Genomic DNA, 223,374 nt, shown 5'->3' on the forward strand with positions numbered 1-223,374 from the left:
ACACATTTTGACCTTATAACACAGACCAAGTGAGTGTGAAACAGAACAACAGAATATATCCCTCAAATTACTCTTCTGCCAAGTGTATGGAGCAAACTTGTGCAAATCTAAACATTCAAATGAATGAATAAAAATTCACTGCCTATTTTCCCATTTTTTTAAATTTAAAACTATTAAAGTGACAACAATAAAAACAAGCAACAACAAAAAACACCACCAACAACTCAAACCTAACTTTTTGGAAGGAAAAAAGCTGAAATTTTGTTTTTTCACATTTTTTGTGAACTATTGCTCATGTTTTGCCATAACATTCATCATCCATTAGGTCAATAAACATTTTTACCATACTGGTTTTAATTTTTTAACTCCTAGATGCTCTATAAGCTAGAAGGGGGGAAGGAAGGCCACTATACAAAACCAGCTTAAGGACACCTTTAGCAAAAGATTAAGAGAGGCATTTTCTTACAACAACTGCAAAAGGGATGGTAGTTACCCCTACATCCTTTTGTTGCTCTTTCAGCTTTTGCTGACCAACTGAGAAGTGCTGAGCTCTTCCTGCTACTGACTCCTGTAGCCTCGAGATTTTTTCCTCCCAACTCGTCCATTTGCTGCATGCTTCCCAAAGCTATCCTAGTACTAATGCCTCGATATCACTCATCTGTTTATTGCCCAACAGCACAACACTAAAAAAATCTTTAAGCATCAAGAGGTCTCAGCTAGCAGGGCCACTTTAGAGCCACCACTCTCTATTCTAAATTCTTGACGAATTTAGAGAGATTGTGAGAGCTTCTAGGCCCCCAAAGCCAAAGGACAGCCTTCAACCAACTAGAAATCCAGAGAAGGAAGCAGCAGCACCCTTTCAGTATGTCCATCCCTCAGAAACACACATCTCTGTCTCCTTACCCCACCATGCCCTGCAAATCCACTGCCTTCATAGAATGATGTTGGTTGGAAAGGCCTTTAAGATCATCAGATCCAATGATTAACCTAACACTGCCAAGTCCACCTTTAAACCATGTCCCTAAGCACCACATCTATTAGACTCCTCCAGGGATGGTGACTTCACCACTTCCATAGGCAGCCTGTTCCAGTGCCTGAAAACCTTTTCTGTGAAGAAATTTTTCCTAATATCCCATCTAAACCTTGCCAGTACAATTTGAGGCCATTTCCCCTTGTCCTATCACTTGCTATTTGGCAGAAGAGACCAACACCCTCCATGCTACAACCTCCTTTCAGGTAGTTGTAGACAGCGATCAGATCTCCCCTCAGCCTCCTTTTCTTCAGGCCAAACAGCCCCAGTTCCCTCAGCCGCTCCTCACGGGACTTGTCCTCCAGACCCCTCACCAGCTTCATCACCCTCCTCTGAACTCTCTCCAGCACCTCAGCGTGTTTCTTGTACTGAGGAGCCCAAGCCTCTCCTCTCACAGAGCTCAACCCTCCCCGCCTCTTCCCCACCACGGCCCAGCCTCCTCGTCCGCGCTGCTCGGCAATCCCGTCCCCGGCGCCCCGCACAATGATCAGCAGCAGCGGGGCCTGCCCGTTCACCCCCTCACCCAGAGCCTCCTCTCCGCACAAGCGGGACCGAGGCTGCCCCTCACACAGAAGCGCGCCCGAAGCGCTGACCAGCAGCACCCTCAGAAGCTCCCCACGCACTCTCGCCCCGCGGCCGCCTGGAGGCCGCCACTTCTCTGCCCTCTCCACCGCGATGAACGCCTCCTTTCTGCCAAAAACTCCATCCCGACACGCCTGCGCTGCCGCCCGCCCACGCACCCCGCCCTGCGGCCACCACTGCGCCCGGCCCAACCCGCTCCGCGAGGCGCACGCGCCAGCTTAGCCCCCTGCTATTTGGTTAGTGAGCCGTCCGTCAAGCGGCCGGAGTGGGACAGGGCCAATCAGACGCGCCTATCGAGGCGCGGGCGGAGCTTGGGCGGCAGGGTGGAAGCGGCGAGACCCGGCACAGGGAACGGCCTCTCTGAGGGACGGGTGGCTCTGAGGAGCTGAGCGAGGGGGGAAACGTCTGGTGGGTTCGCATCTCTGCCCCAGCGGCTTTTGGCTTCAGGGCGGTGGGGCGGGCTGCGGAGCTGGTCCCGGCCCCGCAGTGAAGTCGGCAGGAGTGAGGAAGCGCCTGTAGTGCGGGCGTTCCGCGGGCCCGGTCGCTTACGAAGCCGTGGCCGGGAGTGTCGGCCCGCGGGTCCGGCCCGGCTGCCGTGTGGAGCGGCGGCCTCTCCGGCAGGCTGCCGCCGGTCGGCCGCCAGTCCCGCCGTGGCCCCGCGGGAGCGGCGCGGTGCCTGGGGCCGGGACGGGGAGCGGGCAGGCCGCCCTTGGTCGCTTCGATTTGTGCCTGTGTTGCGAGAGCCCGCGGCTGGAAGGGCGCGGGTCGCGCTGGGACAGCGGTGGCTGCCCGCACCCGGTTGCTCTCGGCGGCAGCGCTGGCTCGGCCTGCGCTCCGTGTCGGTGCGGCGTGCAGGAGCAGCAGCACCGTGCCCCGCTTCAGACAGCCGGTGGTGCTGCTCTGCCTGTCTTTAAATCCGATATCGTTTGAACCTGGAAGTGTTTCTCTTTAGAAGTAAATTGTTGGTTGTGTTTTTCAGTGGGCCTCCTTGGTTTTGTTCTCTAGGCCACTGCAAAACTATTTGAAACTGTTAGAAGAGAGGCTGTGTTAAGGCACTACCGTGTGTTGGACTGTTCCATGCAAGTAGCATTGAAGCAAATGTATGTGTTTGCTTTATAGGTAGAAATGAAAAGAAATTACTGGAGAGGCAAAGAAAAGCGTGGATGGAGCAATTGCAAGCACGGCTGCCGTCCCTATCGCTGCAGGAGGCCCAGTGACAGTAACTGTACCGAAAGGCAAGTCAATGCAGCTCTATACATAGCATGGGTTAAGCGTTGGATGTTATGCCTAATCGAATTTGTAGAATGGTGACCATCTAGAACTGCACACAGTACTTTTGGTATATCTGTCATCCCTAGTGGGACTGAAATTGCATTGATATCTGGAAATTTATCACATGTTAACAGCTGTATATTGATGTTAAAGTGAGATGTGGTTCCATGACCTAGTCCTTTCAAGTGTGCCAGGTTATCCATAAACATTTCATCAATAAGTAAAGATACTTTAGGGAAGAAAAATGTTTTTAAGTCCTCCATTCCATCTGCCCATTTACTTTATGCCACAGTGTTTACTAGTGTAAAACTTGTCATTAAAGGATCTTCCCGAAAGTTTGAAAGCATGTTAAGTAATGTGGTAATAATACCACATCTAGCAGATTAGGAAAATGAAATAAGGTCTCGGGAATAGTCCACTGCCTTGAAAACATATTATTTCAGAAAAGTACATTTAAAACTTTAGAACTTCTCTGTGTTTGAGCTATTTTTTATGGCTCTCTTTCTTTCCCATGTTCTTTTTTTAGTGCTTCTTGCAGGAATAAAAGAGGCAAATCCTTTGTTTTAGTGCTCTAAGTATTTATTTTAAATATTTTTGGAGAAAGAGACACATGCACATATATATGAATTGTCCCGTTAGTTGTATTTTTGTAAGAAAAGTTAGAAATTCAAATGGGCCCTAATGCAGTGAGTATAGAATTTAAAGGATTTTATTTAAAAGCTTTAAATTGAAGTGCTTTGTCTTGATGTGGGGTGGTTTTCCCCTTGTATATCAGTTTTGTTCATTAACTGTTTTCAAAATTGTATAATCAAATAGCAACAGAGCTGGTATTCACCTAGAATTTGTCATTTTGTTTTCAATAAATTATGACTTTTGCAAAACATCTTGGCCTAATGCTTTTAAGATGGCATGTAATAATACCTGTCTTAAAGTGAGAGTTGTATGAGTGATTCAGAAAGCATACCTGTGGAATTTGCTCCTCAAAAAGACTTTTCTTTTAATCGAGGGATATGGTAAAATGCCCAGAATTAATATTTTGCTGAAAAGCCTTAACAGGATTTGCAGAATCAGCAGCTACCCCTAATGTTATAGCAAGTAATTATGATGTTCAAGATGTTGGTATCTCTAATGTTCTTGAGAGGTTTTAAAGCTGAATATTTTTACTCTTTCATTTTCATAGTTTAGTGTATGGTGATATGCACTGTGTGCTTATCACAGCCCTGCAAAATTGTACAATACTCCATTAATGTCAGTAACAAGCTGCTTTTTAGATTCTTTGTGGGAAAGATGTGTAGGACAATTGTGAACCTGTCTTGAAGGTAATGCTATTTTTCTAGGCTGGAACAGGAGGAACCACAGACCAGAGTGACTGCGGGCCCCAGCAGCGGAGATCCTTCTTCATCCAGTTCAACACAGGACTCTGTAGTACCAGGTAAGAGACCATGTTTATGGGTCAAAAATCAGTCTCTATATGCTGGCTGTATTAAAAAGTAGTAGCAGCTGTGTTAATAGTATGATGTTACAGGAAGGATAAAAGCAGTAAAGTTTGTAGAGAAAAGTAACATCAGGTGATATAAAAAGATGTAGTAAGGATGCACTTTCAGGCACACAACTGCTTCTTTTGTGTGAAAACTTGTGTGCTTAGCCAAGCTGATAAAAAATGAAAAAACAGGATTCTGTCTCTCCCTTCAGAAGCATTGATTTGGGAAGAAGATGAACTTTGTTTCTTTTCTCATATGTTCTGAAGATGTTATGAAATACATCTTTCAATGTAAACATAAAATAAGCAAAGAAAATAAGAGAGCTTATAAAAATGGATAACTTGCATTCAGTTATTCAGCCTTTTAAAAGAAACAACAATCCACCACTTCATGGGGCTGGGGGGAGAAAAATAATATCTTTTTATGCCATCAGTGTATTTTATAGTCTATAAGAAATAATATCCTCTGGCTAAATGTTTGTTCATTATCAGGGAGTTGACTGGTGAAATCAGACTTCATGCAGTCCCAGAGCTATTGAGAAACATGTTTCGTTCACATTCTGGTTTCCTGAATCATTAAACAACCCTAGCAGAAGTGAAGCTTGTGGGAACATACATGTCTCCACAACAGGAGCATCTTGAAACACCACTGACTTTATAGCCTCCTAACAGCAGACGAAGCCGAAGTTTAGAGAGACCTTTTTTTATAGCACCCTTTTGTGCTTAAGAGGTTGTGAGCATGTTAGGAGATGCCAAACAGTTATCGCTGTGTGATTAGATTCCGTATACTAAATGCAGTGTGCTTACTGATTCATTCACTGACTATATTTTTGTTGACCTGAATAAATCTTGGTCACTTGTTGCTAAGCTGAAACACAAAAGATGATGACAAGGAGCTGAATTGTAAGCAGCAGCAAAAAGGGGTTACTTCAAATGCAGTTTATAGTAGTAGATAAAGGTTTAAATACAAACTCTTGAAATGAAGAAGTTGACACTCACCTCTTCTGAATAAAATCCTTTGTCTTGAGACAATGTACCATTATGAATCTGTCAAAGTATTTTACTTGTCTGCCTCTGTGAATTTACCCAAGGCAGCGAAGCACTCAAATTCAATGTTTCTTTCATCCCAATTTATCTTTGGAAGAAGCCTCTGTGTATTGTCCAAATGTGCTCTTGATTGTATCTAAATCTCTCCTATGTGTTGAAGAAAAAGTGGCTTGTTCTGGGAAGTGAATCACTTTATTTTGGTTTGGGTGATACTCTGTTCTTTTATTTTTTTCCCAGTTTGGGACTGCCCTACTTAGTCTTTTAATGAAGAGTGTCCCCTCTTGATTGACTTACGAAGAAAGGTCATTTTTGTCCTGCAGCAAAACCTTTCTTTGCTTCTGTGATCTGTCTGAATTTGATCTTGGTCAGTAGTGGCACCCCTTCTGTACCTGTGCAACAATACTGCATTTGAAAACTAAATACCTTTTTGTTTTTTTTTTTTTCCCTGAAGTGGCTGTCATCTGTTCCAACTTTATGTATCTCATCTGTTCCTACTTTATGTATCATGCTTGGGACCTGCTGGGAGCAAGAGCTTTGAGTCTCATGACTGACATTCCCATGAAGATGTGGGATGTCAAAAAGCAATAAACAAACTTAGTTATCCATCTGATTTTGCCACTTTTTTTTTTTTTCCCTAAGAACTGCCAGGATTTTACTATGACTCAGAAAAGAACCGCTATTTTCGCCTGCTGCCTGGACATAATAACTACAACCCACTCACCAAGGAGAGCATTCAGTACAAGGCAATGGAATGCAAAAGACTGAAACTCTTAGAAGAGGAAGAAAAACAAAAGAAGGTACATTTTGAAAAAGATTGCAATTAAGCTTTATTGTGCTCAGGCCCAGGACAGATAATAAGCCTTTAAATTCTGACTGTGGTAGAGTTCCCTAAGCTGTCTGAAGAAGTGAAAATTTCTTTTTGCTGAGAATTTAGAGTACTCGATGCCTTTTGTTTGGCTGTTCCACACGGGAATGAAAGTGAGTCATTACAAACAAATTTGTAAAGAGACAGGAACTGTGCTCAGAATTGCAGATTGTCCAACAGTTGCCCTTGAGTGAGGACATTGGACACCAGGTTTCAAATGCCTGCCTTGAATCAGCAAAGTGAGGTCTTGACTTTAAGTTTTCCACATGCTTAATGAATGTATTGATCATTTTCGTGGACGCTGAAGAAACAATACTAATGATATTTTGTAGAAACAGCTTTGTCATGGAGAATTTTTTTGTACAGGTAAAATCAAGGCATGTTGTATGTTTTGCCTGGAAAGCCTGAATGGTTCTCATCATAAAGTGTTGCAGCTGAGTTAGTGCAGATGCTGCACATCTGTATTCTGGGTAAAATACCGAACAAGGATGTTTTTTAATTACAAAACCATGACTTATAAATTTACAAATCACAGCTTAGGTTAAACATGCTGTCATTTGGAAGAAGCAAGCAGTATTTTTTCTCCTTGGGTAATGAAGTTCTCACTTCAACCGTATCTTGAGCTCTTCAGTCTTTACTGTGACAGTCCTGCTGCTGGGTTGTTGTTGTTGTTGGTTTTGTGGTCGTGGTGGTTTTTTATGTCTGTTTGTTTGGTTTGTTTTAGTTATTTTAGCTGTTTCCATGAACAGTTTTGGTATCCAAAAAGCTGCTGGCCATGCTGTTGTTAATGGAAACTGTGGATATACATCTCTTCTCAAAATCTGGCTATTGAATCAGACATCTGAATTAGGCTCCCAGATAAGAACATTTTGACTCTTAAATACTGGCTTTTTCTGAGCATTTTATCAAAATGATTTCTTATTCCATAACTCTGCAAAGTACTCTATCCTTTGGTCTTCCCAGAAAGTGTTTGTGTGAAATTTTAAAAAAAATTATGAATGGAAAAGTAGTTTAATGCAGCAGTAAGATTGCATAGTTAATAGAAGTCTCTTTGCGATAGAGAATTTTGCTGTGAAATAAAAATTTAAGTTTATAGAGTGAAACCAGAAGGTGACTTCACACCTCTGGGTGGTACTGTTGACTATGACAAGTAAAAACAATTGATGTTGTTTTTTGTTTTGTTTGGGGTTTTTTTCCTCTAGTTTTTGTATTTATAGAAGCTCCCCATATCTCACACTAATATATTATTGTCTACTTACTGTAGTAGACCAGGGAGATAGTGCTGAAATGTGTTTTATAGATGTTCTGAAAGTTTTAAGGTACGTAGGCTATAGGAAAAAGTTAGCTAAATATCCTGAACATCTAAGACCCACAGCCGCGTTTGAATTGTAAACAAGCAAATAATTGAGTACTCCTTCATGTTATTATCTTCCAGAAAACAACAAGGGCTGGACTGAACTCATCTGTACTGTTCCAGAAACGGCAGCTGGGTTTGCTCAGCTCCACAAGTTATTGCAGGTACAGTACAGTGATTTGTCTTCTGTTTGCAATATCAAGTTCTGCTGTTACTGCGACTGTTCCTGTCAAGTTTTGCATTTCTTCACATTCCACTTAGGACGGAACATATTACTTAAAATAAAAAAACCAGTTATTTTATAGTCAGATTACTAAAGTGATGAGAATTCAAATGAAGGTGTTCCAATTTAAGATAAATTGAGTTTATAACTTTTTTTTTTAATATATATATGCTGCTTTGCCACATTGTGCTTTATGAATACAGTGCAGCTTTTCTTTGGATGAATGCTCTTCAACTGACATCAGTGTTCCCCTTGCCCCCTGTTAGAATAGCTAAGATAGCTCAGATTCAGTAACAATGCAGAATGCAAGCCAGTGACTTGCTGTGTTGTTTTTTCTGCTACAGAAGATATGCTGGGCATGAAATAAAGGATGAACTTCCATGAATGTGGAAGATGCACATATTTATGGGTTATATAAGTTAAACTGCAGCATGCTAGTTGTTCAGGCATTTTTGTCTTCTGTGACTGAGAAGCAGTTCTGGATATTCTATCCAGAAATCTTTTAATTTTTCATTCTTTTAAGTGTAGGCTTACCTGAATTCTTCTCTCTCACCCCACCGTGCTTTTCCAGGTTGGTGCATGAACTAAAAGTGAACTGCATGCAGAGGAGGAAGATAGAAATTCACAGTCCAGATTCCTCAGTTGCTGGAACCAACAACTTTAAAATAATTGTGGTATGTTATGAGAACTGTTAAGTCTTTAGGATAAAGAGAACCCACCTTCAGTGAAAAATAGGGATCTTCTAATCAAATCCCGTAGGTCAAATTTTGCTTTCAAAGATGTGTTATTTGTGTTCTGTCCGTTCTCAAAATCTGCGCTCAGTAATTTTAAACAGGAAGACACCGTTCCTTTCCTAGAAAGGAAAATTATGACAACGTTGGATATGAAAGTGGTGATTTTTTTTTTAAAGCAGATCAACATGTTCTTCGGGAAATAAACAGGAGTTGAGTGGATAATGCGGGGCTGGGATGATTAAGAGAAAGAAGTAAATGGAAGAGAAGAATTTTGGGAGTGGCAGAGTCTGTGGTCCAGGGAATCTATGTAAACACCAGTAATCATTTTGTATCTCATCATCTGAAGGCAGTTTCTATTGCTTTTGGTGGTACTGCATGTGCAGGAGAGTTCTCTGGAGCAAATATCTTTCATAATGTATGTAGGAAGCTCCAGGACCAGCTCCTGGCCTTGTGAACAGAGCAGTGCATAGGTAGCCGAAGCCAGAAGGGAATCAGAAACTTAGCGTCATTTAAAAAAAAGTTGAAATGTAGCACCAGCCTTTTTGCTCCAATAGCAGGAGAATTCCATGTCCTTTTGATAAGGTTTACATTTTTGGTTTGAGTCTTCTGCCAATACCAGTCTGTGCTTACTAATCAGCCAGAGTCAGTGTGTACAACTGATATAACTGGAAAGAGTATTTGTTGCTACTCAAGAACTAAATCCTTTTCTTACTTGTGTTTTTTCTGTGCTTGCTTATAAAAAGGAATCAGCCACTGTTTTCAGAGATTAATAGAAAACGAATGACGTTAAAGGGGTCAGAATGAATGTGTTTTTTCATTTTAGACCTAATGCAGCTCCCTCAAGCTGTTTTTTCCTGTAAGTTTCCAGTAAGTGTGACCAGAAAGCTTTTATTTTACAGGCAGATGTTGCTTGTGAACGGATATTCACTGTGAATGATGTAGAGCATGGAGGATGTAAATACGGTATCATCAACCTCAGTGGTTTGGGGAAGGAGTCTCTCACTGTGGAGATGTATGACAACCTCTACTTCACAAACCGCAAAGTACCGTGTTCTGTTCCTGCTTCCTTTGGTTGTTGCATTCTCAGAACGCTGTTTCTTGGGAGGCAAAGGTGGAAATGCATTACGGTTGGGGGAGGGATTAGGAGGAAAGAATGGAAGAATCTAGCAATGTGAAGCTTGGATCAAGGCAGAATCACAGTAAACTTGTTTCTGAAAGTCCTCAGTACCTGTGTTAGTTCTCAGGAATGTCATGGTGCAATTAGAGCAGACGACTATGTAGCAGTACCAGCTTCCAAGGATAGTGCTTACTTCAGAGTAGCACTTGGCCATAGATGACAAAACTCATGCTGAGGGCCAGAAACTACTAAGATTTGCATGCTTCTTTCTTAAAAATAATTTTGTGAAAATGTTTTTATCCTTAGACATGAAGCATATTTAAAAGAAGCTTTCATAGCTTCTTCATGCTCAGATTCTTTTAATGATGATCTTTAAATAATAGGATGTGCTTGGTGCTTCAGTCCATGTTTGGACAGACTTCTCAATGCCGCTCTGTCTCCCCATCTAAGAGGGGTATGAGGCTAAAATGATCATGTCCCGTTACTGGGCTATTTAGTGGGTTGAGGAAGTTTGCCCAGTGCGTAGTTTTATGTCATCTTTGCATGGAATTACCGTTTAATGAATTGAATAAGAGATCACAAAAATAATGTCTTTTTGTGTCTGAAGGTGAATTCTGTGTGCTGGGCATCATTGACTCATCCAGATTCTCATGTTTTATATCCTTTAAAAAAAAAAAGCGAAATTTCACTTCAGCTTTCACAAGTCTGCATCCTGCTGCACAGAACGACTAATTTCCAGGAAGATCCTTCATGTAGCTGCCCCAGAAATTAAGTTTTCTTATAACAGAAAGTTATAAAAATTGAAGGATGTTTGAGCTAGTGTGACAGATGTATAGTTCTGTTAGAGATACATGTAAAATTGTTCCAGTGTAATAGTAGGTGAAGGACCATGTTTCCTGCCCTAGAGGGTTCCCACTTCATTAATAACTTAGATGCCGTATCCACAATGATTTGATGTTTAGAAATTGCCTGGTTCAAAAGAACAACAGAGAACAACAAACTTTGTCTTTGAAGTGGACCTCTTTGAAAGGAGGTTGGTTGGTTTCTGTTGTAAACCATCCCATATTGGTTGGGGCAAGGTGAGAAGAGAGGAAGAAAGGGGATTTTAATGTGGGAGATGGCAGGCCACAGATGTGCTGTTAAATTGCCAAAAGAGAGGAAATTAGGTGGAAATGTATGTAATGGATCATTGAAAAAGCCAAGCAATTCAGGACTGATCCAGAAGGTGGCAGGAGTTCATCAGGCTTCCTCACAGATGGTCAGGAGTTTGGGATCGTTTGGTTATTTTGTGCTTTCCTCTCAAGATGTCACAGATTTACCCCGCTGAACTTGAAATGCAGCTTTCAAATCCTATTTATACCTAGTATAATCTTTAGAAAGTATTTTAATGTAATCTAAAGTGATTCTTCCCCACTTCCCCCATGTGTGCACACCTTTCTCCAGCTTATCTCCATGAAAAACAGATGTATATTAATGCAGTGTAAAGATGAAAAGAATGATCCAGGTAGGCCAGGCATTTTTTTTTTCTCTATTGCCAGAAAGATGCCATAGTATTCCCCTTATCTTGTCTTTCTGGTAGTGAAAATACACAATGAAGAATTAGAGTTCTTTCTAGCTCTTTACTATGAAACAAATGAAAAGTCAAGACTTTATTGTAAACTGTAAGGCACATCAAAGGTCTCAAAGGGAAAATATTGTGAGTTGTGACTGTGTCAGAGTATATTGCTTTTAGCTATAACTGTTCTGCAGAATGTTACATTCTAGGGAGAAATCTTTGTTTTCCTTAACTCACTTCAGCAAGCTGTGTCTCATGGGAATTGCAGAAACACCAGGCTGTGCTAGTCTGCTTCCAGCATCATTGTTCAGCAGCACTAACCCAGGTAGGGTGTGTTTGTTGTTTGTTTTCTTCAATTTTTGATACCAATTAGGGTATGAAAAGAGCACAAAGGAAAGGTTATTTCCACACTTTTCTTCACTCGCCAGTGAGACTGTTGTGTTCTTGTAAAACTTACTCTGAAACAGTTTAAGAAGTGAACAGATGAAAGAACTTGCCTTAAGAATTAATTAGCAAGCAGTATTCAAAGCACTAGTTTATTTTTAGCTGCTGCTGATGTAGTACTTGATTTTTGGCAGGACACCACCTCGCTTGTAAAGTGAACATTTGAGATTTCTCAGGAGTAGCTTGGCCTGTAAGTAATGCTCAGGAGCTGCACACAAGAAGTATTCAAATTTCCTTATAGTCTATCTAGAATCATTGCAGAATCCTTTCTCATAGTAGCTAGTCAAGTATGTTCAGTGGATTAATCCAAAGTGGAAAGCTAGTAAATGTCTAAGCACAAAGCTCCCTGTGCAAGCTCATGCTCAGTTGTGTGTAAGTACGATTGATTTGGAGAACCCTGTGTCTTAAGTCTGGCTGTAGCTGTACCTTTAAATATTTGCTTGCTCAATGTTCTTGGAGGCAGGACTTTATTAATTGGATTTTCTTGATAGATGTCAGAACCATGCTTCTTCAAGTCACACATTAGTCTTCTACCCCAGTTTCCATTCAGATATGAAGAGTTAAGTTCACACAGAGGAAATCTGTGATAGATAGGTGTTAGACTTATTTTAAATTTTTGGTGTCATGCAGCCATTAAAAAAAATATGCATAGTGTTATCATGAACTGAAGGGTCACTGAAGATGGATGGCTACTAGGCCAGCCTGCCCAATTGCTCTGTAGAACAGTTTAAGCCCTTCACTATAATCAGATGACCCAAGTTCCACCAATGTCCTCCTGTCTAGTATTTCCTATGGACTGTTTTCGGTATTTCCAAGTTCCTTGACTGACTTCACTCCTAAATTGTTGGTTTGAGGGACCCTTGCTAAGTAGATGCGGAGAGCAAAGTAGAACTTAACCAGTCTAAAACCGTGTTGTGCTGTTTGACATATGTATGATCATGGTGAATGTGCCATGAAGGAAGTGAAAACTGAGGGCTTAAAATGTATGTCAGTTACTAGACTTTGTACAGGAGCTACATGAGAAAGAATCAAATCTAGGGTATTGTTACTCTCTCTCTCTCTCTCTCTCTCTATATATATATATATATATACACTCTCTCTCTCTCTATATATATATAATTTTTTTTTTTAATTTTTTTTTTTTTTTTTTTTTCCCCCTGAATAGGCAGGTGAAGAACTTATGGCTTAGGCTTTGGCTAACCTATAGTTTATAAAGTCAATGTTTTGTGTTTCTAGCTCACTCATGTTTAAAAAATGGCTTACTTAGTGCTGTAAGGCAAGTGTTATTTTTCTCTTTCCTGCCACAGTCAGTCCTCTGACTACTGAAAAAATTTCACAATCTCTCACAATCACCTATCTATATAAACTCTTAAGTTTTCAGCTTACAGTCTTGAAGTCCCACTTTTGTTTCCTGTCTCTTGGGTAGCACAGGGGCACTAACTGGGCAACATTTTCTCTTCAGATTGAAATGTTAAAAGAAATATGGAAATCCAAAGAAGCTTTCTGAGTTATCATCCTGTCCTGACATTTTATGGACTCATCATGTGTTGCTCCTCTCTCATAGGAGATCGACCTGGAATGCTGTGCAGCTTCAAGATATCCACTGCCTGGTCCTGTGCTTGGTGCCTGAATCCCCAAGCAGACAACTGCTTCAGCACAGGTGATCTGCCAGGCTAGCAAACCCTTCTCTCTCAGTGGGAAAGACTTCTTGCATTAATCTTCCTGCTGCTACCCAAACTACAGCTAAACAAACATAATCTGTCTTCCTTAGGCCTGACACGACGAGTTCTTGTGACCAATGTAGTGACAGGGCATCGACAGACATTTGGAACCAGTAGCGATGTATTGGCACAACAGTTTGCCACACAGGTGAGAAGAACCGAGCAGAGCGCTGCCTCATCAGTGGGCGTTTTGTTCTGTTTGTGGTGGGACTCATCACGCTGTGTGCAAGGCTGTGATTGCAGTTACTGTTGGCAGCTGTTCCACAACAGAGCTCATGTGGTCTGGTGCTTGCACACAATTGAATAGCAACAAAAAAAGATTAACTGATTTCCAACTCTGTGGCAACAGGGGTGATTTTTGTTAATTGTACAGGGGTAAAAAGGAAATGAAGGAAGTATAAAAAGCACAGGAATAATGCGTTGTACAATTGGTTTGGTTTTGGCAAATGACCTCATTTTGTTAACGCTCAATGTATTGTCTCTATCAAGAAGGAAAAGATCCCTATGAAGTACTAATGGACTTGTTCACAGATTTAGTGAGAAGGGTGAAATCAGAATACGAGCATTCCCGTTCCTGTTTTGGTGTTATGTTACACTACATTCCTACTTACCTAGCAGAACTTCTACAGCTAAAGTAAATAGTTCAGGTTTGAATGGAACTAATGAGTTGGCCAAAAAATGTTGCAGTGTGTATTAAAAACTCTTAATTCCTTCTTTCTTAATTCCTATGTTAATAAAATAATTTGATGACTGCACCAGGGAGTCTGAAAGCTTGACATAGCTTCTGTCTGTATAACTTGTAAGATCCTTTCAGATGTTCTGTCTCTTGGATTCTTCCAGACCCCAATGCTGTACAACGGCTGCCGTTCAGGTGAGATTTTCAGCATTGATGTGCGTCAACGCAGCCGAAAGGGCCAGAGCTGGAAAGCAACTCGTCTCTTCCATGACTCAGCAGTTACATCCATTCACCTTCTTGAGGCTGAACATTATCTTATGGCAGCAGATATGGCTGGAAAGGTATGGGTTTGGCGCACAGTATTCTGCTCCTTTTAGTACCTGAGCATTGATAGGTGCTTATCCCAGTTCCTAGGGTGGGTGCCTGTTCTTTGGGGGTTAGTATGGAACTGGGTGGTAGTCCCATATGAGTCCTCTTACAGATCGACTTATCAACTATCAAGTGCCCTCTGCTTTGTTAATATATCCTCTTTCAAACAATAACTTCAACATGCAGATAAAACTGTGGGACCTGAGAACAGCAAAGTGTGTGAAGCAGTACAAAGGTCATCACAATGAATACGCTGTTCTCCCTTTGCATGTAAATGAGGAGGAAGGACTTCTTACAGCAGGTGGGTTGACTTTTTTCCCTTCTACTTGTAGAGTGTGTGGCAGTGATTTTCTTACACCTGAGGAACATTTATTACCTTACAGCTGTTGAAAGCTATAAAGCTGTTAATTCTTTAAAATTCAGAAGAAACTTAGCCTTAGACATACTGTAGTATACTATGAAAATTAAGAAATAATGTCATGGATGCAAACCTACTGTCATCGCTCCTGCATGGCGCTTAATGGCTTTATCTGCTGTTTCCTGCAAAAGTTTCATTATTCTTCCCACAGTGTGTCTCTACAGTAGAGTAGAAAACACTTGATTTTGAAACTCTGCAAAACAATGTATAAATGGGAGACTTGGCGATAGAGACTAAAGACCATGTGTATGTTATTCGGTGCTTAAGTGGGTAGTGTGGTGATGAACTGAAGCATTGGTGTGTAAACATAACTCCTTGTAAACTGTACTGCTCAGGTTCATTTTGAATACACTTGGCTACAGTCTGAAATTATTTGATTTTACTTGGGGTTGGGGGAGGAAAGGTACCAATAAATGAAGCAAAGTATAGCCAAGTTTCACAGCGTCACTGTAAACACAGTGATCTCTCCTTGGATTTGTCAATACATAACAGAGTAACGAGAAGCATTCAAGTTAATTTGACAGTGAGTTTTTCTCCCCTTTTTTTGGCTTGGTAATGAGGAAAGCGCTCTAAACACTGATTTTGTCTTACCTTTTATTGCCTAATAGAAAATGCACATTTTTCCCACTTTTGCAGTGTTCAGTGTACAATTTCTGTTTTGTGAAGTATTGATAAGTGCTTTGCCTCTAATGTGTGTAGAAATGGTCAGGGTTTTTTCCCCATAGACCTTCTGCTTTTGTGATAATCTTGTAGAGCTGTGTACAGTGTTTTTTGTGTGATGTTGAATTCTGATGTCCTTTCCTTTCCAGTTGGTCAGGATTGCTACACCAGAATTTGGAGTCTCCAAGATGCACATCTGCTTAGAACCATCCCTTCCCCTCACCCAGCCTCCAAAGATGCCATTCCCAGTGTGGTGTTTTCTTCAAGACTTGGGGGTAGACGAGGAGTTCCTGGCTTACTCATGGCTGTCAAACAGGATCTCTACCATTTCTCCTATAACTGACACAATATTTTCCTCAGACATAGTCTACAAAACTGCACCAGTCATTAGGTGCTGTTGTTGCATCTGTTTTACCTATGAAATTCTGAACATCCTCCAGGAGGTTCAGCAAATCTTGCTGTATACATCTTGAGACATCTTGTAAATAAAAGCTGAATGCTGAGTAACTTCTTTGGTAGTGTTCATCCTCTTTGCAATCTAGCTATAAGCTTTGAAAAGCTGGTAACTTGCAGTAAGGGCCTGACTCATGCTAGCTGAATTTGCTGTCAAAAGGCTGCCCCAACTTAATCCCACTTAACTGTGGTTACATCCACTTTAGCAAGTGGGCTGGTGCAAGAGTGATTTAACAGTAAAGTAGCTGGTGTTGAGAAGGTGACACTCTGGGTGTTCTGGGGCTTCACCTGGAGTAGCTTTGGTCTGAATCCCTATGTCAACTGCTACCTCTCAGTCCTTTGAGCTGGGCCAAGCTAAACTTGGTCCTTTTCAGAAGATCGAATTGTGCCACTGCCCTGCCACCATTCCCTTTAAAAGGCAGCATGTGTAGAACGAAGCTCCTTTCCTGGTCCAGTGGCCAGGCTGAATGTCCCTCTTAATTTATCATGGTGTTTCCTAACTGAGTCCCCACCTAACTTGCAGTTTGGCAGGCTCACTTGTGCAGCTGTAGCAGGAGACAAGCCCAGCCTGGACAGACCACATCCTCTTTGGGATATGAGATCACCTGGGCAGAGCCAGGGATTTCACATTCAGAGGTACAGCTGGGCCCTCAACTGCAAACTTGTAGCACCAGCTCACAGTAATTAGATGACATTGTATCTGTATTTGAGAACAAGTGTTGTCCCATAGAGCCTTATTATCTCCAGCTCCTTCCCAGTAACCACTCTGTGTTAGGCAAGACCATCCTGCAGCTGGTATATGTAGGAAGCACTGATGAGTGGGTGAAGGCCTTCATGAACTAGGTGGGGTTTCTGCTGGGCTTTGGAGGACTCAAGTTTTCCAAAATTCTTAGAAAAGCAACTCAGGAATCACCTTTTCATCCCGGGATCCACTTAGATGTACAACTGTGTCATCAGAGATGTTACTTTGCATGAGGTCCTACCAGGTCAGCAGGTGAGCACACAAACAGGTTATAATCACCTCCTTGCTGTCCAGCTGGCTCAGTGAGGTATAGGCTGCACATACACACAAAGGTAAGGGTTGCTGGTGACTACAGGTGTGGCCTAGAGTCAGGAGTAACCAGCACCAGCACTGACACCTGGGATACCATCTCTCTCTATTGCAGAGGGGTGCAACAGTGCTGAGCATCCTGGAAAGGAAGGGACTTGCAAGTCCATATCAAAGCTTTTCTACTTCACTAAATTGCATTCTTGGATTAAGTAGTAACAGGATCAACACCTATCTTTTGGCTGCTTACCCCATTCTATCCACAGTATCTTTTGAGGAGGCATGATTAATTTGTGTTCCAAGGCCCTTCCTGACTTTGCTGTGTGTTGTCCCGTGCCTGTAGTGCTATCTCCAAAACCCTTCTTGTAACTGAGCAGGAGTACTCACAGTTAAACAAGTGAGTTGGCAAAACTGTTCAGTCACAATTTTTTTTTCCCAGAGGAGAATGTGAGCTGCAGCATGAACACAGCCCTGTTAACAGGGGTGAGGCACTCAAGGCTGTAGTGTCAGCCTGCTAAAAGCTCATCAAGGACTTGGTCTTGCAGCCAGTTCATCCCTTTGTATCCCTACTGGTGGCCTGAGTTCATGGAACACACTTCACGAGTGTGTCTCTGGCTTGGCTTCATCCACAAGAAAGCATTACATACGCCCTGCATTGCCAGTCCAACACAGGGAGATCACCTTCACAAGCCCAGTGCAAACCCAAGTGTATCCTGTGGTTGGTTGGTTCCTCTCCCCTTCCCTTCCATTTTTCAAGTGACTTTGGATACAAGGGAATTATTAAAATACAGGTGCTGGGAAGGTGCTACTAGAAATCCTCTCTGTCCTGCAGGGCTGCACACCCATTTCTCCTGTCCTCTCACAACCTTCAGGCCTAAGCAATGCTGTTCTAGAAAACTGCCTCTTCTCATCAACTCTTACTGCTCACCATACTCAAGTGCTATGTGTGGTGATCTCCTTCCCTCTCTTTGTATTTCTTTTACCCGTTAATCTATATAGAAGAAAACAGGAAAACCCTCCTCCTGGGAGCAGTGCAGTAACTTTACAGTGTGAATATATTCTGTATGAAATAGCTGCCGCAAGGGTAGTAAAGATGAAAGATGAATCCCAGCAAATATTCAAAATGGTATCTTCCCTGCCTGAGTATACAGTCAAAATCCTCAAGTCTTTCTTGTATCCCATTAACATCTAACTCTCATTTCCCTGTAGGCAGATTGAGCTGTGAATTCTTTACAACTATGGCTCCCCTGATACATCTGGCTTTAGTGTTCCTCTGCAGAGCCTTCTTGCTTACCCAGAGTGGATGCTGCTCACAGTATACTCTGTGCTGCCCCTTCCTTCTACAGACCTTGTTTATAAGACCAGGAGGCTCCTGTTCTCCTCCGATGGTAAGTCAGTCTTGCAGGCCCCTCTCATTCCCTCTACTACACTTGGATAACCAAGACACCTGATTCCTGACTTGCTTTTCTCTTCAATTTGAGAAAATATTCTGCAATTTATCTTGATCAGTTATGTTAATTTAGGACACTTTCTGTTGCATGCACATTGGTTAATGCATATAGCACAACTTTCAAAAGCATTTGCATTGACTCAGTTAATCATGCATACTGCAACTAAGCATCTGTCAGGAAACAAAAATATAGCTAACCCATCCCACTTCAAACTCCTGACATCTGATAATCAACTCACAGTTGAGCTGGAACCTACTTTATATCGATATTCTTTCTAGAAAATATGTATGGTTCAAACACTTGCAGGTAAGCAAGCCACAACATTCATTAACTCCCTTAAATCAGAATTCCAACATTTAAATTAGCATTTAAACTCTTTTCAGTGCCTTTAACTCCAGTAACGCCTCCTCTGCAAGGACAAAACCATGCAACAATTGTGCTCAGCTGCCGTGGGAAATACAAACTAGGAATTGTAGCAGAAAGGCATCTTACATAACTGAAGATAGATAGCTTCTTTCTTTCTTCCCTTTTAGGCAAAGTTCATAAAACAAAAGAAAACTGATTTGCTTTCTGTTGTTTCTAGGAGCCAAATGCATACACATCCCTGCAAACGCATTCACCCAACCAGTGCTTTTGCAGCCAACACTTCTAATTACGCCTGCAAGAACAGTCTGAAAGGAGAGGGAAGCAGGGCAAGAAGAGGGAATTCAGCTTCAGTGACAAATAGCAAGCAGCCTGCAGGCAGTAGCTACAGTATATTAAATCAACTATTTTGTTATGCAGCAATAGCTAGGATCCTAAGGCAGTTAAAAAGTAAGGAACTGCAGCACTCTTCCCTTCTGCTACAGTATCATAACACCATATTTCTTTGCTTTAGCTTCTCAGCAAGTACTAAATCTAGCTGGAAACTTCAGAAAAGCCAAACCTGCCCTCCAAGATAGGTTGCAGCATCCCTTATCCAGCAGGCAGAATTTGTTAAGTCCCTTTTAGGCCCTGGAGCAAGGCTGAGAGCAGATCACCAGCTTCTCCTCACTGACCAAGCTGCCAGTCCCTGCCATCAACACCATCATTTCAAAAGCTGCAGAGTCTTGCCCTTGGCCTGGTCCATATAGCCTGTTTCTGTTAGTCATCTCTCAACCCTGATTAATAAGGTCACATAAAATCCTTTAGGTCACATAAGGTTCTTAGACACAGCAGGCAGAAACTTAAACTTCCATCATTTTAACTTCAAGTTTCTAAAGCTGGGGAGGAGAGGGGTGGATTTGCTTTTGAGTCTTCTGTGGTGGTCATGTCTTTCTGTTGACCTTGATTTATTGCAGTGCATGGTTTCATGGTCATTCCTCCTCTATTATCCTGATGAATACTAAAACTAAGAGGTTAAAAAAAAAAAAAATCAGTTTACTAGTCACAATCTCACTCTGGCGTTTTTACATTTTTGAGCTTAATAGGGACATATTCTAACAGTACTAAAAAAAACGGGCATTCATTGCAAGGAAGTGCGAATTCAAGCCAGAATGTGTACATAGTGTTGAGATGTCCCCTTACAATAGCTGCTTTGACAAAATTTATAATCTAGCAGCAGACAATTCAGCTTTGGTCCCCAAACCTTCAGTTGCCGGTGGCTCCTGGCATTTACTATATATACTACATATACTGGGAGATAAATCAAGCATTGATACTGACCCAAAGTACTTTCTAGACAGAGGTTCTGGGGAGAGGGGCTGGGAGGTTGAACAATGTTTGATCCAAGTGTTTAAAGCACTTAACAAGTTTCAAAAGTGGGAGCCAAGGCACAAAGTTGATAAACCATTTTAGGTAATGTCTGAAAATATAATCAAGATCACCTGCTTTTTTTGTTTAAACAATATCTATCCTATCTGCAGTTCTATTAATATCATAATAGCTGCGAAGCACTCTGGTGCCTTCCTGACAAGCCATCCTCTATAAATTATCATACATACACTACTGCTCCTCTCCAGTGCTGTAAAAGCACCTCTTAAGCAGAACCAGAAAGATGTAGAGAGCTTGTCAAAATGTCAGAAATCAGAGCATTTCAAAAATCTCCAGGCATTTTTTTTATATTAGAGTTTCTGTAATGCTGCCATTAAGATATTTCCTACATGAGGACTTTATATAAATTGTATGTCTTGCTTTATTTTTTGCTTGAGTTATATCCAATAAAAATGAAGTTAAAAAGGTGAATGCACTTCCATTTTGGCTTAAGATAACTGGCTAGCTGCCAATCTAGTTTAGCTTTGTCTTTGTCACATTATACTGTCGATTTTGAAAGCCCTTATAGTAACTTTTAATTTATTTTGGCATTGCCATGATTTAATTGTTGATGTGCCTGTGCTAAGAACATAAACGTTTTGTGATATACTGTGTGCTGTGACTGACAGAATATACATGTCAACAGGGCTTTACCAAGAAAGAGTGCTCAGCTAAAGCAGGAGGGGGGGATGGGATATGAACAACAAACAACAGACAGTTCTATTGCTTGTCCAAATCACACTCTGTTCTCAAATTATTGGCAGGCAAAGACATATCTGTTGGTGCCAAATTATATTACAGCCATCAAAAATATATCAAATGCAAGGACAATGCTACAATATGTGGATCTACAGTGACTAACAACATGAGTTGACAATGAAACATGAAAATGAGAGACTGCAAAATAGAGTGTGATAACAGTACTTAAACCTCCTTGGGCTGCTTATGCTGGAACCAAAATTTGAAGAGTAAAGTCTGTATGACCAGGTGGGAAGCTGGAGTCCCACGATGTTAAAGCCTAGGGTCCCAAAAGCAACAGGGGCATTTGTGTCTCACCAGACAATCACCTAGCAAAAATGCAAGGTAGATCTAAGATAATGATGATGTTTATTTCAACAAATGAAACTCTTGTGGACATCAAAAGCTAGCGAGGCTTGCCATGTTTTCCAGAACATGACCGAAGGTCCAATTTACAAGTGACAAAAACAGGAACAACTTGACCTGTAAGGAACTGGGCAGGAGGATGAATGAGCAGGAAAAAACAACAGAGAAGCAGCAGGGACTAAAAGACAAAACAGTCTTTTCTTGTGCAAGTAGCTACACATAACAGCCTGCTGCTACCCTGACAGTAGCTACGTGTTAGAGACACAATGGCTGTCCTGCCATCTGCTTCCCTACCTGCACATCTCGGGTGTGGTGTGCACTTGGTATACATTTAAGCCAAGTCTGGCCTGAAGGTTTTGGGTAGGGAGTCTAACTAAAGAAGTCTGACTAAAAACTTGCACGTCTATATGACATTCACATGTATCTGCTTCACATAGAAAAGGAAAACCCACATCACCTATTTAAAGATGAATCTTTATGCTGAATCGGCACACATACCAACAATGGAAAAAAAACCCAAAAAACGTCAGATAGAGCAACAATATCAGCTATTTTTTTTTTTTCCTCTACAGGCTTGTTTTGTGGTGATTTGGGCAAGGAATTAGTTTTTCACTGGGGCACATCTTTGCACATCAATTAATTCACATGATTCTTATTTTACTCTGTGTTTTTCACAGCATTTCCTAATCAGAAGGGGTGCAGGGGCTGCTTGATGTGCCAATCATCAATCTGCTGTCATTTTTCTGCCAAGAGATTTACGTCAGTCAACTTCATTCTGTAGCTCAGAACTTGCTTTTATCATGCCGCATCTCAGACCAATTGTCTCACCAAGACAGTGTGCTGATTTCAACTACTGAAATATTAACATTACAGTGAACTTCAGTTGATCCAAAGGACACACTATCATCTTGTCTAACTGCAATGTAGTGGTAAGTAATTAATTTGTCTTTGGTAAAACACACAAAGTGATCTTCCAGAAATTTCCTGGAAAATAGTCCCCTCCTATCCCTGTCCTTGTAAATAAACAAGACTTGTTTGCATAGGAGTTGGATTAGAGCATCAGAACCTGTCTCACACTGCTGTTATGAAACACATTTGGGGCTTTTGCAGAGCCCCAGCAAGGTTCCTGTTAACTGCTGACAGGTTTTGCAAAGACTCACTCTGGTTAGATGCTACCAGTACCTCTTTACATACAAAGCATCTCTCCTAATAGTTTAGGAATAAAAATATCACAGGTTTCTACTACTAGGATTACCCCTTGTCATCAGACTGACAGCCCCACCTGAAGCACAAGATGCTCCCATGTTACTTACTTTATTGATTTTGTTCAGGATTTCTATTTCCTTCATTTAAGTTTCCTATTGTAATTCTTTCTGTCCACAGACATCGTTTAGAGCCCTTTTGTTTACCAAATCCTAATGTGTTAAAACCAAAACACGTTGGGCTCTGCTAGAATATGCATCTATTCCCTTTAAATAGCTAATCCATTTAATCGCCATATTCTATACTCTGCATACTCACAGCACTCAATACTGTCATAAAAAAGAAAAACTCTGTGCACAGAAAACAGTAGCGAACTTAAACCTTACAGATTCTTTTTTTTTTTCCATTTTGCAAAACAAAGAACCCAAATAATCCTCTCAAAATAGTCCATAAAGAATAACATCAAGCCTGCTGCAGTTTAAGCACCACATTTTAAGGACCAGATTTTGCTTTGTTGAGCAAAAGATTCAGTTCCAGGATAATCAGTCAAGAATGGACTCTGCATATTGACAGGTTGCTAAGTTACTAAGATCACATATGTATTCAAAATGTTTAGACAATATATTCTCTTTTACCAAGTAGTAATTCTGGCTGTGACAAAGGAAAAAAAAAAATAAATCAGACAAGTTGTTGAAACAGATGCCAAAGATTTTATACAAGGAATGTCATGGCTGCTTTCTCTTTGTGCATTAACATGGTAGTGAAGCCACATGCATAAAGGGCACACAGGGCACAGCCTACAAACCAAGAACACATTGCTCATCCATTAAAAAAATAAAAATACTTTGAAGCACAGAATTATGCTGGATGTGCAGAATGTCTTTGAAGAGAGGACTTCTACCTACTCATGCCCTCCCTTGGGCAACTGTCGGTTTATGGCAGACTTTGCTTACAAAAACATTTAGGCAGTCCCCAGTAAATTCAGCCAGTACCAAAGGCGTCTTGGAACGTCTTCCAAGTCTACTCCCATGTGTAGGTTGGATGTAGTTGTGAAGGGGCAGTCGCTTTGTGAGTCTGTTCTTTCAGAGACAAAGTAGGGACCACTTGTTACAAGGAAAAAGTCAGTACGCTTGTTCAGAAGATAAAGTCTTTTATATCAGTTAATTTAATAATACAGTCCTAAACCAGGGTGTTGGGCACTCATCTACACAAGAGCACATTTAATAAGCTGGAGAAAAAAAAAAAAAAAAATCACAGTTCTGGGACATTGCATCAAACTCCAGCCACTCCAAGAGGAGACAGCTCTCATGTGGTAGAAGAATTCTTGTCTATGTAAGTCAAGAAGGGAGAATTTTAGGCAGTTCAATCCACAATGGTCTCTTACTTCTCATAACTGGAACCACGAATCCACAGTACAACACAGTATTAGTTAGGTTAAGTCGTGGGTTTGATAATAAAATCAGTGAATTCATTGCAGTCCTTTAATAAAAGGATGAAGTCCAGTGAGTGCCAGTTGCTAGGAGCAAAGAAGAAAGGTTCCCATTTTCCAGGTGGATTTTTAAGTTCATATTATTAGGAAAAGGTAAATCCAATCTGTGCAGTTTCTATGCAACCACGTCTGAGAACATACAGGCTCCATAGACTCCGGGATCACTTAAAATTTGGGGGAAAAGTCATCACAACCCAAACAACTCAAACTTCATATTTCAGAACTGTCTACACATAACTTGTTCTCCTGTTCTGCTCTGGGCAAAACTTTTAACTGCGACAAGCTGGCAGAGAAACTTGAAGAAAACCTGAGTACATGAGAACATTGTCAGGGAGAGCAAGACCCTGCTACCTTTTGATCTGGTACTGAAGTTGAAACGGCAAAATCAGAATGCTTTGCCTTGTGCCATGTGATTTGCTTCACCTTTCAGAGCTCCGCTGGTCTCTACCAGGGCATCTATTTCAACTTGATACCTCTTGCACTGCAAGACCACACTGCTCATACCACAGTTCAAAGAAACTTGCCAATGAATCTGGGTTTAATCTTCCATCACCAGAAGTACAGCACCTCCAGATGTACGGTTGGTTGAATTACCAGGCGAAACTCATACATCAACATTGGAGATTTCCTGGCAGCACAGAGTCCAAACCTTCCTCACAGGACATCATGATCAGCAAGACGTTCCACAAGAAGAATCAGAAGGCCAAAAGTCTGATCCAGTATAGTTAGGAACAACACCATCCATCATTTGAACTAGGAATACTCAAAGCTTCATTAGCCAACTGCATTCTTAATATACTAAATTATACATAGATATATATAGATATATATATTTTAAATTTGAATAAAATACACTGGATTTTGGTTTGCTGATTTACAAGGGAGCTCCCTCCCTTCCTCACTTAATTTGAAATTAAAACCTAGAGGCTGAATATAAGCTCATTCCCAGTGTTCCAAGATGGATATAACATGAGAGGAGGCCAGAAACTGGAAACATGCACTCTGGCTGCAACAGGTTAAGAGGTGAAAGGGAGACCAGATATTTTCATTTGTAACCCTGAGAACATAAGGAATTGCAAAGATCTGGAGAAGAGCCTGGGGTTAAAGGTCACCAGGCTTTTTATTGCAGTTAAAGCAAACTCGGACTGGGTGATCCCATCCACGAGAGGGAACCGCTCTGCGGCCGTGTGAGCATTCATCACAGAATCCCTGGCCACAGGCCCGACAGTGGTGTTTGGAAAGTTTGATACTGAATTCCTTCCGGCAGTTGTGGCAGTGCAGGATTTCGTGGTCTGGTACCCAGTATGCAGGTCGGGCAGCATCTTTGACCAGACCTATGGAGGAAGTGAGGTGGGGGGATGAGAAAGAGGGAGAAGAAAATCTGTGAATGTGAACATGTCAAGAATGTACCCTAGTGGAAGTACTCACACGCTGCAAGTCATACCACCACCATTAAGGGGAATAAGAGGTCTGTCAGAATACTTCAGTGCAATGGCCAGCCCTTCAGGCTATTCTCCCACATTCTGCCTCTCTTCAAAGGGGCACATTGTTTATCCTTAAATGGAGGCATCTCCCCTTACTCAGACTCTACCAGAGGCTGAGACATTTGCTTTTCCCTACCTTCAGTTTCAGCTGTGGCCAAAAAAAACCCAGTCACCAAACCAAACATTCAGAAATGCATGTACTGTCTGAACTGAGAAAGGAATTTATTCTGCATTTTATTGAGTTGGGCAACAAACACCCACAGGGGCGATGACAGGACATGCTGTAGGCAAAGCAGTGGAATGATGATCTGTGCAGTGAGTAGGAGGTCAAGTCCAACAACAGAAGATCCAAATGCAAAGTGTTTGCTGCCATACGCTGCCACACAGCACATGAAAGAGCATCAGACTTTCATTGTACTAAGCTCACTGTTAAAGACTACGTTACTGATTACTCTCCCATTGTTACCAACCTGGACAGCTTGAGATTCTCAGCCCTCCCCTGCATAAGTACCAAGTGCCAGCAGTATCCATGAACACTTAAAAGGCACTCAGCATCTCTGGAAGAAAATCAAACCTGATAAAGTGCTTCCTAATTGGCCAGTCTTTAGGGAACTCCAGCTGGCAGGTCACTGCAGTGATGTATCAGGGGAGCATGAATTACTCACAGCTTGGTGCACACAGATTTGCGTGACAGGGAGAAAAGAGAAGGTATGAATGGCAAAACAACATGCTGAAAACCAAGAGGAAACATCAAGCAAGAGAGGTGCAGGGAGCTCTAGAACTCTCAACCAACAGGTGTCATAGCAGAGGTGCCAGCCTGTCACACAAACTAAGTTTAATCAGGAGTTTTGCTCTGTGAAACCAAAAATGCATCTAGACAAAAAAAAAAATCCAAAAGAAGATAAAAGAGCTCACCTAAGGGAATGTCCATGGCTGTCACCACTGCTCCAAGAGTGTTCTGCACAGCTTCCCCCACCTTTCTGGCAATAAGTGTCCCCCCTTCCTCATCTGAAGGCAGCTCAGCCACATCTGCACAACACAAGAATAAAAGGCTCAACACCTTAGTCCAGCACAACATGCGCCAAGCTTCAGTTAATTTACATTAGCAAAAAACAGCAGCAAACCCAAAAGGCAACTTGGGGCTTCTCCTCAGCCTTTATATCTCACATCCCAAATCTTGGATTGCAGAGTTTTCACTTTCATTTCAGCAATAACGGACAAAATACACAGTCTGAGGAAACAGCAGCACCCCTGCTCTGATGCTCACTCTACACCATCAGCAGGTGCTGAGAAAACAAAGTAAAGACTCAATTAGAAAATAATTTTGTCAGGGGCCCAGATATCTGGTAGCTCATCACAAGGGTCACCTTCCTGCCAAAAGACATTGAGCTCTTGAGCTTCCCTACTGAGGACATTATGCCAAAGCCCAGTTAGAACAACATGGTCTACACCCAATGGGAATGGTTGTGATCCAGAAGCCAGGGACAAGGACGTCAGACTAACTATTGCCCAGGGATAATTCTGTCACAATCAACTCAAAATTACCTAACTGGATGCCCCTGTTTTCATAGCAGTTGTCACACACACGCACTGGTGCTGGTCCCCAGCCTCGCTCAGGCACTGGACGGGTCTTGGAAGAACAGCCATCACAAAAGCCCTCTCCACAGGCCCGGCAGTGGTGTTTAGTGTCGTTATCTTTAAAAGGTGTGTTGCATTTATTACAACTCTAATCGGAACAACATAGAAAGAAAAACTGTTAGCTTGATCTTCCTTAACAGAAAAACAGAGAGCAGAACTGAAATTGTGAAAAATATAGTTACACCTCAGACTTCTGTGCTACCAGCCCCGTAACTTTACCCCGGGGAAGCAATTCAGACACATAGATGTACAGTGGTTAAGCTAATAGTTTGCTACAATTCACAATGACAAGTAATTACAGCCACAGCATGCAGGGCTGAATGGTGGGTATTTGATCTTTATGGGGTTAAGAAATCAGAAGGCAGTTTTCATTGAATATCTGTTTCCTGTAAGACACAGGGAATCCTTTTCTGGTTGAATTCTTGGGGCCACGTTTTTGCATCTGGTATAATACCAGAGTTTAACCTCTGCACCTATATGAACAGTACTATCAACTGCAGTAGCCAGATTTAAGACCTTAATTCTTTGCTTTGAAGAGCAAGCTCATGCAAGCCAGGATTTTCTGTGATACTGCTGGCAGAGGAGGTCACAAAAAGTAGGGAGGAAACAGCCTCTTTAGTAGGGATGGGCAGAGTATCTTCATACTTTCTCTGGCTAAATCAAGAATAGGAAGAGCTAAAACCATTTCAGGGTTCCCAAAATTGTAGGAGAAGAGCTTGCTACAATAAAACAAGAAAGCATTTGGAATCTGCAAAATGCTACTTAAAGGGCGCAGAAAACGGCTTTAAGCTATGGAAAGTTTTTGTGTACAGCAGCTGCCATTTACCAGGATCTGAGAGTTGGGTCTCCAGTAAGCTGGGGCAATCTGGTCCGTCAGCCAGGAGGTCACAGCTTTTGTGGGTCCCAGGCTAAGTTCAGATACTGATTGTGCCATGAAATTCATCCCATCCAATAAACGCTGGGCTGCATTGTTGTTATCTTTCAGAAATCCATCAGTCTGGAATGAAATGGATATTCATTTAAGAATAAACAGGGAATTTTATTTATTTTTTTTTTTAGAAGCAGATGGCCCTGCAACTCCTGTTAAACTGGAGGGTGAACATGAGAAAAAATTCACCAGTCCTGCTTTGAAACACAGGGGTAGGTTTTAATAGTATATCATTCAAAGTGTTCACAAACTGGCAAGTCAGCCATTTCAAGACAGCCAAAAGATGACTGAAGGCCCTTGTAAAGGTTCTTTTAAACAGCAGAGACAGGGACCAGCTTTAACGAAAGCAAATCCCTCTTCTCCATCAATGTCCAGAAGAACCAACATAAACGTGTGTGGCTGCACACATACACAAAGACTATCCAGCAACCAGACTTACCCCTGGCCAGACATGCTCAATTTCTGTCCTCACTACAGTGTTGACAGGATCTTGGTTGCCAAACCAGTACTGTCGGCTGCGGTACACTACCCCACAGTTGGGGCACTCAATCACGTATCTGCAGAAGGGCAGGATGGGTTACATCAATGAGATACTGGCATCCTGCACCAGGCAGTACAGAGGCACCAGCGATCAGAGATATCTTAGCTGCAGTACTCACCCTGACCAGGCGTACTTGGCAAGGCCCAGCCAAGGGGAGTCAGTGGAAGCAGAGGTTTTTGGCACCACACTGACCTCCATCCCTCGTTCGTAACAGGCCTATAACACAAAGGCTCAATTAATATTGCACTCTTGGGAATCCCAGACTCAAGGTCTTGCAGCTGTTTGGCGACACGAAGCATATAATTGGCATACAGTCTCCACAGCAAAGGAGAACACTGATCAAAACTGATTTAAAAACAAACCAAAACCAAACCCACTGTCAATAATGACATCAGGGAAATATGTCTACAATAAGAAAAGTAATGATCGTAGCTGAAAGTTTTCCTATCTCTGGAATACATTCTTCAGAAAAACTGGCTAATACCAAGCGATGAGCATAAGCAAATAAGCATAACCACATCAAGCGTGGGGAAGGTAAATATCACACAGAGTGAGAGCATCTGGATTCACAATTTAGCTAGCAAATGACACACAGCACACAGAGGTGATGACCTTTCCAAGTGAAAATACAAGTTCAATGGGGATCCATTTTTTTTTTTTTTTTTCATCAAGGCCATGAGCATCTCTCCCATTTGAAAAAAAAATCCAAGAAAACAGACACATGCCTGTGATATTCCTCATTTACTGGGCCATCCTTTTCCATTCTTCAGACCTGGTCCTTGTGTTGCTACTCACCTTGCAAGTATAGACCCTGTTATCATACTGGTGAGAATATCTGCATCGACTTTTGGATTCATGGGGGATGCCTTCCTTTGCATGGTTCATGCTCTTCTTACAGCCACACCTGAATATGCAAAAGCAAACCATGAGCTGATGCTGTTAGATATGGGACAGATGTCACCAAAAGTTTATTTATGCTATTATCTTGCATTTGTATAGGTGTTGTAATCCCAAACCATTTTCACAATTGTACATAAAGCAATGACATCATTCATGATTGAAAGGCAGGCTCTTTGGAAGGAGATGTACCAACTGTTTCACAGCACAGAGCAGGACCACACAACAGTTCAGTGCAGGAAATGATTGCTGTAGCAATTTCAGAGAATTTCAGGAAGGACTACTCAAATCTGGAAATCAACCAGGACAGTGTTAACACTGCAGCCTTTGCAAGGAGCTGCTAGGGGCTCTCTAATGAGCATAAAAGAGCAAGAATGCAGCACTATATCACATTTAAGAGAAAATGTTTCCAGAAGCATAATCAGCCATAACATCAGGCTGCTATAGACTGCTCACAGACTCAGAGCACTGACTGCCATCTACTGCCCTTCCAGCCTCAATCTTCAGATTCTTCCCAGAGAGCTACAAGCAAAGATCTAGCTAAATCAGATTAGACCTTGTCACTGAACACAGCACAGGCCCATGATTATTTGTGCTTTAGGATTCTTTATGCTGTTTAGGTAATAAAAATGGCAGGAAAAGTCACCATAGGAATTTTCAGGGGATTTCTTTAGACATTCATTTATTCCTGCCCTGTGTGCACCGGGGAAAAGATGTGGGCAGAACAGGTTTGTAGCCATACACACAAACAGAATAGGCAAAGACCATACATCCAGCTGGGACATGGCAACAGCAGCTGTCCAATTCACATAAGAGTTGAATTTCAAGCAAATTCTGCCTGGAAGTACTAGCTGGTAATAGGTGGTATCAGGTGTCAGGATGTCACAGAAACTTCACATTCTGTGGCTGTAGACCAGGGCAGCACTATCTTCGATCAGGATGAGGGTGCATTTCTCATCTACGTACCCACAGCTGAGGCACACAGAGGAGCATGTGAAATATTCATCTGGAAAGAAAGAGCTGTGAGCCATCTGGTCATCGGGGATCTCCCCACTGAAGCGGTCACTCAGAGCCTGCCAAACAGGAAAGAATGAGTTGGTGAGGGACTGAGACCAATGCAGACATTTCATGAAAGCTTTTGCAATCAAAAGCATGAGCTCCTCTACTGGAAGGAGAGAGTACACAGCTAACAAATCATGTCTTACTAACCTGGAAACCAAGACAAGGATTAGAAACCAAACAAGAAGACAATCTTGCACTTGTATGGAAGCGACCTAAATGCTCCTAAGCCATTTAGTCTTCTCCTCCTGCCCCTACTTTTAATTTTACAGCAGAAATGGGTGGTGGAAGATTGCACACACCTTTGTGCATACACCCTGTACCCAAAATAGCAGGGTGCTTGCTAAAAGGGCTTTGCATTCTGGAAACCTCCAGAAGGAAATTCAGAGTCATTTCTCACAGCACATTCTTTGTCCCTCAGCTCATAGAGTGCTGACCCGAGCTTACCTCTGGTCCCTTGAACCATTATGCTTCTCTGGTGAAACTGAGACAAAGGGATTTGTTCCCTTTCCTGGGACCACCTGTTCTGACATTAAGTCAGTCCTTAGCCTTAGCACACTTTTTCAGTTCTTTTGGGTGTTACATTAAAAACAAACAAAACAAAACAAGACAACGCAAAACAAAACCAAAACAAACAAAAGACACCCCACCACCAAGATGCCCCACCCCCCAAAACCAAAGCAAAACAAAACAAAACAAAACACACACAAAACCAACCAAACAAAAAACCACCAAACAACCAGATGGTTGTTTTTTTCTTGACGGAGATCCGTGAAGGCATAAGTTCTAACAAACACTTCCTACAACTGAGGTAACTACAGTGGCTGCCCACCCTTCTCTTCTTCCTTCTGCCCTCCTGGGGAGGAGCATCTCTGCTGTCTAACGAGGGCTGACTGCACACACACAGACATACATATCTCACTCAGCACAGCTTCTCTCAGGTAAGATCTCTACAAAGACATCTGACTTCACAGAATTTCAAGGAAACTACCCTCAAGATCACTTTCAAGATTGACTGGTACTGGTCAATGGACCCAAAAGTTGGAGGAGATGGACACAGATCTCTAGCAAGCCTTGTGTCCTCTGGGAGTGAAGCAAAAAAATGTTCATTGGTAGTTAGTAGTGATCTGAACACAGAAACCACTTTACTGGACATGAACATACTAGTACACTAGAAGCTATATCTGAAACTGAATCACTTGATTGTTGCAATAAAGTCCTAGAAACGATACTGGAATTAACCACTTCAGCTGTTTTCCTCTTGCTGCCTTTCTGCTCCTTAATGCAAAGATCCATGTACATGTTGCCCTGATACTTCCCTCTGTGCTTCAGCTACCCCAAACACAGAGCAGCTGGAATTATCTGCTCCAACAGCTGTGACTGACACCACATAAGCCTGCTAACACTGCCACCTTCTGCAGATATGCCCCAGCTCTGCCCACCCCTCCCTGATGACAGCTGTGCTCTTCAGGCCAATGAAAATATGATGTTAATCAGGCAGTGGTAGGAATGGGTGGAAACTTGTAGGACAGACTGCAAATTTGAAGACCCAAAAATCTCTCTGACATCCTAGGAAGCTGAACCTTCTAAGAAAAAAAAAAAAATCACCAGTTGCTCTGTCCAACTCCTTTTCATCATGCTTCTCATCTGATGCAGTACCTCTGAAATGATCCATCATTTGCCTTGATCGCACCTTGTTTCCTAGCTACCAACACATCTCCTTCTCCCTTTTTGCCTCCTAGCCCTTGGGTTACACCATGCTCAGTGCCAGGTTTTGCCAATCGTTAACTCCCTCCAAGTCTCTTGCATTCCCTCCCCTTATGCTGAGGCCATTCTTAGGAGTTTCACCAGCAACTCCTTCTGGTTCTCCTCTTTGTAAATCACTGTCATTAAGTGCTTGTCATTCACATCATCAACTATTTTTTTCTTCCCCAGTCAGTTTCTTCCTGGCTCAGCTTTTTGATTTTGCTCTGTTTTGCTTTTCAACTTTTCTTGACCTTTTAGGGTCTTTGCTAAGGTGCTTGTTTGTTTTCAAGTAAAAAAAAAAAAAAAAATGCCCCAGCCTACCTGGCTGTTAGGCAAAAAATCATCATTTTTATGGGAGAGTCGCTTTACCTCCAGACGTGCTCTACCTTTATTAGCTGCAACTGACAGTTACTAGCAACAGTGAAACAAATGAAGATTGTGACAAACTCTTCTCCACTTACTTTTAGTGCTTTGTAGATAACCCCAGGCTGCCTAGGTGACCGAGTGGTATTGTTCTCCAGTTGCTGCTCCACAGCTCGCCTAAGTCCAGAGAAATCTGTTGGAGGATTGTACGTCCTTGTTCCCTTGTAGTGGATTGAGCTGAAAGCCTCAGGAAAACAGCTTAGCTTCCGAAACCGATCCTGAATGAGCTTCTCAGGAACCTCAGAAGGATGATCTATATATAAGAGTACCAGCAAGTATATAAACAACTGATTGTTTAAAATAATATTTAAATTGCACAGTACTTTCATATGCAACACAGTGCTGGTTTTCTTAATTAAGCCTTCTAACACATCAGGAACACAGTTATTATATTTTGCAAGGAAGAAAAGAAACAAACTGTTTCCAAAAGCAGATTCTGTTTTTTGATGCACAGCTTTAGATTCTAAGACCATCTAAAACCAGGAACATCTAGGTTTGGAAACACAGATATCCAGAATAAGAATTTACGACACAGTGTAAGGAAACTCCATGTCAGCACACTTGTTAGCTCTTCTCACCAGATCATAAGTTGGTATAGCTAGTCGTAGCTCCTGATGAGTGGAGAACATGAACCTTACATGGACTGCTTTTTCTCCTTGCCAACCCAGTCACAAGGATGAGCAAGCCTCTACCAACCCTTTGTACACAGTGAAGCACTTCAGAACTGAACACATCAGGTCAGACTCCATAGAGCCGACCACATTCTTCTGCTCCCAAGCATCTGCCATACATCTCAGGATAAGGCAGGCCCCTTCTTCCCTGCCCTGAAACTACATAAAACACACTTATCTCAATTATCCATCATGACAGGTCAGCTTGCTGCAAATCCACATGCTAAGAGGTTTCTTTCCTAGGCCTACCATGATCAGAAGTGATCACAAAAATGTATTTTTTTTTACTACCCTGACTTTGCACACAGGTGCAACTATCACGATGGATCTTTAAGTCCAACCTGCTGAAACAGCAAATTTCAACAACTATGTGAAAGTCTGCATTGCTAATCAGCAAATTTGTATGTAAGAAAAGGAACTGCCTTGCTAGGTAAGTTAAAAGTAATTAAGAAGTCACTCTAAATAATAATCAGAAAGAATGCCAAGTTCTTCCACTAGGCTCAAGACCTCGCTGGTTCAAAAAGCCAAAATGAGACCACAGGGGAGCAGCGAGCTGCTGTGGTATTACATGGCAGGAGCCTCCCAGATGTTCACAGACAGCAGGACTGAGCCTCAGCCACTGCAGGCCAATTCATTAGGGCTCTCACTTATCAGACCACCAGAAGTGGACAGAATGAAGAAAGGTTTCATCATGCCTTTTGAAACACAGGAAAAACGGTGCCAAGATAATAATTTCATATCTCTGTATAGTCAAAACCAAAATGTATCATGACTTCCACAGGACAGTGCATTTAACTCAGATGTACAAATAAAATACATAAATTAAATATGCATAATCCTGTGTGACACAAGCCAAGTTAAAAGTACTGGTGAAAAATACTGGAAGTGATGGGAATAACAGTGCTTTGGCCATCAGATACTTGCACAGAGAAAAGTGGTGCTAAACCATCAGGTCTGAGCCACCGCAGCCTCAGTCACAATCTCACACCAGCCTCCGAATGACACTGGTCTGCAGAATTTAAAAAAGTAGAGTGATGGTACTTGTATGTACCGAAGTTCATCAATTTAATTATTCTTGCTCATCCTAGTTTCTACATGGAATTTTATTTTAGGTTGGGGTTTTTTTTGCAACAGGATCCTCTGTATCTGTGCCAAAATGTCAGGGTGTCTCAGTTTTCACCTTCGTCTGCCATATCACCCATACTCATGATCTTCTACAGTGACCCCTCCTACAGCTGGCAGAACTCCCATCACGACCAGTCAGTGCTCATGTCCAGATGGCTAAGAAGATTATTCTAGCTGATCTTGGGTAGTCAGATCACCATCAGGGAATGTTCTGCTATTTCCATAGCCTGGCTCCCAGGCCAAGACAAGGGAGAGCAAAACTCAAACCTCATCTTCTATGTGGTAGTAAAGAACTCTGAATATTCAATGCAACCTGATAATTTATAGATAGCGTTTAGCACATTATAATTCAGTTTCTTACTGCCTACTCACCAGAGCCCAGTAGCTTGGTGTACACAGTCTCGTGAAAGATGATGACACCTGGACCCAAAGTTGACAGAGGAACATCTAGGCCACAGCGGGCTGTGGTAGCTTTTAGCTCCTTGGTGAAATGTTTTAAATAAGCCTCCGAGGCATCACCAAGGAATTTGAAGAGATCATTGTGGAGCCTGTCAGCACGAGTACGGTAGATGACAAGGTCAGAGATGGCCAGGACCTTCAGCAGCAGCCGTGTTCTCTGGCTCAGGTTCACAGTGGCCCCCAGGAGCCCCTCTGTATCAATTACCACAACTTTGCGGACAGGGTCATAGGCTGCCCAGACTCCAACTGTGCAAGACTCTTGGGCTGGAGATGTCTTGAAGACTTCCCGGCCGTAGAAGAAAGTGTGGTTAAGGGTGTGAGACTTGCCATCCCCTGTGTTCCCAAAGATGGACACTACCTTTAGATGCTGGTCAGGACTGCAGTCCAGTTTCTTAATAAAGTCTTCTTCATTCCTTACCTGCCAAAAAAAAAAAAAAGAAAAAGAAAGAGAGAGAGAAGTATTAGCTCTATGCAAATGGAGTAGACAACACTGAAAATACAGCTGGTTTGGGGATTCATAAGATTAACAAGAGTGATTACTTCCTGTTCAGATTTCATCATAAGTTTCTGAAGCAGCAAGAAGTCCAAAGCAAAATATTAGAAAGCAATTTTGTAACACATAAACATCAATGGGATTTAGGTTGTTCCACCACGTGGCTGTTTTGGAAGTGATGCCTCATGGTGACTAGCCCTCTAGTGAAACCTCTGGTACCTCACCTGTTACCTGAAGCAGTCCTTTCAGAAAAGGGAGCACAACTCTACTAATACTTTCAAGTCCGCCAGAACAGCTACTTGGAGCACAGCAGGCACTCTCAGTAGCACTCTTGGCAAACATCCAAATTCAGGTGCAAAACAGTGTAGAGTTTTTGTCACCTTAACATGCCTCATGCAGAAGCTGAGAACCAGTTTAGGGAGAAAAAGCTCTTCTGTGCAGCTGTGCTGCATCTGCTCTCCAGCTGGGAGACCCTTCAGCTGGAAGGAGGGGCAGAGAAGAAAGCAAAGTTGTGCACTAGAGTCAGGTGGCCTATAAGCAGATCAAACTGTCTTTTACAGAAGTGCCACAACTACCACAATGATCCATTTCACAACTTACTGCATTGTGCTTTCTTTTTAAAACAACCAAAACACAAACAAACACAAAACCAGAAAAGAGTAGACAGCATTCAGCAGGTAACTTGACTCTGGCTTTACATAGGTTAAATGACAAGTGTCATGCTATTTAGGTTAGAGAATAAGGCATTTTCAATACTAGAACAACAGGAAACAGAAAAACAAGCAATGAAACACGTTAGGGCTCTGTATAAGAGCCTGCCTTGTTTTTGTTGCAGAATATAGCCTTGACTTTCAAAGGTTTCTGGCTATGCTTGTTTATCGCTTGCTTTTTCTTCTTCTAAGAGGTTTTATCCATGTGTTCTGTTATGTGTCAGGGAAAAATATGACAAGGCACTTTTTGAGAAGGATTAAATTCACCTCCTCCATCACAATTCCCTCCTCAAGGAATCCCCGTCAGCTGATGGGAGCAGGGCTTCCATCCCCTCCCGTCTATCTCTCAACTTCTGGAAGCTCCTTGGCTATTTCCCTCCCACACGTACAGCTGTAAGGTCTCATGATACATGATCCACAGAGGCCATAAGGTAATAAATGGTTTCTTTGAACAAGTTTATTCTTAGATCAGCAAATTAGTTTAAGGCTCAGCCAGCCCCATTTGCTCTGGTCAAATCTATCAGCAGCATTCAGATTTTGAAGGAAAATAAAAAACAGCCAAAGTGACAAAAAATAGCCAGTGTGCCAGATTGTGGTTACAAACAGCATTCAGAAAGAAAAACTGTGAACTGTGGGGCTGTTGTAGCTTTTTTTGCAGACCCAAAGCATTCAAGGCAGCCTTACAGTGTGGAAAAAAACAGAGAAATCAAAATGCTCTCAACAGAATATTTTGTGGTGTCTGTGGGAGATCACCAAGATACACTCAAGTTACATCTACATGAGACAATTGCTTTTTTTTGCTGTGATTATTAGCTTGTCACCAGGAAGCTAGTTTAGATGACAGATGCAGTTTCTCTTAGTGTCTCTGAAGATGATTATGTGGATGAAAGCAAGTTCTTTGTTCATGGGATAGCTCCCAAAAACGTTCACAGATGTGATTATATAATAAGGTTATGTGTATGTAAGCAAAAAGGAATATGATAATTTCTTCTCTAGATTGTTTTGGTTTTAACTCTCACCTCCTAAACTTCTTACCATAAGGGTGTCAGTCCCTCTTTTTGCCAGAGTCAGTGCCTGACTAGACCCAGTGATTCCAGCTATGGACTCCCTGGACAGTACAAAGAAATACCAGTCTTCAAACAGCTACTTAAGTATTGGCAGGACTAATAACCAAAGTCTTCAGGCAGCACCGGTTATTATTCTGGTATCCGTTTGGGAGAGTATGTGGAAGGGGCTGTGTCAGTAATGTCAGAAGACAAAGGACAACAGGAACCACGGGGATAAAGGTTGTTCTGCAATGCATTCCCACCAGTAAGAAACAGGAGTCAACTCACACAAACTCCACTGCAGATGAAATTGTCCTAAGTGGAGCTAATGCAAATGTCCACACCACCAGCTTTCTTCCACATCCAAAGTACTTTAACAACTGCTGATGTCAGGGCAACTTATTGTGGGAAGAAGAACTAGATTGCTGAGCCAGGCAGAAGAAATCAATAATCCTGATCACTCCAGCAGAAAAGTTACTCTGAATATCAAATCAGGCACACAAAGCACTGAGAGCTTACCCCCTTCTAAAGCTCAAGGCTCTTTTAGACTTCCTTGCATGCTTTACCAGCTTTCAGTAGTCAGATGCCAAATGACTTTGAGCAGTGGCTGCCTCTAGACAGTTGTGTTTGGTATAGAACCACTAGGACTACCCTCTAAGGCAGGGGTGTCAAACTCATTTTTCCTGGGGGCCACATCAACCTCATGGTTGCCTTCAAAGGGCCAAATGTAGTTTTAGGACTGCATAAATGTAACTACTCCTACATTTTTACAGTCTTGAAATTCCATTCAACCCTTTGAAGGCAAGCATGAGGCTGATGTGGCCCCCAGCAAAAATGAGTGTGACACTCCTGCTCTAACAGATTGTCTAACCCCTTCATGGACCCAGTCAGTTTTGGATCCTGCAACATCCTGTTACAACAAATTCCATGCATGCAGCAGGGGGAAGAAATAAAGCAAAAAACCAAGCCAACACAACCAAAAAAAGCCCCTTCTTTTTGTTGAATATGCTTGTCTGTCATGGATGCTCCTCGCTCTTGTGTACCTGTGTTCTTTAACCACTGCTGAGCACAGGGAGCATACTCTCAAAGAACCATCCACAACAATCCTCATATCAATTGTCAAATTTACTTCTCTTGAGCAAGTTCCTTTAAGACATTTAAAGTCAGAGTGGGTGTAGTAAGTGTGTCGAAGTACTAATCCCCCATGGGGCTCAAGTCCCACTTCTCTGTTTTGCTTCTTAACTCTAGAGAAGCTAGCATGGTACCACCCTCTGCTGCATATACAAAGGACTTGTGTTTCCACAGCTGCGTCCACTCCCATGTGGACTCCACATCTCTGATATAAACAGCAGAGGGTAAATATGAAACCTTCCTTAAATTGCACAGCAATGTCAATTCAGAATAAAAACTTTGTATGTCTAACCTAAGAGGCATCTCTCCAGCCCCTTCTCTACTTTGCCATTTCTAGTATCAGAAACTCATTTACACTTTTGTTATTGATCTTAGACAAATATTACAATCTAGAAAGAATAGGTTTTATTCCTTCATAGGTTAGAATCATGGTTAGCCTTCTCTTATATTTTTAACTGCATTTCTGTGAGCAGTTGTCATCCAGCCCTTCATGCAGTCACTCCACCCAAGCTGAGCTGAGCTGAAGGTCTTCACGAGGGAAAAACACAGACCTTTACAGCTGGAGTCCTCTGTAAAGAGGACACAAAGACTCATACCACACTGTCATGGAATGCATTTCGATCTGAAGCCTCTTTGTCACCCATACTTGGAAATCTATTATACCCAACAGAACAAGTTTCCTAGATGTGAGTCATAATAAAAGTAGAACTGTTTAGGAAGAGACAAGAAACAAGAACTACTAAAATGACATTCCAGCCTACTAATTTCCTGGAAACAATGTTATTAAAATAATAACATGTTAAAAGCTTAGGAACAAAATCCATAAAACAGAGTGTAGTTTCCAATGACCTGTACTCATATAACTTTAACTCTGCCTCCAGGAAAAACAAACACATTAAGTGAATCGGATATTTTTACCGGAGTTTTCTCCTTTTAAAACTCTTTATGAACCCTCTAAGGCTTGCTAATATTCATGGAACCAGAACACAAAGGCAGAGCTGTGCCACGACGACACAATAGCTCAAAACAAAAATCAAGAGCACCTCCATTTGCTAGTCTTACACTGTCATTTTGACTTATATTGGTACTTCTGTTGTTGCATTTTGAAATCTTACTCTTCGCTTGACCTAATTTTAATAGAGTATTTTTAATAGCTAAGCATTTTCTGCAATCAAGAAAGGTACCATCATATAAATAATTACATTTATGAGGCATTAGACTTGTCTGACAACCAACACACAATATATTCTGATACACAACCACTAAATCAATAAAGAGAATATAAATTAACACACTTTTTGATTAATGGAAAAACAAGCTACAAGACTTGTAACAGCACATCCAAATACATACCAGCATAAAATTGCAACCATCTGAAACAAATCAGTCTTCAAGTACAAGTGGTCAAAACAATCAAGTGGGGGGAAAAAAAGTACTGTTTGCCTTAAAGCATTACTTAACGCTGGCAAGACAAGCAATTCTGCTCACAGTTCAGAAAATATTTTAAAAAGACAATGCTTACAAGAACTCAAACTCACACCTGAAATCAGGGGAAGAAAAGCAAAGCAAGCTAAAACAAGATCTGCAACATTTTAAGCAGCCCTCAACTTCTAAAACACAAAACTGAGACAATTTTAGATAATTGATCTTAAGATTATCTATCAATCATTAAACCTGAAAACAGAATGGATCTGTCAGATCTGCCCACCTCAACACAGACCAGTTCTTTATGACACAGTTTCTAAATTCTGGCAGTTGTGTTTTAACTCCAAAAACGTGAGTTTCTATCCAGAGGTAGATTTACACAAAAGTCTTATGGTTGCGTGCCTAAAGCCCCAGGTCCTTCCGTTGGTCATTACATCAGAATTTCAGTGCACATTGAAAACAAACAAGAGAAATGTATAAAGCAGATTTCTTCCTTTCACTAAAGCCTATAAGACAAATCTAAGAAGAATGACCTGCACCACAGCCCAGTGCTGCCACCAAAACCCACACCCCTGCAGAGCTCCCCACAATCGCTGCCAGAAAGGCAATGCATGAATTCAGAGAAGCACAGCTGGCTTACGCCAGCAACTCAAATGCAATAGGCTATTAAAAAGGCAACTAGAAACTCCCTGCATTTGCTCCAGGAGAAACTTTTGTTGATGTTCTGAACTGTTTCTTGCTACTAAGTGAGAAAAAGGATGGGGTAGCTCCTTGTGAGGAAGAGAAACTCTCTGCTAAGAAACCCATGACATCAGCAGAGCCGTGAGAGGGGCCCTGGACTATCATAATTCAAACTCTGTTTCTGCTAAGATCATAGACTAATTCAGGCTGAAATGGACCTCAGGAGGTCATTGCTCCCTCACAGCTTTGAGAGGCCTCCAAATAAGTGAGAAGACTTTGGTCATAAGCAGGTAGTCCAGAAGAATCAAGACTGACTTATAAGTCCAAGCAGCTCTAGTTTTCTACCTTAGTTTGTCTCCTATAACTTTTCTTCTGCATGACTTCCCATGGAAAATGTCTTATGTCATTACTCAAGTCTTCCACATATAAGTTAAATTCATAATCTAATTACACAAACATATTTGATATAGAAATAAGTGTCTCTAAAACATAAATTTCCTAAAAGTTCGACAAAAATAAACAGCAGAGTAGAAAAGAGAGACTCTAACAAGCTTTCTGAGGAAAAAGCTTGTCTCTTGCCCACTCCACACAGCCACCAAGAGAGAGGAGTAAGTAAACTGAGCAGTCATGCCCACAGTTACCGGCTGGCGCATGATTGCACATTGGCCGCTTTTGACCCAAAAGAGAGAAGATGTGGATCAGCATTGGATAATGAGAGACAGACATCTCAAATTAGACTTCATTAACTGTACTGCTCAGAGTTGTTACTACGTAAACATTTCACCCTAGCTTGGGAGAGTTTTCCCAAAAGCGAATGGATTAGTCTAAAGGTCAATGGAGTAGTTTATAAAATTGTGTATGTCGTACCAGTAGTTACAATCCAGTATTCAGGAGTAAGTTATTACATTAATCACTGGCCCAGCAAACACTTAAATGTATTTGTCATTACTGTCCTCAGTAGTCTCCTTCAACCAAGCTGTCAGTGGACACCAGCATCTTTAAGTTCAGAGTACTACAGAGCCTCAAGCCCAAAACAAATGCCCTGACACCAGAAGATGGGAGTGCAAATTAAAGGAAGGGACAAACACAAAAAAGGATTTCAGGTTCAATTCCAACACTCCTCCTCAGCTGCAGCTAGTTTTGATATTATTCTCCATGCATGGGTGCAGGTCTGGCTCAACCAAAGAAAAGCATTTGTATTAGGAGTGGTTTTGAAGCTGCAGTTTTCTGCACCTGCTTGTTTGCCTTCACTGCAATACCACCTGTGGGTTCTGATCAGATTCATTCTATTAGGTTTTATATGCACCCACAAAAACAGTGTCCCTGAGCTGACCACCTTTTTCAGACCAAAGTTATCCTGTTCCTTCCCACAGCTCTGAAAAATGAATTCAGTGACAGTATTTTCATGTGTTTGTACAAAGCTTAACAGAATGAGTCTCAACAGGACCTACAGGTCCCTGCAACGAAGGGTGGAGGCTGCCAGACTGCCCATGTCTGAAGCCCATGTCTATCTATTACAGGACTCTTTCCTAAGAGAGACAGAGATAAGAGTTAAATCCTGCTTAACAACCCTACCCAAAGAAAGAGACCCTATTCCAAAGGTTTTAAGACAGTGGTGGAAAATACATAGGGGGATTGGAGGCAATCCAATTTGATTGGACTCCTCCCTGACCCAAGCGGCAATACTGACTGAAATGTTGCTATTACCAGGCAAGTTACCCTCCTAGATGACAACTGAGTTACATGTAACTGCTGAAAGCAGAAGTAAGACTAGACATCCCACTAACCTGTTTGCTACCTGAAAAACTGCTTTTGCAAGAACCCAAAACTAATAAAGATTTTAAGGTAAATGCAACTGCTGCAGAAATAACACTAATTTAAGAGTGTCATCTAACTCTTAAAGAAAACAGGAAACAATGTAGCAGAAATAATTATTCTGTATCCTAACTACCTTTCCAATTCTCCGTGGATGTTAATTTGGCCACACAACTACCAATTACCACCCCAATGTCACAGCTGTAGCAGCAGAGAAGTCATCCAAGTGAGGAGATTTTGCTCAGAAGACTACAAGTCAGTGAGTGAGCTCATGCTGTAACTGTCTTCCTCAATACAAAGGGTAACTAGATTACCTGTGCAGACACTACTTTATACCACTATCCTTGTTAAGAGGGGCTTTTACAAACTTACTTGTATCACAGTTTCACTCTTTCTAGAAAATACTTACTCAGGTTATTTTCTCAATTGCAGGGTGTTTTGACAGACAGCCCTGTGAAACTCCTACCTATGTGATCCTAAAGCACAGCATTAACAACCCAGGTGAAAAAGTAGAAGGTACACTGCAGCAACATCTGCCTCCCAGTGATCCTTGCAGAAGTGAGGAAGCAGCTGAGACGAAAAGGACAGAAGGACTGGAAGAGAGCAGGCTGCCAGTTCCCTTTCTTGAACGCATCCCAAAGCACTCAAATCCTGCTCCTGCCAGCAGTACCCAGGAGCCCAAAAGGATTCATGGGATAAATGCAAAGAGGAGTACAGCAAAGAAAGCACTAGAATATCCCCTTTCCCCCACCAACCCTGTTTAGTTCAGGAGCTGAACTAAGTTCAGGAACTCCTCAAATGAAACTTTGTGTAATTCCAGAGCGGCTTGCCACCAGCTTCTCTCACCTGTGACATGCTCTCCTTTGCTTCTAAACCAGCACTCATTTCAGCATAAGGACAAAAGAGACAAGAAGCAAGCAAGAGATTTTACTTTAATTACGGCCCAGGAGAACTGCATCATGAATAACGTGTAGGAGCAGTTCCAAGAAAAGGCAATATTTGTAAGTGGTTATGTTCAAATTAGCTAGGAGTCAGTCTGAGACTGTTTGTTGAACGGATAGTTCCTCTCCCACCTTCTAAAAATACTCTTCAAAATACTGGTATGTGTCCAGTGGAAGAAAGAACACTCCTAACCAGCAACTGCTAGGCAGTTTTTCTACTACTTTGTTCCAAGGACAGAAAAACAATGCTAGTGTAGGAAAGGGAATTGCAAAACTGATAACAGACTGGTATGGAGGAATACTGAAAAATAACAAGGTAATAAGAGAAAAATTCCTAGACTATAGGACATCAAATTCACAAAAATACTTTGGCAACAAAACCTCTCGGAAGCACAAAGAGGAGAAAAACTCATCAACAGTGCAGCAACAGTGAGGAGGGACAGAAATTACATATCCTGATCCACCAGATCACACTGACCTAAACAAATTTGGATCCTTCAGTGTTCCTTCTTCCTCCTTTGCATCCATGGCAAATATACCAGCTGTGACTTTTCAGTTCACAGGATATGGACTAAAATTCCCAGAAACTTACAGCTGACTGTGCTACCCTAAAAAACACACACACACCCCGCCAAAACAACATTCTCCCAACAGTAAATCAAGTAAGAGTGTCATAGAAACTAGCACTACTGCTAGACAAGTGCTTTCCTACCAGAGGCAAGCAATAAGACTTAGGAGATTGTGATCTTCTCTTAGAAGACATACATTAGCTTGCATTGACTGATAAAGCACACTTGACTAGAAAAGGCATTCCTAGCAACACCATTCACTCATCCTCAGACTTTGGCCAGGCTCAAATCAGTAAGTAATAAGGAAAAATCACAGTACTTTAATCAGGTTTACAGTAAGAGTAAGAAAAGCAATGCAGCTAGCACCCCTTAGTTATCGCTCTGTATGTGTAACTTTTTAATAAGAGGGAACAGAGGAGGATACATGGACTGTTAAATGGTTGAAGGCTGGTTATTTTATTAATGTATAAAATGGTCTGCATTTAAATAAGGGCTACGGGTCATTTTGCATCATCTAAATGGACTGCAAAGCATTATATAGATTCTGCTCAGTATTTGCTGAGGGAAAGAGCTTAATCCTTGAGGCGTCTAACCCTGCTAGCAGGAACAAAAAAAGAATTCAAGGCATAGGTCTGGATTTAGGAAATGGAGATGTCTATTGGCAAAACAATAAGACCTTGCTAACTGAAAAAAGGGAGCCCATAGTTGGTATCTCAGGGGAGACCCAGTAATAAATGCATGTTCCTTTCTCTCACATAAAATCATATTGCTGGGGATATTTTGGGGACTAGCTAGAAGAAATAAAAAAACAACTTTCTTTTCCTCCTGTCTCTTTAGTAAGACAGGCTACAAAGTCAATACCTTTTATTTTTAATTGCAACCCACAGATTGGATAATTTCTTATAACAGTTAGTGTTTGGTCAAAGATCAGTGAACGCTAAGGCAGACTAACAACAATCAAGCGTGTCCCCTATTTTCTATAAAGTACATGAGCTGAGTCCTTAGTGCTTTGGACAAAGTGTTATCATAGAAGCCACTAGTGACACTACAACCAAGTTCTGATCCGGTGGTAAGAAGTCTCAATGTCTGTTCCCCACGATAAAAATACCAAATTGTTGTTATGCGTTGTTAAGCACTTCTTCTCCCCTACCTCAGAAGTGGTAGTAAATAGAGATCACTCTACAACTGATACACGGCTCTCTCCTTTATGCTATAGAGCTCTATTGCAAAGGTATTGTATAAAGACAAAGCTAAAATTGAGACTATTTGAGAAACTGCATAAACATAAGTACAAGAGACAAAGACAGATTCAGACCAGTGGAAAAGTTCAAGAGACAGTGAGATGGCATCAGGACTCAAAACAACTATCTTACCCCAAGTCATGTTTTTATTGTTGTATTTTGCTGCACTTTTCTTAATAGATCCACAGATATATGGGAATTTTAAACAAGATCAATCAGTTGATTCTGTAAGTCCTTAAGCAAAGTGCCTCCTGTGTGCAAGGAGCAGCAGTAATGACAGCAGAATGATGCTTGCTTGAAAATTCAGCAAGTTAGAGATGAGAAAGGAAAGCTGACAGCTTGACAGAGCAGATCAGGAGATTCAGTTGGGGGATTTACACACACACACAAAAAAGAAGGCACCCAGTTTGAGCCTAACACGGCGCAGAGGAGATGCGGAAGATGTAACGTGAGCAGTGACAAGTCCAAAGCAACTGACTGACAAAGTAATCCCCATACTATCATTCTGAGTAGAGATGAGCAAGGAGGATAGACTATGTAGGAGAAAAATTACCAAGTAGATCCTGCAGTTATAAAGAACAATTTGATTCAAGTCCCAGCTTTAGATATGCAAGAGATTAAGGCCAAAAGTTTAATATTGCGTAAAGAGAAACTGCATAAGACAGCCTGAGGAAAAAGGACCTAGAACAACATCTAAACTGCAGGTGATGTAAGTTTGTAAAACATGGACAAGATTTGTTTTCTGATAGAAGTTGTTAATCAGGTCTATAAGGGGCAATAAATCCTAAAGAGGAAAGGAAAATTTGCCATGTAGGTCAAGATGGCTTGGGGACTAACTTACAAGAGTAGCAAAGCATCACACTGTGTGGTGTGTGAGACAGCTGGTGTGGGACTGCATGGGAACAACCTCTCTCTCTGGTTCTTCACAGACTTGCAGTACAAACTTGCATTTAACTTTTAACATAGTTTTCTTAACATGAGATAACCCACCTCTTCTTAAAGTGCTCCGATATAGTGTTGTTATGACGAACATCACAAAGAAGCTTGCATTTCACAGGTATGAACTTGAGCTACCATTAGTTATCTACAAACAGCTGCTTCACAAGTGATAGTTTCAAATGGGACCTTTCCTGATTGAGAGGATTTGAAACTAGCACAAGAAGTCCTCAGCTTTCTGAGCTTATGGTTATGTCTGCAAGTGCAAAAAGCTCTAAACTAGATTTAGACAGGCCAGCACATCTGTGCAACGTGGCACAATTATGCAGATCTCAAAATTATCATAGCTTCATTAGTGCAGTGCTGAGCCCAAGCTCAGAACTTTCACCTCTCAGCTAAACTAATTTGCTCAGGCACAGATCCTTATTGATTAATCTGCGTTGCTTCTGAATCTGGAACTAGCTCAGTCATTGCTTACACACTATAAATGTCCTTCAGTTTTAGAGCTACCACCTCCAAGAAGCCAACAGGAACAACAAGATTAAATATAACCACTTGAGCTTAACAACTCCATGTTCCAAAGCAAACCAAAAAGGAATCTCTCTTGTTTCCATCTCATTGAGCCACTTTCAAGTTAGAGGTTTGTTAAAATGTATACATCAAGTATTTCAATCCATTGTGTTTGCTCAGCAGCATAACTAGTTCTGCCCATTTCTGTAGGCCTAGCATTTAACATTGCTATGGCAGAATCTACCACTGACAGCAGATCAGCAGTTGCCCCTCCTGTTTCCTAACTACTGCAATAATTTTCAAGTTCCAAAGGTCAGAAAACAGATTGTTAAAGATAGCTGGACTCCATAATTCTGATAAATACTTCTCCTGCCTGCTCAAGCTTGAAAAGCCACACATCCTCAAACCCTGAATCTCCACATTTCAAGTTATTACTATTTGGGCATTTTTGGACAAAGTGTTGGTTTAAATAAAGAACATTTTAAGGATTTCTCCCAAGCAATCATCAATAATGTTGCTACTGAGAAGCGCAAAAGACTGAGGATCACTTTTCTGTAGCTAAATTGCCTGTTTGGAATTATCAAGAGCAAAAGATGCTACAGAAGATGTCTTCAGAGCAAGCTAATTATCTGACAGCCCTCTCCAAATAAAGGTCCTTATGCTCACTAGCAGCAATATCACTACAATAGCAAGAACTCTAAGTTACAGCTGCCACAAAGTATTTTAATTGAAAACTCAAACTGCTTTGACACTGGCTGTGAGATGTCACGTAAGTATTCCATTATGAGGAAAAGATCACTCTAGATGGAAGAGCTCTGATTCAACATCTTGATAGTGAAGCAAGATCATTTTTGAGAGCATTTTCAACCCTGTTCTGACCAAACTACTACGATCTGATAGAGGGCCACTGCTGTCCCAAAAAGGAAGCTGACTTTATTGCCCATGACGTTTAAATACCAATGCACCAGCTTACAAGAGGCAGCCAGAAGTCTGCCTCAACAAGGCTTAGAGATTCACGAGTATAAAGATAACTTAAACTGGTACAACCACACACAGCCACAGCTTGTCAGCAGCTTGCCAGGACAGACCTGTTCTAAAGCATCTCAGAGCTTGCTATAGTGGCTAGATGAACATTATTATAAAGGCTGTTTCTTAAAGTCATAGTTGGATCTACAAGGAAGCATCTGCATGCTTAGGTGAGGCATAAAAACTTAGGACTGCTACTACACCTGAAACGGAATCACTCAGTTTACAGTCACAGGTGTTCTGCATAGTATGTTTTCTATGACAGTGCGTTGTAAGGACTGCCATCCTTTCTTCCCTTTCCCCTCCAAAAGCCACAAGAATTTGACAGTCAGTACACCTGAGCTGACAAAAACGTGACACAAGTATCTTGCATCTGTTCTATACTACAGTATAATCACAGTGTACATTTCTATACTATAGAAGAGTGTGTGTATATATGAGATAAAAGATACTTAAGTCACATTTCCTTGCAACATATGGCAGAAACATTGATTATTTGTAGATTAGTTATTTGTGTCCACTATAGTAACAGTCAGAGTATCATCACAATTCTTTTTACCACTGGTAGCATTAATATATTAAATTAGAGCAACCAGATATTGAGTCTTCAGGTGACTACACATTTTCTTTCAGTGTCTCCTGAATGAGGTTTAGCATGAAGGATGCAAACTGGAAGCCAAAAGAAAAAGCTGAATTTTCAGTTGTGTAATTAACCTGCTTTGTGACTATCACACATTGCTGGTTTTACATTTGTAAAGTATTTTAACACTATAAAGTGCTTCTGTTCATCAAATGTGAGGACAAATAGAAGAGTCATTTAACTGCCTATATTGAATGCTAGACTCTCTAAAACAATGCCTCCTGAGAGGCTGTTCCTAGTCAACTAGTATTTCTGTCATTATTATCAGCAGGCCTGCCTCAAATTGATGGCAAACTTCCCCCTCTTTCACCAAAGGCTAACATGAAATAATATTTGTCACAAGCAATGTAGTGTAACCATGGTGTCTGTAGGACTTGGATGACACACTTTGGACCCTTATTTCTATTTTGTCCTATTTCTAAAAATCAGGTGGATTTACTGATGCTAAAGGAGGGTAGCAGGGGGCTGTAGTCTTGCATTAGCACTGCTTGGTACAGTGCCCACTCCTAGTCATACGGTAGGAGATTGGCTGCCAGCACTCCCATTTGCAGGGTATCTACTGCAACACTCTCAGTTCAATTTTGTTCAGGAATGATCAGCATTTTCCACAGAGAGCTCTTATCTTAGCTATGTATGTCTCAATACAGAGTCAGTTCTTTCACCAGCTTCACTTAGCAAGCCTCTCAAGAGGAGGCTCTTGCCACACATAAGGTTTTAATGAACTTGACCTTTTGAGGAACTTGTGAGCAAGCCCATTCCAAGGCACTGCATCTTTTTGGCCCAAGATGCTCAGTCAGTGCCACTTAACTGGCTATCCTCATTTTAGTATCATTGCTGCCAGTTACACTTCAAGTATTAATCATGCATCAGAGCAGTGTGTCAGACTAAGAAACTAAAGGATCTCACCCATTCAAACAAACCACACCAGTTCTTACCTGAATTTCCTCAGTTTCATCCACCAAAAGGAAACTCACAACTTTCTCTGTCATCTTCCTTCTCTTGGTCTCCTCATCCATCCCCTCCTCCTCTTCATGCTCCTGGGCTTTGCCAGGATGGTACACAGTGACAGGGTGCTTCCTTTTGTTCCCCCCAGCATGTGTTCTCTTCTGACACTCCACGCAGAGGTTGATTTTGCACACCTGGCACCTCACTGCTGCTATCTGCCTCGACGCCGTCATACTGGCGTGCATTATGTTCCCATTGGCACCTCTGCAGGAGTCACAGTACGGGACATGGCCAGGTCTTATACGGGTCCGTTCATGGTTCCGTAACCTCTCTGGCTGATGCAGCTCTTCTTCACAACGCTGGCACTGTAGGCTCCTGCACTCGTCGCACTCATAGATTGCTTCATCTGTCCCACTGCAAACATAGCTTTCCTGGCACAGGAGTGTTGTGTTCTGTCCTTTCTCTGCAGTTTGTGTGTGGGCACTCATCTTCAGATTTCTTTAAAGCAATGTTTTTCTCTCCTGTTTCTGTTTTGAACAAGCATACATGCCACAGTCAGTTGCAAATTGAGTATTTTCACAGGGGAAAGAAACACTACAGGAATGCTGTCTGTATTTAGTTTTAAATAATTAATAGATGTTTCTATAAGATTCATACACTGACCTGCCTCCCAAGAAGAGTCTTGTTAAGCCCAGATGAAGTTTTCTTTGTCCAAAATAAACAATGTGGCTGGTTTCATGTATTGTTCTGCCCAAGTGCCAGTATACGTTCTTTATATGCTTAAGTGTATAATGTATTTTCAGTGATGAGAAAAAAAAAACCAGTCCAGTGTACTTCAGCAGATAGGACAAGTATTTCCCTGAAGCAGAGAACGGAGGGAGACAGCTGGGGACACAGAGGCAAAAAAAGACATTAGAAATGCACAAGTGCACATACATGTGTACACACACACACACACAGAGGACTGTGTCAATACTAGAAAATTCTCTGCTTTCACTTCCCAGCTAAGCTCCTCCTTCAGGGTTCACAGCATTTATTTGCTGGGAATTTCCTGATGTGCTTTACCAGATAAACAAAAAGCCGCTCTCTTTGTGCGCTCCTTCTGGCACCGCTGGATACCGATCGCTGCCGCGGCCGGGCTGACAGACGGATTTTCTCCCCCTCCGCCCCCAGCTGCCACAGCGGCCCCCGACACCAGCGCCCGCTAAGGGCAGCCCGCGCACCGACCCGCCTTTGTCTCGCCCTGCTGCCTCCCGGCTGCGCGGCGCCCCGGCCCTGCCTCCCCGCACCGGCCCTCGGCCGCCTCCCCTCCCCAGCCCGCACAGAGCTGCTCCCGCTCCGGGCTGACCCCCGGCACCCCCCGCTCCCCGCTGGTTCTGCAGCCCGGGCGGGGGCCGGCCCGGGTCCGGCAGCACTGCCCCGCGGCGGGCGGCACTTGTGGCTCGGCGGCGGCTGCGGGGCCGGGCGGGGGCGGCGGGCGCCCCCCCAGCCGGCGGTATTACGTAACGCCGGTGCCAGCCGGCGCCGCGCTCCCGCACCTACCTGGGGCTGCGATCTGCGCGGAGCCGGCTTGTTCTAAACAGCGGCCGGGGAGGAAGGGGGAAGCCCGGGCTTCCTCTCGCCGAGCGGCGGCAGCGGGCCGAGCGGGGAACAAAGACGGCACGGGACGGGGCGCCGCGAGCCAGGCTATTGTTTACAAGCCGGCGGCCACCCTTCTTCCCCTTCCTCCCGCCGGCACCCGGTGACTAAGGAGTTGGGTCCCGGCGGCGGTTTCCTCCTCCCCCCACCCCTCCGCGCCCGGGGGGTGTCCCGGTTCTCCTCCCCGAGGGGCTGAGGCGGCGACCCGACCATGCAGGCGAGGCGGCCAGGGCAAGACCCGCGCCCCCGCCACCCTCCGCCCGCTCCCCTGGTCGCCAGCCGGGATCAGCTGATCGCGGGCAACTTCAGGGTTATTTTCTCACCGCGGAGATGGGAGGACGGGAGGCGGGGCGGCGCTGGCACGCCGGGAGCTGTAGTCCGGAGTCCCGGCGCTGCCTCCCGGGAAGCCGGCGGAGGCCTGCATGTCGCCGCGGGGCCTGCTGGGAGCCGTAGTTCCCGGGCGCCGGCAGGGGCGGCGGGGCCCGACATGTTTTCTGCCGGGGCGGAGCAGGGAGGTCAGCAGGGCAGAGGTGGCGGCGGGTGAACGCGGGGGCCGCTGCTGCCGCCCCTGAGGGCGTGCGTGAGCGGGCGCGGTGCTCCCGGCTCTTTCACCGCCCCCTGGACTTTTCTTTCTCCTTTGCTTTATTTTTGCCCCACGCCGCATGGCGGGCCTGTCCGGCCCTCCCTGAGGGCGGGTGGAGCTGCAGGCCCCCCCGCCCCGGAGGAGCGGAAACAGCCCCCAGCAGGAGGGGCAAGCCTTTTCCTTCCACCCCCTGGAGAGCCAGCAAGCAGCTGCTCCCAGGCCCCCGGCCCCGGCACAGAAGCAGCTCACGGTGTCCACTGGAGAGAGCCGGGTGCCTGGCTCACTGGTAACATTCGTGTCTTTAAACAATGTCTTGACAAGGAGTACTACCAGGCACTATAATTATTGCCCTTTTTTCTTCTTTGTGATGTTAGCTACAGACATAAGCTGCTGCTTATTTAGCAGAGACTCCAGATCCGAAATAGAGGCACAGGCCTATGAAAAAACGGCAGATTCACAGTCAAAAACTGGAGCTGTGGGAATGGGTAGTGGGTGCAAACAGAGATGGTCAGAGAAGCCCCAGGGTGAGGCGGTAACATGGGCCAGCAATGGCTGCAGGGAGATTTGGGGTTGTGGCACTGGCTGGAAAGGGCACAGTGCTACAAGAAAAGGACAAGTTATTTTTCATTGTATATGAAAGTATGTGATTTAGATAATAACCAAAAACATTTTTCTTGTAGAGTAGCCAAAGCACGAGCAATTTCTTTTCTAAAGTAGCCAGAATTTTTGGCTGGATGCTTGGATGAAAAGCCAATGAAGTTACTTCACTGGAGGAAGGAGATATGCTGTTTACCTTCAGTGGACTTTATGTGTTGGTAACCATAGAAGGGGCAGCTATTAAGTGCCCTGTCGTTGGGTTCCCCTGGTTTGGTTGTATACAAATATCTTTGAGAGGGAGCCAAACTACATAACTGGATACCCACACAGTCAGCAGTGACTGTGAGTTTACTTTTTGTAAGGTATCATCATTTCACAAAACTGAGTTGGCAGGTCCAACTGCCACAAAAATGAAGCACCAGAGATGTTCCTAATGCTGGGAGTGACCAAGGCCCTGTCAGAATTCAAGTGGATCACTGAAGCAGTTTTGTTCTACTAGATTCTACTACATATATTCGTGTAACTAGGCATATACGTGGTTTATCTATTTATCTTTATGCAGTCTAATTATGATGAATGACTGAAGATTGGCACAGTAACTGTGTTCCCTGTTCTCTTTCATACAATTACGATAGTGTATTTTCACTCAGTATTTTGCAGAAAAGGTTAACCAAAAAGATTAACTAAATAGACTGATATCTATAGGAATAAACTTGCTGAACCAAATGGCTCCAGAGTGAAAAAAAAAATCCTTGATAGTGTATATATTTAATACATCTGAGGCAGAAACTTTAAAATCTCACAGTGCTATTCACAGGGAGCCAAGGAATCAAATCAATGAGTTCTAAGGGATTTTCCTCTGGGTGGCTGTATTAAGCTGGTAATGTAAGGGGGAGCGATTTAAAAGTATGAGGAAGAGAAGACAAAATGTAATTATTAATTTTGTGGTGTTAAAAAAAGTACATTTGAAGTATACTTTTATTGAAAATATTACAAAATGTACAAAGTTGCACTAGTTATTATTTTCTCCATAAAGCCTAAACTTTCATCCCCCACCATTTCCTGCTCCTCTAAGAAAAAGTGCACAACTGCTCCTCCCGGAATAGGCACTATAGATTTATCTTTTAAATGCCATGCTTATAACCATAAGTTTGGGTTTGTTATATGTCAAAAATCAGGTCCAGCTGCTCTTTGAAATCTAGTTTTACTGATTTCCGTGGGAGTAACGTAGCATATCATGAAGAAAGAGAAACCTGCATTGGATAGAGCAGATAGGCAGTAAGCATCCAGGATCCCAGTTTTCAGTCAGAGTTTTATAAAGACCGTACTTCTTCACTGCTGTAGTAGATCCTTTTTACCCAGGGATTCTGGAGCTGTGGACTAGAACTGTTCTACCCTTAAAACATTTAAGATGTTGCATAGTCTCAAAACAATCTGACCGCTGTACCCCGAAATGCTGCCTAGCATGTTTTGAATGATTTCTCATACTTGCCATGCAAAACAATCTGCAGACATAAACCCCACCTCTTTTAATTTTGGCCTTAATATTAAAAGCCAGGTGCTACAGTCTTCTTGATTGCCTTGAGCATGAAACACTGGAGTCCAAAGCAAGGAACTGAATAAAGTGAACTGTGATCCACATCTGAAAAGTTTCACAACTGAAGGGTAAAAAGATAACATGGATAGGTTTAGGGGTAGGTAATTCTAAAATTCAGTAGCAGAAAGAGTAAACATGTAGAAGTAGCTATTTTTACTGGATGCTTCTGATGCTATTCTTCCTTGACTAGGAAGGATACTGGAGGCTAAAGTTCATTATTTGTACAAGAGTAAATGCAAAATGGTCTATTTCTTTGGCTATACAAAGAGATGAACATCTAAATTGGGAAAGCCTTTGTAATTTTTCCTGTAAATAAAAGCTTGTTATAGCAGTACAAGTGAGTTTGGATTTCATTTCTTTTTCAAGCAGGGAACAATTTCAATCTGAGACAACAGCAGAGAAACAGGAAACTCAGAAGATTCCTTTTATGCTCTTTCTCTTTTCCTTGGTTTGTCTCAAGCTGCAAAACTAGTACCATTTTTTGTTTATAAATTATTTGAAATTTTAACAGTAGTCAGTATCACAGTTACTAAATTTGTATTAATTGAAGGGAGATATGCAGGCTGCATGGAAAGAGTTGTAATTTATAGAAAGTAAAAAGTGCTGTTTCTGATAGAGAAAGGAATTGAATTCAGTCTTGAAGTATATCTTAAATCTGCTACTGCAAAAATATTTACCCTCGCATATCATCTTGTGAAGCAAGGTGATGAACAGGACCTGAGTTCCAGCTCAGTTGTTGACTGTTCAGTCGCACATGTGACATCAGCCACATAGATTTAATGTGCTTTGTACTGAACAAGTCGATGGTGTCTGCATCAGATGTTTTTCTTGCTATTACAGGAGTAGGGGATTGACTGTCATTAGACTCTGTCTTTTGAGCACTTTTCCTTAAACAATGTGTATAAACAGTGGAAAATATAGAAATAATAAGGTTGTGGGGGTTTGTTTGTTTTTCCCAGCTGATCCAAAATGTTTAATGTAGTCTAAATGCTGGAAGTGGGCCAGAGAGACTACTGGTTGTAGACCATGGCTAGGCCCAACTGCTTTATAGCACAATGACATTGTTTTGCTGAGTTTATGGCTGTCTAAGATACTGGTGTTTACTCTTTTTGCTATGTAAATTATTATTTTTTTTTCAGCAGAGATACAGCCTTCCACGAAAGCCCACCATATCCTGGGCTGCATGAAAAGGAGCACGGCCAGCAGGTCAAGGGAGGGATTCTGCCCCTCTGCTCTGCTCTGGTGAGACCCCACCTGGAGTCCTGTGTCCAGCTCTGGAGCCTTCAGCACAGGAAAGACATGGACCTGTTGGAGAGGGGCCAGAGGAGGCCACAGAAACGATCAGAGGGCTGGAACAGCTCTGCTGTGAGGACAGGCTGAGAGAGTTGGGTTTGTTCACCCTGGAGAAGAGAAGGTTCTGGGGAGACCTTATTGTGGCCTTTCAGTACTTAAAAGGGGTCTATAAGAAAGATAGGGACAGACTTTTCAGCAGGGCCTGTAGCAACAGGACAAGGGGGAATGGTTTTAAATTAAAAGAGCGGAAATCCAGGCTAGATGTGACGAAGCAATTTTTTACAAGGAGGGTGGTAAAACACTGGCCCAGGTTATCCAGAGAGGTGGTGGATGCCCCACTCCTGCAAACATTCCAGGCCAGGCTGGATGGGGCTCTCAGCAACCTGATCTAGTTGAAGATGTCCCTGCTCATTGCAGGGGGTTGGACTAGATGACCTTTGAAGGTCCTTCCAACCCAAACCATTCTATGATTCTGTATCTATACACCTCCTGACTTTAAGATTGCTTTTTCTTGTAGCTTTCCAGGTCCTTAGAATTTGAGAAACACAGCTGAAGCACACGTTCCCTCCTTACAAACACCCTCCTAAGAGCAAGAGGCGTATTTCCCAGGCGGCTGTGCCCGCGGGCATACCCCGCACCTACCGCTGTCACGGCCGGGTCGCAGCTCGGCGGTGGGAAATGGCGCCCGGACCAACCGCGGGGGCGCGGACAGGCAAGGGGCACACACGAGCAGCCGGGCGAGGAGCAGCTGCTGGCCCACGGCGGGAGGCTTTCCAAGGCCTTCAGCCACCCGCGCCGCGGCCGCCGGGAGCCCCGAGCGGCGGTATCTGACCTCAACATGGCGAAGTCCCAAGGTGGTTCAAGGCACGGCACCGCACCGCCAGCCCCCAACAAAAATGGCAGCCGCCCGGACGCCGGGTTTTCCTCTCTGCCCTTCTAGCCGCTGTTGCTCTATGGTTACACGCGTTGTTTCCTGCGTAAGGAGTGGGGGGCGCTCTGGCACGGCCGCTTCTATGCTCGCGCGGCGCGGTGCAGGTCGGGCCGCTGACGGAAGGGGCGGGTCACATGGCCCCGCGCAGCGCGGCGGAGGCTCGGCGCGGTGTGTTCGCGGCCTAGTGGTGCTCCGGGGCCTCCCAGCCGCGCCTCAGGCGGCCCAGCGGCGTCCCCCTGCGCCATCCCCGACCCGCGCGGCTTGGAGGGGTCGCGGCGGCGCTCCGGACGTGGCTTCTGCTCCGCAGCGAAGGGGTAAGAAACGACGGGTTGCCGGAGGACGGGACGGGAAGGGAAGGCGGCAGTGGGGCTTCAGCCGCCTGTTGAGAGGAGGCGCGGCTGGGCCGAGGCCGCTTCGCCTCTTCCCTGGGCCGGAGCAGGCGCCGGCAGCCTCTCGCCGGCCGCGGCCCGCGCGGAGGCGGCGTGGGCCTGGTGGCGGGGTGGAACGAGAGAGCGGCCTTAGGGAGGCGCTCGCGGGCGGCGGGGGCCCGTCGCTTCCTCTCCCGCCCAGAGGCGTGGGAGCCCCTTCCGCCTCCGGGAGGCGCGGCGGGAGCCGGCCCCGGCGGGCGGGGCGGCCGGCGGCTCCGCGGGCGGCGAGAGGAGCCCGTCTCAGGCCCGGGACGAGGCCCAGCGCCGCTCGGGCGGCAGCGGGCGAGCCCGTGGCCGAGCGTTTGCCGGCGCCCGAAGCTTTTGTCTGGCTGTTCCGTCCGCCGCTGGCTGTGGCTGGGAGTTTGTTTTCCATGTTGGGGAAACGGGTCGTGCGAGGAAACGTTTTTCGGGGAAGTTAATGTGCCTGCTGTGGACTGGTGTAGTCGTCTGAAAACACGTGTTAGCAGCTTCTGCGTAGAAGAACGAGTGATTCATCCATGTCAGTAAGCAGCTGTGACATGTATATCGGCGTGTTTTTCTCGTGGTGTCTTTTTTTCATTGTAGAAAAACCCATTGTTCGCTTGAAGGAAAATAAAGGGGTTTTTTTTGTTATAGTGAATATCCCAAACGCAACTTTTTCATTTTCTCTAGTCTTTTTTTTTTTTTTTTTTTTTTTTTTCTTCCTGGCATTAGGCCCTGTGTGAGCTTACAGGAAGTGAAATCTTAAAAGTAGTGTAGCTCTCAGTTTATTCAGATTAAAATGCATGCACGAGGATTTTTAGGTTGTTTTTGATTGTTGTGGTGGTTTCTTTGGTTTGGTTTTGTGTGTGTGGTGGTTTGGTTTATTTGGGGTTTGTTTTTGGTTTGGTTTGGTTTTTTTTTTTGTGGGACAGGAAAGCTTTACTTCAGGTATTGCATCAGCATTTGTGGAAGATGGTTCAGAACAAACTCAAGGAAGGAAGAAGGTGGCAGTTTCTCACTCTCCCTGTAAAGAAGTGGTGATACATATAAGGCTTTGTGTTTCTCTGCTTCTGAGTGACCAGTTGCATAAATATTGTAATGCCACAGCCATGTTTGTGTTTTAGGAAGAGTTAGTAGCAAAGTTAGAGGGAAGAGTCCTCTAATTTGACTGACTAGTGCTTTATATGGGTGCAGAGGCACAGAATTAAGAACTAAATCAAAGATCTTAGAGCTCCGTTGACATGGTTAATGGAGCCCTAGTTTAAAGGGCTTTTGGACTGAGGCTTTAGTTTGGATAAGCATGTTGCTTTTTGGATTGCTTCGTAATAGTAGTTCAGGATACAACTTATTTTATGGCAGTTAGTGAACACTTTCTAGATTACCTCTGAAAAACAGGGTTGGGTAAATACTACTTTTGTTTGTTCAGGAATAAATATACCTAGAAAATCTATAATCTGTTTTATCTCTCCCCATGTCTGCTGTGTTTGACATAGATGCCTTGCTTAGCTTGTAGGCAATTTTGGAGAAAACTGTAGGGCTCTGTGAGAAAGTGGACATTTTCACTGAAAGAATCAGTTTTCTTGAAATGAGGGATTTTTCTTTTAGGGGGTTTGTTTTTTGTGTGAAGCAATAATATAAACAGCATCTCCAGTGGGTGACAAACTATGGGGTTATTTATTTTTATAACTGAATGGCTTAAAAATCCATACATCATGTTGAGACTGTTGTAAAAGCCTATGTGATAGCACTGACTTTAACAGGTTGGTTTACCTCAAGTGTTTTCTCCAGTTGCTTCTGAAAATGATTTTGTTACTCAGCTGTACCCATGATATGAGACAAAACGTACAAAATACTTTGTCATAAATTAGAGGAAATTATTATTCACACTCTGTGGCTCTTTATGTAGTGACATTAGAATCAAATGCCAAACATTGCATGATTCTTAATAGGAATTATTCTAATTCTTAAAAAGCATTGAAAACATTATTGTGTGTGAAAGCTTTTCTATAGGGACATTTCAGTGAAACATAATAATATGGATATACAAATTGGATGTCTTGGTATCACATCTCTTTAGCCAGGGTGTTAGTAAATAGTATAGTGTTACACACTTATCATAGGTGTGGATATTATCAGATGCTCTTGTAATAATCTAGATGGTAAGATTATAATCAAAGCTGGATTGTGGTTCATTTAAAAATAATTCCAGACAACGAATTTTGTGCTTACACCTCCCTTATTTGAGGGACTAGCTAGCACGGCAATTTCATGCAGCTTATTCTAGAGTAAGTGTACAGATTTTTTTGTGGTGCAGAATAATTGTCTTGGGAAAATGTCAAAGATAAGTTAAAATCAGATAAAGTAAATCAAGCTAGATCAAGTTAAAATCAGACAAAGTAAATCGAGCTAGATCAGCTCTGCTGTCACTGCTGTTATGACACCAGATATTTGTATTCTTAAAACACACAAAGTTTGGTTAGGCGTTGAGACTTCAGGTTTTTTACAGTTAATTTAAAGGTTTTTTAGTATAACATCAGTTCTACAGTAAGTATTGTAACTTTGTTTCCTGAGGAACTTATCTATTTTTAAAATCATTGAAATGTTTTGCAGGTTTTTAAGTAAAAGTTGTGATGTGTAAACACAGATACTAAGGACATTAATCATGTGACACTGGTAGAATTATGATGCTGCCCTGAGTAGGTGGTATAATTGTCAGTTTAAAACACATTAGTTACCAGTGGTTTTTTTTAGACTTAACATTCTGTTTTTGACATGCCTCTTATCCCCTTTATTAAAAAAATGAAGTACATTAAAAAAATAGTTTAAAGAATGCTATGATTAAGAAAAAATACATTAACAGTGCATCCAGACTAGTACACATAGTCAGTCCCTTCTTACTGGGACTCTTGGGAGCCAGAGGTAATAAAGAAGCATGGGGCAGCAATGTCAGAATGATGGTGATCGTTGTTCCGTAGTAATTCTGAGTTCTGTGTGATCTGAGCCCTATGCATTTGTTCAGTGGTGTCTCAGAGCCTCCTTCTGGCCTAGTGGGGGTGACACTGACTCAAAGTTAACGGGTCTCCATGGATTTTACCAACCCTTTGAGCTGTACAGGTATTCCTGTGCTGTTTCCCAGTTTCAGAAGACTGATGCAGCTGATGCCACATGGCATTTGATTCCACCAGGACTTATTAGCCAGTGTATGAAAGCAACTGAATTCCTTCTAGGCTGAAGTTGAACTTGGAATATTATAGCTGTGTTTGTGCAGTGCTTGCTTTAGTTAATAACTTAGGCTGGATTTGAGCTAGATCTGCTTAGAGTAAGCTTAGCTGTTTTGCCATCCATGCAATCATTAATCTACACCTTACAAAAATTGCACAAAGCTAATAAAGTGTGCACCTACGTTACTTTGTTAGCTTGAATCAGAAATGTGCTTTTGAAGGAAATCTCACAGCTGTCCCTACTTGAGAAACAGTTGTTCATATCATTTGCACTGTTCCAGTGGATGAACTGGATTCCTTTTGGGTGAAAATGTACTGAAAAATACACTCTTACCTGCAAATGGGCATTCATTCCAGGGGGGTGGACCTCCTCAAAATGTGTAATGTGGACTTTAGGGTCTCAGCTCCATCTGTATTATTTAACAGACCTGCTCCTGTTGTATAGCCCTGCTTGCTGGCACAGATACAACTTAAATTACTACACTTAGACTCAGAGATGTGATACTAATCCATCATTTCGAGGGGCTGTGGATGTCATGATTGCGGTCTTTTGAATGGTGTCATGCCAGATGCTCACTGCTTTTCTTACCCCCGTGTTTTTGTGACCACTGTAACATTCACAGAAATTAAGCTGTCACTTAAAGAGCTGCTGGTTAAAATGCAGCTATCTAGAATGCTGCTTACATCCAGTTTCACTTGCAGCAACACTTTCATAAGTCAACTGAGGCTTTAAAATACCTCAGGACTGTGTAGTACCTCCCTTACACATCTGAATATATTGGCGAAATTTGGAGATCACCATCTACAATACTGAGACCACAGTAAATATATGAGACACTGATCACTGAGCTGAACTGGGCATTCTATCTAGATCCAGCTTAGCATTTCTTAACTTGCCATACCTAACCCTTGGTTTGTAGTTGCTTATACATTTGATGTCAGAGGCCCCTCTGACAGCTGGAAGAAGAGCGCGTATGTTTCTTGTGTGCGCTCTAGCTGCTGACAGAAAAATGTGCTACTCAGTTCCCTTCATTGTAGCATCTTGGCTGCTGCAAGGAACTGGGTGAATGTTCCTCTCTTGTTCAGTTTTCTCACTTCTCCAGTGACCAGTTTCAGTCTTGATATCTGTTAATCCTCACAGTTTTTGTAACCAAAACAGAATTAAACTGTTCTCTTTGCCATTTTCACATTAGTAGTTACATAGTAGCGAGAAATTCTTCAGTGTCATTGACAGCAGAGGTGCTAGAATTGGTCTGTGCAAGAATAAAGTCAGTAACAGAACTAGCTGCTCTGCAAATAACTGTACAAATATGAAAAATAATACCAACAGAGCGCTTCAAGTAAAATGGGTTGTTGAAGCCCTACGGATAACAGCGTGTTTCACATCTGACTACAAGACTGAACGACTAAATTTGATCCATTCTTACTGACTTCCTTACTCCATTTATGCAGTAATGATTACTTCATTAACTGCTAAATCTTTGCTTAAGAAAAAAACACAACAAACAAAAAACATAACAACTTTGCCTTTGTGCATATGTAACATCCATTGAGCATGGTATATTTTAGCATCTTTCAAACCAAATAACTCTTTTGCCTCTTAGTCCTTAGGCTTTTTTTAGCTTCTCTGAAACGGTGTCTCAGATAAAGTGCTACTCTGTTTCCCTGAAAATAAGACAGGGTCTTATATTAATTTTTGCTTCAAAAGATGCTTACTTTTTTACATGTATAGCTGCCTGGACACTATTTAAATTTACTTTTTTTTTAATGAACTGTACCTAGGGATTATCTTTGGAGTAGGGCTTATATTTTGAGAATCCTCAAAAATCCTGAAAAATCATGATAGGGCTAATTATTGGGGTAGGTCTTATTTTGGGGAAAACAGAGCAAGAGAAAGGACTGCAACTACAGGCAGCCTGGAAGGTTACTTGCCCTGTTGGTTTTTTTTGTTTAACAGACCACTTCTTAATCTCTCATGGACCTCAGATGGTGTAACGCTATTGCAACCTGTTTAGAACTGTCTCAGACCCAATAGCTTATTGCTCTACCATCCTGACCCAAAACAGTTTTGGATTTTGTCCAGTTGTCTGTCAGCTTTCAGTACGGATAAGGATTGAGAGCTTTAAAGACCCTAATTTTCTGCCCTTCCTGGGACCATTGGCTGGGGTTTTTTTGGTGAAAAAGCTCTGAATAGTGATACCAAGGCAGATAAAGGAGTTTTGTTGCCTTCCATGTCATCCAAGTTTCAGATTCCAGAGGAAGGTTGGTTGATTTGCACATAGTCTAAAGAGACAATGAACAGTGTTCTTCCAAATAAAATGTTTTGGCAGTGCACCTTTACTGCTTGTCTTTGCCCATTAAGTTTTAGAAGTTCAAGAATGACAGAAAGGAAGTGTGTTATAAGGCACATAGATTCTAAGGGGAATAAAAAGGGTTTATGTTTATTATATTATATTATATAAAAGAATCTTTATTGAACTGTTGGAGAAATGCTTGCATTTGTTCTTTTGTTTCTTCCACTATCTTAGACTTTGTGTCACAGGAGCGTTCATATTTTCTTCTGGTGAGATGTTGATGAAATGCCCTTTGGGGCCAATTAATGACTGCTGTCTTCATGAACCTCCTGTAATAGATGTAGTTGTAAAAGTGTCTTTGGCTCATTTATGCTATAGGGTCATATATGTGTTCTTATACCAGACTAAATAGGTTCTAATGTTCAAAGGTATTACCCGATACATTTGGTTTTCCTTTTCATCCTGTCCAGTCCACTATATACATTTAACTCTCATAGTTGTTTCCAGATGCTGTGGGAATAAATTTTTGGTACATTATTCCCTTGGATTTTTTAGCTCTTTTAAATGTATCTACTGTTATGGTAGAGTATTGATATTAACTCTTCTAGTACTTAAGACTGTCTTTAACTACTTGCTCCTGTACATGTATGGATGCACATCTGTCTCCTGCAAAGCTCGTTGCCTGTTTCTTGTGTGTTCAGTACCAGGAAGCTGGTGAAAATGTCTTATAATCTACAGAACTGTGTGTGTATCAGAATTTTGCTTATCGTAATGCTTTTTCTGTAGGCCACCCACCACAGTTTTGACTTGTGGTTGCCTGTTTGGAAAACAGTTGCAGTGAAGGTCTGGCACTGTAGGTTGTAGAGCAGTCTGTATGGCCATTGAGGGACACAAACATTTGTGCAGGCAGCTAACTGAACTCTTCTCGCTTGTGACACCGTGTCTTTGTGATTTGTATCCACACAGGTCAATGTGTGTGAAGTTCCTCTGCTGCTTCCTCACTGCAGCGTGAATGTACCTACCCACTCAGCAGTAATACTGGTGACCAGCTTTGGTTTTCTTTAGAACTGACATGCAGCCTTTGTTGAAGACTTGACCATGTGAGGTTGTTAAGATGATACTGGAAGCAAGAACATATGCCTTGTTACTTTGTTAAGAGTGATCTTGAGGGTTGTTGGTTTTTTTGTTGTTGTTGTTACTGGGTGGTGTAGGTTACAGGGTCAGTAATATGCACATAATAATAACCGTCTGAATAGCAATGATATTAAAACAATCTTTCCTCTCTGTGGTAGCATATTGACTCTCAGCTTAGGGGCTATGGTCCAAGTTGAGCACTAGAATATGTACCAACTGGGAAGAGGGTTTGATGATCTAGTTTTAACCTCCAAGCTTTTAACTGTCTATGTGCTGGAATTTGGGGATTTCCGCCATGTCATCTTAAATACAATTCCTGTCAGTGCTGAGTATCAGGATGTCCCAGTTCTTTCTCTCATCTTATTCCACACTTGTTTTCAGATACTGCAAAAGATAGCTTTATTTTAAAGAAACTGTACAAACTACTAAATGCTGCTGTTTATTTCACACTTCTCCTAAACCACTGGTATGAGGGGTCATATAGTGAAATCACTGTAGCTTTGAAATTGGATCCATCTTTTTGAAACACCCTGTAGTTTTTGTTTTCACTTCATTCTGAAACACTTTCCTGGAAGTGCTGTTTCTCATTGTGATAGAAGACTTGTACTACATTTGTAACTTAATGAATAGCTGGCGGAAAAGAGTTAAATGTCCATATAGAGATTTGAAATCATTATGGAAACTTGTAATTTGCACTGCCTTTGTAATTCATGTTTGGGAATTGACTAGTACAAGTTTTCTTTTCTGTCTTTTTGACAGATTGTGACTGGAAGAATGTCTTTTCCACCTCATTTGAATCGCCCTCCTATGGGAATCCCAGCACTTCCCCCTGGGATCCCACCTCCACAGTTTCCTGGCTTTCCTCCACCTGTACCTCCTGGTAAGTTATGTTAGTATGTGAAAGTGTAGTAGCAATAAATTACCTTTTGTTATTCTGAATTGTATAAGTTACAAAAGTTACTGGCTCTTAAGGTATTTCAATAACTCTAATTCATGTACATTGCAATTGATTTTCTAGTTTACCCACAGATCATGTCATGTGAGCGAACTTCTTTTGGTCTACCAAAAACTGCTTATTGCTGACCAGAAATCAAACCATTAGGGACAATACCGGACTTTGTTTTAGACTGTTTTTTCAAGACTGAAGCTAAGTGGTGATTTTTGCCAACCTTAGATATTCTAAGAGCCACTATTTTGACAATAGACTATGAAAGGAACAGAGGGCCCAATATGCAGAGTTGACCCTCATCTTAGGGAAGTTTGTAGTCTACCTGGAGCCCGGATCAAGGATATCGCTAGAGAGCTCCCCAAACTGGTGCATACGACAGACTACTACCCGCTGCTGGTCTTCCAGACAGATGAGGAGGAAGCTGCTTCCCATAGTCTGAGGGGAATGAAGAACGATTTCAAGGTCTTGGGAAGGATGGTGAAAGACTCAGGGGCAACGTTTGGTTTTATAAGACACCAGTCCAGACAGTGTCACGTGGGAAAGGTTTATCTCGCAGGGGCAAAAGGATGCTGGGGCAGGAATTAGCAGGGCTCATTTGGAGAGCTTTAAACTAGGCTTGAAGGGAGATGGGGTTGTAGCTGGGCTTGTCCCAGTGGGGCAGCATTCTAAAACTGATGAGGACCGGGTGGCCTCCTATGCCCCTAGGGAGAAATGGGTGTGCTCTGCTCGCTCCCTGAAATACCTGTACACCAATGTGCGCAGCATGGGGAATAAGCAGGAGGAGTTAGAATCCTATGTTCGATCGGGAGATTATGATCTTGTAGCAATTACAGAAACATGGTGGGACAGTTCACATGACTGGAATGTGGTCATGGATGGCTATGCCCTTTTCAGGAAAGACAGGCCAGCCAAGCGTGGTGGTGGAGTTGCTCTCTATGTGAGAGAGCAACTACAATGTACTAAATTCTGCCCAGGAGTGGATGATGAGCGAGTTGAGAGTGTATGGGTCAGGATCACGGGGCAGGCTGGCAGGGGTGACGCTATTGTGGGCGTCTATTACAGGCCACCAGATCAGGCCGAGGAAGTTGATGAGGCCTTCTATGGGCAGCTGGGAGTGGCCTCACAGTCACAGACCCTGGTTGTTGTGGGTGATTTTAACTTCCCTGATGTTTGCTGGAAGGACCATTCAGCCAGCCAGCCACAGTTCAGGAGGTTCCTCCAGTGCATTGATGAGAACTTCCTCATGCAGATGGTGGAGGAGCCGACTAGGAGAGGTGCACTGCTGGATCTCATCCTCACTAGCAAGAAGGGTCTGGTCGAAGCAGTAAAGGTTGAGGGCTGCCTGGGTTGCAGTGACCACGAGATGGTGGAGTTCAGCATCTTGTGTGGCAGGAGCAGAATAGCAAGTAGAATTGCAACCCTGGACTTTAGCAGGGCTAACTTTGGCCTTTTCAAGCAATTGCTGGGGGAAATCCCATGGACAAGACTGCTTGAAGGTAAAGGGGCCCAAGATAGCTGGATTGCATTCAGAGATTGCTTCTTCCACGCTCAGGATCAGAGCATCCCCACACGTAGGAAGTCAAGGAAGGGAGCCAGGAGGCCTGTGTGGTTGAATAGGGATCTGTTGGGTATGCTCAAGCAGAAGAGGAGTTTACAGGTCATGGAAGCAGGGTCTGGCCACTTGGGAAGAATATAAGGCTGCTGTTTGAGGATGTAGGAAGGCAGCTAGGATAGCCAAGGCCTCCTTAGAATTACAGCTGGCGAGAGGGGTCAAGGACAGCAAAAAGAACTTTTTCAAATACATAGCAGATAAAACTAATACCAGAGGCAGTGTAGGCCCACTGAGGAATGGGGTGGGTGCCCTGGTGGCAGAAGATACAGAGAAGGCAGAATTACTGAATGCCTTCTTTGTCTCTTTCTACTCTGCCGGAGGCTGTCCTGGGAAGCCCTGTACCCCTGAGACCCCAGATGAAACCAGGTCAATGGAGGAGTTTGCTTTAGTCGATGAGGACTGGGTTAGGAAGCAATGAAATAGTCTGGACATCCATAAACCCATGGGTCCAGATGGGATGCATCCGCGGGTGCTGAGAGAACTGGCTGAAGTCATTGCTGGACCACTGTCCAACATCTTTGCCAAGTCTTGGGAAACAGGAGAGGTGCCCGAGGATTGGAGAAAAGCAAATGTCACTCCAGTCGTCAAAAAGGGCAAGAAGGAGGACCCGGGTAATTACAGACTGGTCAGCCTCACCTCTGTCCCTGGGAAAGTAATGGAACAGCTTATCCTTGGTGCCATCTCAAGGCATATGAAGGATAAGAGGGTTATTAGGGGCAGTCAGCATGGCTTTACCAAGGGTAAGTCATGCTTGACCAACCTCATAGCCTTTTATGAGAATGTAACAAGGTGGATGGACGATGGCAGAGCGGGGGATGTGGTCTACCTTGACTTCAGTAAAGCCTTTGACACAGTCTCCCACAGCATCCTCACAGCTAAGTTGAGGAGGTGTGGTCTAGACAATAGAGTAGTGAGGTGGGTTACAAACTGGCTTAAGGAGAGAAGCCAGAGAGTGGTAGTCAATGGTGCGGAGTCTAGTTGGAGGCCACTATCTAGTGGAGTACCTCAGGGGTCTGTACAGGGGCCAGTATTATTCAATATATTCATTAACGATTTAGACGAGGGAATAGAGTGTACTATCAGCAAGTTTGCTGATGACACCAAGCTGGGAGGAGTGGCTGACACGCCAGAAGGCTGTGCTGCCATCCAGCGAGACCTGGACAGGCTGGAGAGTTGGGCAGGGAATAACCTAATGAAATTTAACAAGGGAAAGTGTAGAGTCCTCCATCTGGGCAGGAACAGCTCCAGCTTCCAGTATAGGTTGGGAAATTACATATTAGAGAGCAGTGTAGGGGAAAGGGACCTGGGGGTCCTGGTGGACAACAGGATGACCGTGAGCCAGCACTGGGCCCTTGTGGCCAGGAAGGCCAATGGCATCCTGGGGTGTATTACAAGGGGGGTGATTAGTAGGTCGAGAGAGGTTCTTCTTCCCCTCTACTCCGCCCTGGTGAGACCACACCTGGAATATTGTGTCCAGTTCTGGGCCCGTCAGTTCAAGAAGGACAGGGAACTGCTGGAGAGAGTCCAGCACAGGGCAACAAAGATGATTAAGGGAGTGGAGCACCTCCCTTATGAAGAAAGGCTGAGGGAGCTGGGTCTCTTTAGTTTGGAGAAGAGGAGACTAAGGGGGGACCTTATTAATGTTTATAAATATATAAAGGGTGAGTGTCATGAGGATGGAGCCAGGCTCTTCTCGGTGGCAAACAATGATAGGACAAGGGGTAGTGGGATCAAGCTGGAACACAAGAGGTTCCACTTAAATTTGAGAAGAAACTTCTTCTCAGTAAGGGTGACAGAACACTGGAACAGGCTGCCCAGGGAGGTTGTAGAGTCTCCTTCTCTGGAGACATTCAAAACACGCCTGGACATGTTCCTGTGCGACCTCACCTAGGCGTTCCTGCTCCAACAGGGGGATTGGACTAGATGATCTTTTGAGGTCCCTTCCAATCCCAAACATACTGTGATACTGTGATTTTCAGTTCCTTTCAAATAAACAATTTTAACAACCTTTGGAAATGCTTGGGTACACTGAGTACATGTGGTCTGAAAATATGAGTAAACTTTCAGAGGAGATCCAACTTCTGGCATTGTTTTTCTCCATTTTTTTTAAAAGTTCCACTTTCTTGTATTCTACTTCTTACACACTCTTCCCCACACATCTTGCAAACTTACTGTTACATTCCTCACTCGTTCTCATCTTCAGAAAATGAATCTCACCTGTTTTTTTCTTTGCTCATCTGTAAGATCAGCCTCTATTTTTTGTGTTGAGACTTTTAATTCGTTACTTTGGAACCACCTTATTTCTATACATTGCCCGTATCAATAACTGTGACTGAAGACAGGAGACCAGAGACCAAGTGAGAGAGAGTATTCAGAAAACTGCCCATTTAAAATTTGTCACGAGGGCCGCAGAAAATAACCCTTGTCCTTATGGTCATAAGCTGTGTTGTGCACAAGTGTTTTGTAGACAATGAAGGCATTCAAAAACCAGATGGCTGAACTCAGGAATGGTTTGTACACATCCATTCATCAAGTTAAACCTCACTTGCATTAGTTATTCAAAACTTTTTTTTCCTGAAATCCATGAGATATTATCTATTTTCTGCTAATGGCAGAGTTCTGATTAGGTAGTATTCTGCCACCAAAAATTTCAGGTTAATTTAAAAACCATACCTCTTTTCTAGCTCCAGTTTATATATACTAGTGTGAAAAGCACCAGATACTTTAAAAAATAAGTTTCTGAAGAATATTTTAAAATGCCTGATGTAAGTTTCTGTTCTGAACACTTGCTTCTTAACATGTGTGACAATCTTTCTGTTCTCTTGTGGTTTTTGACTTCTTATATAAAAAGTCTTGTTTCAGTATTAGTAATCCAAACAGTATGTAGAGGTGGAGGAGCCTGGTGTTAGGCAAGTATTTAATTTTTCTCTGCACAATAGAAACATGATTTGCCTACCTGTACAGATAACATATTTTGTCATGTAGAAGATGTGGATCTCTAGTTTCTTAGCGTGATGTATTCAACTCATTATTGGCAAACTGGAAATGCCACGGTGACAAATAAGAAATTCTAGGATTTCCCTCTCTTAAGTGGGGAAGACTTGATAAGGAGGTGATTCTGATAACTGTTGTCATCTCTGAAGATAATAGGACACCATTAATTTGTAAAAAAATTACTGTTCATATGTTGGAAATGTGGTATTGGGTCAGACCAGCAGTGCGTACAGCCTGATGCGTTGTCGGGGCAACGGGAATACAATATGGTATTTAGGGTGGGCATGCACACCTGTCTGCTTTCTGAGTCTGTACCATCGTGCAGCTGTGGTGTTAGGGGTGTTAAGGAGTATGATCTTTCATTTTTCCTTTCTCTTTTTCTGGACCTGTCATTCATGAACATTTTGGTGGTTTTGAACCTGTTGATACTGTCCATCTCCACTATTGCCTCTTGCATCAGATTTGAGAAGTTCATTAACTACTGCGTAAAGCACTACTTAAGATCTTATGTTTGTCTTTAAACTCACTGCCTACTTAGTGTCTCCCTTCTGCCTCAGTTCTGATGTGGGAGTTTGGTTTGTTGTTTTTTGTGGGTTTGCACACTTCAGTCATGTTCCATGCCTTGTAAACCTGCACACTCGAAGAGTCTCAGAGTGTGGAGTCTTTCTTAGTAAAGCAGCTGCTTCAACACTTAAGTCATGTTGTTGCTCTTCTCTAAGGCTGTGTGGTGTTCTTGGGTTGTAGAGACCAGACCTGACAGCAGTAGTCAAGGTACTGGTGCACCAGGTTTTTATATAGCACCTATGTGATTCCCGTGGTCCTGATCATCAATGTTTGCTCATGATGCCTAACATTTTACTGGATTTTTTTAGCTTCTGCTGAGCATTGGGCTGATAGTTTCAGAAAACTGTCAGTGATAACACAAGTATCTTTACTGAGTTGTAACTTTAAAATCCAAGTTCAGCATCATGATAATAGTAATAGTTATAGGGCTGCACAACCATACTCTTGTCTTGGAGTAGTTGCTCTGGTCTGTGAGATGCCGTGGTGCATTAAAACTGAGAGCATGGGAGAGCAAGACACTTTTTGATTCTCTGAACAGTTTGGAGAGATAGGCGGTAGTGTAACTTTAATATGAAGGGACCAAGGAAGAGGATTGAGTAACGTAGAAAATAAGTGATGGAATTGAAGCAAAACCAGAGTGGATGAGGAGAATGCTGGAGAAGGGTGTCTGAGAAGTGGTGGTGTTTCAGGACTAAGCACTGTAGAAACTCAGGGAATGAGTTGGGACAATAGGTTGCAGATATTTGGTTAGGATTTCACAAGTACGGCAGTAAGAGAGCTGGAGAAGGGAAGGATCAAAAGGGAAGCTCTGAGAGCGAAAGGTGAAGGATTTTTTTTGTAGAAAGAAAAAAAAATATCTAGGCTCACTGTAGCGTATTTCTATGAAGAACATGAGATTGACTTCGTTGTTCTTGAGTCTTAAGGTCTTTACTGGCTAGCAAGTAGTTTTGAAATCCCTTCACTTATTATCTTTAACCTCCTGTAGCAGCTGGCATGGAAAGTTAAACAGTCTTTATTGTCATCAGATATTGGCTCACATGCTGCTTTAAGCTGCTGGCGAATTTAGTAGTGGGAAAGAGGGTATTGCATGGTTTCACCTGATTAAATATTGTTTTAAATTAAGTTTTAGAGACTTAGTCAAGTATTCTCTAGGTAGGGAGCTTCTGGATTGAGGTTTTCTATGCTGCCTTTATTAAGCTATTCCATAAGTGGTAACATGAAACCTGGTGACCTCTACAGGGCCTCATCCCTGTGTAGCCAGAGTAGATTGTGCTGTGAGAATTGAGCAAGTCATGAATGAGATTATCATCTGTAGGACTTCAGCTGCTTTTGTTCTCTATTTATGGAATTCACTGCCTCATTCATCACATGATTATCTTCTAGAGCAATACTGTGGTTTGAACGTGCTTTGAAAATAGATTTGTTTGCAACAGACCAAGTTGGAATGGTCATATAGTAGAAGTGACTGGGATGCACAAGGCATGTCAGGGTACTCAGACTATGCTTGAATGCTTAAGGAATTACTAGTAATCAATACTGTGAAACTCTTTATTTGACCAAAATTGCTGTCTGGTTTGGAATCCATGTCTGCAATCAGTTCATTTGTATTCATCAGTAATCTCAACATGGCAGATTAATATAAATGTCTCGTCTTTTTCAGGGACCCCTATGATTCCTGTACCAATGGGCATTATGGCTCCTGCTCCAACTGTAAGTATTGCAGTGGATATGAGATTGGAGTAAAATAAAATGGAGAGTGAAACTTAGATGTCAACAGTATGTTTGTTTTGCTCTGTTCCATCAGAGTTCGTATTATGAAAAGAAATGCTTCACTTTACATGCAGCCATAATGCAAATATTATCCTCAATTCTCAGCTAGACAAAGTTTGAAGTAATCTCTGGGGTACGAGCTGCAAAGGTGAAGCAATTACTGTTCTTGTGAAAGGATGTGCTTCTCTCAATACAATGATGTAGGCTTTGCCTTCAGGTCATGTGTGGTTTTTCTATGCAGTACGGTTAGATCAGTTAGATTCCAAGACTCTTGCTTTTGAGTTTGTTGGCCTAACAGTGCTCTGGAGGCATCACCCCATCTATGTTTATAAGGCCATCATACAGCACTGCTGTGTTGGCCAAAAGATGTGTTAACAAGCTTGTAAACAATTTATCTTTTCGCATTTTGTAGGGGAAGGAATAGTTAGTTACGTGTAATAGCATCTATGGAAGAGCGTATGACAGAAATGTGTCTTCTTCATTTGTCTAACTAATTTCTAGTTGGAATGAAGGTTTATGATAAAGGGGGAGATGCTCTTTGAAATACAAAGGTTACTTCATGGCTTAAAGGCGAACTACTATTTCTATGATTTTGCGTAAGTGAAATCTCCCCAGAAGCCTGAATCTTTTGTTTGCTTCTGTTATCTGTTACAGGAGGATATGCTCATGGTAACCAATGTGTTTATAAGACAAAGACACTAGAACAAATGCGTTATTCTATTTTCTGATGAAAATAATTTTCATTAAGTGATAACTCTAGAAGGGTGTTTTGAGAAGAGAGACTCGGTGCATATGTACCATTAAATCTTATTGGAAGGAGGGAAGTGCAGCAAAATGGAACAGCTGATTGTGCCTGTCTCTGTATGGTTTATTTTACAAATGTTTGCTCCTTAACCCTCAGAGACTTTGGGTTGTGTATTGATTAAATAAAACAGTAGTGTTTATTCACTCTGTGAAAGCTTTAAGACCTGTCGTCATGTGTCCATTGAAGCCTTTTGAGTCAGAGTTACTTTTCTATTTGCATCTTGTTTTTTACATTGTTAGGTAAGGTACTTCAACTTCCAGTGATTTAAATATTGCAAGTTACTTATAATTTCTTCTACAAATAACTAATATTACTGTATGCTTACCTTGAGACCTTCTGGTAGCCATGTTCAGGTACACCTTTTTTTTTTTTTTTTTTCCTGTCTGTATTTGCCAGAAAATGGCAGTCTTTTTTGTGTTGTATAAAGTGTTAAAGCCTGAACCATCTCACTCCATAAACCTAAGGCTAATATGATTTTTTTTTTTAAAATATGGGTACATCCCCAGCTCTATTGTCATATGGATATAAGTACAAGGAAGGGAAAAGAAACAACATACAACAAACAAACAGTAAACCCCAAACAAACAAAAAACCCAAACGAAAACACCACGACACTTTATTTTACAGTCTTTGTTCCTCTTTCTAGGTATTAGTTCCTACCACAGTGTCTATGGTTGGAAAACATTTGGGAGCCAGAAAAGAACACCCAGGCTTAAAGAACAAAGAAAATGATGAAAACAGTGGTCCCACTACCACCGTTTTTGTAGGCAACATTTCTGAGAAGGCCTCGGACATGCTCATACGGCAGCTTCTAGCAGTAAGTACAGTGGACTGCTTGTTAAATTTCATCTGTGGCTGCTGAATGAAGTAATGACCCACAAGCAGTGGATTGAAACTAAAAGCAAAGTTAGTCCCACTCACTGGAACAGTACTCCATTACACTTGAGTTTAAACTCAGTGAAGAGAACAGCTTTTTTAAGCTGTAGATGTCAGTGAACTTAGACATATTTTGGTTTAACAATCTACCCATTTTAAATGTCTTCTTTTGCAAAAAGTGGTGAAGTTTTTGCAATGTTTTGAACATAATAATATTTATCTTTACTGCAGAAATGTGGCTTGGTTTTGAGTTGGAAGAGAGTACAAGGGGCATCTGGAAAACTTCAAGGTAATTGTTTAAAAATCTCTAATCAGATTCTTGTTTTTATTAACTGACAGGTTTTCAAATGTCTGATACATCTACGTTCTTAATAATTGTACTACTTCCTAGCTACTTCCTAGCTAGTATTTTCTGTCCTTGGAATCGGGACAGAAAAAGAAAAGTAAAATCGAGATAAGTTAAACAGAAAAATGTCTCGGGGGCCTAATTTTGCTCACCTTTCTGTTCTGAGACTGAATCAGGTGCTTATAGATCATCCTGGACAGAGGTTTGCGAATTTGGATTTAGCCTTCAAAGGAGCAGATTTGCAGGACTGTTAATAGTTCCTTCCATTACTGTGTATTATCATTCTCTCTTAAAGAGCTTTTGCAGATGTAAAATTTATCTTCCTTTCCTGTCCTCAAATCAAACTGATTTTTTTTTTCTTGTGACGTTTCCCCAGTAGATACAGGAAACAATTTTGGTTACAATTTTTTGCTGTTAGTGTTTTCATATCTTCCCTAGGTTGTTTTCATTTTTTAAGATGTAGTTCAGTTTCTTCAGGTTCCTTATACATATATATATATCATACGTTGTTTATTTTGCTCTCATAAGGTGTTTTTCTCATTTCCAACTTTCTGTAACTGCTGTGAAGAAACTAGTTTGAAATTCCCCTCCCTCTAGGTTAACAGTGAGCTGTTGATTGATGTCCTTGGTTTTCAGACAATTACACCTGAGACATGTCTTCATATAGACTGCATTCCTTAGTTCAGACATGTCAAAAGCTTTACAAGCACAATGTATGTATTGCTTTCACCTTATTCACTGGGCTGTTTGTTGATATTCAAGGACTAATGCACTGAATGATCTTTCTCTGACTTTTTATGTTCTGTACTTCTGGTTTTAAAAAGTGCTTAAGTTCCAAGTATATTGATTCAAAACACTTTTGTTACACAAAGTGAAATACCTGAGGAGCTTTAACACTTTTTTACTTTTCCTTTCAATCATCTATTTCAGCCTTTGGATTTTGTGAGTACAAAGAACCAGAATCCACTCTACGAGCACTGAGACTACTCCATGACCTCCAGATTGGAGAGAAGAAGCTGCTAGTCAAAGTTGATGCAAAGACAAAGGCTCAGCTAGATGAGTGGAAGGCAAAGAAAAAAGCTTCTAATGGGGTAGGTATATAATGTGTGACTTCTTTTTTTTTTTTTTTTTGGCAGGAGGGCATTGTAATATACTTGCCAGATCAGACTGTGAGTGTGTCTCTTGGTTTCTGTTCTTGTCTCTGCCCTTATTTCGCTTTAGGATTTTGCCAGAATCATGTTAATGAGTCTGAAGGTATGTCAAAAGGCAGTGAAGTGTAACCTCTTAATTCACCAGCGTTCAAACTTGTCTGTAAGCTACAACTGAATCTCTAGAATTAGTTCTGTAATTAATTCTAAAGTGTAGTAATGTGTGCTATAACTTATGATTTTGTCACTTCATTTTTGTTTAGAAACTTTTTGAAGTATATGAACTCCAGAAGCAGTTGTTACTTTGCCAGAGTCTGTAAATCAGCTCTCCGAGGAGAGCTGGATTGAATTTTGCCTCCACTGGTGATCTACTACAACAAATTAATGAAAGGAAAGAAGTAGATCATTCAGTAGGTGACACAGTTATGAAGCAGTGAGCAGCTTACTGACGTTCAGGAGACAGGGAAATTGCTGTTGTACCATTCCTTTTTAGAGCTAAAGGTCTGTTCTGGAATAATTGCAGATATTTGATATGTTGAATTCTTGTAAGATACAAAGATACTTAACTGAAAATTTCCATTGAAATGAATTTTGTCTATTTCTTTGCTAAAATAAGATATTTCACATCACAATCAAGTTGTTGGTCTTGGTCTCTTACTATTTTGAAGTTCTGCGTATACCTTAAGATAGTACTTAAAACAACTAGTTTCTGTAAAATGAAAGTGAGAAGAGGCTCGTGTTCAGAAAACTTAAAATACTAATCACACTGAAGCAGACACATTTTAAAAATTCCAATTTGTAGTTGTTCTTAAAGGTATGTAAGATACAATGGGAACACAAGTACTTTTATTTCATTTTATTTAACCAAAACTAGAGGCATAATGATGGCTTAAGTACCTGACTTTTTTTTTTAGTGTGTACTCAGTGTATGGAATTAAATGCAATGGCTCAGTAAAGCAGAGAACTAACTTTTTGGGTTTTAAATTGAATAAATCAGGGGTGTCAAACTCATGTAGGAGTAGTTAAATTTACACCATCCTAAAATTACATTCGGCCCTTTGAAGGCAACCACAAGGCTGATGTGATCCCTGGTGAAAATGAGTCTGATGCCTCTGGAATAAATTATTAGCTGTTAAGGGAGGTAAGGGTTTGATTTCACTGCCCCTTCTGTTCCATACTTCCTTGTTTCCTGTTGGCATCACAGCTGACAGTACAAACAAGCTTAAAGTATCAGTGGAGTTCTTGTGCATCTTTCTCATGTATTTTGTTTTCTGTGAGCTCCTGTGGGTTACAGTCAACCCTGGGCTGGATTGATTGTAATGAAGCAGAGGGTACTGTCTGTGGCTTCAGTGAAGACAACAGTGTATGTTGAGTCCCTTGAACTGCAGAGAGATTAGCTCCAAATGTTCTTTTTGTTCATGGTGGTGCAAAGAAAGGCTGTGAATTGCTGAGGAATATTGATGAAGTGTATTGTAATCATTCTGCTTGTGATTCCTTTCATACCATAATTGGTGTGCTGGTGCCACTCAGATCCAGAAGTTGCAACTTGTTTCTTTAATCTTTTTATTAAGAAATCGAACATGTACACTACAACACAATTTCTTATAGAGACACACCAAGCAAAGCTGTATCTAATTAGCTCCTCTCCCTGATCACTTCTCCCTGGACCTCTTCAATTCCACTCCCTATCACTACCTTCTAGCTCTTTTCAGTCTGCTCCTCCTTGGACTGGCAGCCTCTTCAGCTCCAACTGAATCCTCCCTTCCCCCTCATTCTTAGCTGCTGCTCCATCAGACCTTTCCCTCCCCCTCACTCCACCCACCACCTATCGCTTGACGGGATACCCAGCTGGATTCTCAGGTGAGATTCCATTTTTTTTAAAAGATTCAGGGGATCAAGAGGTGGGCTGCCTTGCTCAGTATGCAGATCATTGTTCTACCCTTTCATGTAACATTTAGTGAAATGCACTTTGTGTGTGTTCTGTTTCCTCCCTACAAGCTGGAAAGGGCAAAAAGATGAGGAGTTGCTAAGTGATCTATCGACAATAATAAGAAAATGTTTGCTCTGCAGGGAATGTTTTCCCAAACAATGTTTCTTTAATATAGTTCTCCCATTATAAGTTGCGGCTTGAAAGTTATAGGTAGACATTTGGATTGCATGGCACTTAAGTAGAAGGCTTGAGGAGCTGCTGTTGAAATAACTTGAGGTTTTGGAGGATACAAGGCAGAAACTTGACCAAGAGCTGGACTATAGTGATTACCTTTCTGTGAGCGTGCGTGCACTTTCTCTTTTCCTGTCTACCAGCTTAATCACCATTTCTCTGTTCTATTTTATTATGCAATCCTACACTTGCCCTCTGCAGTCATTCCATATGTAAAACTATGTGGTCCTTATGGTATTGCTAGTGTGAAAAGATCTGACTAAAATAATGCAATGGCTAACTACTTGGAGATGGTTTGATTTTTGTGGTTATTTTTTGTTGTGGTGGTGTGATTTTTTTTGTTGTTTTGTTTTAAGTAAATGCCGTAGGGGCATGAAAGAGATGATCAAAGGTAAACTTCTGAAATAAAACTAACATTATTCTCAATTTGTTGATTCCTGTTACTTTACCATTTTTCCTTAGAACGCCAGACCAGAGACGACAAATGATGACGATGAAGCACTGGATGAGGAAACGAAGAGAAGAGATCAGATAATTAAAGGGGCCATTGAAGTCTTAATACGAGAATATTCCAGCGAGCTCAATGCCCCCTCCCAGGAATCTGACTCTCACCCCAGGAAGAAGAAAAAGGAAAAGAAGGAGGACGTATGTGTTTTGATTTTGGACAAACCAGATTTTTCTTCAACTCACCTTTATATAATGGCCAAACCTTGTGCAAATACTTTAAACATAAACTTCTGATGAGAAAACCAATCAACAAGCATTGATGTCAGCAGGAGTTTTTTAACTGGAAGCTAGTCAGTTATAGACACCATTCCTTCTGGATGGTTTAGGTATCTAAGCACCTAGACTTCTTGGAACAACAGGTTTGAATCTGGGCAGGACTGAACCAACCTTTCATCCCTCTGAAAGTGGAAGTGCTGAATTTAGCGCAGTTTAGTCTGTATACGCACGTAGGGTTTGTCAGACAAGAATTTAAAAAACAACTGTAAAGAGCTCCTGCATACCATCTCTTTCCATTGAAAGATACCAGGGTGCTTTTGTAATGGCAGGAATTTGCTCTGGTAGTTTTTACAAAATTCTTCTCTCTGCTTATAGAATGCATTCTTGTAGTGTGCCTTGATCCAGCTGATTGCAGCTGTCTCTCCAGATGCGGAAGCACTTAATTAGTTTTTGTATGTAACCTCACAAGCCTTGGAGGGATCCTTCAGGGATGAAAGGCACATTGTAATCTTCTTGGCTTAAAAAATCACTTTTACACACATGTGTCAATTTGGCTGGATTTGATCATCTGTTTTTCGTATATTGTGTAATGCAAAAAAACCAACCCTGTTAAGCAAGAATGAATGTTCTGGTTTAGACCTACTTCTATGGATGACCTTTCTATGGAATAAAACAAACTGGAGAAGGGGGAATAAGAATGAGCAAACTCAGACTTAGCTTTTCCAACCAAGTTTCTAACCATGGGAAAACGAGTTTTCACACCTACTGTTCTGCACCTAATTTGAAAGAGATTGGAAAATTATTTGACCAAGATTTTCACCCACTTAAGTCTTCTGCTAAGTACCTATTTCAAGGCAATAATGCAGTTTCAAATGCTTGTGGGGTTAAAGTGTGGTGCAAGAAGCAACATCTCCCTCAGGGAGCAAGTAAATCTTCCCACAACATTGTTAGCTGTGGCTCACCTGAGGTATAAGAGTGCTGAGCTGAGAATTGGTTTTTCTTTCCTCTCCCTCCCTTTGGGAGAAGATGCTTTCTTTGATGAGAATTTACAAATGAGTCACTGTCTAATGTTATCAGCTGTATTTTTTTGTTACACTGTTACAATGTGTATTGTCCTGTGGGTAGATACATATATATGGCCATGAATAATGTTTAGGTAGTTAAGCACTGCAAGAGACTATTGCAGTCTTGGAAGGGCTGGGTGCTGAGTCTGTCCCTGCGACAGAGGGATATTCTGCTAGCTCTGTATGATGTAGAATTCGGCCAATCAAGTAGACAAAAAAGCTCTGTTTAAATACATAGCACTTGTGGGTTGAAATTACATCCCATCATCCTTCCCATACTGGGAAGGAGGAAAAGAAGCTTGTAAGTTGCCATCTTTGGCCTGTGTGGATAGAGGTGGGAGTGAAGAGATGGTCCAAGCTTATTGCTCTCTTAAAGGAGAGAGGAGAGGAGGACTATGGAGGGTGGGGGGGAAATGGAAGATGGGTGCAGATCTATGGGGGTGTGGGGTGGAGAGGGGAAACTCGCCAGCTTTGGTCCTGTTATCCCCTGAAGGGCTTGATGTGAAGAAGACTCCCAGTGGTGTGAGCAGCAGAGTCTGTTGTTAGTTCTTCTGGATGAAGAATGACTGATGCGGGGGAGTTGAAAATGTGTGTGGGGAACTGAGAGTGAGTGGAATCTGGTTTTCAATTTCAAACACGGGGGAACCTCGCTAATTCGCACTAACTATTAGTTAGGTGTGATCTACCAAATTTTGCGAATTAGCGAGTAAAGGAAATCAAGGCATACCCACCACAAATATACCGATCATTTATATTGGCAAGTGTAGCTTAGTCTTGTTTATGATGCTACCATAGCATACTAATATCCTGTAGTATACTGGTATTTCAGTGAAGTCTTGCTAATATCAGACCTCACTATGTATTTTAAGTAGTTCAGAGAAGGGAGAATTAGCGAGGTTCTTCTGTAATTTTGTTGGATCAAAGAAATGAGATCACAGCAATACAAAATTGCTTTATAGTACAAACATACAAAACATTGTTTTTCAGAGTAGTGTGCAATCTATTTTTAAAAAAAAAAATCTCCGTGGATTTTTCCGCAGATTTTCCGCAGATTTCCAGTGGCCCCACTGATACCTTATCCACTCATCACCAAGGTTCGTTTACATTGTAGGCTTTGACAATGACTATGTTTACTGCTAGTTGCCAGATTTGTGACTCTTGTCCATCTGATTTTTTTGTTTTTTTTTCACTCATTAACATCAGACTGTCAGGTTTGGTACTGCAGAAGGACTTTATTTATCTCTTGCAAGACTGGTTGAAAACTTCTAACCTTCAGATTTTCTCTTGTTCTCCTGTGTCTGTACAGATGGCTCTTAATGCTTTTCCTCCTGTCCCCCTTGTTTTTTAGGAGGATATAAATGCTATAGAAATGGAGGAAGACAAAAGAGACCTGATATCAAGAGAGATCAGTAAATTCAGAGACACACACAAGGTAGTATTCTTGTTTTTGCGCTTGATACAAATTAGGCTTTTTCAAAATCCAAAAAACCACTTTTATAAAATTTAGCATTACATTGCAATATCACTTAAAATGATGTTTATATTAGGTTTAATACCCATATCGTTCTTTACAAGTCAGAAGAAGACAACTACCACGTTAAAGTGGCCCTTGACATCTTTATGCTAAGACTTTGATTGCTACTGAGTATTTTTCAGTCTTCTCACTTTAACATGAATAAAGGCAACTTAAGTTTCTACACATACATTAAGATATTTATAACTAAAGGCTAAACGGGGCTGCAGTATAAGACATACACTTGAGTGTGTTTCTGTAGGTAGATTGTAACATAATCCAAGATTTTATGAAGAGTTGAATCTAGAATTAAATTTAAGTCTTTTATTTTAATAGTTTTAAGTTGAGAGTGGGGGAAGATAAAACTAGGTCAGTGGTTACCAGACTTACCAAACTTTAGATGCATGGAAGAACTGTAAATTCCCATAAAGCTAATCTATTCATTGACCCCCACCATTATGATAGAGATCATATGGTGACTAATGCAAGATGAAACTCACAGCTTGGAAAGTAACATGGAATAGGATGTAAGTATGAGCTTCTGTTTTTTATTATACTTATGGATGCCCCCTCAGAAAAATATGCAAAGGGGTAACTGGCTTGGAAATGTTTATGCACTTAAAGTCCCACTTCAGGGTTCCCACTTACAGAAGTTTCTGCTAATGTTAGTGCATCTGTGAATGTTTCTGCTTTGGAAAATTATACTTGTGGATAGTAAAGCACAATTATGCATGTAATGTTCTTATTTTAATGTTTAGCTTAAAGTTGGTGTTACTTTTTCCCCAACAAGACTGGAATTGTCCTTGGCCTAGGGAAGCATCAGCAGGCTCCTCTTTTGAGCACTCTCTTATTTCAAAGTACCCCCAAATCAACGTTAAAGAAAATGTTAAAGGTACAGCAAGGTGAAGTATGCCCGTGTTACTCAGCTTTACCACATGCAGTGACTGGGGATGGTACCATGTTTTCACATAACTGTATCAATGTAAACACAAGTGACTACACATTGTTGTATGTACATGTATTCTGTTTTTCTCTTGGCTGAAGTTGTTGGAGATAAAAACCTGGGGAAAATTTGTAGAAGAAATTATCTGGAGAAGTCTGCCAATTGAACATGAAAATGGTCAGTGATGAAACTTCACTAGAATGATGTTCAATTCAGAGCCCCAAGTTGTTGCTGGTACTAAAATGCAAACAAGTAATAAGTTAAAAAGAAAAGAAAAAATAACAAGAACAAAACAAAAAACATGCTTCGTTGTTTCAGAAGCTGTTGGGCATTTTACTGCCTTTAATCTTATTATTGGAGTGCTATTTTGGGTTTATCAACATGAAAAATCAACTGAAAGTCGTCATTGTGTATATTGGATCTGTTTAAAAGGGGCTGTTGAATCTTTAGCAGCTGGCTAGTGAGCACAGTGAACCTTTGCATGTTTTTGGTATGAGTTTGTAAAACAATAACCACAGACTGTCAGGGTGTCAGCATTGCAGGGGGCGTCCATTTACAGCACGGACGAGTCTGAAGAGAGCTCAAGGTAAGATTTATAATTCTTCTACCCGTTCATTTCTGTTCATTACTTCAATATATCTGATACCATTCCCATCCCATTACCCTTTCAGATCCTCTTATTTAGGCTGATCGAGCTGATACAGGTCAGATTTTGATTACAAAGTAGACCAATTTATTTTTTCAATTGGATTTTAAGAAAGTGGACCTACAAAATGGATTTTAATACACCGACTTTATGTATATATTTTCACGTGTGACTATATTAAAAAAAAAAAAAACCAACAAAAACCACTCTCTTGAGAAATCATTTTCTCACCACAAAGTTTTTGAGAGTGGCAAAAAAGCAGAAGTTCAACCAATGAAATTTCTATTGGAACACCTAAGATAACCTGTAAGTATCAACCACTTCAGTGTCTAAACTTTTCTTTAAAAGTATATGAAATTTGAGGTAAGTCGGATTTTTAAAAGTTGACAACCTAGTTTAACATCTGACCGTACTGAGGTTCAATACTGTAAAGCTCCTGTAAAATACAGTCCTTTTATAAACTGGATTTCAGCCCAGTGTATATTGTAGAATCTAAGTGTTGCTTTTTCATATCAGTTTTCTACCAATTCCTACCATTTTTAGTCCCTTTTTTCTTTTGTGATTTCAATGTATCCGACATTGGTTTGCCTGTATTGTGCTATCAATGCAGCTCGGTTTCACTGGATACATTAATCACGAGCAAATTAGCTTTATTTCTGTAATCCTTTGTTGGTTCTCTGGTCCCTGTGCCTGTGGCAGAAGAACACTTATCAGGTAAGATTGCTTTTTAAAGTTGTCTTAAATGCTTTGTTTAAAAGAAAAGAGGAAAAAAAAAACAAACAGAGAAAATGCCGTTTCATTGTTCCAGTTTTTAATTTCATTTCAGTGATGGTAAACGTGGAGCCAAAGGGGATAAGCCTGTTTATTCTGCTCAATATTTGTTCAAAAAAATGGTATTCTGGCATCCATCAGGTTGAAATTTGGTATATTTGGTTGTTATTTGGTATATTTGTGAACCATGTACTTGCTCTTCCTCCCAGAAACATAGCTTATAGGCAAGGTTAATCCAGTGTTGGCGGTCCATGTCCTAGCACAGCATCTGTAAGTTAACACATAACAATTGCTTCCAAGGATGGATTTATCTATCATTCTGTTGATGTATTTTCTATTGTCTTATAGTCTGGTCATAGGAACTGTTTCTAATTGAAAAAAAGTGGCAGTTTTGTACAATTTCTAGTAAAACTGTAGCAGGTAACCCTTTAGTTTCTGTGTTTCAAAAGAGCTATTTCCAACCTTTTTTTAACTCTTTCCGTCTTGCAGTGGTGGAAGTTAAGGATTCCATTCTGCAGAGTCCAGTTCTTACCAATGAACTGTTAGAACTTTTTTAGGGAGGGAAAAGGGGAAAGGTTGCAGCTCTCTTCACTGTTAAACCACATGCACCACGTGTAAGTGGATAAATTTCTTTACCCAAGTTTTCCTATAGGACTGTTTTGGTCTGCCAAGCCTTTTTGGGAAACAACTCGCTGCCCCAATAAGCGTTCCACTGAAATATATTTACCTAGCTGAACAGCATTAACTTTATAAGCTAGAAGTTCACTTTGCTTGTACCCCAGTGGTTTATAGGGTCAATGGAATTTGTGGCCCAGCTGAATCATGACTGGCAGTGCACCGTGTATGTGCAGTTTAGTCAGCTTGCAATGTGAGGCCAGCCCTACTCTGCTAAGGTTGGAGATTGCTGGTCTGTGTAGATCTATGCTTTTGCACGAAACTTAGTCTTGTGATTGCTGCATTTTGATTTCATACTTATGAGTTCCAAAAAATACCCACCAAACCCTATTTAATATTTTAAAATCAGTGGCGGTTTTGGTATTTCCATTACCAGCCTTGTGTGTTGCGCCGGGATTATCCAGTTCTTATAACTGCAGAATTAACTATGAAAGTTCTCTTATTGGTTTTTAGAAACTGGAGGAGGAAAAAGGCAAAAAGGAGAAAGAAAGACAGGAAATTGAAAAAGAACGCAGAGAAAGAGAAAGGGAACGGGAGCGTGAACGAGAAAGGAGGGAACGTGAAAGAGAGAGGGAGCGTGAACGAGAGAAGGAGAAGGAACGAGAGCGTGAACGAGAGCGAGATAGGGATCGTGACCGAACTAAGGACCGAGACAGAGACCGAGATCGTGACAGAGATCGCGAAAGAAGTTCAGATCGCAACAAGGATCGGAGCAGATCAAGGTAAATGCACTCTAGTTGCTATTTATTTCAGTTTTTCCTGGTGCTGTTTACTAAGTGCATGTAGTTCAGCTGATCAGCTGCCGTTCAGAAGAGAATGGCCCTTGTAAGATCACAGTAGGAAATCAGAATTTTAGACAAATGTTGTATTTACACAAATTCTATAAAAATCAAGTATAAACATAAAATACTGGATTCCCTCCACAGCACAGGAATATAAGGACTGTAATATGCAGTAAGCAACCACCCAACTATGACTTCAACATACTGGTTTTATCTCAAATCTTCCTTATTTTTTGATGGGTCCTATTTGAGGTTCTCTTATGCGTGTGGTATCTTTTAGCTGAAGTAGATTTTACCTTTTCCTTTACTACGTGGGGTTTCTTTTTTTGGGGGGGGGAGTGGGCAGGGGGTGTTGTTGTTTGTGTTTGGGTTTGTCTGTTTCTTAATAAAAGCAAGGGCAATTCCTCTTTCAGTCTTAAACTGTGACTAATGTTGGGCTGTAGATGCTAGTTTTTCCCTCTTCACCATAGGAAAAAAGAGCTGTTTCACTTTTAATCGTCTTGTCAGTAGGGTTCTATTTCTGTAAACCATGTAAACATGTAGGAATTATTAAACACACCCTTTTATTTGTGGGGGTTTTAGCCGTCATTTATGGCGAACTGCTAACATAATCTGGTAAGAATTGCCCTGTGCTCGTGCTTAGTTTCTATAGATGTCACTGTTTAACGGTTAGTGCTCAAACTACTACTTTTAGGTAAATGACATTTTGAATATATTAGAAGAATTGATTTATGCCCATTGCTGTATCAGGTAATCCTTTTGTACAATTGCAGAAGAAGAATAACTTGCAAACTGCTATAAGTAGCACACATTTGAAGCTAAATTATTTGACTGAGTGGAGAGGAAGGCTCTGTACTTAACCTTGGACGGTTTCCTTCTTTCAGGGAAAAAAGCAGAGACCGAGAAAGAGAACGAGAGCGGGAACGGGAAAGAGAACGCGAACGAGAGAGGGAAAGAGAACGCGAGCGGGAACGGGAAAGAGAACGCGAACGAGAGCGAGAACGGGAGAAGGATAAGAAGAGGGACCGAGAGGAAGATGAAGAAGATGCCTACGAACGCCGAAAACTAGAGAGGAAACTGCGGGAGAAAGAAGCTGCATATCAGGAGGTAGGCTGGGATTTTTAAGGTTCCTTAAGGAAATAATTGTTTCTGAGGGGTGATAATAAGTCTTCTACTGTAAAATGTGTCATTCCTTCTCCTCCTTTTCTTAAATACAGTTTTAATCCTTTGAGTACATGAATTGGGGCAGAATCTGTAAGACACTGTCAGAACAACTTTGGACTTCTTGTTGCCCCTTTAGGGCAATTTGTTTTAAACAATAATCCAAACTAACTTTGAAGTAGTACTGCTATTCTTAATGTTCTTGAGATTGGAGTGAGTATTTTTTGTTCTCTTTTAGCGTCTTAAAAACTGGGAAATCAGAGAACGGAAGAAAAGTCGAGAATATGAAAAAGAGGCTGAAAGGGAAGAAGAAAGAAGAAGGGAAATGGTAAGGCTTATTGTTTTACTTGTAATTTCCCCCCACTTGTTCTTTTTGTCCCATGTAGAATGGAACATTCTTCTGCTGTCTTTATGGATAGTGACAGAGCTCTCTCTTTGTATAAACACCACATATGTATTTATACCAAAAGATGAGTTAATAGACTCGAAAAAGAAGATATCTAATAAGTGGGATTAGTATTGAGAGTCTGGAAAACAAAGCCTAGTGGTTTGGTCTTGTGAAGGCAAAAGAATGAGAAGCAGGTAGCTGTAAAATACTGTGGTTTGATCGTCATGCACTATTACATCCATAATCTGAGTTTGTGGCAAAATCTATTATATGTTTTATGTCATGCAGGTGGAACTAGAACAGTCTTTTTACTTCCAACCTGCTTATGTGCCTGAACCTTCTATAATGTATAAAATAAAGGTCTATAATGTATCTAAAATGCTTTCTAAATTTCTGTCTCGAGTTCATTAGTTGTGAAATTATCACAGTTATCAATGTAATGCTTGGAAGTTTTGTCTGAAAAGACACCTTTGGAAGACAGATATTTCTGTAATATCATAGTTTTGTGCTAAAGTGTAAAGGAGTTATTTTAAATTATGGTGGTGTTATTTCACTCAATAATTATCCCAGAGAAGGAGAGAAGATAGGAGAGAGTTCTAAGTGGGAGATGGATTGGGAATTGCTTCGAAGCAAAATATGCAGAGAGACACAGGAAAGAAAGAAAAAAATAAAACAATGTAGTTTCTAATTTTCTATTTATGTGGAATCTATTTTTTTTTCCCCTTGAATGCTTGAAAGGGAAAAAAAAAAAGTTTGAGAATGACTCAAGAATATTTTCTGTTCACAGTCCTCGTGGATGCTGTGCTGTCTGTAGATGGCAGTTGTAGAGAGCAGTGTTAAGTTTTGTGCTGTATTTATTTCCAACCAGGATCATAATTTGTTTTTCAAAGTTATTAGCATAGGAATATCTTACTGTTATTCTAAATATTGGATACAGGCTAGAATGTCCTAATTTATATTCACCTTAAAGAACTGCTTTGGTTTTTTTTATGTTAGCGGAGGAGGAAAAAGTATCTCCCCTCTATCCCCCTCATCCCCTTCAGTTTTAGGCCTGTGCATTAATACAGTGCCACGTGGGTTGGATTAGTAACACAGCAAGGGGAGAGCTTATCTTAGAAGTATCCATTATGTTTAGTTTTGTGCATAACTAAATCTTTTTCAAAAAGCACAGCTCTTGAAACAAAACAATACTGATAAAATACACTTAAACTGCCATGCTAGAAATATCCAATACCAGACTTACAGATTTGAAGAACAGAAAATTGGATTCTCTTCTTTTGTGATGTAAAAAAAAAAAAAAAAAGAGGTGTGTGTATATTTAATTGACATGCTAAAAACAGAAGAGTAGTCTGCAAATCAGAGATATGATTGTAGTGGACTTAGTGGATGTACTATCTGCTATTGAATATATGATAGGAAGTTTACAGATCTCTGGAAGATGATGCAATTCCAAAAAGCTTTCTATTTTCTGTCTGGAAAACTCCATATCTTTAGTTGTAAGCATAGCAGGTATTTAATGTTACTAATTTTTAAACTATTAGAAATAAAACTAGAAATAACTTGATAACATGGCTTATGTTTCAATTTCTTGCAGGCAAAAGAAGCCAAACGGTTAAAAGAATTCTTAGAAGATTATGATGATGACAGAGATGATCCAAAATACTACAGGTATCTCTTTGTTTTGATTCCTAACAGTAAAATCTTCATTGTTTGTTTTGACACTGTTATGGGCTTTGTTGGCAGAGGCTTATGGATTTTATATTTGAGTGAATATGTGGCAATGTAAGGGTCATATAATTATCTGAATTATTGCAGTGTCACTTGCTAAGTACCAGAGGGAAAAGGAAAACTTGTTGCTACTTGTTAATGCTTGGGAGTAGCTGCTCCTTCCTACCACTTTGCTTGTGGGTGAGGCAGAGCAGAGGTCAGCAGAGAGATCAAGTACTCCTCTAAGAAAATTACTACAAGGAAGTTGTAAATTGTACAAAGAATGAGCTTATTAACTCAAAGGATGGGGAAGGTCCTTCAACACATGACTACCTAAAATTTGGGTCAAACTAATTTAGCAGAGCTGATTCTTGTCAAGTAAAAACCTATAAAACAATTTTATTATTTTTCTGAGAAGACTGGCAGTCACAGTTTTACATCTGTTTAATGTGATGGGATAAATTCTGTGTAGTCATGTAGGGAACTTGTATCTTAGATTCTTCTGTTATAAAAATAGAGGACAGCAGATGCTCTTATGAATCTTCATTTAGTGGAAGGTACACTCTATCAGGTATTCCTTGTATTGCGTCACAAGGTTCTCATTGCAATGTTCTTTGAAATATAAAATCCATGTCCTTTGTAGGGGTAGTGCTCTTCAGAAGAGGTTACGAGACAGAGAGAAAGAGATGGAAGCAGATGAACGGGACAGGAAAAGGGAAAAGGAAGAGTTAGAAGAAATTAGGCAGCGCCTTCTGGCAGAAGGACACCCAGATCCAGATGCAGAACTCCAGAGGGTAAGTAGCTGTTGGTCTGACAGGGAGAAAAGAGTGCTTGGTATTTTCACAGTATCACAGTATGTTTGGGATTGGAAGGGACCTCAAAAGATCATCTAGTCCAATCCCCCTTCTGGAGCAGAAACACCTAGGTGAGGTCACACAGGAACATGTCCAGGCGTGTTTTGAATGTCTCCAGAGAAGGAGACTCTACAACCTCCCTGAGCAGCCTGTTCCAGTGTTCTGTCACCCTTACTGAGAAGAAGTTTTTTCTCAAATTTAAGTGGAACCTCTTGTGTTCCAGCTTGATCCCATTACCCCTTGTCCTATCATTGTTTGCCACCAAGAAGAGCCTGGCTCCATCCTCATGGCACTCACCCTTTATATATTTATAAACATTAATAAGGTCACCCCTCAGTCTCCTCTTCTCCAAACTAAAGAGACCCCATTCCCTCAGCCTTTCTTCATAAGGGTGGTGCTCCACTCCCTTAATCATCTTTGTTGCCCTGTGCTGGACTCTCTCCAGCAGTTCCCTGTCCTTCTGGAACTGAGGGGCCCAGAACTGGACACAATATTCCAGGTGTGGTCTCACCAGGGCGGAGTAGGGGGGAAGGAGAACCTCTCTCGATCTACTAACCACCTCCCTTGTAATACACCCCAGGATGCCATTGGCCTTCCTGGCCACACGGGCACAGTGCTGGCTCATGGTCATCCTGTTGTCCACCAGGACCCCCAGGTCCCTTTGCCCTACACTGCTCTCTAATATGTAATTTCCCAACCTATACTGGAAGCTGGAGCTGTTCCTGCCCAGATGGAGGACTCTACACTTTTCCTTGTTAAATTTCATTAGGTTATTCCCCGCCCAACTCTCCAGCCTGTCCAGGTCTCGCTGGATGGCAGCACAGCCTTCTGGCGTGTCAGCCACTCCTCCCAGCTTAGTGTCATCAGCAAACTTGCTGATAGTACACTCTATTCCCTCGTCTAAATCATTAATGAATATACTGAATAATACTGGCCCCAGTACTGACCCCTGAGGCACTCCACTAGATAGTGGCCTCCAACTCAACTCCGCACCATTGACTACCACTCTCTGGCTTCTCTCCTTAAGCCAGTTTGCAACCCACCTCACTACTCTATTGTCTAGACCACACCTCCTCAACGTAGCTGTGAGGATGCTGTAGGAGACTGTGTCAAAGGCTTTACTGAAGTCAAGGTAGACCACATCCCCCGCTCTGCCATCATCCATCCACCTTGTTACATTCTCATAAAAGGCGATGAGGTTGGTCAAGCATGACTTACCCTTGGTAAAGCCATGCTGACTGCCCCTAATAACCCTCTTATCCTTGATATGCCTTGAGATGGCACCAAGGATAAGCTGTTCCATTACTTTGCCAGGGACAGGGACATTTTAATGGTATTGAGCAAAATTGTGTAAGCGATCTGATAGTTAATATTTGTTCTGTTTATTTTTTCTTAAAAAGAAGTTCAGATAAGCAGTAAGAACACTGGAAACAAAAATAATTTTCCAGATCTATGTTTGGCTGGAGTTCAAAACCAAATTCACATTATTCACCATTTTTGACTATAATGCCAGTTCCATGTATTTGTTGACTAACAGAGACTTCTTTAGGAAACAGAGGATCTTAAGATTCTTTTTGAACATCGCTGTTTTTGAGAGAGCTTCTTTTTTGTTAATGGTCTGTTTCATTGTAGATGGAGCAGGAGGCTGAGCGGCGTAGGCAGCCACAAATAAAACAAGAGCCAGAGTCTGAGGAGGAAGAGGAAGAAAAGGCAGAAAAAGAAGAGAAAAGAGAAGAGCCAGAGGAAGAAGAGGAGGAGCCTGAACAAAAGCCCTGCCTTAAACCTACTTTACGACCTATCAGTTCTGCCCCATCTGTTTCTTCTGCTAGTGGAAATGCAACCCCTAACACACCTGGTGATGAATCACCCTGTGGCATTATTATCCCTCATGAAAATTCGCCTGACCAACAGCAGCCAGAGGAACATCGGCCCAAAATAGGACTTAGCCTCAAATTAGGCAAGTTTACATTTTATTTTAATGTTCCATATTGGATAAGAATGAAAAAGTGTCAGGCTGATTTAGCCATGTAGTTTTCAAAATATATTGTATGTTTTGACATACTTATATCAAGGTCTTGTTATCCAGATGCTGTGCTCAATTTCTCCTATCCAGTTGGTAGCTTTTATAGATCTCTCTTCGTCCAAAATCTGGATGGGAAAAGAGAGGGAAGTTTTGGCATCCTCAAGGTTTAATTTTATTAAGAATCCTCTGAGCTGGGATTAGTTATTTCCACATGCTTTTCCACATTAATAGAAGTCTAAATATCTCTTTTCAAACTCATTGCTACTTTTCGTTGATATAAGTATACGTTAGATTTAAGCCATAGATACTTCTTATGTTTATTCACAAAGATGCTTTTACAAGAAGAAAAATGAAAATTAGGTTATTTTTTCTTTCTCTTAGAGTAGTACAATGAATTGATGACATTTGTGAATGGAACTTGAGTGTAGAGTTCCTTAGTACTTTAGCAACTTCCTGGTGTTTTTAGAAAAATTTTGTTCTGAGTAGCAGAACTAAAGATACTTGTATTCCAGAACATTTCTGCATTTATTATTTTGAATAAATTATGCTAGAGCTGCAGTTTGAGCTCACATAGTATTAGATCTTAAATGAAAAGAGACTGTATGGTATTAGGCTAACTAATTAAAGCTTTTACTACAGCTAGATTGATTGCAGCCTTTCACTTCTGTGCTCTGTCTCTGCAAAGGTTTGAACTCATGCTATAGTCCTCCCTCAGTGAGGGTGCTAGTTTGTTTCAGGGAAGAGAAAGAAGACGGTATTTTTCAAAAATCTTGAAGAAACTCTGAGATCTTTACTGCTTTTCCCGTTTCTATAACAGAGTTAGAGAGATCAAAACACTGATGCTAGGCATTCACAGACATTTATATACATACAAACTGATATTCCTCGAGAAATGTGTGAAGAGCAAATTAGCTTTGATTGCAGTTTATGAATATGTTATTCTGTCTTTTGGGTTGTAGGTGCCTGTAATAGTCCCAATCAGCCCAATGCTGTAAAAAGGAAGAAGCTTGCTGTGGATAGCGTTTTCAATAAATTTGATGATGAAGACAGTGATGACGTACCCCGGAAAAGGAAACTCGTCCCCCTGGATTATGGAGATGAAGATAAAAGCAGTATCAAAGGCAGTGTCAATACAGAAGAAAAACGCAAACATATTAAGAGCCTCATTGAGAAGATTCCCACAGCAAAACCAGAGCTCTTTGCTTATCCTCTTGACTGGTCAATTGTGGATTCAGTAAGTTGATTTCTTTCAAGCATTCACAAAAAAAGCATAATTTTTCTGAATAAACCTTGGAATTGAATAGAAATCCAATGTTTCTGAGACCCTAGTAGACTGGAGCAGCAGCATCAAATGGAATCTAATTTGTATACTGTATTTCTTGTCTGTATATAATACTTATTCTGAAGTATGCCTGCTTACTTTTGTTTGCCGTCTCCTGAATTCTTACTACAAATTGTCTAGCGGTTTTATGGAAGGTGGGGAAAAAGGTCCTATTCAAACATGTTTGAATGGCTGTCAGAAATACTGCAGATGCCAAATCACTAAGGATTATATTGATAGCAAAAATGTATCTTTTGCTAAATAGTTGTTTGGGTCTTCTAGCTGCCTATCTGGCAGTGTTGTTTCAGGACACTAAAACTTACAGAAAATATGTTTTTTGTTTTTTTCTATTTCCAGACATTAATGGAACGTCGAATTAGACCATGGATTAACAAGAAAATAATAGAGTATATTGGTGAAGAAGAAGCCACGCTAGTTGACTTTGTTTGTTCTAAGGTTAATATCTTCCACTTCTTTTATGAAGTCTGGGTTTTACTCCCTATTTAAGCTGCAGCAGTTACTGCCGTATCTGTATCAGAAGGCAGCCTGCTCTTAGCTTCTCTGTAATCTGTGATGTTAGTCAGCAGAGACAGCTGGTGTACTTGGAATCAGCATATACCTCGGTGTTGTACAACTTACCTCCTTTGATGCTTGTGCACAGTATGTACATGTCAGGTGCTCCGTGTTATCTGTTAGATAAACATCTGGAACTGGATAAAGAAATCAGCAGTTGACAAGAGCAGCTGTTTTAACTGATAGTTTTATCATTAGATTTCAGAGTTAATATCTCATTGACCATTAAGATTTTTAACTTTAAACCAAGATTTTTGTGAATTCAGGGGAAAAAAGCCAGTAGCTTGATTTTTACATACATTTTTGGACTAACTAGATAAATTTCTTAAAAAGCATTTTGGATGCTGCTGTTGCTTTAGTAGTAAGCAAACACTAAGGTTTTAGAGTTAAATTAGAAGTCATTCTGCTGTACCTTTTAGCCATTGGATGACTTGTTTAAACCAAACTCTGTAGCCTCTTCCATCCAATTATAAACTGAATTCTAATAACTTGCCTTTTTAAATCTGTCATGACAACTCTATGGCAGGGAATTTCAAAAACTTTTCAGCTTTCACAGTACTTCTGTTCATAATGGCTTGTCTTGGTTTATCTTTTAGGGCTACTGTATCAGAGGCAAAGCAAGTGATAGTTTTGTGGCACAGGTGGTTAATAGAAAGTGAAAAGTAGAAGCTGAATATTCGCTAAGCCTTAATTTTATATATAGATATTAAAAAACCAATTTTCTGATATTTGATTCTGAAAAAAATAATTGAAATACTTAACTGAATTTTCCATTTGCTTGTAATGAAGAATGACAGATGGAAGATTTTGCCATTGCCTTCCATTAGAGAATTCATTGTTGAAGGAAGGGGAGCTTATTTCTTCAATTAGGAGAGCTTAATTGAAAATGCAAGAATATCCAGCAAATACAGGACCTGTTGAATCTCTGGAGCTTCCTGGAACTTGTTCCTCAGTAACTAGCCATAAACTAGCACTCACTTTGATGGAATCCAATGTAGTTTAATACTAATTTTTGCCCTGGGTAATACTGGGAACTAAAGAACTGCAAATACTTTTTGCACATGCAAAGCATTCAAAATCCTTGAGAAGTAACTGGTTTTTGTCCAAAGATGTTTGTATGGTTTACTCTTGAGTTTTCAGCCTAAAAACATTTGTTTCTTTCAGGTTATGGCTCACAGCTCACCACAGAGCATACTGGATGATGTTGCCATGGTAAGCAGAAATCGTGTAACTGACAGACCTTCTGTGTTAATTCTGAAGCTAACAGTCAATTCTGTGAAAGAGTAGGAGTCCATAACAGAAATATTTGGTGTTCACAGAAAACATGAATGAGATACGAAAGCTGCTTTGATTAAACAGATCATGCTAGTGCAGACGTGATTTTGCAGTTACAGCATCTAGTTAGAAATTCCTGATCCCTGATGAGAATTTCTCAGTATTTAGAAACATAGAACAAAGATTCTGTCCCTAACAGCAGAGAGAGGTAGGACTTAACAATAACAGAATTGTATCAGAAATATAAACTTTTATTCCTTCTCATTCTTGTAACTAGATTTTTATAATTAGTGGTTTAATGGGTCTGTTCCCAATTGATGACAAAAGGTGTTTTTTCTCTAGGTCAGTAAAAGCTCTTTTTTGCCTGGTATTGAAAGAGAGAAACTTAACAAAATAATGCCATTGTTTCACCATGGTTTCATACACTGAAAGGTGAATAAAAAACAATTGTTCACTCTCTTCCAATAAGGAAACTTGGAGGCAAATTTGGTAGGAGCCAGAATCATAGCAGAAGCTAGTAAGTCGTTCTTGGTGTGATTAGTAGGTGACCCTGGGGAACTTCCTGAGGGATATTGCGCATACCAGAAATTTGTGTGGATTCCCGAAAAGCCTGGATAATAACTTCGAGGAAGAGAATACTACTTAATAAATATTCAAGGAATTTCTAAGCTGAAAATGAGCACAGACTAGGAGAGAATGAAGGGAAAATACCAGATGTATGTCTTGTTCTTACATTCTTCCCAAGCCTGCCATTGTTCTGCCTCTTCCCATGCCACTTTTGGAGACTAGTACTTTTAGTGCTCAACACCTGCCAGTATAGAATTAGAGTCAAGTCAGATGATAACTGCAGGACAGACAAATTCACTGAAGTTTTACCCAGTGCTTCCCTCAAAGGCTTAACTTGGATTACACTTCATCTGCTTTATAGTTCTGATGTGTCTAAAATTAGTCTCTATAACTGGAAATCCTAACCTAAAAAATTGTATATAAAATGTCTATTTCCCACAGGTACTAGATGAAGAAGCTGAAGTTTTCATAGTCAAAATGTGGAGGTTGTTGATATACGAGACAGAAGCAAAGAAGATTGGTCTAGTGAAATAAAGCTCTCTCCTTGCTTCCAGGGTTCCATTTCAATTTTGGGCTTTTTTTTTTCCCCCTGTCATTCAGAGACTTTGAATTTTCTCTGTTCTCAGAGACTTGAGACCTGTATTTTTTTATGTAGAAAATGTGAATTTTTTTTGTCCTCTGCTCTGAGGCTACTTTTACCCTTCTCAGTTAGTTATCTGAATCCTGCATCGGTTCTCTTTATAATTCACAAGGTACAATTACCGGTATGTTTTATAAGCTGCAGCTACTGTACATGTTCTCTGGTTTGTTATGTTACTCTGGTTCTTGTAAATATTATGAAAAAAGCTCCTGTTTTGCAAAACATTTGCACTTAATGTGGAACTGTATCAGTTACAGATGAAGACAAATTATTTTACTGCAAATTTATTAGTGCTTTTTTTTTTTTTTTTTTTGCATACTCTCCCTCTTTTTATTTAAGGAATGATCAGAAAACAATTTAAAAATAAGTGGCTTGAGCTGCTTTCACAGAACAGCTTTGTGTGTTCATTTGGTCCCCTCAGCTGACTCTGGATGAGGAATTCCCTCAGACTTGTCATTCTGATGTGAACCAGCAGGAGCCTCAATACTTTGTTCCCCATTTAGAATTACTAATGAAGCTGGGAACTTAACCTCTTACAGATGCTCTGCTTCTTTCCTAGAAATTGCAGGAAGTTTTTTATTCTTTGCTCAGTTAAAACAAGAGCAAGACCTCAATTCAATAAGTGCTATTTAAAGATATTTTTTTTTAAACAGGATATCTTCTGCTCAGTTTCATTTTAGCCCTTCCCTATTATCCCTTTTTTCTCCAAAATAAACAGATTTTTTTTTTTTTAAAGAAATTATTTTTTAAAACATTTTTTTTTTAGTATTTAGAAAAAAGTACCTGTTTGGATGTAGCTGACCATAGCAGCTCACAAAAAGTAAACCGTAAGTTTTCAAACAAAGCCGAAGTCTTGTTTTTATCCATACTATTGGACTAGCCCCAACTTTGTTTTCTACTGTAAGCAGTCTGTTGTCCACAAAAAGAGGGTGATATTTTCCTGCCTTGTTTATATGAGTTTTTATTAATAGGTTGATATGGTATAAATGATGAGATGTACTGTAAACTGCATTTTTTTATCTCATACCTGGGTAAACAGACAAATTGATAATGTGCTGTGAGCTGTTTTGATTGCAGGAGGACTGTGTTCCAGGGAGCAAACTGTCTCTACAACCTTTTTAATTTTTAAACACAATTCTTAATAGCAAACAAATTAAGTAAAGGTGTTCCAGTATCTCTATATTGTATTTAACTGAAGGATACAGGTTGACCTGTTCAGAAAACATAACTGTGACCTTGAGTTACTAGTTCTTTGTATCTGGAGAGGACACTTGAAAACACTGTTCTTAACAAATGGGATCGTGTAAAGGTTCCATCGTGTAAATATTTCAGATATTAAAAATGTATATATTTGATTTAAGGGCTGACGTTCTTTTGGAGTCTTGTGCAGCGTGCAATTGTATTTAACACTGCTTTCTGTATCAACAAGTGTTGCCAAAGTAGGGGCGGGGTTCTTCAAACTATGTCCTGCTTTCTGTCACCTGACAAGAAGCCTGCAAATATACAAGTGATCCAAATATATTCTTTCTCATCCCTATAATACGACACACCACAAAATATTCTCTTTTTTTAAGTTGAAGTGTAACTTCATAAAAGTGTTACTTTGTGTTGTGCTTGAGTTCACATGAGAATGTTTTGTTTTACATACTTACATGCTGCAAACTTCCTTTTTTTTTTTTCTGGAACTTGATGTTACCCTAAGAAATTACTTCCCCCTTTTCCCCATGCAGTTTTGTATCAGCATTTACCAAAAATTCTCCAAATTCTAAATAAATTAAAAATTTGCTCTATTTGTAGTAAATATAGAGAAGGGAGAGAGTGAACTTCATGAGTGTTCCTTGTCCTGCTGATACGGCATTCTTTTTCTGTCATTAGTAGCAGTTAAACAAGATAAATGCAACAAATGCATTGTAATGCCACTGTGTGGCAGATTACCTAATGTCCTTGTTGAGATTCTTCCGTGAAAGCTCAACTTGTGAAACTTCAGATTATTTTCTTCTGCCCTAGACTAAAGCTGTATATTCATCACTTCTATTATTTATGCATTGGACATAAGCTTGTACTCTTCCTAATGAGACTGGAGGCATCTGGGTAACGAAGAGATAAAATTTAAGCTGGAGTGTTAAATAGCCAGGTAAATAAGTATTTAGAAGCAGTTGTGACATTTTAAAAAAAAAAAAAAAGTAGAAGTCGAGGTTTTTTTTGGTAGTGGAAGGATGAAGGAATGTTCACAGTGGTGTCTCTGCCTTGGCTTATGCAAGTACTTCAACAAATTTTCTTATTTCAAAATGTAAAATGTTGCTTTGTAAAGCCACTTGTAGTGTTTATCTCAAATTAGTGTTTTTACTTCTCAGTGATAACAAAATATATTTTGTGTCTGATGCTAGGAGGGTAAAAACACAAATCACATACTGCTGAGAAGTTCTTAATATAGAAAGTCATTTTCTTTGTTTTGCTTTCAACACACAGTAACCGAGTTATTTCAAGATAAACTTGGAAAATTTGGGGTAGAAAAAGCCTTTTTTTTGCCAACGTTACAACATCTGAATATGTGATTTAATACACACTATGTGTGTAAATGTTAGTGAATGCACAGATTAAGAATATACTAAGAATGAGATCCATTAGCAAATCATGGGTTGCCACTAGGTATTCAATGCAGCATGCCATAGTATGATCCATTCTGTGATGGAATGTACTTCAAGAGTTACATACAGCGCATAGAGGGGGGAAAAATATCAAGTTATGCCACAGAACTGGGTATACTAGTCATCAGTCTGGACTTTACTGTGGAACAAGGACACATGTCCTTAGTCTTCAGATAATCATTCTGCGTTATGCCATTCAGTGTCATTTGGAATACGTGAGTATGAAATACAAAGTATCGTTGTTTTCATTAGTGTGCACTGAAAAAAAAAAAGGCAAACCATGAACATGTAAGATTCAGTACCAAGACTGATCTATTTTTATATTATTGTTAATTTGATAAGAGGCTTTTTTGTTCTTAGAATATTTAACCTGTTCACATACTGATTTGGTCTTTCTAATTCAGGGCATTTCCTTCCTCCTTTTTAAACAAGAGGCTGCACTAAAAATAGCCATCTAGTTTGATGATGGTGGCTCTAAACGTGGGCAGCGGGAAGGCCCCAAACAGTAAGGTTAGTTTCTTACTGAATTCCTGTTTCTTGCCACAAGTGCTTTCCTGTTAATGAGTGGGAAGCATTAGACCTTTTATGCTTTTACTAAAGGGAGTTGCTAGGTACCTGTTACACTTGCAAGAACAGTACTTTGGAAAGGGGATACACGTAAAACTGGAAACCCTTGGCTTTTATATTACAGTAAAGTCATGCTTTTTCATATTCTATACATGTTCTTATGTAGGAACATAGGATGTTGTACCTGCAGACTTATAAATTGGTACACAGTCATACAGTGTGAGAGGTGTAAGGTATTGTGAATAGACATTTCATCATAGATCAAACATACTTAAATAGAGAACAGTCTGGTGCAGCTGTAGGTCAATGTTTGTTTACTTAAAATGATAGTCTGATTTGGTTAAGGGTTAGGCATTACTTTTGGTCTGAAACCACCTTCTTTTAAATGCACTTCATATGCATATAACCTACTGAAACTCAGTATTTGTGTTTAAATGTCCATGTAAAACTAACATTTATGTGCAATACTTTTGTGCCACTTCTTTTTCCCATCAGTCTTCCTGCAGTGTAGCTGAGTAGTGAAATACAACATCTGTTTTAAATATGCATAATGACACAGTCTCTCAATAGTTTACTTTTGTTATATTTAGAATGATTACATGTACCATAGCTTTCCCTATATCTTAGTAATCCAACTAGGTTCTGCATGTTTAAGAAGGAATTGTGGTTTGCTCTTCAAATATCATGGACACCAAGGTAAGTTTCAGGTTTGAAATAAACTTCATTTCTTCTACGAGTGAGTGGCAGCTGTACTAGAAGCTTCTTGAAAAGATGCCACATTTATTTTATTTTCTCTATTTTTTTTTTGTGGGACCCTTTTAAACCATGGTCACTGTCTTATATATGACTGGAATTCAAACCAAACACAACCAAGAAGTGTGTTTTCTCCTAACACCCCTTTCTTTCGTTGGTAACATCTCTTGCAGGTTCCAGAGGAACCTGCTTGGTTTGCAGGACTGCTGCAGGCTGGAGCTGCGGGGCGCTCGCTCTCTAACACGCACCGAGCCTGTGTCAGTCACCATCCCCTCGCCTCCATGTCCTGCTTTTGCTTAGCGACGAGCTTTCAGCTGCTTCTTTCACCTCTGCCCCTCCTGCGGGTCGCTGGAGGGCTGTGCTGGCAGGATCTGCTTCCTGGACTCGAGAGGCCCCTCAGCCGCCCCCCGAGGGCCTGGCGGCTCTACCGGCGCCCCCTCCTCAGCGTTTCCCGGCCGCCGCCGTCGGAAGTGAGGTCGCGGCGGAGGGCGGGGCGCGGGCCGGAAGCGAGCGGGGCCGGGCTGCGGGGCGGCGAGGAGCCGGCGGCGGAGCCCGCGGGAGGGACCCGTGCAGGTCGGTCTGTCAGTGGCCGCGCGGGGGCCGGTGCCGCCGCGATCTCCGGCGGGGCGCGGGTGCCCGTTGCTCGGCGGGCCCGGCCGGCCTGGGCAGCGTGGGGGGCGGGCGCGCTGCGCCTCCCGGAGCTGGGCCGGGGGCGCCCCGCAGGCCGGGCGGCGGCGGGGCCGTGCGGAGCAGGCCTAGTCCGGTGTTTGTGCGAGCCCTGCGCCGCACGCCCGCGGGCCGGGTGTGGTCCCTGGCCGCTCTCCCGGGCGGGCGGGGCTGGGGTGGGCGGGGTGGACACGAGTGGGGCTGCGGTCGGTCAGGCTGCCCCGGGACCGGGGAGCCGGTGACGCCGGGCGGGGGCCGCACCCTCCCTCACGCACCCCACCATGGGGGCCTCCCCGCCCTCACGGCCTTTCTGGCGGACGGCGGCGGGGTCGCTTGCCTCGCGTGGGATCCCGCGCGGGCTCACCTGCCGCCGGGGAGTACCGGGACCCCAGCCGGGGCCGGGCTGCTCGGGCGGGGCGGAGGGCGAGCTCCGCCGGCTCTGGGCGGGCCGGGAACGCAGAGGCCGCTTCTGCTCGCCGGAGAGACAGCCGGGCCCAGCGGCTGTGCTGGCGCTGAGCGGTGTTTGCTCCTCTTCGAAGTTGAGAGAAACATGAAGCTCACTTGCATGTTATCTCTACCTACTAGGTTGCTAAATATAGATGCATGAAAACTACAGGTGTAACTCCTCTTGTTCTTACTAAAGAAAGCCAAAGAAAGTGAGGAAGGACTCTTTAGGCAGGTTGCTTTAATGTTAACAGCATCATTAGAAAAAATGTTTTGGTGAGTCTGTTTTCAGGTAAAAGAGATTGTGTCTGTTTAGGCACAGTTCATTTCTAGATTTCATTCATTCATCGTTAAATTTCAAACTTGGGGGTGTTTGTTTATTTAAAACTAGACATTAAAACTGTTTGGGAAGATGTCCTGAATCTGTTTTCTGAACTCTTGAGTTTTCAAAAGGGCTTATTTTGACAAATCAGAAGTTTTAAGGCCTGTTAGACACTGTCATTCAATCTTTGGTGCAGCTCTTCTGTCAGTTACTCCTCCCTGTCTTTTGTTTCTCTCTGCTCTTCAGTAGCTGTTGTTTTGTTTCACAGAATCACAGAACATTAGGGATTGGAAGGGACCTCGAAAGATCATCTAGTCCAATCCTCCTGCCAGAACAGGAACACCTAGATGAGGTTACACAGGAATGTGTCCAGGCACGTTTTGAATGTCTTCAGAGTAGGAGACTCCACAACCCCCCGGGCAGCCTGTTCCAGTGTTCTGTCACCCTCACTGAGAAGAAGTTTCTTCTCAAATTTAAGTGGAACCTCTTGTGTTCCAGTTTGTACCCATTTCCCCTTGTCTTATCATTGGTTGTCACCGAGAAGAGCCTGGCTCCATCCTCATGACCCTCACCCTTTACATATTTATAAACATTAATAAGGTCACCCCTCAGTCTCCTCCAAGCTAAAGAGACCCAGCTCCCTCAGCCTTTCCTCATAAGGGAGACGCTCCACTCCATCATCTTTGTTGCCCTACGCTGGACTCTCTCCTGTCCTTCTGGAACTGAGGGGCCCAGAACTGGACACAATATTCCAGATGTGGTCTCACCAGGGCAGAGTAGAGGGGAAGGAGAACCTCTCTCGACCTACTAACCACCCCCCTTCTAATACACCCCAGGATGCCATTGACCTTCCTGGCCACAAGGGCCCAGTGCTGGCTCATGGTCATCCTGCTGTCCACCAGGACCCCCAGGTCCCTTTCCCCTACACTGCTTTCTAACAGGTCATTCCCCATGAGCTTGCTGTGGTTTTTTTACCAGTCTTTAAATAGGATTTTGTGAGTTGGTATGTGTTTTCCCTGTAATTTCATTAGAATTTTAACATGCTGCTATATGAAAAATTTCACTCTAATTCTTCACATTTGGATAAAAATACCCAATTTTTTCCTCTGTGGTGGCCCTGTCACTGAGAATATTTTACCAATAGCAGCCTTAAAACAACATTGTATTCTGTAGCCCAACCAAAGGGTTAGAGCAAGACCTTTAAAAGCAATACAATGCCTGTTTATATTTTATTCAATCTTACATTTCATTATATTTTAAATTATATGTGCTCTGTTTTTAATTAGAAACATGGAAAAGAGTCATTCTAGTGAGTACTACATTGTCTTTCTTTTTCCACACAATTTGTATACTCTCACTAGACTTGTTAAATTGGTGTTGTCTCCTAATGGCTCTTTAGTGTAAGCTACTTGCTTGCTGAAGTTAGTAAGCACTATATACTAGTCTTGTAAGATATTTATTTGTAAGTAGAGGAACAGCTTCTGGATCTTAGCATGTATGAAAATAGGCTTAACTCCTTCTTTAAGTAAGAACCTGTCTTGCAGCACTTGTGGCTTGCTGCTGCCAAAAGTGAAAAGCCTTGCTTTGTGATGTCTTCCTTTGTATGAGTTTTTCCAAGATCCCTCCATACTTCAGTTGAGTATACTAAAAAGGCAGAAAAATATTCTTGTTTTCTTTTCCTGGATTTGTTTGCTTCCATTTTAGTGAGTAAAAGTGACCGTAAGGAGGACTGGTGAGTGCTGGAGTTGGCACAAGGTAGGAGCAGGAGCCACTTAGGATGGAAGTAGGGACTGGCACTCCACCCTCGAGGCAGTGCTTTACTCACTTCCCTATGTTTTGTGTAACCAAGCCAGTGATTTATCTAGACCTACCCATTGTTTCTTAAAATTGTGTTATTTTCTGGAACTTGTGTAGTTATGTCACCCTTCTTCCTTTTTTGCCTATATTGCTTTATTCTCCTTTGTTATGAAGCACATGGTTTAGTCATGTTTGCGTGGGAAAATGTTAGCATGTGACTTTTTAAGAGAAGAATGTACAAAGCTGTTAGAAATATTTATGTACGTTTAGCTGATACATAAAACCTACAACTCAGGGAAATGAATGCACATTACTTCTTGAGGCTTGGCTGAAATACTGGTTAGTGTGGCTCTAGGTCGCTCTTAGGGCATTGCAGTATTACAGATATATCCAGATTTTAAATGATGAAGTGTAACTCAATCATCCTGGCTTGAAGATGCCCCTTGAGCTTATCAGCAGTCCAAAAATGAACAACTTAGGGCAATTGTACTCTGCTGAGTTAAAAGCATACAAGTTGTGCTCTGAGCAAGTGTGCGGTCTTTCTCATGTATTGCACAAGAAGGAGTGGAGAACTGTTTTGAATGATTAATTTGTTGTTGGCTTACTTCCGTGGCTGATGAACTAATTTGATAACACCTCGACAGTCTTATTTTTATGCTGGAAAATCCCTATTATGACCCTTAGTAAAGATGTGATACAATTTGGTATCATGGTATAGGTAGAAAATGGTTGGTTTTGGTTTGTGTGAACTCTTAAAAAATGGGGTAGGTAGATGATGGAGAACCTGGTCATGTAAGAGCAAAGCCTTTTTACACATCTTTTTCCTTTCAGCGTCTCAAGAGGAAAGCTCCTTTTTGCGTAGAAATAAGTGATTTTCAGAGGACAACGCCAATGACAGAACTGTCTGCACATTTACCCCAGTTTCAGCATGGGCAGCTGACGGAAAACTTCCCTGATAACCACCTCAGCAACACCGTATGTAACAAACAATTTTATTACGTGGTAGCAGTTAAAACATGATGAATAATGAGTGTGGATGAAAACAAAGTTCAGCTCTGTCTGGACTGTTGGGGTAATAAGCAGTGCCGAAAGAAATAGTCTGTAAAATATCTGATGTTCTAAACTCATATACAGATAACACTTCCCTCAGTTTAAAGTGGTGTTGGAGTGACCAAGCCCTTAAAAAAATCCAGAAGATGCGGTGTGATGCTCCTGTGTCAAACATTGACCTTTAAGGGGATTTAGTGAGCTCTCTTGGTCTAGCCTGGCTGTGGTCTGCTTGATTCACACGTTTCTCAGATGCAGAGTTAATTTTAGTTTAGTTAGAGCTTGAAGCCTGGGTTTTGTTGTTGCAATTGCGGGGGGGACTCCTCTGCAGGAAGAGCAGCACTGGTGTGTCTTACTTGTGAATAATTGTCAAGGTGCTCTCAGAGATCTTGAGGTTTGAGGGGGGCGGGGGAACTCAAACCATAAAGTTTTATATGGTTGCTTTGAAAGACATAAGCGCATTATTGTTGCTAAAACTGTACTCATTGTGCTGCGTGTGTTTTGGTAAAACCAAGTTTAGATGATCTGCTTGGGTGTGGTGCTCAGGCTGTTGCATTTGTCACGCTCGGTTCTTTGTTCCTGCTACAGCTCCTGTATCGGGTATCCTTGTGACACAGAAATGTTCTCATGAGGCTGGGCCTCACTTGTAGCCATATTTATGTTCGTAATTCAAGAGAATATTTTGATATCTGCTCTAACTCTTCTATGCAATCCTGCAGTTTAAGTAGAATTTTGAAAAGTACTTGCCTTTATCTCCTTTATATTGCGTCCTGCTATATCAGTAAAAATATAAAACATTTAAAAATTTATCTGTAAATTAAGAAGTCAGTATGACTTAAGACCTTACTGATTATAGAAGCTGTTAATAAAAATAGAAAAGTGGAAACTTCCCTACTGCATCCTTTGTGCTTTTGCTTCAGAGGGAATGAAAAAGCTTTTTTTCGTCTTGGACAGGTGAGAGATTAACCTTTATTGAACACTTCTGCCCAATTAAAAAGGCAGAGCTCAGTGCTAAGCTGTGGGCTCACCATCCTTACAGGTGGCTTGGTGATGCTTCTTCCCAGCAATGGCAGGCGAATGGTTCTGTTCTCACTGACAGCCTGTACTGATTAATAACTGCTACTTGTGCTTTTTCTTGCTGTGTTTACCTGTAACTTTAGGTGCAGTTTCAATACTTAGTTGTAATGATTTTGCTCCTCCACGCACATCCACTTTGTTTTTGTACATAAGTACAAGTGTATGTAGCTGCTGTGGCTAACAGTGTGTGAAATCACTAAGTACTATAATCTCTTCTTCCAGTCACGCACTAAGAATTCAACCTGCTCTTCAATAGCTGTCACTGTCTAATGACCTTTAACCGTAAGTGGTGTGTGTGAGAGCTAATTAAGTCTGTGCCCACTTGCAGGCAAGGGGGTCTGTCCCGATGTATAAATCTGGATTTAATTAATAAAAACTTCTTATCAAATATGCTAGTTTTTACCTATTGGTTCAGGGGCATTGCTCTGGGTTTGCTATTAACTATTTTCCTGATAGGAAAAAACCCCGTATCATTTGCTTTTGCTATTGTTTATTCACCTGAAAGCGCGTAGTTCGTAACTTACGTTTGCTTACGGTGTTACAACAGGTGTTACTGACTTTTTAGCTTCAGAATTTTCACTTTTAACTATGTCTGAGGAAAGTGAAGAGTCTGTTCCTTTGCTTCCACTTCAGCAAGAGTCCATGGCCTCTGCTCTGTTTAATACCGATCAGGTAGGATATGAGTGCACTTTGTTCTTTTAAGCAGTGGGGCACGCGCATGTCACATTTAGCTACACTTTAGGAGCCTGAAAAAAACCAGCTTTTTCCTAGTTTTGACAGCGAATGAGAGAATAATTCTTACAGCTCTTTTGGTGCTGATCTGGTTTTCATGCACTGTGTTTTAATATGTAAAGGCATTTTGTGACTCTGTTCCTAACTAGTGGAAGAAATAAAATGGCACGTACGGGTCTAATTTCTTCAACTTTTATCGTTATGTTTGATTATGCAGTTTGTCGTAGTGGTGTGCTAGTAGTTAATCAGGCTTTTCCTTTGGCTGCTTTTGTGTTTACTTTGCAAAGCTGTAGATTTTTATTTTACTTTTTATATTTCTATGCCTAACGTAGGGGTAAGTGCTCCTTCATGCAGGACTGCTGTGACAGCAGAGAAGGAGCAACATGTTCTGTAAGTGTGCAGAAATCTAAATACTGGGTCTGCTTTACTTGTGAAGTGTTCCAAGGCTCTGGTCATCTCCAATGTAGTGTTACTTACAGTCATCTTAGGCAGCTTATTTATACAGGTAAGCTTATTGTTCTGTTGTTATAGACTGAGAGAAACGGAGTATTTTGACTATCAAAATGAAAAAAATGTTCTATTTGAACTATAATCTGTACAGAAAGAGGTTCAGTTGCAGCCAGCGTTTCAGAACAATTAAACATGATCTCTTTATTTGCATTCTCCCCTATTCTTGTTTCTCTCTGACTTTCAATAATTGTGTGTGAGGACTTAACACAAAATGTCAAGTGATTTATAATGAATCTTTCATTTAGTAAGAAATAATATTAAAACCTAAGTCTTTTTCAGGACATACTTTAAGTTAATGATACGAAATTCAAATTAAGGTTAAAACCTTAATTCTAAGAATCTGGTTGCCTGATAGTTTTAATTGCTTAATTAAGATAATTTTTGATTTTTTTTCCTCACCTTATATTCAGCTTCCTTTTCACAAAATAAAGCAGATTTTCTTAGAGGACACTTCCTGAAACTCAGCTTAACTTGATCCTGACGATACCACAGAAAAGAAGTAAATACACAGAGTGTTTGGTGTGTATTGTTAACTTGTAATGTTTTGTAAAAGTGAATTTTTCGTTAGTTGGGGAAGTTGTAAAGCTTCAGCGAAGGTTTTTACAGCGTCAGTATTTGCAGTTCGAAGTCCAGGGACTTGTACTCCTTAATCACTTAAGCGCTTTTAAAAACCCCACTATGAGTTCCTGAGTGTGTACTTAACACCTTTTCTTTCTGAGGGTGGGGCTGGGAAAATTCTGTATAAAGAATTTCCAAAATTACTGTTGATTTATCAAAAAACTACAGTACGTTAATGAGATACAAGTCAGCAGTTAGGTTTGGAAATGCTACTAATAACAGGTAATGAGACTAACATTGCATGTTTCAGGAAAAAAAATACCTGCATAAAAGTACTTAAGCAGGAGTACATTAGGTTATTTTGAATGCCCTATGTTATGTCTAGAGCAATATTGCTAAAGCTGAGTGATATTTTAAAGGTATTGCAAAAGGTATCTTGCTTCAGTTTGTTGTACATTTTAATCTAAAGCTACTTCCATGCACTTGCTCAAAATGAACTGTTTGTAAAGGAAGTAATTCTGAAGAAATGAGATTCATTTTGTAACAAAGAAAAATATCTCACATTAAATCTCTTGAGTGGAGGGAATGGGAACAGCACAGCATTGACTTCAGATGTGGTAGTACAGTAGGAAAAAGAGTAAGCTGTATAAATGGTTGCATTTTAGGGCTTGTTTAAGGTGACTGATAAACATAAAATGGTTTTGTTTCTTTGTAGTCCAGACCAGGTGAAATGTAGCTCGCTCTCCTCTTGTGTTCTCTGTTTGTGCACACAACATATAGAATACTGAACGTCCCTGGCTGACGGGGCTTCTTGAAGAGGGGACAAAAGGTTTGTGACAGAAGAAGTGCAGGCCTGATTATTTACTTGTAGGTGGTGGTCCTGATTTGTGGTTTTGCTTGTGGTTAATCTTAATTCCATTGAAAGTTTACTTCTGTCCTTGTGTTTGAGTTACACCCTTGATGTTTCATGTAGCAGTACCAGGAAGGCGAGGAGGCTCTTTTGTATTTGTTGACAAGGGTGGTGGACTTTCTTCAATGTCAGTGAAGGGATGTAACAGTAGTATCCTTAGGAAAGGAGGGAAAGAATCTGCACATTTGGTTTATCATGTTAAAACTCTGAGATCAGATCTCAGTACAAAGACTGAGAATTACCTGAGTTTGATCGCCATTTCTGTGTCATTCTTCTCATTACGTAAGTGGGAACACAATACCTTGTGAAACTCCATTTTGCTATCTGTTCTAGTTAGTGTACTATAGTAGGAGTAGCATGGCAAGGAAAGTAGAAATTTTATTGGGACTTCTGTGGAGTTAGGTTCATAAATGTCTGTTTCTAACAGGTATAGTTAATTCTTGTCAAACTTTGAGTAATCTACTGTCATGCACCCTTATATCAACTGTAGTTTGGATCAAGGGAAAAAGATGTCTTTATTCAGTTTCTTAAGTTCTCCTTCAAGGAAGGGTGACATAGGCTGTTAGATGTAACCAGCCCTACTTTCAGCTGCTGCTGCTTTTAATATTAATGCTTCTAACACAACCCTGTGCTCCCATTCTTTTGATGACTATGTAGTGCGATTAATTACTACTGTTTAAGTCCTTGCTGTGGCAAGTTTTCTTGACAGTAAATGCTTCTTTACACTTTTCCCCCTCAAAATCATCTTTAGCTTAGTGTACAAGAATATGATTGTGGATAGTTGCCAAGGAAACTTTTTTTTGATGTATTGCAGAATGACAACAGTGAAAGACGTCGCCATGATAATAGTGGGCGCAGAAGAAATGACAATCCCGAGTCTGAGACCAATGGGCAGCCACAAAACAACATTCAGCAAGTGGTGGAACAAGATGAAGAAGAAGATGAGGAGCTGACACTGAAATATGGGGCAAAACATGTGATTATGTTGTTTGTACCTGTCACACTTTGCATGGTAGTCGTTGTTGCAACCATCAAGTCTGTCAGCTTTTATACACGCAAGGATGGACAGCTGTATGTATCAATTTTTTTCCCTGTCTTTTCAGTGGACTCAGATAGTTTCATTTAATCTCTATTGCTCCAGGAGTCTAATTTTAGCAGTGAAGTCCCTCTCACTTCCCTTTTCCCCTCCACTAGCCCTAAGATGGTTTTGTTTTATTCCTTCTGGAAACCAGACTCTGTATTTGTGGTTCCATTGACATTTATTGTCTGTCTGGTGACCAGTTGACATAATGTTTTGGTTGTTACTGCTTGATTCAAATCCTAGTCCTCATTTTAATACTTTGTTATGCCCTCTGGTATTTATAAACTCAACACTGAGCCAAAGCCATTTTGGTTGTGCTCTGCTAGAATACAAAGGTTTTGGAAAAGGGGAAAAAACCTACTCATTTAAGTGAAGTAACATATATGCCAAGTTCTAGTTTTCCTGTGCTGTTGGATAAAGAAATGGAAATGCAAGAGGAAGATAGCTTTATGAGGTTCTTTTCTGTTGCAGTTACAGAAACTTTCCTGCCAGGTTTACTGTATAGAATTTTTGGCAAAATACTAATATTGCCAAAAAAGTCATTTCAGTGAAAGCTGATTTGAGAGAAAGAAGACAAAGGAAGAACACTGCAGCAAATCAGTCTAAATGTTCCAAGGTGAAAACGTGTAGACAAAATGATTTGAAGTGTGCTTGGCTTTGAAATGTTTGTATAATATAAGCGTGTCATAAAATATTTCAATAAAACACAAAAGTTTTTTTCACTATGAAAGTCGTTGATTAAAGAATTATTTTTCTGGAGATTATAGTGTTTTCTGCCATCTCCTGTGCCCCCTAATGAAGTCATTTTTTCCCCAGGTTGTTGTATTACTCAAAGAAATAGAGAGTTGCACCCATAAGTAGTTTTGTTGGAACCACTGGGGAACTTTTCATTGTAAATCCAGTAGATGCTGCGCTCATAAAGATCTGGGTGCACTAATAGTCTCATGATCCGTAGCATGCAAGTCGTATCCAACAAGATGGAGTTATCATTTTTGTTTGTTTTACAAAGTAGAAAATAGTAATAATGTAAGAATGTAGGAAAGGGAAGTCTTCGAAGGGTATTTTTTTTTTAAAGTTTGCCTAACATGATACTATGCTGCATTTTGAATTTTGTCAAAGTAGAAAATGGCTGTTGCTTTTACAGCTCTGAATTGAGAGATTACTGCAATTTCATTTGATGTTGGCCTTGCATATTGGAAACATCTGTGCATTCAGTGGCATTTCAGTTGGCTCTTTGTTGTTCTAGCATCTACACTCCTTTCACAGAAGAGACAGAGACAGTAGGACAGAGAGCTCTGAATTCAATTCTCAACGCCGCTATCATGATCAGCGTTATCATTGTCATGACCATACTTCTGGTTGTGCTTTACAAATACAGGTGCTACAAGGTGAGTACAAATATAATTGACTTTAGTAATTGTGCTAGTTTGGTTTATCAGTACGGATTATCAAGAATGGAACAAAATGAAGTATTGTCAAGGATGAGTGAGCGAAAGTAGCAGATATGGTGATTCAGTTCACTGTTTAAATTTTGTGGCTTCCGTTCCTTTGACACAAGGGGGAGGCAAAGGCCAGGTGCTAACTCAGGCTGTTTCCTTGGTTAGAATTCCAGTGGCATTGGTTCCTATTCCTGTGAAATGTACTATGTACTGAAATCTTTCTGTGGTCAAGAACTACAAAGTGGAGACCTGGTCCCACAATTTGAAATTGACTTGAGGGGCTTTTCAAGGGCTCCCCACTCCCCACCCTGCCCCCAGTATAGAAGTCTCCCAGCAGCGTGGTGTGTGTGTACTCTCTGTACTGGCCAGGCAATATCCTTATAGCAAACACAGAGACTCTAAGGCTCTTTTGTGAAAGACTTAAATAATGATGTAATCGAGGCAAGTCCGGGCTTAGCATAAATAATTGCAATGTCACCTGCCTGTGAGGAGCTGTTTGTGAAAATTCCTGGATGTCTTTTGATCTTAATGACCCATTTGACAAGGCTTAGCCTAGTAAAACTTCTCAGTGTAAGCCAGAACGTTGAATGTGTTTCATAGTTGTAAAACTGTCTGTGGGATCTATGCAGTGGCACAAAGCTTTGCTCTGTTTTGGTGTCAAGAGTGGAAGGTGCTTTTGGTCTGCATGACTGTGGGTGAAACCCCTTTACAAAGTATCTGTAGAGCAACTTGGGAAATGATTTCTACCTTAATCTGCATACAGCTTGGAATAACGTTTTTTAAAGTATGGACCTTCTCTTTTATCACATTCTGGTGTTAAGTCTGAACTGACAAAGTTTTCTTTTTAAACTGAATTCTGTTAATTCTAATGAAGTCAAATAACTGATGTGCTTCAGCTGGCAGCCGTGGCAGCCAGGTGGTTCTCCTCAGGTGCTGAAGGCATCAACTAGTTTTTTATCAAGCTTTTCACATTTCTGGCTTCCCTCTTGGCTTACAAAACACTGCACGTTCTCCTTACAAAAAATAATTGTACTAAAAATTAGAGTGATTAGGCAACATAAATTTCCTTTTCTTTGAAAATTACTTATTTTAAAATTATTTTCAGAATGACAGAGTATTTCTATGCTGCTGTACCAGAGTGCTGTAAAATGTATTACCTGCCCGTTGGATTCTATTTTACATGCAGGTCTATAGAATGTAGTCTAGATTATTGAGAGTTGAATTTACAATGAAGGAATGTTAGGCCTCCAACTGGTAGTGATAATTTGCTTATATTCACAAGATTATTACCTGAAAACTCCACCAAAGAAAGAAAATACTATTTTAGCTTTACTGCTGTTAGTTTCCTGTGTTTCTCCTATATGTGATAAGTTGAGCATGGTCCTGATTCTAGCCCTTAAATCTAGCCAGAAACAACATCTTTGAAGGCAATCCTATTTGACTAGTTTTTCTTTTTAACATATTTTATTCTATGCATTCTTCTTTGTTTTAGTCTGCCTAACCAAAATCTGGCTGTTGTAGCTCATTTTAATTATCTGCATTCTGCAGTTCTTAGTTTTTGTCCAAGTTGTAGCAGGCAAAACTGACTCTGTAGCAGCAATTAATTAGTGTTGAAGCTGTTGTCAAGTGAAGAATGAAAATTCTTTAATTAGAAGGCAACAAACCTATCATGGTATGCTGCTAGGAAAACACTGCCCGAAACTTAACAAGTAATGCTTTGGAAAAGTCACTTGTATGAAGAGACTGGTGATCTGGAAAATGCTGTAGCAAATGAGATACATACCATGAAGAAAATTAATATCTGTGTGTAAAATGCCAGCTTGTGTCAACTCTTGAAACTACCTCCTTTGGTACTGTTGACAGGACTTCTGCAAAATGTCTGTAAACATTTGCTGGACCATGGACTTGGTGTTTGACATTGTTGGCATTTTACTCTTTACTAGAATGAAACATTAGCATTCCCATTATTTTCTTAAGTGGTAAGAAGGTTTAAGAGCTTATACTGCAAATAGAAGACAGACAGGAAGAAGTCCTGTTATAACCAAGAGAAATGACACAGCTTCTTTTGCCATTTTCTTAATATGGTTTCAACTAGTTTTGCAGAAAAATAAAGTTACTGTTAGGTCACCACTTATACATATAGGTAGCTTTACAAGTGGTTTGGAAGTTGGATTCTGTTTCAGGTACCTATCAGTCCTTGGATTTAGTAGGTTGTGGTGCTTCTTCCCCCCACTTGCTGTGAGTGGTGACAGGTTGACAGACTGAGACAGATACTTTGACAGTTTTCCTGCAGCATCTCTACAGGCACCATACTTTTTACATGTAGGGAAGTCTTAAGTCTTTTTGAGAATACACTAACAAATATCAAAAGCAAATCTTAGATTAGCATTAGTTAAATGACAGTTTTTGTTAGGTTGAAGGTTAAATTTGAACTTGTTTTAAAAGGCAGACAGCTAAGGATGAGAAAGGATGTTTCAAAAATTACTGAGATTTAAAAAATGCTTATGAAAAGTTTAGTATTAGATTAAAGGTACTAAATTACGACATGTAACAGCTGGATTCTTAATTTGCTGGAAAGTCCTGGTTGCCTCACATGAATGTGATCCCTTTAGTCTGTGTGCATATGGGCTTTACTTTTAAATTACCTTTGCAAAATATTTTTAAAAATATAACATAAGATGCATTCTCCTGCACATCTTTCAGAAGAAGAGTAGTAGATAAAACAATTTCTAAGCAGTACTTTGTTCTGATGTACATACATAGCTAATTTAACCAGTTAATCTTCCACTGCTTATGCTGGTTAAATTTCTAGACCATTGCTTCTGACTTGTTATCTACTTGCAATGTTGGGTGTGGCTTTATGTATATGATTCTGTGCTGGCAATTTGATAAATACATGTTTCATTCTCAATTCAGGGATCACCAGAGTTACAGGGCTCTTCAATCTTAATTTTAAATTTTGCACAGTAAGGTACAAGAGTGGGGTGCACCTTTGTCAGTGCAAAGTCTGAGCACTTGTCATTTCCAGGTTTAAATCTATGCATGTCCCCACTAAGTACAATCCTGAGCTGGTTTTTGTTAAATTGTTGGGCATGTGTTTCTGCTCTCATGTCAAAATTAGGGATTATGTGTATAGATGATTGACAGAGAACACAGAAATCCTTGTATAGTGATTCATTGATAACATACTAATTCTGAATTCCAACAGATAAGCATCGAAAGTTTTTCTATATTCCAGCATTTAATTCTATAACTGTATTCTGCAAATGATTCGGAATCAGAGCAGACTTTTTAATTGCGCAAAAATGAATCATGTTTTCCATCTGTGTTAAGGCTGGATACTTCTGCTGTGTTATAATGCCACTGTTATCAGAGTGGCCTAAAAATGTACACATGGTAGTTTTCATTGTATAGAACCTCTACTGAAAAAAACAAAGTACTTAAAATGCATAAGGGTAAACAGAAATACAATAACATGTATAGACTAAATATGAATTTAGCAACAACCAAATAGAGAGTTATCTGAATATAATTTTCTTGCTTTAATCAAAAGGGAAAATAACCTTAAAAGCATTTTGAAGTAGATATTAAATATCAAATCTAAAAAAAAAAAAAAATCTGTCTTGATATCTTTTTTCCAGGTGATCCATGGCTGGCTTATCATTTCTTCTCTTTTGCTGCTTTTCTTTTTCTCATTTATCTACCTGGGGTAAGTGGATTAAAGCATTAATATGCTATTTTTCATATATCACTTTGTTTCTGTATGTATTTATTTTAGAACTAGCCCGTGAATCTTAACAAGAATGATAGTGAGTAAGCTATTGCAATATATTTTTAGTTTTTTATAGGTTCATAGAGTACACATAAAAGAGAGATTTAGGATTTTGTAGGACATTTGATATTGTACAGGAGCCGTCCATCACACATGCATCACCAGAATAAGCAGTCTTCTCTTGGGTAGCGTATTCCATCAGCGTATCTTCTGACTCATACTACTCAAGGGCAGTTGTTTACATGACAGCTTTGGTGGCGGGCTCTACGTGCAAAGGCTGTTTGCATGGCGGTGGCAGTAAAGGATCAGCAGGAGAGAACCTGCTCTCTCACCAAAGTATATTCAGTGTTATTCTTTTCAAATTGTCAAATCCAGACATCAGAGGAAGTTGTACCTAATACTCGGTATTCTCTAAAACGGGCATCCTGACTGGGGTTTGTAACTAGAGATATGCCATGAAATTATTATAGTGTGTATATTTTTGTACTACTTGATGATTCTTCTCTTTGAAGAAGTGTGTTTAGTTTGATCTCCAGGGAGAGAAAATGTTGTTCCTTCAGTAACTGATTTTTACCTGATTTTTTAATAATGACTTTTGAAATACAAGGCAATGTGTGTTGCACCAGTGTGGTGTGGTCTGGACGGAGACACATTGCCAGGCTCACTGCCTTTGGGTTTGGGTTGGAGCTGATACTCTTCCATGAGCGTGTGGGCTGGAAGCTTTCCTGATGCTCTGCTTCCCCCCACCTCTCCTGCTGCCTCCCAGCAGCTCTGGCTTCCTTCTGCAGAGGTGCAGTGAGCCAGAGGTGAGTTTGTAGACCGATTATACGTGGTGGCAGTAAGGGGCATCCTATTAACACGCTACATCTCAAAAGCCAGCTAACAACTATGGAAGACAAGTTTCCTGGAGGAAAGAATTATGTAAATTATGAGATCCTTGGTGGCTCAATGAGTTGGTAGCACTGGAATCTGCAAAAAGCCACCACAACCATTTCTTTCCAGGATCAGTGCAAATCACCTGTGCCTTGGTGACAACACATTTGTCTATTTTGGTTTGCTACTTATTGGGGATGTTAATTAGTTTCTAGTGTTTGGTGTTACAGAGTGGCACGGTTCATCCAAAATGAAAGCTTTTACTTTAGTGTTTGTGGTAAAGAATAAAATAAAATAACCATGCATATCTTACTTTGAAGCTAGCCAAGTGTTTCCTTCCATTCCACAGGTGGCAGGTAAGGCGAGAAAGATCTGTTTGCATGCCTTTAAAGGTCCATTATAACCTCACAACTACTTATTCTTCTGATTTTTAAAAATCATGAGCATAATCAAAATGACTGGTTTTGCAGTTGTGTCCTTTCCTGTCAATTTCTGCTTTGAGAAGAAAGAGAACATTAATGAAAATTTTCAGAAGAGTGAAAGAGTTGGTGTGAAACAGACACTGGTAAAATTATCCACTTTGTGAAGAACAATTAAGTACTAATTAGAGATAGAATTTTACATTTGTGCTACTGCATTGAATATGAAAATTGAAAAAAAGAAAGAATATTCTGAAGCTTGCATCTGTAACTTGTTTCCATTGTTTTAAGCAAATACAGTCCATATAATTTTCCTTTTTTTTTTCCTCTTTTTCGCTTTTTAGTGAGGTTTTTAAGACATATAACGTTGCCATGGACTACATTACAGTGGCGCTTATAATCTGGAACTTCGGTGTTGTGGGAATGATTTGTATTCATTGGAAGGGTCCACTTCGGCTCCAGCAGGCATATCTCATTATGATAAGTGCTCTCATGGCCTTGGTGTTCATTAAGTACCTTCCTGAATGGACTGCGTGGCTCATCCTGGCTGTCATTTCAGTGTATGGTAAGGTCTGGGCTGAGCTATACTAACCAGTAATATGGTGGGAATTTCTTCTGTTCCCTGACCAGACCCTAAAAAAAAGAAAAAGTGTGTGGATAAGGTGATTACAGACTTCAGAAGTAAGATCAGGAGCTAAATGGAGATTGGTCCCCTGCTGCTAAGGGCTTTGTGTGATTGTGTGATGCCATCTTCTTTCATGTTTACTGGATTTTGGAGTTTCTTTGGGGAGCAGAATTAAAGGAATTCAGAAGAGGAGATAAGAGGCCTATGTTGCCATTTTGATCTCTTCTGTGAAGTTGGAGAGCTTTTGGCTTCTCGTTTTCCCCAAGAAACCTTGGAAACTATTGTATGTTCAGAATTTAGGATCTTATTGTTTGGGTACAGTTCCATATCGGTACAGATCTGCCCAACCTACAAATTGTTTGGACTTTTGGACGTAAAAACAACACCCTGATCCATGACTGATAATATAACGAGGAAGCAAGGAGGGATTAAAGGCAGTTTTCTTTGCTCAAAGTCATTTCACAGTTGGAAGAATATAGTTGTGAGATCTGTTTCCTTGATTTTTTTAAATAAAAATTCATTTGAACTATTGCATATTACGCTTTTTCAGAATGACTGAGACACACCGAGATGCAGTTTTTTGAAAAAGCTTTAGAGGGCACTGGATACTTTTAGTAAGAAGATGACTCTATATCCCAGATACAAATTTAGTTTTCGGGCAAGACTAAAATCCAGTTACTTAGACATAATTAAAACATTATAATTAAGTGTATCTATGAAGATATGCTCATAACTTGATTATTTCTTTTTTAAGCCTGTAAGTGTGGTGAATGTGTACTCTGAAAGTAATAACGAAGACTGAGAATCTGTCCGGTTGTAGAAGTTGCAGGGGTTAATCAGATCTGATTAGCTCTAGTAGGTCAGTGTGCTCCTCAGGTATCCTCTTCCTTCAGAGGGAGGAAAAATACCCCGCATGTGTGGGCTCATGGATCATAAGGCACATTAAAAAAACCTTCCAATCCCTCCTCCCCACTTCCACTCCTTTTACAACTGCAACAAATTGAGTATTCCAAGCATTCAGCCTTCATTCTGTGATTGCAAACCAAAATTACTCTTCAAATCGTATTCCAAGGCCATAACTTGGTTGTTTTGAGTAAAGGGGAGGTAAGATTCAAAGCCTGTGACCCCATGCTAAGAATTCTTTACTTGAGCGGGACCAACAGTGACCCTCAGGTACGGACAGCCTGCTCCGTGCAACATGCAGCTCCTGACAAGTCACCTGCTCCTTTCGGTGTCAGATTTTATTTCAAATGAATTTAAAGATATACAGTAAGTGGACAACTGCAAAAGGTAGTAGCAAGTTTAATACGTAAACATTACAGTTTTCTGTCCAAATATGCATGAGGGATGAGGGAAAAATAGCAGAGGCTGTTTGTGAAGTTGCAAATTCAATTAACAAACCATCAACATTCAAGTGAGAAAGCAAATAGAGCATCTGATGGATCAGATTTTCTTAATACTGTTCTTTGATCTGTATGAGTAACTTGTACAGTCACCCTATTTTGTAAGTGATTGCTTTTCAGTTAATTTTCACTTGTTCCCCCAGTTTCATATACTGTCTCATGAACAAGAATTTAGGGAAGCAACAAAAAGCTTCTGTTTTTTCCTATGCTAAATATGCTTTGAACACTTCTCAAATCTATGCAAACACAGCATTTTTCCACAATGCTTAATAAAGCTGGTTTTTTTCCTCCTGAAATGCACATTCACTTTTTCCGCCCTCTTTAAGTGGGAATAAATTGGTAGTCGTGCCTAATTCATAGAAGTTATTTAAGCCTCACTTACCTGTTGTCTTAAAATTTGTTTTAGCATTGAACTTGGGTTAAGAAAAGCATTGATAATAGAACGGAAGCTTGCATATTTCCAAGGTGTTAGTTGAACAGTAGCTTTTATGATTTGCTTTCAACTTGCAAGTGAACATATAGTTGCAAATGTGGAACACCACATTTTTTAAAATTTGTATGCACATTACAGTAAAATGTAAAGCAGGTTGTACAAGTGAGAATATTAAAAAGTATTTCTGTAGGATACTGGCTTGTGGCCACAGACTCTCTCAGAAGTCTATGTTCAGGATAGCATTTTACCCCATTACCAGTCTCTGCAAGTGTTACTGGAAAACCTTCTTAAAAGTATGTCTGTGGTGATGTAAGATTTATTTGCTCTTCATTCCCAGACCTGGTTGCTGTCCTGTGTCCTAAGGGTCCTCTTCGTATGCTGGTTGAAACAGCTCAAGAGAGAAATGAAACTCTCTTCCCAGCACTTATTTACTCCTGTAAGTATATTTCATTAAATACTTACACACTTAGGATCACCCACTCAGCTGAAGTGATTTTTCTCAGTTTTGTCTTGTTTTAACATGATACTTGTCAGATGGAATTCTTAGTCTGTTTATTTGGGCCTCAGTTTTCCTTTCACTGTGACTCAAAAATGTGGAACATCATCTGGCTAAGATCTTTCAAGATAAAAACCAGCATGTTTTGTTACAAAATACGAACAGAAAAAAATGGTAGTACACCTTGGTTTTGCCAAAGTAGTATGTTCTTGGGCTGTGAATCAAGCCTATTCAAAAGGAGTACTTGTTTTTAGAAAATACTTATCAGCTTTTCAGTGCTTAAATAACCTGTGTGTTACTGGAAGGAAAGGGAGAAATTGCGAGGCAGAGATTCTTTTACAGAGCTATTTTCTACAGGGCTTGTCTTTTTTTGATAGGTTGTTTCTCCCTGCATTTGCAAAAAATAACCTACTGAATGCAAATTGCTGTTATGAGCTGTGTATCAGTTGGTACATAATTCCACTGCTTCTGAGGTTCTGTGTTGCAAATCATAATCGTAGGGATAAAAAATTGGTTAACCATAAATCATTATGCCTGAAAAGGAGGAATTGTGTGGTGGGACTGACTGGCTACCTCAGAGACAAGTTCGCAGTGGAGAAAGGAGAGGGGTTTCTGTGTCTGTCACTCTTGCTGTGTTTTACTGATACTACTCGCAGCAGCCTGTTCTGTTTTGTGGGAGGAGAGGTTAATGCAGAGAAACCACAAGCTCAAATTAAAATGCACCATTTAAGCATGACAACATTTCATTACCTGCAGATTGGAAATTCTTTGTGATAGTGGGGGCAGAGAACAAATGACTTTGATGCAGATGCTGCCTCTGATTGAAGTTACCTCAGTACCAGTCTTAATAGACTTTTTTACTTGTGGCTAAAAGAACTGATTGATGGCAAAAAGTAAATATTTTATTCGGATTTTCAGAGTGGGCCTCACATGCAGTAGGAACTTCTCTGGCAACAGCTGTTGCCATATTTTTCATGATCTAATAAGAATAAAACTTTTGTTCACCAAAATCTGTAAACACATGTTGTAACTGGTACTGACGGTGTTCCAGATATTACTGTGCTTTAATGAGGGTAAAATTGCCTGTTGCGAAAGATAGTTCAGGGAGCAGGGGAGAAAAAGCCTGGATTGATGCCAGTGCTATCTCAGAACTGCAGACATCTGAGGATATTATTAGCTATGCCTTTTTTTTTTTTTTTTTTGCCTAATAGCAACAATGATATGGCTTGTGAATATGGCTGAGGAAGATCCAGAAGCCCAACGGAAAGCAACTAAAAACTCCACTTACGATAAACAAGGTGAGTCTTTGACAGGCCTATATAGTTGTCATTTATTTGGAATACACATTTATGGAGACTTGGTTTTTTTAGCTTTTAAAGTGGCCTGGTTGCTGTAGAAGAGTGAAAACATGGAGGCCTAATTAGGAATGATGAATCTGTCAGGATTTCAAAAATTGCTCACTTATTGTGCAGTTATTGTTCTTGCATTCATTTTTCTGAGATCCTGGATGTTGGTGGTGAAGTGACTCTCAGTAAACAACTATTGACTGAGATCAAATTCTTGTCAAATTGGGATGATATAGTATAATACTAGCTCATTTATGTTTGTATTAAACACAAATGTGTCTAGTCCTCTTGGCTATGCAGCCAGTGTTTAAAAACGTGGGCTTCTTTTGTTTACATGTATTATTAAAGCAGAGCAGGGTTTCTGAATTTAACATGCCTGAAGGGGTGTATGTATATGTAACTTTCAGTCATTTTTTTTATTTTACTGCAAAGTTAAGCTGTCAATATTGACTGAAAAAGCTAATGAAGTATTACATGATAAATTATTCCCTTAAACTGTGATTGTTATTTAGGTCACCACAGAACTTCCACTCTGTTATGTCGAAGTACTCCTGAATCCTAGGGCTTGAGTGCAACGCGTAGGTGCTATGGCTGTAGAGTGCACATTGCCTCCTGGTTGTTTAAATAAGTACTAAAATCCTAAGTGAGAATGTCTTGTAATAGCGTGTGCTCACGTTAGATGTTGCTAAGTATTATGGAATACCTGTTTTTATTTTGTTCTTCTATGATCTTACATGTGGAGAGATGGTCATGTTTTTGAAGGCACATTTTTGAAGTAGATCTTAAATGCCTGTCTTCTTTTGAGCTCCGGCAAACCAAACTCGGAATGAAGATGCTGAAGCAGATGATGGTGGCTTTAGTCAGGAATGGCAGCAACAAAGAGACAACAGAATAGGACCCATTGAATCGACTCCTGAATCACGTGCTGCTGTTCAGGCTCTACCCAGTAACTCTCAAACCAGTGAAGACCCGGAAGAACGTGAGTGTGGAATACTGTGTCTGAAAGACTTAGGAACTATCTGCAGCTAGTTAGTCCTAGTCTTAGTCATCCTGAGTGCAGAGGTGTAGTATGCTGTGAGCTAATAGCAAACTGAAGAGCTGCTCTTGCCCATGATCAATACTAACATGTCCCCTAGAAACAGCTGAAGCTGCTTTTCGGCAGGTTTTCTTTTTGCTGGAGCAGTGAGTGATATTGGCCAAACTGATCTTCAGTTTTATACACAAACTCAAAACTTCAATAGCAAAAGGCTACTTTCAGGCCATTATGCAGCCTTTTGCATTAGCTTCTGTCTTTCTCACGCATTGTTCTGCTGTGTATCACCTCTTTTGGATTTTAGACCCTGTAAATGTGGTCATTAACTTTTTTTTTGCCTCAAGATTAAACTACTGTGATCCACTCTGCACAAAGCAATGTTTAAAACCTAATTGGAGACTGAAACAAGTGCAGAATGCCATGGGCTTGCTTATTTTTCTCTAGCATCTTGCTGAGGTGTGGTATCTTCGGAGAGCATGTTACATCAATACTCAGATCTGTTTTAACAGACTCGTGATTTCCAGTTGGAATTTAAGCTGGCATTAGATTTGCAAAGCTCTAAATAAATTGGGGTCTGCCTGTCTAATAAACAGCTCTCCCCATGTGATGCTGCCATATTTAGCAGGTGCAACTGCTTTCTCTGATTCTCAGTTGCTCCTCTGTTTAAAAATACAGACACTTGTACTTTAAGAACAATTTTGGAATTTATTTTGTCCCAAAAATTCCAAATTCAGTGTCTGTTGCAAATCTGTTTTCATTCTAGAGCTTAGAAAAATAACATAAAGATGCAAAAATAGTAGGATTTGAACTATTTTAGTTAGTTAACTGGTTAACTAAAATTCTTGTCTGGCCAGACTAAGAATTTTCTCCCTCCTGTATTCCTACAGCAAATAGTAATGACAGCTGTGCAGCAATCCAGTCAGACTTGTCAGCCAGCATTAGCTTACTAGAAGTTTGGAGCAGCTTACTAGAAATTTGGAGAGTTCGCTTGTGCAGAAGGAGTTATCTAGTAGTGGCCTTTGCTTATTGTTCTGTCATCCTGAAAGCAAGCACCCAAATTTTGTTTCAGCAGCTAAAGGGTGTTTTAGTGCTTAAGAGCTTTTCCTGAATGCACTGTTCTAGGCCTTGTATTGGAAACCTGCTGAAAGAGAGTAGAGTTGGCTTTTTGCTTTTTTCTTCTCTTCTTTTTTTCTTTTTTCTTTTTTTGATCGCCCCCTTCTTTCCCCCACCAGTAGTCAGCCAGGTATAAAAATCTCTTTTGATGCTCTGAGTTCCTCTTAGAACTCTGAAGTGAGTTTTGGTCTGGACTATATTCAAGTGACAAAGTAAATGATAGGGCAAATGATAACAGCTGGTGACCTGATGTTGGCCTCTCTGACTGAGTATCTTGGACTAAAAGCTCAGAAAGTGAACTGGCAATCAGGAAATCTTTGTTAGTTTGTTTTCAGAGATAACGTGCTCCCAGAGACGTTGCTAACATGGTAATTACTATTTAAAAGAATAAGACATTAACTTGTGAGTTTTCCTAAACCTCACAGCTGGGACTAAATATGTTGGTTTTTTACCTCTGTGATATGCTCTGTGATTACACACAAGTTGCTTTTTAGACCTACCTTAGCAAGAATTCTGTAGGAAAATCGGGAGGACAATGCTATATTTTGCTGGGTATGGGTTTCTAACTGGCAAATAAAACATCATCTGCAAGTAAGCGACTTCTTTTTTTTTCTCCTCCATTGGCCAGCTTAATGGAATTGTACTTCGATGTTTTGTTGAACATGACATGACAACCAAAGTGGACACTCGCCCAACAAATCTAGTTACAAATATCTGAGTTTGTATATACTGCATTTATATGTACAGGAGACTAGGAATACAGAAAAAAAAATCTCATTATAGGATGAATTAATTGGTGTAATGTTCCTAAACCATCTTGTTACACAAGATCTTTTTCTTTATCACCTGATTCAGGAGTGGTACCAGTTTTGAAAATAAAATGTCCTGATTAGAAAGTCTTGTTGATACTTAATGTAAATCTGTATTATTCTCTGACAATTACTGATATGTAATATTAGTAGACTGATACTTATTGTTGCTATATATTCACTTTTTGCAGGAGGAGTAAAGCTAGGCTTAGGAGACTTCATCTTCTACAGTGTCCTTGTTGGCAAAGCCTCTGCAACAGCAAGCGGGGACTGGAATACAACTTTAGCATGTTTTGTAGCCATATTAATTGTGAGTATAATGTAATATCATAATAGGCATTGTTTCTGTTGTTCATCAGGGACAAAGTTGTAACTGCTACATTTTTTGTTTGGAATTAATTTATTTGGTGGTCCAACTGAAAACTGATGAGGGCTTCAGCTGTGATTTTCATTGGCTGTAAATCCATCCCTTATGCCTTTAGTTTAGGAATGCGTGCACTGTACCCCGTATTTCTGTGGGATTAGTGTTTATATATGTGATCTTTTGCTTGTCAGAGTTCCCTAATTTCTCCCTGTGTTTTTGTTTGTTTGTTTGTTTTCTTCCCCTCAGGGCCTGTGCCTTACACTTCTGCTTCTTGCCATCTTTAAGAAGGCCTTACCAGCTCTTCCAATCTCCATAACCTTTGGGCTAGTTTTTTACTTTGCTACAGACAACTTGGTGCAACCCTTTATGGACCAGCTAGCGTTCCATCAGTTTTATATCTAGCACACTTGATGCTGGTATTCTATGGATATTTGTAGCAAATCTGGGAGGAGTAAAAATGTTTTTCCCTCAGTTCTCAAGTGAAACTGAAGTTTAAAATTCAAGATTCCGAGCCTGAATCATCACAACCTCCTCTGATATGTTTTGGTTTGGTTGGCTGGGGGTTTTTTGGTTGTTTTGTTTTTCCTGAGACAACTGCTGCACTGGGCACCATATGAATTTTCCTATCTGAAAGTGGCTTCTTCCTGATGGCCAGTCTAAACCAGATGTTATTATATCAGAGGTAATCTGATGTACATATCTCTGGTGAGGACCACCAGTGTGAAAATTGCTAACGCTTCCACCAGCAACATGATCTCCTACCACAGGTTGATTACTTTCACAGCATTAAGGGTGCTCAGGACTTCCTTGATGTTAACAGAGGAAGCTGACAGATCCCATGGAACTTGTCCCTGTAACCGCTTGGAGAGGGAGAACCCAATTCAGACTTCTTCGCCAGTGATTTTTTTTGACAACAGAGTCCTGGCTCTGCTTTGTGTAACGAGAAAGGACTTTGTAGCAATTCGACAAAGGGAGAAAGTACTGTCACTCTGGGAGTTCTCCACCACATCATATCCTCTGTGCCTGAGTGTGCTTGGTGTAGTGAATTTAAACGTTTTGCGTTCTTTTTTTCCCAGACAGGAACTAGAGCCTCTTCTCAGTTTTAATACTTTGTATCCTCAAGCATGGAGTGCACCTTCTGTACACCTGCTGCGGTTTATGTAGCTACTTAGACCTGGACTGAATTATTTGGCATTAGTGGATCACAAAGTCGTAATTTGGATCTTAAATTCTAAAAGGTTAATAAACTACATTAAAAAGCAATTTCAGGACTTACTCTTTGTAATCTTGCAAGTCATTTTACTAGAACACCATTTCAAACCCTGCGTTTGAGAATAGTCACTAACAGCATGGACTGCATTGTTGGTATAAGTTCTTTTTATTGAAGTTCTTATGAAATAAGTAGACATTTGCAACAATCCCAGGTGGACTCTTAGCTTGCCAGATCTAGAGGCCATAGTGCTATTATTAGCACTTCTACTACATCACTGAGATTTTTCTCTTCAAAAATACGGTTTACAATTCTGTTGACCTGAAGTATTGGTCACTCAACCATCTAACACCTCAGATTAGACAGGTTTGTTTTTTTTTCATGCAGTATCTTTATTGGTGAGGATACTTAAGTTAGGTGAGACATAACTTAATGTTACCCAGGAGCAAAATTTGTGGCCCTCTTCACTTTAATTACCTCTTCCATGAGGAACAGAAGATTGGAGGCATGAAAGACAACTCAAAATCACTGCAAAGAAGATACAAGATTTTGAACTTCTTAAGAGAAAAATAATTGATTCTAACCTTAAAACTGCTAAACTCTGTTTCCTTCTTCATTTGAAAGACCTCGTTTATGAATAATTACTTGGAAATGAGACTTGTGTGAGATGAGGTTGTTTTTGCCGTAGGCTCTTACTCTGTACAAGTAATTTTTTTCAGAGGGAGGTACAGGGAGTGGGTACTACTGATGGGCATTCCATTTTACTTGCATCTTGATACTAGAGTCCTTGCCAAGTAGAACAACTGTCAAACTCCTGGGGCAGACTCCTTTTGCTCTTTGTCTGGGGCTTTGTTTCAGTGCCTGTAGATTCAAAGGACGGAGACATTACAGATGCTCACCAACCATTGCCCAAAAAAGGGAAGAAAGGCTGTGATGTGTAAATCTGCTTTAAAGCCAAGAAAGGCTTACTTTGATTGTCCTTGGAAATGTCTGTGTCTTTTCCAGTATGACTTGCTAACTGTAGCGTTAGCAGCAGAAGGTATATTGTCTCGGCTCTTCTAAAGTACTTTTATTCATCTCATTTGTGTGCTGATTCATCGTGGATAGCATTAATAAAGTAACCATATCAAAAATGCTTACACTGACTTTTCCAGTCAACCTTGCTTGTGTTTTCTAGCTTAAGTCACTGTTCCGTATTTTGCTGCAATGAAACCTGACTTAAAACAGGTTGTTTTGGCTTTTCTGGTGTTTTTTGGTTTTGTTTTTTTACAAGACCTTGGTTATTTTTATACTATTGTCACTTGTCCCCTTCCTGAGCATTATATCTAAGAAAATCCTTTGTGTGTTTTATTTGGTGTCCTAACTATTGTTTAATCATATAAAACAGGTTTGCTAAGGGTTGGCATCACTAGCATCTGTGTGCCTATCTGAGCTGACTCCCAGGGAAGAGTTGTTACATAAATGCAACAGTCATCTTTATTGTTTCGTTTTGGTTTAAGTATGCACCATGGGAGCACCAGCTCCATTAAGAGTTGTTTTAGAATCAGTAGAAATACACAAAAGCCTCTCCACATACTTGAATGAGTGTTAGATGTACAACCCAAGAAAGAGCTTAGAATCTTCAAACACTACATTGCCAGTCTTCCACTCTCCAGAGCTGCTTCTGCTACCCTGAACTGATAATTTATGAGCTAGTGTGGAGTTACAGTGTTGGATACTATAAAATTTATATTCAGAGAAACTGTTCAAGTTTATATATTTGAATCTGAACACGAATTCAAAATCTGCTGTTCAAGCCCCAGCCAGTGTATGTTAAAGTACCCAAAGTCCTGTGTACCCCTTCAAAAACCAGGATGAAATTTTTTAGATTTGCCCTTTTATGCCAAGTCACAGTAGCTTATGTTCTAACTGAAATCTTGCAGCTAAAGATCATTTCAGTACTTAGGTCCATAAGGTTCAGTTGAGAACAGGTTTTGCTTGCATTTGGGTTGTTCCTAGGTAAGCGTGAAGGTTGTGTCACTTTTCTCTCCTTTGTCTTAAAACACCAGTCTCATTTGAGATCATGAACCATTTCAGCTTGGTTAGCTTGGTGTGACTGAAGGACTTACTGAGATGTAGCCTGCATTTTTGAGTTTTTCTTACTGTTAAATTAGAATGTTAATGGCAGCATGTTAGACTGTAGCTCTGAAAGAACCCTTGTGTGACCCACCTAGCTTGATTCATCCCTTTTGTGCCCAAGCAGACCGACTGGTAACTTGTGTGACTGCTTCAGGAGTCACACTTTGAAACTGGGGATCATGAGAGCTTTCTCTCTTCTCTTTCAGCTTACAGTAATGATTAGTCTTCTTTGGCTAAGCTTCAAATAAATAGATGAGAAAACATACTGAGTTACAGATTTGCCTGAAAATCAGCCACTTTCATTTCTCCTTTGTGTGTGTGTGTGTGTGTTGGAAGGCGTAATCCAGAGCAAAAAGACTTCTTACAGCAAATGTGTATTATACTGTCATATCCATGTATGGCTACTGTGGTGGCACTCAAATTCAAATGTCCTCAGTGTGAGGTGAGTCTTGAAGGTGTGCGTGTGATGCTGCAACACATTCCGAGTGGTTCTGGCTGGGCAGATGATGACTTCTTCGAGCCAAATATTCAAGGGCTGTGCTCCACTAAAAACAGCTGATCTCAATGTACAAAGCAGACTCTGACTATTTCAGGCATAGGAGACTGGTGCTTCTTGGTTATGTAGATATATATCTGTACCTATAGAGATGTAGATATGTATAATATGTGTTCTGGGCATATAGATGACAACTGTTCTGCCATTAGTGCAGTCAAGAATTAAATATGCAGAAGTATCTTTTGGGTGGATGGTACTGTATGAAGTAACTTCTCAAAATGCTTTATTTAAAAAAAATTACTTTTGGCAACGATGCTGTTGAAATGAATTTAATAGACTGTGGAACACGTCTGCACTGTGATTGCATCTCGGTGGTAACTTGGTCATTGGAAATGCTGAAACATGAACTAGAATGGAATTCTTTTACACTCAAAGCATTTGCTGGTTTTTTTACAAACACTGGTTTGTACATAATCTGAATTGAATGTGAATGTTTTTTTAAACACCTTTCCAGTTCTTGATAAAATACTTTTTTGATAGGTTATTGCAAATTTTCCTGTATTTGTCTAATTATTAAAATAAAACTCGCATGGATCCTGACTTATCTTGCCTCTACTATATTATTTTAAAGCCATCACTTAAAGCTGTTGGAGGCCTAAACACTGTAGCTGGTTTATTCAACTTTTAGTGATTAAGATTCCTGTTTTAAGTAGATGCTTTTTCCCAGCAGAAGAGCTTTAGACTCATTTCTGTAGAAGTACTTTCTTCTAAAAGCTAATGTTGTGTTCATTTAAAGAGTCAGTCAAAGCCTCTTGCAAAAGCACCCATAAGGTATAATAAAGGCGTAAAAAAATATGGGTTTATACTGAAACACTCACTGGCGCGATGAAGATCAGTGTTACCCATGAAAAATGCATAGGATGCTGAGAAAGAAAACACTTCATGAGCAGTAGTGTGTGGTGTTATTTTGATGTTGATTTCATATCACTATGATTGAAAAAGACCTTTTCTCTAGCAGCACTTTTGTTTTGAAGAAGTATTTACTGCAAGGTTCAAATTTGTCTGAGTTGACTGGCTGCCATTAAAGACGTTTCTTTGGGGGGTTGCCTTGTCTCCGCATGGAAGACCTGCAGAAAGGTTCATCCTGACAAGTAGAAAGTCAAGCAGAGGTGGTCGGAGGCCTGCACAGGTGAGGAAGGAGCTCCTAACTGAACCCACCCAGGAATCGCGGAAGGGGTTGAGGCAGGGGCAGCTGACCCAGGAGGAGCATGGAGTTGCTTTCTGATCCTGCAGGGATAGGGGTAAGAAAGCCAAGGCCCCTTTGGAGTTGAGTCTGGCAAGGGAGGTGAAGGGCAAGAAGAAAGGATTTTACAACTAGATAATAGCAAAAGGAAGATTAGGGAAAAAAAAGGTGCCCTCCCTGCTAAATGGGGCAGGGGAAGTTGTGACAAAGGACAAGGAGAAAGCTGAGGTAATTGATGCCTTCCTTGCCTCGGGCTTTATTGTTAAGGCTGGCCTTAAGGAATCACATACCTCTGAGACCAGAGGGAAAGTCTGGAACTAAGTGGACATAACCTTGGTGGAAGAGGCCAGGTTAGGGAGCATGTAAACAAACTGGATCTACATAAGTCTGTGAGGCCTGACAGGTATCCGTGAGTGCTGAAGGAGCTGGCTGATTTCATTGTAGGGCCACTCCTAATTGTCTTTGAATGGTCATAGTAGTCGGGACAGGTTCCTGAAGACCGGAAGAGAGCAAATTTCGCTCCTATTCTTAAGAAGAGCAGGAAAGAATTGGGGAGCTACAGGCCGATCAACCTCAGCTCAGTCCTCCCCTCAGGAAACTGACACAGAAAATCATCCTGGAAAGCACTCAAGTACATTAAGGATAAGAGGGTGACTGGGAGTAGTTAGCATGGATTTTTGAAGGGGAAATTGTACTTGACCAAACTCATTGCCTTCTACAATGAGGTACCTGGTTTGCTGGGTAAAGGGAAGAGCAGTTGTTTGCTTTGACTTTTGTAACGCTTTTCACACCACCTACTGTAATATCATCAAAGACAAGCAAAGTATGGGTTAGGTAAATAGGCAGTGAGATGGACTGAAAACTGGCACGGTGCCCGTGCCTGGAGCATCGTGATCAGCAGCACCAAGTCCAATTGGATGCGAATCACTAGTGGTGTACCCCAGGGCTTAATACTGGGGTCAGTGCTGTTCAACTTCTTTGTTACTCATCTGGATGATGGAATGGGGCACACCCTCAGCAAGTCTGCAGATGATACAAAAATGGAAGGAGTAGCTGGTGGACCAGATGACTGTGCAGCCATTTAGAGGAACCTCAGCAGGCAGAAAGGAACGTCCCGAAGTTTGAAGGGAAAACACAAAGCCCTGCATCTGGGGAGGAATAACCCCAGGTACCAATACATGTGGGGCTCTGACCAGCTGGAAAGCAGCTCTGCAGAGAAGGACCTTGGGGTCCTGGTGGGCAGCCAGCTGACCGTGAGCCAGCAGTGCGCCCTGACAGCAGAGAAGCTCAGCACCATCCTGGGCTGCGTCAGGAGGAGTGTGGCCAGCAGGTCCAGGGGGGTGACCCTTCCTTTGCTCAGCACTGGTTAGGCCACATCTGAGCTGCTGTCTGCAGTTCTGGGCTCCCCAATACAAAGAAGATGGGGCTTACTGAAGCAAGTCCAGTGCATGGCCACAAAACTGTGCAAGAATATGTGTATTTCTTAATTGCGATATAGTTCTGATGTGTGAGATGATGAAATGTTTTAGGAATAGAAATAGTTTTTGGAACTAAGAGCTAAAACTCCCTTTAAAAGTGAGACTTGGCACCTCATTTGACTTCTGTTTAAGTAGTATCTTACTGAGGTTAAATACTGAGCTTGGCAATATGATTCTAATATGCTAATTAATTGCCCATTTGTTTTCTTCTTTCCATTTTTAATGTCATCTTTTGGGAATAGTTAAATAAATTTCTTTTATTGACAGCATCAGCTCTCAAGGATATTTTGTCTTGGTCCATAGCAGTCACTGCCAGGTATTTTTAAATTACAAAGAAATCTCAAAGGTAAGTTTAAGGCCGAATTCTGGTCTGCAAATGTCAGGATTTTGTGAACTCCGTAGAGAAAAGAACCAGCCTCCGTTTACAGGAGGTAACAGAACTGGGGTTTGGGTAAGGAAACAACCCACCTCTCTGGGTTTTACAGCCTGAATTTAGTTATTTTCTTTTTAAAGCCCAATTTGCTGCAGGAGGGTGATTTCAGATTGGCATTAAGAGGCACTGATGGGTAGTACCAATGTAATTTGATTAGATTTGCTTTTTCTCTGTTTTGAAATATGCTTTCAATCTAAACTGACTGGAGTAACCAGTAGACTTCTATGTTCACGTTAATTTTCTGATTTCAGTAGTTTTAGATAAGGGTGCCCCTTTGATCTGGGTAGTGCTGCTGTCAGAATTAAGCATTGTACTTCTTACAGTTTTTATTGTACAAGTCAGCATGAATGTACTTGGTGATTGCCTCAGAGCACAGCTGGATGTCCATCGGATGTAGTGTCTGCATATTTGATTGAATCAATGGCTTATTTAGCCATTGTCAACAATATAACACTAATCACAGATACAATAGCCTACTCAAATGAAGAATGTCCTGCTGCCATCTGGTTATTGGCAGACTTGTGCCCTGGGCACAAGCTTAGTTGATAATGTTTGGTATTGAACTGTGCAACAAATTCTACTTCCAGTTGTTACCTATGAGGAAGGAATTAATTCAGACTTAGACACAACAGAATATCTGTGGATGTCAAGGGGGAGATTTGTAAGAAGATCAGAACTGCGGGTGTCTGGCAGCATGGAGCAGCTCCAGGGGCTGGTCAGCCCCGGTGGGCTCCGCTTTGGCACAGGGGTTGAGAGTGTCTGTGGGCAAGAACCCCCACGCAGCCTGGGAGCAGAGGTGGGAGAGCAGCGCAGGTCCTGGTGCCCGCAGCCAGCTCCCTGCAGTCCTCACTTCTAAAGCTGCGATCGCAGCCACATGGCAGCACTGGGCCTGTTTTCCTGCTTTCTATTCTTAGTGCTCGTAACAACGGATTAAAGAGCACGATAAAAATATACGCTTAAAAAAACCAGACTGTTATAAAATATGATTTCCTTTTGAAGGACTGTATTTAGTACTTGATGAATCCTGTAGGCGAGGCATGTGTGCGTTTCCAGTCACTGCCAAGGTTTCAGAACTATTTTAAGAGCAGCAGAACCTGACTGTTGTCATAGTAGCAATAAACCTTTTAATCCCACTTCCTGCGGAGGTGAAGCTGTTGTGTACTTAATCTGCTTAAAGATCATCAAGGCTGTTTATGTGACAGGGAAGCAGGGATGCAGCACTGAGAAAATGCTACTTGTTGCCTCCAGAACGCTTAGTGCTTTTTGTCTGCTTTGATAGTGTTTGACTGGGATTTGCTGGGAGATGGATCTTATGAGGAGCTGGTAGGAGGACAGTCACTGGGGCAGCTGACGTTCATTTATACCAGTGTTTTGGCATTGACAACTTGTTGTCATGGTTAAATGAAACCATTTCTAGGTAGTTCTTGCCACTACCATGTATCTCCCAAAATTTAAAAGCAACCTTTTTGAGGAAGTCCTTTCATCTTCAGTGCTTCCATTCCTTTGAGTATCTGAGGCTTCCCAAATACCGTTGAGTCACATTTATATATGTCTGCAATGTCTGTAGTCCTTGGAAAGTTAATTTTAAATCCTTTGAAGTATTTGGATAATGCAACGTGACTTATTCTTAAATGTACAACAGGTAGTGATGTCAAAATAAATCTACAGAAAACCAACAAATTCTTCAGCTGTGTTGTTAAGATCAGTTTAGCTAGGTAGGAAGAATTTTAAACGTCATATAAAAATAATCATTATAGTAGAATTTTCCATCCTGAACCAAAAATTGAGTGAAAGTTTGTTCATGTGTATCTATAATTAAAACAGACCTTCCTTCTCACCAGATCAAATTTCTTAGTAATTACTGAGATCTGCATCATTGCCAATTTATTCGGTGTTGTCCAGTTACAGTACTGGATTACAAATAAGCAATATACAGATTTTTTGGTAGTATTTCGATTTGCATGTACTGTATAGCAGCAACTGTTTGGGGAGTTTTTGTTTGTTTGTTTTCCTGAAGTCTGGGTGTTCTGGCTGGGGGGACCCTCAGTTTTTAGGATAAAGTACATGACAGAGTAAATAAAAGAATGTTTCTAAGGCTATATGTATATATCTATGATTGCTCCTCTACAAAGTTTTAATCATGGGTAATAGTTTTCTGCTCCTTCCCCTCCTTTCCAGATGCCTTTAGTCAAGCATGAGATGAAAAGATGTGTTAGACAAACCACTGACTATTATTCCCATCCCTCTGTCCGTGGTGGATTCCTGGTATTAGAGGGAAGCCGGCCAGTTACCGCAAACATTCTGCAACTCTTTCTTGACTGAAATGCTGTGATAGTCTTAGCAGTTTGGAATAACTAACTGCACCTTTGGTGACTTGTTTGATGCCTGGCGTGACCACTAAACCTTTTGGTCAGGGTGCCATTCTCACTGAGTTACCTGGACCATCACTTGGTTCCTGTACATCCAGTCTGCCCATGCAGGCTTTGGAGATGCTGGCTGGTCTCCATCCTCACCGAGAGATGGGGGAAGGTGGTTCCTTCCTCTTTTCCCTTCCTTTTCACAGCATTGGCTTTGGACACTGCGGGGAGGGAGCAGTGAACACCCCCCGGCTGGCGCACAGGCCAAGGAGACTGATGTGGAGATGACATCCCCTCGGCCAGTTCCACGTTGGTCCCCAGGAGGTGTCCTGTCTGGTGTCCTTACCAACAGACTGCTCGGGTGGGCTGGAGGATGCCTTCCCAGCAGAACGGTTTGCGTTTCTGTTTGGAGGGGCTTTGGAAGCTTTCCCATTTGACAAAGTTCTTATTTTAAAACAGCTTCTATTTTGAAACATTCTTAACATTCAGATTTTTCACTGATTTATTTAATCTGAAGGTTTCAACACTTTGTCCCACTTTGAAGGTTTTTTCACCACATATCTTCAATAATTTTATGGCATGAAGCAACTGTTTCTTTCTCTTCTTAGATGGTAAAAATGCTGGTAGAGGGTTTTTTTTCAGTTTATATAAGCAACCTGTTACTGTTTGGTATTTATGCTACCCAGTTGATTTCTTAGCAAGAACTCAGCCTGGTTTGGAGATAATTCTGCTATAGGTATAATTTTTTCTTTTCTGATCTGTATTATGCTAAATTTATTCTTAAACATTTTGATCTGAATGTTAAGTAGATGGAGACTGAGTGGAAGAAAGTACCCTGTATTCATTAATACCCCTTTAGACACAGTACTGAGGCAGATTGTTTTATTTTTTCCTCAAGGATTTTGATCATAACTTTGGGTGGATATCCTTTTGGTGCAGTATTTTTGATCAAAACCTGTAAATAATGTGGTTTTATGTCCAGCTCAACTCAGGTTCTGCCAAATTGCATAAGATACGATTAATACTTGTAATAGTAGCTAAAATTAAATGTCATGTTTTAATAAGAAAGTAGATTTTATCAATAGTCCCTTAAGCTCCGCAGGGTGAGATCATTATTATGTCAGTGTCTTACACAGTGCTGGGTATTTTGGCACGTGTAGCAATGGTCTTTGTCTTTTATTAGAAACAAATTGGACAGCTGGGTACAGATGTCTCCCACTCTCTGTTGCAGGAATGGTCAGCACCTCCAGGTGCTGCTTGGTCTTTAGTGTTTGTTTGTTTGTTTGTTTTCCAAGTGGTTTTACTATAATTGTAGAGGTGAGAGCTCTTTATGCTTCGTCTTGTAATGAGTTTGTGTAATGCATTTACCCAAGTGGGCCTCCTAGGTGCTGAAGCACAGAGCTTGTGCCTGCTGCTCTGGCTGCTGGACACGCCACTGAGGATAAACCAGGTACAAGTGAAAAGGCTGCAAGAGAAAACAGCATGGAGGGACCTAATGCTATCACTGGAGTTACTGGTGCACCGAATGTACTAAAAAAAATTAAATAAAAATTGTTAAAATAGTGACTATTGCTGGCTGGGAATGGTAACCTTAAACCAGCTACAATGACACAGTGAAGTGCTGTCTTCCACCACAGTTCTGTGAACATTACATTTGGTATTCGTGTCTGTGGCTGATAAAACTTGAAATAGCTACAGCAATTCAAGTATGTGCCTGAGAAGGTGAGGTACGTGGGTTTTTAGCTTTACTTCTTATTCCGCAGGGTTTTTACCAAGTGGTTTTCTTTATCAGCCTGAGTGGTTATTTAAAAGCCATTCTTGTTGGGGTTTGCAGTTTTTAATTCCCATTTAATAATACAGGCTAGTGAATTGTCCCCGTTGTGTTGCTGAGAAAATCCCAGAGAGAGAGTAGCTTACTGATTGATTCCACAAATGTTCCCAGCACCCCTTTTGAAATAAACTAGACACTGCGGTATGCTTTCAGATGGATACTGAAGGGATATGATTTTTGTGTCTCCTCCTCAGAGGTATGCACATGATAGGAAACCTGCATTTCTGGCTTGCTTGTGCCTCTGGGGGAGAGGAACAGTTGATTCTCTTTGGCTCAGGGACCCGTGAAGAAGCCATAAGTACATCTCACATGAACCATCCTCAGCTTGGCAGCCTCATACTCTCATTTGCTTCTAGTGCTAAAACCAGCATAGCTGAGTGTGGTATTGCAGTCAGACGGGGCAGCTCCCAGCCCTTATGGGAAAGCACCAGAACTTTCACTTCCACCTGTGCCACTTTCTGCAATTTTCCTGGCATCCACAAAAGCAGCAGTGAGTGTTCCCAGGGGTTGCTGCCCTGGTTTGTTCTCAATTAGCTCTGCATTGCCTGCTTTCATACCTCTCAAATCCATGTGCATGAGGGAAAGATGGAATAGAGGAAAAACACTCAAGGGAGGGCTGATTTAGCAATGGTGTCCCTCAGTGTAGTGGGTACTATAGTGAGAGGTTGGACACCACGTTTTCCTGACTTGATAAGGCTACTAAGTGACCAGACAGGCACCGTTTGGTTGAGTCCATACAAGTCAGTGGTGTTTTCAAAATGCCGATTGCACAGTCTGGCCCTTAATAATTACAGAAGCATTCTTACAGCAGAGCTGTCTTCCCTAGAATGTGCAGAGGACCCAGGCCTGACTCCAAACCAGTCCTAGAAATATCTTGCCATGCAATTTTCAATCCTTCTTCCTAAAACTGTTTTCTTGAGTCTGCAGTTTTTTGAAACCAGCATCTTCTCTGAACATTTGTCTAAGTTTCAAACTCTTGTTTGGCCCTTTTATAACAAGATGTCCAGAACAAAACATTACATTTCACCTCCAGCTGGGTGAAGGGAGGGAGAAGCTGAAGGTGCTTCATGCCCCTGTGGTGCAGTGCCTCTATGTAGTACAGCCCAGCAGTGCTTTGACGTTTTTCCCCTGCTATTTTGTGTCACAAATTTCTGTCTGACGTGCTATTTCCCCAGCACTCCTGACACTGCTGTTTGCTGTCTGTCCTTGTGCACTGAATTCTTGTGGTTTGAATTGTTTTTCTCAGGTATGCTGTTCTGCATTTTTCCCAGATGAATTCACTCTTGTTGGTATTTGCCTCTGCCTCCAGTTCTTCTGCAACGGTAGAGCCCAGCATTGACTAAAGGTAACAAACTGCAGTTCATGTTAGAGTCTCATTGCTGTATTTCTCTAGCTGAACTGATTTTTGCATCATTCTCCCACTGCGATTTTCACGAGCATGTTTTCAATTCCTGCTCCTTGTTTCATCAAAGGATACTTTGAATCAAACCAAGCCTAGTAATGATTCCCATCTTCCTTTGTGAGAGACTCCTCTCATGCTACTCCTTGTTTTCATTTTATATTTTTATTTCAGTAGTGCCTCTTACCCAGCTTCTGTTGCCAAGATTCTGTCTGTATCCAAAGCAACTTAAATAATTTTGAGAGTAACATAGTGAGAGGTGATGTATCAATTACTAATACCCAAGTAAATGACCTCTGTGGCGCTCGCTTCATGCATCCTTGTAATTCTGCTTGATTTAAAACGTTTGGGTGCAGTGTGTACAGTTGTGGAGACAGGGAAGATTCCTCACTAATGAAGATCTGCTGTTTTGTAATGCTGCAGCGTGTTCCAGCCTATTCCAGTGCCACGTGCATCACGTGGCATCTGGGCTGACAGCCAGCGCAAATGTTTCTTCAAGGACTTTAGGACATATTCTAATTATGTTTAGATTCTCCCACTCTCTTTTCATCTGAAGGATGTCACTCTTTCTGCTCATTTCAAAGTGCGGTGCGAAACCCTCCGTCTGCCAGCGTGAGAGGGGCCCGCTAGTGCCCTTGTGTGAGAGGAGCAGCGTGGCTGCCTTTGTGAGTGACTCTCGAACCTCCAGCTGCGAGAAGTCCCAGCCCTTTGAACACTGTCAGAGCCTGGCCAGCGTCCAGCAGTGTTTTCATCCAGTGCTGGAGGACATATAAAATTCCCTGGAAGAAAGAGCTTCATTTCTATGAGCCTGGCAGGGGAAAAGGGGAGAATGAGTTGTGGGATGAAGCTTCTGAAATTCTCCATAGGTGAAAAAAGGCAATGTTTTGTGGAGGAAAATTAAGGAAAAACGTATTTGTGGGAGCTGTGCATGTGAACATGTGTTCTCTCTCAGCCCCGTATTGAATGTATGTGATGCAACTACAGGATCTTAGCTAGGGGTGATGTTTAAGGGAACTGGAATTGCAAAACCGTATGCAAGAATAAAGGCCGTTATGCACTGAACATAACTTCCGCAAGGTGAATATAGTAAGGACAGAGCTGTGTCTGTATGTGATACATGACAAGTGAGAATGTGCATTTCTGTAGGCGTGTAGAACAGGCTGAGGGCTTTTGAAAAGGTGCAGACTCAGCCTGGAGGAAATGTTCCTGAGGTGGGGAGGAAGGAGAGTGATGCTTTTCTGTCCTTAATTTGCAGGCTATCCAAGCACAAACCTATGTTCTTGTCTCTGCCGTGGTCTATGGCCTCTGACCAGACAGTCAGTTCTAAATTGCATGGGTTCTTCCCTGGAGAGCCACATGCAATAACACCTTATTTTCAGCCAAATTAATTTCTCAAGGGTGATAATGTTAAATCAGATCCCTGGCTAATTAACTTTTCTTTTTGTCTAGGCAAGTGCATTAATTAACTGGATAGATAAGAAAGCCTGGGTCAAACTTCAGAAAGTTGGCCAGACACTCTCAATCCCTTGTGGCTGCTGGGATCATCCTGCTGCCTGGTGTGACCTAAGTAATTGGTGTATTGTCAGACTGGCATGTGTCAGTCCCTATTCTTACAGGTTCACGACACTGTTCAGTAGTGGTTCAAGACTCTTTTGTGGGTGGCATGTGTGTCCAGGAAGAAGTTTTTGTGTGTTCAGGCAGCACTTGATAATGGATTGGAAGTAGCTTGACCTTCAATAGGTCATTTGGCGTATAACTTCTGGGGACACTGTTGCTGATAAAGCCTAAGTGACTTCAGGAGAGGAATGGGACCAGGGTTCAAAGTCTCTAGCCTGCGTGTCATTAACAGAATATGAGACACCTTTCAGTGGTACATGGCCCAGTAACTGTGGTTGCCACTGATTGTGATAACCATTGTGAACTCCTTCAACAGAAGATGGGGTACAGGCTGTTGTGGAGTTAGTCGTTGGATAGACCTCCTGAAAAAAAGAAAATTTATGTTCTGTTCCTTCCACTTTGCCCAAGCGTAATATTAGGAGAGACAAAGAGAAACTGAGGATAATTCTCTTCTTTGCCTATACTCTACTTATATTGCTGTAAGCTTGCTTACCTCAATATATGTAAGACAGAAGTCAGGCTGTGCTCTTGGGACTGGGGGTGCAAGACTGGAGTAGGCGCCTGGATTGAAGAGGTTTCTATGTACTTTAATGGGCACTGCAAGGGGTTCCCAAGAGAATTCTTCAGATGAAAGCTGTTTTTCTATGGGCAGGCTGCATAGAGCTCTGGCTTTTGCTGCACAGCACGTATGTTACTGTGGGGTTGTGAGCCCTTCAGTAGATTTCTTCAGTGCAATAAAAATAAGTAGATTAACCAAAGAAGATTAGAGACACTTTGGGGAAGGAAAGGGAAGGGAGGAGGATGATCAGGAGGGAGTATAAAAACGGATCACAAGACTGTGAGTGCCAGGCTTCCCGGTGCATGTTACACAGGGTGGCTTTCTTTGTCCCTTTCGGGTTTGGGTTAGGCAGGCTGAATCGAACGGATCCCAACGCCATGTCCAAAGAGAAACTGGAGTCACTGGTCAAGAACATGGAGATCATGCTCTCTGAGGTAGAGCAGCTGAAGATCCACTGCACCAAGCAAACAGAGGAGGTGAACCAGGTGGTACAGGAACTGCGTCGGGAGAACAGGGAGCTGACAGAGAAGTACGAGCACATCTGTCAGGACCTGAAGGAGGCCAAGGAGGCCATTGCCCAGCTGCAGGACACCAAGTTTGCCTTTGAGGCAAAGGAGCGGCAAGCACAGAAGCTCAACCGGCAGCTGTGAAGAGACAGGAAAGAGAAGAGAGAGATTTCTCAACCTGATCTAAACAGACAACTTTGACTGCTGCAACTGAAAATCCCTGGATCGGTATTTTAAAGCAACCCTTTCCCTTTCTCATCAGACTGAACCTGTGTGCTGGGAAAAAAAAAAAGGTCTCTTTGTGGAGGCAAGATCTCAGGCGCAGCTGGAATTCTGCCCCAGAAGGCTCCTTTGTTAATGACTAAATACCTCATTATGCCGGGACGGAAATCTCATTCCAGAGGTCCTTGTCAGAGATCTGAGCCACAGGCGCACCACGATGGCTGCCAGGATCTGGACACCTTCTCATGCCCCATGGGGTTTGCACAAGGACAGAGCCCGGGAAGAGAACTTTTGCTGCCTTGAGCCACTGGAGATTGCTGCGCCGTGAGAGTCTGCTGAGACGGAGAGGAGGCTCATCGTCTTGACAGCCCCTGTTGCTCTGTTTCGTTGGTGACTTTTCTCCGTGGCACAGCGAGGCTGGGGTGCTGTCCTCAGCAGGGTGTCAGCTTCCTCACTGCCTGACACTGGAAGACATCAGCAGGAGATTACATCGTGCCTCATGCTTCCAAGTACTTGCTATCAAGGGCGTGTTGGTCCAGAGGGTCTTTTAATGCTACTGCAGTTGGTGTTGTCCTCTTCCAGTCCCAAAGAAGGAAGGTTTCTGTCTCAATTTCCATTTCAATAGCATTAAATCCTAGTGACTCCATGCTTAGTATGCCAGAGTTAAACCTCCTCTGAACGTAACACTTTTTTAAACCAAAGAGCTATGTTTTGGCACTGGATTTACTTTTCTTGAGCAGAACTAACATGTATAAACGGACCGGGAATTAGGAGGGATAAATGTATGTGGGGCGTGGGGCTAAGAATTGCTTGTCAGAGGTTTTGCTTTCAACTTTCATCTCTTCTCTTGTCTCTCTTAAGCAGCATTTGGGGCAGCCAGTGCCAAGCCCAGCTCAGAGCAGGTGACTTTTGGCTCCACAGTGAAGAGCAGGAGATCCCCTGGGGGCAGTGGGGAGAGATTGCTGAGAGAAAAAGCCTGAATGTTTAAACAGCGAAGAAGCCTGAATGTTAAAACGGCGAATAGCTGGAATAGTTCCAGGAGGATCTTTCTTCATGTTGGCTGTGATGTAGCCAGCTTCCTTCTTCCCTCCAAAGCTCTGCTGTGTTGCTGTCTCTGCCCAGCAAGCTCTCTTTCCCTGGGAGGGGCTGAGGTTTGGTAGAAGCAGGGACACTGTTCCTGTCCCCAAGGGGCTCAGGGTCTGTGTGGCACCAGAAGGCCACGCACACGGTGTGGGGTGGAGGGAACAAACTGTGCTGCAAGCCGGGGGTCAGCCCAGGGGAAAGGGACACCTGGCTGCTTCGCTGTCCTTGTAGAGACTGGGGCAAGGGAAGAAGTGTTCAGCAAGACCTTCCCTCAGGAGTCAGGCCAGCACTGGTGAAAATAATTGTAGCTTTGTCATTGAGTATAAAAATACTGAGATCCGGCCTAAAATTGGCTAGTTATTGTTCCTTCCCTGTTCTCCCCTCTGCCACATCAGTCTAGGCCAGATCCAAAACCTTTGGAAGTTAAAATCTTCCCATGAATTGGACTGAGCTCTGGGCCAGACCTGAGCAGAGGGCGGCTGTTTGTGTGGCAAACAGAGCACGGGACATCCATGGGGAACAGCTTTTTCTGTGAATTGCTGTAAGTGGCAACTGTGACAACATGTTTTGTTAAATTCTTGTGAGCTAAACTTCTTTTTTTGCTACCTTGGGTGGAACAGATTGGAATATCTAGAAAACATTTGGGAGATCAGAGACTGTCCTTCATGTTTTAAAATGTAATCTGAATACAAATGACCAGCCTTGACCCCATGCTCCTTGCTCACCAGTGACAGCTTGAGGAGGACAAGAAATCAACATTAATCACTATATTTGTTTGTATAAGAACTAAAAATGTTTTCTCTTGAAATTAATTCTCTATCCCAAATCTGCTTACCACCTGTGATTTCTTCTACTTTTTACATATCATTAAAATGTAAAACCAACAATAAAAGGAAAACAAACAGCTGAGGAAGCGTCTGTTTTGGATAAGGCACTGCCTCATTCAATGCATGTATATGTTATTTTTTGAGTGTGTGTGTTTGTGCTTGCTAAATATAATTATTCCTGTTTAAATCCTGTGCAACAAGGAATGGACTAATGCAGACCCTCCAGATCTCTCTGTGTTCCCAGGTTAATCTTTCTAAATGAGATTTTCTGTGTGGCTGCCAAGTTCACCCTACGCAATATTTAAATCCATGATACAGAAAAAGAAAATGGGATTGCAGTGTCCTTATGACTGGCTTCTTAATAATTGGCAGGATTCAAAGTATCTGATTTTAAGGAAAGCCATGAGAATGATTTCATGTAAATGTCTTAAGATTAGGGATGGGACATTCAGAAAACTGGATGCATTACCAAAGGCTAGAAAAAATTAATAGAACACCCCTTCCCTTCCAATAGACTCAGCTGTGTCCTGATTTTGCTTACATGGGTTAATCTTGGGAGCAGTTTGGGCTGTTTTAAAATCAATGTATGTCCAATTACGTGTAGGCCCTCTCTTTTTTAAATATGCAAATCTTTGTGTATCCAAGTATGGTCTTAGCAACAGATTAGTGCCTTCACTTGCATCCTGAGGTGCAGTGTATTGGAGCGCCTTTCACAACAAAGTTTGCCTGGAATTAGTCACAGCACTTTGAAGTTGTTTCTGCTTTTTGAACACAGACATTATTGGTGTGTGCTGCTTTTCTTCTTTAAATATCTAAGGATGAGGAGCTGAAACTTGTGTGTAGCATCATCAGCTTGTTCAGAACATTGGCCTGAATAAAAGTCTCGCCTGATTTGATTGAGAGTCAAAATAAATATGAAGTGACAGCCTTACCATTTCCCTCATCTTGGAAGATCTAATTATTTTAATACAAAAAGCCAATTTATTTGAAGGTTCTCTTGGAGAGCACAGCATAGGAATTGGCTCAGTTGTCAAGAAGGAACTAGAAGAGGACCCAGTTAGACCAAGTGCCTCTGAGTTGGTCTGTTCCTGGAGCAGATTATAGCAAAATACTGATGATTGCATTGGTTTTCTCTGTTCTGAGCTCCATTGTATGGAAGAGTACAAGAAGGGATACTGGATAGGAATTAAGCTGATACCTCTCTCTCTGAAATTCAGCAAGAAAATCCTTGGGTGAGGGGGAGGGAGTTTAATGATGCACATGAGCAAATGAGCTGATGGATGGGAATCCTGGGCTAGTAGCTCACAATGGACAAGAAATTGTGTTGGTGAATCAAAAGTAGAAAGCAGAGGTATTTTGGGATCTGTAAGGAGTGTGAAAAGAAGCAAGAATTTGTTGGGGAGTACTCACTTAATGAACAAGAAAAAGTGGGCTGCTGCCGTGCAGCCAGAAAAACATGGGGAAAATCTCTCAAAAGTGGACTAAAAGTCCCCAAAACTTAAAGAAAGCACAGCTCTAAGACCCCTGCATGTAAGCGGTGAAAGAGCTGTGTGTGATACTTATTTCATTACATATCACTGCTCATGTAAACCTGCCTTTGGAAAGGTCTCCAGATTTTAGAAATGCGGTGTCCCCAGGAGAACCTGTGGAGGTCAGCAGATAGAGTTTGATCCTCTAGACTAAAAATCATGTGGGAATGTGAACACAGTGTAGAAGGTGGTTGTTTCAGAAGTCTGTTTGGTTTAGGTCTGTATGTGTCTGGTTTTCTGTAGTATAGTTGTCCCCAAAGCCCTGGCTTAGGGCATCTGGAGTTATGTACCAATAATCCTATTGATACTGGAGTCTGTTCTCCATGTATCTTACTCCAGTTTGCATTACTGGCTTCAGTGGCTGCGCGCTGGCAGACAACGATAAAATTGTCTCTGTTAGTAGCAGGATCTATACAAAAGTTGTAGGGGGTGAACTCCTCTGCATGAGTCCTTAGCATCTGAAAGAGTTAATGGTTGGCCAGGTCTCTGGAGCAGGTAGAGACCAGTGCAAGGGTTACTGCAAGAGGCTTTGATGCAGTTAGGCTGTACAGCAGAACTCATCAGTGTCTAATATACTTTCCACTAAGGACTGTCTCCTGGGTGTGAAATGGATCTTCTTTTCCTGAAGGATTGGCAAGAATTTGTTTCATATACTCAGAGGCTGTGATTCAGAGGGCTAAATGACATGCCAGTCCTGCAATAATGAGTGAGAGTCTGGGAAGAATGGAATTATTGGTGTGATATTCAAGTCTGAAAAAAGCTCAGTTCAGATTGAATCAAATTTTACTTTTCTTACTTTTCTTTAAAAAATAAGAACAAGTTCAGTGTGTCCAAAGGTGAACTCTTTTCAGAGTGAGCTGAAGCCTCCTGTTTCCAAACCCTTGTGCAGCTGATGGACAGAGTGATACGCTGTAGTGTCTCCAGTAGCAGCGAATATGGTTTTCCATCCCAGAGGCCCTTATTTCTCTACCTTGTCATTCAATCATCAGCGCACTTACCTGGGATGTCAGATTACTGTTCAGCACTACCTTGTGCTCAGAAGAATTTGAACATATCCCCTGAATAAATGTCCCTGAATAATACAGGCTGAAGTATTTGAATGGCTCTGAGTTTCGCTTGATTAGGCTACTACGCTTCCCCAAGAAACTGGATATTAATCTGAAAGCAAAGCAAGGCAAACGTCCAATTTTTAATCATGTGACCTAACCATAACATCACAGATCCTTACCCTTTGGCTAAATGACTGAGGGGTAATGATCAAGAACACCAGTTCAATGTTTCTACACCATGGTTTCCTGGTCACAATAGTCTCCTGGGAGGTTTAGTTCTCCTAAACAAACTGAGCACAGATCCTTCAGTTCCTTGGGTGAATACTCAAGCTGCTAGACCAACTTCTCTTCTGGAGGCTTTGTGAGCCTTGTCTGAATTTCTTGGATGCTGCTCAGGGGGAGGGGAGAGGAGGTAGAAGAGTTAGGAGTGAAGTTCCCCTCTGGGAAGAAGGAGGGGTGGGGAGAAGGTGTTTTTAGTTTTGTTCTTATTTCTCATTAATTAATTTCTCTGAAGTCAAGTCTGTTTTGCTCATGACAGTAACTGGTGAGTGATTTCCCTGTCATTATCATGATTGATGAGCTTTTCCATTGTATTTTCTTCTGCTGTCCTGTTGAGGATGAGGAGTGATAGGGCAGCTTGATGGGCATCTGGCAACCAGCCAAGGTCAACCCACCACAACGCTGTGACTGTTAGACAGCCATAACCGGTTAGACTGGAGCTATGTCCAGTAAAGCATGCAAATCTTTAGATCTTTGAAAACAGCCTCTGGCAATAAGGAATCTTGGTAGGTTTGTTTCTGTTAAAGGTACTTCTGGGGCATATCAAAACAGAAAGCCCAAGTCCTACTACTGACCTCTGGCCATGTAACTGTGGAAATCCCAGTATCACAGCTCCTGTAGAGGTTGCTTCTTTCCAAAAGCACTTCACTGATGGGATTAGAAGGGATGTCTTTTTCAGCAGTATCCATTTACTATGCATTCACCTCAACTGTTTCTTCCTGATGATCACATCTCACCTCAATTGTTTCTTCCTGATGATCACATCGGTGACACCCAGATGCCGTTTCCTCCAGGCTAGCCACTGGGGAGAGCTAGTGACCAGAGGCAAATGCCTGCGGTCCTGACTGTTCACTCCACAGTGAACTGTGAGTGTCTTCTTAAAAGACCAGAATGGTCTCAAATCAGTTGACTATCTCCCTTTCACTAAATTGCAGGTGTTGAAAACAATTTCAATACAGAGATCATGTTCTTTCTCCCAGAAAAAATGTACACATGCAAAACTCTCTGTGGAACTATAGGGCAAAGGTTTACTTCATATTTGCGTTGTCTTTTTCCTGGTATGGGCTGGTCTCACATTCAAATCCCACACTAGTAGATTCTGATTTTGCCATGTCTCTACTGGAACCAGGAAGTATGAGCTGGTTTGTTTTTTTTTTTTTCCTTTTTTTAATAAAGGGAGTTTCATCAATGTTTCCTGTTGCTTAGTTGTGGTAAAAGTCTGGTCATTTCTTGTTTTGTTTCAGCATCTCAGGAGGTTATCTATTAAGTCCTCATGGGGTTAAAAATGAATCCAGATGTGTTTACACAGTATCTGCTTTAATGCAGTAGGCACAGCTGTTTTTTGGTTGTATTCTGGCTAGACTCCAGCATGAGCAGTCACATTTTCCCTGTCTCTGAACTCCCTTGTCGTTCTAACTATCAACAAGAACACAAGAACCACAAGAGCACTACTAAGCTTGGTATTTCAAAAAAAGCATTAATTGAGGGTTCTGCTGCTGCCAGAAGAAATTTTAAGAATCAGGTATTTATGAATTCATTTGGAGCTGCGGGTTTTTTGCCTACTAACTTTTGAACCTTTGGGATTGGATTTTGATCATTTTCTTGCCAATGATGCAGTCTAAAAGATTTAAACTGATCTGAAAGTGTGGTTTGCTCATATAAGGCCAAGGGTTCAGGTTTTGGTTTGATCAAATATCATGAAGCTTAGGATATAACTGTGACATCTGGCAGGATGGCCACAGCTAATGGCCACCGGAGAGCATAGGTGTGTAAAGAAAAAGCACGTGCTGATGTAACTTCTCTATGATGAAAAAGTTGGGCCTACAGCTTGGTCCAAGGCCCGATTTATTTTCTTAGAAGAAAATTCAAATCTAAAAGGGAAAGACAATAATTTATGTATTCTTAATAAGGCATCAGCAATGTCCAGTTCTTGTCTCTCCTGACAAGGGGAACATAGGTAGCTGTGTTTCAACACCGTCATTAGGCCCTTTTCTGGGGTGTGTTTTATCTTTCAAGTTTTTGGGCTTCCCCTGCTTCTTGTTGGAGGTGTTGCCATTTTGTTTTGGTTTTCATGTTAGGGTTTATCCTTGTTTATTGTGAACAGAATTGGCTTGGACAGAAAAGTACAGGATTGCTTGTGTATGTGGAAAAGATGTGACTTTTATTTGAACTCTGTCCCCTGTGGGATGTGTAATAGTAGGATTTTAGTAGTGTGTGCCTTTCATGGCTGGTTGCCAGGCGGGGATTGACCAGCAGGACTGAAAAGAGCTGTAGGCCCGGAATAAAATCGCTTCTCTGTCACCCAGTGTTCTTTTGAGGCCACTAGAAACTTTCTGTTTTATTTGAAGCTACATGTGTCCAGGCTTGTCAACAGTTGCCAAGGACATTGTCTCCTTTTATCATCTAAAGCACTAGTGTGGCCGAAAGAGAGTAGTGATACCAGTTCTGGAAACTTCATTGCACATCTTGATGTCTTCCTTGGATGATCCAGCACGTGGAATTATGTAAGGTAGAAGCTGCATCTTTCCTTCTGAAAGCAAGGTTCTCTTTCTCGTGGTTTCCAATGAACTACTGATGAAACAGGACTCTAAAACTGGAAGGCAATCAAAAAGACTAACCAAAACTTAAGAGTTTAAAGATACTCCCATAATCTTGGAGACATCTGACATAAAGTAGAGTTGAAATGCTTGTAGCTTTTATAATTGCTGGACCAGAATCTATTTTTACAGATCGATAATCTCTGTGTTTCAATATTTATTTGTTTTACTACTAAGCAGAGAACAAAATTGGAGTGGGACGGGGGGAATTGTCTGTTTTCAAGACAAAAAAATAGCAGCACGTAAGTTGTTATGCAATGATTTCTCTAACATGATTAACAGCACAAGTTTTTCCTTGTAATGCATCCAACAAGATTCCTTTTCCCTTAACAGTTTTCTTTTTGTTATTGCTAAATTGTTTCTTCATGGGATTTTCCAGAGGGTTTCTGAGTTACATGGCATTTGTTAGAGGGAAAAATAGAGCAACCTGAGCAGCCATTGTCTTTGGTTAAATTCAGATCTGTAGCCAAAGTGCTGGTATTTTCAGACCTTAGGGATTTGCTTAACTGTGCCTAGAGCCGTATCTAGTTGTGAATTGTGTTTAAGTTCAAACTTTAATTAGTCAAAAGCATATCTGTGAGCTGTGATTCAGGCTTTAATTTTAAAGTAAATGTTAAGTTAAATAGGGGTTTTTTTATAGTTGGGAACTTACTGAAAATGAATAGTGATCTGTAGATAACTGACTCTCTTTTGATATGCTGCCCACAGCTAAAATAAAACTAGTTGCAAAGGGCCCCACCCCTGCAGTAACTCAAGGTTTAGAACCCACGTGTGTGCTCACACAGGCTACAGGAGCTAGGAACAATTCCAAAGCATGCATGAGTGCGTGCTTACAACTGGCTTTCCCAAGCAAAAGCAAACACTTGTGAAGAAACTTCAAGGCTGCAGGGGTTAAATGAAATACAACTCTCTTTTTCCTGTGCAGTAAGGATTAGTAACCAAACAGAAGCTGGAGAGAAGAGCGTTTGAGAGACACCGTTTGAGCCAGAACTGTAGGAAAGTGGGCTTTGGAGCTTGGCTGCAGAGTGGTGTCAGTGTCTCCAGCTTTTGCACTCACCTTGCACAGGTACACACAGAAGGTAAGAGTTAACTTTGTATTCTGGGCTGTCTCCTGATCCCTCTGTTGTGATATTTATTTTCTAATAGTCTTTTCAGTGTTGTTCGTGCTTTTTAAACTTTTTTTCATTTCCCACCTTTTTCCCCTTCATTTAAAAGTGTACAGGAAAGATGAGAGACTGGAGTCCTTATGAATGCAAAATCTTATTTTGTAGAAGGCAGGTAAGAAGACACTACATGTACTTGGTGAACATAAATCTCTTTCACTCGCAGTTAGCTACACTGAGATTTAATCCAATCAAAACTGCTGTTCCTGACATTACAGGTGGAGGGAAGCAGGGAGGTGGAAGAGGAAGGTATCAGTTTGATAGGATGCTGGACAAAAGTAGCAGGGATGTTGACTGGAGAAACATAATTTTTGCTGGTAGGAATAAAAGCTTGCCCAGGTGCTAAGATTCTTGTGTCCCCAATGATCACCTCTGGAGTACACAGATACTTCTCTTCATGTGCTGAGGGGAGGGAGTGCCTTCTAATCTGCTTTGCATTGCTTTCAGCTGTGTGAGACAGGATCCATTTGGGTGCTTCCCCCCCATGAAATGGTGCTGTCAGAGCCAACAGAGCTGCTTGTGAAAGGGGAGGTTTGCAGGCCTGGATCTGTCACCCCTGAGGAAGCCTGACGTATGAGGCAGGCCAAGGTGGCAGCTTCAGGGACCTGTCCTGGCAAGGAGGTGGTACTGGGCTGGCAGGAGCATGGCAGTGGATTGCCTGATGCCTTGGTGTTCCTCGTGGGTGGGCAGGTGGAGGCAGAGGAGCAGCTGATTTAAAAACTGAGTTTCAAATCTTTGATGAAGGTAACGTCAGTCTTGGAGTTCATAGTTACTAGGAATAACTGGTGTGAGTGCATACATTTCTTTAGGTCTGCCTTTAGAGACCCTAACAGGGTTTTGTAAACACTTCCACTTATTACTTTTGGAAGTGTCTTCACAATACTTGGAGTTGATTTTACCACTTCTGCATTACACTTACAAGTGCCTTTCAACAGGTTCTCTGTAAACTGGCTTGCCTCATAAATGTTTCTCTCCTGGCTTCTTAGAGATGTACCACACTCTGCAATGCCAAAGCATTTCCCAGTCTCTGTAGACAGAGCAGCCATGAGAAACTATTCTTTCTGAGGTGCAACATGTTGGTGAGCCAGTAGGCTTTGCAGACGTGTGTTGGACAGCCACATTCTGGACTTTTGGGACAAGTGCTCTGCTGTTACAGGGGCCAAATGGAAGTGTTTGTGATGAGCAACAGAGGTAGGTAGGACCATGTATCTTTGGCAATATTTATTCATGTTAGTAAATAACAAGATTAACATTTTTTTTAAAAAATAGAGTAAACTTGCTGTCTCTGGAAGTTTTGCTTTTAGCATATTTTCCTATCCAGTGTGAGATAATTGAGACTTCTTTTTCAAGCATATTTTCAGGTTCTCATACATCATGGAGCATCCTGACATCTAGGAGGTGTTTGTTTTTAAAATCCTTTGCTTCATGAGTGTAAATTCTTGGTAGCTTCACAGAAATGCTGGGATTGGGGTAGGTACTCTGTAGCACGTGCATAGTCTAAATCTGTCTACTAGTAAACAGTCTGCTCTGTAGCATTTGAGAAAAGCTGAGTGACAATTTATTTTAAGCTGACTTTTCAAGCAAGGCTGTAGGTTTTTGTTTGCTGGTATCTCTGTGTATATATATCTATGTATGTGTGTGTATATATCTATATCTCTATCTATCTATGTATATAAAAATAGAGCTAAGTATCAAACAAATGAAGTTGTCTTGATTTTAAGGGGAAAGTGGATATCTCCATAGCATTATAGTACCATAATGAAGTTAGAGAACGGATGATCTTGAATGCTGTTGCTCAGTAAGTGCAGTACTTTTTGGTGCAGATTCAGTATGTCTCTTTTTGGGTTGGGCTTGGCTCACCCTCAGATCCAGCTACTTAGCAGCTTGGTAAAAGAGAACACTGGTAGACCTCACCTAATTGAGTTGCTTAAGGGATTACTTGCCTCGCAAATTAGGCCCCAAGGTTCAGCTGGCGTCTGTGTGAGTGGCTGTGCCCTGACTTGCTGAAAGAGTTTAGGAAATGGGAACAGAGTTATGTTGTTGCAACTGGTTTTCCTGGTGGTACTTGATTTTGAGCTAAAAGAGCACATTTTATTCTAAAGAAACACAGGCATTCTGATTAAATGAGGAACCTGGGTGGGAGTGGCAGGGAACCACACACTACAAACCTCCAGTATTGATTGAGGGCCCCTTCTTCTGAATGCAATGTAAATAAGACAAAAAACTGTTCTGTGCCTCAGAACAGGTAGGGCTTACGCTGCCAGAAGGCTTTCTCTTTGTTCAGAAGGGTCTTCAAATGTTAATAAAATGTGAACCATTTTATTAGATCATGTATGTACTTTGTGACTCATCCACACAAAGCAAACAAATAGCCTTTTTTATAAGACGATGAGAGCTGCTGTTTTGTAAAAGATCAGCACCTAGAATAGATAGAATTACAATTATGACAGTCCTCATGCTTCATGTTATAGGTTCATCATTAGCTGGGTGAAGGGGAAAATGTTGTCCTAGTGGCATATTGATGCTCAGTGAACTACAGAGGAAATAAGTTGCTTTGCTGTTAGGTCTGTGGGAAGAATTATACAAAACCAATGATAAACTCCTCAGTGTACCCAGTGTAGCTACTGAGCCTAGACAGTGAAGGATGATTGCTCTGATCCAGTACAGTCATATGCAGTTATGCCCATAGTATGATGGACTTGTCAAAAGAACTTATTTCACTGGAAATTATACTCTGCTGGATACAGTTTCACTGTCTCATTTTTTAACATTTCTGGTTCCCAAATGTGATTTGTTGTGGTCCAGTTTTGTCTTGGATGATGAATAATAATGATTACTAGATGTCTGAGGAGGGACTTCAGGAGGATTTGAGTGGGTAGCTATTCATATTCAATGTACAGACCTCTGTTCATGCTTTCTCCCACAGTAACAAGCTCATCTCCTTGACATGCAGACAAGATGTACAGAAAACAAGTACCATCCACAGATTGTTTATTTCTCTGCCTGGCCCTTAAAGTGGTAATTGGAGGCTCTGGTTTAGGCATTTGTGGGAGAAACCAGCTTCAGAGTAAAGAACCCATTTATTTTTAGATCACACTGTTGTCATTTTGCTGTGATCACACAGTCGAGCATGTGCTTCCTTTGAGATCTCTCCAGGCACTGCAGTGTGATCGCACCCTCCTAAGATCATTTCTTATGAAGTTAAATTTTAGTGACAGATGAAAGATGCTAGGTCTGGTATCCTTGGAGACAGCAGCCCTAATTCCCCTGCTGCATAAGTTTGTTAGCCAAAAGTTCCAGTTTTGTTGTTTTTCCTCTTCATTTCTTTTGCAGAGTAGGCCCACTGACTTCTCAGGGGGGAGGAATTCCTGCTTCATACTGCTGAAGGTGTGTCTGCAGCACAGTCAGTAAGGGTGATTCCTTAGGGAACAGATGTACCCACACAAGTGTGGCCTGCTTGGCATTTTTACAGATAGATACAGTTAAAACTGAGTTACTTTAAAAAAAAATTTTTTAAAGCTATCTGGTTCCAAAAACAATGTAGAGACAGCCACAATCAAAACCCATATGAGGTGAATACTCTCATGTTTTCCCACCTATGTTATTAGTCCTGGAGCAAATTTATTTAGAGGTAACACAGGTGTTCCTTATGAATACTACAAGCATAGTGTTGAATGTGGTGCTAGCAGCCTCTTGGTGAACAGAGATGTAGATCTTGAAAAGAGGAAGAAAATAATTTGCATTGTTTTAAAGTTTCCTTTTGAGATCACACTATTTTAAAATTTTTTTTAAACCCCTTGCACAAGTCAGAAGACTGCCATATGTATATTTATGATGGAGTGAAGTTAAATGAAATTGGAAGTAATTTTACAGCATTGAAATCCTTTCTTTTCCTAAAGAATTCCCCAGAATTTGAATTGGAAGGGATTAATCTCAGCTGGCCAACACTGAGCAATGCTCAGTGTTGGGTAATATATTATTTCAGATCAGGCAAAATAAGTCATATAATTGAAGCTTGAGCTGTGACAGGACAGTAGTAAATGTAAACGGTTGTTAGCTATTCCTTTTCAAATATGTTAGTGTTTGAGATATTATATCCTTGTCATGTATTTTTCATAGGCAGTGTATGGCTTTTTGTTGTGATGTTAACTGTCTAAATTACTCTCTGTGCACTTGTCTTTATCCCTATGTGCTCCCAGATTTAATTAGCAACTAAGAACAGTAAGGCTACCAAAATAGAAGGCAGAATCCTGTCTTTACTCCTTATAATAAATCCCTAGCTGCAAACCTAATAGTGGAACACTGGCTGCAGAAAATTGAATCTTGGCTGATACTAATAGGTAGACAGAAAACTGTCCTCATGAAATACTGTATTAGCTCCTGGCACAGTCACCACATGTACTTGGAAGATGCTGCTTCATTGACCTAAACCTTAGACACTTCACTGTGGATTTTGGAGAGCGAGACAGAAGCAGGTCAGCCTCTTCCCTGCCCCCAAGTAGGGCACAGCATGAAGCCTCACTAGAACTTCTGTGTGCTTCCAAGTCCGATCTTGCTCTTACACCTGATGATTTTTCAGTTACGGTTTTGTGTGATTTTAGTGTTTGGATTAAAGCTGTGTGACAGAGGCTGCTACAGCTTCCTCAGGTGTTGCTGAACTTGGCATTGCTGTAGAAGTCCTCTGTAGAAACATTGTCAGTCTGAGTCAGCCGCATTAAGTGATGGCCCATTGAAGATTTCTGTGCCTGTCACGAATCAGGCTGAAGGCTGAGATGAAAGCCTCTTGATAGAGCAGTCGAGAAGATGCTTGTATGGTACCTCTGCTCAGTTCTCCAGCCAGATGGTGCTCTGCTGCTGTGCTCATTAGGAAGTTTTTGTAACTTTTTTTTTTTTCATTTAACAAGGTGAATGTTAAACTTTCAGCTAGAATAACTTTATCTTTCATAATGTGCGAAATATGGCTGAAAGTATAACTCAGCAGGACGAATTTCTTGATGGGGACTCTTCAACTCCTAACATGTATTTTGAGTGAATTAATAAATCTGGATACAAGTGGTAAAGATACCTCCTTAAAACTTTTATTTGTGCAACTTGTGTCATGCTCTTCTTTATTCTCTCTCCCACTAAGCCCTTCCAACCAGTCTTGTATTTAAACACATCTTTATAAACATTTATCTGTTGCTTTGTATATAAGCAGCTCTTCATGAATGTGGCTCATCCTGTGGTCAAGGCAAAGGAAATCTGGCATCCTCCCACTTCAACAGGAACGTGCACACTAATTGGCTTATCTGCCCTAGCCCAAAGGGCATCAGGTACAGGATTTTCTTTGGAAAAATGTCAAACAAAACATGGTTTACTGTAGTTACAGAAGAAAACAGGCATATTAAGTATCTTGCATGTGATATCCTTTGCCTAAAGGGGTGATTAGTTTCTTGGTTCCTCTGGGCTGTGTGATGTGGTTCTCCTGCTCTCCCAACTCTGCTCCCAGCCTAAATGAAAGGAGCTTTTTCCCTACCCTGGATCTTTGCTCCATGGAGCCCCTTTTTCTCCTCACTTTCATCTCATCTTTTTGCTGTTGGTATATATTTTCTCATTTTAACTCTTCCACCGAAAGCTTAAAAGGTGCTTCTCAGTAGACAGGGGAAATAAAAGGAAACTGGAATTGACATATGCTGGATGTTTGAGTGCAAAGCAAAAATCATATTGTCTTTAGAAAACGTAATGAGTCTAAAAGCTAAAAGACTTTGCTTTGAGTAAATGGCTAAAAAAAATTGTGCCAATAGATAACTGGGCAAAATATTACCATCCTTTCTGACTTCCCACCTCCTTCAACCAAACTTCTGAAAATATAACAGCTGAGTGAGAAATGACGTGTTAAAGTGGGTTGGAGTTGGGAGTGGAGGAACAGGAAGGAAAACTCTGAAAAGATGTGAGCAGTGGTATCACAGTGGCAACTTCTGTCTTAGTGTTAGATGTGCTAAACTTTACAATAAGTAATATCTATCTATATTGCAACAGGCAAATATTTATTGCAGAAGCAGCCAACCTGTGGCTCACAAGCAATGCAAAAGCACCTTCTGTGTCAGGGCTACCTCAGATGGGAATAATAGATCTGTGTTGGGTAATTCAAATCCTCAGCTGGGAGATGAAATGAGCTTTAGGGACCTGCTGAAGTATCGCTAGGTGGTTTTGCCATTCCCAGAACAGTCCCTGACCCACAAATGTGATATGTGTCTTTGGCCAAAAGATTATTTAGAAATGCCATTCACATGCAAAAGAAGACTGGTCTGATAGGCTAAACAGAGGAGAGCCATATAGGACTGGCTGTCAAATTCTTTTCAAAAAGAACTGAGAAAAACCCAGATCAATAAGCCTCTGAGCAATGGAACTCATGAAACCTGTGCTCTTCTGACTTTGTGATCTGATTCTGTAGTGTCTAAACATCTTAAGTTCTTCTTTAAGCAAGGCTGGATTATTTGTAACATTTTTCAAGTTTGGATTCCCTCTCATTGGGGAGAAAAAAAGGCATCTGAATGGGTTAAAAAATTCTAACGTGTCTCTCTGTCCTGACCTAGTATTATTTCCCTCAAACAAAAGTTAAATTTATGTTTAGGAAACCTTGAAATTAGCCAACTGATTCAAAGTTATTTTTACATATATATATATATATATATGTATATATACAGGCAATGTAGATGTTGTTTTCCTATGAACAGGGATGTTTAGAGGCTATTTGTAGAAGAGGCCAAGTTTAAGTAAGCAATCTTGAACCTTGCTTGTGCACTGGAAGGTGGAGTTTGCACAAATAAAATAAATACAGGAGTAATTAAAACTGTCCTTGATTCTGAAATGTACTCCTTGTCTTAATGAAGATTTGATTGATCTTGCTAAGCCTGTATGTCCCTGGACAAGAATTTGCAACTAAATATTTTTATAGCAGTTCATTTCTGGCTCCATTATAGAGAAATCTCCATGTGACTTTTCTAGACCTTCTATTTGTTAAGGCAAAAGCTTCTTTGCTGAGTGGGTTGAGTGTTAAGCCCTGAAATAAGGGTGCTTGTCCCAGTTTCCAGTTGTACTGGAGTTCTTGTCCAGAGTTATGAAATTCCTGCCATTTCCTTTGTGGTGCTCTGGCCCTTCTGTCCACAGTGCCAGGGAGAAGGAGATGCTGTGGAGGCAGTTCAGAAAGGGCACTAGAACATCCTGAAGTTTCCACAATATATGAATGGATCCGTACTGTTTTGGAATAGAAGTAAGGGTCCTGAGCTGGTAAAGTCAGAGCCAAGTTTGAGCTTTTCTTTGTCCAGAAAAGCTTGGGCCAGCATTTCTTAGTCCAGCATCTGGGCTCTTTTTGACCCAACTTACAGATGGCTGGAACCAGTCATCACTTCAACCCTTTTATTTGTCTACCCTGAACAGTTAATGCCAGATGTGGCTGGCTAGGCAATTTGAATCTCTTGTGATGTACGGAACAGATACTTCAGCTGGGTACTCCACTAGTTCTGGTTCAAGATTCTGGTTGCTTGTTACTTACTGTGAACTGATTCTCATAATCTCTCTCACTGAGCTAACTTCATCTTTTAGCACTATGGCAGGAATTTCTCCATGTGAGCTTTCCAGCAGCTGTTCCATATCTTGAGCATAAAGTCACCATTTCCCCTTAGGCCCTGCTGCTGTTTTGGGGTGGAGGGGGTGGCAATGCTGCTCCAGCACACAGTGGGAAAAGGGAGCTGGAGAGGGTTGAAAAGAGCTGAAGAAGGGCAGGAGGCACAGGGAGCAGCAACTGCTGTTGTTACAAGTGAAAGCACTGCAAAACACTGTCCTTTTCATTCCTTCCCCCACACACCCAGCCTTTGGTGAGAAGAACGGCAAACAAGTAGAATAAACATATGCTGATGTATCCCAGGTCCTACAAGGAGTGAAAGAGCTGTTAAATCTGGAAACAGAACTTGACCTTTTTTCAAAGGCTTCAGGCGGATTCCCCAATCCCATCTGTGTTGTTCCTGGTTAAAAGGAAGGCAGAAGGGATCAATGCTGAATACAAAATCTGAGGAAGCTTTTAAAATAACAAGTTTGTTGAAGCTCAGAGAATCAGACATGAGATTTGTTCTGCAGTGGGGGATTTAATAGAATACAGAAGGCCTTCCTTCTGACCATCCTTCCTGGAATCTGTTGACTAGTTTAATAGGGCTGGATGGTCTAAACTTTTTATTGTGAAATTTGAGCCAGATGTTAGACATATGACTGCAGTTTCCACGCAAGTGCGATACCAAAAAAATACAAGTGAGCACCAGAGCTGTAACCTCTTGCTTCTTTAATGCAGGAGATTGTCTCAACCATTAACTGCTGTCTCTAGTTGTCTCCTCACTGAATCTTTTTATTCCATCTGGCTGGAAACCTCCACCAACCTGGTGAGGTACTTCTCTAGTCTCTTCTCCTGGAGCCTCATGTGGTTTGGGCCCAGCTCCCTCTCCATGTCTTGGCTCAGGTGCCAGGAGGGACTGAGTGGGCAGCCCATTAGTCACAGAGCAAGGCTGCTGGAGTAAGAGGTGTGACTTCCACAGCCATGTCTGTGAAGCTGGCAGGGGCTGGAAAGGAAGACGTGAGAGAGAGGAATGCTGGGGAAGAGAGATTTTTCTCTGGGCAGTAGGAAGAGGAGCTGATCAGTCTCAAAGATTTACCTCAGTTTGACACCAACACCATTCAAGGAAGACACTGTTTTTACAGTGCCCTTTGCTTGTGGTTTGAGGACATTATAAGCTGCTTCTGAAAATCTTTGTGGTTTGTACACGCAGAACTTGTAGCGAAAGGGTCTCTCCTGGCTGTCCTTATCCCATGAATTTGATTTGGCAGTTGGATAGGCTTGTGACACAGATCTAACATGTTTTGGCTGTTGGCCTCAACAACAGATTGTATTTGGCCTCTTGTGGATGGCATCTCCAAGTTGTTCCTTCGTTGACTTGAATGGGAGGAGAAGTAGTAGCATGTGTGGGTGATAGAGAGTACATAGTCTTCCCTCAGTTTCTTAACAACAACTAACCCAAAATTAATGGAAGCCTAGTCATATAAAAAGCTTCTATAGCTTCATTTTCTTATGAATCAAATGATTGGTGCTCAGAATATAAGGAGAGAAGCTTACCAGTTCTTGTTTTCCAAGTTTCATTTTCCCTGTTCGTTACTATTTTGCACACAGAATTTCATGCAACTGGATTTTCAGCACTCAGTGGCTTTTACATCTGAAAACAAAAATATTAAAGAACAAGTTTTCATTCCCAGGACTGTAAATGTTGGGAGTATCAAAATCCATGGTATGTATGGACTTACAGAATTGAAATCAGCTGTGATTCAGTGAGGCCTGAAAAGAAAAGAAAAATGGTTGCTTGTCATAAAGTAACCTGAAATACACAAATACTAGATCAAGTAGGTTTCATTTTGGGTATATTTTGTTTCTGAATTGATATTCTTATGCAACAGTTACCTTATATCAATATTATCATTGCTAATAGTGATATGCATTCTGTATTTTGGATTTAATAGGTCAGATTAAAGGAGATTTATATGAAATTTTACTGTTAAAACAGATGTTGTTACAATGACTGATGAGAGAAACTATTATTCCTTGCTGCTTTTATGCATTCTAAAAGGAAGATTTCTCTATCTTTCCTTTTCCCAAGCTAGAAATAAGCTTAGACTAGGTAGAACTGTGCTAGGAATATCTAATCCATCTCTTCTTTCTGGGCTCAATCAACTGGTCATGAGGTCACGAGAAAATGGTCACAAGGAACAGGCAATCTCTAGTGGCCAAAGTGTCTGTGGTCACAGCTGTAAAAGCTGGTGAGTGGTGGTTGGTGTGGGCTTGGTTGCTGCAACTCAAAAGATGAAGAATAAAGTAGCAATGGGCAATGCACCAATGAAGTATTGTGGTCCCAAATGTGCATAAAGACCCGATTTTTAGGAACTGTTGTATCCTGTTGTATGCTGCCCTACCAGTCTCTGTGGCCTCATATCCTTTCTAGCTCTGCAGAGGGATATAAAGACTGATGGTTGAATCTAGCTATAGCTGTCCATGGTGAACTGTAGGATTTTAAACAAGCAAGATCACATAAAGATAGATATGAAGCTTCGCAAAGCCACACAGGATGAATATAGAACAAAATGTACAAAAATGTTAACTGTGGAATTTCTTACCTTGGGTTGGTTGAAATCATTAAAATCTTCAAGTATTTTATCATATGTATATGTAAAAGGGTGGGAGGGCAGACATGCATCAGCATGCATCTTGCACTGTGCCCGGGGATGGTGTTCTCGTCATTCCAGAGGAAAGTTCAGAGAAATATTTTCACTCCATAATTACATTCCGGCTTTATGTGCAGGATCATTTGTCTTTGCAGTTGCCATCATCTATTCAGGGAGTGTAGTGATAAAACTGTTTTTCTTCTCTCACCTTGATTTTAGTTGTACATTTGTTTATACTGTATGGTATTTTAGCTTTCCCGCTGTACAAGCAGCAAAGAAGCAAGCAATTCTGATCAATAGTCTTTCTGTTCCCACAGGCAGAGATGAAGAACTTGTTCCTTCTGCTCATGCTAGCAGTGATGCCACCTTCTGCATTTTCGGTAAGTAAAAGCTTTTCTGAACACTGTTACGAGAAATGAAAGACAGTTCTGCTAAGGACTGTCAACATCTACAACTCAAGTGTTTTGTAGAAAGTATTCCTGAAAGACCTAATAGGTTCAAGTCATTAGGCCTGCTCTGGTACATGTTTTGAAAAATCTTACATGGCAACTAAACAACAAAATTCTTGTAGTGTCTTTCTCTCTGGGGTGTTATCTGCTTCAAACCTACAGAGAATTGTCACCTGAAGTAAAAAAAAAAAGAGTCTTTGGTTAGCTGGTTTTTCCTCTTTTCTTTTGTCTGAGTGGTCTAAGCCACATAGCTTATCTTTACTGGGGGAGATAATCTTTAGTTCAGCCAATCTGATTTTGTCAGAAAAAGAACACAGCTATTAGGAACTGGGGTTCCTCATCCTTTCTGAGAGAGAAGTAGGATCTTTCTGAAGTAAACGCAGTTTGAGAACAGTTTCTCTGAGTTTAACTTCAATTATATTAATTAGTTGGACATCTGAGGTAAAAGGTGACCTGCTGTGTTAGGTAACTGGCAGTGTTAGCAAAGGAAGAAGTGTTATGTTTGTTAGGTGTAAAGGAACAGAGAAGAGGGGAAAAAAAGAGGTAATTATCACCTGGAGTAAGTGTTTTGTGGGAGTAGTGAGAGACTATAAATATGCCATTAAAATTAATGAATCCGTAACTTCTAATCTCTAGTATGATTATGAATTTCTGCTCCTGGATTCAGCATCTGCGAATGCTTTCTAGGCCTTCTTTGAAGAGCAGGGATGAGAGACCAGAAATCAAGCAAAGTTTGTTAGTCATCATAGATTTCCTGTCTTACAGATGGAAATAGGCTTAGAGAAGATCTTAGTAGCTCACATCTAATAGAAGATGGAGTTATATTTTAAAAGAACCAGAAACATAATGCACTGTACAATTAATCTGTTCACCTGCCTATCTCCCGCCTAGTGAATTTTTGGAAGGGAAATAACTGAAACACCCTGCAACTGTGAAGGCTGACGTTTCTTCGTAGCATTAGACTATCTCCTGCATGCAATCAGTAGCTCCTCTTGAAGGCATGCTGCATGAAAGGAGCAGGTTTCGCTTGGCCACCATTTAATTTCAGTTTCCCAGACATGCTGGATCTGTCCAAGCCATGAGGCAGCAGAATGATCCAGCAGCACTGAGGCACTCGCTGTGGTAATTCTCCATTTTTCTTTTTGGGAGAGAAGAGAGAAATAGTGTTGGCTTCACATGGGCCATTCCTTACCAGATGCTAATTCAAATAGGCTGGACCATAGCAAGAGAGGGTCAGATTCTAAGAGCTGAAGCTGGCAGGACTGATTGTAGGGATGCCAACACAAGTCTGTGCTAGATCAGACTATGCACCAAAAGAGTAATTGGGCTGCCTGAACTGCCACAGGCAGGACAGCACTGGAGAAGCAGTGACTGCACACCTCTGTTTCACTGCTGCAGAAGTGGTAGCCCTGCTGCTATAAACGCAAATTTTGTACATCTGTGATGGGAGAAAAGAGTGGAAGAATAAGATGAGACTGAAAACAGAGGCAGGGAATGCTGCATGATTGGAAAATAAGTTGGAGAATTGCTTGCTGTTCTGCACCTTTAGGGTGTTCTCCACTCCTTTAGGGCTTCACCTGACATGGCAAGCTTATTAAAAAATAACTTTAATCCATGTCAAATGGCATTGAAAAGGTCCCTTCCCTGTGCTGTTCTTTTGTAATTCCCCGTGGCAGAGGTGTAAGAGATAGTCAGGTGTCATGGTGCATATCCTCACATTGATGGAGAAACACTTCCTTTAATGTGTAGTACCATGTCTCTAAGAAATTGAGGCTCTGTCACTTTAACTGTGCTAAATACTCGATCCAGAGCAGCCTTGTAGCTGAGAGGGCAGCGCTTGATTTTTTTTTGGTATCAAATGAGCTGCCAGTATAGCAGCCCAAGGGTAGAAAGGTGGGTCACCTCCAGCTGTGCAGTGAATAGTGCATACTCCAGGCAGAAGAGGGTGATGGTGGGAGAACTAGAAACAGCAGAAGTAGCACAGATGAGCATGTGTGGGTTTTATTCCAGAATGAACTGCCTACCTCTTAGATCCATCCTGTCCACCGATGCAAAAAATGATTGCTTTTCAGACACCTTTTGTCCCAGAAGCAGGAAAGCGTGAACTTGAAAACACATGGGCAAGTGGCGCTAATGGGAGTACAGCTATAAACATGTGAACTGCAGGCTTACACAAGGCTGGAGAAGCTGGGTCTACAGGGATTCATATCTGCTTGTGATTAAAGGACATAGATTGATGCCTGCAGTTTTTTATCTGTTCTTCCATTTTTGGAGTGGAGTAGCTGAACTTGGTTTTATTTTATTGATTGTTAGGCTGGGGAAAGCAGCAAACAGAATAAGGGCAGAAATGTTGACAGGGCTGAGCCTTCAGGAGCAGCTGAGGCTATTGCCTACACCTTCTCTCTGCTTGCAGTCTGAGAGCGGCTGATTTATCTGCCAGACATGACAGGTAGCATTAAGGAGCAAGAGAAGAGACTCCTGCTTGTCAAAGCTGCTGGCTGCTGAGGATTTCCTGCCTGGGGTTCCATCCTTAGTGGGACCAACTAAACTCTTCACTTCTTTCCGGCTAGAATATGGAACTGGTTTTACCACACAGCACCTGTGGTGTCTGTGCCTTTTCACCAGGCTTTGAAGGATCTGGAAAAGGAGGTCACCCTTTATTTGTAGCTCCTTTATTGTTTGCACTATGGTAGTACTAGAAGGTATAGCTGGATGGTCAAGAGGAGTTGTGTGTAGGGGTTATACAAAGAGAAAACAAAGATGTCTCTCCATCTTATACCCTAGCTGTCAAAACAGACTGAGACCGAATAGTGTAGAGCAATTTCAGGTCATCCTGTTATTGTTTTCAGGAAAGCTGTGAGCAGCAGCAATAATGGAAAATGCCAGGTTCAAGTGTTTTTGTCATGATTCCCCCTGTGTTTTCAGAGAAGAATAAAATGATATAAAACTGGCTGAGCCCTGTCCATTAGCATTACTGCTGATAGAATGGTGCTTCTGGTGATTTAGGGAAAAAAAATTCTGAAGGTTTTTCCATGTGAATAACTCTTCTATTATTGTTGCGTGCATGTATTTGGTGTGATTATGTGTGTGTTGTATGCTTTGGGGTTGCTTTATGTTTAATAAGCATGACATTAATCAGATTTCTCTCTGCCTCAATTTATTTTTTTCAAGTATGACTTCATACTAGCAAATTTTTGCATCTGGAATTCCTTCTTTCCAGGTTGAAAATGTCTTATCTGCCCATATCATGGGACTATTTCAAGGGAAAGTTGCTCATCAGGAGAAGAGTTTTGTTTAAAATTTATGATCCGTAGGCATTCTCCTGGACAAGCTGGCAGCTCGTGGCTGGATGGGTGTACTCTGCAATGGGTAAAAGAACTGGCTGGAGGACCGGGCCCAAAGAGCTATGGTGAATGGAGCCAAATCCAGTTGGTGGCCGGTCACGAGTGGTGTTCCCCAGGGCTCAGCATTGGGGCCAGTTCTGTTTAATCTCTTTATCAATGATCTGGATGAGGGGATCAAGTGCACCGTTATTAAGTTTGCAGATACACCAAATTGGGTGGGAGTGTTGATTTGCCGAAGGGTAGGAAAGCCATACAGAAGAATCTGGACCAGCTGGATCATTCGACTGAGGTCAATTCCATGAGGTTCCACAGAGCCAAGGTCCAGGTCCTGCACTTGGGTCACAACAGCCCCAGGCAGTGCTACAGGCTCGGGGAAGAGTGGCTGGAAAGCTGCCTGGCAGCTGGGGATGTTGGTGGACAGCCAGCTGAACGTGAGTCAACAGTGTGCGCAGGTGGCCAAAAAGGCCGACAGCATCCTGGCTTGTATCAGGAATAGTGTGGCCAGCAGGACTAGGGAAGTGATTGTGCCACTGTATGCCATGCTGGTGAGGCCCCACCTTGAATCTTGTGTTCAGTTTTGGGCCCCTTATCATAAGAAGAACATTAATGTATTAGTGAGAGTGCAGAGGAAGGTGACGAAGCTGGTGAGGGTCCTGGAGTACAACTCTGAGGAGCAGTTGAGGGAACTGGGGCTGTTTAGCCTGGAGCAAAGGAGTCTCAGAGGAGACCTTATTGCTCTCTACAAGTACCTGAAAGGAGGTTGTAGCATGGAGGGTGTTGGTCTCTTCTCACAAGTAGCAAATTATAGGACAAAAGGAAATGGCCTCAGATTGTGCCAGGGGAGGTTTAGACTGGATATTAGGAAAAATTTCTTCATGGAAAGGGTTGTCAGGCATTGGAACAGGCTGCCCATGGAGGTGATGGAGTCACCATCCTTGGAGGTGTTTAAAAGGTGTTTAGATGAGGTTCTTAGGGACATAGTTTAGTACTAGAGTTAGGTTATGGTTGGTCTTGATGATCCTGAGGGTCTCTTCCAACCAAAATGATTCTGTGATTCTATGATTAGCTGATAGATCACGTCCAATACTCATATTTGTTCCTAGATTGTACTGCAGGAGTGCTTAAAGTGAAGGCTGGTCTGAGGCTTGGCTGAAAATCATATTCAAATACTTTTCATACGGACAGTATTGCTTTCTAAGACTTTGCATTTCTAGGTTAAAATTATGGTTTAAATTTCTTCGAAAGAAATGGACATTGTTATTTTTTAAACACTGTTAATCTATTGAGTAAACTTCTAAGCTGCAGATCTGACAGAAAGGGAAAAAGGTAGAGAAGGACCTCAAAGTTAAGGTGATACAGAAACAGTGGAAATTACTGTGAGGAGGGAGAAAGATGAGGAGATTTCATTAAGGTTCTTATTGAGGAAAGGTAAAAAAACATGTACAAGAATAATTTGGCTGGGTAGGACCAGTTCTTTTTGCCTTATACCCTGTCTCCAGCTAAGTCACAAACACGTCTAGAAAAAACTATAAAAAGAATAGTAAGTAAGTACAATTTCCCCAGTACAATTCCAGTCTCCAGTTACTTGTAGTTTACAAACCCTTTGAGTGGGATATGACTCTATTTCTCTTGCTTGAATTTGGTCAATGTCTCCTTGAAGCCATATAGACTTCCAGCATCACAGCATTTCTGTCATAGCACCAAGATGCAGCACCTGAGTGGTATAGATCAGCTCATATGTAATAATTTTGTTTGTTAGGATATGATTTGTGTTTTCTCTTCTGCATCACTTAAGTTACCTACATGAAATTTCAACTGTCATTTTAGTTACAGGTCACTTATACTGTAATGTCTTTCCATAGTTCTTTGCAATTTATCTCTGATTCCCTATTGTCCTTTATAACTCTGAATTACCCTTATCAGCTGCCTTCGTTGCTTGTGTTTTTGGTGTAGCTTATAAATGTGTTGAGCAGTTCAGGTTCCTCATGGAATTCTGCTGTTAACGTCAGTTCTTGCAGTAGATGGAGATTTCACTCCTACCTGTTTTTGTCTCTGGGCCTCCTGCTCATCATTCATGTGAGGACTTTCCTTCCAGCTGCTTAGCTTCCTTCAAAGCTTTAAGTGTTGAAAACGTTTTGGAAATCTGAGTGTATCTGACAGGTTACCCTTGTTGACATGTTTGTGAATCTCTCTAAGAACTGCAATACTGTTAGAAGGATTTGCCTTCTAAAAAAAATCCTTGTTGACTTTTTCCCAAATATACTGTATTTATGCAAGTGCCTGTTAATCTTACTCTTTGTTATAATTTCTTTTGATTTATTAGGAGATGTCAGGTTTACGCTATGTGGTGTATAGTTTATAGAATAGTTTGGTGTGGAAGAGGCCTTTAAAGGTCATGTAGTCCAACTCCCCTGCAATGAGCAGGAACATCTTCAACTAGATCAGGTTGCTCAGAGCTCTGTCCAGGCTGGCCTGGAATGTTTCCAGGGATAGGGCATCTACCACCTCTCTGGGCAACCTGGGCTGGTGTTTTGCCACCCTCATTGTGAAAAAATTCTTACAAATCTAAATCCAAATTCTTCTAAATCTACCCTGGTTTAGTTTAAACCAATTACCCCTTGTCCTATTGCAACAAGGCCTGCTAAAAAGTTTGTCCTCGTCCTTCTTATAGACCTCTTTAAAGTACTGAAAGGCCACAATTAGATTTCCCCAGAACCTTCTCTTCTCCAGGCTGAACAGCCCCAACTCTCTCTGTCTGTCCTCACAGCAGAGCTGTTCCAGCCCTCTGATCATTTCTGTGGCCTCCTCTGGCCCCTCTCCAACAGGTCCATGTCTTTTCTGTGCTGAGGGCTCCAGAGCTGGACACAGGACTCCAGGTGGGGTCTCACCAGAGCAGAGCAGATGGGCAGAACCACCTTTCTCCACTTGCTGGCCACGCTCCTTTTGATGAAGCCCAAGATACGATTGGCCTTCTGGGCTGCAAGTGCACATTGCTGCCTCATCTCCAGCTTTTCATCCATCACTACCCACAAGTCCTTCTTGGCAGGACTGCGACTGCTCTCAATCCCTTCATCTCCCAGCCTGTACTAAAACCAGGGGTTGCAGTTCCTTGAGCTCCCCTGGGACCCTTTTGTAAACTGGTGTCAGATTTTCCAGTTTCCAATAATCAAATGCCAAGGTGGTTTTAGCTGAGAGGCTTGCCTACTAGTATGTAAGGGTTTATCCATTTCAACTTGAGTTCCCGGTAGGTCCCTTGGATAAACGACTTCTAGTGACTTCATACTGTGTGTTTCTCCCATATCTCCAAATAAGTTTGGGCTCATAAAGTTTTCTCACAATCCCGCTCTTTGTGGAGTTTTCTGAGTGTCCACAATTTCTTCCACAAGGATTCCAAGAATTAATTTGACTTCTCTGCAGTGGCTGTATGTATTTAGAGAGCTCTTTTTATAGCCTCGTCAGTTCCAGGCCACCCAGAGTCTCTGGTATGCTTTCCATTTTGGAAAAGTAGCTATTATCTACTCTGCTCACTAGCCAGCAAACCAGCACAGTCCAGTGAGACAGCATGTATGTGGTTCTGCAGGGGTGAGGGATGCACCGTGTCCTGCCCACCTGGCAGGAAAGTGGGGAGGTGGAAAGCGCCAGGTATATGATGGGACAGGCCAAGAAGAGGCAGAAGAGTGACACAGAACACAGGGAACACGGAAAAGAATTGGGAACAATGAGGGAGTGGGTTAAGTGATGTAGGGAGAACCTAAAGTGTTTTGAGGAGATGAAGACATAGGGGAACTGAGGGATTTTAGTGGATTTGTTAGAGGGGATGTGCTAACAAGCCATGGCTAGGGTGATATAGGGGAATGAAAAGAGAAATAGCAAGTGAGTGTAAACCAGAAGCCAGTAAAACCAATGAAGCCTTGGGATTTTTTTCCTTCACTTTGTGAAGCAGTTTGTCTTAATAAGACACTCTCTTCTTCTGTCCCATTTTGTATTTCACTTCCTGCCATCACCATGTTGTTCACTTTCATTCCTGTTTTTCTAGTTTTGCTCAAATGCAATTCTTTGCTTATTCATTATTCATAAAAATAGTACTTGGCATTCTTCACCTTCAAAGCTCTTTGCAAGCCTACTGTGTCTGAGCCAAGAACAATGGTTAAGACAGAATTATTAAAAATGCTTTGCTGATGTGGTTCCAATTCATTCGCTTGTTTTTTTGTTGCATTTTCAGCTAATAGCATAACCAGCTGCAAATGGATTTATCTTGAAAACACATCTTTTGGAATAGTAGCATATATCTACATTATAAATGTGTGAGATATACTGATTTTTTTTCAGCTCCCTTTCAATTAAGTGTGTGTTGAATGACACATGTTTTGCAGGGCTTAGCAATATGGAAACATTATAGGTGGTCATCATTGTAGTACTGGGTAGGTCCTCTGGGTATAGAAAGGAGAAATAAATGGTTCATGTCAAGAAAAGCATGTGTTCCAAGGGTATAGTCCATGTGAGTTGTTTTCACCAGGTCCCTGAAGGCACTATGAGGCTTTACTGGCCCTGACTGGGCTCCCCGCACCCTGCCCGTGGCCCAGAACCCCATGTCAACCCCCTCAAGACTGTCAGCTCCTGCCCCAGCAATGCTGCAGCAAGACTCCCCACAGCCCTGCCCTGGTGGCCTTGGGCCCTGACAGGCCAAGCCTACCTGTGGTCCCATGTCCCAGCCTGGCTCTGGCTGGAGGCGCCCAGGGCTGGGGCTGTGCCCTGGCTGGCCCTGCCACCCCAGGAGAGCGTCCTGCTACTGGCCCCAGCCCACAGGGAGCAGCCAGTCGTTGGGGCACCTTGACCATTTCTTTTTTTCTACCCTTTCCTAATTAACTTTTCCCTAAGCAATTATTATTCAAGATTAGCAAAGCTGTGTTTTTTTCACTGGAGACTTCTTACTTGCTGAGACTTTGACAATGAAACTATTATGGAATAAATGATTGTGGTGGTAACTTTCTTCTGCAAAGCATTTGCTTTTCACCCATCTTTCATACATGAGTCTACAGTTCAGGGGTGTGTCAAAATAAACATTAACCTTATTTCAGAAACTGTAAACCCCAGAAAGCAGATAGTTAAATAAAATGATGTAGTATTATTTCAGAAATAATAAGAAATGTTAGAGAGACTCTGGTTTTGACTATAGATTTAAGCTACAGAACCACTGCATAAAATAACAGTGACATCTGGGGAATCAACTCCACATCACTCATTTCATCAGACAGCATTATCTATTTTCGGTAGGGCCTTGTAGTCAACCATCAATGTCTAGGTTTTCTCACTATGTTCTCAATGTTGACGCTGAGATTTCTACCAGATCTGAACGGAGTCTCGTAACTGTGTGCTGCAGCTTAAGACGTCACAGTAACAACTTTAACGTATCCAAAAAGATTCTTCAGTTGCAGCTCACTGGACCAAGTCTATGTGACCAGCTGAACTAAAAGCAAGCACTACCATTGTCCAAAACCTCTCGGGCAATAGCGTGGGTATCAGCAGCCATGTTATTCGAGCAGCAGCTGTTTGAGTGGTGTAACATGGTGTTTTGTTGCCACTTGTTAGTCTGGAAAAGCAGCACAACAAATCATGGAATAATTCAGGTTGATTATCCCTAGGCCCTCAGAGGTGTCCAAGGAGTGAGGGAAACACCAGGGGTAAGAACATGGCTGAGATTTAGGTTGTTTGGACCTGTGATTGCAGACCTTCACTGCTTACTTTGGACTGTATGGTAAATTGATGTTTGCTTTGATAGCTTGCTAGTATTTTGGTTGCATTTGAATTGCAACAAGACACGAGGAAATTACTCATGCTGAATTGCTAGTCCATGTTTGGTTATATGAATTTTGTGGATCACTGCATGCCTGCAATGTTTCTGTATAAGAAGCACAGTCCTCTTCCTATGCATAGTTTCCTATCCATCTCATCAGACTGACTGAAAAATATTTCAAGGACCCTTTCTGAAGTATTCCTACATACTATCAACATTTTCTGTCTTTTGGAGTCAAGTCCCATTTGTAGCTCTCCTTCTAGTGCCTGTTTCATTTATAAAAATAAATACGATATATAAATATATATTATGCTACCTGGAGCCCTTTTGCAGATTTGTGTGTGTGTCTGATGCGTATTGGTATCGTCTCTAAAGGCAAAGGCTGGAGCTCTGGTGACTCAGAGGCAGAGTCTTTTTACTCGCTGGTGATATCAGACAGAGTTGGCCTAATAACAGCAGATGCTGCCATTACATCAGCAGTGCACCTATCTAGGAACTGATGAAAGCAATGCAGTGTTCATAAAAGTGAAATGACCAGCCTTCTCAACTTTTATACCACAGCAGCCTGTTTACCAATGAGCACCAAGAACACGTGGTGCCAGGGCCACGTGCATCATCAATATCCTCAGAAGCTCTGTGTTTCTCTTGTCTTAACAGGCAATAAAACTAGATACAGCAGTTCGACATTAACTGACTGTCCATTCTGGGGGTTTTAGAAGTCAAGTAAGATGGTTGTATGCTTTCTATGGCTTTTTCTGAAACATTAAAATATTGTTGCAGATAAATTATTTTAAACACTATTGATTTAGCAACAATTTGAAATTTATTGAGGTAGGTCACAAGCTTAATACATGATTTCCACTGGCACTTGATTGGCAGCTGATTAATAAAGTGATTTAAACAATTTCCTGTGATTTGTTATAATCAAAACAGAGACTTGATCAGAGATTTGAAAATGGCAAGGGTCACAATGTACTTACAAAGAAATAAATAAGATTACATACACATGCACACAGACATATAGGTAAAAACACATATATACAAATTTATAAATCTCACACTCATGTGCATGTTAATCTATGGATAGTTGAATGTATGTGGGGGTATACCTTTAGGTAAATTTAGCGAATTACTCACTTTTAATGTGTTGGCATTCTCAACAGGAATTCCTTGAGTCTCAAGAAATCTATCTTTGCCCAATCAGCAGGTGATAATCAAGCAGCATGACATTAGGCCTTTGGATACTCGCAAAATCATCAGTAGACAATCCTTGACTCTTCATGAAACCAGCTCTGGCAGGTGTCCCTGTCAGAGGGCAATGCAGGTCACAGCTCCTTGCGACTCCAGAGAGCTCGACTGGCCTCACTCAGAATTGCTTTTTATAGGGTTGTGAGATCATTTACTTTAGTCACTGTTTTTCCACTCTGACCGCACTTAGGATGAGGTGACAGTCTGACATTTTTCCACCACTTGTCTACGTCCAGAATTTTTCAGATCATACAGTTCCATGCCATCCCGCTCAGGCTATGATGTGGGTCGCAGGTGCATGAGGCTGTCAGCAGTGACTGATCGTTGCTACCTCCCCAGGCAGAAGGGGGATCTTTCCCTGCAGGGCAGGACCCCCAGGAGCATGGAAGGGGTGCCTCAGGGTTTGGGCTCACTGCACCTGCGCAAAGGGAATTGTTCTCCCCTGCATGCCTGACTTACCCTGCTATCCAGGTGGCCCAGAGGTAACTGCAACCACCACAAATATATACCTGTTGCAGATAAAGGATCTGTGTTCTTGTATGCATGCTAGACTGAAGCAAGGGGGGAATGGAGTTGAGTGAATCAGAAACAGTGATTAATTTCATAGATTTTTATTTCTGGGGTCCAGGAGGAACTGGGATTTAGCCCGGCTGGCAACAGAGTCTGAAGAGAGTAGAAAAAGGCTTTAAGAACAGAAACTATTAAGAGCTGATAGCATGTAAAAACATCTTATCATAAGATTATGTAATAATAGATTTCTTATTAATATGCAGTTTTATATTTGCCTGCGTACACATACATGGAGTTGCTGAAGTAATGAGGACTGTGCACAGATTTCTGAATGTTGGAGTTCGACCTCTGTTAAAATATTTCTGTAACACTATACAGCTTTGGGAGGATTCTTCTGGCTGATACTTCTTTTAGGGTATACATGAATGGAGTGCTTCTGAGAAAATCTTTGCTCCTGCACTCTGCAGATGCATAAACCTTACAACAAAGAGTCCCTGCAGATTTTGCTCTCAACAGAAGGAATAAAGAATTCCATTTCTGTAGGAGGGATATTAGAATATTTATCAGGTTGGTGTGTGTGTCAGGGAAGGGCTTTCTATCCTAATTGCCTTCCAGTAATCTGACTTTCAAATGCTCTTCCTCTGGATTTTTCTCTCCATGTTTTCTCCCTTACACTGACTGAAAGGTCCCTTGTTTCCAGGGTGAGCTAATACTCCTCCTAAATCAGTCAGTTGATACAGAGGAATAAGACAGCAAAAAAAAAGAAGTAGTAGCGCGCTTCATTCTTTTGAGAGTAAGGGAGGAAGGATTACAGGGGGAGGAATTAGGTGCCTGAAAGAAAAACTTGGGAAAATAAGATGCCTGGCTGGAAGTGAGAACTCTGTTGATGGGATTATCTCCAGAAAGGCAAATCAGAATGCAGAAGGCAAACACTGAGCTCATAATCTGGAATAGAAGAATGGGAGAAGGGTTTGGCTAAGGGTTAGGGAGATGTTGACTTGGCAGAGAGAAGGTTTGTAGAAGTGGCTGTAACCTGGGTAGTGCCATTGAGTGAGCAGGGTGAAGGCAAACAGAGTTAGTCTGAACCAGAACACTTGTCATGAAGGATTTTGCTTGCAGAGGTATTAAGAGAGAATCACACAAAACTTGTGTGAGGGAAATCAAATAACATGAGTTCAGAAGAAAGTGTTTCACATTAGAGCAATATGGGTAATAGGCAGAAAGAATCTGGGGTGACTCTGCAGTTAGATAGTTGTGGATAATTTGGTAGTAAGTGCATAAATATGATCAGCTAATATCTCTGACTGTTGCTCTGGCAGCAGCAGGGAATTATTCCTTAAAAGAAGGTGAAAGAGTGAAACCAGATACTAATTCAGGGACATATGGTCAGGCAGAGAGTATGTGTAGAAAGTTACAAAAACTGTTTACATGGCAAGGAAGAATTAACTCATACATCTTGCCTGTGTTGGATTCATTGGTTAATTTATTAGGATAGCTCCTATTTCTAGCAGAGACCTGGATGTTTTATGTAAAAGCAGTTATCAGCCAATTGAAGCAAAAATTATGCTTTCAAAGCGAGGACCTTGTGCCTTCTCTGTAGGTCTCAGAATGTGATCTGGCTGGGTGGAAAGTACTTCCTGAGTAGGGTTAAGATTCCTGCTATGGTGAAATTCTCCATTTCTATGTTCCTCCACTCTAGTGGAAAACCCTTACAATGGCTCTTACCAGGTGGGTGATCATCAGGGTATAGCTCGCATGAGGATGCAGGTGGGACAAGAGGAAGGAATGGAAACAATGCATGAGCAGGGAAATGTAGAGGATGAGAATGTGGGGTGCTGTGTCCAAATCAGAAGGGACTGTGTGAAGCCGGAGGACAGTTTGGGACCCAGACCCAGGGTTCTGCAGATTTGGTGCAATGCTCTGTGTATGGAAGGGAATAAGACCATGTGACTACATCTCAATAACTTTTTACCTGTTGTTTCTCTGCCTGTCTACTTTTCACCATATCAAATGTCTAAGTGACCAAATGTATGCATTATCCTCTCAGTTGTATATTATACACATAAGTGGCCCTATAGGCGCAGCTGCACAGCAAACCCTTTTTTTTACAGCATCACTCTCTGTATAACCCTGCATTTTCCTTCTTTTCCTAAGTGGAACTAATTCTGTTGCATCCTGCATTTTTTTTTCCTCAGGATATTGCTATTCTTCCCTCTAAAGCCACATGTCCTGCTGCATGTGGGTCCCATCAGCTGCAAGAGGCCCTTTTTTTCCTGAAAATACGATATTACATGTGCTTCTAAGATAATGTTTTTTGGCTTGATCCATTGCACTTGTAATTTTTTGTCTATATTAGCATGCTTATTTCTCTTAATGTCAGGATCCATTCATACTTTCTAAACACAAAATTAATTAAGGCTGTAGCTAATGATGGCCCAGACCTCGACCTCATCATTGGAAACAGTTAGCCTGGGGGGCAAGATCCATGTATGGAATTCTGCTGCAGTAAAAAGTGTGTTCCAATGGTTTCCTTACTGCTCCCTTTATTTCTCTTAAGTGTTTGGGTTGGAGTAAAGGATTTGGGATTAAGTTTCTCTGTTGATCTGGTATGGAGTGACAGTGCTCATAGTCCCTGAAGTAATTAATTGCCTTTGCTGCCTTGCTGAGATGCAGATGTTATCCTCTCTTGGATATATATTTGAAAGTGCTGAGATTCTATGAATAGACAAACAGTAACAGTTTAAGGGAGATTATAAAGATGGATGTGCTGTATGGCTTTAGAGGCTTGACGTTTCTGAGGTATTATTCTCTGACGCTTTTCTTACTAGCAACACAGCCCAGCGAGATATTCTCTTTTCCAGCAGAACACATAGGAGCTCTGCTTCATTTTCATTGTGGTTTTTTTTTCTTGTGTTGCCATGTCTGTTTGATATGTCTGTGGGGGTTTTTATCTATAGAGCCACCGCATGAAACGGCAGATTGATGTCTGGGGGAGCTGGGGTGAATGGGGCAAGTGCAGTCGGAGCTGTGGCGGTGGAGTCAGCTTTCGGCAGCGGCGCTGCTATTCCCAAAGGTAAAGAATAACCTCCTTTTTCTTTCTTTATATGTGTTTTTATGTTACTGAACTCCTGCACTTATGTTCCAACACACATCCAGAACAAAAAAGACTTGATGTTTGATTCCAGGGCAATAAATCACCTGTGTCCACTTTGAGATGATCCTCAGCTTCAGTCTCGTCACTGCTGTTTTGAATAGCACTCTCTTCAACATGTCCTTGCTTTGGCTCCTTCTCTAGAGCACAGTGGTATCTCTCTGAGATCTGAGGCTGTGCAATCAGGCAGTTGGGATGGCAGGAGCTCCTTCATCCAGGTCTAGCTGGCAGGCCTGGGGGAGATGAAAAACAGTCCAGAGCAGCAGGTGCCTCCCCTGAGAGCTGGTGACTGTGCCAAGATTTTCTCAGGCTTACGATTCCCAGGAAAGTAAATTGCCCTAGAAGAAATGGAAGAGTGGAGTTGGCTTGAGCAGCATGAGTGCTGTGCCATCTCATCTGCAGCCGGGTAAGATGCAGTGAGGATGGTGACTGGGACTGCACCTGTCGGGAATGATGGACCTTTGAGATTCTGTTGTGGATAAAACAAAACAAAACAAAACAAAAAAAGGCAAAACAAAAAAGCAAAACAAAACAAGGCAAACTCTCAATAATATCCTGAAACAGCCTCTTTATGTTTACAGAAATGAGAGGGGAATTTTTAATGGAAGAATCCAGTTATGGACCACTGCTTCTTCCCACCCAGAATAAAGAAAGGTCTCCTTTGAAGGCTGCCTGCTGTAGTATACACCTGCCAGAATCCCTGAAAGCCTGTTTCTCCATTTGAGGAATACTGAGATATTAGACATTGGTTGGCTTTTCAGATCAATTTCCTCCGTAACTGTTACTCCATAATTCTCAAATGGAGTAATTTGACTGGGATGAGGGTGTTGCACACTTTCCATAGGCGTGTGTAGCTCTTCCTACTACTTTGCCTAGTATATATGCATGTAAACAGCAGGTGAGATGCTGTGTGTACCTATTCTGAACTGGCCACTACCCTCCAGCTGGTTCTGGTATGGACACCTTGACTGTTTGCTGGTGGACAAAGGACTAAAAGCTCTGCTTCTATTATTTAGTTGAAACATGACCCTGAAGAACTGTACTGTAATCATTCATGGTGCATGTCTCATTCATGACAGAATGTAAACCGTAGCAGAAAAAAAGCACGAGAAGATCCCATCTTGCTTTAGTGGAAAAAAAGTGCATTTTAGTTATTTTGCTGTTTCAAGAAACTGTGTGAGGGTGATATGCTTGATGTGAAGGTGATTTGTAAAGTCTGCCATGAGGTGATTTTTTGCATGTATATTCTTCAGAGACTTTCATGTTGGTTTTTTGTCTTCCAGGACAGAAGGTACTTCTAGTTGCGTTGGACCAACTCGAAGCTATCGGTCATGCAACATTCAGGTACAGCACTCTGTTTTCGCTCTTTTTTTTTTTTCCTTCTTTGCCTGTTGCCTTTTTTTTCCCCAAGACAGACATCATATTGTTCAGAGGCAATATGTCGTTGTTAGTTTCTCTAGCATCACTGGTGAATGTGGTTCCTCAACAGCACCCCTTCAAAAGCATATTGAATTTATGTCCCTAACTTCATATGGCAGCAATAACAAATAAAAAGCAATTTTTTGTTGTTCACTTATTTTTCCTCCTTTTTATAATGGCCCAATACAAACATTTTCTCCTCCAAACAGAGCTGCCCAGAAGGCTCTCGGGATTTCCGGGCAGAGCAATGTGCGGAGTTCGATGGGACAGAATTCCAAGGAAAGAAATACAAGTGGCTTCCATATTATGGAGGTAATGATAAATATGGAGGGTTACACTTCATCCCTAACTATGAACAGTATGTTTTGAAGTGATTGCAATATTTTTGACTATAGTATCCTCATAGGGTACTTCCTTAGCTGGAGGATGGGGCAGCGGGTGGCATGGAAAAAAACTTTGCCAGCAGCAAACCATTATTCTCACAAAGACACTGGGTGCATACGTCTCTTGTAACAGCCATTCTTTCAGAAATATTGCCAAAGAAAGCTGGAAGTGGTTGCAGCTAGGTCTTGAAGTATTAGAGAGGCAGAAGTTCTACTGCATTTTCCAGTATTGGCAAAAAATAGGAGCAGGGCACAGGAGAAACAAATACATATAACTGATGAGCGCTACTGAAAATATGACAATTGGCCCATGCTTTCTTGAAGAACCAGCTCAGAAGGCAGGTGTAGGAACCAGCAGCCCTTGCTCTGAGCTTTGATGTGTTATCGTTTACAGTTGTTTAACAAATTACAAAGGATTTCAAGATTAATTTAAAGGTTTTTTTGTTGGTCATTAAGATAACAGCTCCCTTGTGTTCTGTATCAGGACTTGTTCTCATTGTAGAAAGCCTTGTACTCCAAGGGAGCATAAGAACAATCCTACTAAGGAATAACCAAGTATCTACCTGGCCCAACATTCCCCCTCCACCACTGGCCAGCCAAGGTGCCTGAGGAAATGGTTATATACAGTGAGGCTTTACCAGGGTTTTTTCCAGCCCCCTGCAGTTTGTGACACAGAAATATGTTCAGTATCTGCCACTTAATGTAACCTTATTCTCTGTTTCTGCTCCTGTGATCTAAAACCAGGCTCCTGATGCATTATCAAGCTATTAGCCATATTATATAATGTTGTTTTTTTCTCTCCTAACCAGCGCCTAATAAGTGTGAGTTAAACTGTATTCCAAAGGGAGAAAACTTCTACTACAGGCACAAGGAAGCAGTGGTAGATGGGACTACCTGTGAACCTGGCAAGCGAGACATCTGTGTAGAGGGAGCTTGTCGGGTTAGTCATCTTGCTGTTTCCTTCATTTACCATTGGGTCTGCCAGTCTTTCTGTTGCTTCCCTTTATTCTACTTGACCTTTCATAATAGCATCCGAAAAGTAGGATCATTCACCTCCCAAGGTGCTGAGGAGCATGTGGACAGCATTTCTCCATCTGTCTCTGAATGTGAAATAGAAGGTGCCACTCTTTCCTCCTCACAACTCTTGCCCTGTCCTGACTTCCCAGACTTTCTAGATTCAGACTTCTCATTAGATCAGTCCAATATTTGGCCATGTTTTCTTTCTCCTTTCTCCTCTTTTCTCCTTCTTTCATTTTCGCTTTCCCTTTCTTCATCTTTCATTACAGTTTATTCATATCAATACTCCTGTGCTCTGACAGGCCGTTGGCTGTGATAACATGTTGGAATCTGCCAAGAAGGAGGACAAGTGCTTGCAGTGTGGAGGAGACAGCAGCACCTGCTACAGTGTGAAGGGCACTTTTGATGTGCCCAGCCTCCCCAAAGGTACAGATGATCTAGGTAGTATGGTCAGGTGAGAAAGAGAGAGTTAAACCTAACATCAAGCTGCTACAAGGGCTGGTGGGGACACATGCTCACATGATTGTTGTAGACAGGCTTGGACGTTCACTTGAAATGTCTGTATGGCATGTGGCTCTTTAGCTGCTTTAGCATCCGAAAATGTATTGAAATGAAAATGGCCATATCTTGGGAATCACTTCCTCAGTCTCTTCTGCTCTTCTGAAGTACTTCTGCTGCTGGAGTCTTTCCCTGCTCAATCTCCAGCAGATGCTGTAGATGTCGCATATGAACATAGCCATGTGTCTCCTTCATAAGACTTTCTCCCAGTCCAGTGTCTTGATAGCTCCACCAGGATTAGTGCAAGGCTAAAAATGGGACTGCATCTTCTGAATTTGGCCCATTTTGAAAAATTTCAAGATAATAATTAAACTCATGGCCAAATCTCTCTGTGTCGAGTTCCAATATGATGCTTGCTGAAATTCCAAAGATTTTAAAATCTAAAAAATGCCCTTTGTACTGATTCCTGTGCTTACTTTTCTGAAGCGTAATTGGAACTTTTTGCATGTGGACTGACCTGTGGATATTGTAGGGTGAAGCTATTCAGAATGCAGATAAAGTGACAGCTGAAATGGTTCAAACCACCACCATAAAGTTCATCCAGTTGCTCAGGCACCAATGAAACCATAAGCATCTTTGGCACAGAAGAGTGACTGTGTGGCATCCACAGACAGATATTGAATAATCCTCTTGGGTTTTTTTTTAGGTTACAATCAAATCTTCATCATTCCTGTGGGAGCCACAAGTATCCAGATTAAGGAGGTTATGCCCAGCAGGAACTTCCTGGGTAGGTCTCATGTCAGAACCTGTGTTTCAGTCCATTTGGATTCCAGCCATTGTGTTAATTTTTTTTTCAGCTATGCTGGGTTATGGGATGATTACTTTGAGGGCTTCATACAGCAGAGGGAAAAATTATCTGAAAATTAGGATCTGAATGCTGAATATCCTTGAAGTGTTAGTGATGTTCAATCCTGGGCTTCAGGTTTACCTCTTTTTCTCTCCTGTGGTAATCTTTCTGTTGAGAGGGGAATATAAATATCCAAACAACATTCAGACTTCCTGCCCGAAACCTGCAAGGAGTCTAGTTGATACAGCAAACTTTGGCTATGAGTTCTGTTGTTTGCTTGGTGAATGTAAACATTGACTACTCCTGCCATCCAAAAGTTTGGGATGGGCTTCCTTTCCCCATAGATATCTTCTGGGTATTTGTCTGTACAACCTCAAACTCTGGTCATGCTGCAGAGGGCAAAACAGAGGGAGAAATCTCCTCACCAAGATTTCTGGCCAAGGCTGAGGAAATTGCAGTGGAGAAAGCAAATATTCTGCTTTCTGAATCTTCCATCAGCCAATGCTTTGGACAAATCAGACTGGTGATGTTTACCCTTGTAGGAAGTCAAATTCAGCACGAAGTTCTTTGTCTTATGAATAGAATGTCTGATGAACAGGATAGTGATGTAGAGGCAGTGAGACATGAATCCCATATCTTAATGGCAAGTGGGACCGAGGCTGACATGGGCTGTGCTTCAGTGACTGACAGTGGGGATTGCAGAGACAGCGCTGGAATATGCTGTCTCTGGTTGTGCAGGAATGTGAGGCATTTGGTTGTGCAGGAAAAAAGTGCTTGGTCTGCAGCTAAGCTGCAAGAACCACTGTCTGAATGTGGAGCAGCTTCCGGCAAGACAACCTTATGGGGGGACAGTATTGTTGGAGGATCACCTTTATTTGCCACACCTGCGAGACAGTGTTGAGTTGAAACAGGAGCATCCCTGTGGAGTTCTTATGGTCCTCTTTCAATGTGTGAATTTATGCTGTGTCGGTAGATGCTACCGTATTAGATTGTCACTGTACTTAAAGGGTTCCAACACTGATGTAAAGGAGCTGCAGTTCAAATGATAGAGCCAAAAGCTCTGTGGATTGCTAACACCCTACAAATCATGCGTCAGGTTATAGGTGTGTTAATTTCCTGTTTTTTCTTCTGTGGTGTGTGTGGGTTTGTCCAGCTGTCAAGAACGTGAGAGGCGAGTACTATCTGAACGGACATTGGGCAATTGACTTCAGCCGAGCGCTGCACATAGCCAGCACGGTTATGCACTATGACCGTGGCTCAGAGGGTGATCTGGCCCCAGAGCTGCTCCATGCCCGGGGCCCCACCACAGAACCTCTCATCATTGAGGTAAGCGGCCATGCCTGCCCCCTACTGATGGTGCTGCTCTCTCGCTTTGTGCATCAGCCTTCACTTTGTGCATCAGCCTTCACTTTATGCAGTGGGAATGTGTGAGGACCACATGGGGAAGACTGGAGAAATGAGTGGACTCTCAGAGGGCTCTGGTTCTACTGCCCAGAAAGGAGTAGGGCAAGGCTTGATGTTGACTTCCTGCACATCCCCTTGGGTGCTGACTTTGAGGGAGAGTCAAGTCAGCACCGAATGGGGTTGGGGCAAGGAGAGGCTCCACGGTATTGCTGGCTCTAGTGTGCTGCAGTCCAGACAAGGACACTTACTGTTATAGGAGCAGCTGGTCTCTGAGAGGGATGAATGCACCCTTCTCTGAAAAATAATGCTGTAAATAGTAGCACAGAAGGCAAGGAGAAAATACCATGTAGAGAAGTGCTCTGTGAATGGGAGGGAAGCAGGTCAGCTTGGACCTTCAGACATAGTGGGGACATGCTGCAAAGGGCAAGAGTGCTGCTGCTGCCATTTCTCTGACTTTATCCCATGCTTTCACAGCTTATCAGCCAGGAGCCAAACCCAGGGGTACAGTATGAGTACTACCTGCCCGTGCAAGGACAGGCCTCGGGTTACAGCTGGAGCTATGGTTCCTGGAGCGAGTGCAGCTCAGAGTGTGGAGGAGGTAAGGGGACAGGAGCTGGTCTCTGGGCTGGTGTGGGGTTTATGTCCGTCCCCTGAAGGCAGAGTGACTGTGTGCTGCCCTCTGCAGCTGCTTCCCAGGAGTCTCCTGCTGGAAGATGACACAGGACAGCAGGTCAGCTAAAGTTTTGTCAAAGGAGGGTCACACAGGGGAGTCACAACACGACTGTATCCCATGCCTTGTCATATCTTATTTTTCATGACTTGTTACTAGGATCTGTTGAGGCTCTTCATAGGTAGCCTTTGTTTTATGTTGTTCTGCTTCAGTTCTTTATGTCTTTCTCAAGTGTTTTCAACCACTTGAGGGGTCCTCTCCAAGCTGACCTGGCCTACATAATTGAGTCACATCATTCCTTGCTACCACAGCCTGGAAGATTCCCCCTCTGCAGGGGGACTGTCAGATTTCCTGAGGTGTCATATCATGTTCAGTTTGCAAATTCTTTCATGAGTGAAGTTATGGATTTTAAGCTAAAAAACGAAACAAAGCAAAACAAAACAAAACCCAACAACAAAAGTATGAGACAAAAAAACCCTCTAGCTGAAAGTACATAGAGTTTCTATCAGCCTCTTCTGATTTTCTGTGCTGATGGCCATGTCAATAGCTTTTGGCTCATTGTGATTGTTGGAGCTGATATTGTCTTTGCTTAGCATGCTTATCCTGTAGGAAGCAAGAAGAGTCACAAGTTTTTTATCCAGTGTCCAGTCTTCACAAGACTGACCTTTTGGGTCTAGCAGGAGGCCCCCAGCTCTCTGCTGTGCACTGCACACACCATGCACGGTTCCTCAGCTACATGGAACTATTCTGTTTTTCTTGCCCTTCCAGTGGACTCATACTGTTGGGAGGAATCATTTGTACATATAGTGACAGACCAAGAACCACACCTGAATTTTCCGGCTTGACTGGGGCATGACTTTAGACATTTGTCTTGCCAGCATCAGTGCATTTCAAACCTAGTCCTGCATGGCTTGCATTGACCAAGATATTATCTTCCTTCTCCTTCAGGTTTCCAGTCACGCTTGGTGTTTTGTACCATAGACAATGAAATCTATCCAGACTATATGTGCAGGAATAAACCACAACCAGACAATAACCGGACATGTGGCCTTCAGATGTGTCCCCAGACAAAAAGGTAAGATTTCCTTTCCTCTTCTGGACTCTGACTTCTTCCTTAGGTGCTTTTGGAGCCAAGAGAAAGAATTACTCTCTCGCTACTGCTTTCCACCAGCATGGTGCTCTCCAAGGAAATTCACTTCTTAGAGAAAGCCCAAGACAAAGGATGTTGGTAACACTGTGATGAACATTTCTGTGTACACAAGGCTTGATATGTCATATGTTCATTTAATAGACCAATTAAATTTGCTTTCCAGCATGTGATTGTGGAAGACAGTCCTCTAGTCCATGTAGGAGACAGAAACAGATTCTTTGGTTTTTGTTCTTTTCGACTGGAGCTGGCAAAAACAGAGGAGTGGGTCAGAGCTGGTGTCATTTTATATAATTTCTGCATTCACAGTGTCCTTGCTCTTAGAAAGGGCTGGATCCTAGAATCTTTTTGTCCTCCAGCATTTTCAGACCCCTTTACCCAGCCATTTCCACCTTGTCCCTTGCTGACGTAGCCTTGCAGTTGATTTCACCTGGCTCTTATGTGAGCACCCAGAGCTGCACCCAGAGCCTTAACTGTGTATCTCACTGTGCAGCTGGTGGGTGCAGTGGAGTTCTATGAGAGTGCTGTTGTGGGTGAGAGGGCACTTGGCAACTTGGGAGCATTTCTGAATACTGTAGCCTGTAGCTACTTGCTTTAAGTTCTTTAAATCCTGTGTTCTGTGTATAAAGGGCTTCTTACATCTATCTGCCGCAAGCCTGGAGTCACAGTGGAGCACGGAGCTCTCAGATGAAGAGGTAACAAGGAGAAGGAGGCTGCAGAAAGCACAGGAAGGCAGCTGCTCTCTTCTGCTTTCCACCTAGTTGCCCACTGAAGTCTGTGGGGATTTGGGGGCTTTCCTCTTTGACACTGGTGGTAGCAGTGGGTGCTTTGCTTTTGATTCTTGACAGTGAAAATGATGGTGGAGGGTGCTAGCTGGCAGCTTTGCTTAGGTGGTTGTGCATGCTCCTGGTAACTTGGGACTGAGAAGGGGGATGGGTTTTTTTCATAGCTTTTGGCTGCTTATACTGATAATTGGGTTTTCTCTGGAATCAGGGTAGAGAGGTGAAGGGATGTTCTAGAATGTTCTTGTTTGGTATCAAGATAAAAGAACAGAAAGGAGAAGAGAGCATGATGGATTTGGAGTTTGAAACGTTGGCCAGGATCCCCGAGTGCCATAGCAAAAGCTTCAGAGTTTGTCAAAAGCTGTTCTTTCTTTAGCATGAACCCTACAGCAGAAAGAAAAGTGCCTGTATACTGTGATGAGTACAAGGATGTGACAGATACAATACTTAAATGTACACTGAGGTATGAGAATTAAAAAGATAAAACCGAAACAATTGTCCTTCAGCAAACTGCTACTGGCTTAGGACTTGCAATGCTTTGCTCTCTGATGAGGGTCCCAGCCTTATGGGTTGACATTGTCTTACAAAGCAAATGAAACAAGTGTCAGACAAGATGTCTTTGGTCACAATTGAAGAAAGCTGTAGGTGAGCCATCCAGTTGATACAGCCTTTATGCCCTGGCTGGGACTTGACTGCAAGGGGAGGCAGCAGGTGACAAGCAGATCACCACGATCCTCCTCTTGCACCACCAGGGCCTTTAGACTGCACAGCACACTGGCGTCAGTAATGGAACATCATGTTGTCCCTGAAGTCAAGCCACATAAGCTGTGTTCCTGGCTACCCAGGCAGCTCTGAGACATGGGAGTGGACAAGTGCAGGGATTATAGCATCCAAACCATCAGATTGTTTTGTGAGCGTTCACCCTTCCGTTAGAAAGGGTGTATCATTTCTGTGACAGCTTCAGCAACCAAACAAAGGACAAAAATCTACTTAAAGTTTTTGGGGCTTTTTTGTGTGGGCTGCTGTTTGGCCAATGGAAGGAATAAACCAGCTTTCTACTAGCTGTCAACAAAAGGTTAGCAAGCACCTCTGAGAGCGTCTAGCATTGTTTGCAAGCAGAGTGAGGTCATGGCTTGGTTTTACTGTTGCTGATAATGCCTGTAGTGTAATGAGTGGTTGGAATCATAGAACAGTTTGAGTTGGAAGGGACCCTTAAAGGTCATCTCGTCCAACCCCCCTGCAATGAGCAGGGACATTTTCAACTAGATCAGGTTGCTCAGAAACCCATCCAACCTGGCCTTGAATGTTGCCAGGGATGGGGCATCTACCACCTCTCTGGGCAACCTGTGCCAGTGTTTTACCACTCTCACTGTAAAAATTGTCTTCCCCGTGTCTAGGCTGATTCTCCCCTCATTTAATTTAAAAGCATTACCCCTTGTCCTATTGCTACAGCCCATGCTAAAAAGTCTGTCCCCTTCTTTCTTATAAGCCTCTTTTAACTACTTAAAGGCTGCAGTAAGGTCTCCCTGGATGGAGACTTCTCCAGGCCAAAAAACCCCAACTCTCTCTGTCTGTCCTCACAGCAGAGCTGTTCCACTCCTCTGATCATTTCTGTGGCCTCCTCTGGCCCCTCTCCAGCAGGTCCATGTCTTTCCTGTGCTGAGGGCTCCAGAGCTGGACACAGCACTCCAGGTGGGGTCTCACCGGAGCAGAGCAGATGGGCAGAACCACCTCCCTCCACCTGCTGGCCACGCTCCTTTTGATGCAGCCCAAGATACGATTGGCCTTCTGGACTGCAAGTGCGCATTGCTGCCTCATCTCCAGTTTTTCATCCACAACTACCCACAAGTCCTTCTTGGCAGGACTGCGACTGCTCTCAATCCCTTCATCCTCCAGCCTGTGTTGATACTGGGGGTTGCCCCAACCCAGATACAGAACCTTTGCACTTGGCCTTGTTGAACCTCATAAGATTCGCATGGGCCCACTTCTTGAGCTTGTCCAGGTCCTTCCAGATGGCCGGTGTGTGTTATTTTTCTTCTAGCTGATCCGAATAGTTTTTCTTTTTTCTTCTTCCTTTTTTTTTTTTTTTCAGTGTTCCATTCAGGCATGACATTTTTGCAGATATCAAGAGACCAAAAGCCATGGCAAATCATCTTCCCCCTCTGGAAGAGCTCTGCACTTCCAGTGTAACAAATGTTGCATATTTGGGGATTTCTCTCTGTAGTGGAACTCCTGCTCTGCATTGCCAGTCATGCTGGGCAGGGCTTGATCAAATTGGAACTCACCTCTAACTTTACTCTGCAAAAGGTTGTTTTCCCTGCCTGATTACAAAGGGGATACAGCACTGACGTCCCTTGTGCCTCTGGAGTGTTTAGCTGGACTTCTAATTGTTTGCTTGATTCTGTGGCCTGCAGGTGGAAAACAGGGGAGTGGGGACCCTGCTCAGCTACCTGTGGTGGGGGCACCCAGACTCGCTCTGTTTATTGCGTGGTGTTTGACGGTCAGAGCTCCCAAGGGGTGGTGGATGACGCTGAGTGCATGGCCTTTGCCCAGCAGCCGCGCAGCAGCCAGCCCTGCAACCTGCGACAGTGTGCGACCTGGAGCACGGGGCCATGGTCGGAGGTGAGTTTGTGGGTGAGAGCCAACTGCCTCTTTGCATTTATTGAAGGAGAATATGTCAAAGCTTTGGAATAAAGAGCCAGACTCCTTTTCTGGGACTGTAAAAGGTGTGTCCCTAGATATGTAATATGCAGAGGTACAAGATTTGTCCCTGCAGTCCTCCGAACAAGTCCTCCAGCTAGCTAGCAGCTGTGCCCTCCTATTAAACACATCCTTGTTCTTCAAAAATGCGCATACCCCTGCACCTCTGTTCCTCTCATTGCATGTTCTTTCTTCTCTGGTCCTTCAGTCCATACCCCACTCCTGTACTTTTTTCAGATCCACCAGATCCTGGCCAAGTTTCTGAGCCAGGCCTGGTGAAGTCAGAGGACGGACGTGAGAGCTGCTGTCCGTCAGCAGATGATGTGCAGCAACGCTCCCTGCTCTGTGAAACAGGAGCTCATGGCTCCTGCCTGTGCTGTTTAATTACATGCATATCACTGCCTCAGCGTTTCTAGCCCTGGCCAGCAGCACTAAAACCACAGCATTTGGTAAGCAAGATACGGGTGCCCTGCTGTTGGCTGTGTCAGTGCAGGGCTTCTCCAAACACAACTGTGTGGTGCATTTTTGATGCCTGTGTGCATTTATATCTTCAGGAAAGGAAACAATTCAAACTATATGTGCTCAGTGCTGCCAGCCAGGAGTTTAGAAGGCATCTTATGTTCCAGGGGCTTAGAAAGTAAAGGTAGTATCTACTCAGTCGCTAAAGCACAAGTGAATTTTCCTCTTTTGAAAGAAGTACATATGTGCTTGCAATATTTGATTTACAATCTTGTGGCGGTACTTTGGTGCAACAACATAAAATGCAACTTAGAGGCCTGATAACCTAGACTGTAAAATCTTGTTTTGTTTTGTTTTTTCCCTCTCGTGAGATATGACTTCAGGGTCGTGGAGTAAGAGCACTGTTTGGGGAAGGCACCAAGTGTCCTGTTCTTACAAACTGATTCCTATGTGATTCATTCTGGGATTCTCAAAAGCAACTGTGTTTTATCTCTGAGACAGAGATAAAAGTTCACTCTAGTAAATGAGTGGCTGAAACTCAGCTGGGAAGCTCATCTAAAGTAATTCAGACTGTCCCCAAGTTAATGCTTTCTGTAAGAGACCTTGCTAATTCATGGAGAAGTAGGCTGGATTCCAGGAAACATCACTGTGAATTTAAGAAGGCATTGAAAACATCACAAACCAGTTACTAGTGTAGAAGTTGTGTCACAGCTTCACGTTGTAAAAATGGAGCACAAGGTCTTCAGACAGAAGACATGAGAAATAAAAGAACCAAATCTTTTTCTCTTCTCTTGAATTCTTTACCTTGAGCTCATTTTAAATTGGAGTGAGGTTCCAGGTATTTCCTGCCATTTATTGTTATCAATATATTCGGCAGTATTGATGTTTTTCCAAAATCATTCTCCATGTCTTCTTTGGTAGAGATCAAGACAAATTATATGACTATGCCAAAATCATCCAGCGAGCTCCAGATCTCCCAGACCCTATCTGCCATGCCTTAATAGTTTCTTCTACAGCATAAACAACCACTCTGCTAACTCCCATCCCAGAAGATGATTTTGACGATGATTGGTTGTTTTAGGAAATCTCAAAGTGATGCTCTGTCCTAATGTTAGGGAGCACAGCCTAGAAATGCAAGTGGAAACTAGGTGCTTCCTTGTAATTTTTTGGGCCCCTTTCTGCAGTGCTCAGCCAGCTGTGGGGAAGGGGTTCAGACCCGGACGGTGACCTGCAGAACTCAGCAGGGCTCTCAGGCTCAGGACTTCGCCTGCCTCATGGAGCCAAAGCCATCAGCCACCCAGCCCTGCCTTAAGGAGAACTGCATCCAGGAAATTGGCTGGCACGTTGGAGACTGGGGCCTGGTGAGCATCCCGTTTTCATAGTCCGGAAATAACTGATTATATTGCTGTGCTCGTTGCAAGCCAGCTTTGATCTGTGCAGCCTGCACATTGGCTGGAGCTGGCAGCATGTACTGCTTCATTACCCATCCCTCAGCTCACAGTTGCACTGTAACTGGCACTAGTGATGCTCTAGTTAATCTGCTGCCTGCTTTGTGTGCAGCTGCTACAAAAATAAATCCTTCTGAGGGGGGGATTATAGTTTCAGTGGCAGTGGCAAAATGCAGCCAATAAGCTGAAACAATCCACTCTTGCTGCTTATTCCCAGTTGTTCGCTGCATCGCTATGAATAACACAACTCTCTGGCTGGGTGTGGCTCAGAGCTCCAGGCTTCAGGACTGGTCGTTGTGTTTGATGATATGGTTTAAAGTACATTTTTATAATTGTTCAGATAAACTGTGCTTCAGCTGGATTAGTCTTGCCTTTGTGGAGGGAGACAGACTGTGTTCAACCTGGGAAAAGTGCCAGGGGGATAAGGTAGTGGTAGATCAAATGCACCAGGTGACTTTCAAACACATTTTCCCTTCTGTGCTAACCAGACCAGCTGAGTTAAAACATGTTACATCTGGTTCTTCATGAGATGTGGGCCAAGTTTTAATAACAGCTAAAGAAGCTTCATACCTTAAACTGATCTTTCTTGGCCTGTGGCTTTATGATAGGGTTCCTACCTACATCTGAGTAAGAGAGAAAAATACTCTCCCAGTGTTTGTAGAGCTTGCCCATGAGCAGGTAGGTTACACAGATACTGACCTACTCTCCTCCCCTGAGCTGCTGCTCCTTGGTCCCTCCTCATCCACAGTTTCCAGTAAGAGGAATTCCGGTTAGCTGCTTAAAGAAAGCCACCAGTTTGGTTTCCCATTGCAAATTGTTGGTTTTGAGTGCATAGTTTAAAACTGCCTCTCTTGCAGCTGGTGGATCCCCATAGTATTGAGATGCCTTCAGGCCAGGCTGAAACCATTGACTCCAGCTCCCTGACACACCACTGTGGGTAACAGCAGCTCACCTGGATGTTAGAGGCTGATCATGGCTCAGAGCCTAATGCTTCAGGGCTAGGTGCAACATTCGCCAAAATGGCTTAAAGTACGGTTTTCTAATTGTCTAGATTAATCCAGATGAAGTATTGTTTGCTTTGTCTTGATGGAGGAAGCTGTGCTGAGCCTGCAGCTAATCATGCAGCTGTTCCACGCTTCTGGCCTGTGGGCTTTCTGCATTTAGCCTCTGTTGCCTGCTCACGTGCCTTTTCTCTGTGCCCAAGTGTTCGAAGAGCTGCAATTCGGGCATCCGGACACGCCAAGTCATCTGCGCTGATGGCGACTCCAAATTCTACAGTCCTGAGACGTGCAATGCCATCCAGCCACAGAAACCAGCCACCCTGGGCAGCTGCAACATGCAGCCCTGCTACCTGCCACAGCGTGAGTGGTGTTGCTGCACACCTAGCTTTTCCTAAGACGCTCTTGTTTAGGAGTAGAAATTCCCAGCTCTGCACCAGCTGTTCTCAGCTTCTTACCTGCCTGTCTCCATCCTCTGTGTTTATCTTTTATGCACATAACTATGGCATCTTCAGAGCACCAGTACCTGTGCTGTTTGAAATGTATGTAACAGGCTTGAGAACAACATTGGTATGTGTTCATTTTGAATTCAGTACTGGGTGATGGCTCTGTCTCAGTCCATGCTACAGACTGCCCTCTGCACTCCCCATCACAAAGGATAGCAATCTGTGCAGGCTCGGTAACCAAAAATTAGAGCCAGCTCTCATCCCTCTGTGGACCAGCTCAGAAGATTTTGTTTGCTGTCTGTGTCTAGTCTTCATGTCAGAGTTGAAACGCTGACTTTTGTCAGCCTGCCTGTTGCAGGTTGTCCTAGAAATCCAGTCGAATCCAATTGCTGCTCAGCAGCTGTTCCAGGAGAAAAGAAGCATTTTCATCACCTTTAGTCTGTTGGGTGCATTTGCAATTATTAGAACACAGAGCTGGACTGACTGCACCTTTTTTTGTGTATGTCTCTCTTTGCAGAGGTCCCCAGTATGCAGGACACTATGGGATATGATGTCGCTCGCCAGTCCTTGCTGACGCGTTACAACCCAAAGAACCCTGCCACAGGTTTGGAAGAGTTTGGTTAGTTTTGTTTTTTGGTGATGGTAGACTTGAAACAGAGTGTGGTAAGGGAAAAATTCCTCTTTTTCTTTATTTCTCTCGTATATTTCATGGGCTTCTAGAAATCTGTGGAGCCAGGAACAAAGCGTAGATTCTTTTACACAACAGTGAGCAGTATTTGAATCTGTTGATGCAGAAGAGACTGTACAGTGTATAGATCCCAGGCTCTGGCAGCATGTCTTAAGTGCTAGCTGAGAGAAATGCAAATGCTGCCCAAAGCCCATAGGAAGAAGAAAGGATCATGTGAGGGTACCACAGTAACGTGGCAGGTCATTTGTCATGGGACAACAGGAAGAATGATCAGGGCAGTGAGCAAAAGAACCTCAGCACAACCGAATCCAGAAGAGTGGACCAGAAGACACACAATCAGGTGAAATCCTGAAAAGCCTGCTGTGTTAGCCATGAGCAGGTGGAAGTGAGGAAAACTGACCAGATTTTGATGCTAACCTGCATGCTTATAGGAGTTCTCTCCACAGATTCTGGTGATGAAAGGATGCTCCCTGGGAGCTCCACAATCCATAGTACTTCTGGGAATCACCACGCTCCACCCAGCCAGGACCATGGCATCAACTTGTTGCCTGTTCGCTGGGAGTCCTTGTCACGCTTATCGGGTTCCCATCAGCTCAGCTCCTCTCAGGACCGCGCTGCTGGGACCGGCTCCCAGGACTGTCACCAGAGCCCACACGGCTGCTGCCCGGATGGACACACTCCAGCTTCAGGCCCTCTGGGGAGAGGTTGCCCCTTCAACATTTGTCACCAAAACAGGTAGCTGGGAGTAGATAGGCCTGAGCAGGGAAGCATTGCCTTTTCTGGGGGCTGGCTGAAACTCACAGCCTGTGCCTGTTGAGCCAGGCAGGTCAGGTATTGCTGCAGCCCTTCTGCCTCTGCCCATAGGTACGGATGCTGTCCTGATGGAGTATCAGCTGCCCGGGGTCCAAACAACATGGGATGCCCACAATATTACCGTGATGTTCAAGTAAGCAGAAATCAGCCCACTGCAGCTGCTCCAATAGTAAGTACAAAACCCTCTGTGTTCTAGCCATTTGTCAGATACAAAGATTCAGATTTGACCCTGGTGACTCAGGTTGTGAGTTTCTGTTGTACTTCATCTCTGCCTGTAAAACTGGAGAACCAATACTCCAGGTATGGCATCAGCTCTTTGGCCCACTTTGCTCCTGGTGGGTCTGGGGCATCCACCTGTGATGGCCTGTAAGCCAGGGACAGAGTGGGTGGCTGGGAGATGTCCGAGAGGTAGAAGAGCATCCCATGTAGAACTGATTGAATAATCCTGAGTAACCAAATTTCTGTCGGTCAGAAACTTGCCACCCAATTTCTAGGAGAAAAAAATGGGAAAAACATGGCCCCTCTTTATTGCCTTTGTCAACTCTGCAGATCAGTTGAGGGCAAATTAGTCAGGAGCTAATTTGCCTCATAGCCTGAGGTGCTTAGTGGGGCCAGCTGAAAAAAACAGCCTGCTGCTTGGCTGGTGAGGTCTGTCCTGCAGAGAAGTGCAGCCTTGGCTCCATCACTGACAGCCGAGTTTCCCACGCCTTCCCAGCATGAAAGCCTCTAGGAGGCAAAAAGACCACATAGTGGCTCCTCTAACAGCTGGCCTCCTGCAGCCGACAGCTTGGACACGGTGCCTTGCATGTGCTACTGTCCTCATGTGTGCATGATAACTTCTGGCTTTCAATTCCTGTCTCTAAGGCAAGCCAAGCCTTGTCCCAGCAGCCCCCCTCGGGCGAGTGCCGCAGTTCCCTGTACGGATGCTGTTTTGACAATATCGCTTCAGCTTCAGGCCCTCAAGGGGAAGGATGTCTAAATAGGCCCAAATACCGTAAGTGATGCTTTGGCTTCTTGGTTTAGAAATGTAGGAGGAGTCCTACAGAATCCAGTAGTCTGTGGAAGTTTCCCGTGTAGAGATTCTACTTTCTGTAAAATGTAGTCAATTATCTCTTTGAAAATAAATTCTGCCTGTTGGCTGAGGCGGGGGAAGCTTGGAGGGAGCATAGAAAAGCAGCCTCATGGTTTAGTTATGTCAGCTACCACAGAATTTCTTGTTATCCTCTGCTGATAGTTGGACAGAAGTGTGTTTATGTGATCTCTGTCAGTCTGTAGGACTTCTGGGGACATGTTTGCCCCTGAGTAGACACCCTGGTGCATCCTGGTGTGCTCCAAATGAGTTACCTGGGTTTGGGAGATATATGGCCTCACTGAGAAAGCAGAGCCATACTCAGCCTTCAAACAGCCCATGGACAGGGGTGGAATGAGAGCTACAGCTAAGGATGGAGGTGTTGCTCAAGGCTGCATGGAAGTTTTCAGCCAGCGGAGTTCAATACAGTGCCTGCTGTCCTGTGAGGGCACTGGAGCTGCTGGGCAAAAGCATCTCTGCTCCTCTAGTTCCAGCTGTATCCTCTGCAGACACATCTCTGCTGTGTTGCCTTGCCCTTTTGCCACAGCACAGAAATTGCTTGGTGGTTAGCCCAGTGGTGCTGCCCTGGGGAAAGCGCTCTGGATCCTCTCTGCTCAACCACAGCTTGGCAAAGGACCCCTCAGTCAGAGCCCTGCATCCCATGTTTGTCAGCATGTGGCTGTGATACCTGTGACTCAGAGCACAGGGCTGTTTGTAGGCACGTTGGGCTGTGCTCCTCTTCATATCAATGTGTGAAAGGGTGTTCTGTAGTTCATGAGGCTTCACAACTGGGTCTAATCCACCTGCTTTGTGGGCTGGAAATGTGCAAGCAGCAGCCACATGTCCCTTGCAGGAGAGGAAGCCCCAGAGCTAACTTTGCAACTTCACAGTTCCCCAGGAAAGGTCATAAAGCATCTGTCTAGTATCTAGATTCAGAAATGTCTCTGAGGTTGGATCTCCTTCCGCCAGTGGCAAAACTGGGGCGGAAAGCTGCCCAATTTCAAAGCAGAGCCAGGTGTAAAACTTAGGTGTCCCAGCTGCCCTTTGCCCACGAGGCACATCAGATCACCGAGCTAGGTGGCTTGAAGCACCCAGACCTTTGTGCTTCATGACCCTCACATTTCCCTCTGTTCTGCACTTTTTGGTAGCGTATCCTGCCATGTGCCTGCTGCCTAGTGCCCACGGCCCCTGCACAAACTGGACCACGCGCTGGTATTTTGTGGCTGTTGTTGGCAGGTGCAACCGGTTTTGGTACGGTGGCTGTCACGGCAATAAAAACAGCTTTGCCTCGGAGGAGGAGTGCATGAGAGTGTGCCACAACTCTGCGGCGGTCAGTCCTCTGGAGCACCAGCCCTCTTCTGGCGCCGGAGCCCTGCAACGCCAGCACACTGGCTCTCATTCTCATACCAGGGATGCTCGAGGTCCGCAGCAGCCACCTCTGACAGAGTCTGCAAGTCACAGCCAAGAAGGAAGAGCCTACGTGGCTTCACACCCCACACAAGACAACCACAGACAGGAGAGCTGGAGAAGTGAGGTGCTGCCAGAGTCTTTGCCAAGGACTGGTGTGCTGGAGAGCCAGCGCTGGGGCACCCAGCAGAGCAGATGGGACAGCCTGAACCAGCGGCACTGGTGGGAAAGAGCAGTGCCGGGGCTCTCCCAGAGGCAGAGCAACAGTGCCCAGCAGGTGCCAGCACATGAGAGCAAGCAGTGGCACAAGGCTTTTGGAGCAGATGTTTCCATGACAGAGGGATTTGGGCACCAGGTGTCTGCAGACTCATTCACAGCACGGACTTTGCACAGGTGATGATATTTTATTTATTTTTTTTCATCCCCTGTTTTGCCAGCTCATTGTGAAGCATCAGTACAGCTTCCTCTGCAGTAAAAGTGTTGCCCCAACTGGGGCCAGCTAACTGGGAATACCCGGCAGGGGATTGTCTATATATGTAGCCCTTTGGTAAATTAAGTTATTCAGGTCCTGGAGTATCCACTCTCTCTTTTCTCGTGCTCTCCCTGCTCTCTGACAGGCACTGGAAGTATAATGTGTGAAAAGGCTGCAGGATCCTGGGGTCTTTGGGAGGCATTCTTACACTGTAAATGAGAATCCATAGGTGTTTCGCTTGTTCTCACAAGCAAATTTAGACGACTCTTAAACTTCAGAGCCTTTATCTCAGCACTGCATAGAGCAGCAGTGGGTTGTTCTAGGGAAGACTTTTTGGGTCAGGATCCAGACAACGTCACCTCAAAAATCAGGAGTGCGTAGAGCTAGATAAGAGTGTGTCTGCACTGGACGTGTGTCTGTGTGCTGAGCTAAATCTAGTTCCTTCAGAAAAGAGGGGTTGTAGGACTCTCTCTCTCTTCCTGGAGCATTCATTCTGTCCAGAGCAGCCTTTGCTTTGTAGGAAAGGGCTCCCCATGTGCTGCATCTGCTCAGAGCTGAATAGGCAGCCAGTCCTGCTTTGTCCTGTGGTTGTGACTCATCCAGAGCCACATTGAAGGACCCAGAGGAGACGAAGACAACAGAGACGTCAGCGGAATGGCTTTCTCTTTCAGAACCATCCCAGAGGAAGCCAAGCCCTTTCTTGTGACAGCAGTTGTGGGACAAAACGTCCAGCTGGTCTGCAAGACAGGCATGTCCCCCTTCTCCAGAGTGGAGTGGATGAAGGACAGCCAACCAGTCTCTTCTGACAGGTGAGCTCAGCCCCTTCGTTGTAGAGCAGATGAGCTCCTTGCTGGGCGGAGGGCCCAATATGCTTGCCTGCTTTCTTTGTAATCTTGGTGTTAACATTTTAAAAAAATAAATAAATAAATAAATAAATAATTAAACAAGCCCATGAGTTCACTAAGAGCATGAACTGTTCCCCTCATGTGTCCACAGCAGAAACATATACAGCCTGCAGTAATATTGAGGCGTTGGCTGGTGTTATGGAGCACAACAAGTGCTGTCCCATAACAAGGCACAGGTGGAAGCTGACAGATGACAGATGTAGTGATACAGAAAAATGTTCTCTCTATTGGATTCATCACAAGGCAGCACTAAGTCAGTAGTCCAGGTGAAGCTTGTAGCCAAATAACTCACAGTTCCTCTGGCTGAAAGTTTCTGGCAGTCACATCCAAGATATATATATATATATATATTTTTAAACTACTTTTAAAGTCTGTTTTTCCTGGGAGGTCTTTTTCCAGCAACAGTTTGGAGCCAGACGGTCACTTTATGTTGTGAAAAATCACAGTTAAGAAGGGCCCAGTCATGCTTTTCCGTTTGCAGATGACTGCTGGGACTCACGCTCCTGCCTGGAAGGGCAGTTTGCCTCCAGACGGGAGAGGTTTGCTGAAAGCAGTTCTCTGTTTTCCCACCTCAGTTTTCTCTTTGTTCCTGGCCTGCTTTCTCCCGCAGTTATTTTCCCTGTCTGTGACCCCTGTGTGGTCAACAGGGCTTTGGATTTTTTCTGAGCTGGGGAGGGCACTACATGCTGGCCAAACAGGGGCCATTCATTCTTCTCATCCTTGCTCCTCTCGCAGGCACACCTACCGCTCCGACAGCTCCTTAGTGATCAGCCATGTCAAACCGGAGGATGCCGGGACTTACACATGTATCATTTCTGACGGGAGGACAGAGAGACGACAGATTCAGTTACAGATCATAGGTGACTTACCTTCCACTTAAGACCACAGAGGTAGCTCAGGGCTCCTTGTTGACAGTTGTTGACAACGGGAGCCACAAAGCCAGCTGTGGGAACAAACTTCCTCTGCTGCCACACTGTGCCAGCAGCGTTGCCTTCACTCTATGGCCGGGATGTCCCAAGAGCCAGGCAAAGCAGTTGGTCTCCTCTGCTATAGGGGTGCCAAGAGGCAGTGTGGAGGCAGCAAAGCTTCTTTTGAGATTGCCTATTGAAAAAGCCTTAGCCCTAAAGCACTTCTTCTCCTGCAGAAGCCACCCCATAACTGGAGTTGTGGCTTGCTTGTAATCTGCCACATTTCCAGCACAGTGAGCACACCTTCCTCCCTGACACTCACCAGCTGCCTCCTGACTCCAGACATGAGACTCCAGAAAAGGGTTTTCTGTGGTTTCCTGGACTCTCCATCTCACACTGTAACGCGACCTGTCTGCCATAGCTCTCTGTGCTGGTACATTTATGTTATGTGTTTTGCCAAACAGGTCCTCCTGGGTAACAAAGGATTCCCTGTTGTGAAAAACGTGCCTTATTTAAGAAACAAAACCATACAAATATGAAAGACTAGTCTCAAAAGACGGGCCAGCAAGGCACCCTGTAGCCTTCAATCTCTGAAGTGTGCTTTGTCGCAGCAATGGCACATGGGGCAGAAGGCATTGTGGCCTAAGCGATGCTGCAACATGTTCACTGACAGAGGAGAGAAAGGAGTCTGAAATTGCTTGCCTGCAGGTCTGTGACTCTCATTAGCAGACAACGCAGGCTTACTGCACTAGTCAGCCAGAAAACAGATGGCTGAAGGGCTCTTTGGCTCCAGTTCAGCAAGCTCTCCCAAGCTCATAGAAACCCTACGCAAGAGGCCACAACAAGAAGTGTCCTTTCATTCACATATGGCATTTTATTTTGAATAGAGTACCAGAATGCTGTTCTGGCAGAGGGCGAGAGAGGTCAGGTCCTTCACAAGGAAAATCAGCAGCATCGTGAGCTCTCCAGAGGCGGGAAGGCTGCGCAGGCAGCCGGTTCCTCTATGCATCAGCAATTCACATACAGGTAAGTTCACGTACAGCAACAGTTTGTCCACCATGCCCAGCTGATGAACCATATGGCATCTCTTCATGTAGAAAAGCTGAAGATTGGAAAGGTCTTGGGTCAGCTGTTCTGGGGCACGGTTGGGAAGCAAGCAGTACTGAACTGCTGACAACAGGAGCGGGAGAAAATCCCAGTCGCAAGCTGTCTTCTGTCCTTCCTGAGGGTCTCTTGAGAGAAGCATATTCTGAGCAAAGGTGCGCAGGGAGGCTGACAGCAAAGGAACTATGTTCAAAAGAAAGCAGAAATACCAGGAGCAGTATCCTTAGATGTTCAAGTTAGTGTAGGCAGGAAAAGAAACCTGTTCTATAGAAAAGCAAATAGGAGCTGTTTAACTAGCACAAACTAGGAATATGTAGTATATTAAAAAAAGCTCCAGTTACTTTAGCCCCCACCCATTTATTTTAAATATTTTGTAAACAAACCAGTTTGACTCAAAACTCTCCTCACGTACTGGGTGGCGTATTTCGTAGCTTCTTGCCTGTTATTTTGGTGCTTCTAGGCCCCACAGAAATAAAAGCATACAAGTTATTTTTGCCTTAAATGAAGCATGTTGGGGCTTCCAATTAAATGGGACCGTGATCTGATCTCTCCCTTCTTTTGAGTTTACAACATAAAGCCTAGCCAATTTGCTGAACTCCCCAGCAACCTCCTCAGCTCCTTCTGCCTGAAAGCAGAAAGAAGTGACTCATTGAATCAAAAACATTGAATTAAGGCTCTTTGGTTTTGTTTTTTTTGGGATCAAGAATTCAGGTCAGAGAATGAGGGTAAGGAAGATGATGTTCTGTTACACTCTGAGAACATCAGGGTTTAGTTCCCTTGTAAAGTGGTATTTAGCTGTACTTATAGGAAAGCAAAGCACATGAAGAGATGAGTGATGTGAGAGCCTGACCTCATATTTTTTGCCACATGAAGAGGTTGGCCAACTCCTGGGCTTTGATTGCATTCAGGTGATTGAAATGGGGTTTTCACATCCCCCAAAAATATTTGTTTGTTTTTGTGTGCCAGAGAAGCACCTTGGGGAAAGCAGGCTTGGTGCCCTGTTCAGGACTTTGTACTGTTTGCTGTGTGCTCATGTTGTTAACACTTCCTAGGCTGTTATCCAGAGGGATGCCATAAGAAACAGGGTTGCTGCCTCTAAAGGGTTAAGCTGGCTGGTGGGAGTGCAGCACCAAGCTGTGCTGAACTGGAGCAGGAGCTGATGGAGACTGCTCTTTTCTGAATGTTGTGAGTGAATGTTGGTAATGGCAAGGTCCAGAGCCCTGGCAGAATTGTGGAAACTACCCTTTCCCTTTGGAAGTAAAAAATAAGGTGTGTGATTTAAAAAGCCTTGTGTTGAAGGTCAGCTGCTGAAGGAAGAAGTTTCTGCATCTTTTGCTGTGCTTGTGGGCTTTGCAGATTGAGGATGGATAAGAGCGAGCCCTCAGTAGTGGAGGCCAACATCGGGGAGAGAGTCAGACTGCCCTGCGCTGTGGAAGCATCGCCGGCTCTCACCATTGAGTGGCAGAAAGATGGGCAGCCCCTCTCCTCTCCCAGGTGAGATCCCTGGTGGCCCCACCATCCTCACAAGCAGGTTCATGTGGAGGAGAGCTGCGTCCTTACCTTGTCTCTCCTCTCTGAGGGAATGGAACTGCTGGCCATGCAGCTGTGACCTGTCCTGCTTTGGGCTGGGCAGCTTCTTCTGTTTAGGGCCAGACAGTATGGGCCCAACTGTCCCAGCCTCGCTCATAGATCAAAGCCTGAACATGGCACCCTCCAGCAAACAGCTGTGATACAGGGTCTACAAGTGAGCCAAAGCTGGAATTAGTTCATCCACAAGATCAGCAAAAAGAGGACACATGGCAAGCAAACTTGCCAAAATCTGGCTGGTCTGTGAGCCAGGGCAGGGTTTCAAAGCAAAGAGAGAGATCAGGTGCCTGCAGTGAACTTCACAGCTCCTAGTGCTGTTCTCTGCAGCTCCCCTCACCCTCTGCTCCCACAGGCTGCTCTAGTGAGTTTTTCCAGAGTCTTCAGCAGTTGTACTGGGATTTGAGGACCAGGAGTTGCATTACAGGTTGAACTGAGCTGTTGCTAAACCTTTGCTCAGCATTACTATAAAGTTGTGTAGGAGGCTCAGCTTCAGCTCTGGTAGCTGGAGTCCCAGCCTGACCTAAGCACAGGCTGAGGGGCTTTCTGGTTTTGTTCCCCAGACACAGGCAGCAGTCAGATGGGGCCCTGGTGATCAGCCGAGTCAGCTCTGAAGATGTCGGCTTCTTTACCTGCATTGCCTCCAATGGACGTGACCGGGACCAGCGCCAGGTCCTGTTCCGACCTCTAGGTACTGGATGGGTGGATGCATGCGTAGCATGTCCGTATGCACACACTTGTGTGCACACAAGCGTGAAACAGGGAGGGCTGGGCAGTGTGGGTTTCTTCTCTGGCCATGACTCCTGGCTTCACACCTGACATTCAACAGGCAGCGTGAGGGCAAGGGAAGAGTGGGTTGTTTTACCCAAGGGTAATCTGTGTGTGTCTAGTAGATCGTGGTGCTCCGGGCAGCTGGGTAGAGGGGCTAATAGAGCAGTAAGAGTGACTTTCAGGGGCACTTGTTCCTGGGGCACTGGTGTGGAATGGGTATAGGAGCAAGAGGAACTAAGGAGGTGGTTCTTCTGTGCACGTGAGGTACCTGAGGAAAAAGCTCTTTGAGGCCTCTTGCTTGGGCCAAATTACTTAGGAAATCCACTTTCCCCATAGCAAGAGCATCATAGCTCCAAACATGCTGTTTCAAGGCCTAAGGGCTCGTAGCTCATCATAGCGTACGTTGGACTTTTCCCATGCCAGGGCAGCATGGCATTGTCCTGCTAGTGATGATTTCCCTTCTGGTTTAGGAGAGCTGAGGATCACTGGTCTTCTTCCGAGCATCACAGTACCTGAGGGAGGGACTGCTCAGCTTCATTGTACAGTGACTGGCAACAATGTGAATATAAGGTGGTCAAGGTGAGCTAAAGTGAAACAGAACTTGCCTTCTCTTCCTGAACCTCCTTACCCTCCAAATAACAATGCAGGATGCCTGCCAGGTAAGAGAGAGAGTTCTCAGCCTCAGCATCACCTGCCCTTTCCTGATCAACTTACCTATTACCCTAAAAATCCTGGGCAAAATCCCTGTGGGGTGTAGTGGTCTCCCAGTTCATGTTCCAGACAAATAAGGAGGAAAACAGACTTTAACCTAAGATTTCACAGAGTTTGGAATGGCTCCATGTTGGAAAGCTAGTGACATACATTACAATAGCAAAAACTAAAAGTGAATAACCGGAGGAAGATCTTCAGTTGGTCTTTACAAAACTGTCTCTGCCTAACCCTAACAAACATTTTAGCCCCTACCATAACAGCAACTCTTCTCCGACCTTCCTGCTGCGACAGTTCTCTGCCTCTACTCTCAAGTGTGAGTAAAGGAGAATTGAAAGCGTTTTAATGAAGGTAAAGGAAAAGCTGTGTCCTCTTCTCTTGATGGTCTACAGTGAAATTCTGAACCCGTGCAAGTGTTTGGGGGCAGGTTTTTTTCCCTTTTTGAAAATAATCAGTTCTGTTTTGGAGCCGTCTTTCAAAGGATCCAGAGAGACGGATTGCTAATTGTTTAAATCCCTCTACTCCAAGGGTTAGGACTGAAGTGGGCCATCTGACAAAGAGAGCTTTTCTTCCATGTGTAAGTTTGGTATTTCAGTTAACAAAATGATGTAAGTTTCAGAGTCTGAATGAAACCCTTTTCACTGAAACAAATTTCACTTCCTTGATAACTAGGAGCTCATAATTCAGGCAGTTTTCCTGTTGGGCACAGAGAATATCAGCAGGAACAGACACAATCTTGCTGGTATTTTAAACATTTTTTTTTTTAAATACACTTTTAAGGGACAGGAAAGAGGGCACATTGCTCACTACCCCATATGTTCCTCAAGCAATCTGGCTGCGATCAATGCCAGCCTAATAAGCACTGCCAGACCACAAACTGGAGAGACAGAAAGGCACCCTGGATTTTCTTGTAGTTCCTCAAACCTCAAAAATGTGTAATAGTAGAAAGGGCAATGTCTTTATTCCGAGCAAACAGCTAGCTACCTCCCACACAGACAGTGCGCTGACGGATGCAGACTCACTTGGGCTCGTGTTACTACCCAATTGTAGAGCCAGGTCATGACCAAAGATCTCTTCTTCCTTCCTGCTGAATTTGTAAAAATTCACCCCTTCCAAAGAGCACAGGGAGATCCTTCAGCCCCCATGGGTGGGAATGGTGATGGTACAAAGTTTTTTCGCCACAGGAATGGAGTCCCTATGCGGGCAGACGGTCACCACATCCACTTGTCCCAGGATGGAAGCCTGATCATAAGCAACGTTCAAGAAGCTGATGAGGGATCCTATACATGCAGTGCCTACAGCAGCAGCAACTCCGTCAGTGCCAGCACGGAGGTGAAAGTGCTGAGGAGCAGGCCTAGCAGTGAGTACAACCTGTCCTCCCTGCTTCCCCAGCATCGTGCTGGCCTCTTGGCCGCTGTTGTAAGTCTGTGCATCGCCTGTGCCCATCCACCACCGACCTTGGACCCTCTGGTTGTGCTGCCTGAGGAGCTCCACGTTCCCAGGGTCAGAAAAGCAGGACAGGGGGAACACACCAGGGCGCTGGGAATCTAATTAACTTCCTGAGGCCAAAATGCCATAGTTGGTTGACAAAAGAGTTTGCTGCACGATTTGTATTTGAAGTCTGGACACTGTCCAGATGGCTTTACACAGGGTGTAGAGTGGGATCAGCCCCAAAAACTGAATTCTCCTACTGTATTCACCAGAGATACCAGTTTCATCTCTCTCATTGATATTGGACTATATTTAAAACAATCCCCTTAGAACTGGCAGGGTGGAGAAAGCAGGAAGCTGCTCTGTGTTTTGGGAGGGAAACAAAACCTGAGGATAAGCCCTGGCAGTGTATTTACAGCTGCTTCACCTTCTACTTGGCTGCAGCTGCTGTGAACCACGTTGCGGACCTGAGCAGAGAGTGCGTGGACCAGCCACATCTGGCCAACTGCGACCTGATCCTGCAGGCCCAGCTCTGTGGGAACCAGTACTACTCCAGCTTCTGCTGCGCCAGCTGCTCTCGCTACCAGCCGCAGGACAGGCCCCATCATCACCGTGGGTGACTGACACCTCCACGGCCACAGGCGACGGATTATAAGACTGGAAGTCTGAACTTTGTCCTTTTCCTTCATGAAACTGTTCTGAGGGCTCTGCCCTGCCAGAGAGCTCAAGAGGGTGTATTGAATGATGTAGTGATTGTAATTGTTCCCAGGTAGGAGACCCATCACCCTCAAGTTTATTGCAGACTTCTTTCTCCACTCCCTGCATGCCTTGCTGTGGCAAATCCATCTCTTCACTTAAGGGTAGCTGCTGTCATTCACAGAACAAGATGACACTGGGAATGTAAGGACACTGTGACTTTAGAGGCGACGGATAACCAAAGAGAGAGACGCCAGTTCTTCATACAAGCACGCAAGAGAAGTGCTCTTAAGAAAAAATAATCTCTGAAGTGTTTAAAGATGGTCCTGAACTGGCTTAACCAAAGCACTAATGAGTGACTAACACTTATAATCTTGGAGGGCACTTTCCATCTCAGTGCAAAGGGCTCTGGCCATGAGAAACAGCTTGATGCATATAAAATTAGTGTTCAGGTCCTATGAGATTACGAGCTTTAGCGGCACAGCTGTAATGTCATGTTACCATAGCTGTTTTATTCCAGTAGACCTGAGGAAAATTTCTAGTTGGGTCGATTTGGTTTCTACCTGACTGTAATCAGCTTTGGAGTGAAACTGCAGAAACAATCCCTCACAGAAGGCGTAACACAAAATAGAATACTTTTAGCCCTTCCTGAACGTTAGGGGCAATTTAGATGAATATGCCAATACTATTATTCTGAGATGCTGCAGTTAAAATATCACTCTAGGATAGAGTGGGGCTTGGTGGTAGCATTGCCTTGAGGTTCAACTGGGGAAGGCAAATAATACACACATAGAAATGCATGTAGGGGCATTTGTCTTGCCAGGATAAACCTTCCCATGATCTGCTCTGGTCTCAGAGAGCCTGCCCCTGTGTGTGGCCTGGGCTGCTTCCTGCTGCTGTGGGCTAACCAGCGAGGACTTCAGATGCACAACAGCTGCAGCTGAAAAGCATCCTTTGTTTCAAGACAAACACTGAGGGGTAACAAGCACTTGAGGCTGTGAACATCTCGGGCATTAACGTGGGTTGTGTGTGGGGAGGTGAGGTTATGGGGGGATTTGTTAAAGCAGAAAAGGCTCCTGGGTGTCTTCAATATCTCAAAATGGAATTATAACTTCTGAAAAAAGCATTATTTACAGTCTCCACAGTATTGTTGTACCCTAGCATCAGCCTAACAGGCCCCCTCTTTCTCATTTCAAAACTCCCTGCTGAGGCTTGGATGAGTTAATCATATTAATTAGCGCCATCACCCATTTATTATTTGTATAGATGTAGCTATAAACAAGTAGCCCGGTGTGTAGTGTTGATGTTGATGATTTGTTTGGGGTGGTGGAGGTTTTTTTGTTGCTGTTCTTTTTTTTTTGTCCTCTTCTTTTAGAGTTCTGAGGAAGGCAGCTAATTCAGGACTGTTCTCACACCACTCTCCTCTCCTTCAGTCCAGACTCAGTACTTGGGCAGCAGTAATACATAGGTGTAAATCCCCAGGCTTGACAGCCAAAAGCTGGTTTGGACTCTAAATCCAGTAAATCAGTTCAGCTGCACCTAAAAATAAGAGTTACTAACCTAATGATTGCACCCTCTTCAGCAGAGGTGTGTCGGCAGCCTTGGACACGCTGCTTTAAGATGCGAACAAAATGAAAAGCTTAGAAGCAATCCAGTAAAGGCGTGAGAGGTGGCAGTCACACAGCTATTTGGGTCTGTGGTCTGAGAGATTCTGCTTGCTAGAAAAAGAAAAAATACGTTTTGCAGTTAAGATCCGTTAATTTGATTGGTGAAAACTTCCTCTGCTAATGCATTACAGCGTAAGGTTTGACGTTGTCTTCATTGGATATTCAAGCACAATTAGGGGGGCCAAAGACCTAATTGTGTTTGTACAAGATCTTGCATTTAACATAAAGACTAGCACCTTTTCTTGGTGTATAGGATATTTTCCAATTTTAGTGTGACTCCTTCTATTGAGACCAAGGACATATCGCAGACCATGTAAATTCCAGTCTTAGTGAAGACCTCTCAGTTGCCATGTGGCAGGCACAGAGCATAGGCAAGGGCTATGGACCTGCTCAGGGGCACATTTGGAGTTGTTGTGTTTGTATCAGACCCTTTTGTCCCAGAATAAGCACTCAAGAGTTCTGTAACAGCCCTTTCCACCATGTCAGAGGCTCTGTTTTTAGAATATTTAAATATTGTGTTTAGCCAGCTTTCATTTAAGCTGTGACCAGGGAACACTTTCTCAAGACCTGTGAGGGCTGTAACAGGCACCCACATTCTGATGGGCAGGATGTCAGTGCTGAAGGTGCTCAGTGAAGTGTTCATCCTGACCTCCTGGGTATTATGGCTGGTATTTGAAGCCGTGCATTTCCCTGCTTTAAATACGTGTCAGCACTGCACTAGTTAACTAAAGGGTCTTATATGTTTCTTCTATTTGGCAAGCTGAGCTTTCCCCTCGATATAGTGCCACTTAACTGCCTAACTGAATTTTTCTGAGAATCAAGATCTTAATCTTCTTCCCTAACCAATGGATTGTAGGAAGGCTCTATCTCCTTCACTGTTATCTCTGGGGCAGGAGAGGGGTGTAGCCACACTGGGCTACGTTCAGCTGAACTTTGGGCACTGCTGTGAAAGCTATGGCACTATCAGGAAAGCAAGCACAAACAGCCTGTTCTATTATATCCTATTAGAAATGTATACATTTATTTGCTTGCTTTTTAAAAGCTAAAAAAAGCATTGGTACCAAATCCAATACTATAGGGAGTGTTGGTCATGACTATTCATACCATACTGAACAAAGGTAAGAACTGACCATGTCCCTGCGAGACTTGCTGTACTCTGGAAATGGGAAACTGCTGGCAAGCTCAAACACTAGAGCCCAACAAAGAGAACGTTTCTTCCCCTTCAGGTTGCAAAGTCTGACTTTTCTTGCGGTCTAAAACTACCAGAATGCAGTAAGAAACAGTCATACTAACACAGTAGGTATCAACTTACTGGGAGAACACAAAAGGAATGAAAATACTGTCTTACATGCCTCTTAGGATCTGCACTCCTCCCAGCAGGGAAAAGAAAACAAAGTGAGTTTTCCTTTTTGAACATTACTGTCTTCATATTTGTCTGTATGTAAATGCTCAATGTTAGAAAATACAGTGATGTAAACCCATTATCTGATGTTTTCAGTAAAGCCCTGCATTTCAGAGCTTTAATTAGCAAGGATATCTGCAAGTCCCTAAATTCAAGGTAACCTCGCATGGTGTACAAAATGAGAGGTGCTAAGACACCATTACGGAGCATCTAGGTTGGCAAGCAGGGCTCGTCTACATCCCCCTAATGACACAGAAGACACCCAGAAGGGAGAATGCTGAAAACTGAAAGGGGGAGGGGAATGAAGCTTTCACAGACAGTGCTTCTACCACCAACATTTATTTTTGTTAAAGCGGATTATAAATCATCAGTACAAATATATATAACTTACATTTGCTTGTAAGGCCAAAGTTTAAAAGTAAAGTTTAAATGAGATGGTTTTCACAAGTCACCAGAGGCAGAACCTGGACCAGCTGCAGCCTTAACCACAAGGTTTCACAAATCAGTGGGAAAAAAAATAAAAACAAAGTTAAAAACCTCTAAGATCTATTGACAGACAAACATAAAATGGTTTCCCAGGTAGCCCCAGGATGTAGATATGATTACAGTAAGTTGTCACAGTAGTGTTAGAACCAATAGATTAAGACAACAAAACTGCAGCAATACATGAAAGGAAAAAACCCATACTATATATAACATGTAGCTTCATTCCAATAAAAACCAGTAAATTTTCCCCATGGTTTTCAAACCATGACAATACTGTTCTTTAATTTTCTTTATTTAAAACTACACTATCATGACTTACTGGGTTGTGATTGTTGTTGCAATATGCTACTTACAATGAACAGATACAAGAACAAGCTAGAGCCCCTTTTTCCGCCCCCCCAATATTACTTACAATAAGAATCAGAGATAAATCAATCTTATGTACAATTTCTTACATCCAACCCCCTTTGTTTTTAACCTTTGGCAAGATTACTTACAACTCATACAGCTTTTAATAACCAACTATTTAAAATATTCTAAATGCATAAAAATAAAGATTTTGGCTTTACTTTATTCTTTACATATAATATTCACTGTGTTACTCAAAATGGAAGCTCAACTTTTTTTCCACAACCCCAGCTTCTGCTAAGCAGGTGACAACCTCCCACCCATATCCACCCCCACCTCACCCCAATTTTTCCCTGAGGGGGAACGTCCAGGACTCACATGGCATCGGGAGGACTCGGGTACAAAATCTGCCTCCCTTTCTGTGAGATAATCGCTGTTTCTGCAGAACAGGCTTTGGGACTGGGTGCCTTTCTTTGCTCTGTTTGACTTCTAGCTCTCCAAGCGAGGAGGGAATGCAGACTGGGGCAGCTCCAGCATTTCTTACGAACTGCACGGTAAATTCTCTGTATGTTTATATCCTTCCCGTAATTGCTCCCTCTTTCTAACCCATTTTTGTTTGAAGGGACCTTTGGGACTATCAAAGCAAACTGATCGGAAACAGTCCCCTCTGCTCCCTTTATCCCTCTATCCTAATGTACAATTTATCCACCCCCTCCGGGACTGCTTAGAGTTCAATCTCAAATGTCTTCTGTAAATCACTTGAGAAGGGGTTAGTCGGCGAAGGGTTGGTGCGCTGCTTTGTCTTGCTCTCCAGTGCTGCCCACTGTGCTTCGAAGGGGTCTACCTGTGGCGCAGCGGCGGGGGGCTGCGAATGCTTGTCCTCTGCAGCCCATTTCCCACCCTCAACCCCGTTGAAAGCTGCGGAGCCGTTGTGCTGCGTGGGCGGGTGGAAGAAAGGGCTGGCGGTAGCGCTGTTGCTTTCGTACTGAGGGAGCGTCTGCTGTTTGACAAGACTGGGTGACTGATGCGGATGGGCTGCGGGAGCGTGGCTCGCCGTGCCAAAGACATTGGCCACCATCTGGGAGGGTGTGATTCCCACCACAGGTACGCTTGGGGCTGCATAGGTCATCCCGTTTGCTACGGCGTAGGGCTGCGCTGGAATAAACGGTGGCTGCATGGGCGGCACCACACCCACCGGCACAGGCTGAGGAGCAATGAAGGTGCTGACTGGGAAGGCTGGTGCTGACTGGGAGGCTGCCGGAGGAGGCTGCAGGAGTGGCTGTGGGGCTGGGGCTGGCTGCTGCTGGGCTCTGACAGTCTTTGAGACCTCTTCCAACCAGCGGTCTGCCTCTGAGGGAGTACGTCTGTGGTTTCCTTGGAAAGGACTTGGTGAGGCCGCACCTGAGGAGGTGCTGCTCCATTCAGTGCCTGGGAAGGAAAGCGTGGGCAACTCATTAACGTTTCCAAGTCCTCACACTTTAATCAGTTAGAAAGGCTGGAGGATGTACACAAGGACAGACAGGCCTCCTCTCTCCACAGGACAGACTGCCACCAACACTGGAAGCATCTTTATGCATCCACTGTACTGTTCTGTTATAGGACAATGTTGGTCAAGAGAGGTGGAATTTTTTATTATTATTTTTTTAATAGCAGAGATCTGAGACTCCAGGGCGTGCAGGAGAGTGCCACCTGCACTCACAACTGGGGACCAATGGTCTAGTCCATAACTACTAATTCCTCTAACTGAGGAGTATTAGTTTCTGAGGCTCAGGCCTGGTCAGCTATAAGGAACTGGTTTTAAGACTCATTTGCTCTGTATCCTAAATCACCCTCTATAGGCAATAACGTAATGTTACTGGGAGTTTAAGAGAACATTCATTTTTCTGTCCCATACATGCTGAAGTGTAAGTGCTCACTACGATATACATGAACATTTAAGGCAATACATCTAATCAAATGACTATATAATATGTAAGCTGTACTTAACATGACTCCTTTGTTTATGTTCTTCCTCCATCTCCACTTTTCCCTTACTCTTTTCAGGTATAACTCAAGCTGTTAACCCCTCAAACCCTTTCGCAATGCTCAACACCTAGCATTTTAGACTTTTCTTCTATAAAACAGTTCTGATTTTTAACTCATTCATCTTTAACAATTAAAAAACCCCACCACCACCACCAAAAAAACACAACAAAAACCACACACCATCATTTCCATTCCTCCCACAGTTTCAAAACTATCTCCCCTCCAGCTGAATTCTGCTTTTCCTTCTCCCTACAGTTTCAAATTCTCTTTCCCTCCCATAGGACCTGCTAGAGATGGCTCCGCAATTCTTGTGCTACTGGGTGTTTTGGAGAAGTGGAAAATCATTACTGCTCAGTAGTCTTCATTCAGCCTGATCTCGTTAAATGCCACCTAAAGATTGGTTTACTGTTGTTCCTACAGCAGGAAACTGTTCGAGGCAGAGCTCAGGGTCTCTGTCTTAATGAAAATGTGCCTGGTACTCTTATAGGGCGAAGCAGAACCTACTATTTCAGTAGCAAAGTCGCTCTTTTCGAGCTGAGCTTACATTAGGACAGTTTGTTAGCACATGTGTTCACATGGCTGACAGCCATTTCAAGTACCACCTTACATCGTATACCACTATAGACAAACACTGGAAGGACAGACTAAATGTAATAACAGAAGAAATGAACCTTTAAAGCCTTTAAGTACCCAACTTGATCTCCCTTTGCATATGTTAGTGGAAAGAACACACAAAAGATGCTTTTCCCTTCATCTCCACGCGCACACACACACACACACACACTATTTCATTACTTCCTTTTCAAGCAGTGGATTTTCTAAGATGCTGCCAAAATAAGAATCAGTCCAGCTTACAGTCCAGCTTACTGACCAGCGAGTTCATCGCTTCCCTCCATCCAGCTGTGCAAAGTGCTACTACTTCCAGCTTTTGTTAGTGTTCCTTCCACTTGCCATTAAGTGGCACTGACAACTGTCTCAAGGGCTCGATTATGCTTCTGATTCAAGTTCTCATAGCAATGCAGAGGATTTACTTCCACTCTTACCAGTGACCACGGCTGCAGCTCCAGTATGAGTAGCAGGAGCATGAGCCCAAGGATTGGTTTCCCGAACTGGCAGAGCTGTGGACATTACAGCAGCTTGGGATGGTTTAGCAGCAAGCACACAGAAGGCAGAGGCAGTGCCATTAACTAAAATGGGAGCAGACAACATCAGTGCAATTAATTCATGCAAGGCATGCACGTGACTGGAATGTTAGTGGACCATGTCATACCTACCAACATACAACAATTCTTAGACACTTCCACATGACAGCATTTCGTGTAAATTAGCCAAACTGGACTGACAGCCACTAAAGGTAGTAAATTCTGTTTCATGAATCCAACACTTGTGAACAGAATTGTGAGATAGTGGATTTTTATGTATTTGATGAGGTCTTGAGTTCCAATGATTGGCTGAAGTTAAATTTGTTGTTTTTATAGATAAAGAGAAGTTACTGTATGATTAATTTTAGATTCAAAAGAAGAACAGATTATAGATGCAAAATAACAGTAACTACATTTAACTAGGAGAGGTTATTTTTTCACACAACTTGTATAAGAGCATATGAGTGAAATGAAGATTAGAGGCTGCTATGAGTTCTATAGTTGGCCATCTCTCCACAACTTTTATAAGAGTTTGTGTGAAAAACAGTAATCATGTGGTGGCACAAAATCTCTTCCCTTGTGGGATTTAGTTCCTGTGAGACTCAATTGTTAAGGTTTTTGCAGCTCAGGAGGCAGAAAGTTAAAATAGTCGTTATCTCAAAGCCAGTCCCTTTTACAGGTAACTATCGTGTGGTAGGTGCACGAACTTCTTGTTAAAAACAAAAACACAGAATAACTACACAGACAAGATGAAAAAAGCGGGATGCATTCCCCCAGAATACTGATAATAGGACTTGCACAAGAAATTAAGACTAGGTGTTACTGAAAGGCAACATTATGTGCGTTCAGGCCTCACTCAGCATGACCACAGCATGCAAAGAAATCACAAACCTTGAAAGGCAGGAGACTGTGGTGCAACTACTGTCACTGGTTTTGTCATGGGGGCCGAAGAGAAAGGATCTTCTGATGGTGTGCTGAAAGCACTGGTGATCTGAGAGCACAGGGCACTAATGCTGTCTGTTTCCCCTTCCACCTCAGGGACTAAAATGTAAACAGAATTCATTAAATTAGAAGCTTAAAGGATACAGAAACAATTTCTTTTATTTCACCAATGTGAAACTGAAACGTAATTAGTTCCCTTATGTCCTAGATGTTCCTGCTACTGATTTGCGTGACAGTTTTAAAATCAGTATTGAAGACCTGACCTGAAATAGAGGGTAAGGAGATCAGCATTCCAGATTTAAAGTCAGTTATTACTGCTTTTCTGTGTTAATGCAAGAGGATGTTCATTTCAGAAAATAAAAGGGTTTTCTATAGCTTTAGTAGAGATCTAAATCTTTCAGTATTAAAGTACTAAACATATCAAGGATTTGGCACTCTGCAAAATGAAAATACTTATGATAGGTTTAAGTGTTCCAGCAACATACTTCCACAGTAACTAGATGAAGTTTAAACGTGCTGACAGCAATGTACAGTGGCAAGTTAAGTCTAGAGATAGAACACTGATTGCTCCAGTTCAGCAGTAGCTAAAATCCCTGGCTCCTGTGACAGAATGATGAAAAGCAAAAGCTGAATGATCTAACAAAATGGACACTCAGTTTAAAACCAAGCCTCAGCATAATGTGGATAAAGTAACATCTGGAGTAAAACTGCCAACTTACCAGATGTTCTCATCATTACTAATCGCACTGCTTTTCAAAAGCACTGATCATCAGTCCTTCATTGCACAGAACTGACATGAGCAGTTATAATTAAGCACAAATAGTATAAAAAAAAAACATGCCATGTCTGCACACAACATGCAATGTATTTAAAATTCATGGGGAGGCACGCCCAAAAATTGATTCTTTGAGGGATATTCCAATACAGCGCATGTGGTACGATGGCAGCACTGGCAGCAGCATATGTGGGAACATGCATCAGAAATGTTCTGAACTACGAACAACTCAGATGGCAGTGTGCTCAGTGAGCATCGCTACTAAGCTGTGTACTATGACTGCTCGGTGCTAGTCTTAAAGCACAGGTCACCAAATAACAATTGTAAGAGAAGGCTGGGTGGTTTTGTTGGTTTTGCCTTTGCCACAGTAACTTTCTACTTTAAAGCTTAGAGCCCTAAAAGTAGCTCTGTTGCCAAGTGCAAGTACAGCTGGCTGGCAGGATAACCCAGCTAAGGGGATTCTAGGACTTTACGCAAGTTACTGAGCATCCCAGGTGTTTACATTGGGATGACGCTATAAAACCCCACTACCATCGTGTGAAAACTGTATCATGCGTTACTGATAGAGCCAGCTGTACCACCTGAACAGTAAAGTTTCTTTTAGTGCAAGGTGAAAAGCCACTTCACTTCATTGCTTTCAAAAAGAAGAATTCAGACAGGCAGAAGGACAGACTGCAGGAAAGCATCACATGATCCCATGACAAGTAGTTAAGGCCTCAAAGGGATTTGTCTCTCAAGATGCCCTGGCATTAAGTGGAGGAACTGGTTCAGTGACTCAGAGGGAAAAGCCAGCACCTATTAATTCACCAACACCCATTCCTGGAACACTTTAAACTGTGCTCCAGTATTTCAGACAGTGATTAGAACTGTTTGTCTTCTGCATGTGAATACTGCGTTTTAAGTTCTTGCCTACTTCCAAAGCAGCAGTTTTCTGACACCGTGATGCTTGTTCATGAGAAATGATCCACATGAGGCAGGAAGAAGGATTTACTAGAAAATAGGGAGTTATTTGAAGGCACAGAAAAGGAAAGGAAGAAGAGACAATTTACGGTAATGTTTCACTGGAACCATGTGGTTTTACCTGAGTTTTTCATGGGGAAATCAGTCTTCCTTTGCACTGTTGAAGGCAGCTCATTTATTCGCAAAGACAACTGGCGTTTAAAAGGAGACATCTTTTGGCTAAGGGCAGGGAAGCCCCTGAAAGACCCTTGCCTGGCAAGCTGTTCTATAGGGGCATGCCTCCGGGGAATAGCATGGGGATTGCTCATTTCTTTATCCAGAGAGGCAGCAGCTTCAGCAGTAGGAGAGGTTGGTGAGCCAGAAGAGGGGGCAGTACTGTTTGGTGCCGCACCTGGTGCTACTGTTTTCGCTTCTGTTTCAACTGCTGGAGGAAACAGGGTGAGGTTAGACGAGTAAAGCAAAGTAGTGCCCAACTGCCTGTTTTGAAAAGATTAATTGCAGGAATTTGCATAACTAGTACTCTTCCAAATGAGTTCCTAAATCACAGCAGAAATATAATTTCTGTATACCTTAATTGTCTTCACCATGTCACTTTACATACATCCAGTCATGGTCTTATGTAAGTGTTCTTTCTAGTTAGTCCTGAGATCCCAGCTCAGGATACTTGTAATTCATCTGTGATAAAGACTGAAAAGCATATTGTGTGTTTGAGACCCTTATTTTGTCTCACACAGAACTATGGCTGAAATACGACTACAGACTGTATGTATGAAGTCACTTAGGGCGGCACAGCTCAGCAGCAGCACAACCCAGCTCTAGGACTTCGTTTTCAAAGGCGCCCTCCTGCCCCTGCAGAATCAGCAGCAGTAACCAAACACATTGCACAAGCTGCAGTGGCCAAAACAAAGGTAGCAGCAGCACTTAATGGGTTGGGCTGCATTCAGTGCTGGGGCTGCAGCTCTGTCAGGAAACACCCAACAGAGAGATGGACGTGTGCTGCAAGGCAGATCCAGCCTCTGAGCTGACAGGCCTTGCCACCATTGCAGGGAGTTCCTGTGTCACTTCATGAACTGAATTTAGTTGTAGTGTTACCACCCAGTCACTAGTTAGTTGCACTGGAAGCTCCACCAACTTAAAGTCAGCTGCTTCATTTTGTGGAGTTCTGCATAGTACCACAGTGTTCCTGTCTACCAGGCCTAATGGCAGAAATATCAGAAAAAGCCTAGCTTAAATGATGGCACCTATGATTAGAACAGCAACGTGGATTTTTCCATCTCTAGGAAAATTCTCACTCACATCATAAGGGAATTGGCTTTAAGGGCAATAAACACAGCTCAATACAGCTGGGGAAGGGGAAACTTCACCATCCTGGTGTGAACTCTCATTTTACCCATATTGCTTTCCAAACAGCTTAGGAAAAACAATGACATTTTTGGCTGGCACATCAACAGAGTAACTTGAAGTCTGATATAGAGAGGAGTCACAACAGAGATTTCTGAGGAGCTGGAATGGTAGGAGGAACTAATTATGTTGTCTTGCAAGCTTCAGTACCCATGAGTTGCAGCTGCTCCTTCAAGTGAAACTTTTCTAATCAGTCTTTCTTGGAAAGGATTTCACACACCTTCATTGAGTCAAGACTTTGACTCATGCCCTCAAGTAACAAAGGCCTTGTGTTTAAGCTTCATTTAGCACATTTGAAAACTAACGCATGGGAACAAGCAGATGGATGATGAAAACGAAGATTAAAGTTTTGCAATTGAGGGGCAGCCTAAAACTTGCCGTGGAACCCTCTGAAACAAAAGTTCAACTCCATTGTAAAGAGGGCTATGAACAATATTTATAATATTCTTTTTGTTAGCTGTAGAACTCTGCTACTTGTAATAAAAATTGGGCAAAGAGTTCTGCTTTCACTTGAATTTCAGAACACTTTAAATGGCTACGGTATAAAAACTAACTCCTCTCAAATCAGATAGTTCCTGGTTTTGATTGTAATTAACAGTGCAACAGTTATGTGTTTTATGGGGGGGTAGTTGTTTTGGTTTGAGGCTTTTTTTTTTTTCCTCCAGAAAGCACACTGTGATTAATCCGTTCTTCCCTCACGCAACATAACTCTATAACACTTCGTAACCTGCCTTTAAAATAAAAATACATTCTTTTCTAAGAAAAATGCATATAATTTTCTGTTCATCTACCTTGAACTTCAGACAACAAAAAGGATTACTTCATGTCTGGCAGACTTGTTATATTTTTATAACATTTTTCTAATAAGGCCTTTTATTACCTATGGTGTTCTCTGCCATAAAGCAAGCTGACAAAACAAAGCAGGAGCAGCTTCTACATACGAAGCCACTTGTACTTTTTCTAGAGATGTGGGAAAACATGTTGCCAGTGAATCTGGGAGCATTTTTCATTTTGTGAAAGGAAAAGCACCTGGGAATACGATTTGTACATAATAATGTTAAAGAGTGGGAATGCCGCAAGGACACGAAGTCTCAATCCTTGCACAGGTTCCAATTCACCTCGGCGCTGGTTTTGCTCACTGTGGATGACTGTTTAAGTCGCAGCCCCTACCTTTAGCATCCGGCATCTGTCTCATAATTTCCTCTCTCTCCGCTTGTTCAGTAGCTGTAGTGACCCTGAATGACCCCTCTCTAGTGAATGTGGTTCTGCTGGCATCAAAGGTGGCCGTCACTCCACACTCCTTCTCTCGCTTCTGCTTGCGCTCCAGGCATGCTGCAAATGCACAGCCCACGGCGTGACTCAACCTTTCCCCCTGCACAAGACAACATTGCGTCACACAGTCACTGGAACAGAAACATACGTGTGCTTCAAGCATCGCAGAGCGGTAACCTTGCTTTACAAGAGGAATCTCATTAAGGCATTAAAGAGAACTACTGTAATTGGCCACCTTTTGTATGGCTCTAAAATTAAACCTGGTATATAAAGACTCCCACTGGCTAATGCACAAGCCATGTTCAAGGAGGCCACCCAGAAATGAAAGAGATTGTCAGATAATCTGTTTAGTTCAACTGCTCCTAAGATGCTAGTGCGATAACATGCCTGCACTGATCCCTCACCTCTGGACACATTTGTGCACAGAGAAACTCCTGTGAAGCCATCTCCTGTGTAAGTCCCAGGACAGATAAGAGCTATTCTCAGACGGACAAAGTTTACAGAGGGCTCAGGGAGGCACTGCTGTGTGAAAGCACGAAAATTAAAAGTACAGTAGTGACTGCTTAATTGCCCTGACCAAACACACGAGTTGGTATTAAAATCACATCCATTATTAACCATCATTAACCGTTAAGTGCTTCTGGAAAGCACTACCATTATTAACCAGTGAGGTCAAAAATGACCCTCTATCCAATAACTGCAATAAGGAAATTCAAGTCTGAGGAAGCCCAGGAATCCAGCAGATACAGCAGCTACAGCTGAGCCAGATACACTATAACTACCAATAGCTCAATTCATCTGTAATAATCAGTACGTGAACTGGCCTGTTATTCACAGAAGAAAACAGAAATGCTCCAGCTCTAATATAAGTTTAACTGGGAATTTCTAACTTTGTGCTTTCTCTTTAAAAAAAAAAAGATAAATTTCCAAGTAGAATTGCTCTGAACATGCAGCTATGTGGGGTTCACACAATGAACTTGCAGGAGGTTTCAAGCACTTTGTATAATATTCAACAAAAAGCAGAAAGAGCAAAAGGCCAGATCATGGAGTTAAATAACTTACTTAAGTCTACACAGCGAGAGATTGACAGAGATAATTTCAAACCTTCTACTGGAAAAATCTCTTATCACTTAGAAGCAAACAGGATGCTAATTTAATTCAGTTTAGCTCCATCCCTTAATATTCAAATGACTTTCCACTCAAGATAACATTTGCATACAAGAGGTTGCATTCTTAACCAGTCTGTATTTACTCACTATGATTTTTACCCTGGAAAAACTGTCATTGCCATTTCAGTTTTTGGCTGTATACATTTTCAGATGAGAATATCTTCTATTTTTAGAAGAGTAGTTCCCTTCTGCGAGAGATGTCTGAGGCTGACTGCATTCCTTTTGTACACATGCTGGGCACCGTTTCCCTCCACAAGACAACACCAGAGCCGGACGGCAAATAATTCAGATATAGAGGATTAGAACTAAAACAATTTTCAAGGACTAAGTAATATTTTAGCTGACATCAAAACGTATTGCATTATTCTAGGTAGTTAATTTTGCCGAGCATAATTTTCAGCTAGAAGCTGGGAGAGTTGGACACACACCATATTAAACTTACCGTGTCCTTTACAGCCATAAAGCAGTGGCATATCCAGCGTCTCGTTGTGCCATCTCGACAGATGTATGAGAATGCCCGATCAAAGTTCCTGTCAGGTGCGCAGAAAGAAACTTTCTCTATTGTCTGATCAACTATAAGATCCTGGAGGGGAAAAATCCACCCGACCCCAAAATAAAAGAAACGTGAGAAGATACAGAGCAATATTTCAACAAGTAATTTTCAGTGTTAACTGCAAGAAGATGAGTTATACTAAAAAGAGCATAGACAGAGGATATGGCTTTAATTATCTGTCAATGAATTCACCATTCAGAATCTATTCCCAATATGAAACAAAAAGGACACATGAAATTTTCCACCTTCGGTAGAAGCGTGTCAAGGCACCACTTGAGAATTTAGGGACCCAAACAATTCCTAAGATCTCTCCTCCAGACTATGAAGCCCACATTTTTGTTGTATTTTATTTTTACAACAGCTCTGGTAGTCTTGCAATCAAAAAAAATCCTTCCTGTGGCTAAAACACAACACTGAAACTTACAAGGGAGGTCTGCTAGGGGGAAGGTCTGGCAGATGCTACACAAAAAGCCAAAGCTGATCTGCCAGTCAGCTATAGGGATGCACCAGCAGCACTGGTACTATCCAACATCCTCAATTTGTTCCCACAGACTGAGGGGAAAAGTGTTTCTAAAAAAGAGATAGCAGAGTTAAAGAACTATGGCATCTTAGTTAACAATATTTTTTTCAATATTTTTTTCAAAACAGTTTCTTTTGGTTGGTGGTTAGTATTTGGCACCTGCGCTAATGTATTCAACCACCAGGAGGCAATAGTATATGCTCTTTTTAAGTCCTATACTTTTAATTACCTCCAGTGTGTGCACAGCTTATTAAAATTCAATTTTTAAAGACTTGATATATGCAGTAACATTTCTAAAAATAATACATGTACTATTATTTTCAAATGAGGCAATCAGTAGACTGAATTCACCTGCATCGGTATGTTTGCATTCTTAAGAGACAGTGACTGTAGCGCTGATGAACCAGAGCACACCCGCAGCCCTGGGGTAGTCTGGCCACAGAGTGAGTGTTTGACAGGTGGTTGTACTACAGAAGGATGTCAATTATCTCTACCTGCTTCTCAGTGTTGGCTTGCAGAAATAATCTTTCAGCTTGACACAGTAAATGACATTAAAATAAAATTAATTATTTCAGACTAATGAGAGTAAAACTGTTGCGATGGCCATGCCATCTTTTAAAATACTAGTACGCTTATATAGGCAAGCCTAATGGTCTTAATTTCTAATTGCCTACGTCTCGATAAAACCAAGAATTGCTTGCTATTATTTGCACGCAGTAGCTGTGGTGGTACATACTGTGCTATTTCACGACTTAAAACAATTGTAAAACAATCTAGAAGGATGTCACAAACACATTAGTCTTCCACTTCAGACCAGCAGCTAAGAGATTAGAACTAGAAATCATCAAATTTTATGTTACTCTTTAGCTTGAGTCTGAAGGCAAAACCCTCCTATTTCATCTACTCTCTTCATTGCAGTTTTGGAAGGTAGTTCGTGTTCATTCGGAGCCATTCTAGGATTTGGATGCACTAAAAATTGTATTGATTAACATGAGTTTGTTCATGTATTACTATTGCACCCTTCTGCAGTGGTGCAGAACAAAGTCAAGGGATGCTCCAAGCTCAATGTCCACAGAACTTATCAGGAAAAAAAAAAAGATTCTTCTGGTAAATGCAACAAAAATATTCCAATCTTGTGCTACCTGCCACATTTTATGAAATATGTCTTAAGAGTACGGTGAAATTAACTGGGGAAAAAAAAACAAAACAAGTGTACATACATTTACAATAAACTACTCAACTAATTAAACTAATTACACACTTCAGTCTTCCTTTCAAATACCAACACTTGCATTAACATAAAGATTGGTGTCCATTTGATGTTATAGCACATACATTATTACAGAGAAATGTAAAACTTTTGTAAGTGGAAATCTAACCTTTGTTTTCTCATCTACAACTCTGAGTCCATCCGCCGAAACCCACAGGACTGCTTTAACAGCTTTCTTCCCAGACTTTCAAAAAAAAGAAGAGAAAGAAAGGAAAAAAACCACAGTTTTATGCCAACAGTATCAGACTGTCACCCGCTTCCCCTTTCCAAGAACCATAACATTAAGTGTAGATGAAGTCCACGGTCAGTAGGGTGCCCAAAGCCAGATACACAATCCAAGTTGCAAAACATTCAGAGAACCAAGCCAAAGCCAGTATTTCAGAAACAGCACATCGTGGGGATGGGGAGAGGGCACACAACAGGTGGAGGCAAAAATAAGGTGTATATCCACTGACAGTAAAGAATTCAAGACTGACCAAGTGGGTGAAGAATTCCACTAAAGAGTCAGAAGACACTAATTCATAAGGAGTTACACCACAGGTAGCTTCTTCAGCACAAGTTTAAACATAGGAAAATTCTTACCTGGCATTTCCACGAGCCCTACCCTCTGCCCTTACAGTCGCATGGCAGAATCATGGCATCACCTTAAACCAGTGTTAAAGGCACCCAAAAATCACCAGTTCCTGTGTTACGAGCTTAATGCTAAGACCAATCATCCAAACATGTTCCACTAATTTATTAAGAGCTAAATGTCACATCTTGGATGAGAGGCAGAAAAATAGGCTTTGTTAAGCACTTGGTGTGCGCACGGTGAGAAGGCGCTGGCGCGAGCAGGCTGGGGCAGCGCAGGAGCCGCCTGGCTCCGCTCCAACATCTGACTGTGGGAACTTGCAGCTGCTGCAAGCTGAGGGTGACTCAAAGTGGGAAACGCAGGAAGGCTGCAGGAGCCACTTACACTACAGACTCTTCATAGACTGTTTACTTTTTAAGGGAAAGTTACAAAAAAACTTGACACAATATTCTTCTGAAACTAACTCACTGAACAGAAAATATGTACGATGTCAACATAATTTTACAGGTTGTGACAGAGAACTACTACTAGATTTTCTTTTTTTAAACATGTTACTTTAATTCACAAGCCCCATACTTTAAGCCAGTCAATAAAATATTCTCCCCATAATGTTTTTTCAAGCACTAGGTTTACATAGTTTGTGGCTGCTAATGGCACCCACCAAAGACCACTGCAGGGAGTGAAGAGAACAACAACAGCAGCAGCAGATGAGGGGGTATCAGCCAGTGCCTTCATGCAATAATTTCTTTTCAATAGTTCATTGCAGATGTATATAATTTATATTCATACAGCAAATAATGGAGCAAGGACACATTCTGGCATAAGCTACCACATGTTCCAAGTCTGCAACAACAATTTTAACACTGTAAGGATGAAATATCATGGAGTGAAAAGTCTCGTGTTACGTCACATCAGTTTCATTCTCAGAGAAAGCAGCAAGTGCAAAGAAAATGGGCCTGGCAGAACTTCTGTTTGTTTTGGGGGAGGAACTATTTGTCCTAATTTCGGAAGCAGCAATGACACCCTGAGCGTTTTCAAAAGGCTTGGTGAGAACAGAGAATGGCACTGACTTGTACGGAAGGGTGATTAAAAGAGAAAAGAGAGAAAATGAGCACAGTGTGAAAGCAAGCTATGCAGAAGTGCTTGCAGAAGCAAGTTGCTAAATATCCATCCCCCAGCGAAGGTTTAAAGTAAAACTGTCAGATTCTGGGATGCCTAGTGGAAAGAGTATTATGTAACATAATTCACAAAGGAAGATGTACTTAAATTTAACGTCATGTGTGTTCAAAAATACTGCAGCATTTAAAAGTTACTTCTAAATTCTGATCTTAAAAGGCATTAAATATCAGTACCCACAAAATATAGTTTATATTTTCAATGCTCAGCTAGCTTCCATAACGTAAAAGCTCCTATTAATCCCCAAAACAAATGGTTTGCAAAGGTCTGTCTCCTTGAACTGTTTTAAAAAGGAGTATCTGTTTTTTATAAGCTGTTAATAGTCTTAAAAGCTTTATTTCAAGCAAATACAGTCAGGAGAAGACAATGCCTCCAGGTGACTGTCTGGTTTAGATTACCATCATTAGAAACAAAGATATGTCTTTCTCCAGAAAACAATAAAAACCTTGTTTCTTCAGAAATAGTGAACAGTTCCTGACGTTTGCATTAAAGTCAAGTTTAACTGAGCTGGGTATTTCATAAAGCAGTACTGATCTTCAACAGAGATACTTCTCACCTATTATTTTACCAAATGAGGATTTAGAAACAGCTAAGACATGGAACTTTACATTTTTCAGAATAAAATGAAAAGGCTGAAGGGCTAAGTCCCCATCTCCCACTAGAAACATATGGTTCCTCATGCAAGATAACCAAACATGGGTTTGCTACACTAAGAGAAAAACAAACCACACTTTCATCTCTCAATTCCTTCTTCTAGATTTATGATGCATGCATTGCTTTGAAGCAGTAAGTCCTCAGAGTCTATATCCCAAACCCACAGCTACTACTGCTGGGCAACACAGGATCTTCTCATCTACTAAATCCTCAGCTTAGCCATGCCTACCAGTGGCATATAAAGGAACATACTTCTACAAATCAGTTCACATTGGATATACAAATCAAAGTACTACTCCATTGTGGGTGGAATATTGCCAAGTATATCGTGATTACAGGGTAGACACGAGCAGTCGCACTCCTGGCACACACTGGACAAAGATCAGACCTGATGCAAGACACTGCATGGGAAGGGAGCTCCAACGCGGGATCGCAGCTTGTGCACAAAGTTATAGGTGACTCCAAAAGTATCTAGGGCAAATGGCCAGTATTCACTGGAACAGTGTGGTCTTAAATGTTGCTACCAAGGGACTGATCTAGGCACCCAGATCAGTAGCTTGTCTCCCTATTCAAGAGCACGTGGATGACAGCGCTGCTGGAGGAGAGCCACGTGTGGCACTCACTCCCGGGAGCCTGGCTTGGCCACGCTGAGTCAGCCCCGATGGAAACTCGGCTGCTCAGCACTTCCCAGGAGCTCGTGACCTGTGCCAATGCGAGACTCGTTATCTGGAGCAATTCAGAGTACTCAGGTCTCCAGGAGGGCAGGGGAGGCACCTGTCCTAAGAGACAACAAGGCCCAAAGACAAAGCAGGACCACTGCAGGCTGGGCATGAGGGAAACCTTTCTGACAAGCTGGCGATGCCCTGGAGATATGTGTACTTTCCTGATTAGCAGTGCAGGTCACAACATTTTAACTGTTAGAAGTGACAGGAATGTGGAGATAAATAGCAGCTATATCGTAAGGTGGAAAATAAAGTTTTAAGGATGCCAGAGCAGAAGTTCCCCAGTAAGGCACTTTTAAAATACTTCTAAATTATCTATAGTCTTTTTGCCTATTTTATTCTGTCCTGAGACTTTCAAACAGCTGTAAGATGTATCTGGAGTCTGAGGTATATATAAAGAAAATGTTTCATTTCTGACTCTGTGTAAAACATTGCATGATAAGAAATACATGCACTCAGAGCCAAATATGAGAAAGATAACTGAATCTGTACTACTATTCATTACAACAGAAAACTTTAGCTTTAAAATATGAAGAAATGCCTAAAAAGGCAGTAGATTTAGTTACATTGCATATGCTACGCAAAAGAAAACTGCAGAAACCTACCTTGGAGCTATCAACAGACATCTCATTTTTATTTAAAGATGAAAAAAAATATTTTCAATACTGAACGTTTCCAGATACAAATCTGTCAGATTTACCTTTTAGGGAGAGAAAAATACAGACGGGGAAAGCAGCAAGCCTGTCTAGAGTGACTTTTTGAAAGCTACTAATGTGTTTTAAGCACCTCTGGAGTTCAGAATATTCTATTAATCTCAATGCAAGGCATCCGTGGAGAAATTACAGATGAGACAGCCAAAAGATATTAAGAGCTATTAGTATTTCTCAATTATTAATAGGAGAACAGCTGTCCCTTTCTTGGCAGTTTTCCCCTAGATTTGGGCTCCCATTTTACACCAAAGCTGCAATAAAGTCGCTGTCCTACGATGCTGTGGGGATATCTAGACACCGTGGATTTAAGAGTTTTCAGTGCCAACTAATGAAACTTCACAGGCTGAAGTAGAAGTAGGTCCCTCTGGCAAAGTATTATAATAAAAGACAAAGCAAATCTACAAGGCTGTGGTAAAGTACCAGACTTCATAAAAAAGCAACCAAGATGTAACCGGGAAGCTGGCATATTTAATAGATAAATATCTGTCTTTGAGGTTTTTAATTAAGTGCTATGCAAGTATCTGTCCTTTTACATCTTTGCTTTCTTATGTACCCTAATGTAAGCTAACACCAACAATCAGAAAGAAAACTAACATATCTGATCAGGTTGAGACGTGCGGGGTTTCTGTTTCTTTTAAGTAAATCGTAAGTAGTATTTAGCATTTTCAGTTGCAAAGCAAATGGCATGTTTTGGCTCCAGTCTTTGTAGATTCCAGCTCTTAAATTTCATTTGCACATAGGAATGATCTGGTTAATCTAACAGATCTCCCACCTATGATATTTTGGCACTAAAAATATTAAGAGCCTCTTACTTTACCATCACTACATTTTAGATGTGTGCTTTCCCAGATCACAAAAGAAACCTCCATTGGGGAAACAGCTGTCCCTGTGTGATATGCAGCACTGAGTGAAAGGTGAAAAAGAGCAGCTGAATAAGTCTCATTTACGCCCCAAGCAAAGCCAAAACAAATTTGCAACCAGAGAATAATCTGCTCCAGAAGACTTTTTTATGTATAGAAGTCACAAACCTGTTAGTTTCTATTTAAGCCAAGATTCATTTTCTAACAAGATACTTCAGAAGCCACATCCTATATTAACTCCATATGTAAACTAAATGAAATGTTTTTGAGGAATTTTAAACACATAGGTTGGAAACAGATGAGAGGCAAAAGAGAGAGAGAGATCTCTTCCAGGGGACTACCCGTGCTGCTCTGCAGAGATGGAGACAGCAGGAATAAAACCACCCAGCTGTCAGTACAGCGTGTTCTTAATAAGAACAGTGAGTTGCTTCCCTTCACGTCTCAGACACTGTCCTCATGAAAACAAGAGCAAGGATAGAAACAGTAAATTTCTCAGTTATAGAGTTGAGCTGCAAGTAGAAAAACATAGTACGTAAATGCCTGGTCTCATCTTCATATACCTTTGTGTTAGGACTGTGCTCAAAAAAGAAAGGTTTAAGAGATGGTCTGTGCAGGCACCCTGCCTTCCCCCATCGCCAACACCTGGTGCCAGGCAGCTGCCCACGAAACACAAGGCACAAACCCCAACTGCCCTGTAGATATTTGCCCAGGTGATGTAGGCTGGCACAAGTTTTAAGGGTTTAAAAGGAAAATTCACTTTTTTTTCAGGAAGAACAAATTGCTTCAGAACACTGGAGTTCTGATAGTGTCCAAATGGATTCAAGTTTCTGTTTCAGGTTGCTTTTTTAACCATATTATTTGTTTGATCAACATATTGCCGAGTCTGTTGTACAAGCAAATATTCTGAAATGGATTAGGGGACTCTCATCCTGATTTTATGGCAGTGCTATACCAGGGATGTAACTCCTTATAGTGCAAGCACAAACGAGGCATTAGACTTACTTTTCCAAAGAAGCCTTTGAAGAACTTCCTTTCCTGGAGGAACAGGGGGGACAAGTCGAGCGCTATTACTGTAGGTAGCTAAAATGTCCCAGAGTTTCAAACCAACAAGCACACACAAGAGTAGGGTTTGGAGGGAAAGGAAGGGGTTTTTAGAATTATCCATGAGAAGGTGCGACAGGCAAATGTGAAAATAATCCCATGAAAATGCAGACCAAAGGGCACGCACACAGTTCTAATAAGCTACTGCCCTGAAATTGGTGGAAAGAAGAGAACTTCAGCCCCAATTTCATGCAAAGTGGTTACTTTATTTTCACTCTCTCTTGTTTAGTCCCTTTTAGTTAGGTTATAAACCAAACTTGGCAGCAGACACGGTGGTTCAACAATTAAAATACTGTATGGGCTCTTGTGAAATGCAAAGCTCTAACTCCAGAATTACGGTCAAGTTTGCTCTGTATTGATCACTCTTTCTCAAAGCAAATGCTGTGTAAGCTGGAGAAACATGTATGACTAGTGTATAGCAGGGTTTAAACACTGTTTTGTTTCATTTGTTGCTTTGGTTTGCATGCTTATTCTTATATTAGGTATCTCACGCAGTCTTCTCTGAACAGTGAGGAATTTCATCTTACCGTGTGGTCCCTTCCTCTTTCCCCCTCTGTAAAGCTTTCCAAAGTTTTATACAATATTTATATGAAGATTAGATATTCATTCTATGACTCTGAACTGATAGGCTGAACAAGACCCCCCTAAAGTCAGCTGAGACAGGAACAGTTCAGGCATGCGCAAAGATACCAAGACCTGAACTACAGCTTCCTAAATTTCTTCAGCCTGGAAGTGATTATATCAATTGCCCAATTCATATTGAGAAAAAGGCAGCACGCAATTTTAAGCATATTGGCGTGCAGTTTAGCTTACTGGCTTTGTTACCAGACTGTGGAGATAAAAAAAAAACAAGCCTGCAAGATCCGAAACAACGTCCTGAGAGGCCGTTTCTCTGGGCCGGGTGCGAGCTCAGGCACACGCTGGCCCAGGGCCGGGGGAAGTCGGCGCCCAGCGCAGCGCCGCTCCTGCCGCCCTCCCAAAGCGCTGCAGTCGGGAGGCAGAGGTGGAGAACTGCAGATGAGACAGAGAGCGTCTCTGCGACAGCCCCTGACCCCAGATTAACACCGTACAATTCCAACATGTTGATCGCTGATAACAATATTAAAAATATTATTACAAATATCCTGGGGCAGTGCCTCCAGAACCAATTGATAAGCAGGGTTATATTTAATACAAAGCTCTGGTTCTGACGCAAGCCAACAAAAGCCAGGAAACGCAAAGTTAAGAAGGGAGTGTCAGTCTCGACTTTGCATTTCCTGACTTGTGTTGCCCTGTGCCTCTGCCCCGTGTCCTTCCACAGAGCTTCCCTCCCAGTATCTCTAACATCTTCATGTCAACTCAGACAGTGCATAAAGAACATCTCTAAGTTCAGTCAGCTGAAAAGCTTAACAATTTTTAGAGGTAGAAATGGTTATGTATTTGGACAGGATATGCTGAATGCTAGGAGGGGAACTAATGGATTAATCACAGTGTTGCGTACATAATGAGATGGGGTTGGATGTTGCTGCCAAGTTGAGCAATGACTATTGCATTACACTAAATAACCGCTTTTTATAGATAGCAAAAGCTAAAGAGATCCACAGAAGCTACCTCATTTTTAGATGATGGTTAATTTTGTTCTCAGCAAAGTGCTTGTTAAACAAGATTTTTTTTTTTTTAATAAACTAGAAAAGGTTAATGGAAAAGGCATCATGCAAAATGGATTTTAAACAACACTAAGTTAATGTAGTTTAGAGATAACTAATGCATGTTTTTAAAATATTAAATTATGTCTCTTTACCTGCTAAAACAAGAACATATATTAAAACAAATGCATCATTTAAAACAAAAAATGGCAAGTTAGAAACAAATACTACACACTAAAGCTGACTTAAAATGCGACATGAGAGAGCAAACTTTTGTCTTTATATGATGTTCCCACACCTGAGTCAAATACACTTACAGGGCACTTACAAAGTTATTTTCCAGTTTGTGCTAAATATTTTTAATTCAGTGAAATGGTTCTGAAGAACCAAGTCCAAATACAAGGATCCTACCACATACAAAACGTATACACAGTTAGTAATATATCCCTACTAAGGAGAAATGTAAGCTACATTGGAAATTTCCTGCTAAAGAAAAAAAGGCAGGCTCCATTAACCCATGTTAATAATAGACTGACAGCTGAATACATGGGTTTTCTGATCTGGTTAATGAGACTGTGGTATCATTTCATCAGACAAAAAATAGGTACATAACTCCAGCTTGTCTTCATTCTAAACAATCTTATAATCTGCACATTATAGTAGTGGTGGTGTGCAATTTCAGAGCTATGAAATTGTAACAACAGAATACACTGTGGATGACGGACTCTATCTAAAAGTGACTTCTTTTATTCAGTTGTTAATTAAACAATGCCTGAATAAAATGCTCACCATCATCTGGTTTCAAGTTCTGCAAGATGCAGTGCTCAAAAACAATTACAACACATTAATGAGCAGCTAATAAAAAAAAAAAAAAACCAAAACCCTGAAAGGTTATTTCCCACATAAAGAGACAGAAATATTTGTTTGCATCTTTTCTTTCAAAAAGCAAAGCAGAAATTAAGCTACTCCTAAAACCAAGATTAACATTGTTTTATATTCTTCTCGACAAATCCTATTAAATGTTGTAAAATCCATTAGTCAATGCTAAAGAACAAGACTTCGGCTCCCCAAATGAATTGCCAACCGTTGGAGAACAGGAAATCAAGAGGAAAAAATAAATCTATGAAAATAAGTAGACAGACAGAATTTAACTTTTAGAATCTACAAGATACAAATATTCAACAATTCTGTCTTAGAGAACAGAACTATTAATTATTGACTGGATTTGTAAAACCTACACATTACCTGCAAAGAAAACAGTAAAGATTAAAATAGGCCACATACATTTTGATATAGTTAAACCATAGGAAAAGTGAAGTCTTATCCCCCTTAACAGAGTCTTTCAGTTTGAACACTGCAGCTAAAAAATTCTAATTCTTTCAAGACCAAGAGAAAGGCCATCAGAATAACCATGTACTGTGAAAGCAAGAGACTACCACAAGAACAAACTGTTTTCTTATCACATTCCTTGCATGCTGAAATATCATCCAGTGGTCTGGCTTTTGCTAATTAAGAGAGCATATTGTACAGAAAAAGAGCTTTCAGTAATGGCAGAGTTTAAAGCCTAAACACTTGGGGTGGGGGGCAGGGGTTGAATTGCAGCCAGCAGGCCCAAATGCACCTTGGATCTGATGGAGTCTGGCAACTAATGTGCACAAAGTAGTTTCAGGGCCCAAGGAGAATTTCGCCTTTGCTTCTCAACTTCCAACACTGACAAAGGAGACAATGGAAACAGCGTTCCTAAGAGACGTGCCTCTACGTAAACAAGACATCAAGAACTTCAAACAGAAGAAGAGATCAAAATTATCTGAAGAAAAATATTGAATTTATGAGAAAGGGTAAATTGGTGCCATTCGGAATTTGGAACTATTACATAGCACAGAATAGGGAAATGAAATTATTTACTTCCACAGAACACACTGTAAAAGTTTGACATCCAAATCTGACATTTGAATCAATAATTCAGGTGATCAAGAATCACAATCCTGGAATTATCCAGATTCCAGAAGAAACTGGGCACTCTGCTTTTACTGCGTCTCATTATTTATAAGCTTAGCTACACTTAGCTGGCTTGTGGGCTTAAAGTTTATAAGAAAACTAGAGAACAAATACTTCACAGCATAGCTCCCCAGAGAAGAGAATGAGAGAAGCTGCATGAAGTAGATACTGCAAGGTTATTCGGTGTACTAATAGAAAGTATTCTGATAGAACAAAAATCAGAATGAGACAAAAAACGGATGCAATTCATTATGTGGCCAGTACTTGCACTTTTAGCTACATCGACTAAACCCACAGAACAAAGGAACTCATTTATATTTTGTGAGGCCCTTTTTAATAAAAATCAATCACCAATCACTGCTGGACTGAATGGGAACAGATGGGACGCGGCTTTAACAGGTTGCTATACATTAGCTGCGAGAGAAAAGAATGAAAAGACTTGATTTTAATCGGAGCACTAAACCAATTCAGAAACTTTACAGCACAACAGAAGGAAGAAAAGATAACCTATAATCCTCTGTTGTATGCTAGGAAGAAGGGAAGAACAGGTTTAGCTGGAAGCCATTTGAGCTCTCACATTTGATGAGGAAAAAAGCGATGTCCAGTAGCAGATATCTTAAGCTAGCAAAGGTGCAGTAGAAGTGTTTGGTGTACTTTTTCTGTTGAGCTACAAGGATACAAGAGTTTCTTCGACTAAAGGCATCGCTGTAGAATGTATATAGCTAAGACACGTAAGAGAAGCGATGAAAAGGACTGCAGTTCCCTATCTCCATTCAGACTTTCAATGTCCCTTTCTCCTTCTGTTCTCTTCAACGCTGTTGCAGCCTCAGTTCCTCGACAGACTGATCACTGACTTTTTTGAGTTCGCTATTTCTGCAGGATTTTGTGATGCGACTACTGCAGGAAAGAGATGACAAGACCTCTTCAAATGAGCCACAGAAATACAAAGAGCTTTGAACGAGTGCCATTTACAGGAGCAAACGTTCACAAAAGCCAAACTAAGAGCAGCCCACTTCATGACATATCAGAATTAGGCAGCCTTCAGGCCACTCTGAGCAGATGCAAGCCAGATTATTTCATGCATGACTACAATGTTGCAGTGCATTAGAAAAAAGCAGCCTTAATCAAGTAATGTTTTGTATAATAACGGTGAATTAAGTCACTATTAAAGTGGCAGGCAACAGAGGGAGAGAGAGAGGGAGAGGAAAGAGAGAGAAAGGGAGAAAGAACTGTTAAAAAAAACAATGCTTAAAGTCCCATGTGGGGTACCAACTTATTCTGAAAGGTCACAGAGGATTTCTACACTTTTGTTTTGCAAATAGTTCCTGGGAGCAGAAAGAGCAGTTGCAGCTCTCTGGCTCCCATGGCCAGATGTGCACGTCCCCTGACCGCGGCCACGCTCTCCCACCGCCAGCTGCTCCCCTGCCCTGGGACACCAGCTCAGCCTGGAGCTGGGACCCACCTTCTCTCACAACACTCACAACCCCACAGACAACTTTTTCATGAAACAAATATACATACAGATTTCAGTCTCTTCACAGCGTCCTCACAGATGTGCATTCCTCTGGATTCATCCACCTCGACATGTCCCAGGTACTGCAGGAAAGAGAGCA

The 223,374-nt window shown here is 42.0% G+C and overlaps 6 protein-coding genes across 24 annotated transcripts in view; 4 read left to right on the forward strand and 2 right to left on the reverse strand.

Annotated features, from left to right (window-relative positions):
• Window positions 1-1,943: 1,943 nt before the first annotated feature.
• DCAF4 (DDB1 and CUL4 associated factor 4) lies at window positions 1,944-15,979 on the forward strand. The gene is made up of 14 exons (XM_080345023.1): window positions 1,944-2,020; window positions 2,732-2,847; window positions 4,222-4,316; window positions 6,051-6,208; window positions 7,712-7,794; window positions 8,425-8,527; window positions 9,487-9,630; window positions 10,312-10,361; window positions 11,505-11,584; window positions 13,268-13,363; window positions 13,475-13,572; window positions 14,265-14,441; window positions 14,656-14,770; window positions 15,697-15,979. Exons 2-14 carry the CDS (start codon window positions 2,738-2,740, stop codon window positions 15,888-15,890), a joined length of 1,503 nt encoding a protein of 500 aa, XP_080201149.1. The 5' UTR covers window positions 1,944-2,020; window positions 2,732-2,737; the 3' UTR covers window positions 15,891-15,979.
• Window positions 8,388-51,198, reverse strand: ZFYVE1 (zinc finger FYVE-type containing 1). Of its 4 annotated transcripts, XR_013922167.1 has the most exons (14): window positions 50,688-51,044; window positions 49,809-50,030; window positions 49,136-49,672; window positions 34,950-35,454; window positions 32,820-33,034; window positions 30,520-30,626; window positions 29,452-29,560; window positions 28,775-28,872; window positions 28,555-28,672; window positions 28,014-28,184; window positions 27,095-27,275; window positions 26,465-26,578; window positions 8,573-8,706; window positions 8,388-8,448 (listed from the first exon to the last, which is right to left on the reverse strand). XR_013922167.1 is itself a non-coding variant. In XM_080345021.1 (13 exons), the coding sequence occupies exons 3-13, from the start codon at window positions 49,631-49,633 to the stop codon at window positions 25,167-25,169; spliced, it is 2,349 nt and encodes a 782-aa protein (XP_080201147.1). In that variant the 5' UTR covers window positions 49,634-49,672; window positions 49,809-50,030; window positions 51,107-51,198; the 3' UTR covers window positions 22,672-25,166. The 4 variants fall into 4 exon arrangements, 3 of the variants coding, with proteins under 3 accessions (XP_080201147.1, XP_080201146.1, XP_080201148.1); XM_080345021.1 differs by lacking the exons at window positions 8,388-8,448; window positions 8,573-8,706; window positions 50,688-51,044 and adding exons at window positions 22,672-25,399; window positions 51,107-51,198; XM_080345020.1 differs by lacking the exons at window positions 8,388-8,448; window positions 8,573-8,706 and adding an exon at window positions 22,672-25,399.
• Window positions 51,199-55,926: 4,728 nt separating this feature from the next.
• RBM25 (RNA binding motif protein 25) lies at window positions 55,927-95,213 on the forward strand. 3 transcript variants are annotated; one of them, XM_080345025.1, is made up of 20 exons: window positions 56,054-56,098; window positions 62,655-62,793; window positions 63,582-63,702; window positions 70,602-70,651; window positions 72,163-72,333; window positions 72,624-72,681; window positions 73,669-73,829; window positions 76,510-76,692; window positions 78,875-78,928; window positions 79,183-79,266; window positions 82,836-83,104; window positions 84,049-84,271; window positions 84,564-84,653; window positions 86,308-86,381; window positions 87,064-87,214; window positions 88,907-89,231; window positions 90,257-90,531; window positions 90,976-91,074; window positions 92,356-92,403; window positions 93,475-95,213. In XM_080345025.1, exons 3-20 carry the CDS (start codon window positions 63,597-63,599, stop codon window positions 93,565-93,567), a joined length of 2,514 nt encoding a protein of 837 aa, XP_080201151.1. In that variant the 5' UTR covers window positions 56,054-56,098; window positions 62,655-62,793; window positions 63,582-63,596; the 3' UTR covers window positions 93,568-95,213. The 3 variants fall into 3 exon arrangements, with proteins under 3 accessions (XP_080201152.1, XP_080201150.1, XP_080201151.1); XM_080345024.1 differs by lacking the exon at window positions 62,655-62,793 and having other exon boundaries at window positions 55,987-56,098; XM_080345026.1 differs by lacking the exons at window positions 62,655-62,793; window positions 78,875-78,928 and having other exon boundaries at window positions 55,927-56,098.
• Window positions 95,214-98,163: 2,950 nt separating this feature from the next.
• PSEN1 (presenilin 1) lies at window positions 98,164-125,324 on the forward strand. Of its 10 annotated transcripts, none has more exons than XM_080344747.1 (12): window positions 98,164-98,214; window positions 101,702-101,845; window positions 103,628-103,666; window positions 106,519-106,775; window positions 108,032-108,173; window positions 111,866-111,933; window positions 113,633-113,853; window positions 116,087-116,185; window positions 117,457-117,543; window positions 118,397-118,570; window positions 120,738-120,856; window positions 121,157-125,324. In XM_080344747.1, exons 2-12 carry the CDS (start codon window positions 101,762-101,764, stop codon window positions 121,310-121,312), a joined length of 1,446 nt encoding a protein of 481 aa, XP_080200873.1. In that variant the 5' UTR covers window positions 98,164-98,214; window positions 101,702-101,761; the 3' UTR covers window positions 121,313-125,324. The 10 variants fall into 10 exon arrangements, with proteins under 10 accessions (XP_080200873.1, XP_080200874.1, XP_080200877.1 ...); XM_080344746.1 differs by lacking the exon at window positions 98,164-98,214 and adding an exon at window positions 103,217-103,276 and having other exon boundaries at window positions 101,758-101,845; window positions 103,542-103,666; XM_080344748.1 differs by lacking the exon at window positions 103,628-103,666.
• A 29,352-nt stretch (window positions 125,325-154,676) lies between these two features.
• Window positions 154,677-196,336, forward strand: PAPLN (papilin, proteoglycan like sulfated glycoprotein; the record flags this gene model as incomplete). Its single annotated transcript, XM_080345253.1, has 28 exons — window positions 154,677-154,730; window positions 155,460-155,522; window positions 169,445-169,560; window positions 170,922-170,982; window positions 171,267-171,369; window positions 172,250-172,380; window positions 172,760-172,883; window positions 173,662-173,742; window positions 174,956-175,128; window positions 175,681-175,804; window positions 176,825-176,951; window positions 177,653-177,718; window positions 180,220-180,427; window positions 182,149-182,325; window positions 183,617-183,773; window positions 184,374-184,460; window positions 184,976-185,279; window positions 185,409-185,526; window positions 186,222-186,351; window positions 187,575-188,226; window positions 188,977-189,114; window positions 189,946-190,070; window positions 191,006-191,144; window positions 192,579-192,716; window positions 193,370-193,497; window positions 194,048-194,156; window positions 195,470-195,645; window positions 196,161-196,336. The coding sequence occupies 28 exons, from the start codon at window positions 154,677-154,679 to the stop codon at window positions 196,334-196,336; spliced, it is 4,185 nt and encodes a 1,394-aa protein (XP_080201379.1).
• Window positions 196,337-201,039: 4,703 nt separating this feature from the next.
• Window positions 201,040-223,374, reverse strand: part of NUMB (NUMB endocytic adaptor protein) — a gene marked incomplete at its 3' end in the record, with an annotated part of 36,117 nt that continues 13,782 nt past the window's right edge. The window contains exons 2-10 of one of the 5 annotated variants that reach the window (XM_080345734.1): window positions 223,283-223,357; window positions 218,040-218,072; window positions 212,454-212,528; window positions 210,444-210,584; window positions 208,731-208,932; window positions 206,281-206,583; window positions 204,374-204,523; window positions 203,384-203,527; window positions 201,040-201,743 (exon numbers count right to left, since the gene is read on the reverse strand). In XM_080345734.1, the coding sequence (XP_080201860.1) occupies window positions 201,040-201,743; window positions 203,384-203,527; window positions 204,374-204,523; window positions 206,281-206,583; window positions 208,731-208,932; window positions 210,444-210,584; window positions 212,454-212,528; window positions 218,040-218,072; window positions 223,283-223,357 (1,827 nt within the window). The remainder of the gene's footprint in view (window positions 201,744-203,383; window positions 203,528-204,373; window positions 204,524-206,280; window positions 206,584-208,730; window positions 208,933-210,443; window positions 210,585-212,453; window positions 212,529-218,039; window positions 218,073-223,282; window positions 223,358-223,374) is intronic. The other 4 variants (XM_080345733.1, XM_080345737.1, XM_080345736.1 and 1 more) reach the window with 4 other exon arrangements.

This window comes from Nesoenas mayeri (assembly GCF_963082525.1).
Source record: "Nesoenas mayeri genome assembly, chromosome: 5".
In the NCBI taxonomy this organism is placed as follows: Eukaryota; Metazoa; Chordata; class Aves; order Columbiformes; family Columbidae; genus Nesoenas; species Nesoenas mayeri.

Bases quoted from the DNA above. Each gene is read 5' to 3' on its own strand.
- DCAF4 (XM_080345023.1), top strand. From the start codon at position 2,738: ATGAAAAGAAATTACTGGAGAGGCAAAGAAAAGCGTGGATGGAGCAAT. The intron at 4,317-6,050 runs GTAAGAGACCAT...TTTTTCCCTAAG, and splicing joins ACAGGACTCTGTAGTACCAG to AACTGCCAGGATTTTACTAT. The intron at 9,631-10,311 runs GTACCGTGTTCT...TTGTGTCTGAAG, and splicing joins TCTACTTCACAAACCGCAAA to GTGAATTCTGTGTGCTGGGC.
- ZFYVE1 (XM_080345021.1), bottom strand. From the start codon at position 49,633: ATGAGTGCCCACACACAAACTGCAGAGAAAGGACAGAACACAACACTC. The intron at 29,561-30,519 runs GTACGTAGATGA...TTGCATATTCAG, and splicing joins TCTGTGTGCCTCAGCTGTGG to GTGTGGCTGTAAGAAGAGCA. The intron at 28,873-29,451 runs GTGAGTAGCAAC...TTTGTGTTATAG, and splicing joins ACAGGGTCTATACTTGCAAG to GCCTGTTACGAACGAGGGAT.
- RBM25 (XM_080345024.1), top strand. From the start codon at position 63,597: ATGTCTTTTCCACCTCATTTGAATCGCCCTCCTATGGGAATCCCAGCA. The intron at 79,267-82,835 runs GTAGTATTCTTG...ATTGGTTTTTAG, and splicing joins AATTCAGAGACACACACAAG to AAACTGGAGGAGGAAAAAGG. The intron at 90,532-90,975 runs GTAAGTTGATTT...TTCTATTTCCAG, and splicing joins ACTGGTCAATTGTGGATTCA to ACATTAATGGAACGTCGAAT.
- PSEN1 (XM_080344746.1), top strand. The intron at 103,667-106,518 runs GTAGGATATGAG...GATGTATTGCAG, and splicing joins CTCTGTTTAATACCGATCAG to AATGACAACAGTGAAAGACG. The intron at 116,186-117,456 runs GTAAGTATATTT...TTTGCCTAATAG, and splicing joins CCCAGCACTTATTTACTCCT to CAACAATGATATGGCTTGTG.